Consider the following 205,000-nt stretch of genomic DNA (forward strand, 5'->3'; position numbering starts at 1 on the left):
CATTCCAGGACATCATCATGGCATGACTGACTGACTGCTTAGGAAGTCACAGAGTTTTGTAGATAACATGTATTTTTAAACACTTGAGGCCCCGTCAGTGGGAGGGAGAGGAGGTGGTTGTAAGCACCAAACCTTCTCCTTCGGCGCAGCGGCAGCGAGCGAGCGAGAGAGAGAGGGGGCGTGTCGCGCATGGAATGTTCACATACACTGTAATTCAAGGACCCTAAACAATGCCTCTCTGCAAGCTCTCCAAAAGTTTTTCTCATTGACAAAAACTGTAGCAGCTTAAATGTTTTTCTTTTGCATACTGTATATTTGCAATTGCCATACGCTTATTTGTTTATGTTTTGTACTGAACACAAAGTATTGCACTGTCAAATATTTGACAGTATATATATATATCTGTTTAGCAGATGTTTTTTTGCTTACTTTATTAGTCAGAAATGTAAACAGCTTGTGCGTGGTACAGTAAGACATTAAGGCTAAAAAGATAACACAAAATAAGTCATGGGGACTTGTTTTCATTGTGGTCCTATGTTCAGAACATCTTATTTAATTCATTTTAAGTCATTAAGTCATTTTCAAAGGGCCAAGAACATGGAAGTTTGGGTGGGACTGGGAGCATGCAGTGCTGGTGGTGAGACGAGTAGGTTTAATAGCGTGAATTAACTTGCATTACAACCTCCTATAAAATGCTCATTTCTGTTTATTGGTGCACTTTGGCTTTCATCTCCCCCCCATCCGTAGAGAGAGTGATAGTAGCATGGTATGACAAGACCTCCTCACATAGAGAGAGAGATGTAGCAGAAATACAAGAACGCTCGCCCCGGGTCAAATCCAACGACCTCGGAACGGTTGCCACCAGGTATTCCTAAACGTAACCTCAGTAAAACTATGCCTAAACCCAACCTTATTCTTAAACGTAACCTCAGCAAAACTATGCCTAAACCTAACCTTATTCCTAAACGTAACCTCAGTAAAACTATGCCTAAACCTAACCTTATTCCTAAACGTAACCTCAGTAAAACCATGCCTAAACCTAACCTTATTCCTAAACGTAACCTCAGTAAAACTATGCCTAAACCTACCTTATTCCTAAACGTAACCTCAGTAAAACTATTCCTAAACCTACCTTATTCCTAAACTTAAAACTATGCCTAAACCTAACCTTATTCCTAGACGTAACCTCAGTAAAACTATGCCTAAACCTAACCTTATTCCTAAACGTAACCTCAGTAAAACTATGCCTAAACCTACCTTATTCCTAAACTTAAAACTATGCCTAAACCTAACCTTATTCCTAAATGTAACCTCAGTAAAACTATGCCTAAACCTAACCTTATTCCTAAATGTAACCTCAGTAAAACTATGCCTAAACCTAACCTTATTCCTAAACGTAACCTCAGTAAAACTATGCCTAAACCTAACCTTATTCCTAAACGTAACCTCAGTAAAACTATGCCTAAAACTAACCTTATTCCTAAACGTAACCTCAGTAAATCTATGCCTAAACCTAACCTTATTCCTAACCTTAACCTCAGTAAAACTATGCCTAAACCTAACCTTATTCCTAACCTTATAACCTCAGTAAATCTATGCCTAAACCTAACCTTATTCCTAAACGTAACCTCAGTAAATATATGCCTAAACCTAACCTTATTCCTAAACATAAGTTAACCTCAGTAAAACTATACGTAAACCTAACCTTATTCCTAAACTTAAAACTATGCCTAAACCTAACCTTATTCCTAAACGTAACTTCAGTAAAACTATAGGCCAGTCCACACCAATTCAACTCCTTGCAACAAAACCGTTTTAGAGACTGTTGCAGTGGTCTGGACTGACCAGTTGCAGACTGGTGCCATTTGGGAATAATGGTTGCATTGGTGTGGACTGGCCTTAAGTCTAGCCCTACACGTATTCCTAACCTTATGACAATTATGACAATTATGACAAGCCTTCCTCATACAGAGAGAGTGATAGTACAGTGGTATGATATGACAAGCCTTCCTCATACAGAGAGAGTGATAGTACGGTGGTATGACAAGCCTTCCTCACACATGTTTGTTTTAGAGAGAGTTAGGTTTGTAAGCAAGTGGTGGAAGAAGTATACTCCACAATGCAGAAATACTCTGTTGCAAGTGTAGGGCCTGTATTCAAAATTCTATTGAGTAAAAGTAATATCAACATATGCATACTTATTTTTTGTTTCAAAGTCGTGAGTTGGCAGATCGGTTATTTTTGAATAGCTGATGTACAGTATAACATATAGCTTTATTTTAAAACTTTTTTTTTATTGAAGGGTTACAGCACTATATTCTGATAGTAATCATTATAGGGTTTGTTCAGTAACAGGAGTCTCCCTATCTCTCCTGGTCTTTAAAAAACAGAAAATACATTTTCTGGTTGGTTGCAAAATTTCAGCCAATTAGGAGAGAGTACTGATGTATCAGCTTCATTTTTATAGTGCTCCAGTTCCAATTGTGTCTGCTCATTTATTTGTGTCATCACTTACAATTTTCACTGACCTGAAAATGCATTTCCCGTTTAATAAAGAGCTGGAGAGACATGGAGACTCCTGTTACTGAACAAACACACACACTATAGCAATGAGTACATGATCACAATATAGAGCTATTTAACACTTATTCAGATCGACAAGGTCACAATGCGACACGTCGCGTCGCATTGTGAGCTTGTCGATCGGCTATTTTCAGCAAAAGCTTTCCCCACAATAACAGAAAACATAAAAGACACTGAGCCCTGAGGGACTCCAGTTACCCATATGGGGTGTAAGTGGTTAAGTACAGTAGCCTACTTGAGTAAATGTACTTATTTACTCGCCACCACAGGTTGTAAGTGTAATTATGTGACAGGATTTCAGGTCAGGATTGTACACAGAGGATAGGGTGATGAGTCCAGGCCAAACACAGTGTGGGCCAGAGTGACAGATTGTGTTTACAACGTTGGAGTTGCTTCCAGTGTTGCCATGTCTGCTTATTATAAGAGACTTTGGGCTTGTCTTTCGTGTGAAGTCGCTTGTAAATATTGGTGGTTGCGTTTTTTTGGGCTTGTTTCTAAACAAGTGCAGTTGATTATGTGGGCTTCCTTCCTGATGTTGTTTAAACCAGTGGTTCTAAAACATTTTCATGTCAAGGACCCCCAAATTAATATGTAGTTGTCCACGGAGCGCCCCCCACCTTACTAGATTTGTGTCTTTCTCCAATATGTGTTTGAAAATAGCAGATCTACAAGCTCACAACAGCATGCAGATCGTCTATTTTCAAATGGCCGATGCATATAGGGTTTAAAGTGAGGATGTGGCCTATAATAGTCGCTTCTTTTGGGCTTGTTTTCATAGACCTGATTGCTTATTTCTCTCGCAAAATCTGGCAACGCTGGTTGCTTCCTGAGAGGGAAGCAGTTCACCGGAGGGTAAAGGTGTTGGCACAGTGCCAAGACGCTACTGTAATAATCATTGTCCTCCTCCCTGTGACTGTGTCTTGTTTACAAACGTAATTCTTCAACATACATTCCTATAATCTTGCTGGAATGGAAGCTATAACTCAGCAGAATAGAATAATAATAACAATAAACGTCATTTGCATAGCGTTGTTCGAAGCAATGGTTACAAAGTGCTTTACAAAAACAAGGGGCATATCAAAGATAAAAAAAACAGGAACAAGTAGAAATGTGAAGATAAAATAACAAATAGAAGACATTAAAAAAGCCATAAAAGGAGATGAGCATGGTAAAAGAGAGGCAAGGAAATTAACGCTGTTTTCAGAAGTGATTTGAGGGACACACTGCCTAGGCCAAGAGCCTTGACTCTGTTGTGAGCTTGTAGATCGGCTATTTTCACAATGTTTGCTTCATTCTACGTAATATTTGACAATTTCGCCAATTTGGTATAAAGAAGGTCTTAAAAGTCATTAAATTGTAACTTTAGAAATGTGCAGATACCCTGCACTTATACTTTACTGGTTTGTTTACTGTTGAGTGAGAATACAATGTTGCACATTAAGCTAATCATCTGGGGACCCCCCAAAAATAATTTAGGAACCCCCCTGGGGCCTGGGGGTCTCGACCCCCAGTTTGGGAGCCACTGGCCTAGGCCTATATATAGAGCATAACTAAATACCTATGAAAAGTCCCATACTTTAACTCTCTTTCAAGTATGGGGAAAGTGATCCGTTTTGCTTTGTTTCATTTTCCTCATGCTGTAATCTGACCCTCTTTTCTTCCATCTTAGTATTTAGCTTTTCCCTCCCTCTCTGGAAAAAAAAACTAAATTGATGTGGCAAAAACCAGGGCATCAAATCCCCAAAAGCATCATTCATGTGAGGTCATCCAGCTGTTTTAATCATCCAGCGGAGAACAATCCAACACAAACCCAAACTCTAGCTTCACTATTTATCTTCTACATTGTGCCCTTGGGTCGTATAGTCTGGGTGGCAAACCAACTTATTCTGGAGCCAATCGTCTTGCAGAAGAAGAGTTATGACGTTTGACCTCACGCTGTGGAGTTATGTAGACTTTTTAATATCAAGGTTCTTTCCCTGAGAGCTTTTTTGTTTTTTTCAAACTCATGTTGAGTGAGGCCATGAATCACTTAATGTCTATTTTTGAACCGCATTCTGTGACTTTTCTTTTTTTTAATTATGCCCCCTCATGCTGTATCTGTGGAAAACACATATTATACATATTATATTATACAAAACGTAAAAAAAAAAATCTGCCTGTAGACCGACTATTTTAGTTACAAAGTATCATCATCTCTGTCGGGTGGAAACTGGAAACCCCACATGTCCAAAACTGTTACTTTTCTGAATTCAACTTCAAAATTAGCAAAAGTAGCAGATCTACAAGCTCGAAAGGCGTCGCTTCACGCCGCGTTTCGAGCTTGTAAATCTGCTACTTTTTTATGCTTTTGTGTGACACTGTAGTATGATCAAGTAGGGCGTTCATTTAATTTACAAAAAAAATGTAAAGTTAGTATATGGAGATGAGGTTTCAGCCCAACAGCAACAATATCAGGCTTAAGTGGTTAATATAAGCTGTGCAAAGGTATGACCTGCATGCAAAAATTACTTATTATATAGATGCATGTCTCTTTAGTTGGACCTACATCCCACTGGCACACACACACACACACACACACACACACACACACACACACACACACGAGCCAGGATGTCTCTCCCAGTTCTTGGCATTCCAGAGTCTGCTTGGCAGCCTGTTCCCAGATCATATTCATCCCTTTAGCTGCAGCCACAATTGTTCCTTTCCAAGCTGTATAACTAAACGGGCTGAACATGACACTGACGGACACTATAGCCCGGGTTATGACTTGTATTCCCTGTAAACATCAATATAAATACAACATAAATGGGAAGAACATGGCACCAACATGGCCAGAGAGTGAACTGTCATTCTCTGTGTAGCTCAGTGGATAGACAGAGCATGGCATGAATGCAGCCAGGTGGAGGAATTCGGTAGCACTTTATAATAACTATACAAGATTTAGACATGGCTAGTGAGTGTGTTAATACACGTTTTATAAACACTTATTCATACTCATCATGACTCGTGATTTATTAAGGTAATTACTAGCCGTTAGTTATTTTGTGTGAGCCCATCTAAAGTCAGGACTATCTATGCCTGAAAGCATTCATAACAGAGAAGCAGTGATATAGAAAATGCTTATCTAATGCTAAATAGTGTGTAGTTGAAACGTTTATAACCGTTTAACGCCTAGTATGTGTAATTGTAATGCTTTACAAATGACGAATTCATGACGAATTAAGTATTTACTAACTAACTTAACTAATGCTTAATAGTGTACATAGTTATTAGTTATTATAAAGTGCTACCAGGGTTGCCATTTCCTGTGTAACCCCAGTGCATACAGCCTGGCTCCAACCCTGCCAGTAGGTAGGAATTTCCATGCTACATGTGAAGCTAAATGGGTACAACATGGCATTAGTACCAGTACCTGTGTACATTTCATTTATTTAGCAACAATGAGGATGCCTATATATAGGTACCCTATGCCATTTGATTGGTCCAGAGCAATCAATTGCTGTGCTTAAGGTCAGGATAAGGATAGAGAGTGCTCTCAACTTGGTCCTGGGTGGGAAATTGCATGTTGCATGCAAATATTCTACGCATATTGCACAAATTCCATTTTCACACTGGCATCCCTATTATGGGCATGTCATTATAGGCAAATAAATATATTTAAAAAATGTCAAAAAATTGAGATGTGAGCTTGTAGATGTCTTTGCAGCGCGACACCATCGTACGATGAACATCGTACATGGTACACAGTATAAAATTGGGCTGAAGTGGTTAATGGGCAGAGCGGGTCATTATCACTAGGGGTGCTTTCTATTCAGATCGAATTTCCACTGGCGCACCAAAATGTTTACACTAAAAGGCACATTAGCTAAATGCAACAACCACCAAATCAAATCAAATAGGATGCTGTAGATTTAAAACAAAGTCCAGGAAGTCTAGATTGATCGATAATCATCCGGTGGTGCAAACAACAAGCCACGGAAAAAAAACTAGCGAGGAAATATTAAATGTATATGCTTTTGAGCAAAGTAAACATAAGGTGCAACAACTCTGGGTCATCATCATGGGTCTCATAAGGTTCTCTCAAGTTCATTGGACGCCACACCCAGCATAATAGAACTATGAGAGTGACGACACTAGTGTTCACTCCCATTGTAAGAATGGAATGCGGCGGTTCTCTTTCTATCTCAATGAGGAAGTTCCAATGTTTGGAACTACAGGAGGCAACATCCCGCTTTGTGGCGAGATGACGCAACTCTCTCTTCTACACTCTGGCCACACCATGTCATTACAGGCTAACATTTTCAAAAGTTGTAAACAATTTTCAAACAATTTCAAAAATAGTAGTATGTCTACAAGCTCACATCAACATGTGCCACATTGTGAGCTTGTAGATTTAAAACAAAGAGGTTCATTCCTCAAGGTCCAAATGAGGGATATACAGTATACTGTATGACTATGTTGTCGTGTGTTATGTTGACGTCTGAACTAGAATATTTCCTGATCAAACGCATGAAAGTTTAATTTGGCATTTTGTGGGAGTTTTAGTTGTTGGAAAAACACAATGCTTGCAATGTGCAATTTTGAACCCAGGTCCAAGCTGCGAACCCTCTCTCTGTCCTCCTTACCCTAATTTAAACCACAGCAATTTATTGGTCCCAACCAAACGAACCAAACACTCTTTTTTATCAGAAGCCCTTATCCATAATTACTTAAAAGTATGAGAGTAGCATGAACCATAATCAATAAACGACAGGCTGAATGGTCTCATAACTAGAGTGTAAAGAAAACAAATTAGTTCTTCAAAGTAAGGAAACCATCAAACCTAGCATCTGTCTAAACAAGATGCTATCTCAATAACATTCCAAACATGTGGTCAAGCAAACAGTATTTGTCCATCTAAATCACACTCTGTCGGGTGGAATCCTTATATTTCCCAAACTGTAACTTTTCAGGATTCAAATTTAAAAACAGCAAAAGTAGCTGATCTACAAGCTCAAAACGCGTCGCTTTGCGCCGCATTTTGAGCTTGTAGATCTGCTACTTTTGATGCTTTTGCCAGGGGGTGAGGTGGGGTCTGAAGAGGTGAGGTGGAGTCTGAGGAGGTGCGTGCTAGGGGGTGAGGTGGAGTCTGAAGAGGTGAGTGTTAGGGGGTGAGTTAGAGTCTGAGGAGGTGAATGCTAGGGGGTGAGGTGGAGTCTGAAGAGGTGAGTGCTAGGGGGGTGAGGTGGAGTCTGAAGAGGTGAGGTGGAGTCTAGTTTTCAGACTGTGCCGAGTTTGATTCGATTCACCACACACACACACACACACACACACACACAATCAAGTGGAGTTGTGTGGTTCACATGGATCCAATTCAAAATATGAAGACAGTGGGGGAAGAAAATGAAAGCAAAGAACTGGTTCTTGTATGAAATCCTGGGATCCTGAAAGTGACACTGATGAAGCTGATATTCATTTAAATGCTCTATATTTAAAATGGGATGCGGTCTTGCTGAAATTATTTGAGCAAAGGCATTCCATAAGAACCACTGTAAACATCATCTTATCTTAATTGCTACCAGATCACAAGGAGGGCTCGGGTTCTTGACTGAAATAACCGAGTTTGACAGTGAGCCAAATGTATATACATGCACTCCATCATGCACTACTGTATGTGTCGTTACTCCGTCTCGTCTCATCATATAATGACCTAATGACCTTGAACCTAAATTAAAGGAGCTGTAAGTTGTTGGGTAAGTTTTTGTTAAAAAGTTAAAGCTCTATATTCTGATGGTAATCATTGCAATAAAGTGTTTGATCACCCTGTCTCTCCAGCTCTTTATTAAACAGAAATTTATTTTTCAGGTACAGTAGGTCACCTATTTCATCCAATCCAATCAGGAGAACCTGAAAATGCATTTTCCGTTTACTAAAGATCTGGAGAGACATGGAGACACTATAGAGTGTTACTGAACAAACACTCTATAGCAATGATTACTATCAGAATATAGAGCTATACACTTATGTTAACAAAACAACAAAATAACTTACAAAATAACTTTTTGAATATTTTTGAAACAACACAAATCTTGTAGGCTATGGCGGGGTCTTCCAGGCATAAAGTATTATCAGATGGGGGTCCACGGCCAAATTCATATTAATTCAGTGGTCCTTGACATGGAAAAGTTTTAGAACCACCGTTATCCGACATATTCAGCCAACATAACTGGAGTTACCAACAGCAGTGGTGGAAAAAGTACTAAACATTTATACTTAAGTAAAAGTATCAATATCGCAATGTAGAAATTACCCGGTTACAAGTACATGTCCGGCAATCTAAATTTACTTGAGTAAAAGTACAAAAGTATTGGCATCAAAATATACTTAAAGTACCAAAAGTAAAAGTACTCATTATGCAGAATGTTTCACAAGTTATCATTATGTCTAAAATGTATGAAAGGATCTTTTGAAAATAGCCGATCCACAAGCTCACAACGCGTCGCGTTGTGAGCTTGTAGATCGGCTATTTTCAAATAATAGGGCTGAAGTGGTTATGAAGTGGTCATCATCATGCAGCTGAGTACAGTGACTGCAGTGTACAGTTAACAGAGCCATGCTTGCATGTCTTTGATTGTTACTGTACAGGATGTGGCTTCATCATCATCCCCGCTCTTGGCTCTATATGGATGACGGCAAAAACCTCAAAAAAGCTGAAAAGAAAGAGCTTTCAGATCGCAGAGCCCCATTTTCCACACAATCACAGTTCTATTGAGGGATGAGGCCTTTGTAACTGATTTATTAGATTATTTTTTTCAGTAACTTGTTACTTTTACAAGACACCAAATAAAGGAACACATACAACCTCTCAACCTTATGATTAAGGGGCTAATAAAGTGCACATGTACTGTTATTATCACCATGGTTACTGATGATTAGTTCCATGAGTGCGGTGTTCCCTCAAGAGTCGGTCGGTCTAGTGCCATGCCTACCCCCCACACCCCTCTATACCCCTCCCCCCCACCCCCATAGGAAAGAGACTTATTCTGCCAAGGTTTCAGGAGTCACACTCAGAGAATGGAGAGAGAAGTGGTTTTCCCTCATCAGCTGAAATAGGAAATCCATTAAAATACATACATTTACAGCATACTGTAGGCTACACACAGTTACAGCAGTGGTTAAAGGTATCATGACATTCATGTTTACACCACATTCAGAGTCTTTGTCCTGGTCCTTCAAACGTGTACAAAAAGTTTTAACTGAAAATTCCACTCCAGTGATTCACTGTATGTGTTTTTGTCTCACATTTCTAAAGCCTTTTCAACTGCAATGAAAAAAGAAATCTTTGCCTGCGGGTGTCGCTGGTGAGGGATTTTGCCTGTCAATCATCGCCTCTGCTCCGCCCCCCCCAAAGGAAAGGATAGGGGAGGGGAGGGGCGAGGAGGAGAGTGGGCGGGATTAATCGACTGTGACCTCACTGTCGAAGGGCCAAGCTCAGATTACTTTTCAGCCTATTTATTCAGAAAACCCCAGACCACAGAAAATCCACTAAATGTTCAAAGTTCAGATTTTTTGGGTGTAATTGAGGTCATAAAACCCCCAAAAAAACATAAAAAATAAAAAAAGTGAAAATGAATGTCATCGAACCTTTAAGACTTTGGGAAAACTGATACCGTTAGTTAAACACTGGAAACAAGTTTTATCTACCACATCTATACTGTAGAGAGAAATGATGGCTTTGAAACGGCAATTATGAAACAAACTAGAATTACGAATCAAGCTAGAATACTGGTGAATGATGTATTATTCATTGAAGACAGATATGGGACATGTGGTACCAGATACAGAGGGCAATTAGCGCAAGGTCCAGCTAATTTTGAGCTCGAATCTAAACGAATTACAAAGAATGTGTTGCAATCTTAAACAATTCAAAAGCAGAATTTAGCGAGGGAGCCACACCAAATTGGTCACATTTTGAGTTAGAGTGTGTCATTCGCAGACAGAAAATATAAGAAAGTCCGCAGACACACTGTACAAACGTCCATCGCTGGGATTTCATGCACAGACGTTTGGCAGAAGAGGCTGTGATTATGGGCATGCGGTGGCTAACGCTCTGGTCACGGTGTGGCTAGTTGTGAGCATGGACTGACATGTACAGCTGAGGACAGAGGTCCCGGTCCTGGGTGTCAACTGTCACTCCCGTCTGCGACCTTTGACCTAAAGGTAGCGTGGGAAGAGGGACAATTTTTGGATCTATTTATATCAGGGGTCTTCAACAGGGGGTCCGGGACCCCTAGGGGGTCCTCAAGAGTAACCAAAGGGGGTACGCCAAATCTTTGTGTGATTTTTTTTTAAATGTCCAAAAACAGCAGTGCTGTGAGCTTGTATGTGTGCTATTTTTGAAGCGCCAACGCAAAAATCTAAGGTGACACAGATGCTTTCCCGGTTTTAATGGGTTGATATAAAACACAATCACAATGTGTGTCAGGTAAATAAGTCTATTAGTCAGGGGATATTAGCAGATAGGTTTCCAATCTTGGAATAAATTCCTTACCAAAAAAAATCTTCACCAATGTGTTTGTAAAGGTGTCTAGTAACACATCTCACAAAGACTGAAATTCAGTTTCCCTAGGAAAATGTTGACAGCTGCTGAAAGTTTGGGTACCTACCATTTCCCTGCATTTCCATGCAGGGCAAAAAAAAACTAATTTAAATTCTATTTTAAGTAGCATGTGAGGGGTCAAACTAGGGTGTTTTTATGATTCTGAATCCATTGCAAGCATTTGTTTTGCACCAAAACCACTCCTTGGGCTAAAAACAGCCCAATCTCAATGGGCTTTTTACACAAAAAGTATACCTGGACAAGGATGGCTATGGCCGTTTTTAGCCCAAGGAGTGGTTTTGGTGCAAAACAAATGCTTGCAATGGATTCAGAATCATAAAAACACCCTAGTTTGACCCCTCACATGCTACTTAAAACAGAATTAAATTTTGATTTTTTTTTTTTGATTTTTTTTTTAACCAAGGTTATGGTGGGTACCTCAACTTTAAGGAGCTGTCAAAAATTCTCCTAGGGGGACTGCATTTCAGTCTTTGTGAGATGTGTTACTAGACACCTTTACAAACACATTGGCGAAGATTTTTTTTGGTAAGGAATTTATTCCAAGACTGGAAAATATTCTGCTAATATCCCCTGACTATATGAAGCCATGAAATCTATGAAAAAGTTTAATCTGTAACACATTTATATACAATATGTTATGTAGTGGGGGGGGGGGGGGTCCCTGCTTCATCTCTCTCTCAGCTAAGGGGTCCTTGGTCTGAAAAACATTGAAGACTCCTGATTTATATATGTAAGCCCTGTTTTATAGTTTGTTGCACAAACGTGTCGTGCAAAAATAGCAAAGAATTGCACAACGAGTCACATTTTTAAAACTCGTTGCCTATGACATGCCCAAAATAGGGACGCCAGCCAGGTTGAGCGTGGTTAAGGATACAGTTGCTCTGTTGCAATTGATGGAGTTTTTCTTTCCCATTGTTAAACAACATCTGCAAATAACATCTTAGGAACGACCCGAGTAACAGACCATAGCAGAAAATATGTTTTTAAGGGTGGAATCAGGTAATTTGGGACGCTTTATGGTAGAATTAATAGGAGGCCATGAAAAAAGCTGGCCACTCACTCCAATGATGTTTTTATAATTTATCACAGATCTCTGCAATGTGTCTGATGTTTGGAAACCATGTTGTATTGCATTATGTTTCACAACGACATGCCTTAAAACACACCAGGGGACAAGTTTGAAAAGACAGTGCTAATATTTAAAGAGCACATATCCAGTATAATGTCCAATTTTAGCTCATGTCTGTATTTCTTCTGAGGACTGCCCCCCCCCCAGTAATTCCAACAATTAAGTAGCGTAAGTGATTTTCTTTGGTTAAAATAAGTGTTAAATAGCTCTATATTCTGATAGTACTCATTGCTATAGAGTGTTTGTTCAGTAACAGGAGTCTCCATGTCTCTCCAGCGCTTTAATAAACAGAAAATGCATTTTCAGGTCGGGATACCAATTGTATCCAATCAGGATGGAGAACTCAGTCAGGATACAGATTAAACAAGTGAAATTGGAAGTGATGCAGACAAAATTGGAACTGGAACACTATAAAAATGAAGCTGATAAATGGGTAGTCTTTCTTTCCTGATTGGCTGGAATGTTTTGTTTATTAAAGAGCTGGAGAGACTCCTGCTACTGAACAAACACTCTACAGCAATGATTACAATCAGAATATAGTGCTTTAGCATCACTTACCCTACCTTTAACTCTTACCCTGCCAGAGTTTTTTCAGAACAGTCTGTAGCCTCTGCCAGGGTTTTGACCGATTTTGGTACCTTTTCGCATAGCCACAAAATATTTTTCTCAAGTATGATTGATCCCCAGAAAATTTCTAATCACAGATGAGATTCAGGTGTGGTTTCACAAATGTCAACGAGGTCAATTTGACCTTGTTGTCATGTGTTGTTTGATGTTTGAAAATAGCTCAAAACCAGTAGTTTCAAACCAAAAAACATTGTGAATTGTTTGTCCGTTTCAATTTTAACATTGAAGTGGATGGAGCAGCAAATCTTTGGAAATTGTTATCTCCTTATTCGTTTGGAATATCGAAAAGGTGTCAATACTAAATAATTAGAGAATCTTTTTAGATTTTTTTTTGTTTTTGAAAAAAAGTTTTTTTTTTTTTTTTTTTTTTCAGGACGTTTTTAAACGTCTTTGGCAGGCAACAGCTAATTTCTCAAAGACGTTTATAAACGTCTTTGGCAGTTATAGAGTTAAGAGTGAAATGCTACACAATGATGTTCTTCTTAATGAATTCATCTATCTCTGTCACTCTGTCCAGGATGACTGACAGAAGAACCTCTCCCTGACCCAGCCAGATCCCTGACCGCCCCAAACCCCCCCCCCCCCCCCCAGGATGCCCACGGTGCCAGTGGGCGGTACCTCCCCCCACCGTGCGGTGCCGGTGGCGTGCGCCCTCACCTGCTCCTGGCTGCTGCTCCTTTTCCACGCCGCCTTCGGTCAGAAGCCCGCCAAGCTGCCCCTGGTGGGCCGCCGGCCCTTCGTGGCCGCCTGGAACGCCCCGCTGGACATGTGCAGCCTCAAGTACAACGTCACCGCCAACCTGGACCACCTGTTCCACATCCACGGCAGCCCGCGGGCCGTCCGCACGGGACAGAACGTCACCATCTTCTACGCCAACCGCCTGGGGTAGAGTACTACTATAGCCTGTCCCAATTAAACACTTAAACCCTCTAGACCAGTGGTTCTCAAAGTGAGGTCCGGGGATACCCAGGAGTCCTTGGGGGGGGTTCTAGGGGGTCCCCAGCTATATGTACTTTTTTTTTTTTATATATAAAAATGGTGAAAAAAATTGTGAAAATAGCAGATCGACAAGCTCATTGGCCCTCATTTATCAACAGAGCGTAAAAACTGTCTTATATTTGTCCATATATTCGGCCGTACACCAACGTCAAAGTCACATTTATCAAAGGATCCTATACAGCCGATCCTAGCGTACATCAGGTCGGAGCTTTGATAAATGTCACGTCTGAAAACGAGCGTCATTTAAATAACACGCCCTTAAATATTCACAAAACGCCCGACTTCACGACACGAAGAACCAGAATACGACCCGGAAAAAGCATGAAAAGCCAATAAGAAAGAGTTTCCCCCGCTCGCCTCGCCGCACACGCCTCTCGCACACACACACACACACACACACACACAGACACACACACACAAATAGCAGATCTACAAGCTCACAACGATGCGATGCGACCTGTTGTGAGCTTGTAGATCTGCTATTTTCAAATAGCCAATGCAGCCAGCTGCAAGCTTAACCGAATGACTGTTAAAGCAGTTTGTTTAAATTAGTTTATAAAATGATATATTTTCACAGCGATTATTTATTAGTGTAGATATACACATTTTGGAGTGGATTATGTGTCCAGATGCCTGTCAGACAATACTGCTCCGCAGGTCTACAATGGAATAAACGGGCGCAGCCAAAGTCAACAACTGGTCTCTACCAGACGTGAGATCTCAGCGTACGGTAGGATGAATCCAACGTCAGGTTATATTGATAAATGCCGAAAGTTGCGGTGATCTCGCCGTACGCCCATTATTTGGTCTGCACCGCGTTGATAAATGAGGGCCATTGTGGCTATTTCCGCTATATTATTGACATTTTTTTAAAGTATAAAATTATTAAAATATAAGGCCTGTTTTGTATCGTATTATCAGCACCAGTCATGTCTGTGTATATTTAAGTTATTTGTCATATCTGCCCTGTGCAATTGTCGTTTAGAAAGCCTAAGCCCAAAGACAAACAGAAATGTAATTTTGATATATACATACTGTATCTTCCAACGTTAACTGCCTAAAAGACAATTAAATCGCAATTATTTGTCTGACAATTAAAATGCTATGATGGTTCCAACCCTACAGGTACTACCCCTACTACACAGAGCAAGGTGTCCCTGTGCATGGTGGCCTGCCCCAGAACTGCAGCCTGGACTTCCACCTGTTCAAGGCCTACCAGGCAAGGTTATTATACTTAACTAAAAACTAACAAAATAACTCAAACTAGACTTGAAAACATAAAAACGAGGCTTTACTAAAACAAACCAACTGAAACTGTAATGTGTGTTTACAAAACTAACTAAAATCATAGAGAACATACCCTTAGTTTTAGTCTTTGTCAATTTATTCCATACATAAGGGTGACCGGAACGCTCGCCCCAAAACCCACTCGCCCCCATTTCTTTTGCCGGACCGCTCGCCTCCAGCGTTTCCTAAACGTAACCTCAATAAAACTATGCCTAACTCTGAACTTATTCCTAACCTTAACCTCAGTAAAACAAACATTGTTCTTGTTTGTTTTACTGAGGTTAAGGTTAGGAATAAGTTCAGAGTTAGGCATAGTTTTATAGACCGCCGAAGTCTGACGTAATTTACACATCCTTTGTTTGTCTACCTGGTTCGCAGTTTTCCACCCCCGTTCTGAATCCCATAGACGTATTTAATATCGCGTCAAATAAGAACTGTGTTCCAAAAATAAACAAATGACCACGGCGGGTTGACTCTTATGGATATGAAGCATCAACTGACGGTGAGAAAACGCTAATGTTACTTCCGCCAAATTAGTTCCATTTTCGCCAGAAACAGACTGTATCAAATATAAGTGACTGACTATCATAAACGATACAGAACCTCCTCCCTGACAATAACGCCGACACGCGGTGTTTATTTTTGGACCACAATTCTTATATGAGACGATTCTAAGATGACCCAATGTTATTCTCCATAGAGAAATTACTTCCGCAAACCTGGGGATGAACGAGTGACGTCAGGACTTCGGTGCTCTATTGAGGTTACGTTTAGGAATGAGGTTAGGCTTAGGCATAGTTTTACTGAGGTTACGTTTAGGAATGAGGTTAGGCTTAGGCATAGTTTTACTGAGGTTACGTTTAGGAATAGGCCTACCTGGTGGCGACTGTTCCGAGGTCGCCGGATTTGACCCGGGGCGAGTGGGTTTTGGGGCGAGCATTCTTGTATTCTACATACGTATTGTTCATTTTATATGAAATCTATCTTCCATTTGTTTAACTGTGCCAGTTTTAACTATGCATTTGTGAATATGTAATTTTTTTAACTTTCACAATAGTTTTTCTGACGTTTTGGAATCTCGCCTCTGACAAATACCCCATATTGGGAAAACTACCGCTAAACTAATAAAACCTAAACTAAAACGAAACTAGCAAACCTTTAAAAACATACAATAATAATGACAATGTCTAAACTACAATAACCTTCCAGGACATCACACACTTCATCCCGTCGGAGGACTTCCGGGGCCTGGCCGTCATCGACTGGGAGTACTGGCGCCCCCAGTGGAGCCGCAACTGGCACAAGAAGGACATCTACCGCCGCAAGTCCCGCGAGCTGATATCCAAGGCCTACATCAACGTGACGGTGCCGCAGGTCAGTGTTGCTATGTCCGCTTGTTATGAGCGACTTTAGGCTACTTTTTCTGTAAAGTCGCTTGGTAGTTGCAGGTTGTGGGTTTTGGGGCCTGTTTCTAAAGTGTAGTTGCTTATTTGGGCTTGTTTCCTAATCTTGTTTAAGCCAGTGGTTCTCAAACATTTTCATGGCAAGAACCCCCAAATTATGTATTCCCCCCCCCCCATCAGAAAATATGTTGTGCGTTGTGCCAGCAACCCCTGTACCAGATGTGTGTTGTTAAAGTTTGTCAAAAAAGATTCAAAATGTTTCGCTTTTCTCCCCCCAAGATTCATTTGAAATAGCAGATCTACAAGCTCTCAACGCATCGCGATGAGCTTGTAGATCTGCTATTTTCAAATATCCGATACATAGGTATAAAGGTTTAAAGTGCTCATGTGGCCTACAGTCACTTCTTTTGGGCTTGTTTTCATCATAGACATGGTTGCTTACGTATATATTTCTCTCACAAAACTCCTGGCTGGTGGCAGGTCGAGGAGCTGGCTCGACGGCGCTTCGAGAAGAGCGCCCGGCTCTTCATGCAGAGGACCGTCCAGCTGGGGGCGCGCCTTCGCCCCAACGGCCTCTGGGGCTACTACCTCTACCCCGACTGCCACAACTACAACCTGCACGACGGCAACTACACAGGCTTCTGCCCCCTGCTGGAGAGCCTCAGGAACGACGACCTGCTGTGGCTGTGGAACAGCAGCACGGCGCTGTTCCCCTCCGTGGCCATCAGGAAGAGCCACTCCAACAGCGCCAGCAACCGCCACTTCTCCCAGCACAGGATACGGGAGTCGCTGAGGACCGCCTCGCTTACCTCGCGGGAGTACGACCTCCCCACCTACGTGTATCTGAGGCTGGGCTACAGGGACGAGGCCATGGCCTTCCTCACAACGGTAAGGGGGAAATTGTAAAAAAGAAAGAAAGAAAAATAAAACGTTTACATCAACATGGTTTGACTTTGTTGGTTGAAAGCATTGTACAATCTAGACCAGGGGACATCAACAGGGGGTCCGTGACCCCTAGGGGGGTCCTCAGAATTATTATAGGGGGGCCGCCAAATCTTTATGTGATACAAACTTATTTCTTATTTTATACATTTACCAGTTGAACCCTATGGCATTCTGGGGGAACATTAGCCGACAATAGCCGATCTACAAGCTCACATCGCGACCACGTTTACACTTGACACTTGATTTTATTGCCTTAATAAAGATTGTCATAAATACTATATGCTTCCAGTCGCTAGTTTAAAGACGGGGTGCTGTGATTTTCAGTGATTTTTTCTCCCCCTAAAACATAATCATCAGGTATTATGGTTATACTTGGAGGAAGATTTTTTTTCAAAAAAGTGTACAGAAATTGTTAAAATTATGTCTTTATGTGGACACGCCTCCAGTTCATTAAGTATACCTGGTTCTCACCTTAGCACCTCCTCCACCACCTTAGCACCACCCACCCCTCCTCCTCCTCCTCATGCCCACACCTGTTGTGTTATGATAATGAGGGGGAGGGTACATTTTTACTATGTCACTAAAGGGCTGTTTTTCTATTGGCACGTTTGACCCTCAAGGTTTCAGCCTCCAGGAAGAAACTCAAAATAGTCAGAGAAGACATAAAACACCATAAAAACACCACCAGGGGGCTTAATGAAGTTCTATCAACCTCATAGACACATGCGAAACAGAAAAAGTGTGCATTTCAGACCGGATATCAACCGGATATAGAAAGATGGCGGATTTGAAATCGCTGCAAAATAGGCTTCATTTACGGTCTGTAGAAACCAATGGCGTGACGCTGTCCATATTTTTTTACGGTCTATAGTGTAGAGGGACAAAAGAGCACACCAGAGCCAAAGGTCAATTTTACAAAGTATTGTAAAATTGAGTTTAAGTGGTTACATGTCTGAAAACACACATTAAACATGAATCCAATATGTAGTGGGGGTCCCTGCTTAGTCTCTCTCTCTCTCTCTCTGCTAAGGGGTCCTTAGACTGAAAAAACGCTGAAGACCCCTGATCTAGACAACATACTCCATGGAGTCTGCTGGATTTCCTCTCCATACTAAATTAACTTCCACTGTCTGAGAATGAGAGCAGTGTACAGAGACTACAGACTGAAACAGAAAGTAGGCCTATGTGGTCAGTGGACTATACTCTTTGGTTGCAGTATCTGATCTTTAGCACCATCGTGTGGAGATAGAAAGTAAGTACACGGTGTGCGCATGCAATCAAACTGGGTTCAGGTGCCGCTTTAATATTCGTTTTAAGGTCAGGATGAAGTAACAACGAAAAGGAGAAATATCCACACAATGAAAAAGATCTCCCAATATTCAATTCACTTAATTCATTCACTGCCAAGAACGTAAAAAACGTAATTATTTCCATTTACCAATGCTGCCAAGAACGTAAAAAAAGTAATTAAAAAAATAATAATTACACACAGAACCCAAGATATCGTGATCCAAAGATTTGCTGCTCCATTCACATCTTGGTTAACTTATTACTTAAAAATCCGGTATCTCGGCTCCTGTGCACTTTTTGGTCAAGGCAAGCTATTTTCAAAGGCAGACAATTAATGTCAACGAGGTCGCGATGACCTCGTTGATTTGTGAAACCACACAGTATAACCCTCAGTGATTAGCAACCATCAGGGGATCGATCATAATGGAGATAAATATTCTGTGACTACTTGAAAAAGGTAAGAAAATCGCTGGCAGTGGGTAAACGCAGCCAGAAATAAGTCTGGCAGTGGTTAATATTCACAACATTTGTCACCAGCATTATTTTGGTTCAGCTATTTCTCTTCTTCATCCATAGCGTCCAAACATCCATCTCTCAATCCGACATGTTATCAATGACGGTAGCAAACAGTTGCATAAGTCATCTCCATGACTTATTTGTGTAAAGATACGTTATATTCATGACATATTTCACAGAAAGACTTGATCTACACCATTGGTGAGAGTGCTGCTTTGGGGGCTGCTGGCTTTGTGATCTGGGGAGACCTCAACCTCACCTCGTCCAGGGTAAGTCTGACTCAACCACCTCTTATACATACCATGCAGGACAGGTGTGTCTATACTTAAGGTAGATTAAGTGATTTTCTTTGGTTAAAATAAGTGTTAAATAGCTCTATACTCATTGCTATAGAGTGTTTGTTCAGTAACAGGAGTCTCCATGTCTCTCCAGCTCTCCATGTCTCTCCTGAAATTTTCAGGTCTGGATATCAATGTTATCCAATCATGATAAAGACCTCAAACAGTTTACAGATTAAACAAGTGCAATTGGATGTGATGACAAAAAATTAGCTGACAAAATTGGATCTGGAACACTAAGAATGAAGCTGATAAATGGGTACTCTCTCCTGATTCGCTGACATTGCGTCACCTACCTGAAAATGTATTTTCTGTTTATTAAAGCTGGAGAGACAGGGAAACTCCTGTGACTGACTGACTGTAACAAACACTCTATAGTCATGATTACTAACAGAATATGAGCTTTAACCTTTTAACAAAAAAAACGTTTGTTTTTACCAACAAATATCACTTACCCTACTAATAAAGAAAAACATCACATGGATGCACCTGGGACGTATCATCAGTGTTGTGGCCTGGGGTCATCGGGTGTTTCGGGTCTCGCAACATACACCCTCGCCCAGGTGACCCAGCCGGGGTTGATCAAGCCTGACTTACGTCCCAGTAGCTACCCCACGGTCAGTCCTCTTAGGGAAAGACAGGGCCACTCAGTCCGCTTCTCCGGAACTACTCTGCCAGGACTGGGAAGAGGAGAGGCTCTGGCACGTGGAGGGACAAGGCTCTGTGGGTGGCCTCGTGGCCGGGCTCCTCCTTCGTCTTACCAGGTCCAGGACCTGAGCGTCCTGGAGCCAACCTGCTGTTTGAGACTGCTGTCGGGCAGAAACCTCTTATCTCCATATTGAAACTGTGTTTTTTTTTGTAAAAAAGCAGTATGCAAAGAGCATACAGATTCAAACTCTGAACTCTGAGGAGGAAGTCTGGGAGATAGGTGGGTTATTGCTCTGAGTCTAATGAGGCTACATCCTGATGTTAAAGAAAATATTTCTAAAGAAGAAACAAATAAAGGTTGTTATGCCTATGGACAATCAAAATATGTTGGAAACATTACATTTGTATGTGGTGTTATAATTAAACGCAATGTTGACATGGCACACTGACTAAAATCAATAAAAAACATGACAAAGGTTTCGACATGACAGCAGTGTTGACAGAACGGCTGCCATTCATAACAGTGAGACGTAGAGAGACAGGATGCATGGCTGCCAAGTCAAGTCAAGTGTTCTTCTTGCGTACATTCACAGACACAATGTTTTGTTTCTGGAGCTGCTCGAGACAAGCCAACGCTATAAATATAGAGAAGCAAGACAATAGGTGGTTGACAGCAGAGCCACCGGCTGACATCATGCGGTCATCGTTGTATGATCTATTGTGATTTCACCCCAACATTATGAAATGTATAAGGCATTGGATTTTTTGGAGGCAATCATGTGATCCACAAAAGTATGTGAACAACATTCATCAAAAAGTTATTCTGACTACATAAAAATCGATTATCGAATAATCTTGAAGCGTGTTTAATATGTATTTTTATACAGTATATAAACTATATTGATACAATATATCAATGAATGAATGCGAAAAAAAAAATCCAAGAGATTTTTTTATTGTATTTTACAATCAGCTAGATTGCTTTGATTAACCACTTAAGCCATATTTTATACTTCGTCATACAATGGTCTCACGCAAAAATAGCATAACATCGTGACACATTGCGAGTTTGTAGATCTGTTTGTAGATCTGCTAATACATTTTTCCATCCCCCAAAAAGCTAAGTTTTGCCCCCAAAATCCATTACTTTGTTTATAATCGATTACTTAAGCCATTGCACCTTCTAAAACCCGTCTTGTCCACACTACAGTTCAACTGCACCAAGGTGAAGTCGTTCCTCTACCAGCGGCTGGGCCAGTACATCACCAACGTGACGCGCGCCGCCGAGGTGTGCAGCGACTTCCTGTGCCAGGGCAACGGGCGCTGCGTGCGCCGCGCCCCCCGGGCGCCGCACTACCTCCACCTGAGCGCCGACAGCTACCGCATCCAGCCGTCCGGCAACGACGGCGCGTTCGCCGTCACGGGCTGGCACTCGCAGCACGAGCTGCAGCTGCTGGCGCAGAGGTTCCGCTGCCACTGCTACGAGGGCCACGCCGGGGACAAGTGTGACAGCCTGAACGAGGTGGTGGAGGTGGTGGAGGAGGTGGAGAAGGAGGACAAGGAGGAGGGCAAGTGGAGCCCGCCGGACCCATGGGACGAGCAGCAGGAGGACGAGCAGTGGAACAACGATGAAGGGAATGTAGCGGCGCCGAGCGTTGGCGAGCCGCCGCGCGTGACGCTGTTGTTGTTGCTGCTCATACTTAACTTGTCATTGGTCAGGATAGTGGTTTGATAATCTGTCAGCACCACTGCCCTGAACATGTAGTGGTGGTGTTAGAATAGGAATAAACACAGAAGCACCCGTGAGGAAGTAGACTATGAAAGGGGAGGGGCCAAAACAAGTTCCTGTTTCTACACAAAAAAGGAGTAGGAGCCCCCCAGACATTTAAAGGTAGACACCTCCTGCGACTATGGGGCGTCTGTGTCTGCGGGCGCCATTTTTGGGAAGGCAAACTGCCTATCAAAGTGACTACTGGCCAATCACAGCGCGTCTTTTCCTGGACTTAGCTAAATCTAGTAGTAAAAAAGATATAACGGGATTCTGACCAGTCCCGGGAAAGACGCGCGGTGATTGGTCAGTAGTCACTTTGAGTGGTAGCGTGCCTTCCCAAATATGGCGGCCGCGGATACAGGTCGCTCTAATGAACTGCAGCGGCCAATGAGGTATTTACGGTGCCCCCCAGAGGCAAAAACTATGCAGAATGGGTTCCCAGATTGGTTGTTTGATGACAGCACTTTACATGACATCATGGACGTTTGATGGTTGTTGGTGGGATTATACTAGAGCTTGAAGTCACTTTTTGGGGCACAACCCATTGAAGGTTGTAAGTGGGTGGTTTATCCACAGGGTTGGATTTGTTGAGAGGAGAGGAATCTATGCCTCTGCTTTTGATATTGGTCCTTCTTTTTTTTTAACACTGGCGGTGGATCGTGTTTTTACCCTGCATCTGGTCAGACATGCATTTCCTTTTGGGAAATGTAGACGGTCTGATGTGTTTGATATTTACGTTTGATGAGACCACAATTTAACGATTTAATTAAACATTTATGTTAACCACATTAACCCTGACATCCCTATTTTGGGAAAAGTTGACAAAGTATATAGGGCCTAAGTGTTTAAGAAAATGTATCCCCCCCTTTTTTTTTTTACAAATCGAACCCTGGTTATCCACATCCCTGTGTTAAAAATGGTATAAAACATGGTACATAAATATAGGGTCAGAACCACATGAAAGGAAGGTGGCTGCACTTTATATTAAATTCCATTGGTTCATATTCCACATCAAACAAGTGTTTGGCCTAGCAGAAGGTGGAAAGCTGGGTTAGTGCAGGTTATAAAGAATAACAAAGATATCTTTGTTAGGTTTTGTTAGGATTATCCCTGAAGGCAAATCCACCCTAAAACAAGTAAGAACTAGAATCTTACAGTATACCTCCCAAAGACACTTAATTAATCATATCGTTAAAATGCATCATGAAATCTTTATTTACCCTCCTAATGCGCTTTATTTCATAGTAACCTTTTTATGAGCCAGACAGTGACGCATACAGTAAACACAAAAACTGTGTAGATCTTAACTATGAACTATGACTTGTTGGTAGCACAGTGTTCGAGACTGTTCAAGGCCTAAAGGATTGTTATTCAGATAAAATACAACAAAAACAACCCTATTGGGTTGTAATTTCCGTAAAGTCACATACTGTACGATTGCAACGTTGTATTATTTTTTCTTAATAAGCCTCGATTTTATATGGCATTTTACATGAAGTTTATATTTGTTTGTACAGGTTATACATTAACAATGACTAATAATAATTAGAATCAGCATAATACTATACATGTCATGTTCTAATACTACAGCATGGCATGTACATTATAGTGTAGAAATTTGCACACAAAATCACATACACACACAAAAGCCTGTCTTTATGGTGACTATACTCAGTGGTGGAAAGTAACTAAGTACATGACTTGTACTTAAGTACAATTTGTTTTCTAATTTTCAGTACTTTTACTTCTACTCCACTACGTCTCAAGAGGCAAATATTGTACTTTTACTCCACTACAATTATTTGAAAACTTTAGTTACTAGTTACTTTGTAAATTTCGATTATTATTACAAAACATACATTAACCACTTCAGCCCTATAGCCTATACACATTTCGGCCATTTGAAAATAGCCGATCTACAAGCTCACAATGCGTCGCGATGCGACACATTGTGAGCCTGTAGATCTGCCATTTTCAAAATATTTTAGAACATTTGTGAAACAGGACATTCTGCATAATGAGTACTTTCTACTTTTGGTACTTTGAGTACATTTTGATACCAATACTTTTGTACTTTTAATCAAGTACATTTTTAATTCCGGAATCTTTCCACCACTGCCTATACTCATGTCACATGGTTCAATGGTTCAACACCTAAAACTGACCACATCCTGGAGGCTCATATACAGTAGACAGAGTAGATAATATCTATCATCTAGCACTGCATTTCTGATGTATCTAGAACTGTGTATTATATAATACACAGTAGTATAGTTATAGTATCATTAGAGATCAAGGGTCTTCAACAGGGGGTCTCAGAGATACTGCATGGAGGCCGGCAAATAGTATTTGTGTGATAGGGACTTTATTTTTTTATTTTACATGAACCACTTGAACCCTGTAGCATCCCTATTATGTGGGGAACAATAGCTGCAAATATCATATCTACAAGCTCACAACGCGCCTGTGACACGTTGTGAGCTTGTAGATAAAAAATAATAATAAGCTTGTAGATCGGCTATTTTCGGCAAAGAGGTTTGGTGTACGTACTGTATAAGTATTGAGGGTTCAAGTGGTTAAATGTCTGAAAACACACATTAACATGAATCCAATATGTAGTGGAGGGGGTCCCCGCTTCATCTCTCTCAGCTAAGGGGTCCCCTGTCATAGATCATATCTACTATATGATCTACAGTACTGTATACTAGAAATATTGTTTTTAATTTCCATTTGTCTCTGCATAGAGTGTATCTCCACATGTAATACAGTCAGAGTCCATGTAAATATCGTACTTCGACAATGCTACCTATGAACTTAAATATTTTGTACGGCCAAAGTATGTATCAGCCAAAGAGCAAATGATGTAACTGTAAAATGTGTTTTTCCTTCTTTTTTTGCTGCAAGTAACTGTTCTCATCTAGTGGTTTGTCTGGGAACTGCACCTACAGCCTACTGTATTGTTGTCATTGTTAAAGAACAAGAGAAAACTGTCTTGACAACTTGAGCTAAACACCAAAAATAAGGGTACAACCAGATAGATATAATACGTTGCTCCACGATTTTAAATAAATAAATTGAATCCAAAATTCGTGTCAGATCCTGTGTCTAGGTGGGACATGACCTTTGACACCAGCTAAATATCTCAATAGAAGACCAGGGAGACAAAATACAACCACCCCAAACCACCTACCATACAGATTGGACAACATTACATTTTATTCATTTAAAAAGGTTACATAGTGAGGCTTTCAGTTTGTTCTAAATATGGGTTTTGATGTATTTTCGGTTAATTGCCCAGCTCTATGACATCGTACTGCATTACACCAACTGTGTACCTCAGAATCGTAATCTCAGTGCTGCCTTGATAAACCTATAATCCAGTCAGCATTAGTTCAGACCAGCTGAACACCATGCAGATAGTTTCAGTACTGTTTTCATCTCAGCCACAGTATCTGTCAATACTGTGCTGTATGATGTATTTTTTGTGTATACAGCACAGTGCACTTATATTTTTTCATATTGAGATTGTAAAGCAAATATTATATGCAATAAGGACTATGCAACAACAGAGATATGATGTCTGAATGTAGAAGCACTGCAAATAAAGAGACATTGTTGTTTTGGAAACTATATTGTTTTTACTATTTTTTTGTCCCGAGTAAATAATTGAATTCCAGAGTGAATCATTGAATTCCACACACACACACACACACACACACACACACACACACACACTTTATTTTATCATTTTTAACCCTAAAGGTTAAGTCTAAATTGTTTCGCAGCAGTGTTATGCTTCGAAAATATCTACAAACTCACTGTGACACTCGTAGCAACACATTGTGAGCTTGTAGATCTGCTATATTTTTTACTGTGCAACAATGACGCGTAACTAAGTACAAATCAACCCGACCCCAAAACCTAACCTCTAAATACCTAATCCTAGCCTGAATCCTCACCCAGTCGTAAGCCTAACTATATATTTTTTTTTAACTAAGGCTGAAATCAAACCAACAGCTGCACGCAAATGTTCAGTGCAAGCATTTGATGTAATGTCCAGTGTGTGCATACTGTAGTCCACCACGGTCAGCGAGAACACCGGTTGCTCTGAGCGGATCTCACAGCCACGTGATGCTCATCTCTGGCAGCTGATTTAAAACAAATAGGCGAAGTTGCACAATCTTCATACCCAAAACTGCTATTTTAAAACTTTGTTATCAATATTTGCTACTTCCTTAGAGTAGTATATGTCTGTGGGGTCAAGTGTATATGCCTACTCCATGCCTACTTCAGAGCACAGTGTGCTTCTTGTTAAGTTTGTCGCTTGGTTTGTGCAAAAGCGTCGAAGGTGAGGTTGTGCAACTTCGATGCGTTTTTTCTGTCTCGATAGGGCAATCAAAATCGTACTATCGTCTATTTCCTCAAATTCTACTATACTTGTGGAGACATTCAGCCCTCACAACACACACACACACACACACACACACACACACACACACACACACCTTGTTGACAGAAGGACTGAAAGAGGAAGCGGTCTGGACAGAGAGAGATTATCATCATTCTTTCCTCTCTCGACATAGTATGACACATCTACTGAAACTGGGTGTGGAGTGTGATTCTGAGGAGTATGTATGTAATGGAGGCGCTACACACTCCCAGTGGGAGCTGCTTACTGGCAGATTGGTCACCAATTTGGTCAACTAACCCAACACAATCTCACTCACAAAACGACCTATAGCAACTTCTAGGGAAAAATGTGACCAAACGTCAAACATTTGACGGGACGGGGGTTCCCTGGGGGTCATCTGACGACGTCCCGGTCCCTTCTGCAACTCATTTACTGCGGAAGTGGCCCGGACGGCTGGCGTAACGGTCCGGGCACCTAGGCTACAATGTAGCCTGACAGCGCTTCGCGGGTTCGAGTCCCGTTCCCGACGAACTTTGCTGCATGTCTCCGCTTCAGCCGACTCAGCGCTGTTCGCGTTATGGCCCGACAAGGACAGAATCATACCTCACGTCCCCCTCTAGTCAACGCGGGTATACCTCCGCGGGGGTCACGTGTTGACGTTTGGTCAAATCCGTCCCAAGCCGCCACCCGTTTGCCGACGGGTGGCAACATCTGAAAATGAGACACAGCTCAAGGTCAGGTTTGCAACAGATAATAACTGTTGCACACATACACTTGAACACATGACCTTGAACACACGTGTGTTATCTACCAGTGTCTTTAGGCAAAACATTGAATCCCAACAGTACCTCCTTCTTATTGTCACATGTCACAGTGTGTGTGCGTGTGTGTCAGGACTGGGACTAAACAGAGCCCTGGGCGACTCCGGTCAACTAAGTATAGGGTTTAAGGGGTTAAACAAAATGACAAGAGCTTATACAGTATGAGGGTTATAGCAGACAGACAAGGGTAAAAATGTAGACAAACACAAACACTAAGGCTCAAAAGGGCAGACAACACAGATCGCGTATTTTAATAGCTTTTTTTTGGGTGAGATCTGATGTTCATAGTGACAGAACACTAAACGGAAGTCTCTCTAGACGAGATTGAAATCTTGATATTTCAATCTCGTCTAGCGAGACTTCCGTTTTTTTTTCGTTTTTTCCACGGTTGCATAGTGTTCTGTACCATTCATCCTAAGATATCATAACATCATAGAAAAGGTAAGAAAACCGTGGTCCAAAATTCCCCTTTAAGGCTAGGTTTAGGCATAGTTTTTGTGAGGTTAAAGGTTAGGGTTTAGGCATATATCCACGCCCATCTGGGCAAAACACCAATGAAAGAGGGAGTCCCGGCCCGGACCACTGGCGTAGCGGTCTGGGCACCTAAGCTACGATGTAGCCTGACAGCGCGCCGCGGGTTCGAGTCCCGACCCGGGCGGCCTTTGCTGCGTGTCAATCCCCATCTCTCTCCCCCCATTTCCTGTCAGCCTACTGTCCTATCTATAATAAAAGGCATAAAAGCCCAAAAATAAATCTTAAAAAAAAAGAAAGAGGGAGTCCCTTAAAATACAGAGAGGAGTTAATGATGGAACAATATTCACGTCTGTGGAATTCAGCGGTGACCGCTTCTGATTGGTTGAGGGGGAATTATTTGAGACACCCATAGGCTATGGGAATGTGTGGGGCGTGGCCGAGGTCCGAGGTGCAAACACAGGTATCGACATTGAGTTTGTGAGATGGATCGTTCGTATACAGTGATATTGTGTTGTCCTAGTGCAAAACTATGTTTCAAGTATCGTAGTGCAGGTACCTGCAACATGAAATATGAACACGGGATGTCCAAATAGCGTTTTTCAAGCTCCCGACTCGATTCCTGAATGAGCCAAATCCGTGCAAAAAGCACCCTTAGATGCAACTCCAACACACTCCTGTGATGGAGTTCCCCTACTCGCACATACTAGGGTGTGACGTCACTGTAGCTAAAAGAATGAGGTGAGATGAATAGTGTGGCCAGGACTAACAAGGAAGTGGAAACAGGCGACAGGTGTGCAGTTGACTAGATTAAACTGTGTGAGTATCCAGAAGGAGTGGACAGAGAAAGAAAAACAGAGTGTTCTCACTCTGTTTTTCTTTTCAGAGAGACAGACAGAGTCAGAGAAACTATGACAGTATGCTGCTCAAAATAAGAACACCACTTAGTGTATACAATATACAAATATGAATATAGCCATAGAATAACCTATTTTTCCTGTGGAGAGGCTTTCCATGCAGATGAGATGCTTTGTTAACATGAGGGGCTAAAGAATAGTGTAGGCCTCTGAGAGAGTGAGGTTGTACTGGAGGTGAGAGAGACTATTTCTATGAGAGAGACTATCATTTTATTGTATTGGGTCTCAGTGAACCTCCCCTGGGTAAATAAAGGTTAAAAAAAGAAATGCTGGACTTAAAATCACAGATTTAGTTGTCACAAAGCCATTGTGTATATTTCTCGAGTCATAGAGAAAAACACCTATAAACACCTACTGTAAATGTGTCTCAGAACGATTAATACCATCATGTCAACAAAAATGTTTCCCTCAATACAACAGTCACAACAGGACTCCTAAAATAATGCTATACTATGGTATTATGAAAACATGGCATCTGTCTACCTAACATCTATCATTTAGCTATATCTAAATTAAATTTTAGCCTTTGCATAATCCTGCAAGGTCGTCAAGGCTAGGGCAAGTGCTACAGGCTTTTTAGACAAGTATACGTAGTACAACCCATATAGTAAACAGATCCCGTCATGCCCCAGAGAAGTGTACATAGTTAATATCACAAGGTACAACACACACCTGAGGTCATAGGCGCCGATGCTGTGGGTGCTCCTTGTCATAAACACACACCTGAGGTGGTGCTCAGGGGTGCACTGGGCACTTCGCGTGACACCACGGCGTTCCATTTTAATCATGCCGGACATTGGGGCCGGCCACCAAAAATCCTAGCGCGACCTCTGATTATCTGAGATATATATATATATATATATATATATATACTATGTACCGATTTGCGTGATTTTTGGACAGAATCTGAAGGAGTAAGAGCAAAAAAAATATTTTACAAAACTCAGCCTCCTGGTGGCGCTCTAAAAGGCATATGTGAAAAATGCAGGGCAAAGGTGTTTCCTTGGCCTGAGGTGTTGTGAGATTGTAGACTTTTGACATTTGCTGAATGTTCGCCCCAGAATAGGCATGCTAGGGTTCATGTGGTTAAATAAGTGAATGAAAGAGATTGAATAATGTTTTTTTCCCCTCTGTATGACATGTTCTATTCAAAAAAAGTTAGAGAATTTTGTCATTCTTTGGAACTATGGTTGGTGTCATTGAAGGCTGATAACTGGGACTAAGCTACTACTTGGGAAGGGCTATCAATTTGAAATATTATCTAGATATATAGACCTTTTCAAAATACCAAACTAGAGTTTGCCACCTTGAGTGTCCCTGATTAGTGAAAATTCTGGCCTGAGCCCATGGACTAGATGCAAATATATGAGTTCCTAATGCCACTGTTCATTAAACTGTATGACCACATATACTTAGTAAACTTTACAATATATACATATAATACTTTACAGTAAGCATTATATTATACTTTACAGTATATGCATAATATTATACTTTACAGTTATACTGTACCTTGACAGTGGCCCCACATAAAAATAAATAAAAAATAAAAAATATTGCTTTGACAAGTACAAGTACAAGTCCAATAGCCATAGGATGTCAAAAGTAAAATAAAAAAAAGAGAATGGTGCCTTTACATCAAATTTCTAAATGTATTCAAAGGAATAATAATAAAACTTGAATGGTTGAGACATAAAAAAAACAGATTAGATCAAGCACAAAAAAACTGGTTTCCTTCAGACATGATGAAGCAAAACAAACAGAGAAAAGCGGAAGGAGGAGTATGATACTATCATGGATTCTCAGTTGGTCATGTAAAGATCACTAACGGAACACATTTCGGTTGCAGAACAAAAAAAAAAGAGATGCACAATTTGCAGCGATTACATACTGTATATTATATTCTGCTCAATGTGTACGCAGATAACAGTAAGCATCTTTAAAGGATATCTATTTTGACAGCTTTGGAGGCCGTCAATCATCATCATCTGTCATATCATCATTCTTGTGATTACGGTAAATTTGACATTTTTTTTTTCCTCTACTGTAATAACTTTTAAGGGTAAGAGTTTTATTGTTGTCCTGGGTGACAAGAATATCTTAGTAAAATACATTTAAAATAATGTAGATACTTTCTTTCCATTAGAAATTATACTTTAGACCCATTGGAAGTGTCACTTTTCCTTTATATTTAATCGATGAATAGATTATTACCCTAACTATTATATTTGAATCAGAAATAATTAAATTAATTTCCAAACCCATTTAATCCAGGAAGATGTCGTACACATCATAGAAAAGCAACATAGATTATACAAATAACTAGCCTATAGGACAGAGGTCGGTGCTCTCAGAAAGAACAAATAAAAACAGTACAAGGGCCCCTTCAGAACGACTGAGCCAAAAGACAGGTCTGGAGCTTCAAGGTTTTAATAAGGTGCAAACTTCTTCAGAGTCAAAATCAATTGCTGTTTAGAGACTTACACTTTATTAACAGTAGATGTCAGTACACGCTAATGTGAGATGGTAGTAATACCCCTGTGTTCTAACATAATTCCCATTAATCTAAGATTTTACTTTTATATTTTGATAACATACAGTACTGTATATACAGTATAACGTGATTTAGATGCAATACAAATGCTTTGTTTTGATTTGATTTTAATACTGTGAAAGATAATTAGTTTAGCTATAATTGTATCTGCAACAAAGATATTGACTTCTGCAAATCAAGTCTTTATCTACAGTAGGCCTGTCCCCGACTAAGGATTTGTTTAGTCGACTCTAATTGGCGACTAATTGGCAGTCGACTAATAAAAAAAAAAAATAATAATCAAAAACATTTTTTTTTTTTTTTTTTTTGGGGCCAAAATACATTTTATTTCAAAGGGCCAAGTCTACACAGTTTGTTTTGTCTCCAGCAGAGTTTCTAGTGTCTCTATCTCTCTCTGGAAGAGGTTGCACATGAACTCTGCAGCCGCACTGAGGCGCTCCAACACAAACAATACCAATACAAAGACGAGGAATAAGAAGAATAAAGTGGAAGTTACGTGTGGTTGCAGGCGTAGACTTGGCCAAAAAAACAATTTAAAACATTTTTGGCCCTTAAAAAAAAAAAAAGAGACACTTAGTCGACTCGGACCCCCCGCGACTAACCAGTCGACTAGTCGACTTAGTCGAGGTCAGGCCTAACAGTAATATAGTTATTTTGAGCCGCAAATCAAGCAAACTCTCTATGTGTGTTGTTTATACCGAATTAAAAAATATATACGTAAACATGTCTCATCTCCTCAGAGCAGATCAGTCCCCAATGAACCATCGCCTCCCCCCGAGCAAGTGTGCTCTAGCACTCCTCCTGTTCACGCTCACACTCCTATTCTGTCACATCCTGGGCTGTTTCTCCTCCCCGCCGCCACAGACGGAGGCGCCGCTGATCGACGGGCATCCTTTCATAGCCGTCTGGCACGCCCCCACCGCGAGATGCAGAGAACTGCACGTCCCACTGGACACGTCGGCCTTCCACGCCGTGACCACGCCGGCCGCCGTGCCCCGTCAGTTCCTCACCATCTTCTACGAGGACCGCCTCGGCCTCTATCCGAGGGTCGGCGGCGGCACGCTGGCACAGAAGCAGTTCAACGGCGGCATCCCCCAAAGGGGCAACTTAACGCGGCACCTGGACACGGCCCTGAGGGACATCGCTCACTACGTCGATTCGCTCCCCGGACTGGCGGTCATCGACTGGGAAGCGTGGCGCCCCCTATGGGACCATAACTGGGGATCAAAACGCATCTATCACAAGCTGTCCGTTGCGTACGCCCAGAAGAAGCAGGCTTCTTCTCCCTCAAACCCAGAGGAAATAACCGCCGACGCTAAAAGCCAGTTCGAGACCGCCGGGAAGAGCTTCATGGAGTCGACCATCGCTCTAGGAATCGAACAGAGGCCCAAGAAACGCTGGGGTTTCTATCTGTTCCCCGACTGCTACAACCACGGCTGGAGGGAGCCCGGTTACACGGGAAGGTGCTCGGAGAAAACGCAGCAGAACAACGATGCCCTGCGGTGGCTGTGGGAGGCCAGCACGGCCCTCTACCCCTCCGTCTACCTGCACTCGTCACTAAGGAACAGCCCCAGGGCAACGCTCTACGTCCAGAACCGCGTTCAGGAGGCGCTGAGGGTGGCCAGGCTGCCCAAACGGCCGCACACGGCGCCCGTCTACGTTTACTCGCGACCACTGTACCGTGATCAGAACAAGTATCTGAGCATGGTGAGGATGTTCATAGTTGCATAATAAATGATGGGTATTAAGAGAAATTAAAGAAAAGAAATATATACACATTTTAACACTAGAATAAACAGAAAAGGCCTGCACACTGACAACGTTTTTTGAGGCCCTTCGTACTGAGTGCTGATAATGATCTGAGGCCCGAAACTTCCACTCCTGTTTTCACTGTGTCACTTTTTCCACTATGAAAATAAACATTTTTGTTTTTTTTTGTCAGTGTGCAAGCCTTTTGCGTTTATTTTGGACTGTAATGTTGGCATCTCACACCTGGCTCTATCTTTGGTAAGCCGTGAGTCAAGAGCACAAACCTTTCTACGGTATATTATTATTAACACTACCCGTGAGCGTATCACTGTACACTACCTATAAAAAGGTAGGGTAAGTGATTTTCTTTGGTTAGAATAAGTGTTAAATAGCTCTATATTCTGACAGTACTCATTGCTACAGTATAGTGTATTTGTTCAGTAACAGGAGTCTCCATGTCTCTCCAGCTCTTTCTTAAACAGAAAATGCATTTTCAGGTCGGGATACCAATTGTATCCAATCAGGATAGAGAACTCAGGATACTAGGATACAGAGTAAACAAGTGAAACTGGAAGTAAGTGCTTATGAGCAGACAAAACTGGAACACTATACAAATTAAGCAGATGAATGGGTACCCTCTCCCGATTTCTCCTGAAATTGTGTCACCTATACCTGAACATTTATGTTCTGTTTATTAACGAGCTGGAGAGACGCCTGTTACTGAACAATCACTATAGCAATGATTACTATCAGAATATACAGCTTTAACTTTTTCACAAAACATTTGCTTCGTTTTAACCATCAAATATCACTGACACTACCTTTAATGTCTCTCCTTCACATCCAGGAGGACCTGGTCAACACCATTGGAGAGAGTGCAGCCCTGGGGGCTTCGGGGACCATCTTGTGGGGGGCCAGCGCTGACTTCAATGACACGGTACTTTCACTCACTCACTTCCTTTAACGTTAGAGATATAACAAGTCCTCAGCTTCTGCAGCATCATTGTGTGATTATTACACATTTATCAGCAGCCCAGTGCTGTGGTTCCTTTTTTTTAAAGATTGCAACACTGGAGCTGCTCAGAGGCCAACAGTATCTGTGGGGTGTAAACCGCATTATGTCGAAAACTGTTGGCCCGGTCACTGTGAAACTGCGCACACACACTCCCTGGATGCCGCAGCAGAACCTCTGCCCCACATATTTCAGATCAGCCTGTCATAGCGCCACCATGAGGCCGACTTTTGCAAAACACATAATTTGATATTACTCCTACATATTTTTTCCAAAAAACACGCAAATCGGTACACAGTATCTCTATAGTCATGTGATCAACACGGATCTGTCCGATTTTCCATATTCCATCTTGATTGGCTAAGATTGGCTTCAAAAGTTTGCAGGATTGGTTCGTTTTGAACAAAATGCCTCAAATCATGAACGCAGCATGCGATTTCCGTGAAATTTTCCACGTAGATTCCCACTTGGCCCGGGAAGAAATAACACTTAAACTTTGAAATCAGTCTCATAGTGGCGCTATAACAGGCCGATTCATGTTTTTACCTATAACTGCACCGATCTGCGTGAAACTTTGCATGCACACTCCCTAGAGGCCAAGGAAAAACCTTTGCCCCATTTTTCACATATGCCTGTTAGAGCGCCACCAGGAGGCTGACTTTTGTAAAACTTTTTTTTGCTCTTACTAGTTCAGATTCTGTCCAAAAATCACGCAAATCAGTACAGTACACAGTATCTCTATAGGCATGTGATCAAAAGGTAAAGAGAATACTACAAAATAAAAAAAAACAACAGAAAAACAAAACAAAATGTGATCACTTAGATTTACAAAAGAGAAAAACTACAAGACTGGCAAGAGAAGTTCTCGAAGTATCATAGATCAAATCAAACTATGCTACCTACAGTATCATATTTATATTTCAATTAAATGCCAACCAGTGTACTATTAAGAAGTTATATATTGCAATATACATACAATTATCAAAAATTCAAGTATATATATCTTTATGACATATATTAATATATGATCTCATGATCTTACTGTCCTGACCAAAGAAAAAATGGGCATGTAAAAATAGGCAAACATTAAGCGGGTGCAAGTGATTTTTTTTTTCTTCTATTATCTTTGTTTAAATAAGTGTTAAATAGTTAGTCCAATCAGGAGAGAGAAGTTATACAGGATAAACAATAATACAAGTGGAATTGGAAGTGACGAAAATACTAAAAACGAAATAATAAAATGGAATATGATATGATCATGATGGGCTCTATTTCCTGATTGGATGCAATTGGTGACCCACCTGAAATTGTATTTTCTGTGTACTAGAGCTCAGAGCTGTACAGTATAGAGACAGGGAGACTCCTGTTACTGAACAAACACTCTGTAGTAATGATTACTATCAGAATACAGCACAGCTTTAACTTAACAAAAAATAGTATTGTTTTAACCAAACTATCACTTAAAGCACATTTACTGTATAGGTAAAAAAATAGGCGAACAATTGGGGGGGGAAATGCAGCTCAACAAGCTGACAACAACGCATCACTTTGCAACAACTGTGAACTGTGAAGATTGGCTAGTTTTGGTGAAAATATTTGGTTTAAAGGGGGGGCAAAAAGCTGAGGGACCTATACAGCCGGCTGGGGGACCCCGGTCAACTAAGTATAATAGAGTTTAAGTGGTTACGTAAACAATATTTAAAGGTATGCCAGTGTCAAATGTTATGTATAATTATTAATAAAGGTATAGATACAGACAGCTGTTTGCACACAGGCTGTTACACCACCACTCAGATGTATGAGAGTACTGTGTCACATAAAAGCTATTTTTGAACTTATGACAGGCCTTTGAGTGTTCTCAATGATGACAACGTATTATTATTTATAGCTTGATCAAATGTCAAATAGACAGCTACGTCAAAGGCCCCATGAAATCTAATTTTCATCCCTTATCACACGTCTTGAGCTGAACGTCACCAGTCCAGTGCCACAAACATCACCTATTCTTTTTTTTTATAATTTTTATCCCACGATTTTGTAACCCATATTTTTTCACCCAGTGCCAATTGCCTATGTAATCCTGGGCGCTACTCTCCCTCTGCCAGCCTAGGGAGAAGCTCATGCCTCCTTCAATGCATGAGGAGCAAGCAGGCCGCTTCTTATCACCTGACAGGGGGGAGTTTCCCCGGTAGGACGTAGCGCGTGGAAGGAACACGTTATTCCAACCAGTTCCTTTCCCCTCCATCAGGCGCCCTGGCTGACCAGGGGGAGGCAGTATAGTGACCAGGATTACTGCATGTTTTTGTGAGGGTATTAACTACCCTAGGAGACACGGGGAGAACATACAAACTCTACACAGAAAGGCCCTTTCACCACCCCCACCTAGGGTATGGGCACTGATGACGCAGAGGAGAGAACACGCCCCCAGCGCCCACAGCGTCCCCGGCGGGAATTGAACCCAGGACCTTCTAGCTGTGAGGCGACAGCGCTACCGACTGCACCACCGTGCCCCCAACATCACCTATTCTGTGTGTAAATTGTTTGTCTGACTATGGCAACTCAATTTCAATAGAGGTCTATCCTATCCTAACAATAACAAGAAATCTGTAATGGTATTTTAGAGTTTGTGATTTCCTGTAAAACAATAACAAAACAATGTTGATGACTCATCCTGCCCACGGTGGCTTATAGTAATCGAACGTCCACTTAAACGCTTTTTGGAATTTTTAAGACAGTGAGTTGACCCTTTTAACAGCAGCCATTCTGACTGGTAAACACAACTGAAGCTATAATAACATTATGTGTATGCGATTCATTTAGGTGTTGTTATTGTGTGTAAAAGCATGAGGGTAAATGTAACATGCTGTCCTTGCTGGCAGACAGTAGCACACAACTTAATGGTATTACCTTCAGCTGTGTTTAATGGTCAGAATGTTGCTTTTAAAAGGGTCTGAAAAAGAGCTCTCTGGCAGTCATGGGTTATTGTGTAACTTACACAATATTTCCCCCTTTCCTCCTGTCTCTCTGTCTCTCTGTCTGTCTGTCTGTCTGTCTGTCTCTATGGCAGGAGGGTGGGCGGTGCATACACACATTCAGTGCTTTTGGTTACTGTAAATGGCAATCAATATCCATGACAAGTTCTCTATGACACATGCCAGTAGGGCCTTTAAAATCTTTCCAGGGTATTTGCACCTGCTGTGCGATTAAAAGGCAGAGGGAGATAGTCATGAACATCCTAAAGATGATTTGTGTGCAGTTGTACAGCAGTCTTTGCCAGGAAAAATACAGACAACTGGATAACGCAGGGGATAGACGTGGCTTCTGATGAAACGGGGGGTAGGGATTGCTCGGCTGTGTCAGTGTGGACGGCGGGTTCTTACTATGCCTAAACCTAACCTAAATCCTAACCCTAACCTCAGTAAAACTATAGCTAAACCTAACCGTAATCCTAACCTCAGTAAAACTATGCCTAATGTGGCTAAATGATGCCTAATGTGGATAAATTATGCCTAAACCTAAATGCTTCAGTCCACCTTAAGATTTGATTCTGAGCCATTGGAGTTGTAGCCAAGCGTAGCTATTCATCAAGCCACCAAGATAGATTCAGGTATTAGTTGTGAAAGTCCAAAATCAAGCCCCGATCATCCTACAGATACTATAATAGCGTCCAGTAGGCCTCTCTATGTCTGAATTGTAAGACCTGGGAGACATGCACAACTGGTCCCGTTGAAGCACATGTGAAGTATAAATCAGAAGAAACCTGATTTATATGTGCTGCAACGCGGCGTAAGTTTGCAGATCGGCTATTTTCGTGCGCGACACTGTTACGCGCAAAAGTCAGTATAACTCAGACTCTTGAGATCGTAAAATGAAACCAAATGGTTTCATTTTACGATCTCAATAGTTAAATTATTGTTAAAGGGACTACACCATGAATTTAAAAAATAATAATTATATTTAATATCATATTGTTTATGTCCCTCAAACCTTTTTCAAAAGGTTTGAGCCTAAATCAAGCCTCAGATATAGCCTACTCATTCCAACTTCTCTCTGGCTTATAAAGCACTTTCACCTACAATACCACATTGTCCTGTTTGGCGCAGGGTGCTATTGAGCCAGTTTGAATGCATGTTATCTCCTGGTTCTGTGTGGAAAAAGTAAAAAAATAAGAAAAAGATAATAATATAAATAAATATTCATTTTTTTGGTTGGAACTGAAAACGGGAGGGATTGTACCCTGACGTGACGTCACGTCAGGGACCAAATCAGTTTGGCCTGTTTTGAGACCAATTTACAGAAAACCCCAGATTTGCTGTGAAAGCCTGAGTGTTCAAACTGGGGTATTTGGGGGGATAGAAGAGAGGTAGGGGAGACCAAAAACACACAAAAAAGAAGAAAAAGTTAAAATTCATGGTGTAGCCCTTTAAACATCTGCATTACTTAATTAAAGAATTGTTATATTGAGCAACGTTTGCCTGCCATCTCTCCTAATACCACATCACTACAGCATGGAATTGTGGACAAAATCTTATCCAACGATAACAAAATATTCTATGTTTTGGGTCTGAGAGTCTAAATCTCATCAAACGGTGGTTCCGTGGCTCAAATACTGAATAAATAATCTAACAAAATCATCTAATAAACAATAACCTTGATATGAAAAGGGTTGAAAACCACTGCCCTAGAGGGCCGCAGACAAAACAGACAAAAACAAAATCAGTCTGGGGCACTTTCAACATTTCAAACTCCAATAATCCTTATATTTCATTTCCTACCCTGGATTAAAACTCCGTTCTCCCATAATTATGTTGGAGACTTCTACCACTCTCATAACCCACAAAAATGTTCACGATTCTTTCAAAAATAGCAGATCTACAATCTCATAGCGTGGCACAAAGTGGCACAAATCGTTGTGTGATAGGACCTTTTTTTTTTGGAACTCTACCATCCTTATTCTGAGGGGACCATTTGCCGAAAATAGCAGATATACTGTACAGCTCACACCGCTATGCATTGTGTGCTTGTAGATCTGCTATTTTCGGCCAAAGCTCAAGTTTACTAACTGAAGGTTGTCTGAAAATACACATTAACATGAATTAAACACTGATCAGTGCTGTCAAACAGTCTATGAAAGCATCTATGAAATCTGTGAAAAAGTTTAATATGCATCACAGTTTTATATGTAGTGGGGGTCCCTGCTTCATCTCTGTCTCTCTCATCTAAGGGGTCCATGGGATGTAAAAAAAAACACTGAAGACCCCTTATCTAAAAGCAACACTGCACCATCTTTCCATCTCTCCATCCTTGAGCTATAACCATTATTTTATACTTTGGCTATTCAAAAATAGCAGATTTACAAGCTCATAGCGTGGCACCGAGTGCCGCGCTATGAGCTTGTAGATCTGCTATTTTTGAAAAATCGTGAAAAATGTAGCAAATCTTTGAATATATATATTTCTTAAGCGAACATTTCGCTTCTGGGGGGTCCCTGGTACAAAATATTTTACATCATCTTTTCCATCTCTCCACCCTATAGGCTAGCTGTGAGGCTCTGTCAGGATACCTGGCCACCACGCTCAACCGCTACGTGGCCAACGTCACCGCGGCCGCCAGGCTGTGCAGCCACGCCCTGTGCCAGTCGAACGGCCGCTGCGTGCGGAAGGACCACGAGTCCAGGGACTACCTCCACCTCAACCGCGACCACTTTGACATTACGAAGGCGGAGGAGGGCACGTACCTGGCCGTGGGCGCGCCGTCCTCCGCCGACCTCCGCGCGCTGGCGCAGAGGTTCACGTGTCAGTGCTACGCGGGACGAAGGTGCTCGGCCAAGCTGTCCTCTGCAACGGAGGATGTCATGTTTATTCACGTTTAGTCTCGTTACACACGTTCACGTTAATTGTTGATGAATTGAATACCTAGGAGGACCACAATGGAAACAAGTCCCCAGGACTTTTTTTGTGTTTTCCTTTTAGCCTTAACCCATTATAGGGCCGGGAACACGTCTGTGTAACCACTTAAACCATTATTTTATACGTGTCTATTCAAAAATAGCAAATATACAAAGCTCATAGCGCAGCGCCGACTATGAGCTTGTAGATCTGCTATTTTTTCTCGTGAAAATTAAGTGCAAATCTTTGAATAAATGATTTTTAAAGCCAACATTTGTCAAATATTTTGTTCCAGGGACCCCCCAGAAGCAAAGATTTGAGTGACAAATGTTTGCTTTAAAATATATATATATTCAAAGATTTGCACACATTTTCATGATTTTTCAAAAAATAGCAGATCTACATAAGCGTACCTATGTTCCCCAGGTTCTATGTTCCCCGCTTTCCTAGGAGAGCGGGGAATATAGGACCTAACCTAAACCTAACCCTAACCATAACCTTAGTGGGGGAACATAGGTCCGGGGAACATAGGTATGACCCCACATAAGCTCATAGCGCTCGGTGCCGCGCTATGGGCTTGTATATCTGCTATGTTTTAATAGCCAAATAAATCTAAAGTGACACAGATGCGTTCCCGGATTGACTGGGTTCATGTCTGAATGTACCTTGTGCTGTTTACATTTCTGACTAATAAAGTATTCAATCAATCGCGTTGATAACCAGTGTTGTAGATAAAACTGATACTGTTTTTTATCTTCGTGTCATTTGGAGACGCTGAAATGCAAGCAACCGTGTCTGTTAGCTGTGCCTGCACACGTTTGGTTGTTCTTTAACCGATTCAAACTTTTGTTCAAATAAAGTAAGCTTAAAACAACTCACCCTCTTTATTGTATACACCCTCCTCAGGCAGGGTGGGAGTTGGCAGCAACAAGGACACCTGGGGAATTAGCAATGATTGTCTCATTGTCTTTGTGGACCTGATAAGCAACTTTATAACAAACCTCAGGCAATGGTGGATGCCTCAGTGATACGATCTGTATACCACATACCCAGCATGTATTAGCCCTGGGCAATGGGAGCGATAAAAGGACCTAGGCTAATAATAACTGATATCAGGGCTGACACGACAAACTGCCTGCAGCAGCTGCTTTGTTGAGCAAAAGCTCTTTTCTCATGTCCTTGAGTAAGCAAGGATATATGTAATCCTTAAATGCATGCATTATTGCCCTCAATAATCCAACTTCTCCAGCCTGGCTGCTTCAACAATGTATAAACAGCTGATAGTCTAATTTGGCAGCAAATTATTGCTAACCGCTAACTGTTGCATCAGCTTTACACCATGTCAACATAACATCTGGTACCACTTTGTACGCATTGTAGCCTACGTGTCATTCTGCTACCCTCCAAGTGGCACCATATTTCCTAAGAAAAACTATTTCACTTGTTGTGTTTGTGGCTGGTGAAGTAACAACTACTATTATTGTGTAAGTTTTGTGTGAGGTGAGGCAACACAGAGCATTGTAGGGAAGGCACAGAGCAGGATGATCAACAGGAAGTTCACACAGGTGTTTTTACTTAGCTCTGGCTGATTACCTGGCCTGCTGTGGGTGCACACAACCTAGGCTTGATTGACAGCTCCCTCACACTCCTGTAAGTTTGTGCATGTAACTTATAAATGAACACTTGGTGTAACTTAATAGTGTCATGAGATAACTTCTAGAACTGTGATTTGGCACTATCTCTCTTGCTCTCTGTCATTGGCTGGGGCAGATAACAAGTCTTTCAGTAGGGAGATGATCACCACTCATTAGTGGTATTAATTATCATCTACTTTTCAGTGCAAGAATGATCAATATATGTTTTAATGTTGATGCTTTATGTGTAGTTACATAAATATAAAATCTTGCCATGTAGGATTTTGGGGCATGTAGGCCTAGACTATTTATAACAATCCTTTACACATTATAGTCTCATTATTAACATAGCAAAGATAGTAGTAGCTAATGTCGTAAAAGAGAGTTTGTCTGAGTAAAGGGAAACCCGCTGTCTCAGACTTTGAACAACACATGGTGCAAACCATCAATCAAACGTGAATGGAATTTCCAGCCGTAAATCACGGACCAAGGTCTGCTGCTGCCATAGTTTGATTAAAAGCAAGTGTCTGGGGGGAAACCTAAAACCAGGCAATGTTGCCTACTCTTTGTGGTTGCCTTTATATTTGCTGGGAAATGTTACATTGTTGTGATATGCGCATTGACCCACATACCAGTATGTGTAGTGTACATAATGTATGTTATACTTACTACCCAAGTCACTCTTCAACCCATTCAATCCGGGAACGCATCTGTGTCATTTTAGATTTGAGCTATAACTATTATTTTTATACTTTGGGCTATTCAAAAATAGCAGATCTACAAGCTCATAGCGCGGCACTTTGTGCCACGCTATGAGCTTGTAGATCTCCTACTTTTACATATTATTACATATTATTAGATCTATAGCCTAACTATTATTTTATACTTTGGGATATTCAAAAATAGCAGATCTACAAGCTCATGGCGCGGCACTCTGTGCCGCGCCATGAGCTTGTAGATCTCCTATTTAAAAAAAATCTTGAACATTTGTGCAAATCTTTGAATACATAATAAAAAATTGTTGCTGTCCAGCAGAGACCAGCTAACTCAATTTTTCCATAAAACAGGGCCATTGAACACCCTTTACGTCTGTGTGTTGATTAAAAAAATATTGAACCAATGAAAAGTATTTAAAAGCGCTTCTGACTAAACCAGCTAACTCCATTGGATCCTCAAACTTTCTGCTAAACCAGCTAAGTTCACCAAAGGGGGGTGGATTTAGCTGGTTTAGCTGACTCCAGGCTCCACCCCCTTTTGACCTCCATTGTGGAGGTCCATTCAGCTGTTCTTATCAATGATGAACAAAACCGTTTGTCATTTCCTGAAAAATGAACATTTTGGAGTTAGCTGGTTGCTGCCGGACAGCAGAGATATATTTTTTTTAAACAACATTTTTTACTCAAATCTTTGCTTCTGGGGATCCCTGGAACTAAAGACATATAATTTTGGGGGTCCTTGACATGAAAGAGTTTTGAGCACCACTGACATAGCAACAATATATATATATATTTTTTAAACTGTTAGGATTTAGAAGACATTTGTCAAATTACAAATGTTCGCTTTAAAATATATATATTCAAAGATTTGCACAAATGTTCACGATTTTTCAAAAATAGCAGATCTACAAGCTCTCTGTGCCGTGCTACAGTATGAGCTTGTAGATCTGCTATTTTTGAATAGCCAAATAAAACTTAAAGTGACACAGATGCGTTCCCGGATTGAATGGGTTAATTTGTGTAAGCATGTGTTTCTGTCACTACGTTTGCTCTTCTTTATCACCACACTGCAGGCCCCAAGGATACAGAATGTCACTAATGCTGAAACACAACCCATAGAACATCATGTTTTCTATCTATTCTTATTCATATCCTGTCTTCCCTATCAATCATGACTCGCATATCTCCTCAGTCACATAATGTAGCCTATATGTGGCCTGTGTGTGCTTTAATCAACACTGTGAGAACATGTTGTGTGCCTGCGTGTCATTGTTCAGTTGTCACTGCCGTCAGTGTGTCCAGGATGAATGGCTAGCAGGTGGAACCTACGCTTTAACAGGTGGAACCCATGGCTTGAAGTTATCGCTGTTCCTTCCAGAGCGTATTGCTACAACTTAATGTAAGTGCACGTTAACTGTTTACAAGTATGATTAACTTGTTATCGTAACCAACTCTTGTATACAGGGCCTACTAACAAGTCAGTTTGACCCCAAGGCCTTGGCAGTGGAATTTGCGTTGCTTGGGAACAGCTTGGGTTATTTGTTTCAAACACTTGCAAGAGGAAATAAATACCTGTTTAGAATGTTTACATTGTTATGTGTGAAATGGGACCATGAGCTAAATTGTTTTTAAAAAAAAGTGAAAACTGGGCCTGATATAAAGAAAAAAACAATGCTATAATCACAGATAAGAAGAATGACAGACTAGAACAGCTCATTTTCACTTATTCATCGCCAAAATGCTGTAAAACCATTCCTAATTGTATTGGCGTACCTTTAAATCATGTTTCTCCTGTTCTTTAACGTTACTGTTCAGTTTTTTCTTGAGTAACAACAACATTACCTCATGGCTTTCATGTAAACTACACCAATGCACGCTTGTTTTTGTTAAGCAATGGGGTCATCATCATGTCTCAAAACTAATTAGTCAATAATTAGCTTAATAATTCATGGATAACAGTGCAGATGTGGACAGTGTTTAACGTGGGTAACCTACCAAGTTAAATAATGATGTGCATTTAATTGATCATGCATTCAACTGGTTGTCAAATCAGAGCATGATCTTGACAAAACGTTTTGTACATAAAGTGTGATGTAGTATAATACACATGAGTTACAAAGCAAGATACACTGTAAATAAGATAAGATTTATTTTAATAAGTGCTAGGATAAGATAAAACTTATCTGGATGAACACACATTTGGTAAAATGCCAGATTCATTCATTCATATAACCAAGAAAGTAAATGTGCTATATTAAGCTTTTTGTTAAAACAAAACGGTTTTTTTTGCTAAAACACAATTTTTTTTTGTTAAAAGGTTAATCTCTATATTTCCAACATGTTTACCCTGTAGGAGTTCTCTCTCCTGATTGGATGAAAATGGTATCCCAACCTGAAAATGCATTTTCTGTTAACTAAAGAGCTGGAGAGTTGTTACTGAACAAACACTCTATAGCAATGATTGTTTTATTTATTGTCATTGTTTGTACTGTATGTGCCCGAGGACCCCTTGAAAAGGAGATGATGCATTTCAAGGGGTTTATCCTATAAATAAATGATAATGGAAATATAGAGCTATTTAACACTTGCTTTAACATAAGATCACTTACGCCCAGGCCTGGAATTTCGTTATTTTAGGGGCACGGCCACTTGGCCTTTGGTGTCGTCCATTTTTCGAAGGCACAAAGGCCAAACTGAGGGGCAACGATGGCCATGGCCTCTCTGGAATTCCTGCCCTGCTTACACTAAACAAATAAGCATTACAAAGTGATTAAAACTTGAATACAGAAGCAAGAGAGGACATGCATGCACCTTACTGTGTGTGTGTGTGTGTGTGTGTGTGTGTGTGTGTGTGTGTGTGTGTGTGTGTGTGTGTGTGTGTGTGTGTGTGTGTGTGTGTGTGTGTGTGTGTGTGTGTGTGTGTGTGTGTGTGTGTGTGTGCGCTCCCAGCATGTGAATCAGAGAAAGGCATGACAGAGAGAGAGAGGGAAAACAAACAAGCTAATCCTCAGATTGATCAATATTCCTGATCACGTTGGTCGTGACTCAGGATGGAAACCACACCAAATGGTTTGTCATAATTCTCTTGAAGCTGAGCTCAGTAAACAGTTTATCACTGTTAGTGCTGTAGTTTTCCAACTGGAGCTGACCAAGTAGAAAAAGGATAGAACACATTCCTTGCGTGCCCCGACACATTCTGAGGATATGAGTAGTAGCTAGCGGGGTCCACACATTGTCCTGATACACAGACTGTTCTACAAATCTTTTCAGCCTGTTAAAATGTCCGTGAAAATCCCAAAAAATCAAGCACGCCGCCTCGGGGCGAGAGGCGACGAATCAGGTTCCTGCTTTCCAAGACAAGTTTCCACAAGTGTCTTTCCATGTAACTTACACTAGCCTCAAAGCATGTCTCAGAACTTATTTAAAGACAATCTATTTGAGTTCCTCACACACGAGATACTACTGCAGGGTGACGTTTATGGCGACAAGTTAATAATCATCTCAAAAGAAAGAGCGTACCAGGTGTGTGTTGTAGACTGCAGCAATTTTACCAGAATCTCTGGAACAGGTTGGTACATTGATATGTATTTTCTTTCTTTTTACCACTTTCCTAGTATTGTTTTGACATGTTGAATGTCTTTTGTGAGTATTTGTTATGGGGTTCAAAGGTTGACTGGTCTTCTCCTCACCTTTTGTTTTTAACATTAGAAAGCGGTTGTAAACCAAAGGGTGTGTTTAATGGGGTCAGGGTCAACAGCTGTACTGTAACTGTCGTGATGATTAATTGAGAAGAGTGACTTAATAACCATGTTAACATTGTTATGATAATTGACAGTTAACATGTGAGTTCCAAGACCCTGCCTCAGGTGTTAACCACATTATCCCCTTGCGTCCATGGGCGATTATTATTTTTTTCAATATGTGCACAATTTATTTAAAAGATTTTGCCATTTTTTTGTTTTGTTTCAAAAAAAAATAGCAGATCTACATGTTCACAAGAATGAGCTTGTAGATCAGCTATTTTCGCAATTTGTTTTACAACAAAGTATACTTAGGGATTAAGTGGTTAATGTCATTTCAACATACATTTTGTGATCATAGCAAAACATGGATTAAATAGCTTTCAATTTAAAACCTAATATACTTCGTTGACTGGAGTCCCCCAGGGGTCTATCGTTGGTCCTCTCCTTTTTTCACTTCTTTTTGCTGAAAATACCTGACCTACATGCACACAAGGTGCATTGTGAGCTTAGATCTGCTTTTTTTTGGTGCATGTTTCCCTATTTTTGCCTTTTATGACATGCCCAGAATGGGGACGCTAGGGTTCAAGTGGTTACCTTTAAAAGATGGTCAACTCTTTCCTGGCAAAACAGAATATGTGAAAAGGGAAGCCTCCAAAGTCAATATTGAATAAATGTGCTGAACATATTTCAGCCTGCTTCTCAGGACATACTTTTTCATCTAATTGTTCATATTGCGCAAGCAGCAGATTACAACTGAGATTAACTCCATTCCGGTAACAATATATTTTGCAGATACCTGTCTACGAGGAAATTAAAACATCCAAATAATTGCTTTTGCAGATGCCTGTCTTCAAGGAAATTAAAAACCACAAATCATCTTTCTTTACAGTATTGTACCACATGCCAAGCAGATGTCATTTAATACAATGCTGAATTATGTTTACATTTCAAATTAAATTGAATGATAAAGTCTAGGCCTACTGAGACAACATTTACTCGCTTTTAAACTAAAAGGTAGAATTTTAAGGTGTGCAAGTGATTTCTTTGGTTAAAGTAAAAAGTTTAATTTTTATATTACGATAGTAATCATTGTTCATTAAGAGGGGCCTCCCTGTCTCTCTAACTCTTTAATAAGCAAAATACCTTCAGGTGGGTTGCCTATTTCATCACAAAGATTATTCATCCACGCTTGTGTTCCAAATTTGCCTGCTCATTCATTTGTTTTACGTCTAATTTCACTTATGTGTCCTATATGAGGATTCCTCATTGGATGCAATTGGTATCCCGACCACAACATTTATTTTCTGTTTACAAAGAGCTGGAGAGACAGGGAGGCCCACTGTTACTGAACACACAATAGCATTGCCTATCACTTTTTACCCCTTTTTCTCCCCAATGTAGTCGTTATGCCAATTAAAGGGATAGTTCACTCCCAAAAATACATTTTTTTCCTATCGATTAGTCACCCCATGGAGACTTGAATTCATGGATATTTTTTGTTTTTGACGCATTCCTAAGCCAATAATTTTATGACCAGCGGACCGGTAGGCAGCGGTTCCGGTAGGAGACACAAAGGAGACTCTTTGTGTCTCCTACCGGAACTGCTGCCGGTCATACATTTATTGGCTTAGGAATGCGACAAAAACTGAAAAAGTTATCCATGAATTCAAATCTCCATGGGGTGACTAATCGATTTTTTTGGTTGAGCTATCCCTTTAATTCCTCCCCACACACATTTTCGTGTGTTGTCACTGCTGTTGTATCCTACTGACTCACCTGCCAGTGAGGAGCCCCCACCGGGAGGACGTTGAGCCCGCCCAACACTCCCTGCTGACAGGTTCCGCCGCCCCAGCCCAGCCCGTAGGATTACGTGTTAGTGATGAAAATCACCCCCTCCCCGCCCGGCTTACCTCTCCAAACACGGGTCAATTGTATTCATATAATGTGGACACTCGACAAAGCCGGACACACCATGGTGGATTTGAACCCACAACCTCCATGGTGATGGGCAGACACTTAACCACTGCGCCACCTGAACGCCTCACTTATAGCACTTTAATTGCAAGTACCGTACTTGTGAAGTGCAAGTCCAATTGTATGTTTTATGTAAAATGTCTTCATAGTTCATTTATTCCGTCTTTTGGCTCCTTCAGAACCAGACCCGCGATTTCAGCATGAAATCGGACCAACCGCCCCATGAAGTCAAGCTCCGCTTGCTGCTCCATCATCTCCTCATCGTCTCAGCGGTGGTACTTCCCACCGGCCGGGCGTTCTCCAGGACCGACCCGCCCGTGGATCCCGCCCACCCGTTCCTCTTCATGTGGAACGCTCCCACGGAGCTGTGCGACAGCCGCTTCGGGATCGGCCTGGACCTGTCCTACTTCCAGTTCGTCAGCAGCACGCTGAAGACGGCCACCGACCAGAGGATCTCCATCTTCTACATCGACCGCTTCGGCATCTTCCCGTACGTGGACGAGGACACCGGCGAGACGTTCGAGGAGGGCCTCCCGCAGTTCATCGACCTGGACGATCACCGCGAGGCGGCCGAGGACGATATCGAGTACTACATCCCGGAAGTAGGCCAAGCAGGTAAAGAAAGGCCGTGACTCAGGGGTGATGCAACTTTGATGATGTAGAGGGCCACTTATATTTCCACACTCACTCCAGAGGGCCACGTTGCATATACTGTCGGGCAGACACCTCTTATCTCCGTGTTTTAACTTTTTTCGTAAATTAATGCCGTACTTCGCCATTCTATGTCACACAAAACTAGCAAAAATAGCCGATCTACAAGCTCAAAACTCGTCGCAACACGACGCATTTTGAGCTTGTAGATCTTCTATTTTTGCTATTTTTGAATTGAAATCCTGAATTCTTTTTTTTCTCTTTTTGAATTGGAATCCTGAAAAGTAACATTTTTATTTAATTTAAAATGCATTTAGTTATATTTATGTTAACTTTATGAACTTAAATACAAATACATTGGACATGCAAAAGAAAATAGAATTTTAATACTAGTCATTAAGCTACTATGATATTGACTGGAGTAATTAAAGCGGGTCATGTTTGCATGTTTGCAATTGGAACAGCTGAAATCAATAATATATCAGTATTCCTTTATCATATTAACCTGCAGGCCGCATTAAGTGAAGGTGGGGGCCGCATGTGGCCCCCGGGCCGCCAGTTGCCCATGTAGGCCTATGCTGTAACTAACTATCGTTTGTTTTTCTTAGCAGTTATTCCATTAACTTTTTCTATTAATTGAATAATCGAGGGGGTGCCACTGGCCTAGTGGTTCAGGCGCATAATCCACTCTAATGCCTGACAGCGAATCGCGGGTTCGACTCCTGAGCCCGACGACCTTTGCTGCATGTCACTCGTCTCACCCGTCTCTCTCTCCCCGTCTCCTGTCTCTCATACTGTGTACTATCAATAAAGGCAGAAAAGGCCCAAAGTTAACAATGGAGTCACGCCACCTGATTCGGATGCTATCAATGCATTGAATGGGACATTATCACCTTTTATTAGACCATTGAATGGGCGAAGTAGAGGACATACTGACCTACCCGCGATTTATCAGACCATTCATTGGGTGTTATCAAGACATACTGACCTACCAACGGAGATGACTTAAATAGTTCAGTTTCGGTTTTGGTTTTGGTTTCGGAACATGACGGAGGCGCGCAGTCTCAGGCGAACTGTCAGTCACCCCGTGAAGGACCACCGAGGGAGCTAAAGCGACCGAGTTGCCGTCCTGAACGGTGTGACGTTCGCCTGAGCCTACTCAGCGCCGTTGGAGTTATGTACCGATAGGCACAGAATCGTAAATATTGTTGTGGGGACTGCTCCGCCTCCAAGTAGGTCAGTAGCTCCTGATTACGCCCAATGAATGGTCTGACAAATCGCGGGTAGGTCCGTATATCGCCTACTCGTCGCCTACTCGCCCATTCAATGGTCTGATAAAACGTGATCTCCCATTCAATGCATTGATAGCATTCGAAGCCGGTGGTCACGCAGGGGATAATATTGTGGTTAACACCTGAGGCAGGGTCTGGGAGGTCACATTCTATTATCACTGTCTATTGTCATAACAGGTTTACAACTGCTTTTCAACGTTAAAAACAAAAGGTGAAGACCAGTACAACCTTTGAACCCCCATAACACTTCAAACTGTCAAGACTAGGGTTTTTCATATCTCGTTGCTGTCGGGCAGAAACCATATCTCCATATTAACCTTTTGTTTTTTTTCCCCCCGTAAAATCAACACCCTACTTGATCATACTATACAGCATCACGCAAAAGTGTCAAAAGTAGCAGATCTGCAAGCTTGAAACGTCTTGAGCTTGTAGATCTGCTACTTTTGCTATTTTTGAATTTGAATCCTGAAAAGTAACAGTTTTGGACATATGAGGTTTTCACCCGACAGAGATGACATACAGTATATCAACATTTTAAACCCTATTATAGACTTTGTCGCGCAACAGTGTCATGCAAAACTTGTGAAAATAGCACATCTAAACAGCTGTTAGTACCCAAAGACGCTTTAACTTTACATGGGGGGGAGGAGAAAACAACAAAAGAAAAACTACTTTATTAGGAAAAAATATACATATATAAATAAATAAGCATATATGTGCTAAAATGATGGATTATCGATTATTTCTTGTAATCGATCAAATCAATTAACTGTTGGACCCCCTACACGATCAGGCCTGGCCGTCCTCGACTTCGAAGAGTGGAGGCCGCAGTGGGTTCGAAACTGGGGCAGCAAAGACATCTACCGGCAGATGTCCATCGAGTCGGTGAAGAGGAGAAACTCCAGCCTGTCCGACGACAGAGCCGAAGCCCGGGCCAAGATGCTGTTCGACCGCGGGGCGCGGCGGTACTTCACCCGCTCCCTCCGCATCGGGAAGAGACTGAGGCCCAAGAGGCTGTGGGGCTACTACCTGTTCCCCGACTGCTACAACTACGACTACAACCAGGTAGGGATGTTAGCAATTCATCTATGATCGATTAACTACCGTTAAGAATTTATTCGATTAATTTTATCGATTTTCAATTAATAAAAAAAAAACATTGATTACTTTTTTTTGGGGGGCTAGTGAAAGTTACAGGTATGGTGTGTGTGATGTCAAATGTGAGCTTACCATAATCACAGTAATCCTTAATCATATTCCATCATATTCAAGGGTTTTTGGAGAGAAATGAAACAGACTCCATAGAGCCCTGCAGAGGAGAGGTGTGTGTGTGTGTGTCCAGCTGATGCTCGTTAATGTTACATCGTGGCAATTATGTTTCTGCACTCATTTTCAGTTTCGGACAATAATTTTCCTTTCGGTCCTAAAAAAAACGCCGCTTATCAATTAATATCGATAATTAAAATCGATAATTTGCATCCAGGACATGAAGGAGTACGACGGACAGTGTCCGGAGATCGAGAAGGAGCGCAACGACGAGCTGATGTGGCTGTGGAACGAGGTGACCGCTCTCTACCCGTCCATCTACCTGGAGGAGGTGCTCAGGGACTCTCGCCAGGCCCGCATGTACGTCCGCCATCGCATCCAGGAGGCCATGAGGGTGTCCACGCTCGCCGACCCCAGCTTTTCCACGCCCGTCTACGCCTACATCCGCCCCGTCTACAAGGACAGCGTCGACGACTATATGTCAGAGGTGCGTTTCAGGTGAAGTATTCATGGTTTCATATTTAAAAGGACAATTTTTAACCCATTCAATCCGGGAACGCATCTGTGTAATTTTTCTTTTCTTCTTTGGGCTATTCAAAAATAGCAGATATAGAAGCTCATAGCACAGAGAGCCGCGCTATGCTGCTATTTTGAAAAATCTTGAAAATCCTTGAATATATATTTATTTTTAAAGCAAACATTTTTCGCTCAAATCTTCTTCTGCTTCTGGGGATTCTACAAATGTCTTTAAAAGTAAATAAAAAAAATAATTATGTTGCTAATATCAGTGGTTCTCGAAGTTTTTCATGTCAAGCACCCCCCTTTAACTAAAAAAAACATCACATGGTGTCCTCCACGGTCAGTCCTCCGGAACTACTCTGCCGGGACCGGGGGAGGCTCTGGCACGTGGAGGGACTAGACTCTGTGGATGGCCTCCTGTCCAGGCCCCTCCTCTGTCTCACCAGGTCCATGACCTGAGCGCAGCACCAGACCCCCCCGCTCCAAACATTTCATTCTGGCGTGATGGTTTCTTGGGCCGTGGTGGTACTGCAGGCTCCACTTGCGGCTTGCCTGAAAGGCCCTACTTATAGGCCTTACCGTGGGTTTGTTGCAGGCTTCTTCCTCACGGAAGACACAGGCTGGAGCGCCAACCCATACTGCTCCCCAAATAATATGTATTTTGGCCGCGGACCCCCATCTCAAAATATGCTGTTCCAGGGATCCTCAGAAGCAAATATTTTAGTTACAAATGTTCACTTAAAAAATATACAGTATATTTATATTCAAAGATTTGCATACATTTTCAAGATTTTCCAAAAATAGCAGATCTACAAGCTCATAGCGTGGAACTCAGTGCTGCGCTTAGCTCCATAAAGAACCTCTCACTCCGCTATACAGCTCCGAGATGAGGTTCTATGTCGTTACCTTCCAGAATCGGGTGAACGTCCGCCAAGGCTCCGCTGTTTACCCTTTTGTATACGTCGTATCCCAAAACTAATGGTAGATTCCAAGCCGCACGGATGTTTAAAGTTTGGTTCGGCGCATAACATTTTAGGAACGGAGCGAAACTACCTGTTTAAATCGCTTATTTAGTCAGCCTGTGGCCATGTTTCCCATTGTAGCCAAACCGGGAGCAGTACTGGCAGCGGACGTAGGGGGGGTTTCCGGGTTGAATGGGAAACATGGCCACATGCTGACTAAATAAGCGATTTAAACGGGTAGTTTCGCTCCGTTCCTAAAATTTTATGCGCCGAACCAAACTTTAAACATCCGTGCGGTTTGGAATCTACCATTAGTTTTGGGATACGACGTATACAAAAGGGTAAACAGCGGAGCCTTGGCGGACGTTCACCCGATTCTGGAAGGTAACGACATAGAACCTCATCTCGGAGCTGTATAGCGGAGTGAGAGGTTCTTTATGGAGCTATGCTGCGCTATGAGCTTATATATCTGCTATTTTTTAATAGCCCAAAGAAATCAAAAAATTACACAGTTCCCGGTCCTAATGGGTTAAATAAGGACTGGAAAGGGCTTGATATACTTTGTTGTGCACTTTGTTGCACATTGAAAATAGCAGATGTACAAGCCCACATTGTGGACTCTAGCCAGTTATGAGTGGCAATGAAAAAGTGAGGTTTGATATTATTACACTACGGTATTTTCTGTGGGTTTATTTGATTGAATAACAGTTGTTTTCTAGTATGACCTGGTGAACACCATTGGAGAAGCAGCAGCACTGGGTGCCTCCGGTGTGGTGTCCTGGGGAGACATGAACGTCACTGACACAGAGGTAAATATGCCTGGTTTTAAATTAATTTAACTCTATTTTTATTATCACGCCACACATTATGCAACCGCCGCAAAGTCACATAAGGAAAACCCTTCGTCCATTTGCATTTGATTGATGCACTAGGACTGTAACTTTCCATTCTTTCCTATAGATGAATAACCTTGCAATGTGTTTTCTGGGTAGTTTTACATTTCATTTTAATTATACAGTATCAAGGCATAAATCGAAAAATCAAAATTACTTTCTTTTTTCAAATCCATTATATGAATTGGTCTGATTAAGCACTAGCCCTATGTTATACTTCACCGTACCGAACATTTCCAGCCTATACAGTACAAACCAGATCTGCTATTTTCGCAGATTGTTTAGGGTAAAAAAACGAATGTAAAAAATTGTTCTCCTAAAGTAAATTCTTATTTAAATATATGTTTCTAAATAATGAATTAAATCAATTAGTTTGATAAACTGTTAAAAACCACTAATATACACAACTAAAACACCATCCCAGTGCACCAGGCACGTGCACACGCCACACATCAAAGGGGGCTCAAGTAAGCCCCTGCCCTTTAAGTACCCGTCTGTAAAAGGTGCCCTCTCTCCAGACCATGAAGAAACGCAAATGCCCTCCTTTCCAAGCCGCACCCGAAGGCAGCATTCAAGACAATTGCCCTTTTCTTACTCTCCTGAACTTTTGTTTTGACAGAATTGTCCTCCGTGTATAAATCCATGCCGTATGTCGCATATCCAGTAAAGGCTTGATTATCCTTAGTTGAGCGCAGTGTAGTGCATCGAAAATAGCCGATCTACAAGCTCACAACGTTGTGAGCTTGTAGATCGGCTATTTTCGGGTTTGAAATGTTAAACAAAATTTCATCCAAAAAGTGCCCTTTTCAAAATTTCTGCCTCTGCCCTTCACATAACATTTTCTACACGTCCCATGCTGCACACCAGGACTCGTGCTTCGACGCTCGGCAGCACTTGGAGAAGGTGATGAACCGCTACATGGTGAACGTGTCCACGGCCACCCAGATGTGCAGCAGGGCTCTGTGTCAGTCCCAGGGCAGATGTGTGAGGAAGCACTGGGACAGTGATGACTACCTGCACCTGGACCCTCGACGCTTCTACATCAAGGTTAGTGGAGTTTACAATGTTTTCATAGAGCACCGAAGAAGTCTGACATCACTGCCGCTAGAGGGCGCTGTCCCTCTGGGTCACAGCATTATTCTTTGTATTGGAAGCCCCACGGGCAAATCTTAGATCGCATCATATTAGAACTGTGTTCCAAAAATAAACAAATCACCCCGTCGATTTTATTCATATGGAATTGAAGCATCAGCCGACGGTGAAAAAGTACTAATTTATCTAAAGAGTAAGTAATCCAAACACGGATGTTATCAAATGTAACTCATGACAAACGACACAGTCACATTCCTGACAAAATTGCCAGGGTGGTTTGTTTATTTTTTGGAACACAGTTCTTATATGACGTGATCTAAGATTTCTCTAAGGGGATTTTCAATAGGAAAAATAATTCTGTGACCCACGGGTTGGCGGGGGTGACGCCAGGACTTCGGTACTCTATTGCGTTTTTATATTTATTTCATTTTGACTTTTGACAATTTCACTTTAGTTTTTAATCTGGCGTTGCTAGTTTATTTGTATTAGTTTTTTTAATGCTTAGTTTTATTACATTTTATTTCTTTATTTTTAGTGTTAGTTTTAGTTCGGGTTTTTTTTTTACGTAAAATGGGGGAAATCTAGGGCTATCTTCCAAAATATTGGAAGATAAGATTTCATATGCACCCAAAAAAATTGTGTGTGAAATGTTGACCAAGGCTAAAACTAAGGACATTTTCTCCATGTGTTCAGTTAGTTTTAGTTAGTTTTGTAAACACACACCACAGGTGTTAGTAAACTGAACTAAAAAAAAATGTTCAGTAAACTAAAATGTTTCATCAATTCCAGTTTTCGTTATATAGTCAAGTTTTAATCAACTCTAATGACTCTTCTCATCTTCCTCATGAAGAAATACAGGAACGGCCAGCTGACGGTGAAAGGCGAGATGTCCCAGGAGGACGTCGACTGGTTCGACCAGAGGTTCGACTGTCTGTGCTACACAGAGACGCCGTGCCGCTCGGCCCTCACTCTGAACGTCATCCCTGACCAGGACCTCAACATGGCCTGGAGCCACTCTGCGGGGGGGCAGCTAACCTTCACCCCTCATCACACACACCTACTGCTCCTTTTATTGTGGATGTATTTCGTCATCTAAATCAGCGGGGGGGGTCTTCAACAGGGGGGGTCCGGGACCCCCTATTAGGGGTCCTCAGAGATACTGCGGGGATACTGCCAAATCAAAAATGTGTGATAGGGACTTTTATTGTTTATTTTTTTTACATTAACCACTTGAACCCGATAGTATCCCTAGTCTGGGGGGAACTTTAGGCAAAAATAGCAGATCTACAAGCTCACAACGCGCGGCTATTTTCGGGGAAGAGGTTTGGTGTAGAAGGGAGAAAAAAGGTAGACCAAGTACAGAGCCAAAGGTCAAGTTTGGTGTTTAAATGTGTGAAAACACACATGAATCCAATTTGTAGTGGGGGGTCCCTCAGGGGGCTCTCTCAGCTAACGGGTCCTTGGCCTGAAAAACGTTGAAGGCCCATGATCTAAATACTATGGATGGAGTAGATACTGAATTGACATTAAAGTGGGCATTGTTATTAGATCTGTCATGATGACGTTTTAGTGTCATCTTGACGATTAATTGTCATAAAAATGTTTGCAATTAATATACTCGTGTTTTTGGCATTGGAACATTGTAACATATGAATACAAATTACATTTATGTTTGGCCTTTTAGGCTTTGAAAACAAAGATTGCACTGGGAAGATATGAATATATAAAGACATATTTAATAATTTTATACAAAATATTGTACAAATATGGTGAGTTTGCTTCGAAAGCCTCTTATCAAGTTGCTGCATGGAAGGTTTTCTCAAAAACAAAACAAAAAAAGTTTAATATACAACATAATTTATACAATATGTAGGGGTGGTCCCTGTTTTCTCTCTCAGCTATAAAGTTTTTTTTGGCTTGAAAAACATTAAGCATTGTATGTAGCATTAGAAGATTGATGAATAGTTGTGTGGCTTCAGAGACTACTGTTCTGTCAAACTGTATTGAAAATTGTGTGTTGAAAATCTGCATCTTTAAGGTAGATTTTTCTTTGAATAAAGACTTTTTTCAAGTTTAGATTTCAGTTTTGGAAATGTTTGTATGACTCAACAGCTGGTGTAACTAAGTAACTAAGTACATTTACTCAAGTACTGTACTTAACACATTGACTGCCAGAATTATTTCAGATTTTTAGCTGTAGCCTGCCAGAGATTTTTCATTGAAAAAAAAAGTACTCAGGAGCCGAGATACAGAATTTTTAAGTTTTAAGTACACTTTTGAGGATTTTTTTCTACTATTTCCAATCTAGGCTACTATACTTTTACTTCTACTCCACTACATCTCAGAGGCAAATATTGTACTTGTAGATTTTGATTATTACAAAACATTAACCACTATATGCATACTTAGGCTATTTGAAAATAGCCGATCTACAAGCAGATAGTAGATCTGCTAATTTCAAAGCATTTTTATACATTTGGAAACTTGTGAAATGGGACATGCTGCAAAATAAGTACTTTTATTTTCAGCAATTAAGTATATTTTAATGCGAATACTATTGTACTTTTTTAACAAGTACATTTTTAACACTGAACTCACTGAGTATACAGAGTATTTCTACATTGTGGTATTTTACTTAAGTAAAACATGTGAGTATTTCTTCCACCACTGCCAACTTGGAGGAAAACTGAATGTCAGAGACTGATTGTCAGAATGTCAGACCTGAATCAGTAAGCAGCTGATTTATTTCTGCTGCAATATATACAATCTCCTGTAGGTGGCAGCAGTGCTCTTCTTATTATTACCCTCTGTTAGGGAAGGACCACAGCTGAGACAGTAACTAAGTACTTTTACTTGAGTATTGTACTTAAGTAAATGTTTTGAGTATCTGTACTTTACTTTAATATTTACATTTGTGGATACTTATTATGACTTTCACTCCGCTGCATTTTATTTTTACAATATTGTACTTTTTGACTTCTAGGAAAGGAAAAAGTACATTTTGAATTTCAAATATCGCATTGGCCTTGCCCTTGTGAGCTTGTAGATTTCTACTCCACTACATCTCAGAGGCAAATATTGCACTTTTTACTCTACTACAATTATTTGAAATATTTCTACATCTCAGAGACAAATAGGCCTATTGTACTTTTACTCCACTAATTGTTTGAAAACATTAGTTAGTTACTTTGTAGATTTTGATTATTATCATAAAACATACATTACCCACTTCAGCCATATACATTTCGGCCATTTGAAAATACCAGATCTACAAACTCACAATGCTTGAATCTCAAGGATTGGGTGGAGGTCAACCCTCCTCTCCTCTGTCCCCATGCCCGGGGCCATTCAACACTGACTCAGTTAAAACACTCATAATGGGGCCATAAAACTCATTCTGCCCTGAAGCAGTGGTTCTCAAACATTTTCGGAAATAGCATATAATACCCCCATGGAAAATAACAAATCCACATGTGCCTTAAGTGATTAATGTATCCCTTATTTTGGCCGACGACCCCCTGGGGGTCCCCACACCCCACTTTGAGAACAGCTGCCTTAAACTGAGACCTAAGTCTTCAGGTTTGGCTGTAACAGAAATATGTCATAATGGAAAACGTGTTTATGGTTTGATTTTACCCCCAGGGATATAAAGGAGAGCATCTGCAGATCATATACAGTAAATGACTGTAAACATTAATGTTGGTTTTAAAACATGAATCATTTTAATCTGACCTCTACTTAAAGGACGACTTCACCCATCTTCACTATATGCTCATTATAAAATGATGGGGAAAAAATCTACTCGGTCTGTGTCTCATATACAAGCTCACGAGGCGTTGCATTTGCGAGGCGTCGTGAGCATGTAGAGCTGCTATTTACGCTATTGTTCGTCCCATGAAGTTATATGTAGGGACTTTAAGTGTTTAAAATAACTCTAACTGTAATAACTAACTGTTGTTTATTTTGTTTTGTTGTATTTTGTGGTATTTGTTCCAGACAACATACCGGGGAGTCAAAAACCCAGAAGCGGTTGAGAGGAAGAGAAAGAAACAAGAGGACGTTGAGAAACAGGCTCTGACACCGTCGCCCTCTGGAGGCGGGGGGTTGAAGGTTAGTCACACGCTTATCCCTTTATCCCATTTAGACCTGAGGCCCATTCTAAAAACACCTTCTAAATCCTGACTTAAGGTTTCTGAAAAAAAACTTCAAATACATACATTAAAAAATTACAACAAATGTATGTTGCTATATACTGTACATAGCAACAGGAACCCCAAAAGGGGTTCCCGTCCTGAAAGGTATAGTTACAAATAGGGTTTCCCGCCCGAAATGGGTTAAGACCGGGAACGCATCAGTGTCTTTTTTATTTATTTCTCTGGGCTATTCATATATCATAATAGCAAATCTAAGATTCAAAGATTTTTCAAAAGAAATGGCAGATCTACAAGCTCATAGTGCGGCACTATGAGCTTTATGTAGATCTGCCATTTCTTAACTAACAGAGCAGGCTTCATCAACACTCGTCCGTTGCCTATGTAATAAAGGACACATAACACGAGCCTTGTAATCCAACACAACATTTATATCCAGTGGTGGAAAGTAACTTAGTACATTTACTTAAGTACTGTCTTAAGTAACATTTGTCCAACAGTTTTCCTTCTACTCCACTACATCTCAGAGGCAAATATTGTACTTTTACTCCAGTACAATTTGAACACTTTAGTTACTAGTTACTTTGTAGATATAAATGATTACATTATAAAACATACTTTAACCACTTTAGCCCTATTTTATACCCTAGGCTATTTTATTTTTATTTTTGCTGTGAGAGGGGGACAAAAGCGTGAGAAATGGCAAGTGTGGCGTGAGGCGTGAGAAGAGGTTAGATTGCGTGACTCTCACTCTCAAAGGGTGAGACTTGGCAGCTCTGCATCATAGCTTAGTTTTTATTTAGTTTTTATTTAATAGTTTTCGTCAGTGAAAAAAGGTAGTCGACGAAATGAACACTGTGTGTCTTCTCACTCCAGTGGCAGGTGGGCTGAATGAAGACCCCCCGCATCAACCAACCCACCAGCCGTCTTCTGAATGGAAACCTCATCAAGTGCTGTTCCAAGACCAAAGCCTTCTGATGATGATGATGATGATGCCTAATCGCTATTTATTTGTAGTTTGTCTACGTGAATTTATTTAGTTCTGTTTGTCCATGAGGCGGTCAGATATCAACGCTGAAAAATTATAATCGATGAAAAACGATGTTTTTTTTAGACCCCAGCGGGACTTGAACCTCTTGATGCCAAGCTGTAACAAGCCAACCGTGAACTGACCTTTAGGGTGCTGAACTGACCTTTAGGGTGCTGAACTGACCTTTTAGGGTGCTGAACAGACCTTTAGGGTGCTGAACTAACCTTTTAGGGTGCTGAACTGACCTTCAGGGTGCTGAACAGACCTTTAGGGCACCGTCACTGCCGTGTCCACCTCTCCTACACCTGTGGTTCTCTTTTTACATTTCAAGATCTTCCCTTAACCATTTGTACACATTTACAGACCTGTTAGACCCCCCCCCCCCCCCAAGGGGACACAGAGGGGTCCCAGAACCCAACATTTGAGAACTACTGATCTAGACGTTTTTTTCTCTCAGCGTATAGTGTTTGTTTTGAATTGTTTACAAATGGGAAACGCCACGTTTTTTTTTTTTTTTTTTTTTTAAACCTCAGCAGCGTGACTGAAGAGACGCTGAGCATTTATCTGGTGCTCATGTGTGCTTGCTGCTGAGAGCTGACTAGAGTTCTCAAATTTGGCCCGAACCCGACCCTGCCCGACCTAACGTTTTTTGGGCCTAAATCTATGCTAATTAGTCAAGCCGGACCGAGCCTCTGGTTCCGTGAAGAAAAAATAAAAAAAATAAAGAAAGAGATTTCTACTGCCCCTAGTGGCCTGACGGTAAGGACGACGGACATGGCAGTGGGTGTGTTTGTCGCCGTCTGACCTTCCTGGCCCGTGTTCTTGAAAGAAGAAACGGGGCGACAATGGCCAAAACTCAATCGAAAAATCGGCGATCGAAACCGGCGAAAGTGGCCGTTTTCACGATGTTTTGGCCATTATATCTGGAACGGCCTTAAAGGTATCACGACATTCATTTTCACTTTTTTTATTTTCAATGTTTTATTTGGGGTTTTATGACCTCAATTACACCCAAAAAACCTGAACTTAGAACATTCAGTGGATTTTCTGTGGTCTGGGGTTTTCTGAATAATTAGGCTGAAAAGTAATCTGAGCTTGGCCCTTCGACAGTGAGGTCACAGTCGATTAATCCCGCCCACTCTCCTCCTCGCCCCTCCCCTATCCTTTCCTTTGGGGGGGGCAGAGCAGAGGCGATGATTGACAGGCAAAATCCCTCACCAGCGACACCCGCAGGCAAAGATTTATTTTTTTCATTGCAGTTGAAAAGGCTTTAGAAATGTGAGAGAAAAACACCTGCCATGGATCACTGGAATGGAATTTTCACTTAAAACTTTTTGTACACTTTTGAAGGACCAGGACAAAGACTTTGAATGTGGTGTAAAAGTGAATGTCATTAAACCTTTAAGTTTCAGGCCCGTTGAGAACTTTAGAGCTGACATGTTTTTAACTGGGCAGTTTGGAAGCGTTCTCTGGGCGACGTGCCTTGACGTTGTGGGGGGACGCACAGTGACCTTTACTGACCTTCACACACAGCCTAAAGGTCAGTGACAACACGTATGGGGAAACAAAACGTGCCTCAACAGTAAATAACTAAGTGCTGGTTTATGAGTTGATGGAGGTGAAGTCTCCATGTTCATGAACCACAGAGAGGATGTGTATATGTAATGTAATGTAATGTAATGTAATGTAATGTAATGTAATGTAATGTAATGTATGCCTTTATACTTTAACCCATTAAGACCTGAGGCGATTCTTAAAAATTGTTTTCTAAAAAAACATTTTTTTGAAAATAAATAAATAATAATAAAGTCAAGTTTTTTCTTGATTTTGTGTCACTTTAGATTTCTTTGGCTATTCAAAAATAGCAGATCTACAAGCTCATAGCGCGAGTGCCGCGCTATGAGCTTGTAGATCTGCTATTTTTGAACAGCCAAAGAAATCTAAAGTGACACAGATGCGTTCCAGGTCTAAATGCGTTAAACATGATCAATCACCCCATGAAGCCTTGAATTCATGGAGATTGTTTAGTTGTTGTCGTCTCATTCCTGAGACAATAATCTAATATTTAACCCATTGAAGTTAATAGGAGAGCAATCTGAACGAGAGCAAAACTATATTTAAAACATGTTTTTTGAACCTGAATCATCAGTGATGAACGCTGTGAGACTTTATATTATTATTTTATATAGTTTAGTATTGTTCTCCTTACCACAGCAGACACGGTAAATATGGTATTATTGTCTCAGGAATGAGACAATAACTAAAAGAATCTCCATGAATTCAAGGCTTCGTGGGGAGAGTCATTGTCATCGATAGTCACTGTTTTGGGTGAAGTATTCCTTTAACAGAGATGTTCGTTGTTCTTTATTCAACTTGACACTTTTTCTTAATCAAATCTCACTCAAATCTCTTTTTTTCTCCACTGATGCAAGTTGAGGTTCTTGTTTTAGAAACATGTATAAAAGTCACTTCATTAAGATGTTCTTAAATACTGTGACATTTAGGACATTTTAAAGGAGAGATCAACTCTTGAACGGTATTTGCTTTGATGTGCCGCTAATCACTCAACCAACTTACCAGGGGCAGTTGATTTGTTTCATATAGAAGCCCCTGTTGTCCATTGTGGAGACCCCTCCCACCGGCAGAATGGGAGTATGTGTAGCAACGAAACTCGCCTATTTTAGCAGCTCCTGTCCTGGCACTCTCACATGCACTGTTTGTCACACATGAGCTGCCGTTTCGTACAGAGCGGCTCTGATGCGTGAACTCTCGCGAGATTTCGCGTGTAGCGCTCCCCCTCCTCTCATACATTAAGTGACAAACAGTGCATGTGAGAGTAACAGGACACTGCATAGAGGGGATTCGTGAGAGAAAAACGAAGTTTGGAGCTGCTAAAATAGGCGAGTTTCGTTGTTACACATACTCCCATTCTGCCGGTGGGAGGGGTCTCCACAATGGACAACAGGGGCTTCTATGAAACAAATCAACTGCCCCTGGTATGTTGGTGAGTGATTAGCGACACATCAAAGCAAATACCGTTGAAGGGTGGATCTCTCCTTTAAATCAGAGGACTTGTGAAATGTTTCAGATGAATGAAATGATCAAACACCAAGCTGTAATGTTTGTAGGAAATTATGACTGACCTTTGACATGGGTGTTTACAATCTAAACATGTCAACAAACCAGAACATATGAAGGAATAAATTAACTTTAACCATTGTTAACTTAACTTATCTTAACCCATTGTACCACAGGAGCTGTAGACAGTGTTATTTGTTACAATAAACATTTTACTACACACATGTTTTTGTTGTTTTACTCTCCTGCAGTGGTGTAAAGTAACTAAGTACATTTACTTAAGTACTGTACGTAAGTAAAATGTTGAGGTATTAGTACTTTACTTTACATCTCAGAGGCAAATATTGTACTTTTACTCCACTACAATTATTAGATACCTTTAGTTACTAGTTACTTTGTAGATTTGTATTATTATTACAAAACATACATTAACCACTTCAGCCCTATTATACATTTCGTCCATTTGAAAATAGCAGATCTTGGATCTTGGTAAAGTATTGGTATCAAAATGTACTTAAAGTGCCAAAAGTAAAAGTACTAATATGTTTGAAAATAGCAGATCTACAAGCTCACAACGCATCGCGATGCGACGCGTTGTGAGCTTGTACACCGGCTATTTTCATAGCCTATGTATAAAATAGGGCTAAAGTGGTTAATGTATGTTTTATAATGTAATAATGTATATCTTCAAAGTAACTAAAAATGTTAAATACTTGTATGTATCTATGAGAGGAATATGAGAGTTAGCCTACTTTTAAAATGATCCTACATGAACTGGACGACATAGAGTTGGATACAAATATGTTTCCAAATGCATAGTGTCTTTATCAACATATCTTCTTGTTTTCTTAATAGTTCATGTTTCACATTTAATTTGTCCCTTTAATGGGTTACCCATAATGTAATCTGAGTTCCCAGAAGTTTTCGCCTGCTCTGGCGAGGAACTTCTGGGCCAGAGCCCTGGTATTTGTGGGCGGGATGTAGCTTACGCTCAGAATCTGAGCGGACACGCCTCTTACCGGTCTGACTCGTCTAAAAAGTCCGACGAGAGGCAAACAGCAGTACACAACAATGGCGGCCGCAATTTCTCAAGGGGAAATTGCTTCCCGTCGATCCTATTTAGATGTAGCACCCACTGCATGTGGATCCCGCCCCCTTTTCTTCATTGGCTGTTGATTTGAATCACAACGCAGTGGCCGCGCCCCTGCTGTCCAAGCTCCGACGCAATGCCTCCCAGACTACCCATAATGTTAACACAGCAGAGGGGAGACGGCAGACAGACAATCACTGTCATCAGACATCACTGTCTTTACGAGCGCCGACCTTGAAGAGGAGAATTCTCATCCCAATCCCGACTGACTTTGTTCATGTCTATATTTTGAACATCTCATAAGCTTCTATTAATGTTCTACCTACCGCGGAGCTCCTACGGTACATGAAGAATTAAAACGTGTGGGTTTACTGTTGTTGTATTAACTTGCCTGAATGTAAGTTGGGGAAATAACCAACTAACTGAAGGAGTGACATATCCCGACATTTTCAACTACTTAGTGAATTCTCCAGGTTAGTATTAATATACAAATAATCTTGCAAGATGCTGTTTGGATAATTGTCCAAAATAAATAGCCTTTAAAAATTATATATGAGATCTGGGTATTTAAAACCTTAAGGGATGCGGATGTATATACCATATGCGACCACATAAACTTTAGATTTCAGATACTAGAACTTTTGACACACAGATGGAGTATATTATAGTATATTGTGGGTTGTATATTGAGATGGCAGGTAGACTATGTCACATTAAAAAGGACAAATAAAACAAATGGGACACTTTGTTAGACCACAAAAAAAAACACTACAGCCTCAGTAGTCAACCAGTGAAATTACAGTATTTTACGATGCCTCTCATAGACATTGCATTGACAGCGGCAGTACATCGTTCTAACGGACCTCGCGTGGGTGCACTGTCTCAATAGTGGGCGTAAATGTTGTACTCCCGGTGTGTCTCTATAGCAAAGTATGGAAGCTGCCATATCTTGGCTCCAGGGTCTACAGCATTGATTATTCTGTTATTAAATTACTGTAAAATAACTACAAATGCAAATTAGAACAAAATGATGGCTTTCACAAGGTATTATATTCTCACTTGTATCCCCCTATCTTGACAAAAGGATCTGGTATATTCCCCGGTTCAGTGGGGCAGCACAGGTGCAATGCATTATTGTTAATTAGCAGCAGTAGCACATTTTTTTCAAGTCGTTGGCAGACAGTTGTTTACTTTTGGTAAAACTCTCACTTTGGGCGTACAGAGATTGGATGGCCCTCAACAAGGTCCCCCTCTCCCCCTTTTTGTATGGCCTTCCTGCCCTGGCATTTGGCCTTTGTGCCCTAAAAAAAATTACAACACCAAAGGCCAAGTGGCCTTGCCCCTAACTCATTCACTGCCTAGAACGACTAAAACGACTTTTGTCCTTTAAGCCCCCACTGCCAAGAACGACTAAAACGACTTTTAATTTTTTCAATTTTTTTTTTCTTTTTTTTTTTTCTTATTTATTTATTAAATTTTTAACCTAAAGACCAAGGAGATATGATTTGTTGAAGATCTAGACTCCAATCCACTTCCTTGTTAACTTAAAACTTAAACATTTTGTATCTTGGCTCCTGAGTACTTTCTTTTTCTATGAAAAATCTCTGGCAGTTTGTCAAACGCAAAAATAAAAAAGTTCTGGCAGTGAATGAGCTAACATTAATTAAATTCCAGGCCTGGACGAGTCATTCATTGATCATCTTTCATCACATGCTTGTTGTAAATGTTGTGCGTCTCCTGCTGTTATGAAACTATTGAAAACCTGTTGGATTTGTTTGTGTTCATGGTAACCATGACAACGTCCTTACTACACACAACACATTTAGGAGAGGAACACTTCAGCAGTTTCATCTTTATTGACTTTTATTTTCTTAAGGTAACAAAGATTAAACATCAAACATAACATATTGTATGAATGTAAGTGTTGAACACTGCTGTCAGATGACAAATCAACAGTGAACTTTACATCATTAAGAAGCATTCAGGTCCTTCTGCTTCTGAAAACACACAATGGATCCTATAGTATAGGCTCATCCATAATGGTTTGAATGGCTGGATGGATCCTATAGGCTCATCCATAATGGTTTGAATGGTTGGATGGATCTTATAGGCTCATCCATAATGGACCAAGTTCAAAACGAGAAATCAACCCAGATGATGTTACATAGAACATAAAAGGATAACAAAATAAAAATAAGAACATATTAATATACATTGAGGGCCCTATTTTGCGCTATGCGTTGGCATTAAGTGCTACCCGTTAATTACGCACAAGGCAGCTGGTGCTGCCTCTAAACACTTAAAGCCAATGACACCTGGCACGCTGATTGGTGTTATTAATGAGGCGTCCAAACCACACCTATGCATAATGTAAGGGGTAGCACAGGTGTTTTAGGGATAAAGATGGTGGCACAAAATAGCAACTTGGCCACAGGAACGCCCCTTGCATTATCCAATAACAACATTAAGATGAATTGTTCATAATAAGCCTTGTTTAAAAACAGCAATCAAACAGCAAATTTTCCCAATATAAAAAAGACAGGCATAATGCATGACTGTAATTAACAATAAAATGTCACCTGTCAGGTGATAAGAAGCGGCCTGCTCACTCCTCATGCATTGAAGGAAGCATGAGCTCAGTTCGGGGCTCTCCCCAGGCTGGCAGAGGGAGAGTAGCGACCAGGATTACAAGCTTAGGCAATTAGCACTGGGTGAAAAAATGGGTTACACAAATAGTGGGATAAAAATTTAAAAAACAAAAACAAAAAAACTATAAAATAATGATGCTACCTTATTATTAACAGATCCTCAAAAGCAGTGTTAAACATAATGAATACTTAAACATCTAAAAGTAAGAAGTTAATTATATCAATCATCTATATATAATGTATTAACACATCTCCACATTCTATTGTTTCAATAGAAACAAATGTATTTACATCAATAGTTGTGTAGCTCAGACTCTGATGGTTCACACTGTGACAATCTGTGACAGACCTGAATGACTAATGAACAATGACACAAACACCTGGGCTGCATAGACATTCATTGTGTACAGTAGGATCAATAGATGCATTTATTGATAACTAATTACTGATAGTTATAATGACTTGATGAAACATCATGAGGGTGAAGACAGACACGGTCCAATGTGATCTGATCTTCAAACACAGAGCTCTTGTTCCCTGTAGGTGTCATTGTTTTCTGACTTGTATCCTCATGAATGTTTTCACTGAAGACTTTATCTGCCTCTTCTAAACCTCACTTGGTCTTTCTGGTACATTTACAGTTCAGTGTAAATGTTCAAACCTTGAATGAGGTGATGGACAGTTATGTGATGGATGTGACATGAACTCCTTAGAGATCCACCTCATACACGTGGTGTCCTGGTTCTTCACTTGGTCCAGCTTCAGACCCTCCTGGTAGATCTATGTCGTCATACTGGTGGTATTCTGTCTCTTCACTGGGTCCAGCTTCAGACCCTCCTGGTAGATCTATGTCATCATACTGGTGGTATTCTGTCTCTTCACTGGGTCCAGCTTCAGACCCTCCTGGTAGATCTATGTCGTCATACTGGTCGTATTCTGTCTCTTCACTGGGTCCAGCTTCAGACCCTCCTGGCAGATCTATGTCGTCATACTGGTCGTATTCTGTCTCTTCACTGGGTCCAGCTTCAGACCTTCCTGGTAGATCTATGTCGTCATACTGGTCGTATTCTGTCTCTTCGCCGGGTCCAGCTTCAGACCCTCCTGGTAGATCTATGTCGTCATACTGGTCGTATTCTGTCTCTTCGCCGGGTCCAGCTTCAGACCCTCCTGGTAGATCTATGTCGTCATACTGGTCGTATTCTGTCTCTTCGCCGGGTCCAGCTTCAGACCCTCCTGGTAGATCTATGTCGTCATACTGGTCGTATTCTGTCTCTTCACTGGGTCCAGCTTCAGACCCTCCTGGTAGATCTATGTCGTCATACTGGTCGTATTCTGTCTCTGCACTGGGTCCAGCTTCAGACCTTCCTTGGAGGTTTATCTCTTCATACTGGTGGTATTCTGTCTCTTCACTGGGTCCAGCTTCAGCATCGGAACCAACAGCGTTATAATAAACCACCTCAACGTTCTCCCGTCCTACATTATAATAAACTCTGGTCTCCACTTCTGCCCTCTGCCTTCTGGTGGCCTGGAGAAACACATCAGCACACATCTTGATCTTACTGGATCAGATCAGGTTCTCTTCAATACAAACAGTGGAACTACTTAACTTATATTTTGGTCTGGTATTGAATGAAGATGAATAAAGATTGAATAAAGACGTATACATTACCTTCCAGACACGATAGAGGACATAGCTTATCACCGCCAACAGCAGCAGCATTACGACTGTAACTTTGAGGATGTTAGATGTCAGATGAGAAGCTGTGAGAGAAAATATTATACAACATCAAACATTATGAACATAAGGATAAACTCTCATTAAAAAGTGTATTTGATGTCATTATTTAACTTGTGTTAATTCATGTCAGATTCAATCCTGCTTTATGTAATTTACTTGATTGAGTTTCACATTGTGACTTGAAAAGTCAATGTAATTCTGGTTACCTGTGACAGTGACAGAGAGGAACTGGCTCTTATAGTAGAAGTCATTTGAGTAAACATTGATGTGATAAATACAGCTGTAATTCCCTTGGTGGGTGTGGTTTGCTACAGGAAACAGGAAGTTGGCAGAGTGATTGACAGCTGGCTGGGTGTAGTTGTGTGTTGTGTTGGATCCAGTGAAGGTGAGGTGGAAGGATCCTCCTGGGTACTGTGGCTGGACGGAGCAGCTGATGGAGAAGATGTAACCCTCCATCACCTGTGGCCCCTGATGCTGGCCCTCAGAAACCCCGTTCAAAGAGGAGGTGATGTTTGGATTAAACGGCAGATCTGTAACATTCAGAGGTGATTGACTGAAGCAACATAGTTACACAGAGAGAGTCAATGGCAATAAGGTCAAGTGAGACAAAGATCAAAATATTGGATATAAGTTCATTATACAAATTATTGGCTCTAAACCTACAGATGACTCATTGTTTCTGATTCTAAACTGAGGACAATATTGACAACATACAGACTCAGGTCCAGATTTACATTCATGAGCTCATTTATCAAGAATAATGTGTATGTTTGTCTTTTCTCAAAATGAAATCACATTTCGAATCAAAAGTTATTGGCCAAATGTAATGAAAGTAGTGCATGTATTTAAGTCCTAATTTATCCTACAACTGAAGTGAATGTGCAAACAAAATACATTAGACTGTTTTACCTGAACAGATCACCTCCAGTCTGGCAGTGGAATTACCAGAAACCTTTGTTCCACACTCTCTCAGTGAAGACTCGGACCCAACACAGGAAGATGAAATCCACCAAACAGGTTCACGCGTAAAACCAGAGTTCCACTTTCTTGAAAAAGCAGAGCCACAGTCCAGCTGTCTACACACTACAGATGATGACTTCAGGTTCCAGTCAGACCAACCATCCACTGGTCTCCACTCTCCCTGGTGTTTCATCTCCAGTATACCAATGCAATTACTGGTTCCTCCCACTAACCTGACATCAGCAGACTCTGTACAGGGTGAAGAGAGTAAAAATTAAAGAAAAAAGTAATATTAATTGCATTTGAAAATTATCCAAACTAAAAATATAGTTTGTCTTTTACCTAAGCAGGTGAGTTCAACAGTCTTGTTAGGTGAGCTGTTGTTTCTAGTTGAGTCTGAGATTCTACAGTCCAGGAGAACAGACTCGTTGCCTTCACACTGGAACTTTTTGGTCCACATTGAAGTGTTCACTTCTCCATAGAGCGCCCCCTGGAGGACTGAATGAGCTCCATAGCCAAGCTGCCTACAGACCACCTCTGCATCCTGCTGGTCAAAGTCACCTTCATACACTGAGACCCATGACTGATTAGACTTCACCTCCACTCTGCCTGAACACACACTAGTCCCATTCACCAACCTCACTGAATCTGGGGGGAGGGAGGGAGGGAGGGAGGGAGAACATTTCAAGTCTTACACTTTGATGATAAAAACATGATTATCAGCGATATTAACAATCAGACTTTACAGATTACTCACTACAAAGCAGAGGCTTTTACACTCTCATTACTGCTGTTCAAACAAAACAACACAATTCTCGCCCTGAACACCCGGAGGAAGTTTCCGTCAGAGACCCACAATAATATTGAGATATATTTGTTATTGTGATATCACGATAATGACAATATTGTTGCATCACAACAAAACAATATACACAGTAAAAATGAACACATTCATATTTAGTTCTGAACCTCCTGGGGTTACAGTCGTGGGGTTGAAACACCCAGGGCTGGGGGTGCAGCACCCAGGGCTGGGGTTGCGGCCGTACCCTCAGCACCCCTACTTCCTGTGGCTGTGAAACAACCTGTAAATATTACTGTTGCTGAAGTAGTAGTTTGTTACCTGAACAGATCACCTCCAGTATGTACAAGGAAGTAGCAGACATCTGTGTTCCACACTCCCTCAGTGAAGACTCAGACCCAACACAGGAAGATGTAATCCTCCACATAGGTTTATGTGTAGAACCAGAACTCCTTTCTGTTGAAACAGCAGAGCCACAGTCCAGCTGTCTACACACTACAGATGATGACTTCAGGTTCCAGGCAGACCAACCATCCACTGGTCTCCATTCTCCCTGGTGTTTCATCTCCAGTAGACCAGCACAATTACTGGTTCCTTCAACCAACCTTATATCATCAGACTCTGTAGAGACAAGAAAGTAAACATAAAAAAAACCCCAAAACTATTATGTTCATTATAAAACTATAACTCAAACCTAAAGTGTAGTTTGCCTTTTACCTGAGCAAGTGAGTTCAACAGTCTTGTCAGGTGAGCTGGTGTTTCTAGTTGAGTCTGAGGTTCTACAGTCCAGGAGAACAGACTCATTACCTTCACACTGGAAGTCTTCGGTCCACACTGGAGTGTTTACTTCTCCATAGAGCGCCCCGTGGAGGACTGAAGGAGCCCCACAGCCAAGCTGCCTACAGACCACCTGTGCATCCTGCTGGTCAAAGTCACCTTCATACACTGAGACCCACGACTGATTAGACTTCACCTCCACTCTGCCTGAACAAACACTAGTCCCATTCACCAACCTCACTGACTCTGTGGAGAGAGAGAGTGAGAGAAATTAAAAGATAATTTTATTTTTCCACTATTGAAAATATATTAATCCATTATGGATGCATTTTGAAATCTTAACATATCAGAGTCAAGTATTTTTACCGAACCCCTAAATACACACAGAGAAAGACAAATAACAATAGTCATACACACACAAACACATACACAAGCGTGTGCGCACGCACACAAATGCACCCACGCGTGTATGCACACATGAACACGCATGAACACAGGCATACTAATAGACTGATGAATGGATAGGAAGACACAAAAAACAAACGGACAGATGGAGAGGGAAATACAGACAGACAGATAAAATGAGTGACTGTAAAGATAGTTGTCATTGTTTTTCTTTACCTGAACAGATCACTGTGGGTCTGCCTGTAATCAAACCTTTCCGTTTGATACCAAAAGTCTCCATTATGACACAGTCGCTCAGTGAAGACTCAGAACCAGCACAGTAAGGTGTAATTCTCCATACAGGTTGATGTGTAAAACCAGAACTCCTTTCTGTTGAAACAGCAGAGCCACAGTCCAGCTGTCTACACACCACAGATGATGACTTCAGGTTCCAGTGAAACCCACCATCCACTGGCCTCCATTCTCCCTGGTGTTTCGTCTCCAGTTTGCCAGTACAATTACTGACTCCTCCCACCAACCTGATATTATTATTCACTGTAAAGAGTCAATAGAGTAAACATTAATGCAATGCAATGACTTGTATTATAGAATATTAATCCAAAGCAAGAAAGTAGCTCATCTTTTACCCAAACAGGTGAGTTCAACAGTCTTGTTAGGTGAGCTGGTGTTACTAGTTGAGTTTGAGGTTCCACAGTCCTGGAAAAAAGACTCGTTGCCTTCACACTGGAACTCTTTTGTCCACATTGGAGTGTCAACTTCTTCAGAGAGCGCCCCCTGGAGGACTGAAGGAGCCCCACAGTCAAGCTCCCTACAGACCACCTCTGCATCCTGCTGGTCAAAGTCACCTTCACACACTGAGACCCACGACTGATTAGACTTCACCTCCACCCTGCCTGAACACACACTAGTCCCATTCACCAACCTCACTGACTCTGGGGGGGGAAGAGTGTGAGAGAGAGAGAGAGAGAGAGAGAGAGAGAGAGAGAGAGAGAGAGAATGTTTAGAATAAATGAGAAACAATAGCATCCCGTCTCGCTCAAAGTATTGTGAGAGAGAAATAATGATTACTTAAAAGATTACATTACTAAACCACCACAGAGGATACATGATTACTACATGAAAGCATTGTAAACAATCAGTTGTTCTTCTTTCATCTTTGTTTACCTGTTGAGTTGTGTGTTGGTGTAATCTGGAGAGCTGAGGAGAAAATAAATCATCAAATAAATGAGTTTCACTGTAACAGAGTACATGGATCCTCTTTACCAATACAGCAGCTTGTTGATGTGTTGAAATACAGGACAAGATGTCCTTTGATTCTCCTATTTGATTATATGTATTGATGAAAATAAGTTGTATTCACAAATATAAATTAACTATTTGTTTGATGATTGCAAATAACTTAACTTAATTGTGTCACCGTCTGTGATTCTAATTACTGCATCATGCCAAGAGATAATACAATGCACTGACTTGAATTTGGATATAAAGATTTATTCACTCTCCTAATCTTATTACAAATGTATGCGGCACTTTTAGGCCATATCCACACGGAGACGTTTTAAAAATGTCACAGAGTCGTTTTCAAAAAGTTTACCGTACACACAGAATCGTCTCAAGAAATGTGTGTGTCCACACGAAACCACTGAAAACGCCACAAACTGAAAACGCTGTAGTATATATGCCTGGCCTGTGAGTGGTGCTGTGGAGGAAAGTTACTAAGTACATTTACTCAAGTACTGTACTTAAGTACAATTGAGGTATTTTTCACTTTACTCAAGTATTTCCAAATTCCAATACTTTTACTTCTACTCCACTACATCTCAGAGGAAAATATTGTACTTTTACTCCACTACAATTATTTGAACACTTTAGTTAATACTAGTGACTTTGCAGATATAATCATGACATTATAAAACATTTATATTTATTTATTTGCCCTATTTTACATAGACTATTTAAAAATAGCCGATCTACAAGCTCACAACGCGCATCGCGACGCATTGTGAGCTTGTAGATCAGCTATTTTCAAACATTTCAGTACTTTAAGTATATTTTGATGCCAATACTTTTGTACTTTTACTTTGATTGAACTCAAGTAACATTTTGAGCACAGGCCTTTTACTTGTAACAGAGTATTTTTATATTGTGGTATTGCTACTTTTACTTAAGTAAAATATCCGAGTACTTCTTCCACCCAAATTAATTTGACCCACTGGTCGACTATAGTCGAGATGCAGTGGTGTAAAGTAACTAAATACATTTACTTAAGTACTGTACTTAAGTACAATTTTGAGGTACTTTTACTTTACTGGAGTATTTCCAAATTTCAGCACTTTTGCTTCTACTCCACTACATCTCAGAGGCAAATATTATACTTTTACTCCACTACAACTATTTGAAAACTTTAGTTACTAGTTACTTTGTATAGGCTATTTTCATTATTATTACAAAACATACATTAACCACTTCAGCCCTACATACATTTCGGCCATTTGAAAATAACCGTTGTACAAGCTCACAATGCGTTGCATCGCGACACCTTGTAGATCGGCTATTTTCAAAATAAATTTAAAACTTGAAATGGGACATTCTGCATAATTAGTACTTTTACTTTTGGTACTTTAAGTACATTTTTATGCCAATACTTTTGTACTTTTACTCAAGTACATTTTGAATTCCGGACTTTTACCTATATTGGTAAAAGTCCGGATCTATATTGCAGTATTGATACTTTTACTCAAGTAAAACATTTGAGTACTTTTTCCACCACTGTCGAGATGCATCAGCTAGGTTGCGACCGTCGTCACTAGCGTCCTGGCTGAATTCAACCTGGTGTTTGTACTTTCTCTATTTACAACCCGTACATCTACATAAACGTTCAGATTTCAAATATAAAGTGCTTAACTCATGGCCATGGATGTTAAAATTCACTTCGAGTGGGTATAAGTACCCGTATCTTCCGTATTGTTCAATAAAAAGCATTTTAATCCGATCGGCAGCTATTTTCTCATAGAGTTATAATGTATTAGAGTGCAATACTCCTCCCAACCGGTAGGGTCGCGTAAATGCAAGCCAATGGAGAAAATTCGAATGGCCACCAATCGGATTAAAATGATTTTTATTGAACAATACGGAGGATAGGTGTACTTATGCGGGCCCATACATAATTGTAACATCCGTGGCCATAGGGTCAGCACTTAATATTAGAAATATGAACGTTTATGTAGATGAACGGGTTATAAATGGAGAAAGTGCAAACACCAGGTTGAAGTTAATCCATGATCGTCGTAACAGACGACCGTCATGTGATCCATGGCAAGCAACAGCAAGGCGTTTGTTTTCATTCTTATAAGACCGCATGGCTCATTTGTATGCACGTGAAAGTAACTAAGCGGAAAGTAACTAAGTACATTTACTCCATGTCCACTTGTTGCTGAGGGGTAGGAGCAGCGCTGTAAAAGCCCCATCGCGCGTTAAGTAGTACGAACGCAATGCTGACGGGGTCGGGGTGTTTCTTGTTGGGGGGGGGGGGGGGGGGGGGGGGGGGGCGGCGGCGCATGCGGGGTGGGGGGGGGGGGATTCGGGGGACGCATGCAGGGGGGGGGGGTGGGGTGCTCGGCGCGTGCGGGTTAAGCGAGAGGTGGAGCTATAGCGTCATCGTTTCAGGAAAGATGCGTATTTGGTTGTACACACGGAGACGCAAGGGTGGCGTCTTCGGGGGGTGGGGGGACGTGGGGGGGGCGGGTTTAAGCGAGAGGTGGAGCTATAGCGTCATCGGTTCAGGAAAGATGCGTATTGCCGTATTTGGTTGTACACACGGAGACGCAAGGGTGGCGTTTTCAGATTTATTCACTCTGGGACCCGTTTTCAAAAATAAGCGTATTGCGGACCTAAAACGCCGGCTCCGTGTGGCCAAAACGTGCAAACGATTAAAAACTTATGCGGTTTCACCTAAAAACGTCTCCGTGTGGATATAGCCTTAGATTCATATCACATAATAGTTCATATTTTGGTAAGTAATAATCCAAAGATATAGTTTGTCTTTTACCTGAGCAGGTGAGTTCAATAGTCTTGTCAGGTGAGCTGGTGTTTCTAGTTGAGTTTGAGGTTCTGCAGTCCAGGAGAACAGATTCACTGCCTTCACACTGGAACTCTTTGGTCCACATTGGACCCTCCACTTCTCCATAGAGCGCCCCCTGGAGGACTGAAGGAGCCCCACAGCCAAGCTCCCTGCAGACCACCTCTGCATCCTGCTGGTCAAAGTCACCTTCACACACTGAGACCCACGACTGATTAGACTTCACCTCCACTCTGCCTGAACACACACTAGTCCCATTCACCAACCTCACTGACTCTGGAGAGAGAGAGAGAGGGAGAGAGGGAAATGGAGAGATGTATTGCGTAGTATGGCGAGAGAGTAAGCATTATGATTTAAAAGGTAAATGCATTAAACCACAACAGAGGATACATGAATCTTTAAAGAATGCATCTGGAACTCTACATACTCTATTAAGTCTAAACATAGAGTAGACCTTATCTGCTCTACTATCCAGTCATGTGACTCAATATGTATTCATCTAGTAAAATAAACTTTAAATAACAAATGGAGCTCTGTAAACGTGTCTAATCACTATTTTAAATGGACTGAATCAATTGTGAACGTCAGATGAAACGAAATGGCACGTTTTAAATGCATAATTCTTGATAATGACACAACTTTTAAAGGCACAAAGACATGCAGATTAAGGTGCCGTTTACACGAGGACGGTCTCTACAGAAAACGGCAAAATAAAGTGTCAGATGTGCCGTCCGTTTAGACGACAACGGTGTTATCAGGGGTTGAAAACGCAACAAAGTGAAACCACCTTCCAGGGTGGAGAACTTTGAGAACGCTGCACGTCCCGTCTCCATGTAGACACATACAGCAGAGGAAACGGCACAACGTTTGATGTTGCCAGATGTTGTGAGAGAAATAAGCAGCCAGTTCTATGAAAGAAGCGACTAGGCTACATGAGCAATAATTTTTACCACTTTAACCTTTTCATACTTTGGCTACTCAAAAATAGCTGCGCTATGAAAATCTTGAACATTTTTGCAAACCTTTGAATATATATATTTTTTAAGCGAACATTTGTAGCTCAAATCTTTGTTTCTGGGTCCGTGGAACAAAATATTTGAGATGGAGTCCGCGGCCAAATACATATCATTTTTGGGGGTCCTTGACAAGAAAAAGTTTGAGAACCATTGCTTTAAACAGTATATTATTGGCTATTTGAAAATAGCCGATCTACAAGCTCACAGTGAGCTTGTAGATCTGCTATTTTCAAAAAGATCTTGAAAAGAAATAGTGAAATAATATTTGGAATATATATATATATATCTTTTAATTCAGATGGTCTGCGGAGAAAGACAATAATTTGACATGTACATGTTTGAGTACTGTTTAAAACAATAATAAAATCTAAAATCTAAAAATGAACTATACTTTAAAAACAAGCCCAAAGTCACTTATAATAAGCTTACAAGGCAACCCATGCATGAAACCATAGAGTTAGATTTAAACAGCAGCGCGTCACCGCCACCTAGCCACCTTAGTAGGGGGTACTAAGTGAAAAATCGTTACGCGGCGGATAAAAGCATGAAATTTGATACAGATGTCCCTTGGGTCATCCTAAAACATCCTAGAAGGGGTGCCCAAAAAAATCTTAAACAGGAAGTGAGTTATGGACAAAATCCAAAATGGCCACCTAAACTGTTGACCGTTGACTCAAAAGACACCAAAATAATCTCCAAAAAGCATAAAATGTGGCACACATGTCCTTTGGGTCATCCTAAGACATCCTAGAAGGGGAGCCCAAAATAATCTGAAACAGGAAGTGAGTTATTGACCAAATTGAAAATGGCCGCCTAGTGTTGTCGATTGACTCAAAAGACAACTAAAGAATCTCCAAAAAGTATAAAATGTGTCACACATGTCCCTTGGGTCATCCCTAAGACATCCTAGAAGGGGTGCCCAAAAAAGTCTTCAACAGGAAGTGAGTTATTGACTAAATTGAAAATGGCCGCCTACAGTGTTGGCGATTGACTCAAAAAGCCTATAGAATCTCCAAAAAGTATACAATTTGGCACATATGTCCCTTGGGTCATCCTAACACATCCTAGAAGGGGTGCCAAAAATAATCTGAAACAGGAAGTGAGTTATTGACTAAATTGAAAATGGCCGCCTACAGTGTTGAAAGATGATGCAAGATACCTACAGAATCTCATAAAAGCATGAAATGTGGTACAAATGTCCCTTGGGTGATCTGAACGCATCCTACAAGGGGTGCCCAAAAAGGTTTTAAACAGGAAGTGACCGCCTAAAAGCAGTTGACACAAAAGAAAACATAAGGGGACGTCATAAAAGTGTATAATTTGGTACGTACATTGAGTGCTTCTTAATATATCCTAGAAGGGGTTATTTATTTGTTTGCTTGTTTATTCAACTTTTTAGGAAGGGACCATGTTGAAGAAATTCTAAATGGCTGAGTGTTTAAACAGTTGACCATGGCAGTCTGCATATTATGCAGACTCAATACGACAGGTTATGCAGTGCATAACTTGCCGTATTTTGTAGTCTACCTTCTGTTTTCATTTCTACATCACTTATTTATTTTACTTTCTGCATAATTTTTTTATTGTACTCTTTGAATCTTCTTTATTTATCTAACTCTCTGCATATTCTCATTTATTTTACTCTGCATCTTATCTTACTCTGCATATTCTTATTTTACTCTCTGCATCTTATTTATTTTGCACTCTACATCTTCTTGCTTGTTTTACACTCTATCTTCTCATGTATTTTCTTCTTGATCATTACTGTTTTTTTGTGATTAGTGTTTAGTAACTACATGTATTCATGTGTGCCATTTCGCAATTACCAGCACATTGGCATAATGCTCTGCAAGGTAACCCAGCATCCCGGCATCTACACTTTCTCGAACAGAAGGGCTCAGCTTTGCAGCCACACTTGAGTTCTCTACAAACTTAAGCAGCCTCTGGCAAGAGTGTCCATAAAGGTGTCCACGAATCAGCGACTTTAATTTATTTGTCAGGAGATGGTAGAGATTGCATAGCTTTCAGGCTTCTGGACCAAATGCTAGATTCGCTGCTCGATTTGAATATTGTAGCAGTGCAGCCCGTGTGGGAGGAGTGTTTTCCATTGAGAGACTATTCAAACTTTTTTTGGCACCCCTTAGGATGCATTCAGATCACCCAAGGGACATTTGTACCAAATTTCATGCTTTTATGAGATTATTGTTTATGAGTGTCTTTTGCATCATCTGTCAAGACTGTACACAGCCATTTTCAATTTAGTCAATAACTCACTTCCTGTTTCAGATAATTTCAGGCACCCCTTCTAGGATGTCTTAGGATGACCCAAGGGACATGTATGCCATTATGAGATTCTTTAGTTGTCTTTTGAGTCAATCGACAACACTGTAGGCGGTCATTTTCAATTTTGTCAATGACTCACTTCCTGTTTAAGATTTTTTTGGGCACCCCTTCTGGGATGTCTTGGGATGACCCAAGGGACATGTATGCCAAATTGTATGCTTTTATGAGATTCTTTAGTTGTCTTTTGAGTCAATAGATAACACTGTAGGCGGCCATTTTCAATTTTGTCAATAACTCAGTTCCTGCTTAAGATTTCTTTGGGCACCCCTTCTAGGATGTCTTAGGATGACCAAAAAGACATGTGTGCCAAATTGTATGCTTTTATGAGATTCTTTAGTTGTCTTTTGAGTCAATCGACAACACTAGGCGGCCATTTTCAATTTAGTCAATAACTCACTTCCTGTTTCAAATTCCTTTGGGCACCCCTTCTAGGATGTCTTAGGATGACCCAAGGGACATATGTGCCAAATGTTATGCTTTTTGGAGATTCTTTTGGTGTCTTTTGAGTCAACGGTCAACAGTTTAGGTGGCCATTTTGAATTTTGTCCATAAGTCACTTCCTGTTTAAGATTTTTTTGGGCACCCCTTCTAGGATGTTTTAGGATGACCCAAGGGACATCTGTATCAAATTTCATGCTTTTATCCGCCGCGTAACGATTTGGCAATTTTTTGTGCTTAGTACCCCCTACTAAGAGGGCAATTATATAAGAGAGTGTAAAGATTAGTGTCATTAAGAGAGTGTAAAGATTAGTGTCATTAAGAGAGTGTAAAGATTAGTGTCATTGTTGAAGTAATTGTTTTACCTGAACAGTTCACCTTCAGTGTGACAGTGGAATCATAAGACTTTACTGGTCCACACTCCATCAGTGAAGACTCAGAGCCAACACAGGAAGATGGAATCACCCAACCAGCTTGACGTGTAGAAAGAGAAGTACATTCTGTTGAGACAGCAAAGCCACAGTCCAGCTGTCTACACACTACAGATGATGACATCCTGTTCCAGTCAAACCAAGCCAACAATGGTCTCCACTCTCCCTGGTGTTTCATTTCCAGCATGCCACTACAGTTACTGGTTCCTCCCACCAGCCTGACATCATCAGACTCTGTACAGAAAATAAGCAGTAAAAAGCATTACATTAATAAATACCTTCAAGACTGTAATCTATTATCAGTTGTTCTTCTTTCATCTTTGTTTACCTGTTGAGTTGTGTGTTGGTTTAACCTGGAGAACTGAGGAGAAAAATCATCAAATAAATGAGTTTCACTTTAACAGAGAACATGGATCCTCTCTACCAATACAGCAGCTTGTTGATGTGTTGGAATAAAATACAAGCTGTCCTTTGATTCTCCTGTTTGATGATATTTATTTGATATTCAAAGGCTGGGAATGAGTGAATGATGAAATGTATGACTTATATAAAAAGAGATTAAAATAAAATGTATACAGGAATGAAAATAAACGGTTTGTTTATAACAAACAACATTAATTGAATTAAGAGATATAGATATCTTCACTGTAATAATGTTACCATATACAGCATTTTTATAAAATACATCATATTTTGCTAAGTAATAATCCAAACCTAAAGTCTCTTACCTGAGCAGGTGAGTTCAATAGTCTTATTAGGTGAGCTGGTGTTTCTAGTTGAGTCTGAGGTTCTACAGTCCAGGAGAACAGACTCATTGCCTTCACACTGGAACTCTTTGGACCACATTGGAGTGTCCAGTTCTCCATAGAGCGCCCCCTGGAGGACTGAAGGAGCCCCACAGCCAAGCTCCCTACAGACCACCTCTGCATCCTGCTGGTCAAAGTCACCTTCACACACTGAGACCCACGACTGATTAGACTTCACCTCCACTCTTCCTGAACACACACTAGTCCCATTCACCAACCTCACTGACTCTGGAGAGAGAGAGAGAGAGAGAGAGAGAGAGAGATATAGAGAGAGAGAGAGAGAGAGAGAGAGAGAGAGAGATGAATACATAATTTAGAAGAAATAAAAAAACAAAAGCGTCCCATCGTATGCAGTGTTAATTATAATTTGAAATATTAATTAATTTAACAACAGCGGTTTTATGAATCTTATAAGAATGCATATGGAAATTTAAACAAATCAGATACAAGTTGTTTAACTGTACCTCTGTACACACAGAGAGAAAGATGTTAAATACTACCTAAAATGAATAGATACGCAACAATATACATTTTTAACAATAAGCCCATAAACAAACTGAATTAATATTTCAATACTCTTAAGAGAAAGAAAATAATGTGATTAACATGAAACAATGTCCTCCTCTAGAGCTCATATACGTCTAACTAACATGAAACAGTGTCGTCCTCTAGAGCTCATATACGTCTAACTAACACGAAACAATGTCGTCCTCTAGAGCTCATATACGTCTAACTAACATGAAATATATATATATATATATATATATATATATATATATATATATATATATATATATATATATATATATGTACGTTATTATCATTTTTTAAACAAATTAAAAAAAATATATAATAAAAACAATAGACACTATTCATTTGATCAATAGACAGGCAATAAGGTCTGTACTTAGGTTCGAAACGTTGTATCTGCTGTTTGTTTGAATAAAACTTGGAGCATCAAAGTGAGTTGCGAGCCCTATTTTTGTTTCAGTATCACTGTTCATACAGTTTAAGCTCAGCTCCAAAGAACGGAGGATGTGCGTTATTTGTTTTTCCTCCTATCAACCTGACATCATCAGACTCTGTACAGAGTAAGCATTAATAATATATATATATTTTTTGAAAAATTACAACATCATTTTATTCCAACACTGTAATCTATGATCAGTTGTTCTTCTTTCATCTTTGTTTACCTGTTGAGTTGTGTGTTGGTTTAACCTGGAGAGCTGAGGAGAAAAATCATCAAATAAATGAGTTTCACTGTAACAGAGAACATGGATCCTCTCTACCAATACAGCAGCTTGTTGATGTGTTGAAATAAATCCTTTGTTTCACCTGTTTGATGATATTTATTTGATATTCACAAGCTGGGAATGACTGATAATTAATGATGAAATGTATGATTTATATCAAAATAGATTAAAATAATATGTACTGCAGTATTGACAACAGTTTTAGGAAATATAGTTTGTTGATAGCGCAAATACAATTAATTGTGTCACTTTCTGTACAATTTAATTACTGCATAATGCCAAAGTATGATCAGTTGAACTGTTGAGATCTTCACTGACCTAATTGTATTACACATAATTTATTTATTTAGATTCCTATCATTTCATTTTCGTATTTGTCTCATCTGTTTAAGAAAGTAGGTAGCTGATATATTGCACTTTTACCTTATACTCTTAGTTGCTTGTTTTAGAAGAGAATGCATAGATAGAGATGTAGTTGTTTTATCTTTTTAAACTTCTACTGTGCCTGCTGACTTGATTTTATTAGTTAAGTTATTCATTTCACTGTTTTATTATTATTGTTGTTTTCTCTTTCTTTTTATGTTTTTAATCCTGTAGCACTTTGAGATTTGCTTCAAATATAAAGTGCGTTACAAATAAAATGTATTATTATTATTATTATTATTATTATTATTATTCAGACTTCTGGTGATTAGTAGTTTTCTTGCCTGCCTATGTTGAATGCACTTATTGTAAGTCGCTTCGGATAAAAGTGTCTACTAAATGACAGTTTGTCATAAATAACAAGCAGACTGTGTAGGTTGTTGACTGAAGCTACGAGTGACCACAATCTTCCTGTAGCTTCATCAACTCTCTAAAGTTACACAACACACAACTGTCTATCGTTCTGTACCAACGATGTGTGTGTGTCCGTGCGTGTGTGTGCGCGTGCGTGCGTGAGGTCTCAACTCACAGCAGTTCTCACAGTCGTCTATCGTGTCACATTTCCACGAGAACGGAATGCACTTTTCATTTTTACAAACAAACTGATGGGGGAGACAGAGGGTTATGTTTAGAATCAGTATGTATCAGAAGCAGACATGAGACATAAAGTCAAACAGCGTAACAAGTGAAGGCGAGGTGAATCACCTGGCTGGCAGTGCAGTTGGACATGCACTGCTTGCCATCAGCTGCCAAGTAGAAGTGGGCGGGACAGGAACACTTGTAGCCTCCTCCAGGTGAGAGCAGACACAGGTTACTGCAGCCTCCATTGTTGGTCTGACACGGGTGACCGGCCACTGCAGGGTGGAGAAAACATGCACACATGGAACAAACATGAGAACACACACCTATATGTTAGAATAAAGCAATAAGCCACACCAGGCTGTGTTTTAATGTGAGTTTAGAAAAGCTATGAGGTGTTGTTAGGAACGATGCAGAGCAGAGTGACTACAACCCTCTAACTGTTCTACAATCACTGTAAACCACGTCCTCACATGGTTTATTGCTTTGATAAAACACCAAATATGGCAACATGAAAATCACAGACAACCCAATTAAAACTGTATTTAACATCAATTTCAGAATAATTTCTACAAGAAAATAGTCCCTGTCTGACTGTAAACAACTAGGTTGTACTGTAAATGCTCCTCCTACCTTGCTAAAGGAAAAACTAAATCACAAACAGTAATTCATCCATGGAAGGTTATGGTGAATATTGTAAACAAGATGTTGGAGCAGTTATACACATACATGTGATCCATATGTGTGGTTATAACAGAACAACATTTACCCATCCTATAACTACTAGGAGCAGTGAGCAGCCATTCGCTCTGAGAGCTATTAGGGGTTTAGAGTCTTGCTCAGGGACACATGGACACATTGCTGGAATGGAACCTCCTTCAACTACTGTAGAGCCTCTGGCTGCCCAGCCGGGCTCTCTAACCACTCAGCTATGGCCGCCCCCAGTGAGAGTGAACAGTGAGAGTGTTGTATACAGTAGGTGGTACAGACCCTCAGGTTGTCTATAGGGGTGATACATGTGGAGGTCATATGGTGTGTTCAGGTTGCTGATGAGTTTGGTCTTGTTGGTTCCCTGAGTCTTGTTGGCTCTGTAGATGGAGCCGGTCCCACTGTTCTCCATCTCTATCCAGTAGATGTGATCCTCAAACAGAGTAATAGCAGTGATCCAGTGGTCAGTAATGTCCTGACTCACTACTATAGACACACAAAACCAAAAGAGTCACAATATTATAAAATAGATGAACAAAGTATTGTAAAGAATATTATAAGAAGAGTTAAAATGCATCAATAAAGTTTACAAAGGTAAATAATGTTCTCACTGTTTACCTGTTTTTTTTCTTCATGTAAAAATAAACACAATCCATTCTTATCCACAGTAAAGGTCATTACACACCGGCGATTATGCGAATATACGCAAAATTCGGACTCGTTCCGAATAAATAAAAGACGCTTTTTCGCTTCTTCGCTTTTTTCGCTCCGTGGAAGCTTGCATTGACTTTAAAAGCTTTTTTTTAAAACATTTATTATTCGCATGAAAAAATCGCCCCCGGTGTGTAAGGAGCTTTACACTCTGGAGTGTTAATTTAACCACATGAACCCTAGTGATTCTATTCTGGGCCAGACATACAACGGAAATAGCAGATCTACAAGCTCACAACGTGTCACACTGTAACATGTTATGAGCTTGTAGATCGGCTATTTTCTGCAAAGATATCTAATGTAATCCTTTTATCCAATAAAGACGATTAAAGGAGGGGCCTAGAATAGACCCCTGGGGAACTCCAGTAAGTAAATAATCTAGTACTTCTTCCAGTGTGTGTGTGTGTGTGTGTGTGTGTGTGTGTGTGTGTGTGTGTGTGTGTGTGTGTGTGTGTGTGTGTGTGTGTGTGTGTGTGTGTGTGTGTGTGTGTGTGTGTGTGTGTGTTACCTGTGTGTCTGTTGGCTCCATCCAGGTTGGCAAACTCAATGTGTTTCTCCTTGTCGTCGCTCCAGTAGATGTGATCGTTGATGTAGTCTAACGTCAGGCCGAGGGGCCAGTAGATCTTATCCTTCACGATGATGCTCCTGTTGGTGCCGTCCATCCCCATCCTCTCTATGTGGGGGTTGTTGTTACCACTGTCTGACCAGTACAAGTACCTGTCAGGGAGACACTGAGTCAGGGTCACTGTTTGACATCTTTACTGACAATGTAACATATTGTTGTTGTCGGGCAGAAATCTCCATATTTAAAAAATGTTGTTTTGTTTTGTAAATTAATGCCTACATTGTCCACAATACCACAGTGTCACCAAAGTAGCAAAAATAGCCGATGTACAAGCTCACAATGCGTCACAATGTCACACACTTGAGCCTGTAGATCTTTTTATAAAATTGTCTTTTTTTATTGAAAGTGAAAGTGGTTTAGTGTGTCTTTGGGTTTTATATACAGTATATTTGACCAATGAAAAGTATTAATTAAGAGCTTGACTAAATAATAACTACATTGGAACACAGATTGAGACATGAGTTTTCCCATCCGACATCAACGATGTAATACATAATTTTTCCACCACTATCAATATGATAAAACACAATGAAGCCAACAGCTTATTTACATTGTGTGAACATGTAACTCACACTTGCATGTAAGTAGTGCGTGCGTGCGTGCGTGCGTGCGTGCGTGCGTGCGTGCGTGCGTGCGTGCGTGCGTGCGTGCGTGCGTGCGTGCGTGCGTGCGTGCGTGCGTGCGTGCGTGCGTGCGTGCGTGCGTCTTCCATGCAGGGGAGGGGAGGGACACATAGGGAATAAATAACAACAATAACAACATTCAACACATTATTCACAACAAATCAGACATACTGTACTTTATATGATTTGTTTTAGAATACTTAGGTGTCTTATGTTTGGAATTTGCCTCATAGAAGCTCCAGAAAGCACAGCCAATCACAAGGAAGTGTTACACACTCAATTTAGCGCACTTTTCAGTGAGTGACAACTTACATGATACTATTTAAATGTTCCTCATGAGGTAAACTCTACCCTTCTAGTTCTACTAAAAAAACATCTATTGAGCGACTTTTTAACTTCACTTTACAAGATGTATAGAATATGATGCAATGTCATCAGTTTAATGTTTAGATGTAATTTAGTCTTCTTGCATCCGTGGTGTTTCACAGGATGGTTGATAAACTCAGTGTGAGGTTCATGATGTCACCACAGTGTGAGGTTCATGATGTCACCACAGTGTGAGGTTCATGATGTCACCACAGTGTGAGGTTCATGATGTCACCACAGTGTGAGGTTCATGATGTCACCACAGTGCTCTTACCCGTAGCGTACATCCACAGCCATGGCCCGTGGCACCTCCAGGCCGGTGTTGACCAGGACTGTTCTGTACGACCCGTTTAGTTTGGACACCTCTATGGTGTCCCTGCCACTGTCACACCAGTACAGGTTTCCTGCCACCCAATCAACAGCCAGACTGGTTGGAGAGCTGATCAACGTGTTGTGAAGGACCTGTCAATCAACCATACATGTACTCTGAATATACTCACTATATTTTAATGCAATTATTACAATTATGTTTTAAATAGGGTAGTGTAGAGCATTTTCATTAGTTTTTCACAAATGTTCTACATTTTGAATGTTTCAAAAATAGCTGATCTACAAGCTCACAACATGTCGCTTTGTGACGCGTTGTGAGCTTTTAGATCTGCTATTTTCACTGTTTCAATTGTATTTTTTAATCCATTGTGCAATAGGCGGGGGGAAGGGGGGGGGGGCAGAGTGTGTGTCTATTTTGTGGTCCTTGTCATGTAACAGTTTGTGAAGCCCTGGTGTAGAGAGACAGGAAACCAAGGACAGAAAGAGGAGAAACATGTGAGACCAGACTAGGAGTCAGATTCAAACTCACATCCTCACGGCTCACAAGGAGCACATGGTCTGTACACTAACTGACTGAAACACCAGACACACTGTTTTATGCTTTTATATTTAACCCATTACGACCGGGAACACATTTGTGTCATTTTAGATTTATTTCGCTATTCGACAATAGCAGATATGCAACCTCATAGCGCAGCACTCGGTGCCGCGCTATGAGCTTGTATATCTACTATTTTTGAAAAATTGTGAAAATGTGTGCAACTCTTTGAATATATATATTTTAAAGTGAATATCTTTAACTCAAATCTTTGCTTCTGGGGATTCTACAAATGTCTTCTAAATCCTAACTTATGTTGCAATATATCAGTGGTGCTCAAACCTTTTCATGTCAAGGACCCCAAAAACATATTTTGATCCAGGGACCCCCAGAAGCAAAGCTTTGAGTTAAAAATGTTACAAATGTTAAATATATACTTATATATTCAAAGATTTGCACACATGTTCACGATTTTTCAAAAATTGCAGATCTACAAGCTCATAGCGCGGCACTCGGTGCCGCGCTATGAGCTTATAGATCTGCTATTTTTGATTAGCCAAAGTATAAAATAATGGTTTAAGTGGTAACACAGATGCGTTCCCGGTTTTAATGGGTTAACAATGATGTCACAAAGTATTTTAAATATAAGTATAAGTACTCAGAAACAAACGTGTACTGTAAGTAATTTGAATTCAGTTTCTCTTCCCTGTCATTCATCCTCATCGTTGTCATTGTCACACTGACCTGGACGTCACTGCCATTGATGTGCATGCGACTGATCATGGGGGGGTTCCTTTCTATCCAGTAGATCATCTGCTGCTGATAGTCAAAGTCCAGAGCCCTCACATACTTCAAGTCCTGTCACACCACATCAGTTGTGTTAGTCTCAGACAGGAATACATTCCAGCATGTCAAAAGCAGTGTGTGTAGAATATTGTATAGGATTACATAGGATGTGTTGTTATGTCTAATGGTTTTCACCTGTTTGAGCTCTGTGGAGCTGGAGCCGTCCAAGCTGATCTTCATCAGGTTGGAGCTGGCGGCTACGATGAGGAAGGGCTCCACCTCTGGAGAAAGTGAGACATTACATTTTAGTTGGTTTACCTTTAAAAATATACAAGAACTGGGAAAGCATCCGTTTCATTTTAGATTTTAGCATTGGCTATTCAAAATAGCCCTGGCATAAAACATTTTCAGATGGGGGTCCTTGGCCAAATACACATCGTTTTGGGGGTCCTTGACACGCAGAAGTTTGAGAACTACTGATTTAGAAGGCATTTGTAGAATGGGCCTCAGGTCTTAATGGGTTAATACGCTCATAAATGTAACATATTGATACATGAATAATATTAATGTAAACTTATTGATCACCATGTTTAAAAAGGTTGGGATGTGTTTCCTCTCTTTGTCAAACACACCACTGACACAGTGAAGCTGCTGTATTTACTGACTCACCTTTTATTCACTTTAAATACAAATATCAACATATTTCACTGGTTCCAATATGATAGTTTTAGACAGACAGACAGACAGACAGACAGACAGACAGACAGTCTTACCTGTTGTGTTGTGTGTTGGTTCATTCTGGAGAGCTGAGGAGAAACATAAAAAACTAAATGAGCTTCAGTGTAACAGCTGATTGGTTGTTGTGGTTTATCTGTTGAAATACAGGACAAGATGTCCTTTGTTTCTCCTGTTTGCTGCTATTTATTTGACATTCACAGGGTGGGAATGAGGAACTATTTAAACTAATAAAAAAGAGCTCAATGACATTATGACAATCAGTAGTTTGTCGTAAACTAACAGGTTGGTTGTCATTTAGTGATTTGGTCACACAGACCTTCATCACTAACAAACTAATATAATTATCCTTCAAACTCAGTTGGCTGTGGAACACGCCTGACAAGTTGTCCAATAACATGAGAGAAGTTTTCAGGAGGTCAAGTGACCTCAAGAAAAGGACATTTGTGCTGCAGAGCTCCCTGTGAGAGCTAAGAGTGACTACAAAGTTAACATGTACTTTGATGTCATCCTAGAGTTCAACACTCACTGATGAAGACAATGAGCAATATAAGTATAACATGCATACATAATATAACATGTATGGATGTGTTTAATGTTTCACAGCAATCGGACGCTGCGTTCATGATTTGCGGCATTTTGTGCAATCTTCTGTGTCCCACTCCTGCAAACTTTGGAAGCCAATCGTACCCAATCCATCATTTGTACCGATTTACATGAGGTTTGGACAAAATATGTAGAAGTAATATCAGAAAATGTGCTTTGCAAAAATTGACCTCCTGGTGGCGCTATAACAGGCCGATGTGAACCTTTTGGGGCAGAGGTTTTTCCTTGGCCTCTAGGAAGTGTGCGTGCAAAGTTTCACGCTGATCGGTCCAACAGTGCCGTAGATTAGCTGCTCACAGACACAAGGACCCCCCCCCAAAACAACAACAACAACAACAACAACAAAGACAAACAATCAATAAATAAGATAAACCCAACAACTACAACAATGCAGCAGCAGCAGCCAATGAGCTGGACATACAGTATGACAATAAACTAAAGAATAGCAACCTTACATACAGGTACATCGGCTATTTGAAAATAGCCGATCTACAAGCTCATAATGTGTCACGATGCGACACATTGTGAGCTTATAGATTGGCTATTTTCAAATATTTTTGGATCATTTTAACAACACAGATCTTGTAGGCCTATATTTCCAGGTGGACTGGTGACCTCCAGCTTTATAGTTGAGCCCATCGTCACAGGATTCAATCACCAGCTAGTTCCACCCAGTAATCAACCACTCACACTCAACCACAACCACTCACACACCAGCTGGTAACCAATCAGCACCACTCAATCCCCCATACCAATGAGGGGGAGGAGACATTCACAGGACAAAACACAACACAGGGAAACACACATATGACCATATAGCAGTGGTGTCAAGGTGGCGGCCCGCGGGCATTTGGTGGCCCACGGAAAGGTCCATGGCGGACCGCGAAGTGATGTAAAAACACCAATTCATACTAGCTCTAATGGGAAAAAAACGAGAAAAAAATGACAAAAAAAATACGGCGGTGCCGGCATCTTTTACAGGCGGCAGGCACGGCAGGCAGTTATCCCCCCCAACCTCCCTTGCTAATAGGTCTAATAGTGGCCAAACTTGTTCTGTGAGAACAATGGCCAAGTCACTTAAGACGTGGCCAAGGTCATTAGCATACGCTGCGGCATGACCATGGTCTCTACGTCGCTTCTCTCTCTGTTCAGCGACACATGCTGCAGCCTGCTGCTCTGTCTGTGAGAGACGGCTGGCAGAGGGGGAGGGAGGGGCCACAGCTGACTCTCTTAAAGAGACAGACACAGGCAGACTGGCTGCTCTGCGAGCACTATTATTGGGTCATCAATATTGGTGAAAATAATCAGGTTTATTTTTAGATCGGTTCGATACCGATATGCAGTGGCGTAACGGAGGGGCAGCAAGTGATGCGGTGCGGGGGGGCCACCAGCAGGGGGGGGGCCCCGCCTGCGCTGACACAAGTTTCTCTGAATCTGCTGGTGTGAGTGTGGGGCGGAGTTTTGAAATGTTACGGAGGTGAAAGAATGAAGTTTTGCAGATGTGTTTGATGTGGGATTCAAAGTTCAGATGGGGATCCATTTTTACTCCCAGGTTAGTGACCACTGGTGAGAGGGGAAGGTCCTGCCCGGAGAAGCTGATGCTGGTTATGGGGGATGTTTTTATTTGGTGTGGGGTGCCTATGAGGATTATTTCGGTTTTTGAACTGTTTAAGATGATTGTTTAAATGAACTGAGTTCATTGTCTGAGTTTCATTGCTGAAAGTAGGCCTCAATAAAAAATAATGTTGTGTACTGTAGCTATTTCAGAAAATATTTATAATTTTTTAATAATCCATCCATCCATCTTCAACCGCTTATCCAGAGCCGGGTCACGGGGGCAACAGATCCCGAGGCTTTCCCAGGCCAGTGTGGAGATGTAATCCCCCCATCTGGTCCTTGGTCTGCCCCGGGGTCTCCTTCCAGTGGGACGTGCAATTAATTAATTCATAATTAATTTATATATAATCTTCATAATAACATTTTTTTAAAGTGATATACTGTAGTTATAGCAGTGACTGAGACAACAGACTGAAAAACAATTTTGTATAACTGAATGTGCATGAGCGCGCATGCGTGTCTCCGTGTCTGCGTGCCCAGTCTCAAGTCACTTTTTGACCAATGCGGCCTAGACCAATTATTTGTTTACCAACATTGAGACTGAATACACAGGTGATTGTTTCATGCAATCAATTCCCAACATAGGGTGCGTTCGGAAATACAGCAATGAGCGCACTGGCCAATAGAAACTAATAGGCGAGTGCGCTCCGGTGCGCAATTTCCGAACGCACCCTTGGTGCCGGACCTGCGTGCGCAATACTGGTTCTTATCGCTTGCAACCAGTGTGACGTCGTCTGTTAAGGGGTCTATAGGGTCCAGGCGCGTACCGTCATTGGGGCCAACGAGGCCATGGCCCGGTCTGTAAACCCAGCTTGTCCCTGTGTAGGGGCAAGATCCGCCAGGGGAAAAAAACTAAAAATCAACATTAGCAGCGTCTTACCCTATTCTGTTGTAGCCGACCACAGAAAGTCGCCTTTGTTTTCAAATGGGGCTCATTTGCATTCGGCCGAATTGTTAATGAGTGGCCATTAAAAAAACAGTTTAGCCGTCAAACCGGTTTCCTGCCAGGTACACAGTATAAAGAGGGCCCCGAAATAGCTTCACATTTCATTATTGTTGTGAGTAGCAAAAAGGAAACCTCGGCCGTCCTTCTCTCCATTGCGCAGAGACGGCCACCTCTCTCCATTCAGAAATGGAATAGAAGAAGAACCGTCGTCCTGAAACACCTTCGCCCCAGGTGTCAACCGGCGGCCTCGGTCCGCGAAAAAAAATGGGGCAGTTTTGGGACGAGCGTTCCGTTTTCCACCTGGAATGGCTCCGTAATTCTCAATAGACTTATCAGCCGTTGTTGCACGAACCCCCCTCCACCCCCTCCCCCGGTTCTGGCCCGGTCAACGTTAGAATCCACCAAACGCCACTGATAGGGTCATAACAACACACCAAGTCAAAACAAACAGCTTCCATGGCGTCCATGATGATGACACTATGCTCTATATCTGTAACAGTGAGAACTAGAAAAAGTGCTCCTCGGAGCACAGGTCTCCGCCAGGTCAGGTACGTTATTGTAGCCTCCTGGTGGCGCTATAATAGGCCAATGTGAAAAGGGTGGCATTTCTTCTTAGGCCTTTCACGGCAATCGGACACTGCATGCATGATTTGAGGACGGACGGACGGACACACGGACGGACGGACGGACGGACGGGCGGACGGACGGACGGACAGGGTGCAAAACATACTCTCTCGCCATGCCTTTCGGCCTGGCGGAGACAATAAGTCCTCTGTACAGACCACCTTCACAACACATAGACCACCTGTCCTCTGTACAGACCACCTTCACAACACATAGACCACCTGTCCTCTGTACATACCACCTTCACAACACATAGACCACCTGTCCTCTGTACATACCACCTTCACAACACATAGACCACCTGTACTCTGTACAGACCACCTTCACAACACATAGACCACCTGTCCTCTGTACAGACCACCTTCACAACACATAGACCACCTGTCCTCTGTACAGACCACCTTCACAACACATAGACCACCTGTCCTCTGTACAGACCATCTTCACAACACATAGACCACCTGTCCTCTGTACAGACCGCATAGGCAGATATGGTGTGTCTGTAACCTTATGACATTCTGACATTATGGAATTATGCCAGCCTGCGGTCGAAAAAAAGAACACTTCACACACGCACACGTCTGAGTTTGTCTTTGCGTGGAGGAGCACAAAGAGAGACTCACACAAAAAAAAATCCATGCGCACACATTTTTAAAAGTAATTCATTCTTAATTTTGGCCTCACAATATTAAGTCGGGAAATTGCGCAATTTCACGTTGGTCACGTTATTCACCTCCAGCCAATGTCATGTCAGTTCTGTTCATAACTCACCAGTGGTGGAAAAGGTACTAAAACAAAAAGTACTCTCAATCTACCACTTCTGTTCTAACCACTTTAGGCCCTTTGAAAATAGCAGATCTACAAGCTCACAGAGCTTGTAGATCTGCAATTTTTAAAATATGTTTATACATTTTAAAACTTGAAATGGGACATTCTGCATAAAGAGTACATTTTCTTTTGATACTTAAAGTACATTTTATACTTTTGTAATTTTACTCAAGTATATTTACAGCCGGCACTTCGGCCAGTTAATTCTGTACATTCTGTCCTCATCAATGTCAGTAGATGACCTACTGTCCCTTTACCATTACAGAGACACAGCCTATAACCATCATACATATAGCATGGAATAGAATGTGACTTTATCCAACAGCAAATAATAGAAATTGATAAATAACAAGTTGTTGGCAACAACAATGCATAAGACAAATGCAGAGAAGCATAATCATGGCGTAAAGAATAAAGCCTCTTATATGATTCAGCAGCAATAAGTAATTATAAGTAACTATAAGTAATTCTAATTTTATGGTCTACCTTGCTTTCTTTGGTGTAAACTGTGAAGAATGATCTTGCAAACATTATATCCCTCAAAATAAATATCCATGTAACTATGTAGGCATAGGATACTTTATAATGAGCCTGTTTATTTGTGCATCAGGAAGCCCTGTGCGTCGCCTCGTCCAACAAACACATCTCCCATGTAGAGCTTGATGTATACTTTGTCGTACGCCGCGTTGCATCATGCTGAAAATAGCCGATCTGCAAGCTCACAACGCGTCGCATCTACGACGCGTTGTGAGCTTGCAGATTGGCTATTTTCAGCTAGTGGAAATTCAGACGTAAATGATGTAAAATAACTGAAGTAAAGTAACACAGACTCAATGAAAGGAGAGAGATTCAAGTCACTGATGAATACTGCTATGTGTGATGGTTGATGAGTTTAAATGAACTAGCCAAGCGGCTTCATTTTCACATGGCATTGGTTTCCCATATATGACTAGACAGAAGCCAAGTGGAAGAGCATTACGGATGTGGTGGTGGCATTTCACATTGTAAAAGACATGGTACTATAGCTATTGTGGAAAAGGCTGAGTTTAAACAAATTCTGAACGTTAAGTTTGGTGAAAGAGTGTTCTCTCACGTTATTAATCCCAGGGATTCATCTTTGTTTGGTCAAGAGCTGGGTCCTCTAGCTAAAATGATAGCATGGAGAAAGGCCAAAGACATATTGTAAAAGTTGTTACTAAATTAATCCCAAGGGGGGACTTTCTTTAACGTTTGCACTTTATTTCCAATAGGAAAATTAACATTTGTTACAACATTTTTAGAATAAAAGCAACACATTTGAAAGAAAAGAAAAAATACAGATTTTATCTAAATCAAAAATCAAGTTTTCAGAGAAGAAATATGGGATTTTATTTTAAGCAAAATCTTACAGCCCTAGTGGATATATAAATATGTTTCAAAATGATTATTTTGAAAGGGGGCCGTGGCCCACTTTATTTCACAGTAGGCCCACACAAGACGGAGAAGTTGCCGTTACGTAGCCTACTTTGTATCAAATTAGAAGGATTTGGCCTTCGTTTATCAATGCACAGACTGTAGAAATCATCTCATGACAGGGTCATTTATGTAATGTCATGTCTCGCTAATCCTGTGTGTATATTTAGCTTATTGTGGTTTGGCCCATACATCATGTGACCTGGTCCTTGTGCAGAGCCGATGCACAAGAACCTCCAATAAGAAGTAGAAGTCAGATAATAATATAATAAACATAATATAATATAATGAACCTTTCATCCTCTGAAGTTGTCGGCTATTTTCACATCAAGAAACAAGTAAAATGTCAATTTAAATATCAATGGTTGTGACAACATAATCAAACTGGAAAACAAATATTAGTTATGTTACTATAGTTACCACAAAAAAGTAGTGCTGTTATAAAGTAACACATTAGTCCCAACACTGATAATAAAGCATGACTAATGAGGTAATATTTCTGTCTCAACTCACAGCAGTCTGCAGGTTCGTCTGACCGGTCCCCACAGTCATCTACTGTGTCACATTTCCATGACAGCGGAATGCACTTGTAGGTCTTACAAGCAAACTGATGGGGGAGACAGAGGATTATGTTTAGAATCAGTAACGTATCAAAAGCAGCAAAAAAAAATAATATATATATATATATATATATATATATATATATATATATATATATATATATATATATATATATATATATATATATATATATATATATATATATATATATATATATATATATATATATATATATATATATATATATATATATATAAGTATGTCTATTTATTTGAAAGTATGCCTTTTTTCCCGAAGTACTGCATACCCTGTATTAACTGCTGTCGGTATGAACAATAAAAAACGATTAAAACAAAATAAAGTCATACAGCTTAACACAAGTGAAGGCGAGGTGAATCACCTGGCTGGCAGTGCAGATGGACATGTACTGCTCACACTTGTATCCTCCTCCAGGTGAGAGCAGACACAGGTTACTGCAGCCTCCATTGTTGGTCTGACACGGGTGAGCGGCCACTGCAGGGTGGAGAAAACATGCACACATGGAACAAACATGAGAACACACACCTATATGTTAGAATAAAGCAATAAGCCACACCAGGCTGTGGTTTAATGTGAGTTTAGATCAGCTATGAGGTGTTGTTAGGAACGATGCAGAGCAGAGTGACTACAACTGTTCTACAATCACTGTAAACCACGTCCTCACATGGTTTATTGCTTTGATAAAACACCAAATAGGGCAATATGACAATCATAGACAACCCAATTAAAACTGTATTTAATATCAATTTCACTACAATAATAATTTCTACCATGAAGAAAATAGCCCCTGTCTGTCTGTAAATAACTAGGAGGTTGCCTTGCAAATGCTCCTCTTACCCAGTGGTGGAAAAAGTACTCAAATGTTTTACTGAAGTACAAGTATCAATACTGCAATATAGAAATACTTTAAATGTCCGGAATTCTAAATGTACTTGAGTAAAAGTACAAAAGTATTGGCATCAAGTACCAAAAGTACTCATTGTGCAGAATGTCCCATTTCAAGTTTTCAAATGTATAAAAAGCCTTTGAAATTAGCAGATTTACAAGCTCACAATGCGTTGCATCGCGACACATTGTGAGCTTGTAGATCGGCTATTTTCAAATTGCCGAAATGTATATAGGGCTGAAGTGGTTGATGTACGTTTTGTAATAATAATCAAAATCTACAAAGTAACTAGTAACTAAAGTTTTCAAATAAATGTAGTGGAGTAAAAAGTACAATATTTGCATCTGATATGTTGTGGAGTAAAAGTAAAAGTATTGAACATTGTAAATACTATAAAAACTAATAAAAAATATGTCAACATTTTAAGTACAGTACTTGAGTAAATGTACTTAGTTACTTCACACCACTGCTCTTACCTTGCTATAGGAAAAAATAAATCATTTTTGCATCTGCCAGCAGAACATAGCTGGCAGCTATGTTCTGCTGGCAGATGCAAAGTCTTGCTCAGGGACACACATTGACACATTACTGGAATGGAACCTGCTACAACTACTGTAGAGCCTCTGGCTGCCCAGCCGGGCTCTCTAACCACTCAGCTATGGCCGCCCCCAGTGAGAGTGAACAGTGAGAGTGTTGTATACAGTAGGTGGTACAGACCCTCAGGTTGTCTATAGGGGTGATACATGTGGAGGTCAAATGGATAGTTCAGGTTGCTGATGAGACTAATCTTGTTGGTTCCCTGAGTCTTGTTGGCTCTGTAGATGGAGCCGGTCTCACTGTTCTCCCACTCTATCCAGTAGATGTGATCCTCAAACAGAGTAATAGCAGTGATGTAGTGGATGTCCTGACTCACAACTACAGACACACAAAACCAAAAGAGTCACAATATTATAAAATAGATGAACAAAGTATTATAAATAATATTATAACAAGAGTTAAAATGCATCAATAAAGTTTACAAAAGTAAATAATGTTCTCACTGTTTACCTTGTTTTTTTCTTCATGTAAAAATAAACATAATCCATTCTCATACACAGTAACACTCTGGAGTGTTGATTTAACCACATGAACCCTAGTGATTCTATTCTGGGCAGAACATTCACCGGAAATAGCAGATCTACAAGATCACAACGTGTCACACTGTGACATGTTATGAGCTTGTAGATCGGCTGTTTTCTGTAAAGATATCTAATGTAATCCTTTTATCCAATAAAGAAGATTAAAGGAGGGGCCTAGAATAGACCCCTGGGGAACTCCAGTAAGTAAATAATCTAGTACTTCTTCCAGTGTGTGTGTGTGTGTGTGTGTGTGTGTGTGTGTGTGTGTGTGTGTGTGTGTGTGTGTGTGTGTGTGTGTGTGTGTGTGTGTGTGTGTGTGTGTGTGTTACCTGTGTGTCTGTTGGTTCCATCCAGGTTGGCAAACTCAATGTGTTTCTCCTTGTCGTCGCTCCAGTAGATGTGATCGTTGATGTAGTCTAACGTCAGGCCGTAGGGCTTGTAGATCTTATCCTTCACGATGATGCTCCTGTTGGTGCCGTCCATCCCCATCCTCTCTATGTGGGGGTTGTTGTTACCACTGTCTGACCAGTACAAGTACCTGTCAGGGAGACACTGAGTCAGGGTCACTGTTTGACATCTTTACTGACAATGTAACATATTGTTGTTGTCGGGCAGAAACCTTGTATCTCCATATTTAAAAAATGTTGTTTTGTTTTGTAAATGAATGCCTACATTGTCCACAATACCACAGTGTGACACTAAAGTAGCAAAAATAGCCGATGTACAAGCTCACAATGCGTCACAATGTCACACACTGTGAGCCTGTAGATCTTTTTATAAAATTGCCTTTTATATTGAAAGTGAAAGTGGTTTAGTGTGTCTTTAGGTTTTATATACAGTATATTTGACCAATGACAAGTATTAATTAAGAGCTTGAGACTAAATAATAACTACACTGGAACACAGATTTTTGGACATGAGTTTTCCCCCCCGACATCAACGACATGTAAAAATACATAATTGTGCCACCACTATCAATATGATAAAACACAATGAAGCCAACAGCTTATTTACATTGTGTGAACATGTAACTCACACTTGCATGTAGTGCGTGCGTGCGTGCGTGCGTGCGTGCGTGCGTGCGTGCGTGCGTGCGTGCGTGCGTGCGTGCGTGCGTGCGTGCGTGCGTGCGTGCGTGCGTGCGTGCGTGCGTGCGTGCGTGCGTGCGTCTTCCATGCAGGGGAGGGGAGGGACACATAGGGAATAAATAACAACAATAACAACATTCAACACATTATTCACAACAAATCAGACATACTGTACTTTATATGATTTGTTTTAGAATACTTAGGTGTCTTATGTTTGGAATTTGCCTCATAGAAGCTCCAGAAAGCACAGCCAATCACAAGGAACTATTACACACTCAATTTAGCGCACTTTTCAGTGAGTGACAACTTACATGATACTATTTAAATGTTCCTCATGAGGTAAACTCTACCCTTCTAGTTCGTGATGTCACCACAGTGTGAGGTTCATGATGTCACCACAGTGCTCTTACCCGTAGCGTACATCCACAGCCATGGCCTTTGGCCATTCCAGGCCGGTGTTGACCAGGACTGTTCTGTACGACCCGTTTAGTTTGGACACCTCTATGGTGTCCCTGCCACTGTCACACCAGTACAGGTTTCCTGCCACCCAATCAACAGCCAGACTGGTTGGAGAGCTGATCAACGTGTTGTGAAGGACCTGTCAATCAACCATACATGTACTCTGAATATACTCACCATTTTATTGTTTTATAATTTTTATGCAGTTACAACAATACTTTTTAGATAGGGTAGTGTAGAGCAGTGTTCACAAATGTGTTTTGTTTCAAAAAATGTTCTATTTTGAATGTTCCTTTTTGAAAATATCTGATCTACAAGCTCACAACACAATGTTTTAGATTGTGGGCCCCAGCAAGAGTGTGTGTCTATTTTGTGGTCCTTGTCATGTAACAGTTTGTGAAGCCCTGGTGTAGAGAGACAGGAAACCAAGGACAGAAAGAGGAGAAACATGTGAGACCAGGAGTCAGATTCAAACTCACATCCTCACGGCTCACAGGGAGCGCATGGTCTGTACACTAACTGACTGAAACACCAGACACCCTGTTTTCTGCTTTTATATTGAACCCATTACGACCGAACGCATTTGTGTCATTTTAGATTTCTTTGGCTATTCAAAAATAGCAGATATGCAACCTCATAGCGCGGCACTCGGTGCCGCGCTACGAGCTTGTATATCTACTATTTTTGAAAAATTGGGAAAATGTGTGCAGCTCTTTGAATATATATATTTTAAAGCGAACATCTTTAACTCAAATCTTTGCTTCTGGGGATTCTACAAATGTCTTCTAAATCCTAACTTATGTTGCAATATATCAGTGGTGCTCAAACCTTTTCATGTCAAGGACCCCCAAAACATATTTTGATCCAGGGACCCCCAGAAGCAAAGCTTTGAGTTAAAAATGTTACAAATGTTAAAAATATACTTATATATTCAAAGATTTGCACACATGTTCACGAAGTATAAAATAATGTTTTAAGTGGTAACACAGATGCGTTCCCGGTTTTAATGGGTTAACACTGATGTCAAAAGTATTTTAAATAGAAGTATAAGTACTCCTAATTACATGTGTACTGTAAGTAATTTGAATTCAGTTTCTCTTCCCTGTCATTCATCCTCATCGTTGTCATTGTCACACTGACCTGGACGTCACTGCCATTGATGTGCATGCGACTGATCATGTGGGAATCCCTTTCTGTCCAGTAGATCATCTGCTGCTGATGGTCAAAGTCCAGAGCCCACACATTCTTCAAGTCCTGTCACACCACATCAGTTGTGTTAGTCTCAGACAGGAATACATTCCAGCATGTCAAAAGCAGTGTGTGTAGAATATTGTATAGAATTACATAGGATGTGTTGTTATGTCTAATGGTTTTCACCTGTTTGAGCTCTGTGGAGCTGGAGCCGTCCAAGCTGATCTTCATCAGGTTGGATCTGTTGGATACGATGAGGAAGGGCTCCACCTCTGGAGAAAGTGAGACATTACATTTGAGTTGGTTTACCTTTAAAAATCTACAAGAACTGGCCTACAAGCTCACAGGCTACAAGCTCACAGCGCGTCACTTCGTGCCGTGCTGCGAGCTTGTAGATCTGCTATTTTGATTTTTTTTTTTAAATCTTTAAAGTGTTTAAAAATATATAATTCAGATTTCTTTTAACACAAATCTTCTCTTCTGGGGGTCCCTGGCACAAAAAAAATTCAGATGGGGGTCCGCAGCCAAATACACATCATTTTGGGGGTCCTTGACACGCAGAGGTTTGAGAACTACTGATTTAGAAGGCATTTGTAGAATCAGCTTCAGGTCTTAATGGGTTAATACGCTCATAAATGTAACATATTGATACATAAATAAGCTTATAAATGTAAACTTATTGATCACCATGTTTAAAAAGGTTGGGATGTGTTTCCTCTCTTTGTCAAACACACCACTGACACAGTGAAGCTGCTGTATTTACTGACTCACCTTTTATTCACTTTAAATACAAATATCAACACATTTCACTGGTTACAATATGAGAGTTTTAGACAGACAGAGAGACAGACAGACAGACAGACAGACAGACAGACAGACAGACAGACAGACAGACAGACAGACAGACAGACAGACAGACAGACAGACAGACAGTCTTACCTGTTGTGTTGTGTGTTGGTTCATCCTGGAGAGCTGAGGAGAAATATAAAAACTAAATGAGCTTCAGTGTAACAGCTGGTTGGTTGTTGTGGTTTATCTGTTGAAATACAGGACAAGATGTCCTTTGTTTCTCCTGTTTGCTGCTATTTATTTGACATTCACAGGGTGGGAATGAGGAACTGTCATTTAAATCAGAAATGACAAAATAAAAACAATCAATAGTTTGTTGTAAACTAACAGGTTGGTTGTCATTTAGTGATTTGGTCACACAGACCTTCATCACTAACAAACTAATATAATTATCCTTCAAACTCAGTTGGCTGTGGAACACGCCTGACAAGTTGTCCAATAACATGAGAAAAGTTTTCAGGGGGTCAAGTGGCCTCAAGAAAAGGACATTTGTGCTGCAGAGCTCCCTGTGAGAGCTAAGAGTGACTACAAAGTTAACATGTACTTTGATGTCATCCTAGAGTTCAACACTCACTGATGAAGACAATGAGTTAGATAATTATAACATAAATACATAATATAACATGTATGGATGAGTGCAAAGTTTCACAGCAATCAGACAATGCAGCATTTTGTGCCATCTTCTGTGTCCCGATCCTACAAACTTTGGAAGCCAATCGTAGCCAATCCATCATTTGTACCGATTTATTTGATGTTTGGAAAAAATCTGTAGTAATATCAGAAAATGTGCTTTGCAAAAATCGGCCTCCTGGTGGCGCTATAACAGGTCTCCAGGGAGAGTGCGTGCAAAGTTTCACGCCGATCAGGCCAATGGTGCCGGAGATTAGCTGCTCACAGACACACGGATGAACAGAGGTGAAATCATATTCTCTGGCCTTCAGCCGTCCGTCCTGGCGGAGATAATGCATGAACCTCACTGCTTTCTCACAACATCAGCAGCACCACTGCTGCTGTGATTCACTGTTAGTGTCTCATTCACCTCCTAAACCCCCTCACAGCACCAGTAGGTTATACACATTCACCCCCCCACACCCAAAAGAACAAAACTGCAAAAACAAAACAATCAATCAATAAATGAGATAAACCCGGCAACAGCAACAGCAGCAGAGCAACAGCAGAGCAGCAGCAGCCAATGAGCTGGACAGACTGTATGATGATGACTATAAAGGAAATAAGAACAACCTTATATACATGTATATGTGACTCAGTACAGTGGTTTGAGACACTAGTAGAACGTAAGCTTTCAAATGACGTGTCATTCATTGTCATTGAAAAGAGACCATAATAGAAGATAATAATGCTCATTTGAATCTTGTTAAACAATAATTGTCCAAGCTGAGAAAATCCCTTCTAAAGAATTAGCACTTCTAGCACCCCTCAGGGCCTGGTAATGGGCGTGAACAATGGGTCATTTATTCAACCCCTAGCCACTCCTCTAACCACTCCCCCATTATCACCTTTCAGTCACTGTCAACTCCATAGAAACTTGATGCAACACAATTACGTAATTTTCGCAAGAAATAATAATAAACTGCCAATAAAGTATTCTATCTTACTATCTATTGTATGTAAATACTGCCATACTTAGAAAACAGAATAGCCTAAAGCAGGGGTCTTCAACAGGGGGTCCGGGACCCCTAGGAGGTCCTCAGAGATACTACAAGGGGGCCGCCAAATCTTTGTGTGATAAGATTCTTTTTTTTACATTAACCACTTGAACCCTATAGCGTCCCTATTCTGAAGAGAACTTAAGCCAAGAAAATAGCAGATCTACAAGCTTACAACGCCTCACGCTGCCAGGCGTTGTGAGCTTGTAGATCGGCTATCTTTGGCAAGAGGGTGTAGAGGGAAAACAGAGCAGACCAAGTATAAAATAACTTTAATAAATGTATCTGAAACACCATTTTATACAATATAGACTATAGAGGGGGTCCCTGCTTCATCTCTCTCTCAGCTTAAGGGGTCCTTAGCCTGAAAAACGTTGAAGACTCCTGGCCTAAAAACCAGTGTGGTCTAATGCATACCAAACTGAGGTTCTTTGAATTGAAAGTTTGGGTAACAGACCCTCATAACTCTGTATGAGAGAGTGTATAAATGGACCGTTGCGGGTCCATTTGGTTCCATTTATTCACCGTATTCCTGTCATTGCCCTTTTCTGCTGCTTCATTCATCTGGTCACTTCCTCCCAGCAGGCTGCAGGTGTAATGCAGGTAATCAGTGTCTTGCCAGATTTTGCAAGAAAAACAAGCGGCCAGGTCTATGAAAACACCCCAAAAGAAGCAACTAATTCTACAAGCTCACAACATATAATATTACAACAATAATATTTCTAACGCGATCCGCCATTGCAGAGTGATCGCCCGTCGAAAATGGCTCGTTTTCACCACGGTAAAAAGATATGGAGATATGGACCTTTTTCTCAAGATAAAATCCTTCCATTCCGTTTTACAGGGTCCGCGGATCATTCCGAAGTTGCGTTAGAGCGCCCCATGTGGGGAAAAAAAGGAAAACACGTAGATCTACGGTTAACGCACTCCACGGGTGTATTTGCAAACACATAGATCTACGTGTTTGGCACTCAATGTGTTAAAACAAAGCCCGAAGTCACTTATTATAAGCAGACATGGCAACGCTGGTAAACAGGAACCCCCTTGATATGGGGCTCCCCCCACTCCACTACGAATAAGGTGAATACACTCTCATAAATGGAACCAAATGGACCATTAAGGGTCCATTTGGTTCCATGTATACACTCTCTGAGTTAGAGACTTTTTAAGGGTCCATTTGGTTTCTTTGAGAACTACTGGCCTATACTAGAACATAAATAAACAAACAAAACGTCTTAACAGCTTATTAACCACATGACTGGTATCCTGTATTTTTAACCTTCTAATTGTTATTTCTAAGCAATGGCCAACATCATAATGTACAGTGTGTATAATAGTGTGTATACTGCATGATGTGACACATTGTGAGCTTGTAGATTGGCTATTTTCAAAACATTTAGGAACAGTTTTGGATCATTTTAACAACACTTTTGGTCCCTGCCACAAAATATGTTCAGTATAAATTACTTTGGGGTCCTTGACATGAAACCAGTGTTATATTAGACTCCATACTAAGCTGTGTATAAATATTTCTGACCCTTGACCCCTCTGTGTAGCACGTGCGCACGCACACACACACACATTTGAAATATTGCAGTCAGATAAAGGGAAAACAGCCAGTTACAAAGTGCATGTAAAGCAGAGCATTGTTACATACAAAACAAAAGTTGGCATATTTGTCGAACACAGCAGACAACAATCATGGGTAAAGGACACTTCAGCAGACAACGCCTGCTCCAAATTGAGCGGCTTCCTATAATAGCTGATATTGAGCAGTACCTTGCTAATTGTTTAGCCCTCATTTTGGAGAGGCCGGCCATTTGCAGGCCCCTCACAACCAATTTGTGCACACACACACACGTTAACCCCTACAGTACCAAGACTGTACACTAAGCCATGTTAACACAGAACTAAAATGCTGACACAGAAATGGTCAGGAGGAAGACATCAGAGGACTGGTGACCTCCAACTTCATAGTTGAGCATCAACCACTCACACTCAACCACAACCAATCACCACTCACACACCAGCTGGTAATCAATCAGCACCACTCAATCCCCCATACCAATGAGGGGGAGGAGACATTCACAGGACAAAACACCACACAGGGAAATACATATACGACCATATAGGGCATAGGTGGGCAACTGGCGGCCCGGGGGCCACATGCGGCCCCCACCTTCATTTAATGCGGCCCGTAGGTTAATATCGGAATATTGATATTATTGATTTCAGCTGTTATGATTCCAAACATACAAACATGACCCGCTTTAATTACTTCAGTCTATTTTAGTCGCTTAATGCTAGTATTAAAATGCTATTGTCTTTTTTACGTCCAATGTATTTGTATCTAAGGTCATAAAATTAAAGAGGTGGTGCCATGCACTTTTTCTGTTTTTCATGTGTCTATGAGGTTGATAGAACTTCATTAGACCCCCTGGTGGTGTTTTTATGGTGTTTTATGTCTTCTCTGACTATTTTCAGTTTCTACCTGGAGGCTGAAACCTTGAGGGTCAAAAGTGCCAATAGAGAAACAGCGCTTTAGTGACATAGTAAAAACATACCCTCCCCCTCATTATCATAACACAACAGGTGTGGGCATGAGGAGGAGGAGGGACTAGGACAGGTGGGTGGTGCTAAGGTGGTGGAGGAGGTGCTAAGGTGAGAACCAGGTATACTTAATGAACTGGAGGCGTGTCCACATAAAAACATTAATTTTAACAATTTCTGTACACTTTTTTGAAAAAAATCTTCCTCCTAGTATAACCATAATACCTGATGATGTTTTAGGGGGGGGGGGGGGAATCACTGAAAATCACAGCACCCCGTCTTTAACGTAAGTATAACTAAGTGCATTAAAAATAAATAATAATAATCATAAATAGCAGATCTACAAGCTCAAAACGCGTCGCAGTTTTGAGCTTGTAGATCGGCTATTTATGCTACTTTTGACATAGAATGGCAAAGTACGGCATAAATATTCAAAAAAGTTAAAATACGGAGATAGGAGGTGTCTGCCTGAAAGTATATGCAAAGTGGCCCCCTGGAGTGAATGTGGAAATACAGTATAGTGGCCCTCTCCATCATCAAAGTTGCCCACCCCTGATATAGGGTCATAACCATGGTGTCATGGGGGCCACACGGAGTACCACTGCGTTCCACCGGTACATTTTCACACGCACCCACAAGGTACGGTGCACGCGCGTATGGGGGGGGGGGATTTGGCTAGAACACGCCCCGCCCCCCTAAAATTCACCAGCCAAGTAGGCTACCCAAATGGCTACTTTGCATAACAGGTTTACAAGTGAGTATGTATCCTCACTCCTTGCATCTATAGACGAATCCACAGAGTGGCAGTCATAACTGCGGTGTCAAGCGGGTGCCGCTCCTCACCGCGACACAGCAGCTACAGACAGCGGCTCTGTGGATTGGTCTATAGGCTACATGGTGAGCAACACAGCATGTTGGCTTGAGTAGCCCCGGCTGCCAGTATCCTATCAGCACGCAGCAATGCCTCAGCCACCGTAGAAGAAGAGAAAGATACTCGTTCAAAGCAAACTTTTAGTTTCAGCTCTATAATTCATGGCATTCCTTGAATGTTTATTAGTTTAAAAAGACTAAAACTAAGCTAAAAAAACTTTTCCTATACAAACATGTTTCCTACTTTAAGGTAAAATAAATTGTGCGCGATTTGCGCATTAAATGCATTAAAATACCGTTCCGCAGGAAAATAAATCACCAATACACCCCTGGTCATAACAACACAACAAGTCAAAACAAACAGCTTCCATGGTGTCCATGATGATAACAATATGCACTCTATGTACATATCTGTAACAGTGATAAGTGTAAGGGATAAGTGATTATGTTTTAATTTTAATTGTACAACTTTTTTGATATATTTTTTTGTATTATTATAGTGATTGTAAAGTTGATGTAAGGAATGTTTCTGTTAAAATGTTTGTCTGTGTCGGGCCCCAGGAAGACAAGCTTTTGTCATGGCAAACGCTAATGGGAATCCTATTAAACAATAAAACAATATCTGTAACAGTGAGAATAAACACCATCTGTCCTCTGTACAGACCACCTTCACGACACATAGACCACCTGTCCTCTGTACAGACCACCTTCACGACACATAGACCACCTGTCCTCTGTACAGACCACCTTCACAACACATAGACCACCTGTCCTCTGTACAGACCACCTTCACAACACATAGACCACCTGTCCTCTGTACAGACCACCTTCACGACACATAGACCACCTGTCCTCTGTACAGACCACCTTCACAACATATAGACCACCTGTCCTCTGTACAGACCATATAGGCAGATTATGGTGTGTCTATAACCTTATGGCATTCTGACATTATGGAATTATGCCAGCCTGACATCATGGCCGCCGAAAAAAAAAAACACGCACGCACGCACGCACGCACGCACGCACGCACGCACGCACGCACACACACACACACACACACACACACACACACACACACACACACACACACACACACACACACACACACACACACACACACACACACACACACACACACACACACACACACACACACACACACACACACACACACACACACACACACACGTCTGAGTTTGTCTTTGCGTGGAGGAGCACAAAGAGAGACTCACACAAAAAAATGTTTTCCATGCTCACACATTTTTAAAAGTAATTCATTCTTAATTTTGGCCTCAAAATATTAAGTCGGGAAATTTAGCAATTTCACGTTGGTCACGTTACCCACCTCCAGCCAATGTCATAGTCAGTTCTGTTCATAACTCACCAGTGGTGGAAAAGGTACTCACATGTTTTACTTAAGTAAAAGTATCAATACTGCAATTTAGAAATACTCTGTTACAATTAAAAGTCCGGAATTCAAAATGTATTTGAGTAAAAGTACCAAAGTATTGGTATAAAAATGTACTTAAAGTAACAAAAGTAAAAGTACTCTCAATCTACCACTTCTGTTCTAACCACTTTAGGCCCATTGAAAATAGCAGATCTACAAGCTCACAGAGCTTGTAGATCTGCTATTTTCAAAATATTTGTATACATTTTAAAACTTGAAAAGAGACATTCTGCATAAAGAGTATTTTTACTTTTGATACTTAATTACTTAATTTTATACTTTTGTAATTTTAGTCAAGTACATTTACAGCCGGCACTTCGGCCAGTTAATTCTGTGCATTCTGTCGTCACCAATGTCCGTAGATGGTTCCTGACCTACTGTCTCTTTACCATTACAGAGACACAGCCTAAACATCATGCATATAGTAGACCTACTGTCTCTTTACCATTACAGAGACACAGCAGCATCATGCATATAGCATGGAATAGAATGTGACTTTATCCAGCAGCAAATAATATACAATGTAAATAACAAGTTGTTGGCAACAACAATGCATAAGACAAATGCATAGAAGCATAATCATGCCGTAAAGAATAAAGCCTCATTACATGATCCAGCAGCAACAAGTAATTATAAGTAACTATAAGTAATTATAGTTTTATGGTCTACCTTGCTTTCTTTGGTGTAAACTGTGAAGAATGATCTTGCAAACGTTATATCCCTCAAAATAAATATCCATGTAACTATGTAGGCATAGGATACTTTATAATGAGCCTGTTTATTTTTGCATCAGGAATCGCTGTGCGTCGCCTCGTCCAACAAACACATCTCCCAAGTAAAGCTTCATTTATACTTTGTTGTACGACGTGTTGCATCATGCTGAAAATAGCCGATCTGCATGCTCACTGATGAATACTGCTATGTGTGATGGTTGATGAGTTTACATGAACTAGCCATATATGACTATAGACAGAAGCCAAGTGGAAGAGCATTACGGATGTGGTGGTGGCATTTCACATTGTAAAAGACATGGTAATATAGCTACTGGTTGGCTGAGTTTAAACAAATTCTGAACATGGTGAAAGTGTGTTCTCTCATGTTATTAATCCCAGGGATTCATCTTTGTTTGGTCAAGAGCTGGGTCCTCTAGCTAAAATGATAGCATGGAGAAAAGCCAAAGACATATTGTAAAAGTTGTCACTAAATTAATCCCAAGGGGGATTTATCTTTCTTTAATGTTTGCACTTTATTTCCAATAGGAAAATTCACGTTTGTTACAACATTTTTAAAATAAAAACAACATAGAAAAAATACAGACTTTATCTAAATAAAAAATCTAGTTTTCAATCGTACAGCCCTAGTGGATATATAAATATGTTTCAAAATGATTATTTTGAAAGGGGGCCGTGGCCCACTTTATTTCACAGTAGGCCCACACAAGACGGAGAAGTTGCCGTTACGTAGCCTACTTTGTATCAAATTAGAAGGATTTGGCCTTTGTTTATCAATGCACAGACTGTAGAAATCATCTCATGACAGGGTCATTTATGTAATGTCATGTCTCGCTAATCCTGTGTGTATATTTAGCTTATTGTGGTTTGGCCCATACATCATGTGACCTGGTCCTTGTGCAGAGCCGATGCACAAGAACCTCCAATAAGAAGTAGAAGTCAGATCATTATAAACCTTTCATCCTCTGAAGTTGTCGGCTATTTTCACATCAAGAAACAAGTAAAATGTCAATTTAAATATCAATGGTTGTGACAACATAATCAAACTGGAAAAAAGTAATTAGTTATGTTACTATAGTTACCACAAAAAAGTAGTGCCGTTATAAAGTAACACATTAGTCCCAACACTGATAATAAAGCATGACTAATGAGGTAATATTTCTGTCTCAACTCACAGCAGTCTGCAGGTTCGTCTGACCGGTCCCCACAGTCATCTACTGTGTCACATTTCCACGACAACGGAATGCACTTGTAGTTCTTACAAACAAACTGATGGGGGAGACAGAGGATTATGTTTAGAATCAGTAATGTATCAAAAGCAGACATGAGACATAAAGTCATACAGCGTAACACAAGTGAAGGAGAGGTGAATAACCTGGCTGGCAGTGCAGTTGGACATGCACTGCTTGCCATCAGCTGCCAAGTAGGTGTTGGTGGGACAGGAACACTTGTAGCCTCCTCCAGGTGAGAGCAGACACAGGTTACTGCAGCCTCCATTGTTGGTCTGACACGGGTGACCGGCCACTGCAGGGTGGAGAAAACATGCACACATGGAACAAACATGAGAACACACACACCTATATGTTAGAATAAAGCAATAAGCCACACCAGGCTGTGGTTTAATGTGAGTTTAGAGCAGCTATGAGGTGTTGTTAGGAACGATGCAGAGCAGAGTGACTACAACCCTCTAACTGTTCTACAATCACTGTAAACCACGTCCTCACATGGTTTATTGCTTTGATAAAACACCAAATATGGCAACATGAAAATAGACAACCCAATTAAAATTGTATTTAATATCAATTTCAGAACAATTTCTACAAGAAAATAGTCCCTGTCTGCCTGTAAACAACTAGGAGGTTGTACTGTAAATGCTCCTCTTACCTTGCTAAAAACTAAATCACAAACAGTAATTCATCCATAGAAAGTTATGGTGAATATTTCAAACAAGATGTTGGAGAAGTGATACTGTACACATGTGATCCATACAGTATGTGTGGTTATAACAGAAGAACATTTACCCATCCTATAACTACTAGGAGCAGTGAGCAGCCATTCGCTCTGAGAACTATTAGGGGTTTAGAGTCTTGCTCAGGGACACATGGACACATTACTGGAATGGAACCTCCTTCAACTACTGTAGAGCCTCTGGCTGCCCAGCCGGGCTCTCTAACCACTCAGCTATGGCCGCCCCCAGTGAGAGTGAACAGTGAGAGTGTTGTATACAGTAGGTGGTACAGACCCTCAGGTTGTCTATAGGGGTGATACATGTGGAGGTCATATGGTGTGTTCAGGTTGCTGATGAGTTTGGTCTTGTTGGTTCCCTGAGTCTTGTTGGCTCTGTAGATGGAGCCGGTCTCACTGGCCCCCCACTCTATCCAGTAGATGTGATCCTCAAACAGAGTAATAGCATAGATGTCGTGGATGTCCTGACTCACAACTACAGACACACAAAACCAAAAGAGTCACAATATTATAAAATAGATGAACAAAGTATTATAAAGAATATTATAAGAAGAGTTAAAATGCATCAATAAAGTTTACAAAGGTAAATAATGTTCTCACTGTTTACCTGTTTTTTTTCTTCATGTAAAAATAAACATAATCCTTTCTTATCCACAGTAAAGGTCATTACACACCGGCGATTATGCGAATATACACAAAATTCAGACTCGTTCCGAATTAATAAAAGACGCTTTTTCGCTTCTTCGCTTTTTTCGCTCCGTGGAAGCTTGCATTGACTTTAAAAGGTTTTTTTAAAAAAACGTATTATTCGCATGAAAAAATCGCCCCCGGTGTGTAAGGAGCTTTACACTCTGGAGTGTTAATTTAACCACATGAACCCTAGTGATTCTATTCTGGGCCAGACATACAACGGAAATAGCAGATCTACAAGCTCACAACGTGTCACACTGTAACATGTTATGAGCTTGTAGATCGGCTATTTTCTGCAAAGATATCTAATGTAATCCTTTTATCCAATAAAGAAGATTAAAGGAGGGGCCTAGAATAGACCCCTGGGGAACTCCAGTAAGTAAATGATCTAGTACTCCTTCCAGTGTGTGTGTGTGTGTGTGTGTGTGTGTGTGTGTGTGTGTGTGTGTGTGTGTGTGTGTGTGTGTGTGTGTGTGTGTGTGTGTGTGTGTGTGTGTGTGTGTGTGTGTGTGTGTGTGTGTTACCTGTGTGTCTGTTGGTTCCATCCAGGTTGGCAAACTCAATGTGTTTCTCCTTGAAGTCGCTCCAGTAGATGTGATCGTTGATGTAGTCTAACGTCAGGCCGTAGGGCTTGTAGATCTTATCCTTCACGATGATGCTCCTGTTGGTGCCGTCCATCCCCATCCTCTCTATGTGGGGGTTGTTGTAACCTATGTCTGTCCAGTACAAGTACCTGTCAGGGAGACACTGAGTCAGGGTCACTGTTTGACATCTTTACTGACAATGTAACATATTGTTGTTGTCGGGCAGAAACCTTGTATCTCCATATTTAAAAAATGTTGTTTTGTTTTGTAAATGAATGCCTATATTGTCCACAATACCACAGTGTCACCAAAGTAGCAAAAATAGCCGATGTACAAGCTCACAATGCATCACAATGTCACACACTGTGAGCCTGTAGATCTTTTTATAAAATTGTCTTTTTTTATTGAAAGTGATTTAGTGTGTCTTTGGGTTTTATATACAGTATATTTGACCAATGAAAAGTATTAATTAAGAGCTTGAGACTAAATAATAACTACATTGGAACACAGATTTTTGGACATGAGTTTTCCCCCCCGACATCAACGATATGTAAAAATACGTAATTCTTCCACCACTATCAATATGATAAAACACAATGAAGCCAACAGCTTATTTATATTGTGTGAACATGTAACTCACACTTGCATGTAGTGCGTGCTTGCGTGCGTGCGTGCGTGCGTGTTCCACGCAGGGGAGGGGAGGGACACATAGGGAATAAATAACAACAATAACAACATTCAACACATTATTCACAACAAATCAGATATACTGTACTTTATATGATTTGTTTTAGAATACTTAGGTGTCTTATGTTTGGAATTTGCCTCATAGAAGCTCCAAAAAGCACAGCCAATCACAAGGAAGGATTACACACTCAATTTCGCACACTTTTCAGTGAGTGACAACTTACATGATACTATTTAAATGTTCCTCATGAGGTAAACTCTACCCTTCTTGTTCTACTAACAAAACATCTATTGAGTGACTTTATAACTTCACTTTACAAGAGGTACAGAATATGATGCAATGTCATCAGTTTAATGTTTAGATGTAATTCAGTCTTCTTGTATCCGTGGTGTTTCACAGGATGGTTGATACATTCAGTGTGAGGTTCATGATGTCATCACAGTGTGAGGTTCATGATGTCACCACAGTGTGAGGTTCATGATGTCACCACAGTGTGAGGTTCATGATGTCACCACAGTGTGAGGTTCATGATGTCACCACAGTGTGAGGTTCATGATGTCACCACAGTGTGAGGTTCATGATGTCACCACAGTGTGAGGTTCATGATGTCACCAGAGTGCTCTTACCCGTAGCGTACATCCACAGCCATGGCCCATGGCACGTCCAGGCCGGTGTTGACCAGGACTGTTCTGTACGACCCGTTTAGTTTGGACACCTCTATGGTCTGCCTGCCATAGTCACACCAGTACAGGTTTCCTGCCACCCAATCAACAGCCAGACTGGTTGGCCAGCTGATCAACGTGTTGTGAAGGACCTGTCAATCAACCATACATGTACTCTGAATATACTCACTATATTTTAATGCAATTATTACAATTATGTTTTAAATAGGGTGGTGTAGAGCATTTGCATTAGTTTTTCACAAATGTTCTACATTTTGAATGTTTCAAAAATAGCTGATCTACAAGCTCACAACATGTCGCTTTGTGACGCGTTGTGAGTTTGTAGATCTGCTATTTTCACTGTTTTAATTGTATTTTTTAATCCATTGTGCAATAGGCGGGGGGAGGGGGGGGGCAGAGTGTGTGTCTATGTTGTGGTCCTTGTCATGTAACAGTTTGTGAAGCCCTGGTGTAGAGAGACAGGAAACCAAGGACAGAAAGAGGAGAAACATGTGAGACCAGGAGTCAGATTCAAACTCACATCCTCACGGCTCACAAGGAGCACATGGTCTGTACACTAACTGACTGAAACACCAGACACCCTGTTTTATGACTTTGTATTTAACCCATTACGACCGGGAACGCATTTGTGTCATTTTAGATTTCTCTGGCTATTCAAAAATAGCAGATATGCAACCTCATAGCGCGTCACTCGGTGCCGCGCTATGAGCTTGTATATCTACTATTTTTGAAAAATTGTGAAAATGTGTGAAACTCTTTGAATATATATATATTTTTAAACATCTTTAACTCAAATCTTTGCTTCTGGGGATTCTACAATTGTCTTCTAAATCCTAACTTGTGTTGAAATATATCAGTGGTGCTCAAACCTTTTCAACGACCCCCAAAACATATTTTGATCCAGGGACCCCCAGAAGCAAAGATTTGAGTTAAAAATGTTCGCTTTAAAAATATATACATATATATTCAAAGATTTGCACACATCTTCACGATTTTTCAAAAATTTCAGATCTACAAGCTCATAGTGCGGCACTCGGTGCCGCGCTATGAGCTTATAGATCTGCTATTTTTGAATAGCCAAAGTATAACATAATGGTTTAAGTGGTAACACAGATGCGTTCCTGGTTTTAATGGGTTAACACTGATGTCACAAAGTATTTTAAATAGAAGTATAAGTACTCTGAATCAAACGTGTACTGTAAGTAATTTGAATTCAGTTTATCTTCCCTGTCATTCATTCTCATCGTTGTCATTGTCACCCTGACCTGGACGTCACTGCCATTGATGTGCATGCGACTGATCATGTGGGAATCCCTTTCTGTCCAGTAGATCATCTGCTGCTGATGGTCAAAGTCCAGAGCCTTCACATTCTTCAAGTCCTGTCACACCACATCAGTTGTGTTAGTATCAGACAGGAATACATTCCAGCATGTCAAAAGCAGTGTGTGTAGAATATTGTATAGGATTACATAGGATGTGTTGTTATGTCTAATGGTTTTCACCTGTTTGAGCTTTGTGGAGCTGGAGTTGTCCAAGCTGATCTTCATCAGGTTGTACTCAGTGGCTACGATGAGGAAGGGCTCCACCTCTGGAGAAAGTGAGACATTACATTTGAGTTGGTTTACCTTTAAAAATATACAAGAACTGGGAAAGCATCCGTTTCATTTTACATTTCAGCGTTGGCTATTCAAAAATAGCAGATCTACAAGCTCACAGCACATCACTTTGTGCCGTGCTGCAAGCTTGTAGATCTGCTATTTTTGAAAACATTAAAAAAATCTTGAAAGTATTTGAAAAAAAAAAGAAGGAATAATTCACATTCAAAACACAAAACTTCTCTTCTGGGGGTCCCTGGCACAAAACATTTTCAGATGGGGGTCCGCGGCCAAATACACATGATTTTGAGGGTCCTTGACACACAGAGGTTTGAGAACTAATGATTTAGAAGACATTTGTAGAATCAGCTTCAGGTCTTAATGGGTTAATACGCTCATAAATGTAACACATTGATACATAAATAACCTTATAAATGTAAACTTATTGATCACCATGTTTAAAAAGGTTGGGATGTGTTTCCTCTCTTTGTCAAACACACCACTGACAGTGAAGCTGCTGTATTTACTGACTCACCTTTTATTCACTTTAAATACAAATATCAACACATTTCACTGGTTCAAATATGAGTTTTAGACAGACAGACAGACAGACAGACAGACAGTCTTACCTGTTGTGCTGTGTGTTGGTTCATTCTGGAGAGCTGAGGAGAAACATAACAAACTAAATGAGCTTCAGTGTAACAGCTGGTTGGTTGTTGTGGTTTATCTGTTAAAATGCAGGACAAGATGTTCTTTGTTTCTCCTGTTTGCTGCTATTTATTTGACATTCACAGGGTGGGAATGAGGAACTGTAATTTATATCAGAATTGACTAAATATAAATCTACTGTATGACAATCAATAGTTTGTTGTAAACTAACAGGTTGGTTGGCATTTAGTGGTTTGGTCACACAGACCTTCATCACTAACAAACTAATATCATTATCCTTCAAACTCAGTTGGCTGTGGAACACGCCTGACAAGTTGTCCAATAACATGAGAGAAGTTTTCAGGGGGTCAAGTGGCCTCAAGAAAAGGACATTTGTGCTGCAGAGCTCCCTGTGAGAGCTAAGAGTGACTACAAAGTTAACATGTACTTTGATGTCATCCTAGAGTTCAACACTCACTGATGAAGACAATGATCAATATAAGTATAACATACATACATAACGTAACATGTATGGATGTGTTTAAAGTTTCACAGTAATTAGACGATGCGTTCATGATTTGCGGCATTTTGTGCAATTTTGAGGTTTGGTCAAAATCTGTAGAAGTAAAATTTGTTTTGCAAAAATCTGCCTCCTGCTTGCGCTATAACAGGCCGATGTGGACCTTTTGGGGCAGAGGTTCTTTCTTGGCCTCCAGGGAGTGTGTGTGTGCAAAAGTTTCACGCGAATCAGTCCAACAGTGCCGGAGATGAGCTTAAAATCTAATTTTAAAAATAATTTTCGATTATGGAGACTGTGACGAATATTCGAAAAAACAGACATTCGCTGGCATATCCCTAGTGGGAGATGACATGAAACCACTGTTATATTAGACTCCATACTAAGCTGTGTATAAATATATCTGACCTTTGACCCCTCTGTGTGCCACGCACGCACGCACACACGCACACACACTAACCCCTATATTACTCCATACTGAGCTGTGTATAAATATATCTGACCTTTGACCCCTCCCCCCTGTGTGCCAGCCACACACACACACACACACACACACACACACACACACACACACACACACACACACACACACACACACACACACACACACACACACACACACACACACACACACACACACACACACACACACACACACACACACACACACAGTACCAAGACTGTACACTAACCCATGTTAACACCAAGGTTTTACCTTAAGCCATCCATGTTAACCCATTGAGGCCTGAGGTTCCGATTCTGCAAAATGTCTTCTAAATCCTAAACGGTTTTCTGAAAAACGTGTGTTTCTATAGCAGTGGTTTTCAAACTTTTTCATGTCAAGGACCCCCAAAAGTATATGTATTTGGCCGCCGACCCCCATCTCAAAATATTGTGTTCCAGGGACCCCCAGAAGCAAAGATTTGAGTTAACTCTTTGACTGCCAGAGTATTTTCATAATGTACTCACCCAGTGCCAAGCGATTTTCGTGTTTTTAGTAGTTTTAAAGTTGTCATAAAAGTTTAGATCCATATTTATCGATCGATTCACTGTGTGTTTCCGGAGCAGGAGTCTCTGACTATAGCTCCGGATGCAAAACATTGCATCCGGAGCTAGTGTCCCCTTCGCTACAGGCCGTTGAAACCATCGTCGGAAAAATGAAAAAAAAAAAAAGAACAGAGATACATGCGAAAGAAAAAAAACTACAATCATGCACTCGGTGCCGCGCGACGAGCTTGTAGATCTGCTATTTTTGAATAGCCAAAGTGTAAAATAATGCTTTTCTAGCTCAAATTAAAGAAGTGACACAGATGCGTTCCAGGTCTTAATGGGTTAAAGGAGTAGTTCACCCCAAAAAAATACTTATTTTCAATCAATTACACACCCCATGAAGCATTGAATTCATTTATTTTTTTTGTCACATTCCTGAGCCAATAATTTGATGATAATAATAAAGATGGTAATGTATCTGGTAGGAGACACAAAGAAGACTCTTTGTGTCTCCTACCGGAGAGACCGCCGGTTATCAAATTATTGGCTTAGGAATGCGATAAAAACTAAAACATCTCCACGAATTCAATGACTCATGGAGTGTGTAATTGATAGAAAATAAGAAATGTTTTGGGTGAACTACTTCTTTAACACAAATCTAAAACACTGACACACACAACTGGTCAGGATGAAGACATCAGAGGACTGGTGACCTCCAGCTTCATAGTTGAGCCCATCGTCACAGGAGCCAATCACCAGCTAGTTCCGCCCAGTAATCAACCACTCACACTCAACCACAACCAATCACCACTCACACACCAGCTGGTAACCAATCAGCACCACTCAATCCCCCATACCAATGAGGGGGAGGAGACATTCACAGGACAAAACACCACACAGGGAAATACACATGACCATATACTGTAGGGCATACGTGGGCAACTGGCGGCCCGGGAGCCACATGCGGCCCCCACCTTCATTTAATGCGGCCCGTAGGTTAATATCGGAATATTGATATATTATTGATTTCAGCTGTTACAATTCCAAACATACAAACATGACCCACTTTATTTACTTCAGTCTATTTTAGTAGCTTAATGACTAGTATTAATGCTATTGTCTTTTTTATGTCCAATGTATTTGTATTTAAGTTCATAAAGTTAACATAAGTATAACTAAATGCATTTGAAAAAAAAATCATAATTAGCAAAAATAGCAGATCTACAAGCTCAAAACGCGTCGCAGTTTTGAGCTTGTAGATCGGCTATTTATGCTACTTTTGTGTGACATAGAATGGCAAAGTACGGCATAAATCTTCAAAAAAGTTAAAATACGGAGATAAGAGGTGTCTGCCTAACAATATGCAATGTGGCCCCCTGGAGTGAATGTATAAATACAGTATAGGGGCCCTCTCTATCATCAAAGTTGCCCACCCCTGATATAGGGTCATAACCAGTGGTGTCATGGGGGCCACACGGAGTACCACGGCGTTCCACCGGTACATTTTAACACGCACCCACAAGGTACGGTGCGTAGGGGGGGGGGGGGGGATTTGGCTAGAACACGCTGCCCCCCCCCCCCCAGATTCACCAGCCACGTAGGCTACCCAAATGGCTAGTTTGCATAACAGGTTTACAAGTGAGTATGTATCCTCACTCCTAGCATCTATAAACGAATCCACAGAGCGGCAGTCATAACTGCGGTGTCAAGCGGGTGCCGCTCCGCACCGTGACACCACAGCTACATACAGCGGCTCTGTGGATAAAGATGGGTAAAATCTACCAGGTCAATTTGAAAGGATGCAAGGGAGATATGGTCATTGACTTGTGCAACACAGAGGATCAAATGAAGGCCATAACAGTGTTGCAGCTGAAAGAGAAAATTGCAGAAAGGCTTCCAGCCAACGTTGGTAAGCAGCTTGGGCTATGAGCAACATGTTTTGTTGAAATAAAACAAAAACAACAACAACTAGAAAATGTGCTCCTCGGAGCACAGGTCTCCGCCAGGTCAGGAAGTTGTAATAGAGGTTGTGTTGTCACAGTACGTCCTGCGAAGCTTAGCCAATGGTGCCGGAGATTAGGTGTTCACAGACGGACGGACACACACACACACGGACGGACGGAGGGTAAAACATACCCTCCACCATGCCTTCGGCCTGGCGGAGACAAAAAGTGCTGTGAAATGTTCTTCAATTACTCTCTTTTGTGTGTGTGTGTGTGTGTGTGTGTGTGTGTGTGTGTGTGTGTGTGTGTGTGTGTGTGTGTGTGTGTGTGTGTGTGTGTGTGTGTGTGTGTGTGTGTGTGTGTGTGTGTGTGTGTGTGTGTGTGTGTGTGTGTGTGTGTGACCACTGAGACCATGCGGCTGATCTTCACTGACAAACAACTGGAGGGGGATTCAACCCTTCTGTCATCTTATGGAATCCAACACCAGTCAATCATCCAGTTCGTGATGAGAGTTTCTGGAGGAATCGGAGGACTTACACAGTCTGTGACAGACGAGATGGACACGAGAGAGAAATAAACATGCTACTGTTCTTTGACCCTGCTGACTTTGTTTTCTGTTGATGCCGACCATTCCTGTATTGTTCTGTAACGCAACACAATAATAGTTAGGCTATTGTTAATTATTGGGATTTAGGTCATTGGCAGATTTATGTTGGAACCACTTATGTCGTTATGTGCAAGTTAAAAATAAAAGTTTCCTGTTTCCTGTGTTATCTTTTTTCTGTATTATTTGTATTGATATTGAACTGTGGTGCCACTATATATGTCTATGAATTGAATACCAAGGCCCTCTTTGGAAACAAGTCCGCAAGGACTTTCATGAACGGACCTGTTAGACAAAGTATTGTAAATGTAATTGTGCCGTTTTACATTTTTTGCCTAATAAAATATTCAATATTCAATATTCAAGGTCTATAGGCTACATGGTGAGCAACACAGCATTCTGGCTTCAGTAGCCCCGGCTGCCAGTATCCTATCAGCACGCAGCAATGCCTCAGCCACCGTAGAAGAAGAGAAAGATACTCGTTCAAAACAAACTTTTAGTTTCAGCTCTATAATTCATGGCATTCCTTGAATGTTTATTAGTTTAAAAAGACTAAAACCAAGCTAAAAAGAAATTCTATAAAAAACATGTTTCCTACTTTAAGGTAAAATAAATTGTGCGCGATTTGCGCATTAAATGCATTAAAATACCGTTCCGCAGAAAAATAAATCACCAATACAGCCCTGGTCATAACAACACAACAAGTCAAAACAAGCAGCTTCCATGGTGTCCATGATGATAACAATAAGCACTCTATGTACATATCTGTAACAGTGATAAGTGTGAGGGATAAGTGATTACGTTCAGTGGCGGAACAACTCAAAGCCGGGCCGGGAGGCACAGCACAGTGATCAGGCCCCCCCTGCGCACATCCCGTGCGCGCGGGTTTTGGGTGGATTCGGTCACTTTTTGGGGGGCTTTTTGTCACTTTATTTCGGTTTTAGGGTTAGGGTAGGGTTAGGTTAGGGTTATGTTGTTTAATTCTTATTTTTGCCTGATTTTACCGATTTATTATCTGACGGGCCGGGCCCTCCAGGGTCGCAGGCCCGAAGGCGGCCGCCTCCCTGGCCTCTCCGGACGCTCCGCCACTGATTACGTTTTGATTTTAATTGTACTACTTTTTTTTAATAAATTTTTTTAATAGTGATTGTAAAGTTGATGTAATGAATGTTTCTGTTAAAATATTTGTCTGTGTCGGGCCCCAGGAAGACAAGCTTTTGTCATGGCAAACGCTAATGGGGATCCTATTAAACAATAAAACAATATCTGTAACAGTGAGAATAATCACCATCTGTCCTCTGTACAGACCACCTTCACGACACATAGACCACCTGTCCTCTGTACAGACCACCTTCACGACACATAGACCACCTGTCCTCTGTACAGACCACCTTCACAACACATAGACCACCTGTCCTCTGTATAGACCACCTTCACGACACATAGACCACCTGTCCTCTGTATAGACCACCTTCACGACACATAGACCACCTGTCCTCTGTACAGACCACCTTCACAACACATAGACCACCTGTCCTCTGTATAGACCACCTTCACGACACATAGACCACCTGTCCTCTGTACAGACCACCTTCACAACACATAGACCACCTGTCCTCTGTACAGACCACCTTCACAACACATAGACCACCTGTCCTCCGTACAGACCACCTTCACGACACATAGACCACCTGTCCTCTGTACAGACCACCTTCACAACACATAGACCACCTGTCCTCTGTATAGACCACCTTCACGACACATAGACCACCTGTCCTCTGTACAGACCACCTTCACAACACATAGACCACCTGTCCTCTGTATAGACCACCTTCACGACACATAGACCACCTGTCCTCTGTACAGACCACCTTCACAACACATAATCAGAGATAATACATGGAACCTCACTGCTTTATCACAACATCAGCAGCACCACTGCTGTTGTGATTCACTGTTAGTGTCTCATTCACCTCCTAAACCTCCTCACAGCACCAGTATACACATTCACTACCCCCTCAAAAAGAAAATCTATAAATAAGATAAACCCGACAACTACATCAACGCAGCAGCAGCAGCAGCAGCAGCAGCATTAGCAGCAGCAGCAGCCATTGAGCTGGACATATGATGATGAGAATAAACTAAAGTAGAACAACCTTATATACAGGTACATCGGCTATTTGAACATAGCCGATCTACACGCTCATAACGTGTCACGATGCGACACATTGTGAGCTTATAGATTGTGAGCTTTGTTTTCAAAACATTTAGGAATATTTTTGGATCATTTTAACAACACAGATCTTGTATGGGGGTCCCTGACACAAAATATATCCAGGTGGGAGATGAGATGAAACCACTGTTATATTAGACTCACTCCATACTAAGCTGTGTATAAATATATCTGACCCTTGACCCCTCTGTATAACACACACACACACACACACACACACACACACACACACACACACACACACACACACACACACACACACACACACACACACACACACACACACACACACACAACCTGTACTCTGTACAGACCACATAGGCAGATACGGTGTGTCTGTACTCTTACGGCAGCCTGACATTATGACATCATGGCAGCCGAAGATTAAAAAAATAATTTCACTTCACGTGTCGCTCGCACACACTCACACGCACACACCACCTGTACTCTGTACAGACCACATAGGCAGATACGGTGTGTCTGTACTCTTACGGCAGCCTGACATTATGACATCATGGCAGCCGAAGACAAAAAAAAATCATTTCACTTCACGTGTCGCTCGCACACACACACACACACACACACACACACACACACACACACACACACACACACACACACACACACACACACACACACACACACACACACACACACACACACACACACACACACACACACAGTAAAGCATCCAACGGTACTCATGGTTGTCTTAGCTTTGTGCCTCAGTGTGTTTCACATCCACATCAACCAACAAGTGTCATTAAAACAGAGTCTTACCTGAGCTCCACAGAAGGAGGAAAACTATCCCTGTTCTATCCATGTCTGGATTCACTCACACTGGATTCTCAACTGGAACAGCACTGATCAACACTTGATGTCTGGAACTTCACTGATCAACACTTGATGTCTGGAACTTCACTGATCAACACTTGATGTCCTGAACAGCACTGATCAACACTTGATGTCCTGAACAGCACTGATCGGCGATCGTTGTCGTCCGTGTCTTTATGTGTGACACGTCAGCTCTCCTTATCTGATCATCACGTGGTTTCGCTGGAAAGTGGCAGCGATCTTGATGACAGGAAGCTAAACCCCAACCTGCCCTACATATGACAGAGGAGCACATATGCATCAAAATGGAGGACCACTGAACTCTGCAGGTTCCAAAATGGAGGACCACTGAACTCTGCAGGTTCCAAAATGGAGGACCACTGAACTCTGCAGGTTCCAAAATGGAGGATGTGTTGGATGGACGTTTGTTGCACCATGTGACTGCTGCTGACCAAATCTGTCCTTAATGAAGTACATCATGTTTAAAATATATATCTATATATGTATCTATATCTATATCTATATATATATATATATATCTATATCTATATCTATATATATATATATATATATATATATATATATTATTGTTTTAAATGAATGAATGAATAAACAAATATATTAAAACATGATTATACTAATACATAAATGAATACATACATGAATATATAAATACATAAATACATAAATACATAAATACGTAAATACGTAAATACGTAAATACTTCAATAAATAAGCAAAATGCTGTAGGAAAAGGAGTGTGTATCCTTCAGGTATTGGTTATTTTGTATTAATGTATCACTATACTGCCACAGGGGAGAAAGACAATATATATATATATATATGCATAGACTATTAAGTGAGTTTGGTAGAATATATGTTAATTATGTTTATTCATCTATTTACTTACTTACGCACATACTTACTTTATAACCAGCTCCATATCATGGCTCATGTCTGACACAGTTGTCTAGCAGCTTGGGAGCCTTGCAGCTTGGCATTCTGCCGACATGGCAATCACCATTGATAATGCTGTGGTGACGTCAACTCGGACTGCGAAGAATCTGGGTGTGACCTTGGACGATCAACTGTCGTTCTCGGCAAACATCGCATCGGTGACACGATCCTGCAGATTCCTCCTCTACAACATCAGGAGGATTCGCCCCTTACTCACAGAGAAGGCAGCCCAGGTGCTCATCCAGGCTCTTGTCATCTCCCGCCTGGACTACTGCAACTCCCTCCTTGCTGGTGCTCTGGCATCTGCCATCAGACCTCTGGAGCTTGTTCAGAAAGCTGCGGCTCGTCTGGTGTTCAAACGCCCCAAGTTCTCCCACACAAATGAGGCGCAGTTTACGGAGCTAGTTCAGGCCAGGCAACTCAAGGGATTGTGCCATCCGATCAGGTGACTAGTCACATGCACTCTTCTCCTGGTCGGTGGGTTATAAGAACTGCACTGCCTACCTGTTCATTCTGGCTGCGCTGTTCCGCAGCGCTGACGTGCCGGCGCTGCTGCTGAGATCCTGCCGTATCTGCTGCCTTCGCTCGCTGCGTATGCTGCTAACCATGAAAGTCATCCTACCCGCCTCCCCGGCATCCACCTGTAGGCTCTGTTTCTAGATCCCCATGGGGGTTAATTCATTCCCTGTAAATGCTATTTGGCATGTAACATTTATTAAAATGTTATTCTTACAGGGAATGAATAGGATTCAGAGACCTGACCTTGCCTCGCCACTCAAGGGTCCTTCTGGTCGATCGACACGGTCACGACTTTTTTCTGTTCTGGCCCCACAGTGGTGGAATGAACTTCCCACTGATGTCAGGACAGCATAGTCACTGCCCATCTTTCGCCGCAGGCTGAAAACCCACCTCTTGAGGAAACACTACCCTTCCTTCTTTGCCTGGCCTACTTGTTGTTAACTATGTACAAACTCTTGTTTTATTGTTGTATTGTTTTATTGGATCTTGTTTAGTCGATACACTTATTTGTTTTAGCTCTTGCTCATTTGATTTTGCTATTTTGTCTCATCTGTTTAAGAAAGTAGGTAGCTGATATATTGCACTTTTACCTTAGCGCTAGGTATACTCTTGGTTGCTTGTTTTTGCAGAAAATGCACTTAAGACTTCTGGTGATTAGTAGTTCCGTTCCCTACCTATGTTGAATGCACTTATTTGAAGTCGCTTTGGATAAAAGCGTCTGCTAAATGACTGTAAATTATGGCATTATGACATTATGACATTATGACATTCTGGCATTAAGGCATTACAGCATTCAGTTACAGAAAGTTTTCAGAGTGTACTTTAGAATATAGATGTTCATAACATGTATCATTGTATTGACACATGTTCCTTTCTACACACTGTACCCTAATTTTATCATTAAAAGGACCAAATTCAAGGAGATTTGGACCCCCTTCCTTGACTATTACAATAGTTTGCGGGTGCCGCTTGATGAGGAGACTTAGAGCCGTTTCACACTCGGGTCCCGGGTGCGCACTCCAGACCGCTTGGCTAGTGTGAATGTTGCGAATCGTCCCCCGAAACGGGTAACCGTTCCGTTCCCGAAACCACCTCCGGAGGCAGTTTCGGATCCGGATCATGCGTTTTCGGGTACGGTACGCTGCAATGTGAAAGCAAGCGTACCATTAGACGGAAGTGGCCCGCTATTTGGAATAGGTGACGGTATATAAACTCGACAAAAACAGCCAACAAAAACACGTCGCAGATCAATCCACAGGGGTTCAACCATGGCCGTAACATATCCACACCAAGCAGTAGCACAGCAGAGCAGTGCTCTCTGTAGGCTGGAATCCAACCGTTGCGGCATCCAACCGTTGGATGCCGCATGTGTTGGACGCCTGTATGTTGGATGCCGTCTGTCAGCGCAGCACCGGTTTGAAAAAAAGAAAAAAGACACACCGACATTCCATAGGCTAAATCAATGCATTTTGTGATCGCATCGCACAACTAATAGCCTACTAAAACTAACGGGGAATACCAGAAAATAATAATATTTTGACATACGGGAGAAACGGTTGGTGTGGATATTTAAATTGGATCTCTACTACATATCTTTGCTGTTAGGAAGAAACCCTGTATCCCATATTGCAACATTTAATGCTTTTTCATCATAAATGAATGCCCTATTGTCATACAGTGTCACACAAAAGTAGCAAAAATAGCCAAGCTACAAGCTGAAAATGCGGTGCAATGTTGATCTGCTATTTTTGATATTACAATATAGAGCAGATAACCACACTGATCTTGCATTGGAAAATATAAATTTTATTTTAAATATGAACAAAAGCAGGAGATGCAGATTAAACAACAGACAGGCAGCGTTGCGGAATGCGTTTGTGTCAACTGTACTTGTACTTTTCTTCATAGAGAAAAAGGAGAGCACAGGGCGCATATATATATATATATATATATATATATATATATATATCATTCAGTCTACTATAGTTGCCTTTTCATAAATGATATTTTTTTGTACTTAAGCTGTCGTGAAAGTTTATAATATTTAGAGAAATTTAAAGTTTCAAATGCAAAAGTAGTAGTAGTTGTGAAGGTTAGCAAACTGGACATTTATACTGAATGTTTCCTGTATCCTCATCTTGCGCTAATGCACACAAGTGTTTCACCAGGTTTTATTTGTGTTGTTTCTCATAAGCGTACATCCGTTGTCTGTCTACAACACAGAAGTCTGTGCCTTGACTTCTGCGCTCACTGTGTTGAGCGCTCAGTGCGTTCTCCCCGCTTCGGGGCGAGGCTCCCCAAAGACCGTGCACTTACATAGATCGCCTCCCCTCCCCAGCATAGCTCTCCAGCCGCAACCCTATATTTCTGCGCGACCAGCAAAAACATTGTCGCATAGTTGATGACGTCTGTGTCCACAGGGGAAACACTATGTGCATGCCGCCACCTGTAGGATCGGGGGTATATATGCATGTGTTCTCTGGTGCGATTGGATCTTGGCCAATGTGAATGCAGGGCAGCATTCGATCTGGGAAACGTTTAGAATGAAAACGGATCCAGTGTGAAACGGCCCTGAGACTTAAGTAGATGGGGCACTAGGCGAGACAGCAGGATTCCCCTTTCTTTCCCCCCTTCCCTTCCCTCTCTTCCTTTTCTTTGTTCCCTCGTTTTCCTCTCTTTATTATTATTACTATTATTTTTATTTGTGAATTATACATAAGAGATCATTGTTTCAATAACATATAAATGTATATTTTTATTGTTACAGTTATGTATGTTTATGACAAAATAAATTGTTGCAAGATTTGTATGTTACATTTGTATGTATACAAAATAAATACAATATATATAAAAAATATAATAAATAGATAGAAAAAAAAGAAAAAGTGACCAAATCTATTTTAAATTCAAGTTTCTGTTGTTTAACTAGAGATATAGTTTACATGTCTCTGTCTGACAGATACTGTATGAACCTGACAGATACATAAATTAAACAATACTGTCCCCTCACGCCCCCCCCCCCCCCCCCCCCCCCCATGTGCTGACAGTGTTAAAGTCTCAGTGTTGAAACTAACCTGGTCTCTCATTTCCTGTCTAACGTGCAGACTGCAGTTACACCTAAACCACAGGAAGCAGCTTCTCTGCTGCTCCTACCACACTCCTACAACCTTTAGTTATGTTCAAGTTAATTTTAATAACAAGATTACAATCTTTAGTTATGTTAACGTTACTTTTAGTAAGGTTTGAACAAACTTAAAAAAAAATAAGTTGAAATAGCAGATCTACAAGCTCACAAAGTGTCGCATTGCAACACTTTGTGAGCTTGTAGATCAGCTATTTTGGACACATCTTGCCAGTTAGTAGTACCTCCTGAGCAGGGTAATGAGAACCATGTGAAAGCCAGTCATGTATGGAAACAAAAACCCAGAACCTGTGAAATGTGTCACCAGTGTTCCTAAAGCTTTTAGCTCCTGAACCCAAAAGAGACATGTTGATGTCTCCCCGGGACCCAAACTAGTGAAATGACAAGACAAGACAAATATTCTTTACATGCACTTTCTCCGGCCTGTGTTGATAGAAATAAAAAACGTGAACAAATACTTCCAGTTGGAAACGGGAGACTCACTGGACCTCATTTATCAACGGAGCATAAAAACCGGCTTATATTTTTCCATATATTCGGCTGTACACCAACGTCGAAGTCACATTTATCAAAGGATCCTATACAGCCAATCCTAGCGTACATCAGGTCGGAGCTTTGATAAATCTCACGTCTGAAAACGAGCGTCATTTAAATAACACGCCCTTAAATATTCTCAAAACGCCCCGATTTTACGACATGAAGGACCATAATACAACCAAACACATCATGAAAAGCCAATAAGAAAGAGTTTCCCCCGCTCGCCTCGCCGCACACGCACACGCCTCTCTCTCTCTCTCTCACACACACACGCACGCACGCACGCACGCACGCACGCACGCACGCACGCGCACACGAATGACATGAATGACATATTATGATACCAATCACATAGCCATGAATGGAATACGTATTGTATATTAATTTATTTAACCTATACAGAGCAGTGTGCAAGCAGTCATGTAGGATATTCCCCGTGAGACTCGGGCGGGCGGCAGTGATGCCTCGTTAATAAGAGATCTGATCGTCTGGTTTATATCCTTAACCCAGCCAGGTTGTGTAGCAGAGGCGTCAATTGGGTATGGCAGGCTATGGCAGCTGCCATACCCTGGCTCCAGGAAAAAATAAAAATAAAATATATATATATATATATATATATATATATTTTTATTTTTTTTTAATAAAAAATAAATCCATGAATGTCTCTGTCTATCTGCGTTGATTATTCTGTTATTAAATTTCAGTAAAATAACTACCAATGCAAAATGATTGCTTTCACAGGGTATTTCATTCTTCACAACTGCTTGTATCTCCCCTATTCTCCCCTATCTTGTCAAATGGTATATTCCCAGGCCCAGTAAAAAGACTGACACAGCAACCCCCGCAGCAGACAAGCCGTGCGGCCGAAAAAGGCCCCCCCCCAAAAAGGGGCCCCAAAATTGTTTTCGGCCGCACGTAGTTAACCCTGCCATACCCTAGCTTTTACTGAACTGACGCCACTGTTGTGTAGCCTACATAACTCTCTATGACATAACTCCATAACATAGGACAAGCTACTGTAAGTTTGTAGACCTCACTGTCCATGAAAAGATGGTCGGGGCTTCCGAAAATGCTCCCGAAAATGCTCTCGGAGAAGCGCGTATATTTTGAAAATAGCAGATCTACAAGCTCACGATGCGACCTGTTGTGAGCTTGTAGATCTGCTATTTTCAAATAGCCAATGCAGCAGGATTTGCAAGCTTAACCGAATGACTGTTAAAGCAGTTTGTTTAAATTACTTTTTAAAATGTTATATTTTCACAGGGATTATTTATTAGTGTAGATATAGGCCTACATTTAGGAGTGGATTATGTGTCCAGATGCCTATCAGACAGTCAGACAATGCTGCTCCGCAGGTCTACAATGGAATAAACGGGCGCAGCCAACGTCAACAACTGGTCTCGACCAGACGTGAGATCTCAGCGTACGGTAGGATGAAGCCAACGTCAGGATATATTAATAAATGCAGAAAGTTGCTGTGATCTTGCCGTACGCCCATGATTTGGTCTGCGCCGCGTTGATAAATGAGGGCCACTGGGTGTGTTAAGGGATCTTAAGAGACTGTACTGTTATGTTGAGGAGAGTAATAAAGCCCAGTGTGTTACGCATGAACAATAACAGGCGTCTCCTGGAACTGGATCTGAAATCGTCCAGCGTCTACCTCTCACCCCAGGATGCAGACCTGGGTACAACATTCCAACAGATGATGGAATAAAGCAAACTGGCCCCTGATGTGAAGGACAGCATCTTAGCGCAGTGTTTTGATTTCCTAAAAGAACTGCTGGTGCAGTATCAAATGTGCCCACCTGTATCAATGGAAATGCTGCGAAAACTGGAGTTGTTTTGCCCCAAAACTGTGATGTCCACCATAGACAGGCAGGCCAAGAGTTAAAGACTTGCTCACAGAGTTCTTTTCATGTCCTGATATATCGATACATTAGAGTGCCAGTGGAGAAACGTGGCATCAGCAGGCTTCTCAAGTGATCAAGCCGTTGACGCGTTTAGGCTGGAAGTTGAAGCGTTCAAAGACGCAGGAGAAAACCAGTGTTTCAAAGACTTAGCACTGGGTGTCATCAGATTGCTGACACTGCCCATGTCTAATGCTCATGTTGAGAGAGCATTTTCCCAGGTGGCACTGCGAAAGGATGACAAGAAATCGCTCCTAACCAGCCTCATGCATGTACGCTCTGGCCTGAGTAGGCAGGAATAAACTGATGTCCTCTACTTTCAAACCTCCCTGTTGAGGAGATTTGATTCACCCATGTATTAGCCAGCTGACAGTTCTAAGTTAGTTTAAAAAATAATAATAATACTCTGCAACTTAAAAGACATTGATTCTGCATTCTGCATAAAGGTGAGATAATTTCTATTTAGCCTTTATTGCGCTACTGATTTTATTCAGTTGTGTGTGTGTGTGTGTGTGTGTGGGTCTTCCACATGGGTTTGGCCGAGTTGGGCTGTTTTTTATTGAAGTGGGCTGGTTTTAAGTTGTGCTTGGGCTGGGAACTGTCATTCAGATCTGGCAACCCTGTTAGTTAGCCAGTCTTTTCACAGTGTGTTTGTACACTTCAGACATTTTCCACACTGCATAAGGACTTTCACACCTCTTTTCCAATTTCCACAGTAACATCAGGGATCTCCATATAAATGGGCATAAAAGGGACATGGAATGACAGGTATAGAGATTTATATCTCTACACATTGGAAAAAAATATTTAGTGATGGGGGGGGTCCGCAGACAAATACATTTTGGGAGGTCCTTGACATAAAAAGGTTTTAGAACCACTGATGTAAAATGATTGATTGTTCCAGGGACCCCCAGAAGCAAAGATTTTTGTTACAAATGTTCGCTTTAAAAAAACATAGCAGATATACAAGCTCGCTATGAGCTTGTAGATCGGCTACTTTCAAATGGCCAAAATGTATGTATAAAGTGGTTATGTAATAATATTCAAAATGTACAAAGTAACTAGTAACTAAGTGTTCAAATAATTGTAGTGGAGTAGAGGTAAAAGTATTGGAAATTGGATATACTGAAGTAAAGTGCAAGTACCTGTACTTAGTACTTAAGTAAATGTACTTAGATCCTTTCCACTACTGGATATAACCGATGAATGCATAACAAACACATTGACACACAATCATGTATTAATGGAGTGGATAGGATACTTACTGTACCATATGCACACAAAGTGCCCTGATCAGCAAGGGAGGCCCCCGGTTCCATGACCATTTTAATGTGTCATCACAGTCTCTTCATATTTCCTATCTCTGCAAACTGTCAAAATAAAGGCTTAAAAATGCTCAAAACAAGATCATGTGTTAATGTGATACTAACTCAAGGTCACAACACAGATGTATGTATTACATCTATAGTCTGAATGCATTAATACTAAATAACATAAAGGCCTTGAATTATCAAATGCATGTCAAATAAATGACATCATGTTCAGTTCTATGGTACTTTCTGCCTGACACAACCTCATATCACCACTAGGTGTCAGCAGTGTACAACAAATGGAGTCAACCAATGGTCATGATGGGGTTTGACAATAATTGTACAAGTGATTTGTTCTTTCTTCAGAAATAATGTATCTTTGTGCTACAGTAAATGTACAATTATAAATAGTCAATCAATCAATAATGATTAATCCATCATGAAACTATGTAAAGTATCAAAGCATTGTGCTAGATGAATAAATACCAAACAGTTAGTCAATAGCAAAGTTTTGGTTTAATGCATTTCTTTGGGTTACATGTTTTGTTTTCACTGTAATCTGCTAGTGATTGGTTTAATCGCTGATAGCATTTACAGCCCATGTTATAAAATAATAATATGTGCAGTCATGGAACCGTAAGGTCATTTAGGTCACGGTTGTCTTCAAATGGCATATTATTATAAACAAACAAAAGAAAAACAACTAAAAACAACTATGATAGCTCACTATGGTAGCACATGTTCTCTCTTTAGCATATTAGAGCTATAAAAGGTTGATTACCATACCGGGTGGGTGCTCTGAAACCTGTAATCACTCTCACTGTCATTTAAAATAAAAAACACTATAGTTCTACGGCTAACATGTATAAAATCTGTTCTGTTGTCTTTCCAGCATCACACCTGAACCAAACAATATGCAGGCTCTATGCGCAGCAGACATGTTGAAAAGAAACTGGGCCTCTTCCTTACTTCCTTCACAGGTGTTACCAATGATACTAATGAAGGCGCTATTCCATTCTGGTCAAACAGAGTCAGGGTGTTGACCCACTGGAAACATTCTGCTACACCAGTGGGTCTCAGAGTGTGGTCCAGGGACCCTCATGGTTCCTTGATGGGGTTCCAAATGGACCATTGCGGGTGTCTAACTCTGAGAGTGTACAAATGGAACCAAATGGACCCCTACGGGTCCATTTGGTTCCATTTGTACACTCTCAGAGTTATGGGGGTCCCTGAAATTAACTTTTTGACTGCCAGGAATAAAACATAATTTGCTAAAAGCATAGCATATTTATCTCCAGTATGATCGATCCCTGGATCGCTTTAAAAGACGTACCCGAGTCTCGTAGAATCGGTGGGGGGGAGGGGGGAGCGTGCCGCCGCGATCATCCGTTCTATAGTTGTGGACAGTTGAATGTAGGTTGTTTTCGCCGAAACAGAAAAGGCAATTTTTCCAAAACAAATAAAGAAGTGAACGGGCTGTTTTTTTTTTTGCCATCACGTGATTTGCTGCTGCTTTCCTTGGGAGTCAAATGGTGACTCCAAAATATGACGACAAATCTCGTCATTGGCCGTCAAAGAGTTAAAACATTTGAGAACCTCTGGGCTACACTAAATGGAACAGTAGAATTGGGCTGTGAAGGAAGTAAGTCCTGTGAAGGAAGTAAGGAAGAGGCCCAATTTCTTTCCAATATGGCTGCTGTGCACAGAGCCTGTTGTGTGTGTAATTATGTCGCCTGCTGTGGTGACAACCTTCCAGGAAAAGTCAAACCGACCGAAACACGATTCCGGCGAAACATGGCCTTCACTACGTAACAGTTATAAGTGAAAAGGTGTGACATCATTTACTCCCATTTGAATTATTACATTACATCCTTGATAAGGTTTAACAGAGTTTTCACATTTCATTAGAGTTCTGTTAAACTAAAATAAAACATGATGCCAGACATTCATTTATGCTTGTTAAGGGATAGTTCACTTTCTAACATGTTTGGGGTCATTTTATCGTCTACTCAGGCTTTTTTGTTTCACCTCAGACAGTTTTTAAGTTGCTTGATTCAGTATTTAGATATTTGATACTCATTGTATCAAACATTTTATCAGACACCCCCATTCCTATACAAAACCCAATGAAAAAAGTAATTGAAAAAACACAGCCCCCTCACGCATTAGAAGGACAATATCAGTCACAGGTGTTTTCAATGAATCCATCATGGTTAAAAAACTAGACCACCAGATTAATGATGTTTTTGACCGATATTAACTGACATTTGAGCTCTATTCAATAATGTTCTAAAATAGCTGATCTACAAGCTCGTTATGAGCTTGTAGATCGTCTATTTATTATTTTTTCACCTATTATCATGACAAGATGCCAAGATGCCAGTTTGACAGTGGTGAGAAATCGCGCCATTATTGGCATAATACGTCAAATAATGTCCGATATTTCACATACGATACATCCACACGTGTTTGTTTGGATGTATTTGTGTTGTATTGTGTGTGTATTGTATTTTTTGTACATTTAAGTTAAGGACCCCCTCGAAAACGAGATGATGCATCTCAAGGGGGTTTTTATCCTTCTAATAAAGGTACGATATCGGTCGGGCTCTAGACCAAGACGCGTAGCCTATAACAACCAATAGAGCAGACGTTGTTCTATACGATCAGATCTTTATCCTGCGTCTGGTCTTTTACTTCTTGCTGCGGTAGTTAGCGGTCACCACCAAGTAGCCCTCTCTGGTGAGCTCTTTGATGTTGGGGGTCTTTTACTTCTTGCTGCGGTAGTTAGCGGTCACCACCAGGTAGCCCTCTCGGGTCAGGTCTTTGATGTTGGGGGTCTTGCCACCAGAGGTCTTCCCCTCCACCCTGGAGATCTGGAGCATGCGACACGGGTCGTGTTTCAGCAGGTAGCTCTCGAACGTCTCCCAGCCTCCGCCCACGCGCACCATCACGTGTTTGTTGTGCAACATCTGAACGGAAGACATGAATGAAGAGATGTGCACTGATATCAAGAATTCAACACAACACAAATTATTACAACTTATCATTTACAGTTTAGGCATTTTATCAGACACTCTTTCCCAGAGCGAACTACAAAGTGTCAGATCAGAGTAAATGACATGAACTCTAGTCTACTTCATGCTGTGATATACTGATGTAGTTGGGCCTCCCAGCCACTAGGTGAGGATATAATGACTTACAGTATATAAGAACTGAACCAAGTATACCACTATTCATTTAGAGGAAGACCCAGGCAGGTCAGAACCGGTCAGCGTCCTTAGAATGGCTTTTTAAACTTCTTATTTTTTGCTACATTATGCCCTGGGACATTACAGGCTTTGTAATCAGATCCTTGGCTCGTGCGGAGTGTGGATTTAGCCAAAGGGCTTCCTTTTCATTAAGAGTCTAAGAGTCTTGGAGCGTTGGCCAGGGTGTTGTAGGGAAGGTGGGGGAGGGGGGGGGGGGGGAGGCAGACATGTTGTGTTATAGCTGATCTAAAGAGAGAGAGAGCAGGAAGGGAAGGAGGTATAGAGGTGGATCATGTCCTGGAGGTATTAAGGGGTAACACTGCATGCCCTTGGTTGGCTGTAGGTCATCACCACCGTATTGAACTGGATGCAGGAAACAAATGAGCCAGTAAATGGGACACAGAGGGGCCCGCTACCTCTCTGAACTCATCCAATGCCACGCCCCCCTCCCACTCCCTCAGGTCGGGTGATGATGCCACCCTCCTGGACACACACCCCCCCCCGAGACAAATAAGCCAACCTGGGGTGACAGTGCCTTCTCGTGGCCCCGCCCCCTCACTGTGGAACTCACTCCCAGCTCACATCAGAGCTGATTGATTGATTGAATACTTTATTACCAATTGTATCCAATCAGGATAGAGAACTCAGTCAGGATACAGATTAAACAAGTGATGACACAAAGAAATGAGCAGACAAAACTGGAACTGGAACACTATACAAATGGAGCTGATAAATGGCCCATGGGTACTCTCTCCTGATTGGCTGAGATGTTGTCACTTACCTGAAACAGAGAGACAGGGAGACATCTGTTACTGAACAAACACTCTTCACAATATAGTGCTTTAACCTTTTAACAAAAAACGTTAGTTTTAACCAAAAAAATATCACTGACCCTACCTTTAAGTAAAAGTATCAATACCGCTATGTATAAACACTCTGTTTCAAGAAAAAGTCTGGTATAAAAATTAGCTCGAGTAAAAGTGCAGAAGTATTGGTAATAGTTTGCAAAAAGAAAAAAGCACAGGAAAGTCCAGTTCGATACAAGGTCTGCTAAGAGGATTTTAAACCCAAGAAAGCACTATGGCTTGTTTCTATTGGGGTCCTTTGTATTCAATGCATATAGCCATTTAATGACAGACAGATATACATTACTACTATGCAAAATCATCATAAAGACGGCTTTGAATTGCAGCCACCTGTAGGTACCATTTTAGGGCGGTTTTGAAGGAGAGTAGGGTTTTACACTCCTTCGCGGCTTTTGGTAGGGAATTCCACATTTTTGTGGCATAGCATAGCCGCCCCCGCTCTTAGCCCGAAAATAGCTGATGTCTGAGCTTGTAGCTCTTTTGTTGCTCTTTTACATGTTGCTTTAATCCACTTTCAACCTGATGTGTGTTGTGTATGAAGCTGTGAGGCCTGCAGCAGCATACAGTAATATGAAACATTCATAAAGCCTCTTAGAAGAATCAATCTAGAGGCCAGTGGCAGGGCAGGCCGTCCAATCAGCCGGCCCATAGAGGCCAGTGGCAGGGCAGGCCGGCCAATCAGCCGGCCCGGAGCCCCAGGCTGTGTGACTGAGGAACATAATGGCTCTGTGTGTCAGGGGGAGCTTTCAATCATGAGAAAGAGAGAGAGAGAGAGAGAGAGAGAGAGAGAGAGAGAGAGAGAGAGAGAGAGAGGGCCCTGCTGCGCTGCTCCGCCAGAGGACCCACTCTGTGTACAACACCCAGGAGGAGAACACTATAGGGCCTGGGGCTGCAGCTCTGCGATAGGACCCACTGTGTGTACAGCACCCAGGAGGAGGGCCAATGTTTCTCCCAGACAGTCTGGTGTCTGAGTGTTTAAGTAGTAATACCACAAAGCACAGCAAGTACTCTTGTTACAAGTAAAAGGTCCAAAAGTCATCAATTTGATATACTTAACACATTGAGTGCCAAACACGAGAATTCTTGAATCATCCTCGGTCCCTGTCAAATGGAATGGACGGATGTGACAAAAGGGCCCAAAAAACGTCTCTTCTGTCCGCTCTAATGATAGGATCTGGAGAAAAAGCTCCATATCTCCATAATCTTTTTACCGTGGTGAAAAGGAGCCATTTTCGACGGGCGATCACTCTGCAATGGCGGATCGCGTTCGAAATATTATTGTTCCAGTCGTTAGACGGGACCCTCGGCCATCGCCCAGACACCCTTTGTTTACATCCGCGTCCTCGTGGAGGCTTCTACAGCTCTAAACAAAATAGATCAGCATAAACGGTAAGAACGCTGGCACTGGATGTACCCTGCTTTAAAAAAAAACTCTGGCACTTGATGTGTTAAGTACCAAAAGTAAAAGCAATGCGAAATGCAGAATGTCCCATTACACAAGTTGTTTACAAAAGTGTTGAATTGTATGAATTAAGTGGTTAGCAGGCATGCAATGCTCATTTGGTATGTTCTTACACTCTATTTCAATGACGTGACGCGCACGTCGCTTAACACCTACAGTACACTGCAAGTCACACAATGGACAATTTATATCCATCTAGGCTTATTCCTATGTTAATTCGCTAGGTGTGAGTCGGGAGCCTTTGAAAACTTTGTTGAGGTGCGAATTTAAAGTAGTTTTAAATCTATGCGTTGCCTGCGTGTGCTCCTGGTCAAATAGGTTCCGGCACGGCGTGCAAGGCCGTCCAGTGAGCATTGCACCCCTGGTGGTTAATATACAGTATGTTTGGTAATAATACATCTACATTTCCAAAGTAACTAGTAACAAAAGCTGTCAATTTTTTTTGTTGTGGAGTAAAAAACTAAGCACAATATTTACCAGTGAGATGTAGTACAGAAGTTTAAAGTGAAATAAATGGAATTAATCAAGTAAAGTAAATGCACCTCAAAAATAAAGGACGACTTCATCCATTTTCAACCTATCCTACTATATAATTGGAGTAACCTCTGTCTGTCCGTCCGTCTTGGTGTCCGTCTTGGTTGGGTCGACCGAGTTAGGTTTCGCTTTCGGTTTGCATGCTGCAGTTAGGTTTCGCTTTCGGTTTGCATGCTGCAGTTAGGTTTCGCTTTCGGTTTGCATGCTGCAGTTAGGTTTCGCTTTCGGGGGGGGGGGGGGGGGGGGGAGAAACCGCGCGACAGGACGTGCAATAACCCCAAGTTTGCAACTACTTTCGCCTGCGCCCTTCACCGGGTATGGTCTAGTCTTCATATAATTGGTCCTCACTAATGCTCACGATAAAATGGTACCATTCTGTTCTACTCAGTCTGTGTCTCATAGGAGGGCTGTGGACAGTCCAGAAACCCGTCTACCAGTGACATCATCGTTAGGCAGGATTTTTTTTTTCCAACAAGATTTCAATTTCTTTATTTAGATTTTTATAAACACGTGAACAATGGCCTCTATTATTGCATTGCAACTTTCCAGGAATAGAATAGTAGATTTTTTTTTTAATCATTTTATCATGAGCATTAGTGAGGACTTATTATATGAAGATAGGTTGAAAAAGTCGTCCCTTTAAGGGAAGGGAGGGGAGGGAGATAATCGTCACTGCGTGTTTTCCTCGCCTGTCAGTAGATGGCGTTGGGCGGGAGGAGTAGGACGAAGGCTCAGTCTACGTCCTCCCGGTGGGGGCTCCTCACTGGCAGCAGGCGAGTCAGTAAGATACGACAGCAGTGACAACACAGACATGTGTGTGTGGGGAGGAATAATGAATTGGCATAACGACTAAATTGGGGAGAATAGGGGGTAAAAAAAGCAAAGTACGGTGGCCTATAGGCTACTTGAGTAAATGTACTTAGTTACTTTGCACCCTTGGGTGTCAGTGTGGCCCCTCCCCCTCTGAGCCACTACAATAAGGTCATTGATGGAAGGAGCTGAGAAGGTCAGTGTGTCTGTGAGGATGGAATATGATTCCCCTGTCTGTCTTCAGCCTGACATCAGCCTGACGCTCACTGTAGCGCCGCTACGCCTTATTAAAAGGGCCATGTTTCCCAGTTCAGGTTAAAAAACTACATGGAAATTAACCCCTTTATATACCTGAGGCTTCGATTATAAAAATGTCTTTTCTGAAAAACTTATGTTGCTACAACTCAAATGACCATTCAATCCGGGAATGCATGTGTGTCATTTTAAGATCTCTTTGGCTATTCAAAAATAGCAGATCTACAAGCTCATAGCGCGGCACCGAGTGCCGCGCTATGAGCTTGTAGATCTGCTATTTTTGAAAAATCGTGAATTTGTGCAAATCTTTGAATATATATATTTTTAAAGTGAGCTTTTTTAACTCAAATCTTTGCTTCTGGGGGATTCTACATCTAAAAAACTGTTTTTTGAAAAAACCTATGTTGCTATCAGTGGTTCTCAAACTTTTTCATGTCAAGGACCCCTAAAATGATATGTATGTGGCCGCGGACCCCCATTGCAAAATATGTTGTTCCAGGGACCCACCAGAAGCAAAGATTTGAGTTAAATTACATATATTCAAAGATTTGCACAAATGTTCACGATTTTTCAAAAATAGCAGATCTACAAGATCACCGAGTGCCGCGCTATGAGCTTGTAGATCTGCTATTTTTGAATAGCCAAAGTATAAAATAATGGTTGAAGTGGTTACACAGATGCGTTCCCGGTCTTAATGGGTTTAACCTGTGGGCCGGGATCCACTGCTGGGCAGTGAGGGTATTGCAAGTGGGCCCCCCAAATAATCAGCAAAACGCTAAGGTTTTAGTGATGATATAACATTAATATTAAAAGATTAATGTAAATAAATGTCATGTTATTTTCCTTTCTAAAACCCTTGAAAAACAATGTGTTTTCAATGTGACACAGATAAATAAAAACATTTAAGGAGCACATCATCGATGGGGAATCAAAGCTAATAGAAACTACAGGCTTTATATTCCTGGTAAATTAGCATGCTATAATGGAAGCCATTGTTCTCGGATTAATACAAAAAAAACACACAAAAAAAACAACAATGTCACGCCAGATGCGATACAATTACAATTATTGTAATTGTAAAGCGATAAAAGTAATTGTATCGCTATTAATTGTAATTGTATGTACAATTACAATTACAATCATTGTATCGCTACCTGTAGTGATACAATGCGCTACAGGTAGGCGGGTTTCTGAAGTGTCCACAGCCCTCCTATGAGACACAGAACGAGAGGAGAAAGTTTGTGCCATTTTATCATGAGCATTAGTGAGGACCAATTATATGAAAATTGGTTGAAAATGGGTGAAGTCATCCTTTAAGTTAGTTATTTTTAAAGTTGTTTTTTAAACCCTGTAGCACTTTGTGATTTGCAAAAATGCATTATAAATGAAATGTATCATTATTATTGTTATAAATGAGGGCATTCATTCATTTAAAAACATACACAAAGATTAAAGGTAGAGATACAAGGTTTCTGTCGATCAGTCAGCGACCACATTCCTCACCACTTGTCCTTGGTTGCCCGGCAACACACACACACACACACACACACACACACACACACACACACACACACACACACACACACACACAGTGTTGAAGAAACTGCAGATTGAGGCTTTAACCTCTGCTTTTATGAAATATCCGAGACCAATACAAGCTCTCCAAGATCTACAAGCTCACAACACGTGTTGTGAGCTTGTAGATCGCCTATTTTTAGCGTATATGCTTCCATTAGAAAACAGCTTGTCTTCCAATGGATGCATATACGCAAAAAATAGGCGATCTACAAGCTCACAACGCCTATCTTTTGCGTATATGCTTCCATTGGAAGACAAGCTGTCTTCTATGGAAACCAAATGACTGAACTGAAATCAGTCTTAAAGAAACAGTTCACTCAAAAAATTACTTATTTTCTATAAATTGCACACCCCATGAAGCATTAAATTCATGGATTTATTTTTGTTTTTGTCGCATTCCTATAAGCCAATAATTTGATGACCGTGTGTATTTCCGGTAGGAGACACACAGACACTACTTTGTGTCTCCTACCGGATACATTAGCCGGTTGTAGGCGGTCATCAAATTATCAAATATAATAATCCATGAATTCAAGGCTCATGGGGTGTGCAATTTATAGAAAATAAGTCATTTTTTTGGGTTGAACTACTCCTTTAACGACTGAGAGCTTTAATCCAAGGGGCGTAAGTTAGAAAGTTTGTTATTTTATCACATAGTCACAAACAATAGTTCACTCAATAAAGCTCCAATCCCCCCCAAAAATATGAACAAAATGGACGGGTGTAATACAGAGGCCTGACAGCAGAGGGCGGAGAAGAGGCTGGTGTGCACTTTTAAACACCATGTAGATTCACAGCCCTGAAGGTGTGAAAGCTGCTTGAGGGTTGCCTAGCAACCAGGAACCTGGGGACAGCGATGCAATCTCTCTGTATCTTTTATTCAACATGAAGTAGAGCAGTGGTTCTCAAAAGTGTCCAGCAAAATGTGTCACCGTGGCTATTTAAAAATAGCAGATATACAAGCTCACTTCGTGCTGCGCTGTGAGCTTGTATATCTGCTATTTTTAAAACATCTTAAAAGATCTAAAAATGTTTTTTTGAAAAATTTAGATCTTTTTTTTCATCATAAATCTTCTCTTTCTGGGGGTCCATGGCACAAAACCTTTTCAGAAGGGGGTCCGCGGCCGAATATATTTCAAATTGGGGGTCCTTGACGTGAAAGGGTTTGAGAAGCACTGAACTACAGAATAATAGGCTTTACAAGAGTTTATCCAACTAATCTATGTCATTGATTATTACACGTTAAGAAATAGATAATTGATTTTAGACTTCAAGACATTAACCACTTGAACCCTATACTAGTCTACTTAGAGCAGAGGTTCTTAACACATCGGGTGCCAAACACGGTCTGAACCGTGTTTGCGCAGAGTAGTGGTCCGGTGCCGAACACGGTCCAGACCGTGAAATTTGTCTTTTTGTTTTTTTCGTTTTTCTCCACACGGGCGGGGCTAGAGCAGCTCTGGGAGTACCCATTGTGATCTTGAGAAGGATAGGCCAGATAGATCACCGGAAAAACAAAAACATGGCTCCCATCCACTTCCTGTCTATTTCCTTCTTTAAAACACCTATATCTCCGAATCTGTTTCCGGTGGGGAAAACCGGTCATGCGCGATGCGCGATCCCCCCCCATTGTAACTCGCGAGTAAAATGTTATCGTTCCAGGCTGTAGCCAGGGTCATCGCGCAACATGAATGGATGCTTTTTTTTACATGGATTTGCTCCTCGTGGAGTCTAGAGCTTTAAACAGCAAAGCACAGTCAATGGGGAGAATGCTGGCACCCAACGTAAGTTGTTATGAAAAAATGCTGGCACCTGATGTGTTAAGCTTGTTCATGCCAAGGACCCCCCAAATTAAATGTATTTGGCCACGCCCCATCTGAAAATAGTTTCCGTCAGGGACCCCCAGAAGAGAATATGTGTGTTAAAAGCGTATACATTATTCAAAATGTAAACATTTTCAAGATTCTTCAAGATTTTTCAAACATAGCAGATCTGCTATTTTTGAATAGCCAAAGTATAAAATATGCATACAGTTGTGATGCTATGTTGACACATTTTACTGGGGACCATCTGGAACCGCCCCAAGGATCACTGGGACCCCACTTTGAGAACCACTGACTTAGATGACCGGGGTCCCTCGGTCGACTAAGTGCAACAGTGGAAATAGCCGATCTACAAGCTCACAATGTGTCACATTGTAACACATTGTGAGTTTGTAGATCTGTCCACGACACCGTTGTTGAATAAATCAGGGCTTGAGTGGTTAGTCAATTATAAATAATCAACTAGAAAAATACATTTTGCTTTATTTTTTGTGTCGATATCCCCTTAGGAGAATCTTAGATCACGTCATATAAGAACTGTGTTCCAAACATAAACACACCACCCCAGCATTTCTGTCAGGGGGGGGTGGCTCTGCATCGTTTATGATATTCATTCATATTTGATAAGAGCCTGTTTCTGGCAAAAATGGAATACATTCCGCCTTAAAAGTCTTAAGAACTACACTTCCGGGTCTGAAATCACTGTCCTTACACCAGCCCCCTTCATGGGAAATGTAGTCTTTGGGTCTTTTGACTCGTTTCTAGCGTTTATTGTGTTACTCTTTGGTAATGGGTACATGTGTACATTTACACCTTCAGTCGATGCTTCATATCCATATGAGTAACATCGCCGGGGTGGTGTGTTTATCTTTGGAACACAGTTCTTATTTGATGTGGCGGCAGTGGCTCAGGGGTAGAGTGGCCGGGTAGAGTGAACTGGAAACCGCAAGGTTCCCAGTTCAATCCCGGGCTCCCCCAGAGTTAGTGTCGAAGTGTCCTTGAGCAAGACGTTGAACCCCTAATTGCTCCAGATGAGCAGGTTGGTGCCTTGCATGGTTTCCCCCGCCATCTGTGTGTGAATGTGTGTGTGAATGGGTGAGTGTAATGCACAATCTATGTAAAGCACTTTGGATAAAAGTTCTTATATGACGTGATCAAAGATTCTCCTAAGGGGATATCGACACAAAAAAATAAGCAAAATGTAAATGCACCATTTACCATTTATCTGAGATTCCCCTATGGAGATATCAACACTAAAAATAAAGCCACAACACAGGGGGACGGCGCCCTCTAGTGGCAGTGAGGTCAGGACTTCGGTGCTCTATAGTTCCTAGTTATAACACATTCAGCATGATGCTGAGTCATGTCTTTATGACATGATGCTGAGTCATGTCTTTATGACATGATGCTGAGTCATGTCGTTATGACGGGGCGGTGAGCGGAGAAAGAATATACCTTGTTCATCAAAGCTAACAGAAATGTGCTCCACTCATACGTTGGCTGCAGACGGACATTGTTGGAATAGCATTTACGGTAAATGAAACCCTTCACAGCGTCTCCGCAGACAAAGCAGGCTCTTTCATCTCCTCAGACACAGAGAGCTGATCAGCAGCCAGTCAGCCTCATGCAGCTGAATGAGGCTCTCTGTGTGGAGGAGCCACAGATGAGAGAAACCCTATTGTTGCTGTTGCAACCGATTCAATGTGAAAAGTCAATGAGCAACAAGAGTGGGTGGAAGTGGGTCAGAAAAAAAACCCCACAGTGTCATCACATTTCATCATCTGATGAGCAGTGGTGGGGTAAGTACTCAGATATTTTACTCAAGTAAAAGTAGCAATACCTCAATAAAAAACAGCAACCGGGTGGAAAACGGAAAAACTTGTCCTAAAACACACTGCCCCATTTTTTTTCGCGGACCGCCGGATTAGACCCTGTTTTAGGACGACGGTTCCATTTCTGAATGGAGAGGTGCGCGATGGGATGGACTGGAGAGAAGAAGGACCGATGTTTCCTTTTTGCTTGATATTGTTTGATGGCGAAACAATCTGATACACATGAAAGGAGACCCTTCACAGCTAATAGAGAATTTTACATTTTAAGAATGGGTTCAGAATTGAATGAGTATACAGCTATAGTCAAATGTGAAGCTCTTTCTGCTATAAATATGCATCCATGCGTTCTGCCTGCCCCTCGGCTGAGACGTGTCCTTTTTGACACACTAATACCCCAAATAAAAGGGGGAAAAAACGCTCACTCCTTGATTTTCCTGAAACTTGGCAGCCCTGGTATTGGCATCAAAATACTTAAAGTATCAAGTACAAAGTACCAAGTAAAAGCACAAAAATGTTTGAACATTGCCTGTATAACCTCTTCAGACTCCACCTCAGCCCGTAGCACTTCACCTACAGTAGCTTGACAACCTTGCAGTCTTATGCAAAGGTTAAAATGTGATTTAGATAGTATGTTATTTAGACTGATGCCAGGTTCATTTGTAGATCTGGCATCCTATAGTTTTTATAATTGCAATGTACGGATAAAACAAAAAGGAAATTATATTGTTTAGACTGATGATAGTTTATTGGTTTACGTGTCATCCTAGTTTACTGAGACACTACACTGTCTCTGTATTCTATGATCCTATAGTTTACTGAGACACTACACTGTCTCTGTATTCTATGATCCTATAGTTTACTGAGACACTACACTGTCTCTCTGTATTCTATGATCCTATAGTTTACTGAGACACTACACTGTCTCTGTATTCTATGATCCTATAGTTTACTGAGACACTACACTGTCTCTCTGTATTCTATGATCCTATAGTTTACTGAGACACTACACTGTCTCTCTGTATTCTATGATCCTATAGTTTACTGAGACACTACACTGTCTCTGTATTCTATGATCCTATAGTTTACTGAGACACTACACTGTCTCTGTATTCTATGATCCTATAGTTTACTGAGACACTACACTGTCTCTCCGTATTCTATGATCCTATAGTTTACTGAGACACTACACCGTCTCTCTGTATTCTATGATCCTATAGTTTACTGAGACACTACGCTGTCTCTGTATTCTATGATCCTATAGTTTACTGAGACACTACACTGTCTCTGTATTCTATGATCCTATAGTTTACTGAGACACTACACTGTCTCTGTATTCTATGATCCTATAGTTTACTGAGACACTACACTGTCTCTCTGTATTCTATGATCCTATAGTTTACTGAGACACTACACTGTCTCTGTATTCTATGATCCTATAGTTTACTGAGACACTACACTGTCTCTCTGTATTCTATGATCCTATAGTTTACTGAGACACTACACTGTCTCTCTGTATTCTATGATCCTATAGTTTACTGAGACACTACACTGTCTCTCTGTATTCTATGTATGCGTTTACCTTGTTTACTGTAAGTCGCTCTGGATAAAGAGTGTCCGATAAACGCATAAAGTCTAAATGATACATTGTAAAATGTACTGAAGATGTTCTAATGACGATGGTATACTGACCCTGATGAAGAGCATCTTCTCTCCGACTCGATATCGTCCTTGCGAATGTCTCTCCACACAGAACCTGGTAGGACATCTGCATGGAGGGTCTTCAGTGATGTGTCTCACCTGAAACCAACAGATACATACTGTAGATCCATCTCATAATAAACATAATGATACATACATACATGTGTCTCACCTGAAACCAACACATAGATCCATCTTATAAACAGATGATGTTATGATATACATTGACAAGGCCACAGTCAAGCTTGATTTATACTTAGTTGCGCGCCACTGTCGCTGTATGATACATTGTGAGCTTGTAGATCTGGTATTTATGATACATTGTGAGCTTCTAGATCTGGTATTTATGATACATTGTGAGCTTGTAGATCTGGTGTTTATGATACATTGTGAGCTTGTAGATCTGGCGTTTATGATACATTGTGAGCTTGTAGATCTGGTGTTTATGATACATTGTGAGCTTGTAGATCTGGTGTTTATGATACATTGTGAGCTTGTAGATCTGGTATTTATGATACATTGTGAGCTTGTAGATCTGGTGTTTATGATACATTGTGAGCTTGTAGATCAGGTGTTTATGATACATTGTAAGCTTGTAGATCTGGTATTTATGATACATTGTGAGCTTGTAGATCTGGTAATTTTCAACTGAGCTTGTAGATCTGGTGTTTATGATACATTGTGAGCTTGTAGATCTGGTGTTTATGATACATTGTAAGCTTGTAGATCTGGTATTTATGATACATTGTAAGCTTGTAGATCTGGTATTTATGATACATTGTGAGCTTGTAGATCTGGTAATTTTCAGCTAAGTATAAAGCAAACATCTGACTATATATGTGTCTGACTATATCTTTGCCTACAACTCGCGCAAAAAAATAATGCCCCAATATCCTTCACTGAGTGCCGCGCTATGAGCTTGTAGATCTGCTATTTTTGAATAGCCATCTTAACTCAGATTTAAGATGGCATCTTAGACATCTTAACTCAGAGTAATAGTGTTACGCCACTGCCAGCGAAAACGAGCGATTTTATCAACCTTTGAAAAATCATGGAATATTTTCTGTGAATGCTATCCGCACGGTGATCCCCTCGTTACACACACGGGGTGGAAAATAGCATGTTTTGCCAAAAATATATAGTGTAAAAAAAAAAATACACATGAGCCGAGATTTTTAAGCAATAAGTTAACCAGGGAGTGAATGGAGCAGCACATCTTTGGATGGCGTTATCTCTGGTTCTGTGTGAGAAAAAAAAATATATATATATATTTATTTTTTTCAAAACTCGTCCAAACTCGTCCTTGGCAGGCTGGGCCTGGGACTTTGACGCATTAATTCGTCCATGGCAGTTAATGAGTTAAAATGACTCACAGATGCGTTCCCGGTCTTAATGGATTAAACCTCCCACTGCTCATTGTTTTTGCTGCTGCTTTGTGCTCTACTGCTCTATGAAGTTCTTTTTGCTCCCACCACCACCACCCCAGCATCCACCTGTGGGTTCTGTCTCTATATGACTCCCTAATGGGGGTTTATTTAAAGTAATACTAGGTAACGTTTTCAACAAAACTAAAGTTAAATTGTATATCTTTTGCGAGTGGCAAAAGTTTCACAACACCCACTCCGTGAATTTCACCCCCGGAAGCCTTTTATTTATATATTTTCTATTGAACGTGTACGGGGGGGACTTTCCCGGGAAAATGACGTTCCTGGCCAACGTCATGACGTCATGGCCGACGTCCTCAGGAACTACCGCAACGGTTTCCTGTTTGGCCAGGAACTACCGCGCTATTAACAAAAAGGAACCTCACACTGATTTTAAGAGAATGTAGGATTGGGAGATCGAAAAAGAACAGAAAAAGAAAGCACAGCTCATGGTAACTAATGCTCCACTGGCTAAGAGAAACGATCCGTAGATAGTATAAAACAATTAAAAGATCGCTTTTTGAAACGCTTCCGGCTTCCGGTGAAAACGAATGGAATTCTGGGTAATCGAGGACTAGGGAAATTGTATGCAGTGACGGTAGTGACCAGCAGAGGTTGCTAAAAATCGTTATTTGTGATTTTGCATTGTACAACTTTAATTCACTATAAAATCTGTGTTTAAATTTATTTAAAACAAACATTTTATTACAATATTTCATGCTTGCCGGGAATGAATGAAATGAGACAGAGCCATGACGCTAAATATGCTACAAATGTTTATGCTCAATAATATTTATGTTTATGCTCAATAAACATATTTATTCAATCCAACAGTTGTCTGACTGAAATAGAGAAATGAACATCAAACATAAATGTTTCATGTGGCGCTCGGGTGGTGCAGTGGTAAAGTCCCTGCCCACCACCACGGAGGTTGTGGGTTCGAATCCACCGCGGTGCGTCCGGCTTGGTCGTGCGTCTACACCAGGGGTTCTCAAACTTTTTTGGCCCAGGGCACCCCTATAAATATTTTTTTCATCCGAGGCACCCCTACTTTATTTTCATAATTTTCACTCCCAGCACCTTATGCCATTTACTTACAGCCTATATTACATTACATTTAGCATAACAGTATGATCTAACAATTTTTTTAATCAAAATTATTAAAGTTTTTTGTTAATTATTATAAGATGATGACAACATCTGAATGAATAGTGTTGTATTGAGTAAATCAGATTGGGTTGTACATTCAACACATTTCAAGTGCAAATTCACTTACATTCCAAAAAGTCCATATTTCCTTGTTTGATCAAAAATCGTTGCGTAAGTCGTTACTCTCTTTTCTACACTCTGGGGGAAACAGGCAGTAGGCGCATTTGCTATTTATTCTAACACAGATATGTTGCGAGGTAAACTTGAGATAATAGCCATTTTGGTTAGAACCGACTGAAAATAACTTTGTACTTCACTCTTTAAATGATATGAAAAAAATATATAGAATTTTTTTTTTCAAAAAGAAAAAAGAAAAAATCCAATTCTTTTTTTCTTTTTTCCAAATATTATAATATTTTCGGGGCACCCCTGGACTGCCGTCGCGGCACCCCAGGGTGCCGCGTCACCCACTTTGAGAACCCCTGGTCTACACGAACACAACTGGCCCGTGCTCGGTGGAGGGAAGCCGGGCGGAGGAGGAGGAGGAAGTTGATATCGATCATTGTACGTACTCCTACCAAGCCCCCGGAACCACGGTAGAACCATAGAGAGCACAAGTAGAGGGTGGATTGCCCCGCCCCCCAGCTATCATTTCAATGAAAGTGCTCACTGGCGTTTTGAAGCACCCGGAAGCCTGCCGGAAGTAGAATTATTGAGACGGGACACCATAGAGTTATGAGCATGCGCACTAGTGTCCTTTTCGCGTCCTACGGCAGCCCGTGGATCAAGGAATGAACGCGAGATATTTATTAAATACACTCGAGATGCATATTTATACGTAAATGCATATGTTTTTATGTATAATATGTTTACATATTTATATTTATATATATATAAATATCTCTCAGTATGTTTTGCTCGTGCATGTATTTCTCCCCGCCTGCAGTTCCAGCTTTGGCCACTGGGGTGGCGGCTTCAATGTTTCTCAGCAACTCTGGGGGGCTTGGGTAGAACAGAGAAGTGGCCAAGCCTGGTGGTCAAACCTGAGAATGCACTTAAAATGCACTTCTGCGCGTGCATCTCCCGTTGGTGCGCATGCTCACGACGCGTCACGACCCATGGAACCAATGGAATGGACCCATGGAACCAATATGGAACCACTATTTCTTACTTCCAGGTGCTTCAAAACACCACTGAACAATTGCGTTGAAATTAATAGCTGGGGGGCGGGGCAATCCGCCCTCTAGCTATATAGAGCATCGCAGTTCCCAACCCTTCCGGGTTCCACCGCAAAATACTCAATGCATTTTTCCAAAAATATTTATATCAATTAATTTAAGCCTAGAATCAAGCCAATAAAACATGACCATCATCATGACCATAAAACGTTTGATTCCGTGATTATTCTTTTTTGAAAACGGCAAAACAAAGGGTATTTATTAAATAAAGTCTATCATATAATTAAATATAAAATAAAATAAAAATCACAGAAAAAAAACGTTTTATGGTCATGATTCACCAGGACCCTGGATGGCTTGATTCTAGGCTTAAATGAATTGATATCAATATTTTTGGAAATGTCAATGGGAAAAATGCATTGAGTTTTTCCTTCCGGCACCAGGAAAAACCAGGAAGTGGGCGGGAACTGCGATGCTCTATTATACCTCTATGACTCCTACGGGCTGAGGGGCGGCACCTGTCAGCGGGGAGTGGGCAGTGTTGGGCGGGAGGAGTAGGACGAAGGCTCTACGTCCTCCCGGTGGAGTCAGTAGGATATGACAGCAGTGACAACACAGACATGTGTGTGGGGAGGAATCAATTGGCGTAACGACTAAATTGGGGAGGAAAAAAGGGTCAAAAATAATTGGCTACTCTAAATTAACCCATTAAGACCTGGAAGCATCTGTGTTATTTTTTGATTTCTTTGGCTTTTCAAAAATAGCAGATCTACAAGCTCATAGCGCGGCACCGAGTGCCGCGCTATGAGCTTGTAGATCTGCTATTTTAGAAAAAGCGTGAAAATGTTTGCCAATCTTTGAATACATATATATATACATTTTTAAGCATTTTTTTTAACTCAAATCTTGGCTTCTGGGGGTCCCTGGGACAAAATCTTTTGAGCTGGGGGTCCGCGGCCAAATATATATCATTTTGTGGTCCTTGACATGAAAACCACTGATATTATAACAACAATTTTTTTTCTGAGGATTTGTTAGGATTTAGAAGACAATTGTAGAATCCAAAGCAAAGATTTGAGTTTAAAATGTTTGCTTTAAAAATATATATATTCAAAGATTTGCAACAATTTCCCATGATTTTTCAAAAAATAGCAGATATACAAGCTCATAGCGCGGCACTCGGTGCCGCGCTATGAGCTTTTAGATCTGACATTTCTTAACCAGAAATCTTAAAATATGACACAGATGCGTGGTCCTGGTCTTAAAGGGTTAATAACATAATAATAATGTGTCATGTGACTCACGGCGTCATCCAGCACGTTGTTGCTGCTGCTCTTCTTGTTACATTTGGATGGAGAAGGAGATGAGGAGGGTGATGATGATGGTGGAGGTGGAGGTGTAGAGACGGGGGAGGATGATGAAGGTGGAGTAGGGGACAGGACAGGAAGTGGAGCTTTCTCTTCTTCCTGTTCGATCTCTTTCTCCAGTTTGATTAAGCCTGGAGGCTCCACTTTGTACCTGGAGACAGTAGAGAGGTTTAGTTAAAGAGGTGGTGCCATGGTTTTGCACTTTTTCTGTTTTTCAAGTGTCTATGAGGTTGATAGAACTTCATTAAGCCCCCTGGTGGTGTTTTTATGGTGTTTTATGTCTTCTCTGACTATTTTGAGTTTCTTCCTGGAGGCTGAAACCTTGAGGGTCAAACGTGCCAATAGAAAAACAGTGCTTTAATGACACAGTAGAAATATACCCTCCCCCTCATTATCATAACACAACAGGTGTGGGCATGAGGAGGAGGAGGGACTAGGACAGGTGGGTGGTCTTGTAGTAGGAGGTGGAGGGACTGGTTCAGGTGGGAGGTGCTAAGGTGAGAACCAGGTATACTTAATGAACTGGAGGCGAGTCCACATAAAAACATAATTGTAACACTTTCTGTACACTTTTTTGAAAAAAATCTTCCTCCTAGTATAACCATAATACCTGATGATTATGTTTTAGGGGGAGAAAAAATAATTGAAAATCACGGCACCCCGTCTTTAAATACAAGTGATTCATTGTATTCATACAATAGTAGAGTCTGACCGATATGTCAGACATTATTTGACAGCCATTGGTATCATGACCTGAAAATGCATTTTCTCAAAATGTATAAAAAGGAAGAATGTATATAAATGTTTATCACACGGCTTGGTTGAATGCTCGATTCTGATTGGTCAATCATCGGTCATTATTTCTGGATAATGACCGATGAGCTCAATAACGGACCGCTGTGTAATCAGAGACTCAGAACACCTGCTCATATCAACCTGTGCTGCTTGGTTGTATGCTTTATCCAACATGACAGCCATGTAAAGAAACAAACAATGATTTACAGTTATTAACAATTAAAACAGTTATTTACAACTAAACGTTGCTCTTAAGAATGTTTTTGAAAACATTTGAAGTGAGAAATAGACGATGCAATGACCGAAAAGTCATTCTATTTGATCCTCTACACTTCCTTGTTTATCGTGGCGCAACAACGGGGAAATACCAAAACACTCGCCCCAACACACAGTCGCCCCGGAGCAAATCCAGCGGTATATAGAATGGGGGTGAGTGTGTTTTGGGGGCGAGTCTTCCCGTTACCTTATGGAATACTGTCATTTGTTTTCCGAGGCGAACTTGTCCGCCCAGCCCAATACTTATGGAATACTTTCATTGCCGTAAGCAAGGAAATACTTCGTTTTGTTGTTACTTTTGAGTCAATTTATTTATTTATGTATTAAGTAGCCGTGTAATAAGCGGGATAATGTATGGGGAGGTAGTCATTATTGAAATTTAAAGCTAATGATAATCAGTTAACATTTAAAGATAAATAGGCTCCGCCTCGATGCATTATCACCCTGTTGGGCTTTAAATTTCAATAATGACTACCTCCCCATACATTATCCCTTGTGTAATAAACAGATTACTTACTGAGATGCTATCCTCCCCAGCTGTAACAGACACAGACACACCTCTCTGGGCTGTTTGTGAAGAACTACAGGGAGAGACAAGAGAGGAGGATCAGATATTATAATGTTCCACATGGCAGCTTCTACATGTCAATGTTTCTGACGGATGGACCACCAAAGACCATCAACACACACACCAACACACACCAACACACACCAACACACACCAACACACACCACTGCAGCACAGAATGAAGTGGGAATGAAACACACAATAGAACATTACTCCATTCAAAGCGGGGACGCATCTGTGAGTCATTTTAAGATTTCTTTGGCTATTCAAAAATAGCAGATCTACAAGTTCATAGCTTGTAGATCTGCTATTTTTTTTTAAATTGTGAAATAGGTTTTTAAAGCAAACATTTGTAACTCAAATCTTTGCTTCTGGGGGGTCCCTGGAACAAAACCTTTTGAGATGGGGGTCCGCGGCCAATTACATATCTATAAATGTTTTCGAAATCCTAAATCCTAAGTATGTTTCTATATCAGTGGTGCTCCAACTTTTTAAGGACCCCCAACATGATATGTGTTTGGCCGCAGACCAAATACAGACATATATATATATCTGCTATTTTTGAATAGCCAAATAAATCTTAAAATGACACAGATGCGCTCCCAGTCTTAATGGATTAAAGGAGCACTTCACCCATTTTCAACCCTCATATAATTGCTCCTCACTAATGCTCATTATAATATGATGGCACCATGTCTGTCTCCTCTCTGTGTCGCAGAGGAGGGCTGTGGACAGTTCAGAAACCTGTCTACCAGTGACATCATATCATTTAGTCTCTTTTTGTTGTTGTATTAATGCAGGAATGAATGATTGCAATAATTCATAGCTTCTATTTCAGCATGCTAACTTTTCAGTAAGAGACAGGCTGTAGTTTCTATTATCTTGGAATCCCCATTAATGATGTCACTGGTAGACAGGTTGATGATGTCACCCACCAATGAGCGTTAGTGAGGACTAAATATTACGAAGATAAGGTTTAAAATTGGTGAAGTGGTCCATTAACCACATGAACCCTCGCGTATAGCGTCCCTATTCTGGGGGGAATGTCACGCCCAAGATATTAGAGTAGAAAAAGAAGGGCTCCTAGTACCGAGCCCTGGGGTACTCCCCAGTATGTATAGGGTTTATGAGGTTAATGTTAATGTCAGGTAGACTGACTGCATCCTAACACACTGTGATGAAACAGTTCATGTGGGTTTATAAGAAGCCCTGACATCTAACTCATCCAGTGGTTCTCAAAATTTGGGTCTGGTAGCCTATACATACAGTATAAGTGTATACAGGTATATGCACATTTATCAAGCAACAAATTAAGGACTTTTAAGACCTTTTTATTACCTCTAAAATACACATTAAAAAAGACCATTACTGCATCAAAAGTAATCAACTAAACTATACTATACAAATTGTCAAACATTGGCCACATTGTTAAATATTACCTGAGAAAGAGGCAAAGATTTTGAAAATACTAATACTGAACCGAGTCAAACTAAACGTAATGCCTCAACTCCTCAACTACCATTATTCCAAGAGAGTGTCAGGGTGGGGGGAACAGGGGGTCCCCAGTTCAAATATGATTCTTTTGGGGGGTCCCCAGTTCAAATATGATTCTTTTGGGGGGTCCCCAGTTCAAATATGATTATTTTAGGGGGTCACCAGTTCAAATATGATTATTTTGGGGGGCCCCCAGTTCAAATATGATTATTTTGGGGGGTCTCCAGTTCAAATATGATTATTTTGGGGGGTCCCCAGTTCAAATATGATTATTTTGGGGGGCCCCCAGTTCAAATATGATTATTTTGGGGGGTCTCCAGTTCAAATATGATTATTTTGGGGGGTCACCAGTTCAAATATGATTATTTTGGGGGGCCCCTTGTTCAAATATGATTATTTTGGGGGCTGTACTTAACTATACAGTGAGTGAGTGAGTGAACAACAACACATATATGTCTACATTATGAGAGCTCTACATCTACATAACAACACACATGATCCACTACATGAGAGTCACAGTGAGTGAATGATGTACAACAACATATAGAGCCACTGTATGAGAGCAAACCTGTATCTGCTGCTGACATCCATCCAGAGACAGGAAGACAAAACAACACACTCTCTGTTACTGGGTTTATGTTGTCTCTCTACACAGAATGAGTGTTCATCATGTGACACTTTGAGTCATTCATTTGAATCATAAAATCATCAATTGTGGGGGCCGACAAGCGTGTGTACGGAAAGAAGATGTGTGTACGGCTACTCCAGTAAAGCAAAAATACCTAAAAAATACCAGGTCAAAGAAGAGTACACCCAGAAATCATGTGATCACAACAAAATGCAGCTGGTTTCGTTTAGTATTATAGGAATTATAAAAATCAAAATGTCTCTTGCTTTCTGTTGCTTTTTGGTGAAAACAAGCCACATTCAACGGCCCATAACTATGGAACGGATTATCGTGACGGCCCAAAAAAACGTCTCTTCCGTCCTCTCCAATGATAGGATTTGGAGAAAAAGGGTCCATATCTCCATATATTTTTACCGTGGTGAAAACAAGCCATCTTCGACGGGCGATCACTCTGCAATGGTGGATCGCGTTAGAAATATTATTGTTCCAGTCGTTAGTCGTTGTTCCCTCGCCCATCGCTCACGCACCCTTTGTTTACATCCGGGTCCTCGTCATGGCGTCTAGAGCTCTAAACAGAGATCAGCGTAAGTTTTAAAAAACCTCTGGCACTTCATGTGTTAAAGCAGTGGTTTTCAACCTTTTTCACCCCTAAATTGATATACATTTGGCCGCGGACCCCCATCTGAAAATGTTTTGTGCAAGGGACCCCCCCCCCCCCCCCAGAAGCAAAGATTTGTGTTAGAAATGTTTGCTTTAAAAAATATGTATATCAAAGATTTGCACACATTTTCAAGATTTTTCAAATAATAGCAGATCATACAAGCTCATAGCGCGGCACTCGGTGCCGTGCTATGAGCTTGTAGATCCGCTATCTTTGAATAGCCAAAGCTAAGTGGTTAAAAATGATTGTGACGCTATGTTAACTAATTTTGCTGGGGACCCCCTGGTACCCCCCCCCCCCCCCCCCCCCCCCCGGACCACTGGTTGAAAACCACTGTGTTAAAGAGTTAACATACAGTAGGCTATACTGTAACATACAGATTTGGGTTCAAATCAGGATAACGGGAGCAAAGCGTCGTCACGGTGCTGACTAGAGCGACCTACTTTCCCCTCAGACGTAGTCTGTAGGCTCTTTGTTTTCTGGGCTCAGAAGACATTTTGAGTAAGTGTTGGAGTTGCACACGCCCCCCCCCCCCCCCCCTCCCTCCCCCCCCTCCCCCTCCAGCACATGTGTCCTCCAGGGAGCAGATTAATGTCAGAGGAAGTGAAAGAAGAAGAAAGAGGAGAGGAGACGGACGGTGTCCCCAAGGGCAGAGTGGGGACGAGAAGAATAAGGCAGAAAAAAATGAATTGCTACTCGTTTTAACCCATTAAAACCGGGAACGCATCCGTGTCATTTTTAGATTTCTTTCTAGGGATAGCAGATCTACAAGCTCAAGCTTGTAGATCTGCTTTTTTTTTTTTAATCGTGAAAGTTTGTGCAAACCTTTGAATATAATATACTATATATTTTTAAAAGCAAACATTTGTAACATAAATCTTTGCTTCTGGGGGTCCCTGGAACAAAATATTATTTTCAGAGGGGAGGGTCCGTGGCCAAATACATATCATTTTGGAGGTCCTTGACAAGTTTGAGCACGACTGATCTAGTACCATAAGTTTAAAAAAAAAACTGTTAGGATTTAGAAGACATTTGTAGAATCCCCCAGAAGCAAAGATTTGAGTTACTAATGTTTGCTTAAAAAAATATATATATATATTATTTTTTATTTTTTTTCAAAGATTTGCACACATTTTCACGAATAGCAGATATACAAGCTCATAGCTCGGTGCCGCGCTACGAGCTTGTATATCTGCTATTTTTTGAATAGCCCAAAGAAATCTAAAAAATGACACAGATGGTTTCCCGGTCCTAATGGGTTAAATCAGGCCACAGCTCATAGCGGTGCTGTGGGAGCGTCCTGGTGATACAGACGGTATCTGTGGAATGGTCTGTTAGATCTGATGCACCGTAGGTCCCTGCTGTCCAGGGTCAGAACCTCTACTGAGGAACTGACATAGATATCAGGTTAAAGTCCTACAGTGTAAGAAAGCAGAAACACTGCATGGCTGAGCCAAGCAGTTTGCTGTTCACATCCGTCTCTGTTCACACTCATCCATTATATCTCTGTTGTCAGGCAGAAACCTTGTATATCCAGGTTCCACTTCTATTTTAATTTTCTAAATCAAAGCCCTACTTCATCATACAAGAGTGTCGCACAAAAGTAGTGAAAATAGCAGATCTACAAGCACACAACACCTCGCATCACTATTTTGATTAATACTTTTTTGGACAGCGACGACATGTAGAGAAGGAATGGTCACAGTGACCTTGACCTTTTGACCACTTATTTCTATTCATCGTTGCCAAACTCCGTCGAGGCATTCCTGAGATAAGCACGTTCACAACTTTAGAACGGACAGATTTCCCCTTTCTGGCCCGTACATCTACATGAACGTTCAGATTTCAAATATAAAGTGCTGACCTCATGGCCACGAATGTTACAATTATGTCCTCAGAAGTACCTGTATCTTCCGTATTGTTCAATAAAAAGCATTTTAATCCGATCGGTGGCCATTTTCTGATAGAGTTATAATGTATCAGGGTGCAATACTGTACAGTAGTTGACCATATCAAGCATAATGGAGAAAATTTGGAGAAAATGGCCACTGATCAGATTAAAATGCTTTTTATTGAACAATACGGAAGATACAGGGGGCACGGTGGCGCAGTCGGTAGCGCTGTCGCCTCACAGCTAGAAGGTCCTGGGTTCGATTCCCGCAGGGCACGCTGTGGGCGCTGGGGGCGTGTCCTCTCCTCCGCGTCATCAGTGCCCATACCCTAGGTGGGGTTGGCGAAAGGGCCTTTCTGTGTGGAGTTTGCATGTTCTCCCCGTGTCTCCTAGGGTAGGTACCCTCACAAAAACATGCAGTAATCCTGGTCACAATACTGCCTCCCCCTGGCCAGCCGGGGCGCCTGATGGAGGGGAAAGGAACTGGTTGGAATAACGTGTTCCTTCCACACGCTACGTCCTACCGGGGAAACTCTCCCCTGTCAGGTGATAAGAAGGTCAGTTGGCTCTCATGCATTGAAGGAGGCATGAGCTCGGCCCTGGCCTCCCTAGGTTGGCAGAGGGAGTGGGTGCCCAGGATTACATAGACAATTCGCACTGGGTGTAAAACAATAGGGGTTACAAAATCGTGAGATAAAAATTTAGAGTAAAAAAAAATATATATATATATACGGAAGATACGGGTACTTCTGAGGGCCCGTACAGTAGGGCATTCATGAATAGTGATTTTTAGCATTCGAATTATTCGACCTATAAGTATTCGTATATTCGATTAATCGATTTGATTATTAAAAAAATAATAATAATTATGGTATTGACGACTCGACTCAAGGAATGCGAGTTGATGTCACACCAGAGCTCACAGCTGCGTGTCTGCTGTAGAAAAGCCACTAAAATATATATATATAAAAAAATATATTAAAAAAAAAAAAATCTAGGTTTTGATAGTTTTTTTGATAGTTTTGATAGTCGAATATTCGAATATTCGATTATTCTGTTAATGCCCTACCGTACAGTATTAGAACATCCGTGGCCATGAGGTGAACACTTCATATTTGAAATCTGACCGTTTATGTAGATGTACGGACCAAAAAGGGAGGAAGTGCAAACACTATGTTGAAATTCATCCATGGCTGTCATATGATACATGATATATGACAGTCAGGACAGTCAGGGCTATGTTACACAGTACAACGTTAACTGGATAGCTCCTTTAACCAGATGAAGTGACACAGTAACACACAGTAACACACAGTAACACACTCACCTAAATCCTCGGACTCGAACAGGCAGGTTTCTCCCACGCCGACCTCTCGACACCAGGACAGGAAGTTGGCCGTGTTGTCTCTGGCAAAGAACGAGCCAGAGGGGGCGCTCTGTCGGCAGGGTATCCTACGATGGGGCAGGACCTGCTGGAGGCAGGCACACACACACACACACACACACACACACACACACACACACACACACACACACACACACACACACACACACACACACACACACACACACACACACACACACACACACACACACACACACACACACACACACACACACACACACACACACACAAACACACACACACACACACACACACACACACACACACACACACACACACACACACACACACACACTCTCAGTCTAAATAAGATGTAGCAAAACAGATGCACATAAACACACAAGTCAACATAATAAATACACAATAGTAATGTCTTAGTAACTCCATCCGGAGGATTTAGTGAATTATCCTCTGGGGCACGTTGACACGTTGTGGACCCTCCAGGGCAGATCCTTTTGTCTATGTTTATTCTATATATCTTGTATAACCCCGATATCATTCTCAGGGGTGTACGGTGTGTGGTTTGGATGTGATAAGTTAGCAGATCCCCTGGGCTAGTCCACACGTGGTAAACATGGTGAAAATATATTACTAAGGTGTAATATTACTAAGTGAAAATATATTACTAAGGTGTAATATTGACAATTGTGTGAAGATATATTACTAAGGTACACAAGGTACACATGTAATATTGGCAATTGTGTGAAGTGTGGATATTTCTTTAGCTGTGTTGTAGAGGACAGTGGTCACTACATTTAAGTTATATCCATTTGTGTTGTAGTTGTGTAGTGGCGAGGGCCACTGCATTTTACTGCATTTTACTGCTTTTATTTTATTTTATTTTATTTTTGTTTGCTTTATTGTTAAATTGGTTCTAACTGTAATTGTATCCTTGCTCTGTAAAGCACTTTGAGCTGCATTTCATGTCATGAAAGGTGCTATACAAATAAAGTTTATTATTATTATTATTATATTAGTAATGATGTAATGATATGAATACAGTATAAAATGTGTGAGGGGATAAAAAGCAGGTAAAGAGCCTCGCTGCCAACATAGTATTGCTTATAGATATATTTATGCTCCATAAATATTTAGATTTATGGTTAAAGACAAATACATGGCAGTGATGGCAGACCAATCAGAGCTTCACGTGAACATGAAGCTAGACCAATCACAGAGCTTGGTGAGAATCGATGTCTTCACCATCTGCTCAGGCTCTGGTTTCACTGAGCAGTCTTTCACACGAGCCGCCACGCATACGCACGCACACGCACGCACACGCAGAGGCACGCACCCTGGCTGTTCGATAAGATTTATGTGTGTGTGTGTGTGTGTGTGTGTGTGTGTGTGTGTGTGTGTGTGTGTGTGTGTGTGTGTGTGTGTGTGTGTGTGTGTGTGTGTGTGTGTGTGTGTGTGTGTGTGTGTGTGTGTGTGTGTGTGTGTGCATGGTTGCAGGATATATCTTTACCACCATATTATTAACACATAAGTACCATTGTAACAGAATCAGACACATCCTGTCTCAAAAAGATGATCAAAGTCTGTCTGTCTGTCTGTCTGTCTGTCTGTCTGTCTGTCTGTCTGTCTGTCTGTCTGTCTGTCTGTCTGTCTGTCTGTCTGTCTGTCTGTCTGTCTGTCTTGTCTGTGTATATCTGTGTGTCTCTCTCTCTGTCTGTCTCTCTCTGGGATTTGGCGCTATATAAATCAAAATGTAATTGAAACAATTGAGTGTGCGTGCGTGCGTGCGTGCGTGCGTGCGTGCGTGCGTGCGTGCGTGCGTGCGTGCATGCATGCATGCACGTGCGTGCGCGCGTGCGCTGAGAGGAGGAAGGTACAGTGAGGTCATGGTGGAAAAATGCAGTGTTTTGCGGGGATTTCTTCTCTTTCTGTCCTGGAATGGAATGCTTTCTACTGTGTGATCACCTGCCTTCCAGCCAGCACTCAACCGTGTGTGTGTGTGTGTGTGTGTGTGTGTGTGTGTGTGTGTGTGTGTGTGTGTGTGTGTGTGTGTGTGTGTGTGTGTGTGTGTGTGTGTGTGTGTGTGTGTGTGTGTGTGTGTGTGTGTTCAATTCAATCTTTATTTCAGACCCAGGATCACAATTAAAAACACAACACAACAACACAATGTGTGTGTACTTCTATATTACTATTACTTTTGGTATGTTTACATTAGTATTTCCAATTTCCAGTACTTTTACTTCTACTCTACTACATCTCAGAGGCAAATATTGTACTTTTTCTCCACTACAATTATTTAAAAACTTTAGTTACTAGTTACTACTGTATGTAGATGTTGATTATTATTACAAAACATACATTACCCACTTCAGCCATTTGAAAATGGTAGAAAAAGGTATAAATAGCAGATCTACAAGCTCACAATGTGTCGCATCGTGACGCATTGTGAGCTTGTAGATCTGCTATTTATACCTTTTATACATTTGAAAACTTGGGAAATTCTGCACATTACATTACAGTCATTTAGCAGACGCTTTTATCCAAAGCGACTTACAATAAGTGTATTCAACATAGGTAGGGAATGAAAACTACTAATCACCAGAAGTCTTTAGTGCATTTTCTGCAAAAACAAGCAACCAAGAGTATACCTAGCGCTAAGGTAAAAGTGCAATATATCAGCTACCTATTTCCTTAAACAGATGAGACAAAATAGCTAAATCAAATGAGCATGAGCTAAAACAAATAAGTGTATCGACTAAACAAGATCCAATAAACAATCCAATAATCCAATAAACAATACAGCAATAGAAAACAAGCGTTCGTACAACTAGTTAACAACAAGTAGGTCAGGCAGAGAGGAAGGGTAGTGTTTCCTGAAGAGGTGGGTTTTCAGTCTGCGGCGAAATATGGGCAGTGACTCTGCTGTCCTAACATCAGTGGGAAGTTCATTCCACCACTGTGGGGCCAGAACAGAAAAGAGTCGTGACCGTGTGGATCGGCCAGAAGGACCCTTGATGCACAATGAGTACTTTTACTTTTGGTACTTTAAGTGCATTTTGGTGCCATTACTTTTGTGCTTTTACCCAAGTACATTTTGAATTCCGGACATTTACTTGTAACAGAGTATTTCTATATTGCAGTATTGATACTTTTACTTAAGTAAAAAGTTTGAGTACTTTTTCCACCATTGGTCATTATAGGCGAATTGTAAAAAGACATTTTCAACCATTTCAAAAACGTTCCCAAAATTTCAAAAACTGCTAAAAACATCAAAACAGTGTTTACATTTTTTTTTAAATATAATAATTAATAAAAGTCTACATGTTTCAAAAAGAGCAGATTTACAAGCTCAGAAATCTTTTCATCGGCTACTTTGGCTAGTGGTCGTCCTGTGAAGTACGTAGGGCTTTAAGTGTGTGATTCATTATTTATCAGAAGCCTGTCTGATGTTTTATAGATCTGTGAGGGCGTGGCGTGAACACATGTGTTCCACAGGGCTCATATTGAAGACACATTGAGATGACAGGAACATGTTTATGATGTTTCATCATCATCCGCCTCCAGCCTCCACCACATTCATGATGTCAGGAACATCTTTTCTCAACGAGGGGTTTGGGGACCCCCAGGGGTTTGGGGGACCCCCACATGAACCCTTAGAGGGGTGTAACTCATAAAACGTACAAATGAAACCAAATGGACCCTTTTACAGGTCCATTTGTACACTCTCTGAGTTAAATGAACAGCGTAGATTATTGGGGGTCCCGTAGATAAATAGTTGGTATAAAATGGGGGTCCTTAGGGGTAGCCTGGAATCAAGTAGGAGACGCTCGTTCAGCGTTTAGTTTGTTTTTTTCACTTTCCTTCTCAGTCTGGCTGTCAGCGGTGGAAAATGTACTCACGTCTTTTACTTAAGTAAAAAGTATCAATACTGCAATGTAGAAATACTCTGTTACAAGTAAAAGTCCGGAATTCAAAATTGACTCGCGCAAAAGTACCAAAGTATTGGTATCAAAATGTACTTAAAAGTACCAAAAGTAAAAGTACTCATTATGCAGAATGTCTCATTTCAGTTTTCTAATGTATACAAATCTCTTGAAAATAGCAGATCTACAAGCTCACAACGCGTCGCTTTGAGCTTGTAGATCGGCTATTTTCAAATAGCCTAAGTATGCATAGGGCTGAAGTGGTAAATACATGTTTTGTAATAATAATCAAAATCTACAAACTAAAGTTGTCATATAATTGAGTAAAAAGTACAATATTTGCCAAATAAAAATCCTCAAAAGTACAGTACTTGAGTACATGTACTTAGTTACTTTACATTTGTCCCAAGAAGTCCCTGCAGTAATATTTGGCAGTGAGAGTGTGTTGCTGAAGCCATTCTATCAGCATTAAAGGACAAGCATGCAGAACTACATTCATCAGTCACGGTTCATTTAGTGTGAAACAGCTGCATGTTAATATAATATATACCACTCAGCCTGTTATAAAACACATAAACAGTGTTATGTTTAGCTACGGTTCTGATAATTATATCATCATTAATGTGTCAAGTAGATGAATATACGGTACTGAGGTCTTATAAGAATAAAGATATCTAATCTCTCTGCTTCCAAACAAACAAGATAAACAACATCTCTCTCTCTCTCTCTCTCTCTCTCTCTCTCTCTCTCTCTCTCTCTCTCTCTCTCTCTCTCTCTCTCTCTCTCTCTCTCTCTCTCTCTCTCTCTCTCTCTCTCTCTCTCTCTCTCTCTCTCTCTCTCTCTCTCTCTCTCTCTCTCTCTCTCTCTCTCTCTCTCTCTCTCTCTCTCTCTCTCTCTCATATCAATAGGCCCCTTGTGTTGCCCTTGTGTTGCTGTAGAGCAGCTCTGTCAGGCAGGCAGACAGACAGAGACCTTAATTATTTCCACACCATGCAGCTAAATGATTGTACGACCTAAATGTTGCCACCGTGTCATTGGCTGCAAGTGTTTAAAGCCGATAAACGTAAAAAAAACGTCTCTCAACGTGTCTGCGCGACACATTGAGAGCTTGTAGATCTACTCGCTGTAGATCTACACGCTGTAGATGTAAATGCTGGCTTCTATGGAATCCAAATGACTGAATCAGTTGTGGCGACTGAGGACTTGAATCCATGAAGTTCATGAAATTCTCAGAATTCACCCAGAATGATAATTTCTACAGCTGTTCTCACAGGGTTAGAAGAGTCCCGCCCTTTTCTCTTTTTTTAACGAGACTGACTCTACTTTCTCGACTGTCTCTAAAGTCTCTTGCAAATTGGGTCCGTTTTTACATTGTTTACGCGTCTTCATTTGACTCAAATTGTTACACACACATCAGCCACATTGAGCCCTATTTGCATAATTATTCTATTAGTTGTTAAAGAGCAAAAGCCATCAAGCAGCAGTGGTGTAAAGTAACTAAGTACATTTACTCAAGTACTGTACTTAAGTACAATTTTGAGGTACTTTTACTTTATTGGCGTATTTCCAATTGTCTATACTTTAGCTTTTACTCCACTACATCTCAGAGGCAAATATTTGTACTCCACTACAATTATTTGAAAACTTTATTTACTAGTTACTTTGCAGATAAATGATTACATTATAAAACATACATTAACAACTTTAGCCCTATGTTATATCTAGGCTATTTGAAAATAGCAGATCTACAAGCTCACAACGCGTCGCATCATCTACTATTTTCAAACATTTTAGTACTTTTACTATTGGTACTTTAACTCATTCTGTGCCACATGACGTCAAAGACGTCACGAGGCCTGACGCCAGAGCCGTGCGGGAGAAATGCGGGGCCCTGTGCGCGCAGCGCGCGCCCCCGTCCCCGCGCGCGAGCGAAGCGCGCGCGCGTGCGATTTTTTGGCGGTTTTGGGCGGATATTTCCGAGTTTTTGGTGGTTATTTGCGGTTATTTCTATTTATAACTCTTAATAAATGTGATTATGTTCATTAAAAAAAAAAAAAAAAAAAAAAAAAAAAATTATTTATTTTTTTTTTATTTTTTTTGCGGGGCTCCCCCAAGCGCGGGGCCCTGTGCGGCCGCACCGTTCGCACTACCCTTGGCGCGGCCCTGCCTGACGCCCCGTGTGCCACATGACGTCAAAGAAAAAAATCAAAACTTTTGTAATTTTTTTTTTTTTTTGGAAAAACATGTTCAGAACCCAAGATATGATGATTTGAAGATTTGCTGCTCCATTCACTTCTTGTTTAACTTTTTACTGAAAAAGGCTGTATCTCGGTAGCCTGGTAAACCCCCTCCCTCCGGAAATCTCATTTGCATTTGATTTCAGGGAGGTCTGGGATTGCGCAGGGAGTAGAGATGGCCGAACACTGCGTGTCCGAACCAATCAGCGGCTGCTAGGGGCGGGATCATCCAATCACCTGCCTAGTAGCTTGAAAAAAAGAAAAACTGTCTGTCATCGATTCTGCGACCGGAGTCTCAGATGGGAAGTAGGCTGTGAAACAAATGTGTGTCGCAAGCTTCTTCCATTTGACGGTGTCAGGTTAGTATCTCGGCTCCTAAGCACTTTTTTTTTTACAATGAATTTTGCTGTGGCACTCAGAACCAAAATTCCATAAATAAGCATGGCACTGAAAGAGTTAAGTACATTTTGATACCAATACTTTTGTACTTTTACTCAAGTAAATTTTGAATTCCTGACTTTTACTTGTAACAGAGTATTTCTACACTGCAGTATTGATACTTTTACTTAAGTAAAACATGTGAGTACTTTTTCCACCACTGTCACGCAGTGAGGATGATGACTGTGTCTCTCTGTCTTGTTGAACTAAAACTTCAAAGGATATATCCATTCATCTAACCGTGAGATTGAGTAAACCAGTGGTTCTCAAACTTTTTCAAGTCAAGGACCCCCAAATTGATATGCATTTGGCCGCGGACCCCCTCATGTGATTTTTTTGTTTGTTCCAGGGACCCCCAGAACAGAAGATTTATGTTAATGTTCATTACTATTATTAATAATTATCAAAATCATTCAAAACTAGCCACTAAAGGGAATGGATAAAGTGGTTAAATGATTGTGATGCTATATTAAACCCTGGGGGTCCCTGGACCCCACATTAAGAACCACTGACCTAAACAGCCAGGAGAGAGTTTAAGATCCATTCATTCCATCATTTCTATGTTCTACTGAAACGATCAGCACCATCTATGATTATCTTTAGAAAATCTGATTTGAATGGCTTTTCAAACCGGTTCACATCTGATGAACAACAATCTGTTCCTAATGTGTTGTTGTTGTTGTTGTTCAGACCTGATCAAACCAATATGATTCCAATCAGGATTTGGCCCAAAGAACTAATGAGATTTGTTCTCTTCCGGTGTGACACACCACCTCACATCACTGAACAGCCTGTAAACAGAGCTCACAGCTCACTGCTGTGCTGAGTCAACTAATTAGATCTCACACATGAAGGGTCCATGATTATCAGGTTAGGGTCAGGGTCATGATTATCAGGTCAGGGTCAGGTCATGATTATCCAACCCGTTCTCACTCCCAAGGCGTCACTTGTTGCCACTCTGTCAGTAGCCCTGAAATGACAACATCGCATGTTGACAAAACTATACCTAACCCTAATCCTAACCGTACAAAAACATACCTAAACCTAACTCTAACCCTAATCCTAACCCTAAACTCACAAAAACTGTGCGGAGAGAGAAAAAAAAAAGAGTTGAGAGAGAAAAGTCCCACCCGCGGTAGGATTTGATCAGTAGAGGCTGCAGTTACTAGCTATAGCATAGCGCGGCTACCAGGCAAGCCCTGGTCTCATTGGTGTTTGAAGCTCCAATACATGCGCTTTACGTGCGTTTTCGTAGTCCTATACAGTGACGCATTAGGCAGTGAAAATTTAGAAAATGACAGAGCGGCAATAACTGACGCCTACGTGTGAGAATGCGTTGGATTATCCAACGCATTCTCACTCCCAAGACGGCAAACGTGTGCCGGCTTGGGACGGATTTGACCAAACGGGGGGGGGGGGGGGGGCCGCAGCGTTCGGCACGGCGACTCGCTCGCTCGGCGGTGCCTCTCGTGGCTCAAGTCCCGCTATAGGCGGCCCACCTCCGTAGTTTTAACAGTTTATGTCTTGGGTTTTGAGAACGGCAATTCTGTATGGCAAGGTTAGGGTTGCCAAGGTATGGCACCTGCCATACCTTGCCATATCCAATTGACGCCCCTGTATAAACAGGGTATAATCAGGCTGTAGTACCCACCTTGCCGTTGCAGCGTGCGGGCAGCTCCTGGCTGCTGTGTCTGAACTTGTCCTGCAGGGTCTCAGCCAGACGACACAACAGGAAGCCGTTGTCTAGTTGGTCCATGAAGCTCTCAGCTGTGATCTCCAGCCCTGATTGGACAGCAAGAACACAGCAACAACGTATCAATATTATTATAATTATGCAATTGTTTTTGATAGATTTTTCTTAGTTTTAACAACAACATACATGACACCACACAGGCCTATACATGTAATCACACATAAGAACAAAACAAAAATGAAATAATTTAAAACTCTGGCTACCAAACCTAATAAAATAGGTTGTGGACTGTGGTCGAATATTTAAAGGATCTACACCATGAATTTAAAAAAAATATTTGATATTTAATATCATATGGTGTATGTCCCTCAAACCTTTTTCAAAAGGTTTGAGCCTAAATCCTCACTCAGATATACTCATCCCAAGTCAATTGTCTCTGGCTTATACAGCACTTTCAGCTGCAATACCAAAGCGTCCTTTTGGGCAGGGGGGGGCTACTGAGCAATTCTGTCTGGCCATCATCAATGCAATGGCAAGGCAAGTGATGTCACTTGCCTTGCCATTCTGAAATGGCCTGTTCAGACACGCCCATTCTGAAAATCTCTGAAATGAGAATGAATGACTGAATGTTAAAAAAAAATATTTTTTGGGGTACAAGAGACACTGGGGAGCCCAAAAAATACCCCCCCCCCAAAAAAAAAAAATGAAATTCATGGTGTTGTCCCTTTAAGCTTTTGGAGTTTTAAAAGCGCCGTCACACCTCCGACCCAGCGTCTGGACAAATGTCTGATTTCCAGTTGTCCTTCACGTGGAGCCGATAGAGAAGAGAGCTAGCTATAGCATTATACTGTCGTTCCACAAAACACATGAACTTATATCTGTTTCACGCTAAAGTATTTTATTTCCCTTTTGACCTGTTTCTTAACCGTTTTCTCCTCTCTCGCTCTCTCTGCCCCTCCACACGCACGCACACACACACACACAGACACACACACGCACACGCACACGCACACGCACACACACACACACACACACACACACACCTAATGATGCGGCTTGCACAAAACTAATAATTTCACCCACTTCTATACACCTGTGAACCTGTGATGTGACAATAAAGTTGATTCTTCTGACATTACGTCATGTTCCTCCTGATCAAAGAAGCTTCAGAAATGTGCGTCATCAAACGTTCTGCATAATGAGCAGGAACTGACAACAGCAACAGACATCAACAGAAGCTCTTCCAGAGAGCAGGATAAATGAGGCTCAACAACAGAGACACAGTAAAGCTGGATTTATACTTGTTTACGTGCCAGTGTCGTACGCCACAGATCTACTACTCTGTTACAAGGAAAAGTTCGGAATTAAAAATGTACTTGAGTAAAAGTACAAAAGTATTGGTATCAAAATGTACTTAAAGTACCAAAAGTAAAAGTACTAAAATGTTTGAAAATAGCCAATCTACAAGCTCACAACGCGTCGCGATGCGACGCGTTGTGAGCTTGTAGATCTGCTTTTTTCAAATAGCCTAGGTATAAAAATAAGGCTAAAGTGGTTAATGTATGTTTTATAATGTAATAATGTAAATCTACAAAGACATGCAGCATCCTTATTGTGGGGAAGTCTTTCACTGAAAATAGCAGATCTACAAGCTCACAACACGTCGTGTGAGCTTGTTGATCTGCTATTTTCTGAGACGATACTCAATGTAGAGGGAAAACAGAAAATACACTAGCACAGAGCCCTGAGGGACTCAGTGGTTCATGGATCTCCAGGCAGTGCTGCTATGCAGATGGATCAGCCCCGTGCGTCAACGTAGCGGCTTCTCGAGACGACCATTCTTTATGGGTTAGATCATTGTGAAATAGGAGGGGGGGGGGGGGTCTGTGGAAAGAAACTGGAGAGAATTCTTCTTTTCTTTTCTTTCTGTTTCTTTAGGGAGGGGGGGGGGGGGGGGTCTTCAGGGTCCAGACTGTAATGAGTTCCAAATGTTGTAATTGAGCCCAGAAGACTCACTATAGGAGAACCTCCTCATTCATCCTTATTTCCCTCATGCATCCCTCACTGGACCTTTTACTCTGAGCATTAAATCAGTGATTCTCAGTGGTAGAAGAAGTACTCGGATAGCAATACCACAATATAGAAATACTCTGTTACAAGTAAAAGGCCTGTGTTCAAAATGTTACTTGTGTAAAAGTACATAAGTATTGGCATCAAAATATACTTCAAAAGTAAAAGTACTAAAATGTTTGAAAATCGCAGATCTACAAGCTCACAACGCGTCGGGATGCAACTCGTTGTAAGCTTTGTAGATCTGCTTTTTTTTTTAAATTTCAGGGGGTTTTTTTCTTCCTAATTTAAATAGTTTCTTAAATGTATTTTTATTTTTTCATTAAATAATTGTGAAACATTCTTGACATTGTTTTTAATTCATGAAGAATTTTGATTTTTTAAAATATTTTTAAATATTAAAAACAAAAAGTAGGAAATGAAAAATAAAGGGATACCTACTCGTGACCCATAAAAGTGGCTCTGCGACCCACAGTGCATTAAATCACAGGAATGTCTGTCTGTCTGTCTATTTCTTCACATATCTAGAGAACAGCTCATTGGATCAACTTCACACTTGGCGAGTTTTATTGCTGAAGACCCCCCCCCCCCCACACACAAACACACACACACAGACGGTGTAATAACATCAACAGATATCTATGAATCTACAGGGTTAATAAGTGTTTAAGCGATATTGTTCCCCCGTGGTCTATTTTACTGGCCTCACATTATGTAAGCATTATATAGGCACGGCTAATGACTCCCATTATTCAATTAATGTTTATGGATGGTAAAGTGGGAAGTGGGAATACATTATGGTGACTTTAGAAGAACGTGTAATGAGGTTCAGATCGATCCCTGCCTCTAGAGGATAGTGCTGACCATATGGCCACATGGTCTGTGGAATCTGATCACTTATTGATTACTGACCAGAAGTCCCTCTGAAGACATTCACAACACTTTCATGGCACTATTTTGTGTTTCTAATACATTGCAAAGGAATTGAGAGTTTTCCATTTCTGCTAAAATTGCACACAAACCATCTATAAGCAATGGTGGAAAAAGAACTCAAATTCTTTACTTAAGTAAAAGTACCAATACTGCAATATGGAAATACTCTGTTACAAGTAAAAGTCCAGAATTCAAAATGTAATTTTTAAAAGTAACTAAAAATATTGGCATCAAAATGTACTTAAAGTACCAAAAGTAAAAGTACTAAAATGTTTGTAAATAGCCGATCTACAAGCTCACAACGCGCCGCAACGTGACATGTTGAGAGCTTGTAGATCGTCTGGTTTTTTTTCTGCGAAGAGATTGGTGTACAGGGAAAAGAGGAGAGGACCAAGTATACAACCCTGGGGGACCACGGTCAACTAAGTAAACAGGGTTTAAGTGGTTAATTTTTAGCAAACAAGCAGCCATTGCCCCGGGGTTAAAACAAACATTTACACAGGAAGGTACGTACGTATGTACGTTGGTTGTGTGCTGAGACAACAGTGTGACAGTACAACCCACCTGTCTTACATACTGTCATAAGAACCTGTCTTACATACAGTCATATGAACCTGTCTTACATACTATCATATGAATCTGTCTTACATACTGTCACATGAACCTATCTTACATACTGTCATATTAACTGTCTGACATACTGTCATATTAACTGTCTTACATACTGTCATATTAACTGGCTTACATACTGTGATATGAACCTGTCTTACATACTCGTTCCTGAGTAGGCTGGTGCCCAACGGGCTCCGGTCTAACTTAGAAAATGTGCAATGCTAATGATATGCCCAAAATATGGACACCGGGTTTCATATGGTAAACATAAAACCCAAAGAGATTTAGTATAGTGCTGCTCACCTAGAACTAGTCAGTTCATCTAGAACTAGTCAGGATCCCATTGACATACAAATTGGAAAGAGAAAGAGAAGTGGAGTTGGATTGGCCACACCCTCAAAAAAACCTTAACAAACATCACCCGACAAGCCCTGAAATGGAAACCTCAAGGGAATAGGAAACGAGGTCGCCTCAGGAACAGCTGGAGAAGAAGTGCTGAGGCAGAAATGTTCGAGAGCGGCCTCAACCAGGGAGATCTCAAAAGAACCGATTGAAATGGAGGACCTTTGTCAACGGCCTGATGCACCCTAGAGGAGGAAAGGGCTTCAATAAAGTAAGTCAAGGGCTCACCTAGCATGCTATTGAGCCACAGGGCCAGGTCTTCCTTCATGGGCAGCAGGCTGGCCTCATGCCTGCTGGTCAGCCACTGGCTGTACTGCTGCATGTCTGTCAGCCCTGGAGAGGAGATGCACTTCTCCTGCATGTCTGTGGGCCCTGGAGAAGAACTGCATCTCTGCTGCATGTCTGTGGGCCCCGGAGAGGAGCTGCATCTCTGCTGCTGCATGTCTGTGGGCCCCGGAGAAGGACTGCATCTCTGCTGCATGTCTGTGGGCCCTGGAGAAGAACTGCATCTCTGCTGCATGTCTGTGGGCCCTGGAGAAGAACTGCATCTCTGCTGCTGCATGTCTGTGGGCCCCGGAGAGGAGCTGCACTTCTGCCGCTGCAAGTCTGCGGGCCCTGGAGAAGAGCTGCATCTCTGATGCATGTCTGTCAGACCTGGAGAGGATTTGCATCTGTGCTGCAAGTCTTCAGCACCAGGACCCATCTTCCTGGCCGTCATCTTCTGCTGCATGGGACTGGGAGAGCTGCACATGGTTCTGCTGATGCTGGTCTCACTCTGTGTGGAGAAGGACAGAGGGTCAGTCACATCAGTGTCTGTGTGGAAAAGTACAGAGGGTCAGTCAGAAGGATAGAGGGTCAGTCACATCAGTGTCTGTGTAGAGAAGGACAGAGGGTCAGTCACATCAGTGTCTGTGTGGAGAAGGACAGAGGGTCAGTCACATCAGTGTCTGTGTGGAAAAGTACAGAGGGTCAGTCAGAAGGACAGAGGGTCAGTCACATCAGTGTCTGTGTGGAGAAGGACAGAGGGTCAGTCACATACACAGTGTCTGTGTGGAGAAGGACAGAGGGTCAGTCACATCAGTGTCTGTGTGGAGAAGGACAGAGGGTCAGTCACATCAGTGTCTGTGTGGAGAAGGACAGAGGGTCAGTCACATCAGTGTCTGTGTGGAGAAGGACAGAGGGTCAGTCACATCAGTGATTCTCAACCCTTTTGATTCAAACGATGCCCAGTTTGACATGCATTGGGCCCAACATGCCACTGTCACTCGCAAAACAGTTCATACCGGTCCACATGCATCATGTTTCTGAGTTCACTCTGGAGCACTGTGTGATAACAGGAGGCTTTTGGAGGCTTTGTGCCATTAATATATCAAGTCGTATTCAAGTCAACCGCATGTAATAAGTAAGTTAGCATGAGTGCAACGTACAATGCATGCATACATACATACACATGACGTCTGTCTGTCTGTCTGTCTGTCTGTCTGTCTGTCTGTCTAAGAAAGTAGGTAGCTGATATATTGCACTTTTACCTTAGCGCTAGGTATACTCTTAGTTGCTTGTTTTAGAAGAGAATGCACTTAAGACTTCTGGTGATTAGTAGTTTTGTTCCCTACCTATGTTGAATGCACTTACTGTAAGTAAATGTAAATTGCTTGCATTGTGTGAGCTTGTAGATCAGCTATTTTCGCCGAATTGTTGCCTTTTTTTTCACTGAATATTGGCCTACTGTGACATGTCCAGAACAGTGATCCTAGGGTTAATGTGGTACAGTGAGTACATGCATTCTATCAACAATGAATATATGAATATACGAGTGAATTGAAGAACGTCTCAGTCTGTCAACACAGTGAATACATGAATATATTCTCTGCTGAGCTTCGTACAGCACTGTTTCTCAGCATGGGGTCCAATATAACTTTATCCCCTGAGCAAGCAGGCAGGCTCTATTGGCTCAATGGTAAAAAAAGTTCAGCACTTGAGCATGGAAACCGGGTTCAAATCCCGGGTAGAAGAGGGAAGTCACATAGTGCTGTTTTAACTAAAAGTGGTTTGATTTACAAAAGCAAAGTAATTTGACCAAAAATGGTAACAATAGAGCAGGCATACTGCCAACCAATGCAAACTAAAGAGAAACACAAATGCTCTCTGTGAGGCCCAGGTGGACAAAAGGAAGAGGACAGCAGAAGAGGCAGGTGATTTATACTGTGGGAGACAGTGGCCAGGTGTCTCCCCTTCTCCTGATTACCTCTCCAATCAGCACCCTGCAACACAGCTACAGCCATGAAGACAAAACTAAAGAAAGACCTGCCATCTCCGGTCTACTTCCCGTATCTGCGTGAAGTAGGCGGACGCCTTTTTAGAAGACAGGAAGCAGGTTGGAGTCTATTCATTCCAATGGAATGGAGTGGGCGTGAACACAGCTTATGAGCCATTCTTAAGCCCCGTGGTCACTGAACTAAACATTGGACCTGATCGCCAAGACAAACAATATTTTACTAGATTTTCATACTAAAATGGCTTTTTTTCAGAGACACATCAGGAGAAAATCAACTTCATTATCGACCTTTCTCTGTCCCAGCAACACACTCTCACAGGGTCTAGCACCAGTAAACATAGATCTATAACACAAGTAAACTAATAAATGAACCATCTTTGGTTACAGGCACACAATCCACGATGGCACAGGACCCAGGGGGGGGTCACAACCTGTACATGATTGATTGATTGATTGAAATTTGTATTAAGCAAAAGAATGTAAAACAACACAGTTACATTTATAATACTTTTGTCTAAAAGGTCCGACCAAAAAAGTCCTTGCGGACTTGTTTCCGTTGGGGTCCTTACATGCTAAGTGACACATTAAACCCTCTCGATTCTTCTGGGGTCTGTAACTCTGAGTGTGTACAAAATGGAACCAAATGGATCCGTTACGGGTCCATTTGGTTAGTTAAATTAACACTGAGGGAGTTAACAGTGTTGATGGGGTCCACTCCAGAGATAAAGAACATTGTATCAAATGGAAATGGGGGTCCGTGACTTAATGCATAATAAGACCTGGGGGTTGTTGAATGTAAACAAGGGAACCAGGAGACCTGGTACTGCCAGACCTCTAGTGGTTGAAAGATCAGAGCACTACGTCACGCTAAGCTTGGCCAATCAAAAAGAGGACAGAAGACAGACAGACCTCTTTTATGCCCATGTATGGACGAAAGCGTTTGGAGAGGGGGACCGACAAAGCTGACCCCCTCTTTTATGCCCATGTATGGACGAAAAGGGGACCGACAAAGCCACATGTAGGCCTGACCCCCTGGGTCTGGCAACAAAAAGTTGAGAGTCAGAGCGGTAGAGAGAGGTAGAGAGAGAGGTAGAGAGAGGTAGAGAGAGGTAGAGATAGAGGTAGAGAGAGGTAGAGAGAGAGGTAGAGATAGAGGTAGAGAGAGGTAGAGAGAGAGGTAGAGATAGAGGTAGAGAGAGAGGTAGAGAGAGGTGGACAGAGGGAGAATGTCAGAGGAATCTGGATCTCTCAGATTCACAGAGGTGTGGGTTACAGTAACATTCAGCCTAGTTCTTCCTGCCAGGCCTCATACAGAGAGACGTCTGTGTGATGAAAGGAACTGGAAGCCTGATCTGGATTAGCATCCAGCCCACACCTCATCCAATCAGCTGTCTGGAAGCCAGCACCCAACTCCCACCTCATCCAATCAGCTGTCTGGAAGCGAGCACCCAACCGGCACCCCAACTCCAAGCACAGCCAATCAACTGTCTTAAAGCCAGCACCTAAGACCCAGCACATTGTCCAATCAAATGTCTGAATGCCAGCACCCAACTCCCAGCTCATCCAATCATCCAATGGTTCTTGCTATAAGCCACCATGACAGGATCATATATATATATATATATATATATATATATATATATATATATATATATATATATATATATATATATATATATATATATATATATATATATATATATATATATATATATATATATATATATATTCAGTATTCTTATGGTCGCCGTCAGGCAGAAGCCCAGATCTCCACATCTTTTATACTTTTTTAAATCTTTTTTTTTTTTCATCAACTTATCAATTTATACTTGGCCGTATGACAGTGTAGGGCAAAAATAGCCAATTTACAAGCTCACAATGCATCACAATGTGAACTTGTAGATCTGCTTAAACGTAATTTAGGGCAAAGATTTATCAAAAATATTTCTTTCCTTTTTTTTTTCATTCTACAATATTAGAAATAGCAGGAGAGACCTCCAAGCTCGCAACACATGGCGATGGGACGCGTTGTGAGATGGCAGGTCGTCTATTTTCACTAAATTGTCGTTACAAGGCAGTATATCGTCTCTGTCGAGTGGAAACCTCACGTCCAAAAGTGTTACTTCTCAGGATTCAAATACAAAATAAAACAGCAAAAGTAGCAGATCTACAAGCACGAAACACGTCGTTTCGCGTCGCGTTGTGGATCTGCTGCTTTTGAATTGACAAAGAAATCTAAAATGACGCGAGATGCGTTCCCGGTCTTAATGGGTTAAGTGTGGGTGAGAACATTAGCCCCGCCCCCAACTCCGTTTCACTGGCAGATAGAACTGTGTGTTGATACTGATGGACTCTGTGTCAAAATGTAAAGAATGTGACCTTCAGGTGACCTTTACCACGTCATCTGAGTGTTCAAGGATGGCTGCACAAACCCAGGGCCTGTGGTCCACTGAGCCCTGATAACCCACCCTATAACCTAACCCTGCACCCTGTCTGTCACTAGGGTGCAAACACTGACTGGACCCCCATGCAGGGAGACCTTCACCACCACGGTCTGTCTGCAGAACATGATTAAGCTAATTAATACAAGTTAAAAAAGTGTTAATTGTTGCTATTTCATGGGGATTTAAAAACTACACAGAGTGTGTGTGTGTGTGTGTGAATAACACTAAGCTATTGGGTCTTGTCTGATCTACTATAGGTCAGGTTTTATTATTGGGTGATTTAGATTCCCTTCATCTACTCCTGGAGTGCTTCACGTGGAGAAGAGGACATAACGTTTCCCTTCCATTCACTGAGGAGCCCAGGTGCATGTGAGACTGACCACAGTCTCCATACCCAACGATCAAGGGCGCCGATACCGTGGGTGCCTCGGGGCTAAAGCACCCAGGAGAAATGACGAGCACCCATCACAAAGTCATAAAAAAAAAATGTATCTACACTTCATGGAGTAATTTTTTTTGTACCAAATTAACCGCATTAAAGTGACAAAAACAAAAAAGGTAACAAACCCGGAAAAAAAACGTGTGCACTGGCCGGGCACTGGCCGCGCGTGCGTTGCGCACCCAGTCGCGCGGACATAAATCGGCCCCTGCCAACGATACAACTTCAACGATCTATAGATCCCCAGTTCATACTGGGTGGCGAGCTAACCGATCTTCAGATTCTGGACACTGATGGTGATTCCCCTCCCTCACGGATTGTGTGGTAGGACCAAACCAAACACTGTCATATAAAAGTGCCCCAAGGAGAACAAAAACCTTAAACTTGGGAACTAAGGAACTTTCTATATTTTTCCCGGATTTTCTTTATTTTGTTTATTATTTTCCGTATACTGCAGTTGTTGTAATCTCTATGTTATTTGTAATAATAAGTGGCCACTCAACAAATTCAATGAATCGTTGTCTGTGTCATTATTGATGACGCTGGCTCTTAAAAACAGTCTCCATGTCGCTCCAGCTCTTTATTAAACAGAAAATGCATTTTTGGGTCGGGATACCAATTGTACCCAATCAGGAGAGAGAACTCAGTCAGGATACAGATTAAACAAGTTAAACTAGAAGTGATGACACACAGAAATGAGCAGACACTATTGGAACTGGAACACTATAAAACAAATTAAGCTGATAAATGGGTACTCTCTCCTGATTGGCTGAGATTTTGTCACCTACCTGAACATGTATTTTCTGTTTATTAAAGAGCTGGGAGACCCCTGTTACTGAACAAACACTCTATATCAATGATTACTATCACAATATAGAGCTATTTAACACTGTTACTGAACAAACACTCTAGTAATGATTACTATCACAATATAGAGCTATTTAACACTGTTACTGAACAAACACTCTATAGCAATGATTACTATCACAATATAGAGCTATTTAACACTGCTACTGAAAACACACTCTATAGTAATGATTACTATCACAATATAGAGCTATTTAACACTGTTACTGAACAAACACTATATAGCAATGATTACTATCACAATATAGAGCTATAAACACTGTTACTGAACACACACTCTATAACAATGATTACTATCACAATATAGATATATTTAACACTGTTACGGAACACACTATAACAATGATTACTATCACAATATAGAGATATTTAACACTGTTACTGAACACACTATAACAATGATTACTATCACAATATAGAGATATTTAACACTGTTACTGAACACACTATAACAATGATTACTATCACAATATAGAGATATTTAACACTGTTACTGAACACACTATAACAATGATTACTATCACAATACAGTGCTTTATCGTTTTAACAAAAACCTTTTTGCCTTAACCAAAAAATATCACTTACCCTACAACCCTTTAACCAACTCAATTTTGCCAATAATTATAACATTTTAACAACATAAATCTTCTCTTGTGGGGGTCCCTGGCACATACTCTTTTCAGGTGGGTGGTCCGTGCCGTGGCCATATACATACATAGGTTTTGTGTGTCCCTGACATGAAGAAGTCTGAGGAACACGGCCTTATCTCAGTGAAAACAACATGTCCTGGTTGTGTGAACATGGACCTCACTGACACACAGCTGTTACATTCCCACATCCACCAGAGGCCAGACAGGACAAGCCTATCTGTCTCACCCTCCTCTATCTGTCTCACCCTCCTCTATCTGTCTTACCCTCCTCTCTCTGTCTTACCCTCCTCTCTCTGTCTCACCCTCCTCTATCTGTCTCACCCTCCTCTGTCTGTCTCACCCTCCTCTGTCTGTCTCACCCTCCTCTCTCTGTCTCACCCTCCTCTCTCTGTCTTACCCTCCTCTCTCTGTCTTACCCTCCTCTATCTGTCTCACCTCCTCTCTCTGTCTCATCCTCCTCTCTGTCTTACCCTCCTCTATCTGTCTTACCCTCCTCTCTCTGTCTGTCTCACCTTCCTCTCTCTGTCTTACCCTCCTCTCTCTGTCTTACCCTCCTCTGTCTGTCTCACCTTCCTCTATCTGTCTTACCCTCCTCTATCTGTCTTACCCTCCTCTATCTGTCTTACCCTCCTCTATCTGTCTTACCCTCCTCTATCTGTCTGTCTCACCTCCTCTCTCTGTCTTACCCTCCTCTCTCTGTCTTACCCGCCTCTCTCTGTCTTACCCTGCTCTCTATGTCTGTCTGTCTCACCTCCTCTGTCTGTCTGTCTTACCCTCCTCCTCTGTCTGTCTCACCTCCTCTGTCTGTCTCACCTCCTCTGTCTGTCTCACCTCCTCTGCCTGTCTCACCTCCTCTGTCTGTCTCACCTCCTCTGTCTGTCTCACCTCCTCTGCCTGTCTCACCTCCTCTGTCACCTCCTCTGTCTGTCTCACCTCCTCTGTCTGTCTCACCTCCTCTGTCTGTCTCACCTCCTCTGCCTGTCTCACCTCCTCTGTCTGTCTCACCTCCTCTGTCTGTCTCACCTCCTCTGTCTGTCTCACCTCCTCTGTCTGTCTCACCTCCTCTGCCTGTCTCACCTCCTCTGTCACCTCCTCTGTCTGTCTCACCTCCTCTGCCTGTCTCACCTCCTCTGTCTGTCTCACCTCCTCTGTCTGTCTCACCTCCTCTGCCTGTCTCACCTCCTCTGTCACCTCCTCTGTCTGTCTCACCTCCTCTGTCTGTCTCACCCTCCTCTGCCTGTCTCACCTCCTCTGCCTGTCTCACAACACAAACACCATTCACTGTGTGGTGGTGCCTTCCCTTTCTACAGACGCAATAAACCCATTACAACCGGGAAAGCCTCTGTGTCATTTTAAGATGTCTTTGGCTATTCAAAAATAGCTGATATACAAGCTCATAGCGCGGCACTGAGTGCCACACTATAAGCTTGTAGATCTGCATTTTTCTTTTTTAATCATGAACATTTTTGCAAATCTTTGAATATATATTTATGTTTCTAAAGTGAACATTTTAACTCAAATCTTTGCTTCTGGGGGATTCTACAAATATCTTCTAAATCCTAGCATTTTTTTTTTTTAAACGTATGTTTCTATATCAGTGGTTCTCACACTTTTCATGCCAAAATGATATGTATTTGGCAGCGGACCCCCATCTCAAATGATGTTGTTCCAGGGACCTCAGAAGCCCCCCAGAAGATATACAAGCTCATAGCGCAGCACTCGGTGCCGTGCTCTGAGCTTGTATATATATATCTGCTATTTTTGAATAGCCTAAAGTATCAAATAGTGGTTATAGCTCAAATCTAAAATGACACAGCTATGCATTCCAGGTCTTAAAGGGTTAAACACATCAACCCTAAAGAGTCCATATTCTGGAGCAACTAGCTACTTGGTCCCCTCCTTTGTTCTACTATCTCTTCTTCACCTTTTACTAGAAGGCCGATGCACACGAGGCCTTAAAAACAAGGCTCCAAACATCCCAAAACAAACTTGTAAGGCTACTTCTTGGCCTCAATCACAAAACCCATCTAACCCCTGATCATTTTGCTAGTGTTGGATGGCTTAGGGTTGAGGACAGAGTACAGCAACTTGCTATGGGCCTGGTCTTCAAGATACGCCACAACATTGGGATCCCCCTGTATTTGTCAAAATACTTCCAAAATGTTAATGAAGTCCATGATCATAACACCAGAGGCAGCTCCACAAATCATGTTCAACCCAGATTTGGCTCAACTAAGGGAATGAACTCGTTCTCATGCTATTCATCAAAAATGTGGAATGCCCTACCAAAAGGAGTAAAGGAGTGTAAAACCCTTCTCACTTTCAAAACTGCCCTAAAGATACACCTTCAGGAGGCTGCAATTCGAAAATGGCCCCTGTCTAAGTCTTAACCTACCCCCCCCTACCCCCCCCCCTCCTTCATTTTCCTCTTTTGTATATATATTTTTTCTCTCTTCATACCAGTAACCTGAAAGCTGATTGTATGACATTCTGTATAGTAGTGTGTATATCTGTCTGTCTCTTATATGTCATCATGATTTGTGTGCATGGGGTTCTCATCTTAAACAAGCTGTGTGCATGGGGTTCTCATCTTAAACAAGCTGTGTGCATGGGGTTCTCATCTTAAACAAGTTTAGTAGACCTTGTATTGTGAATTTGTACTTCCATGTACTGTTATGTACTGTTCTCATGTCTTACTAAATAAAGTACATCAATCAATCAAACACCTCAAAGGAAGGTCCACATGTTTACAAAGGGATCTTTGATATGAAATATCAAAGAAAAGAGGTCCTGCACACTGTCTGGAAGTTACAGTAAGTAACTTGTCAGTTACAGACAGTAAGTTGTGAGCTTGTAGATCTGCTATTTTCAAACATTAGCACTTTTACTTTTTGGTACTTTAAGTATATTTTGATGCCAATGCTTTTGTACTTTTACTCAAGTAACATTTTGAAGACAGGCCTTTTACTTGTAACAGAGTACTGTTGCATTGTGGTATTGCTACTAATGACAGAACTCAGGTGGTCTGTCTGTCTGTCTGTCTGTCTGTCTGTCTGTCTGTCTGTCACACATGTCATCATGTGATTAAACACACAGACAGACACATGGTGTCCAGTTGGCTGTGGTTCATCTCACTATGCTGACCTCTGTGACCTCTGATCTCCTGCAGTCTGTCAACACTCTGCTAACAGACCTGTGTTCTTTTTCTTTCTTCTTCTTCTTCTTACCAGTGGGTGGAAGAATTACTCAGGTATTTTACTTAAGTAAAAGTACCAATACCACAATAAAAAAAAATTATACATACTATACAAGTAAAAGGCCTGTGTTCAAAATGTTACTTGTGTAAAAGTACAAAAGTATTGGCATCAAAATATACTTAAAGTACCAAAAGTACTAAAATGTTTGAAAATAGCCTAGGTATAAAATAGAGCTAAAGTGGTTAATGTATGTTTCATCTAGTAACTAGTAACTAAAGTTTTCAAATAATTGTAGTGGAGTAAAAGTACAATATTTACAATATATACAATATCAAAATACCAGTGAACATAGTTTAACTCCTTGAACACCTTGATAGAATCCTTTGACCCCCCCCCCCGCCCCCCCCCCCGCCCCCCCCCCCCCCCCCGCCAAGTCAAAGACGTCGGCTGCCATGTTATTTGTGTCCAAAGTGGCCGCTGATACCCCAAACTACACAGTGCTGCTTTAACGACATGAAATCAGCACGTAACTGCAATTTGTTCTTGTTCACTGATGACTCAGCACTCAGCAGCGCTCCTGGTCTCGGGCGAGGACAAGATGCAAGTTGAGGAGGCCCCCCAGTTCAATCTGAACTCAGCAGAATTCACTAAAAACAAAGCTTCAGACCTTCCAAAACAAAGTGATTCCACTAGGCTACTTATCGGCCTTGAGCCCTCATGACCCGCCTAATTCCAACACACACGTTGCTAGTTTGGGACGGCTCAGAGTAGAGGAAGCGTATAGACGAGAGTATAGAAGCAAATATCATTGTGATTGTGATTTAAGATACTCAGAGGGACAGTGCCCCGAGCAGATAGATAAATATATGAATACATAAAGCAGTCTTCCTAGCAGATAGATAAATATATGAATACATAAAGCAGTCTTCCTAGCAGATAGATAAATATATGAATACATAAAGCAGTCTTCCTAGCAGATAGATAAATATATGAATACTAAAGCAGTCTTCCTAGCAGATAGATAAATATATGAATACATAAAGCAGTCTTCCTAGCAGATAGATAAATATATGAATACATAAAGCAGTCTTCCTAGCAGATAGATAAATATATGAATACATAAAGCAGTCTTCCTAGCAGATAGATACATTTATGAATACATAAAGCAGTCTTCCTAGCAGATAGATCAATTATGTTCTAAAATAGAGCAGTAATATGCCTGCAGGTCCTGGTAGATAAATATATGAATAAAGGAGTCCTAGCAGATAGATAAATTATATTGTAAATAGAGCAGTAATATGCCTGCAGGTCCCGGTAGATAAATCTATGCTTGCAGGTCCTGGCAGTGTGTATGTGGTGTGTTGATGGGAACTGTTTCAGGGCTGTGTCACGTCAATTAGCGAACAACAAGGAGCCCTCTGTGTACCTTTCATTACCCCGCAGAGCACACTGTAATGATCCTCAGTGTTCTTTTAACTCTGAGAGTGTTCAAATGGACCCGGGAGAGCTTTCTCTACTGTAAGGTGATCTGAGGGGCTGACTTGACTTGGCCTGAAATCCAACATGTTTCTAGTTTCTACAGTTTATCGCTCACAGTGATACCTTCTGTACTCTGTATACATACAGAGTACAGACCGTCAAATTTGAGTACCTTTCCCAACACACAGCATACAGTACTGTGTGCAGTGTTGGGAAAAGTACTAATTTTTTTTTTTTTTACTTTTTTACAAGTAAAATGATCAATTCCACAATGTAGGAAATACTCTGTTACAAGTAAAAGTCCCGTATGCAACATTTACTTGAGTAACAGTACAAAGGTATTGGCATCGAAATATACTTGAAGCACCAAAAGTAGAAAGTATACTCACCACGCAGAATGTCCCATTTCACGTGTTTTCAAAATGTATAAAACAACTTTTGAAAATGGCAGATCTACAAGCCTGTAGATCGGCTATTTTCATATAGCCAAAGTATGTATGTGTGTGTGTGTGTGTGTGTGTGTGTGTGTGTGTGTGTGTGTGTGTGTGTGTGTGTGTGTGTGTGTGTGTCTGTCTGTGTCTGTGTCTGTGTCTGTGTGTGTGTGTGTGTGTGTATATGTGTATATGTGTGTATATATATATATATATATATATATATATATATATATATATATATATATATATATATATAGGGGTGAAGTGGTTATGCATGTTTTCTAAAAATCCAAATCTACAAAGTAACTAGTAGCTCAAGATTTTAAATAATTGTAGTGGAGTAAAAAGTGCAACATTTGCCTCTGTGATGTAGTGGAGTAGGAGTAAAAATTATTGACATTTGGAAATACTCCAGTAAAGTAAAAATAAATACCTCAAAATCGTACTTAAGTACAGTACTTGAGTACATGTACTTAGTTACTTTACACCACTGTGTATATGAATGGAGAACGGTGTTCCAGAACCTATGAAATGAAAACCAAATGTTCCTCCAATATGGAAGAATGATTTTTCTTTCTTTTTTAAACTGATTCATAGAGTAAGAAACTATGCGAGGTCTCAGATTACATTCCAATAACAATGAAAACAGCAGAGAGTCAATGATCTCATGCTGCTTTTTCTGAACGCTTGGCTGGACTGACTGGGGGAGCGTTCTATAAATCACTTCTTCTGTTATAATGTAATGTAGACATTTATCAGAGTGACTTACAGTAAGCAAGGTAAACACCAGTGGTGGAAAAAGTAATCGAATGTTTAACTAAGTAAACGTATCAATACTGCAATGTAGAAGTACTCTGTTATACAAGTAATTCTAAATTTACTTGAGTAAAAGTACAACGGTATTGGTATCAAAATGCACTTAAAGTACCAAAAGTAAAAGTACTTAAATGTTTGAAAATAGCAGATCTACAAGTCGTGAGCTTGTAGATCGGCTATTTTCAAATAGCCTAGGTATCAAATAGGGCTAAAGTGATTAATGTATGTTTTATAATGTAATAATTTATATCTGCAAATTAACAATTACATTTTCAAATAATTGTAGTGGATACCAGGGGGTCCCCAGCAAAATTAGTCAATAGCGTCACAATAATTTCAACCACATTAACCATATTTTATACTTTGGCTATTCAATAATAGCAGATCTACAAGCTCATAGACATGAAAAGGTTTGAGAACCACTGACTGCTCTAAATGACCAACATATGGAAAAAGCTATAGCCTACTGTCACATTTATGTGTATAATTAATATGGTGTTCTGTCTGAATATCATATGGTAGACTATTTTAGACTATATTATAATGACTTTCTGTCATATAAATGTTTACATTTATAGGCTGTATATGTGTGTGTGTGTGTGTGTGTGTGTGTGTGTGTGTGTGTGTGTGTGTGTGTGTGTGTGTGTGTGTGTGTGTGTGTGTGTGTGTGTGTGTGTGTGTGTGTGTGTGTGCATTAACATCTACAACAGCAATTCAAAGTTGTGAGTTAAAATAAAAAATCAGACTACAAAACAAAGATCAAAGTTTAGTCAAAGACAAAAGACAATCCAGCCCCCCCCCCCCCCACGCGCACACACACACACACACACACACCCCACCCATCCACCACAAGCTGCTATTTTAAAGTCATTAAAGTCACATTCCTTCATATGAATTCAATTAAAGAGTAGTTGAATGACTTTCAGCTGATATAAAGGGCAGAACTGTGAGTTTATTATAGAGTGTGTCTGTATGCCACAGACAGCAGAATGAAGAAAGGCTGCAGAGCTTTTCTTGTTGTTCACACTTTATGCGTTTACTGTAGCCTACACTCGCACGGATCGAGCAGTGTCGCTCGCCGGGAAAAAAAACCGCAGATCTGCAAGCTAACGGTTATTTTTTTCGGCAAGCGAGACAGTTTCACAACGAAGTTATAAGAGCTCATATCGGGGGTAAAAAGCATACAGCGCTCAAAACTCCAGAATCATTTACTCAGCTACTATTTATAGGCGAATATTATTAATATGATTTATTACAATAAAAACGCTAAGGATTGCAAAGCAATGCAATAATAATACAAAGCAAATAAAGCAATAATAGCGCTTCTTTCTTGATGTCAATAATCGATATTGATCCATCAATCAATCAACTTTATTTCAGGGGTCCATTAAAAAACACACAACATAAAAACACTATACATACAGAAAAGCCATAACAACATCAGATATTACAACTAGACACAATCACCAGTGTGTCCAAAAAGTATGCAGACAGATATCTGGTAACACTGAGGCTAGAGAGCAGCTTGATCGATCTATATTGATCGATCGATCGATCCCCTTCAATATAGGCTGTAATAACAGCATTAAAGTGTGATCTGTAGTTGTTACTCACCCTGTGATAGAGATGTGATGTTATCTGATGTTCTCTGATCCTCCAGCCATGATCCTTCTCTTCTCACAGCGGGGAGGATACTGGTCTACTCTGTGAGAGAGACCTGCAGCCTGTCTGTCTGTCTGTCTGTCACACTGTCTGTCTGTCTGACTGTCTGTCTGTCTGTCTGTCTGACACACTGTCTGACTGACACACTGTCTGTCTGACTGACACACTGTCTGTCTGTCTGTCTGTCTGTCTGTCTGTCTGTCTGTCACACTGTCTGTCTGACTGACACACTGTCTGTCTGTCTGTCTGTCTGTCTGACTGACACACTGTCTGTCTGTCTGTCTGTCTGACACACTGTCTGTCTGACTGACACACTGTCTGTCTGTCTGTCTGTCTGTCTGTCTGTCTGTCTGATACTCTGTCTGTCTGTCTGTCTGTCTGTCTGTCTGTCTGTCTGTCTGATACTCTGTCTGTCTGATACTCTGTCTGATACTCTGTCTGTCTGTCTGTCTGTCTGTCTGTCTGTCTCTCTCTCTCTTTCTCTCTCTCTCTCTCTCTCTCTACTGGTGGGAGGAGGGATATGGGGAGCTCCGTATTTAAAACATTTAACGTTTTTATCCTTTTAACTAGTTTTTTTCCTAATAAAGTTGCTTTCATTTGTTTGTTTTGTATAAAGTGACTATATATATATATATATATATATATTGCATGAATTATTATTATTATTATTATTATTATTATTATTATTATTATTATTATTATTATTGTTATAATAATAATATCTGGCCACACTGGTGTTCGGTTTCGGCAGCGACACCGTGTCGTAGCTACTGGAGCTCAGCTGATAATGTTCAGGTTTTTAGTCTAGATTATTTATTTGTGCACCTTGGCTTATTGTAACATTTGTTTTGTATAGATAAATGTACCGTAAGTTCAGCTTTTCATCCTCATTCCAATACATTCTTGTTTCTGCAACAAACTTAGTTAAAGGTCCAATAAAGGTCATTTTTAATCGATTCCTTCGTTTCCCCTTTTCCTGATCGATAATAATTCAGTTGGTTTTCATTTACACTATACTAAAAACTCAATTACAGTTGAGTGTTTATGTTTTGCTACTTTCTAACATTTTTAAGGCTTTTTATCTGTGTTTATATTATTATTGAACTAATGACATCTAAATTGTATTACTTTAACATAGTAAAATATGTCAATAAAATAAATAATGCAGTTGTTCATCACAACTCACAGTAACAAGTCAAAAAGTTGCGTTAGATACGATTTTATTTTGAAGGAACCTTGTCAGAAGAAAGCTGCAAAAAATGAATAGATCTACAAGCAATCAACACGTCACGCGGTGACGCGTTGATAGCTTGTAGATCTGTTATTTTGTTTCTCCCCGCACGCACCGCCCTCACGGCGCCATCCCTGAAACATGAATGTCATATCATGACAGTCATGACGAAACTTCAACCTGGTGTTTGCACTTGCTCCATTTACAACCTGTACATCTACATAAACGTTTACATTTCAAATATAAAGTGTTTACCTCATGTTTACTTATGTTACAATTCACTTCGGGTGGGTATAAGTACCCGTATCTTTCGTATTGTTAATTAAAAAATACATGGAATCCGATTGGTGGCTATTTCTTCATAGAGTTATAATGTATCAGAGTGCAGTACACCTCCCAACCATTAGGGCCACGTAGTTAAAAGCACAAGGAGGAAATTCAAAGAAAATGGCCACCGATCGGATTAAAATGCTTTGTTATTGAACAATACGGAAGATACGGGTACCTTTGAGGACCCGTAAATAATTATAACATCCTTGACCATGGGGTCAGCACTTTATATTTGAAATGTGAACGTGTATGTAGATGTACGGGTTGTAAATGGATAAAGTGAAAACACCAGGTTGAAGTTCAGCCATGAACTTCGTGACGGACGAGCGTCGTGTGTTCCGTGGCCATAACGACGCATGCGCGCACCGGCCGAGGGGGAAGTAAACAAAAGCATGCTTCTGTTGAACAACAAGACAAAGAGTTTAAATGAGTACCTTTGTAATTCTATAATGTTAAAAGACGCCGCGCGTGTATCCTTTAGCGTGCGTTAATGTACTTTAAAGTACTTTTTTAGAGAGAGTGATAGCGCCGCATGGAGGCGGTGTTGGGCAACGTCCGCCGCACCGTGGAGCTGCTCGCCGTGTCCAGGACCAGTTCTGTGTCCGCCTGGAGCGACCTGCAGGCCCGCAGAGCGACGAGCTGGAGCCGCTACTGCCAACACATCCACCACAGGTATAGCCTGGTAGAACAGAAGGTTTAAGTTGTACTGAATTTGCAGCTCAACAAAAGCGAATTCATCCTTAGCCCTATAGCTGTAGTATACAACCCTCGTAGACGTATTTATGATTCTGACGTTTTCAATCTACGAGAGTTGTAGGGTGCACTTCCCATAGTGACCTGGACTTTCTGCACTATGCCCCGTAGACACTCCAAACATTGTACAAAATGAAAATAAAGGCGCTTACCGCTGAGCCCCAAATGTTAACTGGGTCTACGGGGTAGTAGTGTAATGTAATAATCCATATCTTTCAATAAAGAAGTGTTTTAATGCCGTCTGTGGCCGATTCTGTCGGAAGTTCCCAATGGGCGGTAGTGACGTGAAGTGAGGGGGCGCATCCGGTGAAACCCGGAATTACACTAAATGTAAACAGGAAGTAAACGAGGGTGAAAGAATGGCGTTCGGCCACAGACGGCATTAAAACACTTCTTTATTGAAAGATATGGATTATTACATTACACTACTACCCCGTAGACCCAGTTAACATTTGGGGCTCGGCGGTAAGTGCCTTTATTTTCATTTTGTACAATGTTTGGAGTGTCTACGGGGCATAGTGCAGAAAGTCCAGGTCACTATGGGAAGTGCACCCTACAACTCTCGTAGATTGAAAACGTCAGAATCATAAATACGTCTACGAGGGTTGTATACTACAGCTACCTTAGCCCCATTTAGAACCTCTCCCTCCGCTATGTAGCTCCGAGATGAGGTCCTATATTTCCCGGTGCCGTTTGAGCAGGACATTGTCGCACATTGTCCACTTTACATGTTTCTTACCCCTTTCTGCACATCGTATCCAAAAAGTAAAGGTTTTCTGAGACGCTCACAGATGTTTTAAGTTCTAGCTGGCAATAAAATCTATCCAACGAGTTGAAGAAAGTATTTAATTCGCCTCTGTCCTCAGGCGGTTCCATAATATTTTGCATTAGAAGATGCAATTCAACATTTGACCAGTAGGGGAATCAGTAATGTTATCTCGACGGGCGCAACTCTTGCGCAATGTCTTAAAAACATGTAACCGGCTGAGGACAGAGGCGAATTAAATACTTTTTTCAACTCGTTGGATAGATTTTATTGCCAGGTATAACTTAAAACATCTGTGAGCGTTGCAGAAAACCGAGGAACCTCATCTCGGAGCTATACAGCGGAGGGAGATGTTCCGTCGGAGCTAATTCATCCTAGTGTATGACGGAGGACAATTTCACGATAGATTCAAATCTCTGCGATACGATTATTGTGAGCGTTTTTTATCACTATAAACGATAATCGTGGGTTCTCAATTGCAACGATGGCCCTGGCAGCTAACAGCAGCTTCAGGTTGATGATGTACACACCATCGCCTTTTCTCTTATAGAGACACACGGGGACTACAAATTTCACGCCCACTTTTGAGACAGCGCCGCTACTCGAGGTCCGTTAGAACGATGAACTGCAGCTGCCAATGCAATCCCTATGAGAGGATATGAGAATTAGCCTACTTTTGAAATATTCCTACATTAACTGGAGACGATATTGATTTAAATAAAAATATGTTTCCAAATGTATGGAGTGTCTTTGTCAACATATCTTCTTGTTTTCTTAATAGTTGATGTGTTTCACATTTAATTTGCCACTTTAACGAGTTACCCATAATGTTAACACAGCAGAGGGTAGACAGCAGACGGGCATTTCAGTGACATCACTGTCTTTATGAGCGCCGAGCGCCGACCAGTGGCGTACCCACTGTAGAGGCAGGAGAGGCGGTCGCCTGCCCAACTAAGATCTCGCCTCCCCTAAAAAAATAAAATAACCCGAAAATGTGTCATTGTGTGCTTAATGTCCTCAAAGTCACGCATCCAACAAGCTTTGAACTGAGCAGATTGGACCTTCTGTTCCAGAGATAATGACCAAAACCTATTGAAAACGGCCACTTTCGCCAGTTTTCTGGGTATTGAAAACCTCAAGGGATGCGTCCGTGACGTATATACCATGCGACCACTTAAACTCTCGATCTCCGATGCTAGCGGTTTTGACATACTGATGGAGTATATTATAGTATATTGTGGGTAGTATATCGAGATGAAAGATATGGGACATTAAAAAGGACAAATTAAACAAATGGGACAGATTTGGGTGTTGGGTGTTTACATTTGCCAGCAGAACGTAGCTGTACTGCGAACGGGCCTTTTGCATGTAGTTGAAGCGCAAGGGGGCGGGGGGCGGGGGGGAGAGAGTCAGCGCACTGAAGTCAAGGCACAGACTGCTGTGTTGTTGACGGACAACGGATGCACGCTTATGAGAAACAACACAAATAAAACCTGGCAAAACAGTTGCGTGCATTAGCGCAAGATGAGGATAAATGAAACATTCAGTCTAAATGTCCAGCAACTACTACCAATACTTTTGTATTTGAAACCTTACATTTCTCTAAATATTATAAACTCTTAGGACAGCCTAATACAAATATAATTTATGAAAAGGCTACTATAGGCTACAGTGAAGTCGGACTGAATGACTGAAACGTTTTTTCTTTTTTAACTCTCTTGGTGATTATCTGGCACAGTAGTTGTGGATTAGCAAACTGGACATTAATGTTTCCTTTTCGCGTGCGAATTACTGGACATTTAGACTGAATGTTTCCTTTACCCTCATCTTGCACTAATGCACGCAACTGTTTTGCCATGTTTTATTTGTGTTGTTTCTCATAATAAGCGTGCATCCGTTGTCTGTCAACAACACAGTATAGTGTGCCTTGACTTCAGTGCGCTGACTCTCTCCCCATGCACAGCCCCCCCGCCCCCTTGCGCTTCAACTACATGCAAAAGGCCCGTTCGCCAGCTGCGAACGAGCTACGTTCTGCTGGCAAATGTAAACACACTGAGCCGCTACTTCCTGCTTTCGGTCCGTCCGCAGGATGTTTCCCACACAGGATTTTTGCTCCAGTAAATTCCCGCGGAAACAGGTGGATAACGTTCAGCCTACTTAGGACATAGTGGCTACCATTTGAATTTTTGAAATAATTTGTACTTTTAGAGATATTTCACTTTTTACTGCTAAAAAAATCCCATTCATTTCAATGGGGAAATCCTATTTAGCTACAGTGGAGCCTAGCAACTGCTTATTAGACCCTAGCAACATCATATTAGACCATATCAACCACCTATCATACCTTAGCAACCACCGATTAGATCCTAGCAACCCCCTTTCTACCCTAGCAACCACCTGTTTTACCATAGTAACCGCATATTAGACCATATAGACCAGGGATGTCAAACATACGGCCTGCGGGCCGGATCAGGCCCGCTAACTAGTTTAATTAATTTTAATTAATTTTAATTTTATTTTATTTTTTTTTTTTTTTTGCCAAAAAAGTTTTAATTGTTTTTTGGCCAAGTCTACACCTGCAACCACACGTAACTTCCACTTTCCTCTTCTTCTTCCTCGTCTTTGTATTGGTATTGTTTGTGTTGGAGCGCCTCAGTGCGGCTGCAGAGTTCATGTGCAACCTCTTCCAGAGAGAGATAGCGACACTAGAAACGCTGCTGGAGACACAAAACAAACTGTGTAGACTTGGCCCCTTGAAATAAAATGTATTTTGGCACAAAATATATATATATATATTTTTTTTACAATTTTTTTTTTCTTAACAGTAATCGATTAATTAATCGGTAAGGCCTAACGGTTAATAAAATGTCTCCATTTGGCCATCCCTATTTGTGAAGTTTACATTTTCAGATTGTGCTTGTACTAACTAAGACTAAGTAAAGTAAACAAAGAAAACTATCTGAAGTTGTTGTTATTGTTATTATTAGTTATTATGCCATGATTTTACCGGTCCGGTACCGTTCCGGTACCGTTCCGGCCCTCTGGCCCTCTGGCCCTCCTCCATGTGGCCCCTGAGCTAAAATGAGTTTGCCATCCCTGATATAGACTGCATATTAGACCTTAGCAACCCCCTATTGGACCCTAGCAACCGCTTATTAGACCCTAGCAACCACCTGTTTTACCCTAGCAACCACCTGTTTTACCCTAGCAACCATCAATTAGACCCTAGCAACCACCTATTAGAACCTAGCAACCGGCTATCAGACCCTAGCAACCACAGTTTTACCCTAGAAAACTACATTTTACACTATTCAACACCGACAAACCTTTAAAACCGTAGACCTTTAAAACCTTTAGAACCTTTTGAACCTTTAGAACCTTTAGAACCTTTAGAACCTTTCAACCCTTTCAAACCTTTAGAACCTTTCAAACCTTTGGAACCTCTTAAACCTTTAGAACCTTTCAAACCTTTCAAACCTTTAGAACCTTTCAAACCTTTAGAACCTTTAGAACCTTTCACACCTTTAGAACCTTTCAAACTTTTAGAACTTTAAACCTTTCAAACCTTTAACACTACTAACAATATCAATACTCAATACCATCAACATTCTTAGCGATCCCATACTGTTTCTTCAGGAACAGTACTTTCTAGTTATATTTCATATGCATTTGAAGGTTGTGACAGAAAACATGTGTTTCACACGGACCACATTATTCCTCCAGTGAGCACTGAGCTCATAGGGCTGTATGGGGCACTCAACAGACAGGTGTCATCAATTACTACCCCACACCTACCAAATGGACCTGTGGATCTCGTGGGGAAGTGCAGATATTTTGACTAAATGCATGCTTTCAAATGGATATAAAGCTAGATGACAATAATACCAAGTCACAGCAATTAAAGGGATATTTCACTTTAAAAAAAGAAAATTGGGTCATTTTGTCTACTCAGGCTTTTGTGAGCACCCCAGACAGTTTCTAGGTTGCTTGATTCAGTATTTAGATATTTGATATGCATTTTTGTTGCCAGACCCAAGGGGTCGGCTTAATGAGGCTTTGTACCTGTTTCGTCCATACATGGGCATGGTCACTTTGTCCTTAGGCCCCAGCCATAAAAGTCTGTCCCCCTTTCGTCCATACTTGGGCATGTTTTGTACCTGTTTTCTCCATACATGGGCAAAAAACAGGTTTTGGTCACTTTGTCCTTAGGCCCCAGCCATAAAAGTCTGTCCCCCGTTCGTCCATACATGGGCATAGACACAGGCTGACACGTCATGTGAAGTCTGGGTCTGGCAGAACCAGGTCTCCTGGTCTTGTTATCAGACACGCCCCCTTCCTATACAAACCCATTCATGAAATATAATATCACAGCCATTGTAGGGCTACTGACCCGGTCCAGGAGATGTTGTCAAACGTAATGGTCACATAAACCCTATTCTAGATTAGCCTTTTGTCATGGCAAAAGGCAAAGCTATTGAGGATCCTAATAAACAATGAACAATTCTGGCCTCCTTGTTGCACCGGCTCCCCGTCCATTGTAGAATCCATTGCGAGATTCTTGTAATCACATACAGAGCCCTCCATGGTCAGTCACCGGCATATGTATGTATTTATACTTTGTGTTGTGAGTTGTGACATGTCGTGTAGTGCAGTGGTTCTCAAACCTTTTCATGTCAAGGACCCCCCAAAATGATATATATATTTAGCCGCGGACCCCCATCTCAAAATATTTAGTTCCAGGGACCCGCCAGAAGCAAAGATTTGAGTTACAAATGTTCACTTTAAAAAATATATATTCTAAGATTTGCTCACATTTGCACAATTTTTCAAAAATAGCAGATCTACAAGCTCATAGCGCGGGCTTGTAGATCTGCTATTTTTTGAATAGCCAAAGTATAAAATATGGATAAAATGGCTGTGGCGCTTTATTAGCTAATTTTGCTGGGGACCCCCTGGTACCCCCCGAAGGACCCCTGGGGGTCCCCGGACCCCACTTTGAGAACCAATGCTGTATAGTGAATGATTTCCTTTTAACTCATATTGGTTCTATGGCAATTTTTTTAAATTCTGTCTTGATTTTATTGTTATGCTCTTCTGTGCTTAAACTAGCACCTGGGTGGCTCAGTGGTAAAGTCCCTGCCCACCACCGCAGAGGTTGTGGGTTCGATTCCACCGTGGTGCATCCGGCTTTGTGGAGCGTCTATACGAACACAATTGGCCCGTGTTCTGGGGAGGGAGGCTGGGCGTGGAGGAGGAGGAGGGTGATAATAATCACTGCATGTACTCCTACGCAGTGTTGATTTCATCGTCTAAAACTATGACGAAAAATTGTGCGTCGACTACCTTTTTTCACTGACGAAAACTAAATAAAAACTAAGCTATGATGACTAAAACTAAGACTAAATATATTGACAATTTCGTCAACAAATAAAACACTAGACTAAAATGTCAGTGAGGGATCTAGTGGAGAAGAGATCCAGTAGAACTAAAAGACATGGTTTGGTTGCGCTCGGGTGTTGCGCTCTGAAAATAGCAGATCTACAAGCTCAACGCGTTGTGAGCTTGTAGAGCTGCTATTTTCAGCATGCAACCAAGTGTAAAATTATAGCCATTACGACGCCATCAAGGCACCGCCGACATACAGTTTAGTCGACTAAATCAACTGCAGATTTAGTCGACTATAATCTTATGATATTTAGTCGACTAAAACTAGACAAAATCAACACTGCTCCTACGGGCACCTGTCAGCGGGGAGTGTTGGGCGGGAGGAGTAGGATGTCCCGGTGGGGGCTCCTCACTGGCAGGTGAGTCGGTAGGATACAACAGCAGTGACAACACACACTAATGTGTGTGGAGAGGAATTAATTGGCATAATGACTAAATTGGGGAGAAAAAGGGGGTGAAAAACACATTTGACTTATTTACTTTCCCTCCACAGGTTCCACACACACCCAGCCATCTGCAGAGTCCTGGAGAAGACGCTCCGGGACGCCAACCAACGTCTACGGGACGACTTTGAAGGGTACGAGGACATAGCCCTGTTGGACCTGTCCCGCTGTCAGGAGCTGTTGGTTCAGAGGATGCTGCACAACCCCGCCACGCCCACAACCATACTGAAGATGCTGTTTGAACCGCCTTCTCCTGCTCCTCCTCATCAAGGTTAGTATAGGTTTGAATTTTTGCATTCATTTTTATTTATCAAGTACAGAGGGTTTAAGTTGTACTGAATTTAGCCTCGGAAACCCAGGCTTTTTTTTTTGTTACAAAAGAAAAAAAGCCTGGGGGAGCGATGCAGGAACGATGGTCTTGGACCTTGTTATCTCCTAACTAATCAGAGTGCAGAGGGGCGTCGCTCTAAATTTGGTGACGTCAGCGTGCTCCGTGCACAGGCCGGGGGGGGAGGGGAGGGGAGGCGGGGACATAGATTGGTGAAGCAATAGGAAGCCACGCACAAATCCAGGCGGCTGTGTTTGGGTCCGCCCTTCAAGACCATGGATTGAGCTCGTAGCCTCAGGCTATACTGAATTTGACGCTCAACAAAAGCTAATTCATCCTAGTGTATGACGGAGGACAATTTGACCATAGATTAAAATCTCTGCGATACGATTATTGTTTTGTCAAAATGAAAAGTAGCAGCAGGGGCAGTGTTCACTAGAGCAGTGAAACAGGTGAAAAAATGAAAAGATGAAAAATCAACATTCTGTCAGGACAACTCATGAAGGATATTTGTATTGAATATAAAATGAGCAATATATTTATTATGGTTTGGCGATGAATTGGATCTGCTTTTAGGTACTCTGATAAAGCACACTTCCCAACCATAGGGACTCTGAATCCCCCCCATAGTACATAAACAGCAGATCCAAAACCACCGGTGGTAGCTGGAGGGTGAGCAGCAATTTGTTTAGCAAGACAGCAGTGACATCAGTAACAGCAGCAGCAATAGCATGAGCAGCAGCAAAAGCAAGCAGGATGAGAAGTGCAAACTTACAGTTTATAGAGCGGTCTGAGAATGAAATGAGTGTGATTGGATGAGTGGATGTGAACATAGAGCTGAGGCGGCCCAACAACTGCACTGAGTGAGTTCCCTGACAGAAGTTGCTCTGCGCATGTCTGTGCTCATTTTTAGTTGAAGGGATATTTCACTTCCAAACATGTTTGGGGTCATTTTAACGTCTACTCAGGCTTTTGTGTTTCACCCCAGACAGTTTTTAAGTTGTTGATTGAAATGATAAAAGTAATTGAATAAACACGTCCCCCTTACACATTAGAAGGACAATATCAGACACCAGAACCATGGACGGGTGTTTTAGATGAATCTAACATGTTAAAAATTGAGTTTGAAGTTACAATGGGTTTGTATAGGAAGGGGGCGTATCTGATAAAATGAATATCATGATAGATTAGAAAAATTATATTCAATAATTAACTAACCTATCGTGTGAAAACCAGGATCTTTACCAATAATCAAATACCTTGAAAAGATATATAAAAAAGGACAAACCACGACTTTATAATAGGGTTATGTATTTCATAGAGGTTTACACAAACAGATGAGATTGAGGCAGTTACAAACAATTAGTCTAAGCGACCGTCGTCTGTAATAAAAATTCTCTTCTGCCTTCGATATATCGAATATCGAATGCGCTATGATTTCTGGGAGGTTTGTTTACAGTCTGATACACGAGGTAGCTGAATCGTTTTCACTTCAAGGAGCCATGATGACCTCGGTCTGATGTACTTCGAGAACCAACCGCCGTGGTCTCAAGCAATGTAGTTTGGAGTATCCACAGCAATCCATGGTTGGTAGACATAACTCCAGGTGCCAGCTAGACAAATCAACAACATTTCAACTAGGCTACTGTGTACTGACTGAAGTAAAGTTCGAGGTCGTGTGTGTGGCAAATCTTGGTGGCCTTCTCACATGCACTTTAACGTTAAACACAATACAATATGTCTCATACCAAAAAGCATTCACAAACTGAAATGATCTAAGTTATCATATCAAATATCTAAATACTGAATCAAACAACTTAAAAACTGTCTGGAGTGAAACACAAAAGCCTGAGTAGACCTTAAACTGACCCCAAACAGGGCCCCACCTAGGCTCCGAAGTAGTCTGTCTGCGCGTAGCCTGGGCAGCATTCCTTTTCGGGTATATGATCCGGTCGGGAGCGGAAGTAGCCCTACGTCACCGGGCGCGTCATCCGCGTCATCAACGACCGGATCGCGACAAACCGGAAAGACGTCTCACCCCAAAATAGGTCCGTCCTTAAATCCTTGATGCGGCGTAGTTTAGCTATTTTTTTTTAATATCAATGTGAATGTACTTTCCAGAGACTATTTAGCGTCTGTATTATCCGTATTATCCCACGGGGAAATTCTATTCCATTTAAATAGGGATTGGGGAACCAAAACAAAGCGGCACCGCAAAACCGGAAAGAGGATGCTTTTTTCTTCTTCTTTTTTTCAGTAGGCGTGGCCTAGACCGGATCATATGGGTCTTTAGTAACGCAGACCAGGCTTTCCTCCGAGGTGGAAAGACTGGTGACGCGAGGTTAGTCTGCGCGTTGCATGTTCGAGTCACGATCCCGACGGCCTTTGCCGCGCGTCACTCCCCATATCCTGTCAACCTACTATCCTATCAATAAAGGCATAAAAAAGCCCAAAAATAAGCGTCAAAAAAGAATGACCCCCAAACATGTTTTAAAAGTGAAATATCCCTTTAATTATAAAACCTCCTCCTCCTCTTCCTCCAGGTCATTTGGACGGTGACAGCGAGGACGGTAGCGGTCACTGCCTGCGTGTCGTCCAGTATAGATCGGCGTGCAGAGTCCTGAGCGCTGTGGTCAGCAGCAGCACACCTGGTCCAGTCTCTGATGGTCTCTCTACGTCATGGTCCTCTGGTGGTGCTGAGGCTGAGGTCCCATGGTCCTCTGGTGGTGCTGAGGCTGAGGTCCCATGGTCCTCTGGTGGTGCTGAGGCTGAGGTCCCATGGTCCTCTGGTGGGGCTGAGGCTGAGGTCCAGGCTGAGATGCTGATGGAGAGGCTGGACGCCCTCCTCCTCCTGCAGGGGCATGGCCCAGCGGGCATCATGGCGGAGCAGCTCCTAGACTCCATGGTGGCAGCGCCAACGTGCCCGCCACCGGACCACGTCTGTCGGGTCATCGCTGCAGCTCTCCTCCTGACCACCAGGAGGCAGGACAGCGCAGGTTAGGACACGTACTGTACCACTGTTCATTCTGACAGCACATTTTGATGTCATTTTTAGTCATTAGTCTTTTGAATAAAATTCCATTTAGTTTTAGTCATGATTTAGTCATCTGAAATGTTTTAGTTATAGTGTTGTTTTAGACTAAATGTCATTTTAGTCAACTGAATCTACAGTTGATTTAATTCGACAAAAATGTATTTTTGGGGGTCTTGATGGCGTAGCAATGCCTAATTTATACTTGTGCCGGAAATAGCTGATCTACAAGAGATTGGCTTAAACTTTAAAGGGTTAGTTCAGATTTTTAGAGTATTTTCTGTAGGAAATACTTACCATTAATGTAATGGTTGCAAAGGTATTAATTGATTGCCCGAGTCCTGTGGTCAGAGTTATGGTCCGTTTCTGATAAATATGAAGTAGTTCCGGTAGAATAGTAGATTTGGTGGGGGCCGCTCATTAAAAATAAATTAATTTAAAAAACTGCGTCATTTGTATTGTTGACCTATTTCTACCATATAGAGCAGGTTTCGTTCAATTTCGACCCCTCTGTCACATGGTACTAATGTTTGTGTCCAGAATCACTGCGCCGCGGCAGCCTACTCACGCACAAAATATATGACACAAAAAATAGTACCATGTGACAGAGGAGTCGAAATTGAACAAAACTGCTCTATATGGTAGAAATAGGTCAACAATACAAATGACGCTAGTTCTTTTAATACATTTATTTTTATTGAGCGGCCCCCACCAAATCTACTAATCTACCGGAACTACTTCATATTTATCAGAAACGGACCATAACTCTGACCACACCTTTAAAAGGGATAGTTCACGCAACAACAAAAAAATCACACACTTTATTTTCCTATGGATTAGTCACCCCATGGAGAGTTGAATTCATGGATATTTTTTTGTTTTTGTCTCATTCCTAAGACAATAATTTGATGACCAGCGGACCGGTAGGCAGCGGTTCCGGTAGGAGACACAAAGGAGACTCTTTGTGTCTCCTACCGGAACCGCTGCCGGTCATCAAATCATTGTCTTAGGAATGAGACCACTAGATCCCTCACTAACATCTTAGTCTAGTTTTTATTTGTCATTTGTTTTTATTGACTAAATTGTCAATATATTTAGTCATCGTTTTAGTCATCATAGCTTAGTTTTTATGTAGTTTTTATGTAGTTTTTATGTAGTTTTTATGTAGTTTTATTTTAGTTTTTATGTAGTTTTTATGTAGTTTTTATGTAGTTTTTATGTAGTTTTTATTTAGTTTTTATGTAGTTTTTATGTAGTTTTTATGTAGTTTTATGTAGTTTTTATTTATTTTTAATTTAGTTTTAATTTAGTTTTAATTTAGTTTTAATTTAGTTTTAATTTAGTTTTAATTTAGTTTTAATTTATTTTTCGTCAGTGAAAAAAGGTTGTCGACGCACATTTTTCGTCATAGTTTTAGTCGACCAAATTAAAACCGAATATGTCTTCTTCTTCCTCCTCAGAGGATGTCCTGTTGACCTGGTTGCAGAGGAACCAGGTCCTGATGCAGCAGATGTGTCTGACGCTGTCCAGCGGCCTCCTGTCTGAGCTGATCCAACGACACCAGAACCTCCGGGTTCCTTACGTTGACCTTCTGAAGACCTGGGCTTCGCACATGACCTACGACCTCAGCCAAGCCCGGTGGCTTCCTGGCGATGCGGCGGACACCAGGACGTCCTTTAAGACGTTGACCCGGCGCCTCCAGACCTTGTTGTCAGAGCCCTGTCCGTCACTCAGAGACTCTGTGATGGAAGACCTGAGGCGTCTGAAGGTTTCTGACGGAGACTTTGACGTCAGAGGTCTGAGCGTCTGGACTGACCTGCTGTCTGACATGAAAACATGACATTATGGTTCATAATACTGTATATAATGTAAAAAATATATATATAATTCACTTAATATATGTCATATAGGGGTTCCCAAACTGTGGGTCAGGACACCCAGGGGGTCCCCGCATGATTATTTTTTTTGGGGGGGGGGGGGGCGGGGGTCCACAGATTAGCTTAACTCTTTCAGTGCCATGCTTATTTATGGAATTTTGGTTTTGAGTGCCACAGCAAAATTAATTGTAAAAAAAAAAGTGCTTAGGAGCCGAGATACAGCCTTTTTCAGTAAAAAGTTAAACAAGAAGTGAATGGAGCAGCAAATCTTCAAATCATCATATCTTGATCATATTAACTCATTCACTGCCAGGCTTATTTCAAGCTTGTTGATCCAAAGGCATTATGGATCAAACGGAGAATTTTTTTTCTCCGTTTTCATTTTAACATTGAAGTGGATGGAGAATTAACTTTTTTGAGATTAAAAAGGAAAAAAAAAAACCAAAAAAGAAAAATATATTTTGAAAAAAAAAATTTAGGTGACGTCATTGGCACTAATGGCGCACTGAAAACGTCCGTCAAAAGCAAGCCCCCAGAGTTGCTGAGAAACATTGAAGCTGCCACCCCAGTGGCCAAAGCTGGAACTGCAGGCGGGGAGAAATACATGCACGCGCAAAACATGCTGAGAGATATTTATATATATAGATATAAATATGTAAACATATTATACATAAACACATATGCATTTAGTTATACATAGGCATCTCGAGTGTATTTAATAAATATATTGCGTTCAATCCTTGACACACGGGCTGCCGTAGAACGCAAAAAGGACACTAGTGCGCATGCTCATAACTCTATGGGGGTACAAAATCAAACCAATAATTCTACTTCCGGCAGGTTTCCGGGTGCTTCAAAACGCCACTGAGCACATTCATTGAAATGATAGCTGGGGGCGGGGCAATCCGCCCTCTAGTTATATTATACCTCTATGGTCAAAAGACGTCATTGGCACTATATGAGTTAAAAAAAAAAAAAATCATGACGTCTTGTCAGGCCTCTGAATGAGTTAATATGCAACATTGTCTTCTCACTCAACAGTAAACAAACCAACATACAGTATAAGCGTATACAGGGGATCTGCACATTTATAAAGTGACAATTTAATAACGTTTAAGACCTTGTTAATACCTCTAAAACATGAAATTAAAAATAAGTTCATTACTGCATCAACGGCAATCAACAAACTATACTATAAAAAAAGATTCAAACATTGGCCAATTGTCAAATATTATCTAAGAAAGGGGCAGGCGTTGTGAGCTTGTAGATCGTCTATTTTCACAATATTTATCTGTGGAACTGAGTCAAACTAAATGTAATGCCTCAACTCCTACAATTCTAAGTGCTTGTCAGGGTGGGGTGTACCCAGTTCAAATATGATTGTTTTGGGGGGGTCCAAGGTTGATGTCTGTAGCCATCATTAAAGCTACAATCCGCAAGTTTAATGTCTGTTGTCTCCCTCTCCTGACGGAGAGAGGTAATTGCAACGTCACGGATGTCTGAACTACAGTAAAGATGGCGGCACATCTAGTGAACTACAATAAAGATGGTGGAGCATTTAAATGTCCAATCCTAACAGAGAATGAGTCAATCATTATTATACAACAGGTAGTTCCGACCAAGCAATCTGATTGGTTGAAATAGCTCTCTAGCCGTGCTTCAAACCAGCATCATAGCACGGGCCTAATCACATTAATAAATCACTCCGCACTGCAGTCCACACCTGATTAGACCATATATGGCACAGCTGTGCTGTGACATCACGCTGTCCCACGGTAGGAAAACAAACAGCACGGCGAAAATAGCCGATCTACAAGTTCACAACGCGTTGCCAGGTATCGCACGGCGAAAATAGCCGATCTACAAGTGTCAGCTTGTAGATCAGTTATTTTGGCCACGTGACACGGTCGTACGACGGAGAATATACCCTACTGGAATTCATTCCACTGCGCAAGCATTGATAGCTCAGCTGTGTTGATGAGACGGTGCCTCAGGCTCATAGCGCTGCTACAGGGACTATTTAATGTCTCAGTGAAAAACTCTTCTCTTTACAGGGAAACGGATAATAGCGAAACATTTTTATTATGAATTGCTCCACAATATGAATATATTTGGATGTGTTTTGTTGGTAACTGTTGTATAATCGCAATATTACACTCGAGGGTGTGCTTTACCTTACATTATTGGCACTTCTGTGATGCTCGCGGAACTCGGCTTCGCCTCGTTCCTGACCGCATCACAGGCGTGCCAATAATGACGGTAAAGCACACCCTCTCGTGTAATATTGCTTAAATAAATGGTAAGATCAATTCTGACTATCTGGGATAAAATGTTTTATACACATCAAAATGGTTAGAGATGTGATATTGATTGGTTAAAACAAAAAGTTAAAGTTTTATATTGTGATAGTAATCATTGCTATAGAGTGTTTGTTCAGTAACGGGTCTCTCCAGAAAATACATTTTCAGGCAGGTTTCCAATTTCATCCAATCTGGAGCGAGACCCCATTTATCAGCTTCATTTTTATAGTGTTCCAGTTCCAATTTCTGCTCATTTATTTGTGTCATCACTTCCATCACATTATTTTCTGTTTTATAAAGAGCTGTAGAGACATGGAGACCCCTGTGTTAGGCCTACTATTTGACACTGTTACTGAACAAACACTCTATAGCAATGATTACTATCACAATATAGAGCTATCAAATTATTGGCTTAGGAATGCGACAAAAAATATATATCCATGAATTCAAGTCTCCATGGGGTGACTAATCGATAGGAAAAAAGTCATTTTGGGGGTGGACTATCCCTTTAATGATTGTTTTTTTTTTGTATTATTAAATCAATTGATCACCTCCATCAAACAGGGTTTCCCGCCCCTGCTGTAGCGTACAGAGTGTGACCAGATGGTAGGGTCATTAGTAGAGTTGTAATCACTGCCAGAGTGTGACTGTGAATAATGTGTTCAATGTTAAAGCAAAGGCTGGTTGGTCACTGAATGATTTACACCTCCTCCTCCTCCATCACCACCTCCTCCTCCTCCTCCTCCTCCTCCTCCTCCCAGAGGCTCTCTGGGGACCCCGGGCACGTGCACAGTGCACACACGTGCACACATACACATCAAAGAGGGCTGGAGCCCCCTGCCCTTTTACCCTTCTGTTTTTGTTTTTTTTTGATTGATTGAATATTTTATTAGTCAGAAATGTAACCAGCACGGAGGTACTATGACCCATTAAGACCGGGAACGCATCTGTGTGTCATTTTCAGATTTCTTTGGTTATTCAAAAATAGCAGATCTACAAGCTCATGTTTGAGCTTTTATATCTGAAAAATCGTGAAAGGCTGTGCAAATCTTTGAATATATGAAAAGCCGCGTTATGAGCTTGTAGATCTGCTATTTTTGAATAGCCAAATAAATCTAAAATGATGGAGATGTGTTCCCGGTCTTAATATAATGGGTTAAGACATTAAGGCTAAAAGGATAACACAAAAAAAAGTCGTGGGGACTTGTTTCCATTGTGGTCCTATATATGTATTCAATTCATCAACATATAATATTAACACACCTATACCGTGTGATGTCATCAACCAATACAAATAACTATAATGTACAGAAAGGAGAAAAAGGGAAACGGCGGCAATGTATGACACGTCCTTTCGATGGGGATTTAATATCTATCTCCACTTATAGTTTTTCTGATAGATGTGGTTTTTTTTTCATGCCAGTTTTTACATATTTTAACCCATTCAATCCGGGAACGCATCTGTGTCATCTTAGATTTGAGCTACAAGCATTATTTTATACTTTGGGCTATTCAAAAATAGCAGATCTACAAGCTCATAGCGCGGCACCACATGAGCTTGTTTTTTTTAAAATCTTGAACATTTGTGCAAATCTTTGAATATATGTTTTTAAAGCGAACATTTTTAACTCTGATCTGTGCTTCTGGGGGTCCCTGGAACATCATATTTTGAGATGGAGGTCCGTGGCCAAATACATATAATTTTGGGGGTCCTTGACTTGAAAAAGTTGGAGCACCACTGATATAGAAACAATGATGTTTCAGAAAACTGTCAGGATTTGAGTTACAAATGTTCGCTTTAAAAATATATATATATATTCAAAGATTTGCACAAATTGTCATGATTTTTCAAAAAAATTGCAGATCTACAAGCCGAGTGCCACGCTATGAGCTTGTATATCGGCTATTTTGGAGTAGCCAAATAAATCTAATGGTAGAGATGCGTTCCTAGTCTTATTGGGTTAATGTTAAATGGTGCATTTATATAGTGCTTTTATCCAAAGCGCTTTACATTGATTGTGCCATTAACCCATTCACACACCGATGGCGGAGGAAACCATGCAAGGCACCAACCTGCTCATCGGGAGCAATTAGGGGTTCAGCGTCTTGCTCAAGGACAAGTTCCACACTAATTCTAGGGAGCGCCCCAGCCCGGGATCGTACTGGGAACCTTGTGGTTTTCCACTTCACTCTACCCGGCCACTCTACCCCTGAGCCACTGCCGCTTAATGGATGGTGTCAGAGCATTCCACATTAAGGTAGTAGAGTAGTAGAATGAGAATGTTCCCATGTTTGTTAAAAATGTGGGGTCTACCAGGTGGGTGGGGCTCCCTCTGGTGGTGTGGCTGTGGGTGTCACTCACTGTAACTGTAAAAAGTGTCCTCTCTTAAGATATCATTAATCCTACATTAGGAATATACATAAAAAGGTTATTTTGTGTTGGCAGCACTGGTGTTATGTGTTTCGTTGTTTATGGCAAACAGTGAAAATAGCAGATCTACCAGCTCACAACATGTTGTGGTAACCATGCATTTTGTGAGCCTGTAGATATGCAGTTTTTTACAGTTTTAACATTTTGGGAATAAAACAAAAACCCTGTAATGACATTCCCAAAATATGAATGTGGTAAAAGTGTGACTTAATATAAGGAGACGCTGCATTGTCTAATTTGTAGCTTGCAAAGATCTAGATCTGCAAATTGTTTCGAAAATGTTGAAGTTTTGGAAATTAATTAAAAAAAAACATTTTTAAATGGTCGTCTATTGTGGCATGCCAAAAATAGTGATGCCAGGGTGAAAAGTGGTTGAATTATGCCTTCATATATAAGTAACCACTGCATCGTCTTAATGTGTAGCTTGTAGATCTGCTATTTTATTGGAGATGTTGACGTTTGGAAATTATTGATTGATTGAATACTTTATTAGCAGAAGAAATAAGCAAAAGAAAGTACAGTTCAATACAAGAGGATTTTAAACAGAAAGAAAGCACTATGGCTTGTTTCCATTGGGGTCCTTTGCACTCAATTCATAGAATTGAGTACTCAATTGAGAAATTAGTTTTATTTCATCCTCGCATAATCGAACAATTCAAAAAACAAATTAAATTGTCTGCTATTGTGGCACGCCCAAAATATATGCCAGTGTTAAAGTGGTTAAATTGTGACTTCATATAGAGTCTTAATTTTCACAGCCATCATAAAATCACTCTCAGTCTCTCACCATCTGTCAGTGTGTTTGCTCAGAGCTTAGCCCCGCCCCTCCATACTACCCAAAAAAAAAGAAACCTCCCAAATGATTGGCTGTGTGCCAGTCATGTGACTTGGCTACTAATTTACACATCATCCCCAACTCTGTGCACGTGAGAGCGCACGTCTGCTGCCCAGGGATCAATTAACAAGGCAGACATCCTCAATCAACCCCAACACCACAATGGATGTGTGTGTGTGTGTGTGTGTGTGTGTGTGTGTGTGTGTGTGTGTGTGTTGTGTGTGTGTGTGTGTGTGTGTGTGTGTGTGTGTGTGTGTGTGTGTGTGTGTGTGTGTGTGTGTGTGTGTGTGTGTGTGTGTGTGTGTGTGCGTGTGTGTGTGTGTGTCATGATACCGAGGATTACAACACCAGCCTGTGTGTGTGCGTGCGTGCGTGTGTGTGTGTGCATGGGTGTGTGTGTGTGTGTGTGTGTGTGTGAGAGAGGCTGGGTGTGTACTTGTACATAATGTCCCCACAACTATATTAGAATTTGACAAATAGACATCGTGAGGACAATTTTACACCAGTGGTTCTCAAGCTTTTTCATGTCAAGGACCCCCTAAATGATATGTATTTGGCTGCGGACCCCCCATAGCGTGGCACTTGGTGCCGTGCTATGAGCTTGTAGATCTGCTATTTAGCTGAGAACCAATGCTTTTTACACAGTAAGGAAAGGATTTAGGTTGGCATTAAGGGTTAAAGGAGTAGTTCACCCAAAACATTACTTATTTTCTATCAATTGCACACCCCATGAAGCCTTGAATCCATGGATTTGTTTTTGTTTTTGTCGCATTCCTAAGCTAATAATTTGATTCCCGTCTCTTACCGACTAATGTATCCGGTAGGAGACACAAAGTAGATTATTTGTGTCTCCTACCGAAATACACCCGGTCATCAAATTATTAGCTTAGGAATGCCACAAAAACAAAAATAAATCCATGAATTCAAGTCTTCATGGGTGTGCAATTGATAGAAAACTAGAAAAAGTGCTCCTCGGAGCACAAGTCTCCACCAGGTCAGGTAGGTTATTATGGCCTCCTGGTGGCGCTATAATGGCCAATGTGAAAAGGGTGCCATTTCTTCTTAGGCCTTGCACGACAATCGGACACTGCATTCATGATTTGAGGCATTTTGTTCCAAAAATGTGGTTTGCTAAATTAGACCTGCTGGTGGCGCTATAACAGGCCAAGGTGAAAAGGGTGGCATTTCTTCCTCGGCCTAGTGGGAGGCCTAGTGGGAATGTGCGTGCCAAATTTCACGGAAATCGCACACTGCGTTCATGATTTGAGGATTTTGCTCAAAAGGGACCTATCCTGCAAACTTAGGAAGGCAATGTTAGCCAAGTCGGATGGAAAATGAAATATCGGACACATCCATGTTGATCACATGACTATAGAGATACTGTATACCGATTTGCGTGATTACAGAATCTGAAGGAGTAAGAGCAAAAAATGTGTATTACAAACTCAGCCTCCTGGTGGCGCTCTAAAAGGTATATGTGAAAAATGCAGGGCAAAGGTTTTTCCTTGGCCTCTAGGGAGTGTGGGTGCAAAGTTTCACACAGATTGGTGCAGTTATAGCTAAAAACGTGAATCGGCCTGTTATAGCGCCACCATGGGGCTGATGTGAACGTTTCAAGTGGCATTTCTTCCTGGGCCAAGTGGGAATCTCTGTGGAAAATTTCACGGAAATACCATGCTGCGTTCATGATTTGAGGCATTTTGTTCATAATGT

General features: G+C 41.1%; 5 protein-coding genes across 8 annotated transcripts in view; 3 read left to right on the forward strand and 2 right to left on the reverse strand.

Annotated features, from left to right (window-relative positions):
* Positions 1 to 39,942, forward strand: part of LOC308092367 (uncharacterized protein) — a gene marked incomplete at both ends in the record, with an annotated part of 55,083 nt that extends 15,141 nt beyond the window's left edge. Inside the window, 10 exons of the mRNA XM_080438218.1 lie at positions 13,530 to 13,823; positions 15,063 to 15,161; positions 16,434 to 16,598; positions 17,108 to 17,515; positions 19,558 to 19,647; positions 21,575 to 22,090; positions 26,476 to 26,483; positions 32,050 to 33,016; positions 33,906 to 33,995; positions 39,607 to 39,942. Of these exons, the coding sequence (XP_080294344.1) occupies positions 13,530 to 13,823; positions 15,063 to 15,161; positions 16,434 to 16,598; positions 17,108 to 17,515; positions 19,558 to 19,647; positions 21,575 to 22,090; positions 26,476 to 26,483; positions 32,050 to 33,016; positions 33,906 to 33,995; positions 39,607 to 39,942 (2,973 nt within the window). The remainder of the gene's footprint in view (positions 1 to 13,529; positions 13,824 to 15,062; positions 15,162 to 16,433; positions 16,599 to 17,107; positions 17,516 to 19,557; positions 19,648 to 21,574; positions 22,091 to 26,475; positions 26,484 to 32,049; positions 33,017 to 33,905; positions 33,996 to 39,606) is intronic.
* Positions 39,943 to 45,631: 5,689 nt separating this feature from the next.
* LOC308092710 (hyaluronidase-5-like) lies at positions 45,632 to 55,800 on the forward strand. Of its 2 annotated transcripts, XM_080438800.1 has the most exons (7): positions 45,632 to 45,876; positions 48,205 to 48,640; positions 50,762 to 51,033; positions 51,452 to 51,721; positions 53,435 to 53,524; positions 54,476 to 54,655; positions 55,551 to 55,800. In XM_080438800.1, the coding sequence occupies exons 2-7, from the start codon at positions 48,226 to 48,228 to the stop codon at positions 55,794 to 55,796; spliced, it is 1,473 nt and encodes a 490-aa protein (XP_080294926.1). In that variant the 5' UTR covers positions 45,632 to 45,876; positions 48,205 to 48,225; the 3' UTR covers positions 55,797 to 55,800. The 2 variants fall into 2 exon arrangements, with proteins under 2 accessions (XP_080294926.1, XP_080294927.1); XM_080438801.1 differs by lacking the exon at positions 51,452 to 51,721.
* Positions 55,801 to 65,886: 10,086 nt separating this feature from the next.
* On the reverse strand, positions 65,887 to 121,804 carry LOC308092368 (uncharacterized protein). The gene is made up of 40 exons (XM_080438219.1): positions 121,621 to 121,804; positions 114,535 to 114,567; positions 113,813 to 113,898; positions 113,576 to 113,689; positions 112,254 to 112,441; positions 110,880 to 111,088; positions 109,943 to 110,140; positions 109,076 to 109,224; positions 108,876 to 108,969; positions 100,520 to 100,552; positions 99,767 to 99,852; positions 99,530 to 99,643; positions 98,341 to 98,528; positions 97,172 to 97,380; positions 96,442 to 96,639; positions 95,200 to 95,312; positions 94,752 to 94,845; positions 88,204 to 88,236; positions 87,626 to 87,711; positions 87,389 to 87,502; positions 86,051 to 86,238; positions 84,671 to 84,879; positions 83,734 to 83,937; positions 82,870 to 83,018; positions 82,694 to 82,766; positions 81,682 to 81,714; positions 80,411 to 80,716; positions 80,011 to 80,043; positions 79,617 to 79,916; positions 75,425 to 75,730; positions 72,541 to 72,573; positions 72,003 to 72,308; positions 71,593 to 71,910; positions 70,912 to 71,217; positions 70,516 to 70,815; positions 69,738 to 70,043; positions 69,345 to 69,644; positions 68,642 to 68,965; positions 68,367 to 68,458; positions 65,887 to 68,222 (listed from the first exon to the last, which is right to left on the reverse strand). The coding sequence occupies exons 1-40, from the start codon at positions 121,661 to 121,663 to the stop codon at positions 67,407 to 67,409; spliced, it is 7,284 nt and encodes a 2,427-aa protein (XP_080294345.1). The 5' UTR covers positions 121,664 to 121,804; the 3' UTR covers positions 65,887 to 67,406.
* A 10,957-nt stretch (positions 121,805 to 132,761) lies between these two features.
* Positions 132,762 to 183,583, reverse strand: LOC308092066 (growth arrest-specific protein 2-like). Of its 3 annotated transcripts, XM_080437862.1 has the most exons (9): positions 183,470 to 183,583; positions 169,909 to 170,029; positions 169,483 to 169,785; positions 165,196 to 165,326; positions 156,911 to 157,055; positions 150,859 to 150,922; positions 149,208 to 149,421; positions 144,144 to 144,251; positions 132,762 to 133,015 (listed from the first exon to the last, which is right to left on the reverse strand). In XM_080437862.1, exons 2-9 carry the CDS (start codon positions 170,003 to 170,005, stop codon positions 132,812 to 132,814), a joined length of 1,266 nt encoding a protein of 421 aa, XP_080293988.1. In that variant the 5' UTR covers positions 170,006 to 170,029; positions 183,470 to 183,583; the 3' UTR covers positions 132,762 to 132,811. The 3 variants fall into 3 exon arrangements, with proteins under 3 accessions (XP_080293988.1, XP_080293987.1, XP_080293986.1); XM_080437861.1 differs by having other exon boundaries at positions 156,911 to 157,052; positions 169,483 to 170,029; XM_080437860.1 differs by having other exon boundaries at positions 169,483 to 170,029.
* A 1,876-nt stretch (positions 183,584 to 185,459) lies between these two features.
* On the forward strand, positions 185,460 to 197,794 carry fancf (FA complementation group F). The gene is made up of 4 exons (XM_080437716.1): positions 185,460 to 185,750; positions 192,536 to 192,756; positions 195,357 to 195,809; positions 197,305 to 197,794. Exons 1-4 carry the CDS (start codon positions 185,611 to 185,613, stop codon positions 197,682 to 197,684), a joined length of 1,194 nt encoding a protein of 397 aa, XP_080293842.1. The 5' UTR covers positions 185,460 to 185,610; the 3' UTR covers positions 197,685 to 197,794.
* The last annotated feature ends 7,206 nt before the right edge of the window (positions 197,795 to 205,000 follow it).

This window comes from Gymnoscopelus braueri, assembly GCF_963280865.1.
Source record: "Gymnoscopelus braueri genome assembly, chromosome: 9".
Taxonomy (NCBI): domain Eukaryota; kingdom Metazoa; phylum Chordata; class Actinopteri; order Myctophiformes; family Myctophidae; genus Gymnoscopelus; species Gymnoscopelus braueri.

Excerpts from the sequence above, each read along its gene's own strand:
- fancf (XM_080437716.1), top strand. The coding sequence starts at position 185,611 with ATGGAGGCGGTGTTGGGCAACGTCCGCCGCACCGTGGAGCTGCTCGCC. Across the intron at positions 192,757-195,356 it reads TCCTGCTCCTCCTCATCAAG|GTCATTTGGACGGTGACAGC; the intron begins GTTAGTATAGGT and ends CTCTTCCTCCAG. Across the intron at positions 195,810-197,304 it reads CAGGAGGCAGGACAGCGCAG|AGGATGTCCTGTTGACCTGG; the intron begins GTTAGGACACGT and ends CTTCCTCCTCAG.
- LOC308092066 (XM_080437860.1), bottom strand. The coding sequence starts at position 170,005 with ATGTGCAGCTCTCCCAGTCCCATGCAGCAGAAGATGACGGCCAGGAAG. Across the intron at positions 157,056-165,195 it reads CCGCACGCTGCAACGGCAAG|CAGGTCCTGCCCCATCGTAG; the intron begins GTGGGTACTACA and ends GCCTGCCTCCAG. Across the intron at positions 133,016-144,143 it reads AGAAGATGCTCTTCATCAGG|ATGTTGCACAACAAACACGT; the intron begins GTCAGTATACCA and ends TCTTCCGTTCAG.
- LOC308092368 (XM_080438219.1), bottom strand. The coding sequence starts at position 121,663 with ATGGATAGAACAGGGATAGTTTTCCTCCTTCTGTGGAGCTCAG. Across the intron at positions 80,717-81,681 it reads ACCAACACACAACTCAACAG|AGTCAGTGAGGTTGGTGAAT; the intron begins GTAAACAAAGAT and ends CTCTCTCTCCAG. Across the intron at positions 68,966-69,344 it reads ACTGGAGGTGATCTGTTCAG|ATCTGCCGTTTAATCCAAAC; the intron begins GTAAAACAGTCT and ends TGAATGTTACAG.
- LOC308092710 (XM_080438800.1), top strand. The coding sequence starts at position 48,226 with ATGAAATCGGACCAACCGCCCCATGAAGTCAAGCTCCGCTTGCTGCTC. Across the intron at positions 53,525-54,475 it reads TGAACGTCACTGACACAGAG|GACTCGTGCTTCGACGCTCG; the intron begins GTAAATATGCCT and ends GCTGCACACCAG. Across the intron at positions 54,656-55,550 it reads CTCGACGCTTCTACATCAAG|AAATACAGGAACGGCCAGCT; the intron begins GTTAGTGGAGTT and ends TTCCTCATGAAG.